General features: G+C 45.4%; 2 protein-coding genes and 1 pseudogene across 2 annotated transcripts; 2 read left to right on the forward strand and 1 right to left on the reverse strand.

Annotated features, from left to right (window-relative positions):
* Positions 1-80,341: 80,341 nt before the first annotated feature.
* On the reverse strand, positions 80,342-81,752 carry LOC137562406 (uncharacterized; annotated as a pseudogene).
* An 18,330-nt stretch (positions 81,753-100,082) lies between these two features.
* Positions 100,083-178,707, forward strand: VDAC1 (voltage dependent anion channel 1). Its single transcript, XM_068277922.1, has 9 exons — positions 100,083-100,190; positions 140,370-140,439; positions 147,579-147,628; positions 153,557-153,709; positions 153,809-153,861; positions 158,489-158,716; positions 166,961-167,111; positions 171,310-171,367; positions 175,782-178,707. The coding sequence occupies exons 2-9, from the start codon at positions 140,373-140,375 to the stop codon at positions 175,871-175,873; spliced, it is 852 nt and encodes a 283-aa protein (XP_068134023.1). The 5' UTR covers positions 100,083-100,190; positions 140,370-140,372; the 3' UTR covers positions 175,874-178,707.
* A 17,801-nt stretch (positions 178,708-196,508) lies between these two features.
* On the forward strand, positions 196,509-234,109 carry C3H5orf15 (chromosome 3 C5orf15 homolog). The gene is made up of 3 exons (XM_068277923.1): positions 196,509-196,711; positions 230,330-231,036; positions 233,351-234,109. The coding sequence occupies exons 1-3, from the start codon at positions 196,603-196,605 to the stop codon at positions 233,477-233,479; spliced, it is 945 nt and encodes a 314-aa protein (XP_068134024.1). The 5' UTR covers positions 196,509-196,602; the 3' UTR covers positions 233,480-234,109.
* The last annotated feature ends 54,249 nt before the right edge of the window (positions 234,110-288,358 follow it).

Genomic DNA, 288,358 nt, shown 5'->3' on the forward strand with positions numbered 1-288,358 from the left:
AAAGCAAAGCCATACTTTTTTCCCCTGGACTGTTGCCATATGATCATGCCTACTGGAAGCTGCATACTCAGATCCATGCTGGAGGAGAAATCCAGTATTAACAGCCAGTAAAGTTTTCTCCCAGCATGCATCTGAGTTGCCATCATCATATAGGCATAATCATGTGACCACAGACCAGGGAAAAGAAAGGCTTTATAAATTTACTGTTACTCTCCTATGAATAAACAAGAACCCACAACTGACTCTGAAAGAACTTAAAAATGGCAAAATTTTGAATTCATCTGAATACCACACTTCAGCAATTAACCTGTGGACAGGGTCAGGGGAATTCACTAATTGCATGCATGGGCTTGAGTGAACTCTCCCTGACCCTATCCACTGGTCTAGTGCTGAATGGTGCGGATGTGTAATGTTCAGGTGAATTCTGAACAACGTTCCAAATTCAAACACCAACACTATCCATGAAAATATGAGTTAAATATTGTTTTAACATTGAAATAAATTATCAGAAATCTTTTCTTAGAACATAAGGAACTTTTCAGGCTAGGTTCACAGTGGTCAGTTTGAGTGTGAACTGCAATGGAGACTGGACACAGACTTGAATACATAGCCTGATTGCAGTGAGTTAGAATAACGCAAGCAGTTACAACACAGTACTGTGAACAGGCCCATAGAATTGTATGGGCAGTGAGCTGACGTGCAGAGTTATTCTGCAATGCAACTGAGCACTGTGAGCTAGCCCATTAGGGTACTATAACGGAAAAGTAGTTTCTGTAACTCGTTAATCATATGTCTGCACTTGTTAAAAGGTAGTTTGGCCCACTGTTCCTGAAGAGGACCTGTCACAAAAATCTTAAATTTTAAAACACACACAAATAAGAAGTAAATTTCTTCCAGAGTAAAATTAAAACATTACTTTTCTCCTATGTTACAGTAGTAAGTAGAAATCTGACATTAATTTACCGACAGATTTTGGGCTAGTCCATCTCTTTGTGGGGGATTCTTAGCATGGCCTTTATTCTTTATAAAGACATTCCTTGAAAATGATTAATACAAAGATGCTGGCCAGCCTCCCTGCTTGCTGCACACTATTTTGGCAGTTGGACATAGCAACTGCCATTCACTAAGTGCTTTTAAAAATAAAGAAAACCCTGAGAACCCCCCATGTGAAGATAAGCTAGTCCAAAATCTGTCAGTAATGTCAGATTTCTACTACTTACTGTAAGTTACAGCAACATAGGTGAAAAGTAATGTATTGCTCATTTTACTCTGGGAGAAATGTACTTCTTATTTGTATGTGTTTTAAATTTTAAGATTTTCGAGACAGTTCCTCTTGAGCAAGCTGTTCCAGCTGAGTCAGGTTTGAAGAGTGCCTTCCCCAAACTGCATGGTTGCACATCTTTTCATAGATGTTCAGTGTCGAGGAATAAAAATGACAAAAATGTATAATACATGTGAGACATACATTTCTCCCAGAGTAGAATACACTACAAATTACTTTTCTTCTATGTCACTTACAGTAGGTGTAACGATTGGTGTCAGCAACACAGATATTCTGATTATTGGTGATCTGCAGTATCACCAATAATACAGATGCTATACCTGATTATGTGGTGATCTGCAGAATCACCAATAATACTAGTATAGCTATACTACAAGACACCCAATATGGTATTGTGTTTGGTGCAACAGTAATCAGAGAAGTTGTCTCCCGAGAAGCGGGAGATACAGACACTACTGTAGCCAAGGATTCTCTGAGGAGCAGAGAATCAGATTGTATTGCAGCCAGTGGACCTCTAAGGGTAGAGACCACTGACTGTGCTGCAGGATGGCCTCCTGAGGAGCAGGTGACCATAGAGCAGTGCTAGCAGCTAGTGAATACCTGAAGAATAAGTGTCACAGATAGTACAGAAAGGCTGATCACCCAAGGGCTGGTGACAGCCAGAAAGGTCAGACAAGCCAGGTCGGCAACACACGGGCAGATAAGGTACAAAGGCGGAAGACTGATTTGGTATCCAGGTACAGGCAATGTTGGCAACAGAAAATCAGATGAGCGGAAGTACTGAATCAGAGAACAGGAGAGTAGTCAAGAAAGCCAAAGGTCATAACAGGTAACAATAATATCTCTCAATCCTAGTCTTAGGTGTGAGGTCCTTGGTCTCAACACCTGGGATCTAGTCTACAGATAAACAGTAGCAATCTCCTAGTCTTAGGTGTGAGGTTCTTGGTCTCAACACCTGGGAACTAGTCTAACACATATACAGTAGCAAGCAATAGTACTTTAAAGCTATCAACAGAATCTGGCTAAGTGTGGATTCCCAGCTCCGGCTGGTTCTAGCACACTTTGGGATCTGACTGGGGTCTGAGCGCTAACACGATATAGCATTCGCAACAGCAGACGTGGAGCTACTGACAGGCCTGCTCTATATATACTCAACATGCTCCACAGCGCCGCCCCAGTCACTCAGGCAATCCGGATGCTAGCTGGAGTCAGCTGACCGCATGATCAGCTGACTCCCCTCTTAGCTGCATAAAGGTCCTGTCGCTCTGCTCGCGCGCGCGTAGCCCTTAGCCTGTGAACAATGGAAGGACCAGACACAACCTGAGCATGTAACCGCGCGGCAGAGGCCGCAGGCTGATACGCGGAGATAGCCGCTATGCCGCTTGTCTCAGCGGCGGCATCTCCGCTATTCCTTACAGTAGGTAGTAAAGATCTGACAGGTTTTGGACTAGTCTCTTCTCATGGGGGATTCTCAGTATTTCCTTTATTCTTTATAAAGTTGAAGAGAAATCGAGAGCCCAATATGGTGTAGTATGTCAAAATTGATTGGATAAATGAAACAGTGAGATGGTAATACTCACAAACACGGGTTACCACCTAGGTAACCACTCATTAGGCAGGTGAGGAGATTAGACCTGTCCTCACTCAGGATTAATACGTCGCTCTCTGTAGATAGGAAGAAAGGAGGTAGATCACCCCTCCACCTGGGGTGGACTCAAATATATTGGTAGGTGAACAGAGGCGCCAGAAGGTTAAAAGTACATACAATTTAAAAAAAAATTGCTGGAGGAAGTGGTGGACTCGCCTCCATTAAAGCAGACACCAAGGACTGTAAATATATATAGCAGGCGATGAACAACAGCAATTCAGCTATAGCAAGCAGAGCGCCTCTGCTTGCTGTAACTGAATTGCTGTTGTTTATCCCCTGCTTATTGCCTGAAGAAGTGGGCTGTGCCTGCGAAACGCGTTGCATCTTTGGGGTATTTTCAATAAATGTGTATATCTATATATTTACAGTCCTTGGTGTCTGCTTTAACGGAGGTGAGTCCACCACTTCCTCCCAGCAATTTTTTAAAAATTTTATGTACTTTTATCCTTCTGGCGCCTTTGTTCACCTACCAATTTATTCTTTATAAAAGCACTGTTTAGACTCTCAATCAAAATTTCTCATCATTTGTTTTGTAAGATTGTATGGTGTGTGGTAGATTGACAATTTTGTAATGTAGAGACGCAAGAAATGTTTTCAGTTTTCAATAATTTTTTTCATAATTGGGGAAAAATTGAACACACATGTGTGGTGTAACAATTGGGGAATTATTTCCGTGGTCAGCGCACAGGACGCGCGCCGACACTGCGGAAATCCTCCATAAGCGTGTAATTAGTCAGAACCCAGCTTGGGTGCGATGCACCTGTAGAGGGCAATTCCCACCGGCAGATGGAGCTGTGGAGTGCAGACGAGCACAGCCTCTGCACGGCCACAGATTCCAGATGGGAATTGTACGAGTAGAAGCAATGCAGGGCAAGATAGCCCTTAAAGAGAGAGAGCACAGAGACAGAATGTATGTGTGTCCACCAATCTAGTCGCCACCCAGCGATGGTGAACACACAACCACAGAACCGAAGTGGGAACGCAATCGCAGGAGTGGCAATTGCCAAAAGTGACACCAGACCGAACTAGACTGAGCACAAGTGTAGAGAAAAAGCACAGAGACAGAATGTATGTGTGTCCACCAATCTAGTCGCCACCCAGCGACGGTGAACACACAACAACGGAAACGAAGTGGGAACGCAATCGCAAGTGTAGCGATTGCCAATAGTGACACAAGATCGAACTAGACTGAGCACAGAGACAGAATGTATGTGTGTCCACCAATCCAGTCGCCACCCAGTGACGGTGAACACACAACAACGGAAACAAAGTGGGAACGCAATCGCAAGACTGGCGATTGCCAACAGTGACACAAGACAAGTGAGCAGGACAGAGCACAAAAGTAGCAAGAAAAGCACAGCAAGCAACAACAATCAGAACATCAAAGAAAATAACAAATGCTAGCTAAACGCGAACACCACACTCATTCGCAACAGCGAACGCGTTAAAGATACGATCACTGCGCGTTAGGCGCCCAGTGATAAGCGTGCCACCCTAACTAACCAATGAAACACAAAGATGAAAATAGAGAACGCGAACGCTTGCTAAACGGTTACCTCAGCGAGCCTACAGCAAGCGTTCGTACCAGACAAGACAGAGAGATGGGGCTACCAGTAGCAACCGCTGCTCTGGCTAGCACCACTAAGGCAGAACACAGAAGGAACCACCGCTTCTACCGCTAGAGCGGATGTGATCCAGACAGATGGAGCAGCCAGTAGCAACTGCAGCTCTGTCCTACACTCCCAGACAGACAGAACGATTTCCTGTCGACCGCCGCTGGCGACAAGACAATCGAGACAGAGAGACAGAACAAGGCAATACAGATAATACAACCTGACTGCACTAGAAGGGATGCCTAGTGCAGTCCCAAGGAATTACTCTAAGATAATCTTAGCAAACAATAGCAAGGCTGACACTCCAGGAGAGTTTAGCAGGAACAAACCATCATGACCAGCAAGGAATTCTGGGAGCACAAGGTATTTATACTGCAAGCCATCAAAGGAGGCAGCTAGGCAATTTGCATGACAAGTGTATGCAAATTCCTGACCAGCAGAGCAACTCTGAAACTTGCAAAGGGAAGACAGGTCTCTTTTCCAGAGACCTGTAGCACTCAGACCTAAAGAATGGTTAAACAGCTGTCTGCCTGTGCAGACAGCTGAGCAGATCATTACATGTGGTACATTGGTCAGATTTTTCAAATGAGATTAGAAAAATTGATTGTAAATCTTAAATTGAAAAGAAATGTAAAAAAATTGTATGGTGTGAGGCCAACTTTATGTATGTGTTTTAAATGTTAACATGTTTTGCAATAGTGGTCATTTACATCAAGTTGCATAGAAACATAAAGACTACTAAAGCATGCGCTTGCACTTATAGCAGAGTGTTGGCTTCCCTTTAGAATGCTGACTGGATGGCTGGCGAGGGATCACAAGAGCCCTGATGAGTCATGTGACATGACAAGACTGGTAGGGCAGAGCCAAGGGAGGCACGCGTTGAGCTTATGAAGGGAAGGAGAAGCGAGACGCTGAAAATCTGACCTGGACAAAGAGATGGTGATATACAATGCTGTTAATGTTTTTTTAAATGTATGGGCAATGCTGATTTCAATCTAAGTATTAAATAAGCGGTTTACAAATATCAATTTCTCTCTGAGTTTGCAGCATTTGCAGAAGTGTCCAAGTGGAAAAGCCCAGGTGGCAGACATTGGCTGTGATTTAAAGCAACTATTTGGTGAGCAGGGGCATATGGGGGTGAACGCCTGAACCCGTAGGTGGTGGACCCCTTTGTGTTTGCACTCCCTGTTCTGTGGAATATTTGCATGCCGGTCACTAAAGGGTGATAGAGTAAGTTTGTTTACAGGCTATACTATGTAGGGGTTTTCTGTCCTTTTTGAAGGTGTTTCTTCATAACACAGTCTTTGGATACAGGATTGAAGGAAAAATTGAGGAGTGATCGCAACTGCTATGCAAACATTTTCAGGGGGATCACAAGAGCCAATCTAGTGTAGTATTCCAGGCAGATGAAGATAAGCAAAAAAAGAATGGGAAGTATTTACAAAGCAGGGCTACCAGATACACAACCAGAGAATGAGCCAGCGAGGGGAATAACTGCTTCCCACTCCTGAACCCACAGACCCACAAGAAGTCTATGAGACTTGTAAATCTGGTGACGTGGACTTTACAGTGCACAAAATACATTGTCTAGTGTGGCCTAACAAAGTAGCTAGCTTCGTCTTTTGGAGGTAAACCAACCCTTCTACTTCAATTGAATTAATTTAACATTTTTATGTGTTTTGGGTGCCTCTGTTTAAACCGGTTTGCCTCTGTTTAAACCTCTGCAAAAAAAGCTGTAGCTAATCTTCCACTTTTATGTTCCTTATGAATTAATGAAGTGATATTTACAGCTTCACCGATCAACGGTGGGAGAGTGACATTGTCAAGTATGCTTGACGCCAATTGGCGTCATCTTGCTCTTCACGAGATTAGCAGGGAACGAGCGCTTGTGTGCATTCCCTACTGTAAACAAAGCGAGGCCGCATCAGCCTGGCAGCCGGAATCGGAGCTGGCAGGCTGAAATATACAATAAAAATGCAAATATTTATGTGTACAGCGCTGCAATCTAGTGCAGCACTATACAGGGGACAGCCTTGTCACTTAACTGTCCCTCCTAATGGCTCACAATCTAATCCAATACATAGGCTGATGCCTATGTATGGGTAGTGTAGTGTATGTATCACAGTCTAGGGCTAATTTGGAGGTGGGGGAGGGGAGAATCAGAGAAATAGTGATTTAAAAAAAAAAAGTTAATCTTTTATTAATAAAAAAAAATTTAAGATTGCAACAGCAATCAGATACCACCAAAAGAAAGCTCTATTAGGGAAGAAAAGGAGGTAAAATAAATTTGGATGGTAAGTTGTATGGTCGAGCACTAAACTGTTAAAGAGACTCTGAAGTGAGAATAAATCTCACTTCAGAGCTCAAAACGCCGCTATCCCGCAGCTAAACGGGGGTCCCTTACCCCCCGAAATCCCCTCCGTGCAGCCGGGGATCTCTTCCGGTTTGAGGCAGGGCTAACCGCCGCAGCCCTGCCCCACGCGCGTCTGTCAGTGCGTATCTCCGCCTCTCCCCCACCCCTCTCAGTCTTCCTTCACTGAGAGGGGCGGGGGAGGGGCGGGGGAGAGGCGGCGATACGCTACTGATAGACGCGACTGGAGGCAGGGCTGCAGCCGTTAGCTCTGCCTCTAGGAGCAGCAAAATCTACGACCAATTTGGTCGTTGATTTTGCGGGGGGGTGGGGGTGAAGGGACCCCCGTTTAGCTGCGGGATAGAGGCGTTTTCGCAGGGGCACAAGTGCCCCTGCTAACTATGAGCTCTGAAGCGAGAATTATTCTCGCTTCAGTGTCTCTTTAAAGAACAAGTGGCATCCATGCTAACCTAAAAATAAAAAAACACATATATAAGTTGATAAATACTAGTTCTACCTATATAACAGGTGTATTACATTTACCACGTTATGATTCCCATGAATTTTATAAAGGAGAAGCAGAGAATCCTATTCTAGGCAGTTCCCATCTTTGTTACCTTTGACCTCCTGACATAATTTCCTCCCTCACTTTTTTCTCCTTTCGCTAATTGTGTATTCGTTACCTGCCCTTGTTCTCACAGTCTTCAGACACTCCCACTGTGGTCTATACTTGGAAGTGCACTGTTTTATGTCATTAGAAGGAGGGGGAACTAAAGGGAAGAGGAGGAATATATTATAGATAAAAAGACCCCCAGCATGCAACTGTTTGGCAATAGCACTTAAAGGGCCAGTGCTCCTTAACGTATGTGATAACTCCAAACCATAACAGCAGAACATTTTTTGAAAGTTTTGAATGCAGGATTTGCATCTTTATCACTTATTACACTCAGACCAGTTGCTGTAGAAATTTGATTTTTATGGTGATAATCCCGCTTTAAAGCTGTGAATTGCTGAATTGTAAAAAATGGCCTGGTCACTAGGGTGGTATAAACCTGTGGTCCTCAAGAGGTTAAAGAGGGATTGTCAGCTACAAAATCAAATTCCATTTACCTACTGCTCTGTGTTTATTATGTAGTCTGCATCCAGTCTGCATTGCAAACATTCCAATATACAATGGGATGAGAAAGTTTGGGCAACCTTGTTAATCGTCATAATTTTCCTGTATAAATCGTTGGTTGTTTTGATAAAAAAATGTCAGTTAAATATATCATATAGGAGATATACAAAGTGATATTTGAGAAGTGAAATTACGTTTATTGGATTTACAGAAAGTGCGCAATAATTGTTTAAATAAAATTAGGCAGGTGCATAAATTTGGGCACCACAAAAAAGAAATGAAATCAATATTTAGTAGATCCTCCTTTTGCAGAAATTACATTAAGAAAACATACATACATACATACATACATACATACAGAAAATACATTACTCTAAACGCTTCCTGTAGGTTCCAATGAAAGTCTGGATTCTGGTTGAAGGTATTTTGGATCATTCCTCTTTACAAAACATCTCTAGTTCATTCAGGTTTGATAGTTTCAGAGCAAGGACAGCTCTCTTTAACTCACACCACAGATTTTCAATTATATTCAGGTCTGGGGATTGAGATAGCCATTCCAGAACGTTGTACTTGTTCCTCTGCATGAATGCAGGAGGTGGGGAGGGGGTGCATCTTTGTCTGCAGAAGGTGGCCCATCTTTGGTTGCAGGAGGCAGGGGGAGGGGGGTGCATTTTTGTCTGCAGAAGGTGGCCCATCTTTGGTTGCAGGAGGTGGGAAGAGGGGGGTGCATCTTTGTCTGCAGAAGGTGGCCCATCTTTGGTTGCAGGAGGCGGGGGGAGGGGGGTGCAGCTTTGTCTGCAGAAGGTGGCCCATCTTTGGTTGCAGGAGGCAGGGGCAGGGGGGTACATTTTTGTCTGCAGAAGGTGGCCCATCTTTGGTTGCAGGAGGCGGGGGGAGGGCGGGTGCATCTTTGTCTGCAGAAGGTGGCCCATCTTTGGTTGCAGGAGGCGGGGGGAGGGGGGTGCAGCTTTGTCTGCAGAAGGTGGCCCATCTTTGGTTGCAGGAGGCGGGGAGAGGGGGGTGCATCTTTGTCTGCAGAATGTGGCCCATCTTTGGTTGCAGGAGGCGGGGAGAGGGTGCATCTCTGTCTGCAGAAGGTGGCCCATCTTTGGTTGCAGATGGCGGGGAGAGGAGTGCATCTTTGTCTGCAGAAGGTGGACAAACTTGGTTGCAAGTGGTGGTGGTGGTGGGGGGGGGGGGCATCTTTAGCTGCAATGGGTGTTCAGTAGGCATTGCCTCCCTTTCCTGTCTTTCTGTCAACAAGTGGCTTTTAACGAGAGCTTGCGGCAAATGGGGCAGCAATGGATGGTGCATTGAAGACCACACACATTGTGCAGCATCAAACACTAAGGGCTCGTTCATACTGGAGGCGTTTTGTGATTTTTTTTTGGGGCGATTTTCAAAATTGCCCTGAAAGCGCTTGTGCAATGATTCTCTAAGAGAGAGTTTACATCTGAGCAGGTCTGGATTTAGGCCAAGGCAACCTAGGCCATGGCCTAGGGCACCACAGGAACAAGGGCACTAAAGCAGCAGGCTAAACTGGTGAAGCATTTGCAAACTTGCAAATGCTGCAATGCAGGGAGATCAGGCGAGTGCTTGACAGCGGTATTCTGCTGCTAGCCGCCTATGCAGCAGCCACCTTGCTCTCTCTGCACATTTGTATTGTGGCCGGCGGCTATAGACTTGGGCAGCATTAAAGACGGAAAGGAAAAGGAAGCTTCTGCACTGGAGATGAGTGGAGGAATGAATGACACTGATGGCTGTTGTGGTGTGAAGGTGAGCTGGCTGCCTATACTGAAAGGGGGAGTGGGAAAAGGAGGGATTAAGGGAGTCGTCTGGCTACCTATACTGGAGGGAAGGGGGGAGGGGTCATCTGACTACCTATACTGAAGGGGGGCGGCTGGTGACAGTGGCCTTGGGCGGTAAAGAGTACAAATCCAGCCCTGCATCTGAGCGGTTCGTTTCCGATCCGCTCAGCAAATCGCTGCCTGTACCATTTTTGAGGCGATTCCGCCTCAATGAAAGGTATAGGAAAAACGCAAAAAAGCTCACAAAATGTCTTTGTGCATCGATTGCGTTCACGTTTTTAAGAATAAATACATTGTATTTATTCTTTTCCGGGTCAAAGAGTTCACTTCCTGACTTCAGGGAGTGAATGATAAAAACGCTCAGGAAAAGCGCATCCCCCACCCAAGCTCCGGAAAAAGAAAAAAAAACGCTTCTAAAAATGCCCAACGCGGACGGACACGCGAGCGGAACACAATGGGAATGAGGCCTAAGAAAGTGCAATTATTTGGCCACCATAGAAACCCTTTTAATATTGCCTTTATTTACAACTTAAGTATAATCTCCTGATGCTATTTATGTTATTATTAATATTTATTATTATTTAGTATTTACATAGCGCCGACATATTACGCAGCGCTGTACAGTGTATATATATATATCTTGTCACTAACTGTCCCTCAAAGGAGCTCACAATCTAATCCCTACCATTGCCATATGTCTATATTATGTAGTGTAAGTACTGTAGTCTAGGGCCAATTTTAGGGGGAGCCAATTAACTTATCCGTATGTTTTTGGAATGTGGGAGGAAACCGGAGTGCCCAGAGGAAACCCACACAGACACGGAGAGAACATACAAACTCTTTGCAGATAGTGCCCTGGCTGGGATTCGAACCAGGGACCCAGTGCTGCAAGGCGAGAGAGCTAACCACTACGCCACCGTGCTGCCCAATGAACAAATAACACCCATTAAAATAACATGAACTTTGTAACATGTTACAAAATGTGTTTCTGTTTTTTAAATAACAACCATTAACTGTTTCTTATATTTTAGATTGCAAAAATGCCAGCATTTCTTCAGGTAGGCGCAGCAATGTATGCAAATAATACTTTTTGAAATTTATAAGTACAGGAACCAATTCTGAGAATAATTTTTCTTTTTTCGTTTTACCAGGAAACCCACTTTGTAACACCCACAACTTCAACGTCAGTGTGGAGCCTACAGATAACATTACTTTGTGAAGTTAATTATGAAGATAGACACAGTATGACAAAGAAATCAATGATATGAAACTGATTTCCATAAGCTGGATAAACATAGATCACCCACATACATTACAGTAACACTTTGAAAGTTAATAAGTGCAAAATATGGACACCTGCACAGGTAAAACTTACATATAAGCACATACACTTTTCCATAATTACATTTTATAGATTTTTTTTATATACTTATTTTTGATGTTTTATATTTTTATATTAAATTTCAAACGTGCACGGCCACCGTGCTACTTCACCCTACCTAATACGCACTTTTGTATCGAGAGAGCTGGCAGGAACTCGGGCTATGCTGTGTTTGATAAATGGATTAATACCAAAAAATAGTGCTTGCCATTGATGTCACCCAGTAAAAACTATGTGCTCAAGACAAGGATAGCAAAATCAATGCAAAAGATCCAAAAGGCAAGAAAAGTCTGGCCCTATAGTTTTAATAGTAGCAAACATTTGTACAAAAATCGGTACAAAAACAACAGGGCAAAGTGTAGACTATGCAAGTGATTTGAATGGTGGCAAATGCAGATGAAGAATAACTTCAATACAAAAGACAGTCCATGCTATACCTGGGTGCTGGGAAGGCAGCTGCGAGCGCCAGAGGGTGCACGGCCTTACAACCGTTTCGCAGGGTGTATGCCAAGCTTCATCTGAGGCCGGCGTGCATCTGCATTTGCCACCATTCAAATCACTTGCATTGTTATTTTTGTACCGACTTTTGTGCCAATTTTTGCTACTATTAAAATTATTGCCAGACTTTTCTTGCCTTTTGGATCTCTAATATGCACTTTACATTGTTTACAATTTTATGTAGAATTAATATATATATATATATATATATATATATATATATATATATTTATATACATATATATATATATATATATATACACACATGTATATATATATATATATATATATATATATATATATATATATATATATATATATATATATATATATATATATATATATATATATGCAGTTATTACGCACAATGCATAATACACCCCCTAACCAGCAACTCCCTTTAATCTAAGTGGACAGCGTCATGATGTACACTCTACATCGAGTCACTAGTAAATATTTCTTGTTTCAGGCACGTATAATTTAATATTATAATACAATAATATTCAACCATATACCGCAAGCCCTACGATAAGTAATATTTGCATATACAAGGTTTTTTTTTTTTTTTTTTTACTCATTACCACTGTACATTATCAAGTCCTTGAGAAATATATAAATGATTTTTGTCTTTTTTTTTGGTCTTTTTCTATATATAAAACTACTATTTACTATTTGAAAACTACTCTTTTTCTATTTGAACTAATCCCGTGTCCAGCGATACTGCACCATTTGGCTCCTGGTCTTATCTTGTCACACAGGCTATCATGGATCCCCCACAGTGACTGCTTCAGAGGACAAACAGAAGAGGGAGAAAATCATTTTCTAACATAACCTAATACTCCTCCCCCTCCCCCCCAACAAGGAATCAGTATACTTTACAACTTTGCTTTAACTATGGACAGCAAATGCTATGTCATGGCTCATTGCACTTTATTGAGCAAAACATTTATTATGACTATTGTTGGAGTGTGGGCCAAGGGATCCATGGACCAAGAAAACACAAGGGAGACACAAACCAGGTGCCAATAGTGCAATAAGTCCAAACACCAAAGTATATAAGAAGTAGTAGAATCAGTCACAGATTTTGGTTGCAAAACATTTGCAAACACCAATAAGGCTTAAAGAGACACTGAAGCGAAAAAAAAAATGATGATATTATGATTTGTATGTGTAGCACAGCTAAGAAATAAAACATTAAGATCAGATACATCAGTGTAATTGTTTCCAGTACAGGAAGAGTTGAGAAACTCCAGTTGTTATCTCTATGCAAACAAGCCATTAAGCTCTCCGACTAAGTTAGTCGTGGAGAGGGCTGTTATCTGACTTTTATTATCTCAACTGTTCCTGGACTATTTACTTTTCCTCTGCTAGAGGAGATTTCATTACTTCACAGACTGCTCTGAAAGAATCATTTTGAATGCTGAGTGTTGTGTAATGTGCACATATTATAGAATGATGCAATGTTAGAAAAAAACACTATATACCTGAAAATAAAAGTATGAGAATATTTTCTTTGCTGCTAATCTTCTAGTAATTATTCATAGTACACAACCAATTCACTATATCATATTTTTTTTTCCGCTTCAGTGTCTCTTTAAGGAGGATTTCCCACCCCTGCATGGGTCTGCGAGGGTCCTCTGACTGTCACAATCACGGTAGTGAGATCCTTACTAAAACATGAACTACTCTAAAAACATGCAACCTCCTAACAGAGGTGTAAACATAGATATCGGTAGAGGCGCCCAAAAACAAAAAATAAATACAAACAGCATAAAATGAGGTATGGTTGGCTTACCTTTCCTGAAGACTTCAAAATAACCAATATGACTCTGTGTTCCTTTTAAAGGTTTATTGCACCATTAAGGGTTAGACAAAGCATTTCATGGTCATTTACCACTTCCTCAGGTCAATAGTGACTACCATAAATGTGCCTATAGCCAGAGAGCAGTGAGACTCAAGCGCCTCAATCAGTGGCGTAGCTAAGAAGCTGTGGGCCCTGGTGCAAGTTTAGCATTGGAGCCCCCCAAGCAGTCTATACATAACAATTGATACGGCGCACCAAAATCAATCAAAGACAACCACAGTGTCTGAGGTGCAAGAACGGGATGGGAAACTATGTGTTAATGATTGATCACTACTATTCAAATCAACTATAGAAGTGAATATTATCAGCAGATAACCAATAAAGAGCTAATACTGTGTTTGAGGGGTGGGCCCCTCAGGGACCCTCTAGCCCAAGGGCCTCGATGCGGTGGCTACCTCTGCACCCCCTATTGCTACGCCACTGGCTTCAATCATTAAAGAGGAACTCCAGTGAAAATAATGTAATAAAAAAGTGCTTCATTTTTTACAATAATTATGTATAAATGATTTAGTTAGTGTTTGCCCATTGTAAAATCTTTCAAATCCCTGATTTACATTCTGACATTTATCACATGGCAACATTTTTACTGCTGGATAGTGATGTCAGTGGAAGGAGATGCTGCTTGCTTTTTTTAGCAGTTGGAAACAGCTGTTATTTCCCACAATGCAACAAGGCTCCCTCAGTGTGATGTCAGAACCATGGTCCTGACATCACACTGTGGGATGGGGGTTCACCACAATATCAGCCATACAGAGCCCCCTGATGATCCGTTTGTGAAAAGGAATAGATTTCTCATGGGAAAGGGGGTATCAGCTACTGATTGGAATGACGTTCAATTCTTGGTTATGGTTTCTCTTTAAGGCACACTGACTGCACTCTGTCTATAGGCACATTTTGGGTCACAGTGCTATTTTGGGGTCTCCACTCTTCAGAAGAGGTAAGCCCCCCATACCTCTCAGTTTTAAACTGTTTTAATTCATGTATTATTTTTGGACACCTCAACCCACCCAATAATTATGACTATTGTACTAAATTGAGTTCTGCAACTATTTATAGAAAAAAGCTTGGATATTGTCACAACTGCACTCTGGTTGTAATATTGCAGCAGAAGACCAGATGAGAAAAGTAATAAACAAAGCTAAGACCCACTTCTAGGGAAGTATTTGTAGACAGAGAACAGTCAGACTCGATCCTATTGTGTTATTTTGTAAACGTTTAAATCTTCCATTGGTGTTTTAGTCTTTCTCAGGTACATTAGGGTAGTGTTTTAATGTTATTCAGCTCTCATACAGGAAATGCAGTTTTCAGACAGGAAGAGGCAGTATTGCAGTGATGTTCCTTCCTATCCCACTCTCTTCTTCCCTGCCCCATTTACTCCCCATATGAGGCAGTGTGATAGAAGGGACCATCGCGGCAAGCCCGCCTCTTCCTATATGAAAATTTAATAAATTATAAAAACATCAATAACATGCGCTAATCGGGAAAAATACCATGTCACAATTTATTCAAAATCTGTTAAAATCACAATGTACCAGGTGCCAATAATTGTGCAAATACGCAAATAGATCACCCTTTCATACGCTCACACATACAATAGAAGGGCCCTTCTATTCAAATTCCCCTATTGAGATCCGATCAGCAAATCTTTGTGAGAAACCACTGCAGATTATCCAGAATACTGGTCACGTGAGTTTATGTGGACACTCTCTAAGATATATCGAACGAGTTGAAATTTATACTTATACTTATACTTGAACTTGGAGGTTTACACCACAGCGCTTTCCCCAAAAAGGAACTTTAAGTAGTTACAACCATATATGCCACAACTGAAGAACTATATAGGAGCATTAATCCTCTGGGAAGGGATTTAATGTCAGAAACTGATCGGATCTCAATAGGGGAATTTGAATAGAAGGGCCCTTCTATTGTATGTGTGAGCGTATGAAAGGGTGATCTATTTGCGTATTTGCACAATTATTGGCACCTGGTACATTGTGATTTTAACAGATTTTGAATAAATTGTGACATGGTATTTTTCCCGATTAGCGCATGTTATTGATGTTTTTATAATTTATTAAATTTTTGTTTGAGGGTGGAGGGATTCCCTCATATAACGTGCAGCTTAGGAGTTGGATTGCCTAGCGCCAATTGTGACAGATATCTAACTATATGAAAATTTGACTTTGCCAGAGTGTCAATTTAAAAAAAAATCATGTTCCTCTAGCTGCTCAAAATCTAACAAGGTATCACCCTTAGAAGCAAGTTGAGTATGGAACAAAGGAGAGCACTGGCACTTGTTTTTCTAATTCAGAAGAAGCTCAAACTGTAATCAGAACATCAAGATGAGGTGTTTCAATTAGCCAATTAGTAATTGTTAATCACTGTGACCACAGGTTTACTTTACATCTAAACAAACTATTTTTTATTTGGTTTTTAAAGGTTTTAAAGCAGGGGAGTTGCTAGCATCCTGGAAAATACAGAACATCCCTGGACCTCAGGAAGGAGATAAGGTGCTGAAAAGTAGTAATGACCATGATGGGTCTTGAGTGAAGCCAGAAGACAGTGGGTCTGTCCAGCACACCTTTGAAGAAAGCCTCCCTCTACTTTAATGAAAGCTAGTGCCGTAGTTACTGTATAAACAGGAGAAAAAACAAAACGGGAGGAGTGCTCCGTAGTGTGATACCTTTTATTCAAAGTTTAAAACAATAAAAGTTGCACTTACTAGAAACTTAAGCTTGTAGTAAGTGCAACTTTTATTACTCATTTTAAACTTTGAATAAAAGGTATCACACTACGGAGCACTCCTCCCGTTTTTTTTTTTCTCCTAGCAGTCCACTTACAGCCTAGTGGTTTGAGGAGACGCTAGAGTGTGATTGCATTCTGTTTGGCATTGATCTTTGACCTCCAGCAGTGCAAGATTTCACATCTGCTTTTTAGAGTACCTGCTTTAATCAACATGATACGGGCCTGGGCACACTATTGCATTGCTCTGCAATGCAGGTGGTTGTGCGTTTTACACAAATGCCTTACATCTGCATTGCTCTCTGTTGGAAACGTGACCCCATTTAAGGGACCACTATCACAAAAAAGTGTAAAATGTAAAATACATGTAAACAAATACAATTAAGAAGCACGTTTCTTCCAGAGAAAAATAAGCTATAAATTACTTTTCTCCTATGATGCTGTCACTTACAGTAGTTAGTAGTAATCTGACAGCACTGAAAGGTTTTTGACTAGTGATCTCTTTATGGGGGATTCTCAGTATTTCATGTATTCCTTACAAAAACACTCCCTGGAAAGGATCTATATAATCATGCAAGGTGCCCCTCCTTCTTACCTGTTTGTACACTTTTTTGGCAGTTGGATTGAGCAACTGTCATTCACTAAGTGCTTTTGAAAATAAAGTAAACCCTGAGAATCCCTCAAGAGGAGATGGGCTAGTCCAAACAAAAATGTTCAGTTCTTTCAGACTTCTAGTACAGAGAAAAGTAATTTTTAGCACACAGAAAAAAGTAATTTAGCAGTACAGAGAAAAGTAATTTTTAGCACGTAAATAAAAATGTACTTTTCATTTATGTGTTTTCATGTATTTTAAAGAGAACCCGAGGTGGGAATTACTTTTACTATTGGGGCACAGAGGCTGGTTGTGCGCACTAAGACCAGCCTCTGTTGCCCCATCGTGTGCCTCCATGTCCCCCCTGCTCGCCGCTATACCCCCCGCATTGCTGGCTGTGTCGCCAGCTCAATGTTTACCTTGCGCTGTCAGTCAGCGCCGCTCCCCCGCCTCCTCCGCATCGGCGCCACCCGCCGCGTCACTTCCCTCCTATCAGCGGGAGGGAAGGGACACGGGCGGGTGCGCCGATGCGGAGGAGGCAGGGGAGCAGCGCTGACTGACAGCGCAAGGTAAACATTGAGCTGGCGACACGCTGCGTGTCGCCAGCAATGCGGGGGGTATAGCGGCGAGCAGGGGGGACATGGAGGCACACGATGGGGCAACAGAGGCTGGTCTTAGTGCGCACAACCAGCCTCTGTGCCCCAATAGTAAAAGTAATTCCCACCTCGGGTTCTCTTTAAGTTTTAAACTTTTTCACAATATCGGTCCTTTAACTACACTGAATAAGACAGCTTTGTGTTGCGCACAAAATACCTTGCCACAATGCACTGCTGTACAGTTACCGTATTATTATTATTTATTGTATTTATAAAGCGCCAACATATTACGCAGTGCTGGACATTAGTTTAGGTTACAGACAATATTTAGGGGTGGCAACAGCAAAAAGACAATACAGGAATACATGCAAACCAGATCATGCAGCACAGTATGAGTACCAGGTAATGCTTAGTCAGTCACTGGATGGAGCATGGAGATTAGGAAAGTTAGGTTCACTCAAGTGCATAGCATGGGTGCACAGTAATGGAGGTGCATGATCAGGTAGGACATAAAAGGAGGAGGACCCTGCCCAAAGGCTTACAATCTAGAAGGATAGGTAGAGACATGAAAGGTGGGGGACCAGAGTTCCGTTGTGGGCTTAGAGCAATTGTGAGGGGTGGTAGGCCAGAGTGAAAAGGTGAGTTTTGAGGGCCTTCTTGAAGATGTTGAAGGAGGGGGCTGCCCTAATGGGTGGAAGTAAAGAGTTCCAAAGTGTTGGAGCATCTCTTGAGAACGGAAGTCCTGGAGGCGTGCATGGGACTGTGTGATGCGGGGCGCAGTCAGGCGAAGTTCATTGGAGGAACTGAGTGAGCGGCTAGGTGTGTACCCGAGTAAGATCAGAAATGTAGGGTGGACAGATTTTGTGGACAGATTTGTAGGTCAGACACAATATCTTGAATCTGATTCTGGACTGGATAGGAAGCCAGTGGAGGGATTCACAGAGGGGAGCCGCCCTGGTGGAGCGATGGGAGGAGTGGATAATTTTGGCTGCCGCATTCATGATGGACTGCAGTGGGGCTATTCGGGTCATAGGGAGACCAGACAGAAAGGCATTACAGTAGTTGAGGCGGGAAAGTATGAGGGCATGGATGAGGAGTTTGGTGGTGGCAGAGGTCAGGAAAGAGGAATCTTACAGATGTTACGAAGGTGGAAGTTGCAGGACTTTGTGAAGTTTTGGATGTGGGGAGCGAAGGAGAGTTCGGAGTCCAGGGTGATACCCAGACAGCGGGCGAATGGTAGTGTGGTTAACAGTGACATGCACATCTGGGAGGTTCAGGGATAGCCGGGGTGGGAAGATCATAAATTCTGTTTTGTCTAAATTTAGTTTCAGGAACCTAGCGGTCATCCAGGAGGAGATGGCTGATAGGCAGGAGGACACCTTGTCCATGGTAGTGGTCGAGATGTTAGGGGTGTGGAGGTAGATTTGGGTGTCATCTGCATACAGATGATAATTAAAACCCATGGAGGAGATAACCTTGCCAATGGAGGATGTGTATAGGGAGAACAGCAGGGGGCCAAGGACCGAGCCTTGGGGGACTCCCACCGAGAGGTGGTTGGGGGTGGATGAGGACTCATTGAAGGAGGTCGTGAAGGAGCGGTTGGAGAGGTAGGATGAAAGCCAGGTCAGGGCGAGATCGTGAATGCCCATGGACTGGAGGGACTGGAGGAGTAGGGGATGATCTACTGGTGAGAGCAGTTCCGGTTGAGTCGGTAGGCCGAAATCCAGATTGCAGTGGGTCTAGAGGTGAGTTGGCATTGAGGTACTGGGTCAGGCGTTTGTGAATCAGACGCTCAAGGAGTTTTGAGGCAAAGGGGAGGAGGGAGATAGGGCGGTAGTTGGAGGGTTGCCCAGCTGACACTGCTGTCTATGCACTATGTGCTGTCTGACATTCCTGTGTAGTGCATACTGATACGCTTTGCTGAAATCTGCTAAGCAATGTGACAGTGTGTCCAGGCAGCATTTCCTGCCCAAACACAATTAGGCCCAAACAAACATTATCAAGCAGAATCCCTCAGAATACACATAATTAAGCAATGTACCCCCCATCCCAAATAATGTAATTAGGTAGAATCCCCCACTAGAGATGGCCCGAACGGTTCCCACGCTAACATATTCGCGCAAACTTCGGTGGTTCGCGTTTGCAGGGAAACCGCAAACTATATGCGAGTTTGACCCGCCCCCTATACTACTTCATTAGGGTCAACTTTGACCCTCTACATCGCAGTCAGCAGACACAGGGTAGCCAATCAGGCTACACTCCATCCTGGAGCCCTCCCCCCCCCCCCCCCACCTTATAAAAGGCAGGCAGCATCAGCTCACTCACTCGTGCGGCTGCAGTAATTAGAGAAGGGAGAGGAACCTGCTGTAGACATAGGGAAAGCTTAGTTAGGCTCTTGTTAGGCTTGTTAGCTTGCTCCTTGCTGATACTTATTGCTAAAAAGCACCCCACAACAGCTCTTTTGAGAGCTAATGTTGTTCTTGTGATAAGATAATAAGGTCATTGCTTCATTGTGGACAGACCAAATTCGATCAGCTGGACAGTCACTGTTGTTCTGTCATTGGGCTACCTCAGCCCGGCGACCATATGGGCTTGAAAACCGCTATTGCCTGCACTCTGACCATGGTGCGCACCAGTCCAGCACGGCCGTCACTACACAAACAGCTGTTTGCGGTGCGTTACACAGTGAGTTTGGTGAGTCAGTGTGAAGCAGTACCCTAATTACACTACCTGATTGATGTATACACATGCAAGATGTTTTAAAGCACTTTATGCCTGCAATTTAGCATTGCAGTGTGATTTGTGCCCTTAAAACGCTGCTGTGCGTCAAATCCAGATTTTTCCCCGGGACTTTTGGCGTGTATCCCACTCCCCCATGCAAAAACTCAGGTGTTAGACCCCTTGAAACATCTTTTCCATCACTTTTGTGGCCAGCATAAATGTTTGTAGTTTTCAAAGTTCGCCTCCCCATTGAAGTCTATTGCGGTTTGCGAAAGTTCGCGCGAACTCGAACTTTTGCAAAAGTTCACGTTCGCGGTTCACGAACCAAAAATCGGAGGTTCGAGCCATCCCTATCCCCCACAGACATAATCAAGCAGTGGGTATTTTATATATGGGGGAGTATGCCTAATTATATACGGTAATTTTGGATGGTGGGCACACGCAATTAGGCAAAATTCCCCCATACATACTTACCATATGTGCTTTAAAATCATTAATTTACAGTGGTCCCCTGTAAGAAAAGCAGAGATATTTACCCTAGAGTTTTAGGTCACACTCTGCGCCTGCATCTAATCCAGCAATCCTCCTGAGCTCCAGGCCAGCTGGACTATATACTACTACTGTATGTATGGTGATGCAGCTCAGGACATATTGTTCCGCATCACTGGACACAGGCAGTATTAGCCTGCTCACATATGCATAGGACAGCCTCTCAATCCTTCGGGGTTCCCTGAACAAAATAACTGCCCATCAAATCTGGGGCACTATGATGGGCATGACAATTGGGGCACAGTGACAATAGATTTGCGGCATAGGTTCCCAATCTATGCCCCTAACAATGTTCCTATTTCAAGGAGAGGGAGGACTAGATCCTCCATCACATTGTTGTTATTATGTTTTCCTAGAACAGAGTATTAGGAAAGTATTCCCTAATAGGGACTTTGGTCATTATAGCTTTAGTTTGGCAGTACAATAAAAGTCAATGGGCACTAGTTTCCATAATCTGAAAATTTTCGCATACGAATTTGTCAGAACAGCATGCTGCATTTTTCCAGACAACACTTCTGTTTGCCATGTAATCATTGTCAATATGCTACATGCATTTGTGTAATAAAAAATGTGCATAAGAAATTGCAAAAACCAGTGTAAAAATTCACCTAAGGAAAAATGCATGCAAAATTAATATCCTGCCAAAACACAGCCTTACGCAACTGCAAAATGTTAAACTTTTATTGCTGTTTGTGCCTTGGTGTTACAGATAACTTTTTTTAATTCTTGTGAGTAAAGGCAGTTTTGTATGCTCTTGTGATATTAGTCTTAAAGGACACCCGAGGTTCAAATACACTCATGAAATAAACAATTGTAACAATCCTCCTTCTCCTAAAAATTGAATTTTTAAGATATTCTACAGTTTTATTTTATATTTAAAGAGACACTGAAGCGAAAAAAAAATGATGATATTATGATTTGTATGTGTAGTACAGCTAAGAAATAAAACATTAAGATCAGATACATCAGTCTAATTGTTTCCAGTACAGGAAGAGTTAAGAAACTCCAGTTGTTATCTCTATGCAAACAAGCCATTAACTCTCCGACTAAGTCTAATAGCCCATACTCACGAGGGACTTTTGTCGCCTCAACACGCGGCGTGCGCGTGTTGCGGCGACAGGTCGCCCGTGAGTATGGGCCGCGCGCACCCCGAACTGTCGCCCGCAACGGGCGCGCACCCCGAACTGTCGCCCGTCGCTGATGTCGCCAGGCGATTGAAAAGTTCAATCGCCTGGCGACAGTCGCCGCCGCAACTCCGCCGCAGCTGTTGCTAGTCCGCGTGAGTACGCGGACTAGCGACAGCAACCTCCATTGAGGTACACAGAGCTTCTGGCGAGCTTCCGGCAGGGGGAGGAGGAACGTCGGCGACAGCTTCCGTCATGCCGCTGGTCCCTCTTCCGCGTGTGTACGCGGAGGGACCTGGCGAGGAGCTGTCGCCGGCCTGTCGCCCACACGCTCACGTGTGCTGGCGACAGGCAACATTTGCTGCCCGTGAGTATGGGCCATTAGTCCTGGAGAGGGATTTATCACCATTATTCTGTACAAGTACATTTTTTTTCTAAAGAAAGACTGATACAAAATAACAACTCTTTAAAATGTAATGATAGTATGGTATAATAATTAGAATTATGGCTGCCACTACTCACTAACATTTATCAAGTACTGCTCTAGTTTATTTTAGATAAAATCTCCTAACAATCACCTCAATGTAACTTCCCGTTTGAATAGCAAATTTTAGCCCTTTTTATGTGACTTTCAAAACAAAAGTATGTCATACTGGTATTATGGCATTCTATATAAACTTTTCACACACTCTAACTGCATTAGAAAACGTATGTCTCTGTAGGATATGAAAGTTTTTTGTTTGACTAATTTATGGATAGGTTTAAACAACTACAAAGTACTACAGTTGTCTGTAGGCTTGTGGCAATGTAAGATTATACAGTCTGAGAAAGATCAGTTAAAAATAAATATATCAATTATACTGGAAATAGTTTTTTCACTATCAGTTATATTTTAATGCTGGCTTTTAAGCAAGGATATTTCCCTGAATTTTAATGTATGCTGTAATTAGGCTTAACTATTTTAATATTAAAATCTATAATTCATTTGAGCCTACTTAATTGCAGAGAAGAGCAATTATCTTAATTTTCCAAATTGTAGCTGATGTGTTAAGCCATTAACTGAAATCAATATGGTATTTATCATGCAGGATTAAATAAAATGTGTACTTGGTTTTAATACATGTTTTGATATGCGAATGCATGGATGAGCATTTATGTGGTTTAAGTAAATATTTCACAGAGATTTCACAGAGTTTATTTAGAAAGGCGGTGTAAATTGCAGTGATGACAAACAACATAGGCTGACCCATAATGTCCAATCAGATACTGCAAGCATAATGTCCAATCAGATACTGAAAACAACATAGGCTGACCCATAATGTCCAATCAGATACTGCAAGCATAATGTCCAATCAGATACTGCAAACAACATAGGCTGGCCCATAATGTCCAATCAGATACTGAAAACAACATAGGCTGGCCCATAATGTCCAATCAGATACTGAAAACAACATAGGCTGGCCCATAATGTCCAATCAGATACTGCAAGTAATATAGGCTGACCCATAATGTCCAATCAGACACTGAAAACAACATAGGCTGATCCATAATGATCCATAATGTCCAATCAGATACTGCACGTAATATAGGCTGACCCATAATGTCCAATCAGATACTGCAAACAACATAGGCTGACCCATAAAGTCCAATTAGTTACTGCAAACAACATAGGCTGACCCATAATGTCCAATCAGATTTTAGCATATTATGATTAGCTCACTAAATACAGTATCTTATGCATATGACTGTTGCTTCCAAACATTAGACATCACCTATTAATTTTCAGCAATCATTTTTTGTTCTCACTGGGACAGTTACTTGTTTTTTAAGCATTTGCCCATCTATAATATAAGTCTTTATACACACACATACAATTTTTGAACAAGCCATCTGCGATTTGGTGATACTCACATACGCATACACACAGACCTACAAAGCTGTTTGCTTACCTACACTTTTCTAGGGTATAATGTTCCAGATGTTTAAGCCAAAAAGCGAGAGTAAGACAGAACAATGTCATATTTTATAAAACACTGTAGGAAATGCAGCTCAGGCATCAAAATCTTACTTTCACTTACTGGTCTACCACAGATGTTACAGGCGAGAGCACATCAAACCCTAATAAATGATTCATGCCTCTTATACTACTTCATACAGTACACATACACACAGGGCAGTTTCTATGCTAAATTGCACCCAGGGTGAGGGTGTAATAATTGTGTCCCCTTCCCCCCACCCTCAGGGACTTGCAAACCCTTACTCTTTAGGGACAGTCACACAGCCACAGGTCACAAGTAGATTTACCTACTTACTAGTGACCAGCCACTCATCCAGGAGAAAGCAGGGACCAGGAAAACACACAGGCGAAGAGAGCGGAAAGCCAACTCCGTCATGGGCACTGACAGCCTGCTGTATCGCTACAGGACATGAAGTTTCATCATCCGTGGGCGACGTGATGATGACGTGACGTTTGACGCAGGCAGCCCAGGAGGAGTCAAGGAAGGTGATCGCGCTTCTTCCATTTGGCTGCATCATGGGTCCCCAGCTTCCTAGCGGTTATGTCCTTCTGCCTGCGCCCCCCTTCTTCAACTTCCCGGTCTGCTCCCAGGGCAGTCGCCCTGCCCGCACTGCCCAAGAAACAGCCCTGCATATAAATACTCAGAACACTATATACATATTTCTTACTGGACTCAGGCCTAATTCACAGTGCGCACTTGCATTGCAGAATAATTTTGCATGTCAACTCACTGCCTATACAGTTCTATCAGCCTGTTCACAGTACAGGTAGTCCCTGGTTAACAAACGAGATAGGGACTGTAGGTTCGTTCTTAACCTGAATCTGTTCTTAAGTTGGAACACTGTGCCATCTCTGTCCCCTGTACTTCCTCTGTGCCCCCCTGTGCCTCCGGTGTCCCCTCTGTGTCACCTCACCTTTGTACCTGTTTATACAAGTTTAAAAGCCATTTTTTCTTAGATTTTTTTAAAGGATTTTCTCAAAAACTACAAGTCCAATTTGAATTTTTTTTTTACTTGTTCCCATGGAAACAGAGCATCCATGCCGTTCGTATCGACGGGTCGTTCATAAGTCGGGCGTTCGTAAGTCAGGGACTACCTGTACTGCGTTGTAACTGATCGCTGTAGGCTTTGTATTAGAGTGTATGTCCAGCCTCCATTGCAGTTCACACACATTATAACACATGCCTTATGCAACTGACCACTGTGATCCTAGCCTAAGGCTACGTTCACAGTGGTCTGCTGCATAACTCATCCGTTATAATGACTGTGAACTGCAATGGAGACTGATCATAGATTTTACTACAAAGCTTGCATGCAGTGAGTTAGAATAATGCGATCTGTTACTGTGAACAGGCCCATAGAACTGTATGGGCAGTGAGATGACATGCAGAATTATTCTGCAATGCAACTGAGCACTGTGAACAGGGCCTTCGTATTTTTTAATTTTTTTTATAAATATGTGTGGCTAGATTCACAGCAGGACATTGCGTTATGATGCGACGTTAAGGTCGCAATGCAAAATTACAATCCAACGCACCAAAAAAGTCGTAATGCAATTTAATGCTGTGTTAACATACAGTAGATACAGTGGAGCATGTAGACAGTGAAAAGTATGCTTCTCTGTAACTGTAAATGTCTGCGGTAAGAGGTAACGCACTGCAGCATTGTGTCACAATAAATGCAACATTTACATTGCGACTGTAACGTCGCACTGTGAACGTCCGATAGGGTTAACATTGCTATGCAGTAAAAAAAGTCCCACTGTGAATAGAGCCTGTATGTGTATATAAATGTATACAATATATATATATATATATATATATATATATATATATATATATATATATATATATATATATATATATATATATATATATATATATATATATATATATATATATATATATATATAGTAACCAGGAGTTGACACGAAAATTGACAGGTTCCACCTGCAACCTGTGAACCAAAATATTGCAAGACATCATACATCTCGGAATGTTGCACATAATCATGCATCTAGATTCACAGTGGGACGTTGCGGTTTGATGAGACGTTAAAGTCGCAACGCAAACTTACAACGCAACGCACCAAAAAAGTAGCAATGCAGCATTACCATCTCATACAGCATATACAACAGAAAATACAGGCAATAAATGAAAAGTATGCTTCCAAGTCATTACTGAGCATGTGCAAACAGTCTAACGCAGCTGATAACTTGTATAACGCACAGCCTGCAGTACTTTGACTTAACGTGCAGCTTTAGACACCAACGTTGTGCACTGTGAACGGGGCATTGATATTTCATTGCAGTGCGTAATTCTGCGTTAAATGTTTTTTAATGTGCAACTTTAACGTCCCACTGTGAACTTGGCCTCACAAAAGCTGCAGGAATTTATACAAATCAGATCTTAACCAACCACTTATCTCTGTAAGAATGTTGCAAAGAAATTAAAAAAAAAATCATAAATCTCAAATATTGTAAATAACTATGTCTCAAAAATGTTTCACAAATTCATACAAATCAGATCTCATTAATCCACTTTATTTGTATGTAGAACAGAGGCGCCAGCAGGATAAAATTCAATAAAACTTTTAAAAAGCTTTGCTTGGAGGAAGTGGTGGGCTTGCCTCCCAAAAGCAGACACGAGATCCTGTCTTCATATGAATAAATACATTTATTATATGGTACCCCAAAAATAACGCAACGCGTTTCGCAGGTCAAGCCCACTCAGTGAGGCGCTAAACCTATTACTGCTGAATTCCTGTTGTCCCCATTTTGTTTGCCTGATGAAGCGGGCTTGACCTGCGAAACACGTTGCACTATTTTTGGGGTACCATATAATAAATGTATTTATTCATATGAAGACAGGATCTCGTGTCTGCTTTTGGGAGGCAAGCCCACCACTTCCTCCAAGCAAAGCTTTTTAAAAGTTTTATTGAATTTTATCCTGCTGGCGCCTCTGTTCTACATACAAATGCACTGTGTCCACTCCTGGTGGAGGGGAGTGTTACCACCTTTCTTGTTTCTTTACTACAGAGAGCGACTTCTTAATCCTGAGTGAGGACAGGCCTAATCTCCTCACCTGCCTATATAGTGGTTGCCTGAATGGGGACCCATGTTTGTGAGTATAATTTTTCTCACTGAATTACTTACCAATTGTTTTCAACATACTACACCATATTGGGCTCTCGGTTTTCCCTATTTCATTCATCCACTTATCTCTGTAAGAATGTTGCAAACAAAACAAAAAATAAACAGATTTCATAAAGTTGCAAATAATCATGCATTTCCAAAATATTGCAAAAGATCATACAAATCAGATCTTCATCTAATACAGCACACTTATCTGTTTAAAGAACAAGCGATACCAAATAAAAAACACATATATAAGTAGATAAATACTACTTCTACTTACATAACAGATGTATTGTGCTAGCCACGTAATGATTCCTGTGAATTTTACGAAGGAAAGCAGAAAATTCTATTCTAGGCAGTGGCCATCTTGACAAGTTAATAAGGACATCATATCCTCCCTGGCTCTTGTTTTCCCCCCTCCTTTCTCTTGCTCATTGTGTATTCATTAGCTGCTCTCCTCCCAGAGTCTTTTTTTTATTTACACATCCAATCACTGGGGTCACCTTAGCCTTGCTTGTAAATACAAGTGATCAGAGGGTGTTTCTGATAAGCAGCTGGCAGAGAAATAAATGGAGGAGGAGGAATATATTATAGATAAAAAGAACTCCCAGCATTCAACTTTTTGACACTGTTTGGCACTATGGCCAGTGCTCCTAAAGTATGTGATAACTCCAAACCATAACAGCAGAAAAAGTTTTGCAAGTTTTGAATGCAGGATTAGCATCTTTATTACTTAACCTCCCTAGCGGTATGGACAGATATATCCATCCATAAAAACATGCTGTGAACAGTATAAACATGCATACACATCAATACTCTCCTGCATTGTATACTAGACCCTTGCTTGACACATTTTGGCAAGTTACAGGAAAAAAAAAGTTTTAAAAATACATTTTATCACTTTTTGCACAGAAATCTTGGGAAAATGGAACGCCAGGGAGGTGTTAATACACTCGGACCAGTTGCTGTTAAAATGTGAATTTTATGGTGACAATACCACTTTAAGACAAATGGGCCCATAAGCAATTAACTTTTTCACCTGAGTTATCTCCTAGGAGATAATTTTCATCTTCTCTTTAAACTAACTTTTCTGCATTTTAAAATTGACAAAGTACCCAAAAGTTGGTGAAAAGGTACTATCAAATTTATTTTGAGTATTTTCTTGCTTGTTGGGGGATTAAAAGGCATGTTATGAGTTGTGAAAATATCAGCTAGGAGAAAACTAAGGAGAAAAAGGCCCATACGCAATTAACTTTTTCTCCTGAGTTTTCTCCTAGGTGATATTTTTAAACTTGTCAGTAAAATGCATGTTAAGCCACCAGAAAGCAAAAAAATACTAAAAATAATTTTGATAGTACTTTTCCTTTTTGGTACTTTTTTAGTTGAAAAGTATTGGAAAGTAATTTGAAATAGCAGATGAAAAATTATCACCTAGGAGAAAACTCAGGTAAAAAAGAGAATTGCATATGGGCCAAAGTGAGTTGCATATAGGCCATGGGCCCTTATTCAATTGTCTTTCACCTAAGTTTTCTCCTAGGTGATATATTCACACCTTATTAATAAAATGCCCTTTAACCCGTCAACAAGCAAGAAAATCATCAAAATAATTTTGACAGTACTTTTAAATTTTCATTTTGGTACTTTTTCAATTGCAGAGTGCTGAAAAGTTATTTTAAGCAGAAGTTGAAAAATTATCCCCTAGGTGAAAAAGTGAATTGAATAGGTGCCATGGTGACCTGTCCTTTCATACACTTTCTTACATCTCTCTGGATTAACCAGTAGAAACCACAGAAACAAATGCAGGTCAAAATCCCTGTTAAAGTGGTAGGAAACTCTCCTCTTTTTCTTAAACTTTCCGCAACTCTTTCTCTTAATTTATCTCTTTGCTCTTAAAGAGGATCTGTAACGTCAAAAGATCCCCTGGGGGGTACTCACCTTGGGTGGGGGAAGCCTCCGGATCCTAATGAGGCTTCCCACGCCGTCCTCCGTCCCTCAGGGTTCTCGCTGCAGCCCTCCGAGAAAGATGACGTCAATATTTACCTTCCTGGCTCCTGTGCAGGCGCTCTGACGGCTGTCGGCTCCGAAGTAGGTGGAAATACCCGATCGCCGTCGGGTCTGCTCTACTGCGCAGGGGCAAGTTTCCGGCACCTGCGCAGTAGAGCGGACCCGACTGAGTTCGGGTATTTCCGTGTAGTTCGGAGCCAAGAGCAGCCACAGCGCCCCCGCTGGAGCCTGCAAAGGTAAATATTGAACTGACAGTCGGGTCTGTCGCCGGCTGTTCGGAGGGCTGCAGCGAGACCCCCGTGGGACAGAGGACGGCGTGGGAAGCCTCATTAGGATCCGGAGGCTTCCCCCACCCGAGGTGAGTACCCCCCAGGGGATCTTTTTGATGTTACAGAGACTCAGGGATACTGTAGGGGGGTCGGGGGAAAATTAGTTGAACTTACCCGGGGCTTCTAATAGTCCCCCACAGACATCCTGTGCCCACGCAGCCACTCACCGAGGACACGACAACGCAGGCGCAGTGGTTTTCAGACTTTAAAGTCTGAAATTCCAGGAGTGAACTGGAGGCGGGGCCGGAACATTGGGAAGTGGCTACGTGGGCACAGGATGTCTGCGGGGGACCATTAGAAGCCCCGGGTAAGTTCAACTCATTTTCCCCCGACCCCCCTACAGTATCCCTTTAACCACTTGCCGACCAGTGGATTTCGGTCTGATCTGTGCTGCATAGGCTCTCCAGCCCGCAGCACAGATCAGGTTTTAGCCAGGGCGATAAGACTTACCCCCTTTTTTCCCCACTAGGAGGATGTCCTGCTGGGGGGGTCTGATCGCCGCTGGCTCTCTGCGCTTTGCGGGGGGGGGGGCTCTTCAAAGCCCCCCTCCGCAGCGTTTTTGGCACTCCGTCCCCCTCCCTCTCCCTCCCTCTCTGAGCTGCGCAGGACGGATATCCGTCCTGCGCATTGTAGGATAGGCTTCAGTCTATCAAATGACGGTGATCTGCCTTACGGCGCTGCTGCGCAACAGCGCCGTATGATGTAAACAGCGGGGATTTCTTCCCTGCGTGTTTACATTTTGCTGGCGAGCCGCGATCGGCGGCTTTCCGGCTGTTCACGGAGACAGCCTCCGTGAACGGACATGGAAAGGCCATGGACACCCGCAGACGACCAGTTTACGCCAATCGGCGTTAGCTGGTCGTCAAGAGGTTAAAGATTATTTACAACATAAAGGGCCATATGCAATTCACCTTTTCACCTGAATTTTCTCCTAGGAGATAATTTTTCATCTTTGATTTATAACAACTTTTTAGGATTTTGCAATGGAAAAAGAACCAAAAAGTAGTTGAAAAAGTACTATAAAAATTAATTTGAGTATTTGTTGTTTGTTGGTGGTTTAAAAGGCATTTTGAAAATTTTACCTGGGAGAAAACTCAGGTGAAAAAGTGAATTGCATATAGGCCAAAATCTACTACAATAAAAAAAATTGGCACAGAACAGCATTCAAACAGTTAAACTCAGCACTTTGTTGTTTCGTGGAAAGCTTCTTGCTTCAGTGGGCCGCTTCTGCCACATCTGAATAGGTGATAATGCTATACTTTTTTTTTTACATTCCATTGTCAGATACATTTGGATACTCACTGGAAAGGATCTATATAAAGATGCATCCCCCCCCCCCCACACACACACACACGTGTTTGCACACAATTCTGGCAGTTGGACTGAGCAACTGCCATTCACCAAGTGCTTTTGAAAATAAAGAAAACCCTGAGAATCCCTGAGATGGGCTAGTCCAAAACCTGTCAGTTCCTTCACATTTCTCCTACCTACAGTAAGTGACAGCAACATAAGAGAAGAATAATTTATAGCACCTTTTACTGTGGGAGAAATGTACTTTTTAATTATGTGTTTTAAAGTATTTAAAATTGTACAATTCTTCACGATAGTGGTCCTTTAAGCTCCATTCACACTATGCAGGTTACTTTGTGATAAGATTGCAACACAACGGAGCCATAAAGTCACAGTAGCTTTGCGGTGTGACCATACAGTGAATTTTAGAAACCTATAACTTCTAAATGAATAATAATACTTATGCACAAATGCAAATATGATAACCGTATGGCATATATAAAGTAGGTAAACATGTTTCTATTGAATATTATGTCAGGGTTTTAAACCGCTTTAAGCCTAACTAGACAAATATATTTGTCTAGTGTATTTGTGGAGACTGCACCACCAGTTTTGTTACTAAATGAGGCATATGTGGTATCATTTTAACTGTGAACAGTTGTAGAATACATGTTTGTGTATCTTAAAGCTTGGGCATACATCACATAAAAATGGGTAGAAACAAACTCAATCCAACATAAAAAAGTACATTTCAAAACTATGATCAAACTTAGGTAAGTCTTAGCAAATCTACAAGAGACATATGTGGTAACATTTTAATCCTGATAAGTTGTAGAATGGAGTTTAGAGAGTTTTATTGTTGAGGCCCATGTCTTGAGTATTCTTTTTAGTCACAAAGTGAAGCAGAAGCAATTACATTTTCACATAATAAAAGACTTGTAAAATGAAAACAAAGTGACAGAATATAAGAGAAAAAACATGTATTGTTACCTTAGGAACTTGGCTTTTTAAATATGTATGCCATGAAGGTATATCACTATTATTTTTGCAAATAAGGTCTCATAATCATTGATAGTGTACAATGAGAAAGCAAAAAAACACAAAACAGAAAAAAGACACCTTTATTTCCAAATACAATATTGCCACCATACATTGTGCTAGGAACATAATCTAAATGTTGTATTAATCAGGATGGATGAGCAAATACAATTTGTGGGTTTAACTTATACTTAGCACTGTTTATTGTAAAGCTATGTTGGATGTACATGGATAAATAGTGTGTTTTTTCTATGTTTTACCTTAATTTCCTTTTAAAATGCATAGAAAATAAGGTAATTACTAAACAATATTTTTACACACTAAAAGCCTAATTTTTCCTGAAAAAAACAATATATAGATAATTTAGGTGTGATTAGTAATAATAAAGTTATTGACGAATGAATGGGAGCAGCGCTGATATGTGAAAATTGCTCTTGTCCTGAAGTGGTTGGGAAAGCCTTTAGGCTGTTTCTATAAACTTTATAATTAAAGGACAACTGAGATGACAGGCAGCATGATGAGATAGACATGTGTATGCACAGTGCTTAGTGTACAAATAACTATGCTGGGTTCCTTTTTTTCTTTCTCTGCCTGAAAGAGTTTAACATCAGGCTTGCAAGTGACAGTTTCTGTCTGGGTTGGGGCTGGGTTGGACTATAGCATAACCCTCACTGATAAGTAATTACAGTCATAAAACACTTTCCTGTCAGTAAATGGCTTCTGGCAGAAAAGAGATAAAAAGGGTTAACAATTCATAGATTTGAGCGCTGGCATACTTCAATGAATGCAGGGGTCTCAAACTCGCGGCCCGCGGGCCATTTGCGGCCCTCGATACAATATTTTGTGGCCCTCGCTGGCAAAAGCTTCCTTATAGTTCGCTTCAGTGCTCCCAAGTAATCCGCCGCATCCCCGCCGTTAAATGAGGGCTGCAGAGCGCCCAAATTGCCTGGGGGGCAATCCGCCGGCATTTCCTGGAAGGGGCAGAGCTTTCAGCTTCAGCTCTGCCCCTCCTGACGTCAATCGCCGCACGGGTCGCTGCCTCTCCCCGCCCCTCTCTGTGACGGAAGAGTGAGAGGGGCGGGCAGAGGCGGCGATGCACCGCGATTGTGAAATTCCTTATGCAGCCCAGCCTCATCCTGACTTTGCCTCCTGCGGCCCCCCAGGTAAATTGAGTTTGAGACCCCTGAATGAATGTGTCATTGAGCAGAGACAATGAAACAGTAAAAACTAGATTTAAATATAAAATAAAACCGTGGGATATGTAAAAAAAAGTCATTTTTAGGAAAAGGGGGATAAATACAATTGTTTATCTTATCAGTTTATTTTCACCTTGGATGTCCTTTAACTGCCTACTGTGGTGTACCTTTATCCCATTTAGTTAGTTTATATGATTTTTACCATTGATGTAGATAAGCTTACATCTAAAGGGGCTACAATGATCTTGGCTATTGAAAAGATGTGTGGGTATTCTGGTTATAAGTGGAGTTTATTACAAACAGGAGACATGATATAAGGAGATAGTATCATATTTTTGTGCAAGATTCATGAAACCACCCATGTTTCAGCAGAAGATATTGCTGAATGTTACTTGATAAAGTGAAGAAATGATAATTATCAGCATCCTCATATCTTTCCCAGATAGACAAACAATTGCATGATGAAACAGATTTACTGTTAACTTTTTCGCCTTAGTTTTCTTGCAGGTGATATGTTCACACTTTGTAAATAAAATTACTTTTGAACAGGCCCGGATTTATCTCACAGGAGCCTACAGGCACAGATTTCCTGGCACCTTAGATTTTGCCCTCCATGAACCTACAAACACCCACTGAACTGCACCACAAGTGTGCTGGCTGTCCCAGCTGTCACTTCTACCTTACTTCCCTAGCCTGTCATAGGTAGCTACAGGTGTCCTTTAGCATTAGGTAACCAGAGGTACCCTCAGTATTAAGTAGCTAACTGACTGAAGGGCAATCTCATGGGTGGAATGCCAAGAGCTGTGTAAGTAACCTAATTTACACTGTAATCAGAACTCTGCATAGGTAAGGAGGGAGGGAGGGGCTGGGGGAGGGCCTACAGTGCATTATGGTAAATCCAGCCCTGCTTTTAAACCATCAAGAAGCAAGAACATACCCAAAATAATCTTGATAGTACATTTTCAACAATTTTTGTTTGTTTTAGTTTTTTTTTTTTTTTTTTTTACACTTTTTCAATTTCAAAGTGTTGAAACATTTAAAGAGGAGCTTTACTGTATGTAACTAAATTATTAAAATTGCTTATACTGTATTTTTACAATATTCATTTAAAAATGATTTAGTCAGTGTTTGCCCATTGCAAAATCTTTCCTCTCTCTGATCTACATGATTAAATTGATCACCATTGGCAACATCTTTAGTGCTAGTAAGGTGCATCACTGCAGAATGTTTGTTTTGTGTCCCAAAGTGAGCAGAAACAACACCCGGGCCCATATGCAATCCACTCTTTCTTCTTAGTTTTTTCCAAGGTGATATTTTAACACCTTGTAATTGCAATTACTGTTAAACCATCAAGAAGCAAGAACATTCCCAAAATAATTTTGTACATTTTTAACTACTTTTTGCACTTTTTCAATTTCAAAGTGCTGAAAAGTTATTTTAATGAAATAATGAAAAATTATCTCCATGGAGAAAAAAGTTAATTGAATTAGGGCTCTGGTCTCCCAGAGGGCACTGCGAGAAGAAGGCTGCATAACTAAATAGCCTAGGCTAAACATCACTGGGAGAGCAGGGTTGCATACTTATATATAGCAATATATAGGTACAGGAAGTGTTTCTGATGCTGAAACCTGGATAATTAACCACTTCAGCCTATCTGGATGAGAATACTAGGCTCCCGCTAAAGTCTAACTGGACGAGTATTCTCGTCCAGTGTTTAAGCGGTGGTACCCACGGGGTCGCAGGGCCGCAGCCCTGCGCACCCCGGCGGTTTTCCGTTTTGTCGATTTGGAAAGGGAGGCTAAGCTTCCTGGAACCAATTGCAGTTCCTGTAATAAGTGGACATGACCCCGATCAGGGGCCATGTCCATTCATAATAAAGTATGTGAATAAACTACAGAAAAAAAGAAAACAGAAACACTTCCTTGTAAACTAGAGAGTGTTTCTGGCTCCATCTAGTGGCAAAAAGTTAAATTACAGTCCAGAGATTTTTTTCATTAAAAGAAATACGATTATCCCCTTACAAAGTCCCCTTTTACCCCCACCTTAGTTACCATGCAAGTAAATGAAGGGGGAAAAAACACAGTAAAAAAAACAACCCATAAATATGTGACTTAGGGAGCCAGCTTTTTTTTTTTTTTTTTTTTTTTTTTTTTTTTAATATGTATGTCATGAGGGTATATTACTGTTATTTTAGGACATGAGGGTTAACAATTGATGGGACACACAAAAATGAAGCAGAAAAAAAAACACCTTTATTTCCACATAATATATTGTTGCCATACATTCTACAAATGTAATAGTGTATTTTTTATTTTGTGTGTGTGTGTGTGTATTTGCCTATAAAATGCATAGAAAATGACTGAAAATAAGTATCAGTTTTGTGAAGGCAGCGCCTCTATGGGAGGCAGATGTGACACTTGGTGACAGTCACTTCCCCTCCTGCTGATCCTTTTGGGAGGTAGTTGTGGCTATGCCACTTCTCTGCACTCCCTATTCAGCGTTACGGGGAAGCTGTGGTCTTAATATAGATAGACGGACGTGCAGTACTGTGTTATGGGAAATGGCATGAAGGATTATGGGAGAGGGCAAAGCCTTCCAGTCAGGACATTGTTATCTAGTAAAAGGTGGCATGACGTGGAGTTTTCTTCCATTTTGCAAGCTTATTCTAGGAAAGTGACTCACTAGATAATAAAGCCAAAAACTGGATGGCAGCCTTGAAATTTGCATGTTTCAGTCAAACTTTGCAGTTTCAATCCCAGTGTAGTGGAAAAAAAAACATAGCTTTTAGGGATTCTGGTTGTGACAGAGGTTGTATCTCCACTGGGGCCCCTGATCCAGAGGGGCCCATTAGGGGCCCTCCTCTATCCATCTTATTAGCATTTAATTGGTGCTATACTGGTAATGAACACCTCTATATGCGCATTGTAAGGAAATAGTAATCCTTAACTGTTTCCTTACTCTGATTATGCTTCTCTGCCACTGAAACTGTACTTGGTAGGTTTTGGTGCTTCATCTCAATAGAGTGCTTGGAGCCCCATGTAAAACACACACAGGGGGCCCCAAGCACCTTAGCAATGCCACTGACCATGTCTAATCATAAGTATGGGGTGGGGAAGATACTCAAGTGTACCTAAGGTTGGTATCCTCATCAAAATGTTGCTCTGGGGCCCAACAACCTCTAGTATGCCACTGACCACTCTCACATTTCTGTACTTACAAGCAAGTCCTTTCGCATCTAATGTCACCAGTGTAGTCAATCACAGTGAAGCAGTCATCAATTATCTTGCACTTTTCCAGTCTGAGATATCACCATATAGCAACCTCGGGCAAACTACGGCCCGCGGGCCAAATCTATGAAGGTGGACAATCGTTAGAAGGCCACATTCTACTCCTCTCCCCTGCAGTGCATGTACAAGTAGGAACTAACCCAATCGCTCATTCCAGCGGTGATCTCCATGGCAATCATGGCATCATATGATCTGCAGTCATTATGTGTCATATGATGCCACCATCACCACGTAGATTGTCACTGGAACAAGTGATTTGGTGAGTTACACCCAATCATTCCTGGCCGCAGAAGTCTGGAGGGAGGGTGGGAGGGAGGAAAAGAGGGAGACATGGACTCATGCAGCAGGTCACATTCAAGAGGAATGCAGCCCAATTGAAAAAAAGTTTGCCCATCCCTGCCGTATACCATATGCATCTACCATGCTCCCCTCACCAAGTTGTTTTACTTCTCTTTAGTATCTTGGAACACCTGTTCTTGGTGTTTGATCTCAACACAGAAAAAAGGTTTATCTTGAAAGAACAACGATATCTCAAAGATCCATCTGATTCTTGTGGTAAGGTGTCACAACACCTGCATTAACCGTCTGTAGTTCTCTCGACATTTTATGTGAATGTGTGTGTGCAGGATACACTGTACAATGTCAGCTCTGGTAACAGATGCACAAACATAAACCCATAAAATGGGTTTATTGGTTGCATCGGTGGCTTTTAACCAACTACATTTTAGGGTTTTCGTATGTCAGATTTAGGCTCCTCCAGAGGTCAGAATATTACAATGTTAACAAAGCATGTAGACAAAGCGTAGTGCACACCAATCATATGCCCAAATAATCCTTCATAAGATCTACGCGCTGTAACATCCAGATCAGAAACAGGTCATATAATGCTTTGCAAAAAGAGAACTTACAGGAGCAACACGCAATGTGATTTTTTCAATAAAACTTCCAAATTTTAATCAAAAATTTTCTTAGGACATTTTAGATGGCAATAAAACCATATACCGTATTTTTCGCCGTATAAGACGCACTTTTTCTTCCCCAAAATGTTGGGGGAAAAGTGGTTGCGTCTTATGCGGCGAAGGTACGGATTTCGGGATGCAGAGGTGCGCAGGGAAGCACTATATACATTACCTGCTCCTGCCGCCGCGCTCCTGGCTCCAATCCTGGCTCCCTGATCCTCTTCTTCCATCTACCGCTGCCCGCTGCTGCCCCCGCCGAACATCGCTGGCCGCTTAATTAGCCGCATGGATACGCTATCAGCACACCACGTGCCGGGGTCATGCATGTCGCCGAACGCTGGCCGGTCCTAATTAGCCGCGCAGGGATACACTATCAGCACACCACGTGCGCCGGGGTCACGCATACGCATGTGTGACCCGGCGCACGCTGATAGCGTATCCCTGCGCAGCTAATTAGGACCGGCCAACGTTGTTCGCGGCATGCGTGACCCCGGCACGTGGTGTGCTGATAGCGTATCCATGCGGCTAAGACCGGCCAGCGATGTTCGGCGGGGGCAGCAGCGGGCAGCGGTAGATGGAAGAAGAGGATCGGGGAGCCAGGAGGGCGGCGGCAGGAGCAGGTAATGTATGTGTACTCACGCTGCCTGCACAGGGGGACACCGGCACTGGAGGACACACGGACAACAGGGGGCCACAGGCACAGGGGACGCTGCCACAGGGGACACTGCCACAACAGGGGGACACTGCCACAGGGGACACTGCCACAACAGGGGGACACTGGCACAACAGGGGGACACTGGCACAACAGGGGGACACGGGCACAATAGGGGACACTGCCACAATAGGGGACACTGCCACAACAGGGGGACACTGCCACAGGGGACACTGGCACAATAGGGGACACTGCCACAACAAGGGACACTGCCACAACAGGGGGACACTGCTACAATAGGGGGACGGGGGACACTGGCACAGGGGGCTGCAGGCATAACAGGGGGACATGGCAGGCAGAACAGGGGGACACGGCAGGCAGAACAGGGGGACACAGCAGGCACATGGGGACACAGCAGGCACAGGGGGACACGGCAGGCACAGGGGGACACGGCAGGCAGAACAGGGGGACACAGCAGGCAGAACAGGGGCACACAGCAGGCAGAACAGGGGGACACAGCAGGCACAGGGGGACACAGCAGGCACAGGGGGACACAGCAGGCACAGGGAGACACAGCACAGGGGGACACAGCAGGCACAGGGGGACACAGCAGGCACAGGGAGACACAGCACAGGGGGACACAGCACAGGACCAGCACAGGGGGACACAGGAACAGCCAATCACTACACTGACCACATAGAGGAACATAGGCAGGCAACATGGGAACAACCAATCATAACACTGTCCCCTTATGTGGTGTAATAGTATGTAATGTAACTGGAAAGGGGGGTAAAAAGTCCTTAAGACACCCCTGCATCATAGACACACCTAGGTTTAGTTTTTTTCTTTTTTTCCTGATTTTTGCCCTCTAAATCTGGGTGCGTCTTATATGCCGGAGCGTCTTATACGGCGAAAAATACGGTAGTTATCAATGCAATGACGTCTGACAGGAGGTGTGGAGGAGGGTCAACGATTGTTTCGCCCTGCGATTTGGGCTTACTCGTTGGTTTGATTAGCAAACTAAATTGATCAAAAGGACAGTTATAATAACAGTATCCACATGAACTAAAATGCATCATCATTATCACATGAAATTCAGTTCCAAGATGGTAAGAGGAATAACATATGCAGTCTGACTCCGAAATACAATTTTCCTGGAACACCCAGTCCTAATTTGTATCTGGAGGTTCGTATACAAACATAATTACTTATGCTTGTGGGGATCGGCACTCAATCCTTTTGAGTAACAGTTTGGAACCAAGTGCTGTACACAGGGCGTAACTAGGAATTGCCAGGCCCCCCTGCAGAAATTCTGAGCGGGCCCCCCTCCCCCTGCAGCCCGCTCAGGGCCGTTTTTGGGGGCTGGAGGTGTCACAGCATGAGGGGAGAGCTTAGTAGCATGTTGGTGGTGAGGGGGGACGGGCCCCCCCTCACATCGGGCTCTCCCCTCTGCGCTCCCCTCCAGCATTGAACAGAGCGTATGCAGGCGGCGGGGCAGCGGCAGATACATCAAGAAAAATAAAAAAGTCTGCGCTTAGGAAACACACAATTAAATTCGTTACGTGGAGCGCACTGATAAATGGCAGTCTGTAAATCACCCAAAAATCAATTATGCATAAAGTTCAGAAGCGCTCACGGCTCAAAAACCTCACAGAGTTCAGTTCATCACAAGGTCACCATCCAGAAATTTGGAACGTCCAATTAGACCTCCCAGGGCTGTTACTGATTCCTTGATAGCTTGGCCAACAGGTCATATAAATATAAAAAGAAAGAGGCACATAGCGTAATCCAACATTTGCAAACTTGCCCGTCACCAAAATGACCTCACAGTCCACCTCGTGCAGGGTCACACTCCCCCCAATGTTCCCGCACTCACCCAGTCAGCCTCCTACTGATCCGGAGGTCTGGATATATAGTATAGACAAGGGGATGTGGCAAAGTTCACTTTGGATCACGTAGTAATCTAAGGCTTAAAAAGCACCATATCGTGTAAAACCTTTTAATAACTTTAAAAGCATAAAGTATTGCACTCACAAGTGTAGAAGGTCAACAAGCGTTTTGTACATATGTAGTTCACGGTCCCGGGTAGCCGCTCACACACACGCTGCCTCAGTCCTTCTCACCAGCTACTTCCTCATAGTGCCGATCACGTGACGTAGCTCCGCCCTATGCATTTCGTCAGGGAACTGACTCATCAGGGGCATACGTCATGAAAGGCACACCGGCTTCTATACCCTACACACCGCCCACTTATCCAAACCCCGCCTCGTATTCAAAATAGGTCCTCCGCATACATGTATATGAGCGCTCACCCATAGACCAACATTACAGAAGCTCTTATCCGTAGATACGGAAACAGATGATAGCCAATACGGTAGACCATATCTAACACATGGCACAGGATGCGGAAAGCAGTATTTAAACAATACGGAAATAAAACAACATGATCCCATAATCATATTAATGATATGTACACCCTATTAACAAAACCTATTAAAATTAAAATTAAAAGAACCCTACAATAAGAGCATATAAACAGATCCCTTCATAGGAGAACACTAAACTAAGTGCCAAATTACAGCACCCACGTAGAGAGCCAGATCGCATCCAATCACCAACTGGCCAAATAGTCACAAAACCAACCTGCCGGTGCGTAATAATGGGGGATATTACCGTACACCAGGCAGTGCCGACGTTCAAACACAAAGGTCAGGGAGGATGGGGAATCTGTTCATATACCGGCTAGCTGTTATTTATAAAACAGTTAATATCCAGATCAACATTTAGTCCCAAAGGACTAGCAGTGTCTAAATTGAAGATCCATTTAGTTTCTTTCTTTGAGAGTTCTCTTACTCTATTACAACCTCTCCAATTTGGTACTAATTTCTCTACTGCGCAAAAATGCATTGCGCTTGGGTCACACTGATGCTTCAATTTAAAATGAGATGAGAGACTGTGCTGCTCAAACCCCCTCCTAATATTATTAATATGTTCACCTATCCTTTCTTTTAGTGGTCTAGTGGTGCGGCCAACATATTGTAGGCCGCAATTACACCAAACCACATAAACCACAAACGCCGTAGCGCAACACATAAACTGTTTAATCTTATATGTGCTACCATTAGATCCTGACACTATTTCACTAGTTCTATGTCCAGTGGCCTCTCGACAGCATTTACATCCCCTACAGGGAAAAAAAACCCGGAGTTTGCCAACCCAGTGTCCGCTGCTGTTCTGGAGGGGCCACACAGCTTGGTGCTATTTGATTTTTTAGATTAGGGGCCCTTCGATAGATAAAATTCGGTTTCGGAGGTAATACATTTTGTAGGACGTGGTCACTCTGCAAGACATTCCAATGTCGATAAAAAATCTTCTCGACCTGTCTATAGTGTGTTGAAAAATCGGTCAAAAATGAGAAAATTTTAGGGTTGCCAACTGGATCATCCTTACTGGCCCTCACTAACATCTCTCTTTCCTTTCTACCTACCTCCTTCTGTACCTCATTCAACCAGCGTTCATCATATCCCTTCTCCACAAATTTAGTTTTCAAAATGTCAGATTGCGCAAAATAATCATGTAAATTAGAACAATTCCTCCGAACTCTAGTAAACTGCCCCTTTGGAATTCCTTTCAGCCACTGTGGGTGATGACAGCTTGTAACGTCAATATAGGCATTCCGATCAGTAGGTTTAAAAAAACACTTGGTTGAAAAACCCTCCCCCTCTCTTGTAATTTCTAAGTCCAAAAAATGAATGGATTCTCCATTACATTCTGCTGTAAGTTGGATATTATCCCTAATGCTGTTAATTTCCTCAATAAATGCTCTAAAACTTACCTCATCACCTCTCCAGAAGATCAGCAGGTCATCAATATACCTTTTCCAAAGGGCTAATCTGGAACCCCCTCTCCTGATGGCCTCTTCCTCCCACAATGCCATATAGATATTTGCTAGACTCGGGGCGAACGAAGCTCCCATGGCGCAGCCGTACACCTGTCTGAAGAACTGATGCTTATGCCAAAAATAATTCCGTTTTAGAGAAAAATCTAACAACGATAAAACGAATTCAATTTGGATTCCCCGCATATCAGTCAACTGATGTAAAGCTGTCCTCGCCGCTTCAATACTCTGATCGTGGGGTAAATTAGTATATAATGAACCCACGTCTGCTGTTGCCAGCAGGATATCTCCCTCAAGCCTCAGTTCCTCCAACAGGCGCACAGTGTCTTTAGTGTCCAATAGTACATTGGGTAATTTAGGAACAATAGGTTGCAGAAAACTATCTATGAATTGACCCACCCTATGTGTGATGGAACCTACTCCACTCAGGATGGGTCTTCCAGGGGGGTTCGTAGTACTCTTATGAATTTTAGGTAACTGGTACATAACCGGCAACCGCGGCGCTGAAGGTACCAGAAAATCACAGGTTCTCTTGTCTATTAAATTCATCATAAGGCCTTCATCCAACAGGAGACTCAGTTCCCGTTTAAATTTTTGGGTAGGGTCTCCTGGTAACCTCTCATAAGTTTTTTCATCAAAAATCAATTTATCCAATTCTTCAAAGTATTGAGCCTTCCTCAGAACCACCACCCCTCCCCCTTATGATGAATTTAATAGACAAGAGAACCTGTGATTTTCTGGTACCTTCAGCGCCGCGGTTGCCGGTTATGTACCAGTTACCTAAAATTCATAAGAGTACTACGAACCCCCCTGGAAGACCCATCCTGAGTGGAGTAGGTTCCATCACACATAGGGTGGGTCAATTCATAGATAGTTTTCTGCAACCTATTGTTCCTAAATTACCCAATGTACTATTGGACACTAAAGACACTGTGCGCCTGTTGGAGGAACTGAGGCTTGAGGGAGATATCCTGCTGGCAACAGCAGACGTGGGTTCATTATATACTAATTTACCCCACGATCAGAGTATTGAAGCGGCGAGGACAGCTTTACATCAGTTGACTGATATGCGGGGAATCCAAATTGAATTCGTTTTATCGTTGTTAGATTTTTCTCTAAAACGGAATTATTTTTGGCATAAGCATCAGTTCTTCAGACAGGTGTACGGCTGCGCCATGGGAGCTTCGTTCGCCCCGAGTCTAGCAAATATCTATATGGCATTGTGGGAGGAAGAGGCCATCAGGAGAGGGGGTTCCAGATTAGCCCTTTGGAAAAGGTATATTGATGACCTGCTGATCTTCTGGAGAGGTGATGAGGTAAGTTTTAGAGCATTTATTGAGGAAATTAACAGCATTAGGGATAATATCCAACTTACAGCAGAATGTAATGGAGAATCCATTCATTTTTTGGACTTAGAAATTACAAGAGAGGGGGAGGGTTTTTCAACCAAGTGTTTTTTTAAACCTACTGATCGGAATGCCTATATTGACGTTACAAGCTGTCATCACCCACAGTGGCTGAAAGGAATTCCAAAGGGGCAGTTTACTAGAGTTCGGAGGAATTGTTCTAATTTACATGATTATTTTGCGCAATCTGACATTTTGAAAACTAAATTTGTGGAGAAGGGATATGATGAACGCTGGTTGAATGAGGTACAGAAGGAGGTAGGTAGAAAGGAAAGAGAGATGTTAGTGAGGGCCAGTAAGGATGATCCAGTTGGCAACCCTAAAATTTTCTCATTTTTGACCGATTTTTCAACACACTATAGACAGGTCGAGAAGATTTTTTATCGACATTGGAATGTCTTGCAGAGTGACCACGTCCTACAAAATGTATTACCTCCGAAACCGAATTTTATCTATCGAAGGGCCCCTAATCTAAAAAATCAAATAGCACCAAGCTGTGTGGCCCCTCCAGAACAGCAGCGGACACTGGGTTGGCAAACTCCGGGTTTTTTTTCCCTGTAGGGGATGTAAATGCTGTCGAGAGGCCACTGGACATAGAACTAGTGAAATAGTGTCAGGATCTAATGGTAGCACATATAAAATTAAACAGTTTATGTGTTGCGCTACGGCGTTTGTGGTTTATGTGGTTTGGTGTAATTGCGGCCTACAATATGTTGGCCGCACCACTAGACCACTAAAAGAAAGGATAGGTGAACATATTAATAATATTAGGAGGGGGTTTGAGCAGCACAGTCTCTCATCTCATTTTAAATTGAAGCATCAGTGTGACCCAAGCGCAATGCATTTTTGCGCAGTAGAGAAATTAGTACCAAATTGGAGAGGTTGTAATAGAGTAAGAGAACTCTCAAAGAAAGAAACTAAATGGATCTTCAATTTAGACACTGCTAGTCCTTTGGGACTAAATGTTGATCTGGATATTAACTGTTTTATAAATAACAGCTAGCCGGTATATGAACAGATTCCCCATCCTCCCTGACCTTTGTGTTTGAACGTCGGCACTGCCTGGTGTACGGTAATATCCCCCATTATTACGCACCGGCAGGTTGGTTTTGTGACTATTTGGCCAGTTGGTGATTGGATGCGATCTGGCTCTCTACGTGGGTGCTGTAATTTGGCACTTAGTTTAGTGTTCTCCTATGAAGGGATCTGTTTATATGCTCTTATTGTAGGGTTCTTTTAATTTTAATAGGTTTTGTTAATAGGGTGTACATATCATTAATATGATTATGGGATCATGTTGTTTTATTTCCGTATTGTTTAAATACTGCTTTCCGCATCCTGTGCCATGTGTTAGATATGGTCTACCGTATTGGCTATCATCTGTTTCCGTATCTACGGATAAGAGCTTCTGTAATGTTGGTCTATGGGTGAGCGCTCATATACATGTATGCGGAGGACCTATTTTGAATACGAGGCGGGGTTTGGATAAGTGGGCGGTGTGTAGGGTATAGAAGCCGGTGTGCCTTTCATGACGTATGCCCCTGATGAGTCAGTTCCCTGACGAAATGCATAGGGCGGAGCTACGTCACGTGATCGGCACTATGAGGAAGTAGCTGGTGAGAAGGACTGAGGCAGCGTGTGTGTGAGCGGCTACCCGGGACCGTGAACTACATATGTACAAAACGCTTGTTGACCTTCTACACTTGTGAGTGCAATACTTTATGCTTTTAAAGTTATTAAAAGGTTTTACACGATATGGTGCTTTTTAAGCCTTAGATTACTACGTGATCCAAAGTGAACTTTGCCACATCCCCTTGTCTATACTATATATCCAGACCTCCGGATCAGTAGGAGGCTGACTGGGTGAGTGCGGGAACATTGGGGGGAGTGTGACCCTGCACGAGGTGGACTGTGAGGTCATTTTGGTGACGGGCAAGTTTGCAAATGTTGGATTACGCTATGTGCCTCTTTCTTTTTATATTTATATGACGTGTTGGCCAAGCTATCAAGGAATCAGTAACAGCCCTGGGAGGTCTAATTGGACGTTCCAAATTTCTGGATGGTGACCTTGTGATGAACTGAACTCTGTGAGGTTTTTGAGCCGTGAGCGCTTCTGAACTTTATGCATAAGCGGCAGATACATACCTTCCGTGCGTTCAACGGATGTTCCTCTCTCTAGCTTCTGACGCGACTTCCTGTATAAACAGGAAGTCACGTCAGACACTAGAGGGAGAAACATCCACGCTGGAATTCAAGGAAGGTATGTATCTGCTGCTGCCCGCCGCCTTTACGCTTTATTCAATGCTGAAGGGGAGCGCAGAGGGGAGAGCCCGAGGTGAGGGAGGGGCCTGTCCCCCCTCCCCACCGACGTGCTACTAAGCTCTCCCCTCATGCTGCGACACCTCCAGCCCCCAAAAACGGCCCTGAGCGGGCCCCAGGCCCCCCCACGAGAGCAGGGGCTGCATCCCCTATTGTTACACCCATGGCTGTACAGATGCATTGCTAGCTTATGGGCTTGTGACATGTTCTGCTGGTGTAGAGGGAGAGGAGGGATTAAGGCACAATTAAAGATGGAGCAGTTTTTTGGTGGGCAGGGGGAGGTGGAGAACAATGTGCTCAGGCATCTTTGTCGGTAAGGATCCGGTGTGCCAGATCTTTATGCAACATGGGGGGCCAGCTGTACATGTGCTCTATTCTTGGCCGAGAGGGTCCTTTGGTCAAGAGTCATTTAGTACCTTAAAGTGAACCTGAGGTGAAAATAAACTGATGAGATAAACAATTGTATTTTAGTGATGGTCAAGTAGATGCAAATAACTTCGTGTTGATGCAAATGTATGCAATTTTTTTACACAAATGTATGCAGCTTGAAAATTAACCAATCAAATTTTAGCAGGATTTGATTGGTTCATTTTCAAGCTGCATACATTTGCATAAAAATGTGCATACATGCATCAACTTGAAGTTATTTGCATCTACTTGACTATCACTGTTGTATTTATCCTTCTACTCCTAAGAACGACTTTTTTAAATAATATCAAATGGTTTTATTTTATATTTAAACATTTACAATGTAGATTAAAGGATATTCAAAGTGACATGTGACATGATGAGATAGACATGTGTATGTACAGTGCCTAGCACACAAATAACTATGCTGTGTTCCTTTTTTTCTTTCTGTGCCTGAAAGTGTTAAATATCAGGTATGTAAGTGGCTGACTCAGTCATGACAGGAAGTGACTACAGTGTGACCTTCACTGATAAGAAATTCCCCTTTTTACCTCTTTCTTGCTCTCAGAAGCCATTTTCTGCTAGGAAAGTGTTTTATAGTTGGAATTTCTTATCAGGGAGAGTCACACTGTAGTCACTTCCTGTCTGAGTCAGGACTGAGTCAGCCACTTACTTACCTAATTTTTAACTCTTTCAGGCAGAGGAATTAAAAAAGGAACATAACATAGTTATTTGTGTGCTAGGCACTGTACATACACATGTCTATCTCATCATGTCACATGTTACTTCGGGTATCCTTTAAATGGTTTATTGCTCAGTAGCAGCATATTAAGTTTCAAGGAGTTAAAATGCATGGGAGTTGATTCATCATTGATAATGCAGCGTAACAGCGCGGGAAAGCTACTGTTACACGTGCTAGTCACGCGTTATGCGTGCTGTTTCCGCTCCCGACGCGATCGTGCGCACCCGAGAGGAGAGATTAAGGTGTCATATAACAGCTGACATCTCCCCTCATTGATCAGGAACCATTGCGCTTTGTTCCTGATCACGTGATCACTATGATCGCTGGCAGATAATAGTGATCACCATTAGAGTTGCTGCAGTAGGGGGGAAAGAAGAGGATTCACTCACCTTCCTGACGTTTCCTCTGCGATTTGCCCTCCCCTCCACTTTGGCTCTCACTTGACGTAAGTCCCGGGTCGTGGCTTCATGTTGGCCAGAGCGGAGGGGTCCACAGCGGCTCATCGCTTGAGCCTGAGAGGTGAGTAAAGGCTGCCTCCAATACGGGGGACACCTGGCCACACTAGGGATACCATGCACAGCTAAGCCCTTGTAGGGATCCAGCTGCCTGACTCCCCCAAACGCCCCCATAATACAAAATCGCCTGGTCCTTAAAGGGAAGGTTCATGCAGTTAAAAAATCCAAATCCACTTACCTGGGGCCTGCTCCAGCCCATGGCAGGTGTTCTTCGGTGGCCCACCTGACCTGGCCAGGCCGGCTGCCAGGTCGGGCTCTTCTGCACTCCAAAATGCGCCTCACGGGGGCACGCTGATGTCATCGGACGTTATCCGGGCTGTACTGCACATGCGCTAACCTAGTGCGTCTGCGCAGTACAGCCCGGAGGATGTCCGATGACGTCAGCGCGCCCTCTTGAGGCGCACATTGGAGCACAGAAGAGCCCGACCTGGCAGCCGGCCTGGCCAGGTCGGGCGCGCCACCGGAGACCACCGGGAGCCTGCGGAGCGGCGCCGAGGGCACATCCTGCCTGCTACGGGCTGGAGGAAGCCCCAGGTAGGTGGATTTGGATTTTTATTTTTTTTATTTTACCGCGGATCTTCCCTTTAAGGGGGGCTTGGGCAGCTGGTCCCGAAAGGGATAAAATAATCTTAATTAATCTCAGTTAATCATGTGGATGGGAGGAAATTCTTTTAACATGACTTTAACCTCCATTTACCCAAAGAGTGGAAGATGTGTTGGCAAGCAACTAGCTGCAGAAAAATGACTTATCAGCAACTGAATCACCACATCTGCCAGCTAGGGGTTTCATTTTCTAGCATGGCTTCCACCTCTTGTTTCAGCGTAGATTTGCTAGTCAGGGGAATTTTTTACTCCTGCCTACTCAACAGACACAGAAGAAGGGGTTTAATAATTAGGAGTTTCCTACCAGCATCTTCTAGATATAGATGGGCATAACACTGGTAAAATAATCCAATGTTAAACATTAAAGAAGAACAACACACTGGCCGTATTCAGTTCACTGTTTCTCCTAGATAATATTTTCACACCTTATCAATAAAATGCCTTTTATGCAACCAGAAAGCAAGAGAATACTCCGAATAAATTTGGCAGTACTTTCTCACATACTTCAAATAGGGCCACTGGCTGTTAACAGCATAGTGTCTAACAGCAAACTGACTGGCCTGGATTCTTGCTTGCTTCATGTCTACTTACAAGGCGCCTGCCCAATGATCTGCATAACTCAAGATCCACAGAAGAATCCCTCCCAAGCCTACGCTATGTTCACTATTCCATTAAAAACACTAGTAGGCTTTGACACTTACCTCCTCTCTGGGAAAACATTCAAGAGTGAGACAAATGATTATAGCTTTAATATTCCAAAACACAACCCTCATAGATTGCAACACATTTCTTGGGACTAGGTTCCAGCTTCATCAGGTAAATATCAAGAGCAAAATCTTGATATGTAAGCAAGTCCAGCACCTTAAAGAGGAACTCCAGTGAAAATAATGTACTAAAAAAGTGCTTCATTTTTACAATAATTATGTATAAATGATTTAGTCAGTGTTTACCCATTGTAAAATCTTTTAACCACTTGAGGACCACAGTCTTTTCGCCCCTTAAGGACCAGAGCCTTTTTTTCCATTCAGACCACTGCAGCTTTCACGGTTTATTGCTCGGTCATACAACCTACCACCTAAATGAATTTTACCTCCTTTTCTTGTCACTAATACAGCTTTCTTTGGTGCTATTTGATTGCTGCTGCGAGTTTTACTTTTTAATATATTCATCAAAAAATTACATGAATTTTGTCAAAAAAATGACTTTTTTTTAACTTTCTGTGCTGACATTTTTCAAATAAAGTTAAATGTCCTATATATTTGAGCACGAAAGTTATTCTGCTACATGTCTTTGATTAAAAAAAAAACATTCAGTGTATGTATATTGGATTGGGTAAAAGTTATAGCGTTTACAAACTATGGTGCCAAAAGTGAATTTTCTCATTTTGAAGCATCTCTGCCTTTTCTAACCACCTGTCATGTTTCATGAGGTGCTAAAATTCCAGGATAGTATAAATACCCCCCAAATGACCCCATTTTGGAAAGAAGACATCCCAAAGTATTCAGTGAGAGGCATGGTGAGTTCATAGAAGATTTTATTTTTTGTCACAAGTTAGCGGAATATGACACTTTGTGACAAAAAAAAAAAGTTTCAATTTCTTCTAACTTGCGACAAAAAAAATGAAATCTGCCACGGACTCACTATGCTCCTCTCTGAATACCTTGAAGTGTCTACTTTCCAAAATGGGGTCATTTGTGGGGTGTGTTCACTGTCCTGGCATTTTGGGGGGTGCCTAATTGTAACCACCCCTTTAAAGCCTAAAGATGCTCATTGGACTTTGGGCCCCTTAGCGCAGTTAGGCTGCAAAAAAGTGCCACACATGTGGTATTGCCATACTCAGGAGAAGTAGTATCATGTGTTTTGTGGTGTATTTTTACACATACCCATGCTGGGTGGAAGAAATATCTCCGTAAATGACAATTTTTTATTTTTTTTACACACAATTGTCTATTTACAGAGATATTTCTCCCACTCAGCATGGGTATGTGTAAAAATACACCCCAAAACACATTATACTACTTCTCCTGAGTTTGGCGATACCACATGTGTGGCACTTTTTTGCACCCTAACTGCGCTAAGGGGCCCAAAGTCCAATGAGTACCTTTAGGATTTCACAGGTTATTTTGCGACATTTGGTTTCAAGACTACTCCTCACGGTTTAGGGCCCCTAAAATGCCAGGACAGTATAGGAACCCCACAAATGACCCCATTTTAGAATGAAGACACCCCAAGGTATTCCGTTAGGAGTATGGTGAGTTCATAGAAGATATTTTTTTTTTTTGTCACAAGTTAGCGGAAATTGATTTTAATTGTGTTTTTTCACAAAGTGTCATTTTCTGCTAACTTGTGACAAAAAATAAAATCTTCTATGAACTCACCATACTCCTAACGGAATATCTTTGAGTGTCTTCTTTCTAAAATGGGGTCATTTGTGGGGTTCCCTGGCATTTTAGGGGCCCTAAACCGTGAGGAGTAGTCTTGAAACCAAATGTCGCAAAATGACCTGTGAAATCGTAAAGGTACTCATTGGACTTTGGGCCCCTTAGCGCACTTAGGGTGCAAAAAAGTGCCACACATGTGGTACTGCCGTACTCAGGAGAAGTAGTATAATGTGTTTTGAGGTGTATTTTTACACATACAGATGCTGGGTGGGAGAAATATCTCTGTAAATGACAATTGTTTGATTTTTTTTACACACAATTGTCCATTTACAGAGAGATTTCTCACACCCAGCATGGGTATGTATAAAAATACACCCCAAAACACATTATACTACTTCTTCTGAGTATGGCGATACCACATGTGTGACACTTTTTTGCAACCTAGGTGCGCTAAGGGGCCTAACGTCCTATTCACAGGTCATTTTGAGGCATTTGGATTCTAGACTACTCCTCATGGTTTAGGGCCCCTTAAATGCCAGGGCAGTATAGGAACCCTACAAGTGACCCCATTTTAGAAAGAAGACATCCCAAGGTATTCTGTTAGGTGTATGATGAGTTCATAGAAGATTTTATTTTTTGTCACAAGTTACCGGAAATTGATTTGTATTGTTTTTTTTCTTCACAAAGTGTCATTTTCTGCTAACTTGTGACAAAAAAAAAATCTTCTATGAACTCACCATACTCCTAACAGAATACCTTGGGGTGTCTTCTTTCTAAAATGGGGTCACTTGTGGGGTTCCTATACTGCCCTGGCATTTTAGGGGCCCTAAACCGCGAGGAGTAGTCTGGAAACCAAATGCCGCAAAATGACCCTTGAAATCGTAAAGGTACTCATTGGACTTTGGGCCCCTTAGCGCAGTTAGGGTGCAAAAAAGTGTCACATGTGGTATCGCCGTACTCAGGAGAAGTAGTATAATGTGTTTTGTGGTGTATTTTTTACATATAACCATGCTGGGTGGGAGAAATATCTCTGTAAATGACACATTTTTTATTTTTTTTAAACACAATTGTCCATTTACAGAGAGATTTCTCCCACTCAGCATGGGTATGTGTAAAAATACATCACAAAACACATTATACTACTTCTCCTGAGTACGGCGATACCACATGTGTGGCACTTTTTTGCAGCCTAGGTGCGCTAAGGGGCCCAACGTCCTATTCACAGGTCATTTTGAGGCATTTGTTTTCTAGACTACTCCTCACGGTTTAGGGCCCCTAAAATGCCAGGGCAGTATAGGAACTCCACAAATGACCCCATTTTAGAAAGAAGACACCCCAAGGTATTCCGTTAGGTGTATGGTGAGTTCATAGAAGATTTTATTTTTTGTCACAAGTTAGTGAAAAATGACACTTTGTGAAAAAAACAATAAAAATCAATTTCCGCTAACTGTTGACAAAAAATAAAATCTTATATGAACTCGTCATACACCTAACAGAATACCTTGGGGTGTCTTTTTTCTAAAATGGGGTCACTTGTGGGGTTCCTATACTGCCCTGGCATTTTACGGGCCCAAAACCGTGATTAGTCTGGAAACCAAATTTCTCAAAATGACTGTTCAGGGGTATAAGCATCTGCAAATTTTGATGACAGGTGGTCTATGAGGGGGCAAATTTTGTGGAACTGGTCATAAACAGGGTGGCCTCTTAGATGACAGGTTGTATTGGGCCTGATCTGATGGATAGGAGTGCTAGGGGGGTGACAGGAGGTGATTGATGGGCGTCTCAGGGGGTGGTTAGAGGGGAAAATAGATGCAATCAATGCACTGGGGAGGTGATCGGAAGGGGGTCCGAGGGGGGTATGAGGGTTTGGCCGAGTGATCAAGAGCCCACACGGGGCAAATCAGGGCCTGATCTGATGGGTAGGTGTGCTAGGGGGTGACAGGTGGTGACAGGAGGTGATTGATGGGTGTCTCAAGGTGTGATTAGAGGGGGGAAATAGATGCAAGCAATGCACTGGCGAGGTGATCAGGGCTGGGGTCTGAGGCCGTTCTGCGGGTGTGGGTGGGTGATTGGGTGCCCTAGGGGCAGATAGGGGTCTAATCTGATGGGTATCAGTGACAGGGGCTGATTGATGGATGATCAGTGGGTGATTAGATGGCAGAACAGATGTAAACAATGCACTTTGGAGGTGATCTGAGGGTAGGTCTGGGGCAATCTGATGGTGTGGGTGGGTGATCAGATTGCCCGCAAGGGGCAGGTTAGGGTCTGATTGATGGGTGGCAGTGACAGGGGGTGATTGATGGGTGGCAGTGACAGGGGGTGATTGATGGGTGATTGATAGGTGATTGACAGGTGATCAGTGGGTTATTACAGGGAAGAACAGATGTGAATAATGCACTGGCGAATTGATAAGGGGGGTTCTGAGGGCAATCTGAGCGTGTGGGCGGGTGATTGGGTGCCCGAAAGGGGCAGATTAGGGTCTAATCTGATGGGTAACAGTGACAGGTGGTGATAGGGGGTGATTGATGGGTGATTAGTGGGTGTTTAGGGTAGAGAACAGATGTAAACACTGCACTTGGGAGGTGATCTGACGTCGGATCTGCGGGAGATCTATTGGTGTGAGTGGGTGATCAGATTGCCCGCAAGGGGCAGGTTAGAGGCTGATTGATGGGTGGCAGTGACAGGGGGTGATTGATGGGTGGCAGTGATAGGGGGTGATTGACAGGTGATCAGTGGGTTATTACAGGGAAGAACAGATGTAAATAATGCACTGGCGAATTGATAAGGGTGGGTCTGAGGGCAATCTGAGCGTGTGGGCAGGGGATTGGGTGCCCGCAAGGGGCAGATTAGGGTCTAATCTGATGGGGAACAGTGATAGGGGGTGATTGATGGGTAATTAGTGGGTGTTTAGAGTCAGTGGCGGACACAGCCAGCAGTGGGCCCCTGTGCAAAATCTCAATTGTGGGCCCCCCTGACCCAAAAATGGGCGTGGCTATAACCGCGGCAAAAAATGGGTGTGGATAGAACCTGCGGCGCGTAGCGGCGCGGCAAAAAAATGGGCGTGGCAATGACCAGATAAGGGCGGAGCTAACTGTAATTTAAAGTGATCCCAGGGTGAGAGTGATATGGAGGCTGCCATATTTATTTCCTTTTAAACAATACTAGTTGCCTGGCGGCCCTGCTGATCTATTTGGCTGCAGTAATAAACTGAATTACACCATCAACAAGCATGCAGCTTAATCTTCTCAGTTCTGACAATATTGTCAGAAACCCCTGACCTGCTGCATGCTTGTTCAGGGTCTATGGTTGAAAGAATAAGAGGCAGAGGACCAGCACGGCAACCAGGCAACTGGTATTGCTTAAAAGGAGAGAAATATAGCAGCCTCAATATTATTCTCACCTCAGGTTCCCTTGAAAAGTGCAACGCAAAGACAGTGGGCCCAAGTTTTGGTGACCCTTTCCCCAGAAAATTCACATAATTGTGCAGGTTTTCTCAAGAAAATACACATAATGTGAGCATATTTGCCCAGAAAATACATTCAATCATGTCGGCAGATTTGCCCAGAAAATACATTCAATCATGTCGGCAGATATGCCCAGAAAATACGTGCAATCATTAAAAACAATGGTGCATGAGCCAGCCTGGGGCCCCGGGAACTCTCACTGCCCGGGGCCCCAGAACCAGCATCTAACACCATATGTGAGCGCAGCCAAGACCTTGGAGCTGCCACCTCCAAGGCCTGTCTCCTACTGCTCTAAAACTTACCAAACACACAATTGGAGAACCTCACTCCCAAACAGTTCTCTGCTGCTTTATAAAGCCTGCAGGCTGCTTATAAGCCAATGAGAAATGCACACATAATACACCTAGCCTGCAGTGATAATCAAGCAAAAGCTGAGCAAGTCAGCCAATTAGTAGGAGGGGGCTTCAGTTGCATATAGACAATGGCTATATGACCAGCAGGGGGCACCAGCGTGCAGGATATTCCCTCTCATCTGCCCCCCTCCTAACTAAACTGCATGGGATACTACAATAATTAAAAAAAATGGTGCATGAGCCAGCCTGGGGCCCCGGGAACTCTCACTGCCCGGGGCCCCAGAACCCGCATCTAACACCATATGTGAGCGCAGCCAAGACCTTGGAGCTGCCACCTCCAAGGCCTGTCTCCTACTGCTCTAAAACTTACCAAACACACAATTGGAGAACCTCACTCCCAAACAGTTCTCTGCTGCTTTATAAAGCCTGCAGGCTGCTTATAAGCCAATGAGAAATGCACACATAATACACCTAGCCTGCAGTGATAATCAAGCAAAAGCTGAGCAAGTCAGCCAATTAGTAGGAGAGGGCTTCAGTTGCATATAGACAATGGCTATATGACCAGCAGGGGGCACCAGCGTGCAGGATATTCCCTCTCATCTGCCCCCCTCCTAACTAAACTGCATGGGATACTACAATAATTAAAAAAAATGGTGCATGAGCCAGCCTGGGGCCCCGGGAACTCTCACTGCCATTGTTTTTAATTATTGTAGTATCCCATGCAGTTTAGTTAGGAGGGGGGCAGATGAGAGGGAATATCCTGCACGCTGGTGCCCCCTGCTGGTCATATAGCCATTGTCTATATGCAACTGAAGCCCTCTCCTACTAATTGGCTGACTTGCTCAGCTTTTGCTTGATTATCACTGCAGGCTAGGTGTATTATGTGTGCATTTCTCATTGGCTTATAAGCAGCCTGCAGGCTTTATAAAGCAGCAGAGAACTATTTGGGAGTGAGGTTCTCCAATTGTGTGTTTGGTAAGTTTTAGAGCAGTAGGAGACAGGCCTTGGAGGTGGCAGCTCCAAGGTCTTGGCTGCGCTCACATATGGTGTTAGATGCTGGTTCTGGGGCCCCGGGCAGTGAGAGTTCCCGGGGCCCCAGGCTGGCTCATGCACCATTGTTTTTAATTATTGTAGTATCCCATGCAGTTTAGTTAGGAGGGGGGCAGATGAGAGGGAATATCCTGCACGCTGGTGCCCCCTGCTGGTCATATAGCCATTGTCTATATGCAACTGAAGCCCTCTCCTACTAATTGGCTGACTTGCTCAGCTTTTCCTTGATTATCACTGCAGGCTAGGTGTATTATGTGTGCATTTCTCATTGGCTTATAAGCAGCCTGCAGGCTTTATAAAGCAGCAGAGAACTGTTTGGGAGTGAGGTTCTCCAATTGTGTGTTTGGTAAAATACGTGCAATCATGTCGGCAGATATGCCCAGAAAATACATTCAATCATGTCGACAGATATGCCCAGAAAATACGTGCAATCATGTCGGCAGATATGCCCAGAAAATACGTGCAATGCTGTCGGCAGATATGCCCAGAAAATACGTGCAATGATGTCGGCAGATATGCCCAGAAAATACGTGCAATGATGTCGGCAGATATGCCCAGAAAATACGTGCAATCATGTTGGCAGATATGCCTAGAAAATACGTGCAATCATGTCGCCAGATATGCCCAGAAAATACATGCAATCATGTCGGCAGATATGCCCAGAAAATACGGGCATTCATGTAGCAAATTTGCCCAGAACATACATGCAATCATGTGGCAGACCTGCCCAGAACATACACCTGCTAATATAAATAATAAAAAAAAACATTTACTCACCTGCAGCAGCAGACCTCCTGTCCCAGCCTCCATCCGGCGCGCAGCTCCCATGGGTGGTTGGGTGGATAGGAAGCCTGGTAGGTGAGTGGGTAGGTAGGTAGCCTGGTGGGTAGGTAGCCTGGTGGGTAGGTAGGTAGGCAGCCTGTTGGGTGGGTAGGTAGGCAGCCTTTAGCCGGGTGGGTAGGTAGCCTGGTGGGTGGCTGGGTAGCCGGGTGGGAAGGTAGCCTGGTGGGTGGCTGGGTAGCCGGGTGGGTAGGTAGCCTGGTGGGTGGGTGGGGTTAGGTAGGTAGCCTGGTGGGTCTTTAGGTAGGTAGCCTGGTGGGTTGGTAGGTAGCCGGGTGGGTAGGTAGCCTGGTGGGTGGGTAGGTAGCCGGGTGGGTGGTTAGGTAGCCGGGTGGGTGGTTAGGTAGCCGGGTGGGTGTGTAGGTAGCCGGGTGGGTGGTTAGGTAGCCGAGTGGGTAGGTAGCTGGCAGGGTGGTTAGGTAGCCAGGTAGGTAGCTGGGTAGGTAGCCGGGTGGGTGGGTAGGTAGGTAGCCTGGTGGGTGGGTAGGTGCCGGGTGGGTGTGTAGGTAGCCGGGTGGGTGTGTAGGTAGCTGGGTAGGTAGCCAGGTGGGTGTGTAGGTAGCCGGGTAGGTAGCCGGGTGGGTGTGTAGGTAGCCGGGTAGGTAGCCGGGTGGGTGTGTAGGTAGCCGGGTGGGTGGTTAGGTAGCCGGGTAGGTAGCCGGGTGGGTAGGTAGCCGGCAGGGTGGTTAGGTAGCTGGGTAGGTAGCCGGGTGGGTAGGTAGCCGGGTGGGTGGTTAGGTAGCTGGGTAGGTAGGTAGCCGGGTGGGTGGTTAGGTAGCCGGGTAGGTAGCTGGGTGGGTGGGTAGCCGGGTGGGTGGTTAGGTAGCCGGGTAGGTAGCCGGGTGGGTAGGTAGCCGGGTGGGTGGTTAGGTAGCCGGGTAGGTAGCCGGGTGGGTGTGTAGGTAGCCGGGTGGGTAGGTAGCCGGGTGGGTGGTTAGGTAGCCGGGTAGGTAGCCGGGTGGGTAGGTAGCCGGCAGGGTGGTTAGGTAGCCGGGTAGGTAGCCGGGTGGGTGTGTAGGTAGCCGGGTGGGTAGGTAGCCGGGTGGGAGGTTAGGTAGCCGGGTAGGTAGCCGGGTGGGTGGGTAGGTAGCCGGGTGGGTAGGTAGCCGGGTGGGTGGTTAGGTAGCCGGGTGGGTAGGTAGCCGGCAGGGTGGTTAGGTAGCCGGGTGGGTAGAAAGCCGGGTGGGTGGTTAGGTAGCCAGGTAGGTAGCCGGGTGGGTAGGTAGGTAGGTAGCCAGACGGGTGGGGGGCCCGACTCCTATCCTCCCTCCCTCCCTCACCTCGGGGGGCCCCCCTCCCGGTATGCGCGGCAGGAGAGCGGAAAATACAGGAAGTCTCCGGGGCTCCAGCAGATGCTAGAGGCCCAGCCGCTTGGTCTCCGATATGTCTCCAAGTTGGAGACATATCGGAGACCAAGCGGCTGAGCCTCTAGCGTCTGCTGGAGCCCCGTAGACTTCCTGTATTTTCCGCTCTCCCCCCGCATGAGGGGGGGCCCCGAGGCATGAGGGGAGGCCCAGAGGCATGAGGGGGGGCCCCGAGGTGAGGGGGGGAGGAGTCGGGGCCTCCCAGGTAAAAAAAAAAAAAGTACTATAAAAAAAACCCAGCAATACTTAATGGGCCCCTGAAGCAACGGAACTTCAGGGGCCCTCGTGCGGCGGCAGAGAACAGAGTAGAGAACAGATGTAAACACTGCACTTGGGAGGTGATCTGATGTCGGATCTGCGGGCGATCTATTGGTGTGGGTGGGTGATCAGATTGCCCGCAAGGGGCAGGTTAGGGGCTGATTGATGGGTGGCATTGACAGGGGGTGATTGATGGGTGATTGACAGGTGATCAGTGGGTTATTACAGGGGGGATAGAGGCATACAGTACGGGGGGGGGGGGGGTCTGGGGAGAATCTGAGTGGTGGGGGGGTTATCAGGAGGGAGCAGGGGGCAGTTTAGGGTTAAAAAAATAGCATTGACAGAAAGTGACAGGGAGTGATTGATGGGTGATTAGAGGGGTGATTGGGTGCTAACAGTGGTCTGGTGGGTGGGCAGGGGGGGGGGGTCTGAGGGGTGCTGTGGGTGATCAGGGGGCAGGGGGGGAAATCAGTGTGCTTGGGTGCAGACTAGGGTGGCTGCAGCCTGCCCTGGTGGTCCCTCGGACACTGGGACCACCAGGGCAGGAGGCAGCATGTATAATAGGCTTTGTATACATTACAAAGCCTATTATACATACATGCAGCGGCGATCCAGGTGCTAGTAACCCGCCGGCGCTTCCGAACGGCCGGCGGGTTACAGCGCGAGGGGGGCGGAGCCAGTCGCCGGCGACTGATCGCGTCACGAATGACGCGGTCGCCGCATAACCACGCCTGCCACCGCCGCCTCCGCCGATGGGCGTATTGCGGTTGTTTAGGCCCAGTCTTTGCCGCCGCCTACGGCTGGGGGTGGTCGGCAAGTGGTTAAATCCCTGATTGACATTCTGACATTTATTACATGGTGACGTTTTTACGGTTGGCAGGTGATGTAGCTGCTGCATGCTTTTTTGGCAGTTGGAAACAGCTGTAAACAGCTATTTCCCACAATGCAACAAGGTTCACAGACAGGAAACTGCCAGGAGTACCACGGTCCTCAGAGTTTCTTGTGGGAGGGGTTTCACCACAATATCAGTCATACCGCGCCCCCTGATGGTCTGTTTGTGAAAAAGAATAGATTTCTCATGTAAAAGGGGGTATCAGCTACTGATTGAGATAAAGTTCAATTCTTGGTCAGAGTTTCTCTTTAAATTGAGGCATTGAGTTTGTATACAGCTCTTTTTGAGATTTTGCTCTCGATATTTGCCTGATGAAGCGGGAACCTAGTCCCGAGAAATGCTTTGCATTCTATGAGAATTGTGTTTTGGAATATTAAAGCTATAACTATATGTCTCACTTTTTTTGTTTTCCCTGAAAGGAGGTAAGTTCATATTTACCTCCTCTTTTTAACCATTTTATTTAATTTTGCCACCTTTGAAATATAAAGGTGGCCACACACCATACCATTAAAAGATCCAATTTTATTCAAATTCGATCATTATGATCGGTTGTCCCAAAAAGTGGAACTCTTTTTTTTAATTCAGTCAAGAAATCAGATCGAATTTCTCATTTTTATTTGATAAAAGAAGATCGGGAGTGTTGGATTTTCTGATAATTTTTTATAAAAATTGTATGGTGTGTGGTAGATTGTCAATTACTTGATGTATGGACCCAAACTACTGTATTTTTTTCTGAGTTTTCAATCATTATTTCATAATTGGGGAAAAAAATGAACATAGGTGTGTGGTACATTGGTCAGATTTTTTGAATGTTACAATCAGTCAGAAAAATTGATTGCAATTCTTGAATTGAAAAGATATTTTAAAAATGTTATGGTGTGTCGCTACCTTAAGGCCTGGTTTCCACTTGTGCGTTTTGTGTCATATTTTTCTCTCAGAAAATTCGCATTGATTTTGCAACTAATGATAGTGAATGGGGCTGTTTGCATGCAATGCGAATTTTCGTTAGCGTTCGTACGTGTGAAAAAAATCTGAGGTCCTGTATTATTTTTTCGGACATCACGTACGAATCGCGTACAATGCTTTGTGTAGGCAATGCGAATTTTCGCGTTACTTTCCGGAAAATTTGCATTAGATCCATGGTTACAGGAAGTTGTCATCAGTCATGACTAAGCTGTTACTAGGCAGATTATGTTATATTTAAATAATGCAAATTTTCCCGTACGAAAATTCACATAAAAACGCGTAAAAATTTACATGCGAATTTTAACCAATCAGAAAAATCTTATACGATTTTTTGCAGGTGAAAATGTCACGCTATAGTGGAAACGTAGCCTGTTAGTTTTTAACCACCCCGAGTAGAGGATATTTTCCCTGGTGGGGTTGGCTATGTTTTCCCCAACTGAAATGGTACACGTTTATGAGTACAATTCTTCTCATCTATCTCCCTCCTGTGGTTAATTAACATACTACACTATATTGGCTCTTGGGCTCTTTCCACATTTTCTCTCTCTTTCTCCTTTTTTTTTAATTTTTTATGAATGCATTAAAAAATAGACATACAGTATCTGTGTGGGTCCTATAGATAACATTGACATGTGCGTTCATCTGTTGATCTATGTTGTGTTGTGTAAAACTACAAATAAAGCAATACATCAGCACTCATACTAGAGTGAATTTCACCATGAGGATTCATGGAAACTCAGATGATCATTTCCTCAATCCAAAAACATTTATAGAAAAATATTCAATATGTACTGAATACTGAATTATAACTGTACAGTATAAATAATGTAAAAACAACTTTCACTATATCTAACAGAGCCCTTGCTATCTGTTGGCTCACCCCAAACCTTTTAATTTTGTGTAGCTTTAACCTCTAAATGAACGCATCATGCCAATTGGCTCCTCCAGGACCACCTAACGCTGAAGTCAAGTCCTGGGGGCGTGTTTTGCAGGAGATCGCACGCGCAGCATCTCCCCTTGAATGACAGAGCTCATCTGTCATCAGTCTCCCAGTTATGTATAATTACCTTTTAGGCTGCTTTCACAGTAAGACGTTACAGGCACACGTTAGTGCAGCCTGTAACGCGGCCCAACGCACAGTAATGAAAAATCAATGGGCTGTTCACAGTGCCCACATTGCGTTACAGTGTAACGCTACACGTTCAAATAAAGTGCAGCATGCTATGCGGTTTTATCCGCGTTAGACTGTGTGCACATGCTCAGTTATGTTTTGTTTTTTTTGTTTTTTTGGGCCGGAGAGGAGGCGGGGAGAGTCCGCAATTGTAGCCAGCCACATGGCTACTTAATATTCACTGCACTGCAGTGTTTACTTCCTGGAGCGGCTGCTGATTGGCTGGCCACCCGGCTACCTACCCAGCTACCTACCTGGCTACCTAACCACCCTGCCGGCTACCTACCCACTCGGCTACCTAACCACCCACCCGGCTACCTACACCATGTGGTCTCCGCAGCGCATAGGACACAAAAGGCGCACCAAGAGCTGCATAACGCAGCTCTAGGTAGCGTCCACCACAAGGCGTATCGTTAGGGGCACGTTATGCGACCTATAACGTCCCCTAAAACGCAACGTCCTGGTGGGAAAGAGGCCTTAAATGAAAACATTTCTTTGTTACAGCTGATGTAAATTCTGCAATAAATATGCAGTGTGTCCAATTCCTGCTTTTATGGAAGCAGACATATTGTTAACATCCTTTGTTTACAAATTAGCTGATCTGCCAAGACAGCCAGCTGGCACAGCTCAGAGATCAAATTACAGTTGTGATTAGTCACAGGTGAGAGGGAATTAGACAGGCTAAAGTCTCTAAATACATACAGGGTGCACCTATCTACAGGATCTTCTCAAAAAATTAGCATATTGTGATAAAGTTCATCATTTTCTGTAATGTACTGATAAACATTAGACTTTCATATATTTTAGATTCAAATACACACAACTGAAGTAGTTCAAGCCTTTTATTGTTTTAATACTGATGATTTTGGCATACAGCTCATGAAAACCCAAATTTCCTATCTCAAAAAATTAGCATATTTAATCCGACCAATAAAAGAAAAGTGTTTTATAAAACAAAAAAAAAGTCAACCTTTAAATAATAATGTTCAGTTATGCACTCAATACTTGGTTGGGAATCCTTTTGCAGAAATGACTGCTTCAATGCGGCGTGGCATGGAGGCAATCAGCCTGTGGCACTGCTCAGGTGTTATGGAGGCCCAGGGTGCTTCGATAGCGGCCTTAAGCTCATCCAGAGTGTTGAGTCTTGCGTCTCTCAACTTTCTCTTCACAATATCCCACACATTCTTTATGGGGTTCAGGTCAGGAGAGTTGGCAGGCCAATTGAGCACAGTAATACCATGGTCAGTAAACCATTTACCAGTGGTTTTGGCACCGTGAGCAAGTGCCAGGTCATGCTAAAAAATGAAATATTCATCTCCATAAAGCTTTTCAGCAGATGGAAGCATGAAGTGCTCCAAAATCTCCTGATAGCTAGCTGCATTGCCCCTGCCCTTGATAAAACACAGTGGACCAACACCAGCAGCTGACATGGCACCCAGGGTCGGACTGGGACACTGGGGGCCCACCAAAGAAATTTCAACCTGGGGCCCACACATCCCATGATTGCGGTGAAAAAAGGGCGTGGCCATGCACCGGAAGGTGGGCGTGGTCATGATGTATTATGGACAGGGCCAAATGTACATGATCTTAGCAGCATTGTAATTCAGAGACACTGCTGCCCAGCAAAACTTTGCATAGAGTCCTCTCCTTCAATATAAAGTAATGTCCTACTTTGCAGAGGTTGCGACCGCATCAGGGCCCTTGGGCCAAAGGGGCCCCGAAGGGTCCTCCCTCAACTACAGTATTACCTCTCTATTGGTCCTGTGCTCATAATAATCACTTCTTGTGAGGAAACGCGGAAAAGCCGCCGCTAGTACTCAAAGTAAGGCGGCTGATTCCGCGTTCAACATGGCAGCTGGCGCGCAGTCGGAGCGCGGAGAAACCGCCGCATGCCCAGACAACAGGGCGGCGGATTCCGCGTCCGACGCGGCAGGTAGCACGCATAGGCCTACTCTTGTCAGTAATGCTGAATGCGGAGAAAACGCCGCACGCACGGAGAGCGGTGCGGCGGATTCCGAATTCAACACAGCAGAAACATTACAACACATGTCTGGTGTAGCTGGGACTGATAGTCCACACTGGTTCAGGAGGACGCGCGCGCGCGCAGAGAGGCAGGGCCTTTATGACAGTCAGAAGAGAGTCAGCTGACCAAGCCGGTCAGCTGACAAATTCAGCAACTTCCATTGGTCCAGCACTTAGGGGAGGCGCTAGAGAGCGCTGGCGTATATATACTGGGTGCTGGTCATTTCTCTGGTGTCTGGCGTTGCGATCACTACGTGGTAGCACTCAGACCTTGTCAGTATCTGTGTTTATTAGACAGTTTCGTAGGTGTTGATGATCACGGAGCTCACACCTTAGCCTAGGAATTCTGTTATTATCTGTGTTATTATCTATGTTATTATCTAGACCAGTTTCCAAGGTGTTGATGGCCAAGGAACTCACACCTTAGTCTAGGAATTCTGTATCATTATTATTATCTAGTCTAGTTCCTGGAGTGTGGAGAATCAAGGAGCTCACACTCAAGCCTAGACATTGTTGATTATCTGTTATGACCTTCTGCTTTCCTGACCATTCTTCTGATCTCTGATTCTGTACCTTTGTCATTCTGATACTCTGTTGCCAAACTCTGCTGGTCTAAGGATTCTGCACCTGTATACTGTCTCTGTACTTTATCTGCCCGTGTGTTAACGACCTGGCCTGTCCGACCTCGAGAACTTTCTCTCCTGTTAAGAGATAGTTCACAGATCTGTCAGTGACATTCCCTCATTGGTGTCACTCACGTTCTGTCCTTCCCACTCTCAGCCTAGCTCCGCCCCTTGGGGAGCTTCAGACCTGTGGAAGGAACCTGATCTCAAGCAGTATCTCCCACTGTTTAGCACCCTTCTCTCGGGTGCTCTCCTCAAAGTATTACTGTTGCACCAAACACTCTTATCACTCAGGTGTCCAGAGGTTAGAGATATATCTGATTATCGGTGATACTGCAGATCATCAATAATCGGGTATATATCTGCATTCTCGGTGATACTGCAGATCACCGGTAATCAGATCCTCTCTGTTACACCGATCGTTACACTTCTATAGATACTTTGAACAGCGGTAATCATTAGCAAGCTATTTCCCATCCCCTTTTTGCACCTCTGACACTATAGTTGCCATTGGCAGGTTTTGGTGCGTCGTATCAATTGTTATGTATAGAGTGCTTGGGGGACCCCATTGTAAAATTTGCATCAAGACCTACAGCTCCTTAACCATGCCATTGCTCTCAGCATGAGTGATTACAGCACTGAGAAGATAATTTTTGTGCTGCAGGCAGCAATTGGAGTTCTGTCAGACAAGAAGGGGGGCCCACCAGAGACCTGGAGGCGGGGCCCACCGAGGGAAAAAATTGTACTACTGTGGCCCAGTCCAACCCTGATGGCACCCCAGACCATCACTGACTGTGGGTACTTGACACTGGACTTCAGGCATTTTGGCATTTCCCTCTCCCCAGTCTTCCTCCAGACTCTGGCACCTTGATTTCCGAATGACATGTAAAAGTTGTTTCATCAGAAAAAGTACTTTGGACCACTGAGCAACAGTCCAGTGCTGCTTCTCTGTAGCTCAGGTCAGGCGCTTCTGCCGCTGTTTCTGGTTCAAAAGCGGGTTCATGCTTCCATCTGCTGAAAAGCTTTATGAAGATGAAGATTTCATTTTTCAGCATGACCTGGCAACTGCTCACAGTGCCAAAACCACTGGTAAATGGTTTACTGATCATGGTATTACTGTGCTCAATTGGCCTGCCAACTCTCCTGACCTGAACCCCATAGAGAATCTGTGGGATATTGTGAAGAGAAAGTTGAGAGACGCAAGACCCAACACTCTGGATGAGCTTAAAGGGATACTGTAGGGGGGTCGGGGGAAAATGAGTTGAACTTACCCGGGGCATCTAATCGTCCCCCGGAGACATCCTGTGCCCATGCAGCCACTCCCCAATGCTCCAGCCCCGCCTCCGGTTCACTTCTAGAATTTCAGACTTAAAGTCTGAAAACCACTGCGCCTGCGATCCCGCTGATGTCACCAGGAGTGTACTGCGCAGACACAGACCATACTGGGCCTGCACAGCACGCTCCTGGTGACATCAGTGGGAGTGAGGTCACGGCAACGCAGGCGCAGTGGTTTTCAGACTTTAAAGTCTGAAATTCTAGAAGTGAACCGGAGGCGGGGCCAGAGCATCGGTGAGTGGCTGCGCGGGCACAGGATGTCTGTGGGAGACCATTAGAAGCCCCGGGTAAGTTCAACTCATTTTCCCCCGACCCCCCTACAGTATCCCTTTAAGGCCGCTATCGAAGCATCCTGGGTCTCCATAACACCTGAGCAGTGCCACAGGCTGATTGCCTCCATGCCACGCCGCATTGAAGCAGTCATTTATGCAAAAGGATTCCCGACCAAGTATTGAGTTCATTACTGAACATAATTATTTGACGGTTAACTTTTTTTGTTTTAAAAACACTTTTCTTTTATTGGTCAGATGAAATATGCTAATTTTTTGAAATAGGAAATTTGGGTTTTCATGAGCTGTATGCCAAAATCATCAATATTAAAACAATAAAAGGCTTGAACTACTTCTGTTGTGTGTATGTGAATCTAAAATATATGAAAGTCTAATGTTTATCAGTACATTACAGAAAATAATGAACTTTATCACAATATGCTAATTTTTTGAGAAGATCCTGTATGTTTTCCTTCTGTCCTGTGCAAGAGTTCAGGTCCACTTTAAAAATTAAGCTACCTATAACATATTTCAGTAATTTCCACCTTCAAAGATTTTAAATCCAGACTGAGGCCTAGTGCACACCAGAGCGGTTCAGCAGCGTTTTCAGATCCGATTGCGGCTGCGGATCCGCTTGGGTAATGTATCTCAATGGGGTGGTTCACACCAGAGCGGGAGGCGTTTTGCAGAAACGCATACTCCCGGGCTGCTGCAGATTTTGGATTGCGGAGGCGTTTCTGCCTCCAAAGTATAGGAAAAACGCGAACCGCTCTGAAAAACGGCACTTCAGAGCGGTTTTGCAGGCGTTTTTGTTACAGAAGCTGTTCAGTAACAGCTTTACTGTAACAATATATGAAATCTACTACACAAAAAACGCTACACAAAACGCTAGCTGAAACGCTACAGAAAAATAAGGAAAAGCGTTTCAAAATCTGCTAGCATTTTGCGGATCTGCTAGCGGATTTTGGTGTGCACCAGGCCTGAGATAACATGGGTGTAAATGCAAATTATGAGACCCTGCCCTCCCCAGCAAAACTGTAATGGGACTATCTGCCACAGGTTATATAACAAGTGTGGCCATCATGACTCCCTCCACCCATGAGAAGAGTGACCTCAACACTTGCTGTGGTGGGTGCAGTACTGGAGGGAGAGAGCTAAGATGTAGTAACAACCCAAGACCCTTGGGCAGCAGCAATGGAGACTATCTCACTACTTCATGTCTTTGCAGCTAATTTTATAATGCAATAAAAAATGCAGGTAAACAATGAAGACTGGTTAAATATTAAAATGTATTAGTCTTCTACTGACATCTGGTGGTTATTTTTGATATTGCAGTTAAAATGGTATTTTTAACCCAAATCCAGGCCATATCATTATCATTTCGCAATTATATAGCACCAACATCTTCCGCAGCGCTTTACAAAGTATATGTAGTTATGTAACAAACTGTCCCTTAGAGAAGCTCACAATCTAATTCTATCATAGTCATATGTCCATTGTAGTATAGGGCCAATTTTAGGAGTAAGGGCCGGTCCAGATTGGATCCGTGTCAAACAGATCCGTTTTTCTGAATAACAGATCTGTTTGACACTGATCTGATCTAGATGCCTACGCACCTTCTGCGTCCGCGCCGATTGCATCGGTATGTACGCGTCGACTGCTCATCTCTCGCCGCCCCAAAATGGGATACTTCAGAGCACGTGGGGGCCAGGAGGGGATGGGGTGGGGCAGGAAAGGACACAAGGGGCCAGGAGAGGACCCAGGGGGGACAAGAAAGGACATAGGAGGCCAGGAGGGGTCACAGGAGGCCAGGGGGGACACGGGGGCCTACAATGACCTTCCCTTCCTCCAGCACCCACATTGACCTCTACCTACCCCAGCACCCACAGTGACCTCTCCTTACCGAGCACTCACAGTAACCTACCCTTCCCCCAGCACCAACACTGACCTCTACCTCCTCCAGAACCTACAGTGAACTCTCCCTTTCCTAGCAGCACTTCTATCATCCACAGCAGCACCCACAGTAACTTCCCACCCCTTCACTCACACATTCACACCCAGGCTCCATATGGCAATCAGTACTCGCATCAAACAGCCACATGAAACCCAGTACCTGCATCCCTTCCCCCTATAGCTGGCACCGAGTACTTCTACCCACATGGCACAATACCTGCACCCAGCCCTGACAGGGAAACCAGTACTCACACCCACACAGCCTCCACAAGGCACTCACTGTCAAGAACCAGCCCCACGGCAAGCCTGCAGAGACGGTTCCCGACTGGGGGTTGACTGTTTCAACCAGATCGAGAGGGGAAGCAGCCTTATTTAAGCTAACACAAGGCTGTCACCCCTCAAGAACACTTCTCGCTGCCACCACTAGCTCCTACTTGACACTTCAACAATTCCAACTCTGCTGTCGAGTGGCCTGCTCTCAGTCCCGCGTTTTCGTATTTGGGTCAGCTGTGCACTTAGGCCAAAATACGGGAACGCCACACACACAATACAATCACATGATAGCAAGGCACAATCCCAGCAGTACAATCAGTGAACTTGTAACACAAATTACACTGCAGTCTCTCCCTAGGCTATGAGCTGTTAGTACATCAGAAGCCAGGCTTATTAAATAAATATTTAATATTCCAAAAAGTGGAACAGTGCAGACAGGAATTTATACAAAAGATTTACAAAAACAAAGTAAAAATTACAAAGACACACAACAAGACAGTTTGCTCATAAACAAAATAAAAACGGGAATAAAACGTTACCAGCATACAGAGCAGAGCGTTGGTTGCGAGGAGCCCGCGGTTCCGACCAGTAGCTGGGGCACTTCTAGCGTGTTGCTAGCTCCTGGGGAAGTACAACTCTAAATCTTCCTAGCTGATTTTTTTTATAGGAAGATGGCTAGCCTGGGGCTACTCAATGTTCACATCCAGAAATCATCTAACTTCCTTAGATGATGACACCATGGTTTTCAAAGACCTCTGTAATCCCCGCTTGCTGTGATATGCACATTCCAGAGGTTTCCTGTTCCCGCCAGACTCAGTCAGTCCTGATTGTTTATTGAGAACAACAGGTAGCTGTAACGATTGGTGTCAGCACGCAGAGAGAATCTGATTATTGGTGATCTGCAGTATCACCAGGAATGCAGATATATAGCTGATTATTGATGATCTGCAGAATCACCGATAATACAGATATATTGCTAACCTCTGGACTCCTATAGGTATGTGAGTGTTTGGTGTAACAGTAGTACTTTGAGTAATGCACCTGCTGAGCAGGTGATCATAGGCAGTAAATGAATACTGCTCTTGAGGGCACAGGAACCTTCCAGCAGCCTGAGACTCTCCACGGGGTGGAGTCAGGTTGGTGATGGGAAGGACCAGAGTGTGAGTGACACCTGAAGGTGGATGTCACTATCTGATCTGGAGACTATCTCTTAAGAGGAGAGATAGCTCTCGAGGTCGGGCACGCCAGGTCGGCAACACACGGACAGACAAAGCACAAAGACAGAAGGCCGATTCGGTATCCAAGGCAAGCTGGGTCTGGCAACAGAAAATCTGATATGCGAGGTACCGAATCAGAGATCAGAGGGATAGTCAGGAAAGCAGTAAGTCATAACAGATATCAACAATGCCTAGTCTGGGTGTGAGGTCCTTGGTCTCTACACCCTGAAACTAGTCTGATGAAACAGATAGATAACACAAGTTCCCTAGTCTGGTGTGAGGTCCGTGGTCTCTACACCCGGAACTAGTCTGAAGTATAACAGATAGATAACACAAGTTCCCTAGTCTGGGTGTGAGGTCCGTGGTCTCTACACCCTGGAACTAGTCTGAAGTATAACAGATAGATTACACACGTTCCCTAGTCTGGGTGTAAGGTCCGTGGTCTCTACACCCTGGAACTAGTCTGAAGTATAACAGATAGATAACACAAGTTCCCTAGTCTGGGTGTGAGGTCCGTGGTCTCTACACCCTGGAACTAGTCTAAGCATAAACAGAATAACAGTACAAGTAATCTGGCTCAGGTCCACCTGGTTCAAACACACTGTTGGATCTGACTAAGGTCTGAGTGCTTCCACGTAGTGATCGCAACGGCAGACAACTTGAGACTGGCCAGCAGTAACTATATATGGAGTAGTGCTCTCCGGCACCACCCCTAATTGATCAACCAATAGTAACCTGCTCTGGAGTCAGCTGATCGGCGTGATCAGCTGATCTCTCCTTGCCCAGTATAAGAGTTCTGCCTCTCAGCGCGTATTCCTAAGCCTGTGTGCACTAACAGACTCAGCCACACCAGACACACGCTGCCGCGTGCAAACCGCCGCGCTGGACGCGGAACCAGCCGCCTTACTGTTGTTACATGCGGCGGCTTTTCCGCGTTCTGCCCTGTTACCAGACGCACACTTCTGCGTGCAAATTGCCGCATTGGACGCGGAATCAGCCGCCTGCTTAGCAGCACACGCGGCGGCTTTTCTGCGTTCTCTCCGAGGAGTGGACTCTGGACATCTCCTGCCCGGCTTTTCAGGATGCAAGTTATGGAACTCCCTTTTCAACTCCTCTGCGTGCATGCAACATTCTGGCACCCAAGTTCTCTCCTCAATGCCATACCCCTTCCAGTGCACTAAATACTGCACGGAGTTCTGCACAAGCCGGGAGTCTAGAATCTTCTCAATTTCATACTCAGGTTGGTCATCAATCAACACAGGGGGGGGGGGAGCGGAATCCACGTGCACTGCCGGCTTGAGCAAGGACACATGGAACGATCTCACACCTCGCATGCTGGTAGGGAGATCAATGGCATAAGTGACATCATTGGTTTTCCTGGTCACTGGAAACGGACCCACAAATCTGGGACCTAACTTGGGGGACAGTTGCTTCAGAGCCAAATGTCGTGTGGACACCCAGACCAAGTCTCCTGGAAGGAATTCCCACTCTATGGAACGTCTCTTATCAGCCTGTTTCTTCTGACTCTGAAAAGCCCTCCTCAAATTTCTTTCTACCATTCCCCAAATCTGTTTTAAGGACTTCTGCCAATCCTCCAGGGCTGGAAACGGAGTGGCAGCCACTGGTAATGGGGTAAACTTAGGTGACCTTCCTGTCACCACCTAGAATGGGGAAAAACCTGAGGAGGAGCTTTTCAAATTGTTGTGTGCAAATTCTGCAAATGGCAGGAATTTGACCCAGTCGGTTTGAACATCTGCCACATAACACCTCAGAAACTGTTCCAGAGACTGATTGGTTCTCTCGGTCTGGCCATTGGTCTGTGGGTGGTAGCCTGATGAAAAAGATAGCTCCATGTCTAACTGATGGCAGAATGCCCTCCAAAACTTAGACATAAATTGGACTCCCCGATCTGACACTATATTTTCCGGAATACCATGCAGCCGGAAAATATGTTGGATGAAGAGATCGGCCAACTCCTGGGCTGAGGGGAGTCCTTTCAGAGGGACAAAATGGGCCATCTTGCTGAATCGATCGACTACCACCCAAATGACCATCATGCCCTCAGACCTGGGGAGTTCGCCCACAAAACCCATGGACAGATGGGTCCATGGCTCACTCGGGACTGGCAATGGTTGCAATGTCCCAACAGGTGCCTGACGGGAGGGTTTGCTCCTAGCACACACTGCACATTCTCTTACATACTCTTTGCAGTCAGTTGCCAATGACGGCCACCAGGCACATCTCGCAACGAGGTCCTGAGTTCTGGTGGCCCTGGGATGCCCAGCATTCTTGTGGGAATGGAATAACTGCAGTATTTGTAGACGAAAAGGCAATGGTACAAACATGACCCCTCTCAGGCTTCCCCTCTGGTACATCCTGTTGGAACGGACCCAACGTTTCTGTCCAGTCCCTCCAGGTCTCAGTGGCGGCCAGAACCACTTTCTGAGGAAGAATGGTTTCTGGGTCTGAGGGCTGTGCTGTCTCGGGCTCAAAACATCTGGACAAGGCATCAGCTTTTATGTTTTTACTACCAGGGGTATCCGTGATTACAAATCTGAATCTTGAGAAAAATAATGACCACCGGGCCTGTCGGGGGCTAAGTCTCTTAGCACCCTCAATGTACCCCAAATTCTTGTGGTCAGTATAGACAGTAATGGTATGTTCTGCACCCTCTAGCCAATGTCGCCATTCCTCAAAGGCCAACTTAATGGCTAGAAGTTCCCTATTGCCTATATCGTAGTTCTTCTCTGCGGGTGAAAACCTACGTGAAAAGTAGGCACAGGGGTGTAATTTTCCCTGCAACCCAGAACGCTGAGACAGCACAGCCCCTACCCCTACCTCTGAGGCATCTACCTCCACGATAAAGGGGAAGGTGGTGTCGACATGTCTCAAAATGGGTGTAGTACAGAACAATTTCTTCAGAGTAGAGAAAGCAGCATGGGCCTCAGGGGACCAGTGATGAGTATCTGCCCCTTTCTTTGTGAGACTGGTGAGAGGTGAGATCGCCATAGAGTACCCCTTTATGAACCTCCTATAGTAGTTGGCGAACCCCAGGAACCTCTGGAGAGCCTTCAGTCCCACAGGTTGGTGCCACTCCAGAACAGCTGAAACCTTTCCAGGGTCCATAGAGAGGCCAGAGGTTGAAATTATGTACCCCAGAAAGGCAACAGAGGTCACTTCGAAAATGCATTTCTCCAGCTTAGCGTACAGCATATTTTGTCTCAACTTCCGTAACACAAACTTAACATGCTTTCTGTGCTCTGAGACTGAGGTTGGACGAGAAGATTAGTATGTCGTCTAAAATTTTCGAGAAAATCTTAGCATTGGTGACTTGAGTAAATAAATCGTCTATTAAAGGCAAAGGATAGCGATTTTTTACTGTAATTTTATTTAAGCCCTGATAATCAATGCATGGGCGGAGGCCTCCATCCTTCTTTTTCACAAAAAAGAACCCTGCCCCTGCCGGGGACCGAGAAGGGCGGATGAAACCTTTAGCTAAGTTCTCTCGGATGTATTCCTGTGTAACACCTCTATAATGCTTGAACTGCAAAGAAATCCTCCAGACACCAATTAAGTTCTTTTTAAGAAATATTTGTATTAAATCATATGGATAAAAAAAGTTTAGTGACAAAACACATTCATAAACTTCTTCTTAGCAGATGAGTATAGGTAGGCCTCTGTATACATCCGCCTGCTAGGATCAGGGCTAGTTCAGGAAACATATATGTGATACAGTTTATTTGCATGAACTTGCCAGCATTTTCCTCACACAGCGCTCCGCTAGCTGACAGTTCTTCACCACTGTCTTTTTAAAGTGGACCTGAATTCTTGCACAGGACAGAAGGAAACTTAGAGAAATGTCTGGCGGTTACCTAGCAACATCCAGGATAGGACAGAATATGTGAAATTGATGATTGTGAATGATCACTTAACATATAAGAAGCACCGCTCTCTCCACTGTATTTTGTCTGACAGCTGTTGTCACACAATCTCTTCAGACACTGCACTGCAGTCTTCACTGCTTTTCACTTGTTTCTCTGTCTCACTCTTGTATGCTTTGCTGTCCTGCTGTCTCTGTGTCACTGTAATGTCTCTGCTGGTTTCTGTTATCTCTCTCTGTTACAGGTACATTTTAATATCCTTGTCTTTCATTCTTATTGCTTACTGTTTCTCTTCTGGCTTATCTCTCCAGTATTGTTGCTCTTTACCTGCCTGTAGTTGTGAATGATCTCTCTCCTCTCATGTAATGTCTCTGCAGCTCTCTCTCTTCCTTATTTTAGTTTTCAGTAGTGCTCACTTGTCTGTGGCTCTGCCTTGCTCAGACTGTCTCACCAATAGCTGGTCTCTTCTTGTCTCTCTCCTATATCTCCTCACAAATCAAGCTTATATCTTGCTGCCTCATCAGCTCAGTCTCCACGGCTACTTGACTCCTCCCCCTCACTAGCCTACAACTGCCAAAAACCTGTTACTTCCACCCTGCACATGCCCAGCTTCTCTCTCCTCTTTCCTGCTCATGGGCTCCCCCTGGCGGAACCTGCAGATTCCCCTTGTAGCAGCCCTCCCCACAAAAAGTTAATGCATATTTAACCCTTGGTGTGTGTGTCCGTTGCAATGACACGCACACAGGGTTACATTCACCCCCTTTTTTTAAATTGTAGTCCCTACAATTTTTCTTTTAACTAAAGCACAATGTCAACATATGTTCCAAACTGTTCAGGAAGCGGTGAAGGTAAATTATTTTTCCATTTTGACTCGTGGTCTAGTTCTGTTTATGTAGAACATCTTTGCTATTCCTTCTCTGAATTCCCAAACTCTTTGTCTTGAGCTTCCTTGATGCTTGTAAGTTGTAGGATTTCTGGTGAATGTAGAGTCCTTTTATAGCGCTTGATCCGTTGAGGTTGGGGCACCAGCTGCCAATATGATTCCAACTCCTTTCTTCGAGAAGGCTCCATTTTCCATTGTATCAATCCATCTTCAGTCTTCTCTGAAAGTTGTTTAGGATCAGCCATCTGAGTAGAGTACTGGTTTACTACAGGCTTGTTTTTTCTGCAGGAGTCCAGATAATTTCCTTCTTGCTCATTATTTCCATCTTTCATTGATCTTTTACTATCAAAGAATGTACTGTACAATTTAGGAGGAAGTGAACCCTGGACATGTTTCAATCTAGAATCCTGTTCCAACGTTGATGATATAGAACATCTTAGCTCTTCTTTCTCTGATATATCAAAACTCCTAGGTTCTTCTCTCAGTGTTGCAACCTTGATAGGTGGATGTCTAATTGTCGAAGCTCTACAATGATATGGTACACTGGGACACCTCCAGGAGGACTGATGTTCTTCTTCTTGTTGGTCATTGGACATTCCACCATGGGAGCAATTACTTCGACTTCCATACGACTGAAACTGTTTGCATACTGTAGCATATCCACTGCATTGAATTTTAGTACCACCAGGTCCAGTCACATTAGCGGCCTGTTTTCCTTTTCTTCCTTCCACAACATCAAACTGGACGATTGCTCCACTCCTCACACTAAACAGAATTTTCCATGGGTTGTTCTTTTTAATAGCAGTCCAGTGTACAAACAAATCTTCCTTAGTGTCCTTCCGGGTTATAAATCCATAACCTCGTTTCATATTAAACCAACTTACAGTACCCAAGACCTTACTGGCCAAGATATTCTTTTCCATTTTCCATAGATTTTTCTTCCATCTTCTTCTGACTTGTTTTAATGGTTTGGCCATCTGACACCCCACAAAAGTTCCTAAATGATTAACATGGGCCTGCTGGATGTCTTCTGCAGTTCGACACTTACGTACAGGATACCTATCTATGGTTATGTCATTTGGAGATATGCTTCGTGACAGACTCAATTGCTGCTTTAACACAGAAACTTCTTCACTCATAGTTTTCACAATTTCTTTAATTTCTTCTCTTTCCTCTGGAGTTTGTCTACATTTTTGTGATGGCCCGAGTCCTAGACAGTTGTTTTTAAGGTGAACCAGTTCCTCCTTTATTTCTTGTATGGACACTCTTAACTCTTTTAGCTCTTTCTCTGTTTGTTCACTCGTATCTTCTTTAGGGAGGTAGGTATTGCTAGATCCAGCCATCTCTCGATGGAGAAAAGACATTTGAAATGGTTCTTCCTCTTGCCCATATTTGATAGCCAAATTCTGCAGCTTAAGGAAATCAAGATCAGGTTTTGTTTCCAATCTTTGCTTCAGGGCTTGACGGACGAAATTGCTTTTGATTCCTAAAACAAATTGATCTCGCAACCAAGTAGTATCATCTGCAGGGTTATTAACTCCATCCACTTCCTCTCTCTTGTGCAGAGCTCCCATCAATTCCTTCAGTGCATTAGCATATTGTGGTAATGTTTCATTTTCTTTTTGATTGCGCTCCAGAAACCTCTTTCTTAATACGTGCGTGTCAGACGGATCACCATACACTTCTTCTAACACCAAAATAATGTCCTCCAGCGGAACAGGAGCTCTCAGATTTGCATTTATCACTGTTCTACGAGCATCTCCTTCTAGGGCAGTTGTCGCTACCTCCATCTGCAGCTCTATGGGCACTTTATAAGCCAGCACAGCACTCTGGATTCTTTCACTCCACTCTCTTAGGATCACATTATAACCATTAAACTTTGGTAAGTACACAGCTAGCATTCCCATGGCAGTCATTGTTAGTGCAGAGGGTACAGCCATGGCCCTTTCTCCAGCTGCTGAAGTGGAAGACTCTGACAGGGGTGAAACCTCCGCTGCATGAGCGTCCATCCTGCCGACTACGCCAAATGTAACACCTCTATAATGCTTGAACTGCAAAGAAATCCTCCAGACACCAATTAAGTTCTTTTTAAGAAATATTTGTATTAAATCATATGGATAAAAAAAGTTTAGTGACAAAACACATTCATAAACTTCTTCTTAGCAGATGAGTATAGGTAGGCCTCTGTATACATCCGCCTGCTAGGATCAGGGCTAGTTCAGGAAACATATATGTGATACAGTTTATTTGCATGAACTTGCCAGCATTTTCCTCACACAGCGCTCCGCTAGCTGACAGTTCTTCACCACTGTCTTTTTAAAGTGGACCTGAATTCTTGCACAGGACAGAAGGAAACTTAGAGAAATGTCTGGCGGTTACCTAGCAACATCCAGGATAGGACAGAATATGTGAAATTGATGATTGTGAATGATCACTTAACATATAAGAAGCACCGCTCTCTCCACTGTATTTTGTCTGACAGCTGTTGTCACACAATCTCTTCAGACACTGCACTGCAGTCTTCACTGCTTTTCACTTGTTTCTCTGTCTCACTCTTGTATGCTTTGCTGTCCTGCTGTCTCTGTGTCACTGTAATGTCTCTGCTGGTTTCTGTTATCTCTCTCTGTTACAGGTACATTTTAATATCCTTGTCTTTCATTCTTATTGCTTACTGTTTCTCTTCTGGCTTATCTCTCCAGTATTGTTGCTCTTTACCTGCCTGTAGTTGTGAATGATCTCTCTCCTCTCATGTAATGTCTCTGCAGCTCTCTCTCTTCCTTATTTTAGTTTTCAGTAGTGCTCACTTGTCTGTGGCTCTGCCTTGCTCAGACTGTCTCACCAATAGCTGGTCTCTTCTTGTCTCTCTCCTATATCTCCTCACAAATCAAGCTTATATCTTGCTGCCTCATCAGCTCAGTCTCCACGGCTACTTGACTCCTCCCCCTCACTAGCCTACAACTGCCAAAAACCTGTTACTTCCACCCTGCACATGCCCAGCTTCTCTCTCCTCTTTCCTGCTCATGGGCTCCCCCTGGCGGAACCTGCAGATTCCCCTTGTAGCAGCCCTCCCCACAAAAAGTTAATGCATATTTAACCCTTGGTGTGTGTGTCCGTTGCAATGACACGCACACAGGGTTACACCTGCATGGCCAATTTCTCTGGCCCAGATAAATTATAGAGATGACCTCTAGGGGGCATACAACCAGACCTGAGATCAATGGGGCAGTCAAAAGGACGGTGTGGAGGAAGTTTATCTGCTGACTTGGGACAAAACACGTCCGCAAATTCTGAATACTGATCTGGCAATCCCTCCATGTGAATCTTGGTCTTACCAAAGGTTACTTTCGCTAGACAATGATGATAGCAATGGGCAGACCAGCTTGTTAGCTGACCCGTAGCCCAATTGATCTGAGGCGAGTGAATTTGTAACCATGGCATGCCAAGAATGATCCTGGAGGTTGCCATTCGTAACACAAAAAATGGTAAACTTTCTTTATGCAACACCCCTATTGTGACCCCCAAGACTAGGGTCTGGGAGAGAGGATGGTTACTCTGCAGGGGGGAATCATCCACTGCAGTGACCCGAATCTGTTATTTTAGTGGGGAGATCGGAATCCCCAATTTCTTAGCAAATTCATAATCCATAAAATTAGCTGCTGAGCCAGAATCTATGAAGGCCTCAGTAGTCTCTGTCTTATCCTGCCAGGATATAGTACAAGGGAGAAGAAAACGTTTATCATCTAGAGGTAATGACTGCGTGCCTAGGGTATTACCTCTGACTACACCTAGGCGGCAGCGTTTCCCGACTTCTTGGGACAATTCTGCACTTTATGACCCCCCTCTGCACAGTATAGACAGAGCTGCTCTGTTTCTCTGCGTCTCCGTTCCACCCGAGACAATCTCGACCGACCAATCTGCATTGGTTCCGGGGGGGGGGGGAGGGGGGTGAAGCAGGTGGAGATGGAAAAGAAGGAGACGCTGCGTAGGACAAGTATCTCACATTGTTCCTACCCTGGGTCTGTCTTTAGTATCGTAAGCGACGATCAATTCTGATGGCCAATGAAATGGCTTCATTGATGGATTTGGGCTCAGGATGACCCAACATTAGCTCTGAGACCGCGTCTGACAGCCTTGACAAAAAACAGTATAATAATGCAAATGAGCCCCATCTGGCTGAAACTGCCCATTTCCTGAATTCGGCTGCGTAATTTTCAACTGGATCTCTGCCCTGCCGCAATGTCTTGAACTTCCGCTCTGCGGTAGAGGCAATGTCCGGGTCATCATAAATTATAGCCATAGCTTCAAAAAATGCCTCAACCAAGGCCAACGCGCTATCACCTGGCTGGAGATTATATGCCCAAGTCTGGGAATCTCCTGACAATAGTGTCTTGATAAATGTAATTGTGCTACAGTTCCTGAAGAACTAGGTCTCAACTCAAAGTATGATAACACTCGGTTTTTAAAGTTCCGAAAGTCAGATCTGTGGCCAGAAAACCTTTCAGGTACAGAAATGCGTATGTCTGTGCTAGGAGGAGATCGCACTGTATCCACAGCCGTCTGTAGGGCTTGCACAGACCCAGACAAGGCATTGATCTGGGTCTGATGACTGTCCAGCACTGAGGTGAAATTTTCCACCGAGGTGGTGAGTGCATCAAGACGGCTGCAGAGTGCGTCCATTTGGTTTTGGTCTGCCGTTCTGTAACGATTGGTGTCAGCATGCAGAGAGAATCTGATTATTGGTGATCTGCAGTATCACCAAGAATGCAGATATATACCTGATTATTGATGATCTGCAGAATCACCGATAATACAGATATATTGCTAACCTCTGGACACCTATAGGTATGTGAGTGTTTGGTGTAACAGTAGTACTTTGAGTAATGCACCTGCTGAGCAGGTGATCATAGGCAGTAAAGGAATACTGCTCTTGAGGGCACAGAAACCTTCCAGCAGCCTGAGACTCTCCAAGGGGTGGAGTCAGGCTGGTGATGTGAAGGACCAGAGTGTGAGTGACACCTGAAGGTGGATGTCATTATCTGATCTAGAGACTATCTCTTAAGAGGAGAGATAGCTCTTGAGGTCGGGCATGCCAGGTCGGCAACACACGGACAGACAAAGCACAAAGACAGAAGGCCGATTCGGTATCCAAAGCAAGCTGGGTCTGGCAACGGAAAATTAGATATGCGAGGTACCGAATCAGAGATCAGAGGGATAGTCAGGAAAGCAGTAAGTCATAACAGATATCAACAATGCCTAGTCTGGGTGTGAGGTCCTTGGTCTCTACACCCTGGAACTAGTCTGATGAAACAGATAGATAACACAAGTTCCCTAGTCTGGTGTGAGGTCCGTGGTCTCTACACCCTGGAACTAGTCTGAAGTATAACAGATAGATAACACAAGTTCCCTAGTCTGGGTGTGAGGTCTGTGGTCTCTACACCCTGGAACTAGTCTAAGCATAAACAGAATAACAGTACAAGTAATCTGGCTCAGTGTGAATTCCCAGGTCCACCTGGTTCAAACACACTGTTGGATCTGACTAAGGTCTGAGTGCTTCCACGTAGTGATTGCAACGGCAGACAACTTGAGACTGGCCAGCAGTAACTATATATGGAGTAGTGCTCTCCGCACCACCCCTAATTGATCAACCAATAGTAACCTGCTCTGGAGTCAGCTGATCAGCGTGATCAGCTGATCTCTCCTTGCCCAGTGTAAGAGTTCTGCCTCTCAGCGCGCGCGCACGTATTCCTAAGCCTGTGTGCACTAACAGACTCAGCCACACCAGACACACGCTGCCGTGTGCAAACCGCCGCGCTGGACGCGGAACCAGCCGCCTTACTGTTGTTACATGCGGCGGCTTTTCCGCGTTCTGCCCTGTTACCAGACGCATGCTTCCGCGTGCAAACCGCCGCATTGGACGCGGAATCAGCCACTTCCTTAGCAGCACACGTGGTGGCTTTTCTGCGTTCTCTCACAGTAGCTGTTTACATGTATACAGAGTTCAAAGTGATGCACACACCTTCAGCCCAACTGGTTGGGTAATTGTTTAATTAAGAGTTTCCTGGTTAGAGGCTAGGTAGAGATTTCCTAATTAAATGTCCAGGTTTCCTTGGGCTATTCAACGTAGCGGGTCTATGAAAATCAGATTTACATTCCTTTTTGAGAGGTGCACACTTCCAATTTCCAGGTTACCATTCTTCGAACCTCAGCAGCCAGGCTGTCTCTAACAGACCTACATATATGACATAGTACACAGCAGACATAAAATGAAAAATATATGACTTCCACAAGATACACATTCAAATGGCTGTTATATTATACACAACATGACACCTCCTCTTTCAAAATGGCGCACCGCAGATGATTCCCACGAATCGTCTTGCCAGCGCCTAAACTGAAGAGGCCTAGCCCGGTGGGGTAACTCCTTAGCATTCTCAGGAGGATTCCCCACCTGGCAGTTAGCTCCAAGCTACCTTGCTGAAAAACTAGGCCTTGGTGCTGCAATGTGTCATTGCCCCCGGCAACCTGACGTAACCAACCAGAGAGATTATTGTCAGTGACGACCATGAATTCGCGACCATAGAGATAGTGCCGCAGCTGGTGAAGGGTATCGACAGTCACTACCCGCACTTTTTCTATAGTGGCAGGCAGGGCGGGGCCGAGGCATAGGCTGGAGAGGCTCCAGCCTCAGGGCGCAGTGTAGGATGGGGCGCACAATTCATTCAGCTGTCATTCCTAATTGTGTATGAAGCAGAAAGAAATAAGAAAATGGGATACATAGCAGTGACTGCAAGCAAGATAACTAGATATTAAGGTGTTGGGGAGGTTGTGGGCCCTGTGGCCCTCTTAGTCTAATAGTAATCAGTGTGTGACAGCTGGGGTGGGAGGGATCGAGGGGCGCACTTTGGTGTCTCAGCCTTGGGTGCTGGAGGATCTTGTCCCTGCTCTGGTGGCAGGCAGGAGTTACCTCTCTGTCCTTTTGGGGTATAATTATCTGACGGTCTGCCTCCTCCACCTCTGACGGCTCAGAGGGAATAACTTCCCAGAACCCTCTCAGCCCGCCCGTCCCAGCTGGTGACCTGCTGGCCAGCCCCCTAAGCTCTTCTGGGCTGCTGTCAAATCGAACAGCCCCAGAGAGCTCAGTGCTGTCCGTCACATGCGCCAGGGAGGCTGCAAACTGAAAGGCCCCTGGGCCTCCAGTGCCTGGTTCCGAAGCTGATGCTGCCAACCCGGCAACATCAGTCCCTTCAGTGGACAGTCCCTCCGCTGCAGACCCACTAGTGCTGCTGGTTACCACTGCAGCTGAGGGAGTGTCTGCATTACACATATCATCGCTCATCACATTACATTTGATCTTAAAATTATCTTCAGGGGAAGGATCTGGCCTGGTGCCATTTGCCCCTTCAGACCAGCGAACACTGCTGGTTACTCCTGCAGCTGATGGAGTGTCCACATGACACATAGCATTATGTAGCACAACACATGACATCAACATTTTCTGCCTTACACATATTGTCATTAAGAACATCACATACAACATCAACATTATCTGCAGCATTACACACATCGCTATTAAGCACTTCACAAGTAGCATCAACAGTTCCTGCATCGATTGCATCGATAGTCCGTGCATCATAAATAACATCATCAGTTTCTGCATTCTCTGTATCAACATGTCCCACTCCAGGTCTAGGCACTGGAGACTTACTAGGGCTTGCTCCTAGTACACAGTCCTTATCCCTTGGAGACTCACCAGCACCCCCCATTTGCAAAGAGTTATCACACAGTACCTTACATGAGTCCGGGACTTCTGATGGGGATGCAGGCTCCACGGGGGTTAGATTAGGCTCATAACAGGCTACTAACCATCCCAGGTCAGTACCCAGCAACACGTTGGTGGGGATTTCATCAGTTACCCCAACTTCTTTCATTCCGCTGCCGGCCCCCCAATCCAGGTGGACCAATGCGGTGGGTATGGCTGCGGTGACACCCCCAACTCCTTTAACACAAATCATCTTACCAGGAATATACTGCTCCGGGTTTACAAGCTGGGGATGTATGAGAGTCACTTCTGCTCCAGTGTCTCTCAGTCCAGAGGCAACTGTACCCCCAACCGTGACAAGCTGCAGATTCTCTGCATAGCTAGTGGCATTCCTGATAGCACAAAAAACAGCTTGGACTTCACTGCGGATTGGGGCCTCACTGGATTTTGGGGCCTCCCTCTTCCTTTCTGGGCAAGTCACACTGATATGACCCACCTTGTCACATACAAAGCATTTCCGGGTATCAGTGTTTGGTGGATTGAATCCAGGGGACGGTGGTGCTTGCCTCCTCTAGGTGATGGGCGAAGCAGGTTTAGTGATCTGTTCTGCCCTCCAGCTGGGTGTAGTAGTCCTCCGGGACTCGGATACTCGATGGGCTGTGTAGGAATCGGCAACCTCAGCAGCCTCATCCACTGTCTTTGGCTCTCGATCCGGCACAAACAGCCGGACCTCAGCAGGACAAGTGTGTAGGAACTGGTCCTTGATCATCAGTTCCTGCAGGGCAAGGTTTCAACAGACAGTCCCTTCACCCACTGCTGGAATGCAGTGCGCAGGCCACAGGCAAGGTCTAAGTAGCTGTCATTAGGACCTCGCTGCACTGTACTAAAACATTTTCGATACACTTCTGGCGTGAGGTGATTTCTTTTAGCAATATCCTTTTTAATGGCCTCATAGTCCTCTTCTTCCTCCTGTGGAAGGCTCACAAACGCCTCCAGGGCCTTGCCTCTCAGCCCTGGGTGAGATACCGTGCCCACTGCTCTCGGGGTATCCCATACTGACGACAAGTCCTTTCAAACCCCTGTAAGAAAGTGTCTATGTCAGAGTCCTTGTCCATAGTGGGGAACTTATCCAGGGGGATTTTGTGGACTCGCTCACCTTTGCGTTCTGCGGGTGCAGCAGACCTATTCTGCTGCTGAAGTTTATCCAGCTCCAGCTTGTGTTGAAGCTCAGTACTTTCCCTCTCGGCTTGGCATCTTTCACTCTCGGCCTGGTGTCGCCGTTTAGATCTTCCCTCCTCTGCCTGTCGATGCAGTAGAATCAGCTTTAGGCGCAGTTCTGGATCAGCCGAGTTCAGTAGTTGTAGATCAGCTTCCAGAGATGCCATCTCCGTGTTCGGTGGATCATCCAGGACATCGTCTCCACTCGCATCCTGTGGCGGGAGCGATTCATCTGCTGTATCTGCTGGCGTTGGAGCGCGGGCTTGCTCTGCCTCATCATACTCCTCGAGGGCACGAACTAACTGCTCCTTAGTCTAGCCTCTCACCGTCTCTATGCCTATGTGCTCACACAGGTTGAGTAAGTCGTTTTGATTCTGTTTCTTATAGCTGGTTACCAAAAAGAAGAAAAAGGGGGGAGGGGAAGCAAAATGCCAAGTGTGTACCTTTGTGAAAAAAAAGTATATAGATTCTGCACTGAGTAGACTTCTGTAGGCTAGTCACTTCTAACAGCTTCCAGCCTTTAGTGCATAGGATAGGGAGCTTAGTACTAATGTACTAAGCGATCCCACCACTGCCACCAATAATGTCAAGAACCCGGCCCCACGGCAAGCCTGCAGAGACGGTTCCCGACTGGGGGTTGACTGTTTCGACCAGATCGAGAGGGGAAGCAGCCTTATTTAACCACTTGCCGACCGCCCACAGCCCATGGGCGGCGGCAAAGTGGATGCCTTAAGGACCGCAATACGCCTTAGGGCGTTGCGTCGTTTTCCTATGCCGGGGGAGCGATCGCGTCATTGATGACGCGCGCTTCCCCCGGCAACTGGCTCCGCCCACCCGCCGTAACATCCCGCCGGCCATACGGAAGCGCCGGTGGGATGTTAACCCCGCGATCGCCGCTACAAAGTGTATAATACACTTTGTAATGTATACAAAGTGTATTATACAGGCTGCCTCCTGCCCTGGTGGTCCCAGTGTCGGAGGGACCACCAGGGCAGGCTGCAGCCACCCTAGTCTGCACCCAAACACACTGATCTGCCCCCCCCCGCCCACTGATCGCCCACAGCACCCCTCAGACCCCCCCCCTGCCCACCCCCCAGACCCCTGTTTGCACCCAATCACTCCCCTAATAACCCATCAATCACTCCCTGTCACTATCTATCAACGCTATTTTTTTTTTATCTCCCCCCTGCCCCCTGCCCCCTCCTGATCACCCCCCCACCCCTCAGATTCTCCCCAGGACCCCCCCCCCAGACCCCCCCCCCCTGTGTACTGTATGCATCTATCCCCCCTGATAACCTGTCAATCACCTGTCAATCACCCATCAATCACCCATCAATCACCCATCAATCACCCCCTGTCACTGCCACCCAACAATCAGCCCCTAACCTGCCCCTTGCGGGCAATCTGATCACCCACCCACACCAATAGATCGCCCGCAGATCCGACATCAGATCCTCCCAAATCCATTGTTTACATCTATTCTCTCCTCTAAACACCCACTAATTACCCATCAATCACCCATCAATCACCCCCTATCACCACCTGTCACTTTTACCTATCAGATCAGACCCTAATCTGCCCCTTGCGGGCACCCAATCACCCGCCAACACGCTCAGATTGCCCTCTGACCCCCCCTTATCAATTCGCCAGTGCATTAATTACATCTGTTCTTCCCTGTAATAACCCACTGATCACCTGTCAATCACCTGCCAATCACTTATCACCCATCAATCACCCCGTCACCCCCTGTCACTGCCACCCATCAATCAGCCCCTAATCTGCCCCTTGCGGGCAATCTGATCACCCACCCACACCAATAGATCGCCCGCAGATCCGACATCAGATCACCTCCCAAATCCATTGTTTACATCTATTCTCTCCTCTAAACACCCACTAATTACCCATCAATCACCCATCAATCACCCCCTATCACCACCTGTCACTTTTACCTATCAGATCAGACCCTAATCTGCCCCTTGCGGGCACCCAATCACCCGCCAACACGCTCAGATTGCCCTCTGACCCCCCCTTATCAATTCGCCAGTGCATTAATTACATCTGTTCTTCCCTGTAATAACCCACTGATCACCTGTCAATCACCTGCCAATCACTTATCACCCATCAATCACCCCGTCACCCCCTGTCACTGCCACCCATCAATCAGCCCCTAACCTGCCCCTTGCGGGCAATCTGATCACCCACCCACACCAATAGATCGCCCGCAGATCCGACATCAGATCACCTCCCAAATCCATTGTTTACATCTATTCTCTCCTCTAAACACCCACTAATTACCCATCAATCACCCCCTATCACCACCTGTCACTGTTACCTATCAGATCAGACCCTAATCTGCCCCTTGCGGGCACCCAATCACCCGCCAACACGCTCAGATTGCCCTCTGACCCCCCCTTATCAATTTGCCAGTGCATTAATTACATCTGTTCTTCCCTGTAATAACCCACTGATCACCTGTCAATCACCTGCCAATCACCTATCACCCATCAATCACCCCCTGTCACTGCCACCCATCAATCAGCCCCTAACCTGCCCCTTGCGGGCAATTTGATCACCCACCCACACCAATAGATCGCCCGCAGATCCGACATCAGATCACCTCCCAAATCCATTGTTTACATCTATTCTCTCCTCTAAACACCCACTAATTACCCATCAATCACCCATCAATCACCCCCTATCACCACCTGTCACTTTTACCTATCAGATCAGACCCTAATCTGCCCCTTGCGGGCACCCAATCACCCGCCAACACGCTCAGATTGCCCTCTGACCCCCCCTTATCAATTCGCCAGTGCATTAATTACATCTGTTCTTCCCTGTAATAACCCACTGATCACCTGTCAATCACCTGCCAATCACCTATCACTCATCAATCACCCCCTGTCACCCCCTGTCATTGCCACCCATCAATCAGCCCCTAACCTGCCCCTTGCGGGCAATCTGATCACCCACCCACACCATCCGATCGCCTGCAGACCCGCAGTCAGATCACCTCCCAAGTGCATTGCATCTGTTCTCTCCTCTAAACACCCACTAATTACCCATCAATCACCCCCTGTCACTGCTACCCATCAGATTAGACCCCCATCTGCCCCTAGGGCACCCAATCACCCGCCCACACCCTCAGACCCCAGCCCTGATCACCTCGCCATTGCATTACTTGCATCTATTCCCCCCACTAATCACACCTTGAGACACCCATCAATCACCTCCTGTCACTACCTGTCACCCCCTAGCACACCTACCCATCAGATCAGGCCCTAATTTTCCCCGTGTGGGCTCCTGATCACTCGGCCAAACCCTCAGATCCCCCTCAGACCCCCTTCTGATCACCTCCCCAGTGCATTGAGTGCATCTATTTTCCCCTCTAATCACCCCCTGAGACACCCATCAATCACCTTCTGTCACCACCCTAGCAATCCTATCCATCAGATCAGGCCCAATACAACCTGTCATCTAAAAGGCCACCCTGCTTATGACCGGTTCCACAAAATTCGGCCCCTCATAGACCACCTGTCATCAAAATTTGCAGATGCTTATACCCCTGAACAGTCATTTTGAGACATTTGGTTTCCAGACTACTCACGGTTTTGGGCCCGTAAAATGCCAGGGCGGTATAGGAACCCCACAAGTGACCCCATTTTAGAAAAAAGACACCCCAAGGTATTCTGTTAGGTGTATGACGAGTTCATAGAAGATTTTATTTTTTGTCAAAAGTTAGCGGAAATTGATTTTTATTGGTTTTTTTTCACAAAGTGTCATTTTTCACTAACTTGTGACTAAAAATAAAATCTTCGATGACCTCGCCATACACCTAATGGAATACCTTGGGGTGTCTTCTTTCTAAAATGGGGTCACTTGTGGGGTTCCTATACTGCCCTGGCATTTTAGGGGCCCTAAACCGTGAGGAGTAGTCTAGAAAACAAATGCCTCAAAATGACCTGTGAATAGGACGTTGGGCCCCTTAGCGCACCTAGGCTGCAAAAAAAGTGTCACACATGTGGTATCGCCGTACTCAGGAGAAGTAGTATAATGTGTTTTAGGGTGCATTTTTACACATACCCATGCTGGGTGGGAGAAATCTCTCTGTAAATGGACAATTGTGTGTAAAAAAAATCAAACAATTGTCATGTACAGAGATATTTCTACCACCCAGCATGGGTATGTGTAAAAATACACCACAAAACACATTATACTACTTCTCCTGAGTACGGCGGTACCACATGTGTGGCACTTTTTTACACCCTAAGTGCGCTAAGGGGCCCAAAGTCCAATGAGTACCTTTAGGATTTCACAGGTCATTTTGCGACATTTAGTTTCAAGACTACTCCTCGCGGTTTAGGGCCCCTAAAATGCCAGGGCAGTATAGGAACCCCACAAATGACCCCATTCTAGAAAGGAGACACCCAAAGGTATTCCGTTAGGAGTATGGTGAGTTCATAGAAGATTTTATTTTTTGTCACAAGTTAGCGGAATATGACACTTTGTGAAGAAAAACAATTCAAATCAATTTCCGCTAACTTGTGGCAAAAAATAAAATCTTCTATGAACTCACCATACTCCTAACGGAATACCTTGGGGTTTCTTCTTTGTAAAATGGGGTCATTAGTGGGGTTCCTATACTGCCCTGGCATTTTAGGGGCCCTAAACCGTGAGGAGTAGTCTTGAAACAAAAATGACCTGTGAAATCCTAAAGGTACTCATTGGACTTTGGGCCCTTTAGCGCAGTTAGGGTGCAAAAAAGTGCCACACATGTGGTATTGCCGTACTCGGGAGAAGTAGTATAATGTGTTTTGGGGTGTATTTTTACACATACCCATGCTGGGTGGGAGAAATACCTCTGTAAATGACAATCTTTTGATTTTTTTACACACAATTGTCCATTTACATAGTTATTTCTCCCAGCGCAGTTAGGGTGCAAAAAAGTGCCACACATATGGTATCGCCGTACTCAGGAGAAGTAGTATAATGTGTTTTGTGGTGTATTTTTACACATACCCATGCTGAGTGGGAGAAAGATCTCTGTAAATGGACAATTGTGTGTAAAAAAAATTAACAAATTGTCATTTACAGAGATATTTCTCCCACCCAGCATGGGTATGTGTAAAAATACACCCCAAAACACATTATACTACTTCTCCTGAGTACGGCAATACCACATGTGTGGCACTTTTTTGCAGCCTAACTGCGCTAAGGGGTCCAAAGTCCAATGAGCACCTTTAGGCTTTACAGGGGTGCTTACAATTTAGCACCCCCCAAAATGTCAGGACAGTAAACACACCCCACAAATGACCCCATTTTGGAAAGTAGACCCTTCAAGGTATTCAGAGAGGGGCATGGTGAGTCCGTGGCAGATTTCATTTTTTTTTGTCGCAAGTTAGAAGAAATGGAAACTTTTTTTTTTTTTTTTTTTCCTCACAAAGTGTCATTTTCCGCTTACTTGTGACAAAAAATAATATCTTCTATGAACTCACTATGCCTCTCAGTGAATACTTTGGGATGTCTTCTTTCCAAAATGGGGTCATTTGGGGGGTATTTATACTATCCTGGAATTCTAGCCCCTCATGAAACATGACAGGGGGTCAGAAAAGTCAGAGATGCTTGAAAATGGGAAAATTCACTTTTTGCACCATAGTTTGTAAACGCTATAACTTTTACCCAAACCAATAAATATAAACTGAATGGGGTTTTTCTTTATCAAAAACATGTTTGTCCACATTTTTCGCGCTGCATGTATACAGAAATTTTACTTTATTTGAAAAATGTCAGCACAGAAAGTTAAAAAAATCATTTTTTTGCCAAAATTCATGTCTTTTTTGATGAATATAATAAAAAGTAAAAATCGCAGGAGCAATCAAATAGCACCAAAAGAAAGCTTTATTAGTGACAAGAAAAGGAGCCAAAATTCATTTAGGTGGTAGGTTGTATGAGCGAGCAATAAACCGTGAAAGCTGCAGTGGTCTGAATGGAAAAAAAGTGGCCGGTCCTTAAAGGGACACTTAAAGAGGAACTGTAAGCAGAAAAAAAAACAAAAAAAAAACGGACTCCTAGAGAGTGATGAGACGAACCATTTTTACTCCTGGCAGAGTAACAGTTTTTTTTTTCTTCCAGCAGTTGTAACTGCTATACTAGGCTGTAACCACTTTTTTTTTTTTAACTGACTGATGTCATCTGTAGGCGCCCAATGCATGTGTGGAGAGAAGTGCAGATAGAGAACCATACAAACAAAATTGAATGGTTGTTGTAAAGCAGTTTTAGTAAGTAATTGCAACAGGGTAAATGTATGGAAAAAGGGTGATTTATTGTAATGGGCTGGGCCCCTTTCCACTGGCTGTGATTTTTACTGATTGCGAGAGCACCACGATTTACATATACATTGTGGTGCTCATTTCCCACTAGTGCTCCCATTTTTTCCCAGAATGCAGCTGTCGACTTGCGCGATTCTCGTTGTAATCGTGCTCCAATCCCAACAGCTATACAGCGTAAATGCGGCAAGTGGATAAAGCAGCATGTGCGATCACAAATGCAGCGTAGTTGCGATCGCGTTTGTAATGGAAAAGGGCCCATAGAGGAGAAAGCAAAATGAAAGCAGATCAGGCTGTTTCTATACAGTTAGTATCAAGTTTCAGCATAGCGTCAAAGTGCTCATACACTTATCGATTTTCTCATTCAATTCCTTGCAGATTCCTACTGGGAATCGATTCCCAAAAATGTCTGATTGATTTTTGATCAATGCCTTGGCACCAATTATCACTACCTTATATTGGTGACTATTAGGCGCTTGCTGGAGCAGTTTCCTGAATTACCTGATCCACTAGTTATCCCCTACCCTCCTGGTAGTATTTTCTGGTGGTCTAGTGGTTCCCCCTCAAAGTCTTCCCTGGCAGTCAAGTGGTCCCCTCTCCTTCTCTAAAGTATTCCCTTAAACCCTGGTTTTCTCACAGTATTCCTCCAGTCATCCTGTGCCCATGCTGTCAGTCCGCGATCCTCTCGTCAGCTGTATCGGCCTCCAATAAGCTGAAAGTGTGGCCCCAGGGCGGGCGCTGCATCGCTTTCCTGTGCACGGCAGCATTCTGCACATGCGCAGTACAGAAAAATCATTACTATCAGGATGCATGCAGCCCAGGGCCAAGCATGCGTAGTACCTCGCGACTGGCCACAACTAACCAACTTTGAGAAGGGTCACTGATGCTGACTGGAGGGTCGTGGAAGGACAGCGCGGGCACAAGATGATTTCAGGGAGCTGCAAGAAGCCACAGAAAAATGAAACTGCATGTCGTTTGACTAAAAGGGAATCTGAAGCGATGTAAAATTATTTGAAATAAACACATGATGTAGCTGCAAATGAATATTACATACTAACCTCACCGTCAGTTCCTCTCAGAAGCTCCACATTTTCTTCCTACAGTGTATTTTGTCAGAACTGAAATATACCAGTTGCTGTCAGTTATATATCAGCAGTTGTCAGTTACAACTGAATGTGCAAGGTAATGTCCATGTTTCCCTATGTTTCCCTATGGCTCAAGTCGGTGATATTACAGTTTAACAGTGTGCTGACCAGGAAGCTGTTAGGGGGTAATGGCCATTTTTAAAATGGAGGACGGAGAATTCTATTGATCCCAGTGGACAAATGGGACGCAGCACAGGAGAACGAGATTGAGCCGTAGACTACACAGGAGGTAAGTATGACCAGTGTATGGTTATTTTTACTTTTTATTTTCAGTCCCGGTTCTCTTTAAAGTGTACTAGAGACGAGTAAGTATAAAAGATTTATACATACCTGGGGCTTCGTCCAGCCCCTCCGCACTGATCGCTCCCACGCCGTCTTCCTCCGCCTTCTTTTTCTCCCATTAACAGTCCTGCTAGCTGAGCGAGTCGCGGCGCACTGCGCATGTGAACAAGAAGGCGGAGGAAGATGGCGTGGGAGCGATCAGTGGTGCAGAGGGGCTGAAGGAAGCCCCAGGTATGTATAAATACTTACTGGCTTTACAGTGTACCTGAGACAATAGTCGTGTCAGGCTTTATACTTACCTGGGGCTTCCTCCAGCCCCCATGAGGTCGCTCGGTCCCTCACCGTCTCCCCGGGGCCTCTCCTGGACAGCCTGATACTCTAGCTGAGTTGAGCTCCCCATGGCAGGTGCAAAATGCTCCCGGATACGGGGTGCGATTAGGGAGCAGATGCTGCCGGTGAAACGGGGGACAGGAGTGGCCCGGGGAGATGGCGAGGGATGAAGTGGCCTCAAGGAGGCCGGAGGAAGCCCCAGGTAAGTATAAAACAGGCTTGCTTAAAATTTCTTGTTAACCCCCGATTAGTATGGTAGCCCCCCATACCTTTTAGCTGTATTCCTGTATTCCTTGGTATTCTAGTGGACCCTCCCCCATACATGTGTGGCAGCAGTTTATGACCCCCCCACACACACACACACATAATACACCCACTACACCTAGGGAGCATTATTTTACTGTACACTAGAGCTCCCCCCTCCCTGAATTACTATCATGTACCTGCAAGCCTCCCTCCCCCCTGCAGGCTGCAGCATCTCTCTCCCTTCTCCTTGCTAAATGCAGGCTATACTCCCTGTATACCTTGTCCAGTGTTGTGTCGCTCCACTCTGCAGCTGTCATCAGAGATTGAACTATTGTGCAGCATGTGACTAAAAACAGTTCAGTACACTGAGCGGCTCTGATGACAGCTGAAGAAGTGAGCAGAGGGAAGCAACGCAGAACACTGGGTAAGGTATACACGGAGGATATATTACACTCTGCAAGCAGGAAGGGCGAGATGATGCAGCCTTCAGGGAGAGGCTGGGAGCGGAGGAGACGGATGGCCCAGAGAAATTCCTGCTGACCCAGGGTCGGACTGGGACACTGAGAATGTTCAACCTGGGGCCCACTCGCCCCATAATTTAGAGCTCACATATGATGCCTATGTACTCTGTAAAGTACTGCTGTGTGGTACCATATTAATAATATGGCAGACAATAGACTATGGTAGGGATTAGATTGTAAACTCCTCTGAATATAGTCAACATGACTATGCCGGGTCGGTTCCAGGAATTTTTTTAAAGAGGGTATTGTGCAGGTCCACTAGTTGGGGTAGATGGTTAGCAAAAAATGGGTCATGGAAATTACTAAATATGCATAAAATAAGTAGCGGTGTTATTTAAAGTTTTCCCAGAAAAACTTTGCATGAAGCTCCCTCTCCTTTAGTAAGAAGTAATGCCTTGGTTAGCATACTGTACATATGGCAGGGATTAGATCAGGCATGCTCAAATCATGAATTCGGATGAAATCTGAATAGGTGTTATTCGGATTTCATCCAGTTAATTGCAGCACCAGTGAGGGTGGGCGAGGGGAGGTTAATCTTACCCATTAACTGTCTTCTTAGCTCCGTCCATCGGTGCCTCCCACGCTGCTTTCCAATCTGGCGTCATGTGATTACAAACACTTCCTCCTTCCAGGTTGAAGGAGGAAATGTATAGTCACATGATGCCAGGTTGGAACGCAGCGTGGGAGGCGCCAATGGGCGGAGCTAAGAAGACAGCTGAAGGGTAAGATTAACCCCCCCCCCTCCCGCACAGGTGCTGCAATTAGTAGGATGAAATCTGAATAACACCTATTCTAGAGTGACCAAATTTTTGTGGGTCCAACCTGGGACGGGTGGGGGAGGCGTGGTGGGCGCAGCGGCAAAAAAATGGGAGGGGGGGTGTGATATGTGGCGCGCGCAGCAACGAAGACTGGGGGTGGGGGTCTGCGCCGCGGCAAAAAATGGGCGTGGCCATGCCATTGTATGGGCGGAGCTAACGTTATGATGTAACAGCGAGGCATAAGAAAGCAGCATTTACGAACATCACGGGGGCTAATGGGAGATGGGAGAAGGTCACTGGGGCTAATGGGAGGGAGGAGGTCACAGGGGCTAGTGAGGAGAGGGAGGAGTTCACTGGGGCTAGTGAGGAGAGAGGGAGGAGATCACTTTGGCTAGTGGAGGGAGGGAGGAGGTCACTGGGGCTAGTGGGGGGTGTGAGAAAGTCACTGGAGCTAGTGGGGGTGGGAGGAGGTCACTGGGGCTAGTGGGGGTCAGGTAGGTCACTGGGCTTGTGAGGGGTGGGAGGAGGTCACTGGGGCTAGTGAGAGGTGGGAGGAGGTCGCTGGGGCTAGTGGGGGGCAGGTAGAAGGTCACTAGGCTAGTGAGGGGTGGGAGGTCACAGGGGCTAGTGGGGGACAGGTAGAAGGTCACTGGGCTAGTGGGGGGTGGGAGGAGGTCACAGGTGCTAGTGGGGGGCAGGTAGAAGGTCACTGGGCTAGTGAGGGGTGTGAGGCGGTCACTGGGGCTAGTGAGGGGTGGGAGGAGGTCACTGGGGCTAGTGAGGGGTGGGAGGAGGTCGCTGGGTCTAGTGGGGGGCGGTAGAAGGTCACTGGGCTAGTGAGGGGTGGGAGGAGGTCACAAAGGCTAGTGGGGGGCAGGTAGAAGGTCACTGGGCTAGTGAGGGGTGGGAGGAGGTCACAGGGGCTAGTGGGGGGCAGGTAGAAGGTCACTGGGCTAGTGAGGGGTGGGAGGAGGTCACTGGGGCTAGTGAGGGGTGGGAGGAGGTCGCTGGGGCTAGTGAGGGGAGGGAGCAGTTTGCTGGAGCTAGTGGGGGGAGGGAGGTGGTCAGTGGGGCTAGTGAGTAGAGTGAGGAGGTCACTGTGGCTAGTGGGGGGGAGGGAGGTCACTGAGGCTAGTGGGGGTGGGAGGAGGTCGCTGGGGGCTAGTGGGGGCTGGCGAGGTAGATGCATACTTACTGCCTCCTGGCTACAGCTGCCCAGTTCTCCAATGTTGCAGGGGGCGGGGCTTCCTCCAGGCAGGGCTTCCACCTGCCAGACACATGCTCCACCTGGCTGGAGGGACTCTACATAATACTTTACAGTCCATTGCGGGGGCGGGGCTTCGGCCATCGTGGGCGGAGTTTTGGTCGTCCGTGGGCGGGGCTTCAGCCGTCATGGGTGGAGTTTTGACCGTCCGTGTGTGTTCTACAGCAGCAGGGATACTTGGTGAACTCTGAGCAGACAGCGCACACACACGCTGCTCACAGTCACTCCTTCTCCTGCCCCAGTCTCCACCGGCATGTGGAAACAAATCAGCCTGTGGGCGGGGCATCAGCTGCAAAAGGCCCACTGGGAAATCTCCCGTGACATTCTCTAGTGACCCTGTGCTGACCACCCGAGCAGGAAGAGCGCTCTAAGAAGTGAGAGACACACACACGGGCTGGTGCTATCTCTGTACACTTTCCCCTCTGCGCGAGGTGTCCTGCAGAGATGACGTCAGCTTTTTTTTCTTCCTTTTACAACTGCTACTTCCCAGATGGCAGTTCGTCCTAGGCTCAATTAATATTCAGCCGCGGGCTTACATCATTAGGTGGGCGGGGCTTATGCCTTAAAACTGTATTAAATGTGGATTTTGCTTCTTCTTTCTGGAAAAAAACTTGTTTTCACCGATAAAGTGTACATCAGCTTCATGCTGGTGATGAGATGATGATGTGCTTACAGTACCTCTTTAAGTCAAACAAAAAAAATGAGTTTTACTCACCTAGGGCTTCCAATAGCCCCCTGCAGCTGTCCAGTACCCTCGCTGTCTCCCTCCGATCCTCCTGGCCCCGCCGGCAACCACTTCCTGTTTCGGTGACAGGAGCTGACAGGCTGGGGACGCGAGTTATTCTTCGCGTTCCCAGACACATTAGCACCCTCTATGCTGCTATATGGTATATGATATATGCTATAGCAGCATAGATGGCGCTTTTGTGGCCAGGAACGCGAAGAACCACTTGCGTCCCCAGCCTGTCAGCTCCTGTCACCGAAACAGGAAGTGGCTGCCGGCGGGGCCAGGAGGATCGGAGGGAGACGGCAAGGGCACCGGACAGCTGCAGGGGGCTATTGAAAGCCCCAGGTGAGTAAAACTCATTTTTTTTGTTTGACTTAAGTGTCCCTTTAAGGGGTAGAAAGACTGTGGTCCTCAAGTGGTTAAGCTAACACAAGGCTGTCACCCCTCAAGAACACTTCTCACTGTCACCACTAGCTCCTGCTAGACACTTCAACAATTCCCACTCTGCTGTCGAGTGGCCTGCTCTCAGTCCCGCGTTTTCGTATTTGGGTCAGCTGCGCTCTTAGGCCAAAATACGGGAATGCCGCTCACACAATACAATCACACGGTAGCAAGGCACAATCCCAGCAGTACAATCAGGCACTGAACTTGTAACACAAATTACACTGCAGTCTCTCCCAAGGCTATGAGCTGTTAGTACATCAGAAGCCAGGCTTATTAAATAAATATTTAATATTCCAAAAAGTGGAACAGTGCAGACAGAAATATATACAAAAGATTTACAAAAACAAAGTAAAAATTACAAAGACGCACAACAAGACAGTTTGCTCATAAACAAAATAAAAACGGGAATAAAACGTTACCTGCATACAGATCAGAACGTTGGTTTGCGAGGAGCCCACGGTTCCGACCAGTAGCCGGGGCACTTCTAGCGCGTTGTTAGTTCCTGGGGAAGTACAACTCTAAATCTTCCTAGCTGATTTTTTATAGGAAGATGGCTAGCCTGGGGCTACTCAATGTTCACATCCAGAAATCATGTAATTTCCTTAGATGATGACACCATGGTTTTCAAAGACCTCTGTAATCCCCGCTTGCTGCGATATGCACATTCCGGAGGTTTCCTGTTCCGCCAGACTCAGTCAGTCCTGATTGTCTATTGAGAACAACAGGTAGCTGTTTACATGTATACAGAGTTCAAAGTGATGCAAACACCTTCAGCCCAATTGGTTGGGTAATTGTCTAATTAAGAGTTTCCTGGTTAGAGGCTAGGTAGATATTTCCTAATTAAATGTCCGGGTTTCCTTGGGCTATTCAACGTAGCTGGTCTATGCAAATCAGATTTACATTCCTTTTTGAGAGGTGCACACTTCCAATTTCCAGGTTACCATTCTTCCAACCTCAGCAGCCAGGCTGTCTCTAACAGACCTACACATATGACATACGGTAGTACACAGCAGACATAAATTGAAAAATATATGACTTCCACGAGATACACATTCAAATGGCTGTTATATTATACACAACATGACACCCACTACCTGCACTCACATAACCAGTACCCACACCTGAAGTACCTGCACTCAGAACCCACATGACACATAATGCCCACTTAGGTATTTGCACCCATGTGACATTCGGTACCTGTACCCACATGTTTTATCTGCAGTAGTTTCAGCTGCACCAAGCCTCCACTTGGTGCCTAGTACCAACACCAACCCCCATAATCAACACCCACACCCACATGGCACAGTACTCACACGGCACCAAACCCCAAGCCATTACAGTATATGCACCTAGTACCCTTCCAAGGCCAGCACCCAAATAGCACCAAGTACCCACCCATGTTCTGAACTTATATGAGACCCAATACTCTCCCATGGCACATAACCAGACCACACGACACTTCCTACTCACTCATATCCTGCTCACTGCACCTACATGCACCCAGTAGCCACTCTTGGCCTGTACCCGGCTCTCACATGGCTCTCTGTACCAATTACTACTTACATGGCACTGACTACTGTTTATCTCCATCTGCTATGCATTCAGCACCCAATACTGCTTAGCACCCACTGCAAATCAACACCCAATACAAGCTGGACGTTGGTACCCACTGCAGCTTGACACAGCCTGTACTTTGGTACCTCAGCATCCACTGCAAGTTAACACAAACTGGACCTTTGCATCTTACCACCCACTGCATCTGGGCACCCACTGCACCTTGGCAGGCACTTACTGCAATTGTGCACCTACTAATGCTTAGCAACCACTTCTTCATTTGCCTAAAAGGAGTTTGGGTGTCGATCAAGAGGGACAGAGGTCCCAGTAATGATAGGTGAGCCTTGCCTTTATCAGGCTCCATTGTGCCCAATTAAAGAGTGGGCGCCAATCAATGCTGATTTAAGCATGGTGGAACCAAAATACTTGGTTGGAAAGAGATACAAAGTCTGCCTGATACAGTTATAAAGGAAAAGGAGGGGCGGGGGGGGGCTAAGACTGCTTCCTGGAGAGGGGGTGTTACATACACAATTTAGCACGGTTGATTGATTAGGGCCCGTTTTTGAAATTTGAGCACCACCCCCTTGAGGATCCTCTGCACGGTCCTTATTTTAACTAGGGGCCTTATCTATTGCTTCTGGTCAGGGTCTTCTCCACATGCGCAGAAGACCCAGACTGGATGTAACGGAGCAGTTACTGGGGCTGATCGGGGCTGAACGGCAGACAGCGGGAGGACGACGTGGGACTCAGACAGCTTATGGGGTGGGAGGAAGCCCTGGGGAAGTATCAAATCTTTACTTATTTTCATCTCTGGGTTACTTTAAGCCTCATACACATGTCAGACGGTTCTCGGAAAATGGAAGGCTGGGGGGGTATGTTTTTGAGTCTTTCAAAAAATAAAGCTGGGCACGTAAATGAAAAGCAGTTCAGTGTAGTTCTGTGACAGTAAAGCCTTATACACATGACAGAAGAGGCTGTTTAGGGTCACCTTGGCCAAGAATCTAGTGTGTATACAGCTGCCTGCCATTTAAAGATCCAATATGCTAGATCCTTAACCACTTGTCTGCACTACAGCATATTTACATCCTCTCTGTCACCAGTTTTGGCAGAAAGACTTGAATGTTAGTCTGTAGTGCCTGATGAGCACAGCGTGCATACTAGCACAAGCCTCTGTTTATCGCCACAGGCAACTTTTTGGGGACTAACCAGGGTATCCCACTCAGGCAGGAACGGATCTAGACCAAATTGCGCCTGGGGCAAGGTCAGGTTTTGGCACCTAAACTGCCATTCCCCATCCAAATTTTGCCGCCTTTTTAAGAATTCAACAAACTGCACCTGGGGCAAGATACCCGCTTGCCCCCCCCCCCCCCCCCCCTAGATCGGTCCCTGCACTCAGGTGTCCGATCCCCCTTCCCCTTTGGCAGAGGTTGGAGGCAGGATGTGGTGCTAGGTAAGTGTTTCTCACCTCTCTTTGTTCATACAGCAGCTGGCCTCCTGTACTCGCATGTCCTGGGTCCAGCCCCGGTATATAGAATTGTATGAGCAGTGAGTTTACATGCAGAAGTGTTCTGTAACGCCACTGATGCACTGTGAACTAGCCCTGTGAGGCAGGGGTCACACTTGGGAGAATCGTATGTATTTTATGGTAAAATTGCTAAATCGCATGTCATGTACAGTGGGTTGCAAAAGTATTCGGCCCCCTTAAAGTTTTCCACATTTTGTCACATTACTGCCACAAACATGCATCAATTTTATTGGAATTCCACGTGACAGACCAATACAAAGTGGTGTACATGTGAGAAGTGGATCGAAAATCATACATCATTCCAAACATTTTTTTACAAATAAATAACTGCAAAGTGGGGTGTGCGTAATTATTCGGCCCCCTGAGTCAATACTTTGTAGAACCACCTTTTGCTGCAATTGCAGCTGCCAGTCTTTTAGGGTATGTCTCTACCAGCTTTGCACATCTAGAGACTGAAATCCTTGCCCATTCTTCTTTGCAAAACAGCTCCAGCTCAGTCAGATTAGATGGACAGCGTTTGTGAACAGCAATTTTCAGAACTTGCCACAGATTCTCAAATGGATTTAGATCTGGACTTTGACTGGGCCATTCTAACACATGGATATGTTTTGTTTTAAACCATTCCATTGTTGCCCTGGCTTTATGTTTAGGGTCATTGTCCTGCTGGAAGGTGAACCTCTGCCCCAGTCTCAAGTCTTTTGCAGTCTCCAAGAGGTTTTCTTCCAAGTTTGCCCTGTATTTGGCTCCATCCATCTTCCAATCAACTCTGACCAGATTCCCTGTCCCTGCTGAAGAGATGCACCCCCCGAGCATCATTCTGCCACCACCATATTTGACAGTGGGGATGGTGTGTTCAGAGTGATGTGCAGTGTTTTCTGCCACACATAGCGTTTTGCATTTTGGCCAAAAAGTTCCATTTTGGTCTCATCTGACCAGAGCACCTTCTTCCACATGGTTGCTGTGTCCCCCACATGGCTTGTGGCAAACTGCAAATGGGACTTCTTATGCTTTCTGTTAACAATGCCTTTCTTCTTGCCACTCTTCCATAAAGGCCAACTTTGTACAGTGCATGACTAATAGTTGTCCTATGGACAGAGTCTCCCACCTGAGCTGTAGATCTCTGCAGCTCGTCCAGAGTCACCATGGGCCTCTTGACTGCATTTCTGATCAGCGCTCTCCTTGTTCGGCCTGTGAGTGTAGGTGGATGGCCTTGTCTTGGTAGGTGTACAGTTGTGCCATACTCCTTCCATTTCTGAATGATCGCTTGAACAGTCCTCCGTGGGATGTTCAAGGCTTTGGAAATCTTTTTGTAGCCTAAGCCTGCTTTAAATGTCTCAATAACTTGATCCCTGACCAGTCTTGTGTGTTCTTTGGACTTCACGGTGTTGTTGTTCCCAATATTCTCTTAGACAACCTCTGAGGCCCTCACAGAGCAGCTGTATTTGTACTGACATTAGATTACACACAGGTGCACTCCATTTAGTCATTAGCACTCATCAGGCAATGTCTATAGGCAACTGACTGCACTCAGATCAAAGGGGGCCGAATAATTATGCACACACCACTTTGCAGTTATTTATTTGTAAAAAATGTTTGGAATCATGTATGATTTTCGTTCCACTTCTCACGTGTACACCACTTTGTATTTGTCTTTCATGTGAAATTCCAATAAAATTGATTCATGTTTGTGGCAGTAATATGACAAAATCTGGAAAACTTCAAGGGGGCCGAATACTTTTGCAAACCACTGTATCTCTATGGGCTAATCACATTTTCCAGAAGCATCAACGGTTTTAAAAAAGGAGTACATGCATTACATTATCGCATGCTGCATGCGATTTCCATTGCCAATCATTACCCAAATCTTGGCAGGCCCGTTAAGGCCTTGTTCACACTATGCACATTGCCATGCCCATTTTGGCACCATGTATGGAGTGTGATCAGCAATAAGCACTGTAGTGAACGGGATCAGCAACACCACGAACATGGAATGCGATTACGAGTCTTGAGATCAAATCGCACGGCCATCTGCATTTCCTAGTGTGAATGAGGCCCAATGCCCCTTTTACACTAAGGCTGAATCTGGTCCGAATCTGCTGCGTTTCCCCGCAGGCAACTTGGGCAGGGTAAACACTGCCTATCCCTCGTATGCTTTGCCACCCGAATCACACTTCGGTGCCTTTCTGGATAGCATGCTGCAGTTTTATGCAGCACACGCCCGAATCCCCAATAACCATGTATGGCACGGCTAAGCAAATCAGCTGCGTGCTCGTATTACTACAAGGTGCATGCCGGCTAAGGGAAACCCAGTCCTAAGGGCCCGTTTTGCCGATCGTAAGGGCATTGCGATTTTCATGTGGGTGTTGTTTTCCCCCCAAACGCAATCATGATCTGGTTCTGTTCCCAATGGCTACAGCACAAATTAAAGCGGAAATTGCTGCTTGCACCGTCGCAAGCAGCAGTGGGAAAGGAGCCATAAGAACACATCATCTGCATTTTGCAGTTTGAGGCCTCGTTCACATCATACGCGCTGTGGTGCTCATTTCAGCAGCGCGTATGGTGTGCGACACTCAAGAAAGGCAGAAGTGCATAGACAGCACTACTGCCGTTCAGATCACACGTGCCCATATGCGCTGCGCAGCAGTGCAATGCGCTTTCGTACTAGTGCATACATTTTTTAGCCAAGCGCAGCGGCGGCGCTGACCCATTTACTGTAGTGAATTGGATCAGCAGCGCAGCACATAGTGGTGCAGGTGGATCGCAGGGCCATTCTGCTCTATATGATGTGAAGGAGCCCTAAATAACATAGTGTGAAATTGCCTGCGAGTCCCCGAAGTGTGACCCCTGCCTCAATAGGAACATCATTATTAGGTGCCAACACTACATCCAACAGGCAATCCTAGCATGAACTTCAGTGAAGGGGGACCAGTCCTTCATGCCATGAAGGACTGGTCCCCCTTCACTGTCACCTTCCTGTAATCTGCTGTCCTCCACTGAGAGGCAGTAGCAGCAGCAGTAGCAGCATCTCTGATTCAGCAGCACTAGCAACAGCAGCCAGGATCACGTTCCAGAGGGAGTGCTGGTGACGTCACACAGTCGCTTTCCTTCGGCTTTCCCCTGGCCGGGCCGCTCCTCCTTCCCCTTCTCCGCCTCCTGCTGCACTGACAGACAGTCGCTGAAGCACTGTGGCAGCCGCAAGCCGAGGACAGGAAGGTAAGAGAGCCGTGCACGGGGAAGGCCGTTCTTATATAACGCTCTTATGTGCGGCACTGTGCTGGCTGGAGGAGGCCGGATCCGCCCGCTGACCTCTGCATGTCGGGTGTGGGATGGTATATGGGATGGTAGCGAGGCGAATGGATACAGGATTGCAGCCCAGTGTGTGCATTGCATCATGAGAAGGGCTGCAGATGGTCGACCTGATTTCACTGATTATAATCTGCTGCATGGGGACTTGGATTAATCTATAGTTTGCCCGGGTCACCTATTGACTTTCTGCTGTAGTGATATATCATCTATATAGCATCTATATAATCTATAGGCGTGTGCAATGTATGGATCTCCATCTTTGACCTACACCTGGAATATCTTTATAGCTGCCTATTAACAAGTACCTTTTTTTCATCAGATGCCATCTCTTGATGCTATTTTTAAAATCGAAAGTGATGGGAAGGGAATTACTGATTCTTCCCATAAATGGGTCAGTTGGGGCATTTCTAGCTCTTCCGATTCAGTCGTAAAATCCAACATTTGGATCAATGTAATTTTCTTATCAAATCGACCATAGAATCATTTTATATTTTTGCCACACACTGTGCAGTTTTCTGCACAATTTGTAAAAATTGTGTTGATAGATTGCATCTGATGGTAAAATTGTACTGTTAATGGGCACCTTATGTATCTATCTCCCAAAGAGGACGTGACCTTCCATGTGTTTTATGTGTCCCCATGCTTGATTGCACAGCTCTGGTTGGGAATAGTGATCTCTGCACAGCAGCAATACACCATTCACCTTGCTTGTCTTTCATCGGATAATACTGTGTTGCCTATGGCACACTGTGCCCATCAGATTATTTTGTGCCTACCACATCATGCTTTATTACTCAAGGTCATCATGGGCCACTAAAGCAGCATTTCTTGGGTACCCTTTCATATAGTGCTATGTGAGTCTGATGCTGGTGGCAGCTCTAAATCTGATCTGCAGGAGGAATAGGCCGGGCCTGTAGAGATCAGACTATGTGCCGGGTGGTAGATATCCTTTCATTCATACTGTTCCTGGGCTGAGAATACTAGAGCACATATGGCACGTGCCTTCTGTGAAGCAAGGACGGGAGGTGTTGCTATGGCCCTGCAATAAGCTGCCATTTGACCCTGAGTATGAAGGACACTCCTCATTTGGCTCCAGTCCCACAAGGCATAGGAATGACCTACAGCTTTTACGCACATGTAGATCCTTACGGTTCTGATTTTACGTCAGGTTATAGAGAGATCAAGCTATTGTCTGCTGGCATCGCTGCTTTTCCTAGAGTAATATATATGGAGGCCTACTGCATTTAAAAGGACATGCTTAGGCCTGAATGATTTACTGGAAGACGTGATGTGACATTTTGACTTGGCAGTTTCCTCTGCACGGAACATTTACCGGAATTATCAAGGGCCGAATCCGAAGTTTGCACAGGCCCAATCAGATTTTGAAAGCTAATACTTAACCCAGAGTTCATCCAATGAACGCATGCCCACACACTGTCTTGTCGAATGTCTGTTCACCTTTATGAGTTGATTCACAAAACGTAACCCTGTGAATTATCTTTCCTTATCTATTTATCTTTCCTTATCTGTTATTTATCTCTCCTTATCCGTTTATCTCATGAATTATCTCTTCATATCTGTTTATCTCTCCCTATATTTGTGGTGATAAAGCCTAGCTACATGCTACAAGTGCTAGATGGAATTCTACTTGGGGGAGGGGCAGATAATCTAGCGTGTGTACAGGTGTCCTACAAGGTCGCTTAAAGGGTTACTTCAACTTACCTGGGGCTTTTTGCAGTCCCCTGGAGTCATCCTGTGCCTGCGCCTTACTTCCGAGTCCCTCCATCGATCAGCGGCGACCCCTGCAAAGCTGGCTGGTCACCTCCGGTCGACTGTGATTTTTGCAGACTGCGCAACGGGATTTGTGGCAGGCCAGCATTGTGGGGTCGCCGCTGCTGGCTGGAGGGACTTGAAAGGATGACGCGGGCACAGGATGACTCCAGGGGGCTGCAAGAAGCCCCAGGAGGTAAGTTTGTTTTTTATTTTTTTTTACGCCTTAGATTTCCTTTAAAGATTTAGCACACATCAATGACAGCTGCTCCATGGTGAGCCTTGCTGGCGTCCCTTCTCCCACCCCCATAGAAACAGTACACGTTGCTCAGGTGTACTTGAGCGGCATGTTCGTACTGTGATGGTTCTCATGCAGTGTTACCTGCGATTGAGCTCGATGCTGACAAGCTACGCTAATAGTGCATGTGTATGGATTTTAAAGGGTACCTGAGATGGCGTTGAAGGAAGAAATTATACATACCTGGGGCTTCCTCCAGGTCCCTCGCCGTCCATCTACACCGCATGGATCCTCTGCAGGTGCAGTCTGGCTACACACGCTCTCCCGTTGCTCTCCTGTAGACGCCTGCGCAGAACGCTCCTCGCCACAGGAGCACAATGGGTGCACTAGCGCAGTGGGCCATGCCTCCGCAATACGCCCCAGACCAGAGGACTTTCTGGGTCGAATTACGGAGGATCCAGGCAGTGCAGAAGGACAGCGAGGGACCGATCAGCCTAGAGGAAGCCCCAGGTATGTATAGTTACTTATTTTTACACCATCTCCGGTTCTCTTTAAAGTGAACCAGAGATGAAAATAAACTAATGAGATAAACAATTGGATCTACCCTTCTATTCCTAAAAATGACTATTTTTAGATATCTCAAGGTTTTATTTTATGTATAAACATTTACAAAGCAGATTTCATGTTTCATAGTCTCTGCTTAATTGCAGTGTCTCAAGAGTCCCAGAGTGAAAATACATGAACTATTAAACTTTTATCTTTTCCTCTCACAGTAAAAAGCCCAGGAATCTGCTTAGAGAAAGTTGTTTTATAGCTGTCATTTTTCAGTGAACCGACTGAGTCCTGACTGGAGAAAAACTGTCAGTTCCATAGCTAATTATAAACTCTTTCAGGCAGAGAAAAAAGAAAAGGAGCACAGCATAAGTTTCTGTATGCTCGCCACTGTATATGCACATGTCTATCTCATCATGTCACATGTCATCTCTGGTATACTTTAAGGCGTATCTTCCATGAATGGCTGAAGGGCATGCTCGTCGGTAGCTCAGCCTCCAGGCTGCTGGCTCTGGGCGCCTTTTGGCTGCAGTTTTATGGAGCTGAAGCAGCATGTGCTTGTTACCTGTCAGCAAAAAATGCGTTCAGATGGGATACAGTATGGTGACCGCCTCTCCACTGTCTGTGCTGAGTGTTAGCATGTGCCCGGCTGGTGCATGGGAGCAGCCAACAGGCGGTCAATTCGCTGCCATCAGCCCCTGGTGAGAAAGAGTAAAGTATTGCTTAATTCTGAGGCCTGGGGCCAACCAGAGCACTTTCAGCGCTGGCGATCCCAAAAAGCATCAATGGCAGTAAGGCCACGATTGTGATCCTCCTGCACCATTTTTGGAGAAATGGTGCTCCAATACAAGAGAGAGCTTTTCAAGAGTTTTTGCAGTGACTTTGTGGGTAAACTACTTGCTAGGTCTCCCTAGGTCAGGTTTCCGGCACATAGCCCCACCCCCAGCACAAAAGGTCATTGGTGCTTCCCTAATTGGAGATGGAGAAACGCCTATGACTACTTCTGCTAGGGGCAGGGCTATGCAATGGAAGGCGGAAATTAACCTCGAGAGACCTGGTATGTATTTTAAAGGATACCAGACCCGAAAAGGATTGGATAAGCAGGCATGCAGGGGAGCTGTCCTGATGGCCACCGCTCCCCCCTGTTCTCCTCTGTCACCCTCCTTACATCCCTAAAACTCCTCCGGCAGCTTCTTCCAGTTCGGTGGAGTCAGGCATCAGTACGTAGGCGCCAGGGCTGTGGAATCGAGGAGTCAGTCAGAGCAATTTTTGGGTACCTGGAGTTGGAGTCAGTGGTTTCAGAAACTGAGGCGTTGCAGTCAGAAGATTTTTGTACTGACTCCATAGCCCTGGCAGGCGCTAGCCCGGCTGCGTGCTTCCCTCAGTGTGTGAGGACTCTGTGCATGTGGTAATCGTGACGTCATACGCATGCGCAGATCGCTCCCGGCTGCATGCTGAGGGGCACGTGCAGTCGTCCTAGCGCCTGCATACTGGTGCCAAACTCTGCCCCCCCCCCCCCCCGGAAGACTGCTGGAGGGGTTTTAGGTACATAAGGAGGGGGGCAGAGGAGAACTGGGGGAGCGGTGGCCATCACGACAGCTCCCCCTCCAAACCTTCGCTCTGATATCGTTTAAACTTCACACAAGATATAGGTGGAAAAAAACAAATCTGCAAATCGGAAGTGCTATACCATCAGCGGCATTAGATTGTATAGCGCTTCCAATCGCTGTCGGGATCGCTGCACAAAGGGCTTTTGCGATTGTAAGCGCAGGATTGATCCCCAGTAGACTCCAGGCCTGCTGCACGTATATTTGTGCACACTGCATGTCTTATGATAGTAGCTGTAGAAACATTTACGCACTGTAAAGCCTTCACTTTGTAATGAATAGAGTGTGAATTAGATTTTAAAGTTGAATTGTAAGGTCACCTTTGTCTGTCATGTGTGATGTCACTGTGTTGAAGCTGCGTTTGTAAATTTACAGTGCTGGCAGATGTCAGCAACATTATGAGAAACACGTGATTCTTAATGCTCGGCTTAATAAAATAAAATGTAAATTCCACTTTGCTTAGTAATGCACTTTCACCCTCATTTGTCTAAGTACTATCACTCTGGCATGTTTATGTAGGTTATTGTTTGGGAACATTATTTTGGTATGTACCCCAGCTACCCCCTGGTATAGTTCAGAATAAATGATGTACGTCTTTATACACTGATAAGTAGTACAGTTAGATTGTGTGCAAATTATTTCTAAGCTTTTCCTTTAATTGTAGGGTGATTGATTTCCCCGTCTGTCAGCTGCTCCCGTGCACCAGCTGGGGGCTTTCTAGCACTTGGCACGGGTGTTGGACAGACAGCCCCTTATGGACTCAACTTTCTTTTTTTTGCCCTCGGGTAACACCACCATATATCAAACAATGACACGTGTTACAAATGTTGCCATTTGGCAGTTCAGCTGTCTGTGGAGAAAGGGGCCTAAAGCAGTTTTGCCAACTTATCCCTTTAATTATTGATGCATATGAATTATACAGGTCTTGTTGGTAGTTTGATGTAGTTGAGGCACTGATTATACGTAGGCAGCCACAGAACATGCATTACTTCTTCTTCTCAGTCATTAAAGGGAGGATTAGGCAATCTTGACCTTGAAGTAAACATGAGATGAAGGAAAAAGTCGTCTTTTACTTACCCGGGGCTTCTTCCAGCCCCACATAGTCTGATAAATCCATCAGTGTTTTCCTGGCCCCCTCTTTTGTTCCACTGTCAGCCCTGTTACTACTGTGCATGTGTAGTCCCTTCGTCCTTAATTGCGCTTTTGTGGATGGTAACCAGTCTTACCAGTCGAAGGGCTGGTCCACACAGACGTCCGCCTGGCTACTGGCAGCATGACGTTTGGGCTTTCAGTGGCTTCCCATCGCAGTCTGCGTTTTTCTGCCACTTATGGGGACACTAGGTGCAGCAGTTAATTGACCCTGGATGCCACATGTAGCATCCAGGGTTGCCTCAAACGATGGGGAAAATCGGGATTGGAACGCTGCGCCAACGCCGGTAAAAGCCCGGTACAAATGGTTCCTTTTCTCCTTGATTGCACTTTTGTGGATGCTACATGTAGCATCCAGGGTCGCCTCATACGATGGGGAAAATAGGGATCCGAATGCTGCGTTCGAGCCAATGCTGGTAAAAGCCCGGTGCAAATGCTCCCATGCACTTGAATGGGAGAGTTTAACGATGAGTCCCGGATGCTGGTGGTAAACGCCCGCCAAGCATCCGTGTGTACCAGCCCTTAAAGGGAACCTAAGGTGAGAGGGATATGGATGCTTTCTTTTAAACAATATCCGTTGCCGGGCAGCCCTGCTGATCTCTTTGGCTGCAGTAGTGGTTGAATCACACACCTGAATCAAGCATGCAGCTAATCCAGTCTGACTTCAGTCAGAGCTCCTGATCTGCATGCTTGTTCAGGGGCTGTGGCTAAAAGCATTAGAGACACAGGATCAACAGGGGAATCAGGCAACTGGTATTTTAAAAGGAAAAATCCATTTCGCTCTCAGTTTAGGTTCCCTTTAAAGTGTACCTGAGATGGAGTAGGAGCAAAAAATTATACCATACCTGGGGCTTCCTCCAAGCAGAATGCTTCCTTGCCGTCCTCTGCCACCTCCTGAACCTTCAGTCGGCCCTGGTAAGTCGTCCGGTCAGCACAGGCACAGTCTGGCCACACGTGCTCCGCTGTTGCTTCCCATGGCCAGAACGCTCTGCACCTGCGCAGTACACCCCCGGCATTGGAGGCGCGCACGGCCAGGCCACGCATGTGCAGTATGCCCCAGACTGGAGGACTTACCAGGGACAATTGTGGAAGATCCAGGAGGGAGTGATCTGCTGGGAGGGACCATAGGAAGCCCCAGATAAGTATAATTTTTATCTCCTTACCTACCTCAGGTTCATCTAACTGTGCATGTGCAGAATGCTAATGGAGGGAACCAGGAAGATGCAGTAGATATTATGTAGCATGTCAATATTGGGCCATGTATTAAAACCACATATATAAACACACCATATCCATATTGGACATATAGTGCAACCGCATTCCCTCCTAAGAGGGTTAGGGATTGCAGTGATGAGGGTTGGTGGTTGCAGTGATGTGCAGCACCCACAATGAGACTTTGTTCACATCTAAAATCAAAATCGCTGACGGCAGCGATTTTCGATTTTTTTTTTGCGCTCTTCCCCCCCCCCCCCCCTCTCCTCCTGGCTCTCTACTGCGCTCTACAATTTTGTACAAAGCGCTTTTGCAGAGCTATTTTGCTTTTCCACTTCCTGAGGTCAGTCAGAAAGTGAACTCTTTCACCCAGAAATGAATAAATACAATGTATTTATTCATAAAAGCGTGAACGCAATCGACGGATAAAGCGATTTGTGAGTGTAGCAAAATCGCCCTGAAAATGGTACATGCAGCGCTTAGCTGAGCGGAAAGTACACGAAACGAGCTGTTATGAACTGTCCCATAAGGAATCATTGCACAAGCGCTTTTAAGGCGATTTTCAAAATTGCTGATGCTCAAAAAAACACGCAAAACGCCCTGGGTGTGAGCAAGCTTGAGAGATTTGTTTTTCAGAATGAATATATATAAAATAATCATTTGCTGTGAGTACAAACACTGATTCACTGACCTTCCATAAACCTTCAGTTTTCCAATATAACCCAGAGGAGTTCGCAGATTCTTCCCACTAGTGCCATCATTAATATCATTTTTATGCAATCCAGGCTTGCTGGATCAGTTCTTCCTCCAGTGTTCTTTAGCTTGGAGACCCTTAGTTACCCTTCTTCTTCTTCTACCTTCTTGCATGTTCTGTTAAACATTAACTTGAAATTGCTCATTGTTATAAACTGTTCTTATCACCTTGCTTCGACACGATCGTCTCACAGACTGTGAGATCACTTGACTCTCCACACAGCAAACAGGAGATAGACTTTCTCAGGCTTCTTCAATGTTTACGTTATTTATTCCAGTAACAGAAATACAGATAGATACAGTTTATCATCTCCTAGCAAAGCAGACTTCCATGTTGCGTTACAGCGGCGTGAGTACCTTCCTTCTGAAAGTACCCAGGTCTTCTTGTATCTACTCTATGTTGCATCTAGACTACCTATGTACAGCATACATTATATCAGATTACAGAAAGATAGAACATGCTTAGAGAAATAATTGGGTTCCAGTCAGTATTGCGAGCTAGTGCGGAAGGAAGAAGCAGAAGTGAGTTCTCCATCGCTCGCTCCAGATTTAATACCGACTAGGAAAGAGTTAAATATGACATCATCTTCGCCACCCCCTATATCAGTCTATTGGTGGACCCACTCGTGGTGTCATCATACCCGCCTACTCGATTAATAATCAATGAGGCACTTGACCCAGATGCAGGCATGTGGATGTTTAGTAAATATGGCCAATGTTTACTGTTCCTGTCCTGTAAGTGGAGGTCAGAGTAAACCGATGGCCTTCTTTTAGGAACATGTTCTCAGTATCTGCGTGTATCTTCTGCTACACGCAGACCCTGAGATGCCTCTGCCTGCATCACCAAACCTCTATCTATTTTAAAGGCATACACTGCGGACAAGCCTTTTACATAAAACTCAGGCCAAGTAACTGAGGCCTACTTAAATTATAACAATCCCCCCTAAAACGGCTTGACCCGCAGATCCCAGCGTCTGAACCTCCCAGTACCTGGTTTCTTTCTTGTATGTTTCACTTTTCGATGTTCGTGCTCACACAACTTCTCTGCTCTAGGCGGTTACCCCTGGAAGAGAGAGAGCAAGACCTCTTGGTCTTCCTGTAACCAGGCTCTCTGGGGAGGCCCTACTTCTAAGTCCCTCAATACCACATGCTCAGCATTTGCGTCACTTGCGTATCACTCACAAACTTGCATGACCACAGAAAAGTGAAACTCGTTTGTTTGTTACTCGATGGAGCAGTGCCAGGTGCCTTCTAAAAGAGCGCCTTTATACAATCAGCTCCATCACAGGTACTACTAAACCTATACCCGTAACCCTGTAGATCCCTTAATTTAAACTATTGGTTCAGTAGATTGTTTATGAGGCACCAATCTCTGGACCAGGTTAATTTATTTTACGTAATTTCAACACGCAACCTCACCTGGATAATGATGCCTAACGTTGTCATCCCCATCCAGACGACCAGTGGGTGTAGAAAGAACTTTGGAACTGCAGAGGCCCAGTCCGAGTGTCCCTGGAACATCACCGGAACCTTTGACCACCAGGGCAGACGGGAACTCACCTGCTCATTTTTGTGTTCTACCTCGTGAAGATCACCTGTATCATGGTGAAATCTTACCTCTAACTTAGTGTACTGTTTGTTTAACCTTTGTAACAAAATGTGGTCGTCTTGGATCAAAACCTGTTCCCCTTTGTCCCATGTCATGTTCTCTTTCAGGACGGGAACTACCCGTGAAACTTTGCACTTTAGAGTTCTCTTAACAATTTGAGAAACAACGTCATCCAACCTGGATGACTGGATCCATATGGGATCTCCGCTCCCACAATATGTTCCCCTTGGAAACTCCCCCTTATCGGAACAATTATGAGAATATACCTTGAATGTATCATTAGAACTTATGTTAAAAAACCAAACCTTTCCTTCCGCCACCGGAACTATCAGTTGGGCTTCAGGGTGGATCTTTGAATGGTAGTCTCGCATTTTGCGTTATTGAGCCTGCAGGCTTCTTCACTAAATTTGACTTGCCCCGGCCAACGCAGGTACTTCTGCAAGAATTGCCCGCATGAGGACAACTCTACTTGCTTCACCTCCCCGTCTAGCACCAAAAAAGGTTGACCTCTCAGGTCCTGGTGTAAGACACGGGTTAAGGTGGGAACTAAGGAAGTGGCGGTGCCTAAAGGAATGTTGCACCGTTTCCATTTGTTCACCCAAACATCTCGAAGCTGCCATGCAAAAGATCCTTCTCCAGAAAAATTAATATACCTCCCCTTGTCCAATCTCTCGCTGACAAAATATGTCCCCAGCTGTCCTGATTGGACCTCTTCCCCCCCTTATGTCCTGAGGCACAATATGTACCTGAGGTCGGGAAGACTGTACTCTCTGCAATTTTTCAATTAAGAGTATCTCTTCACTTATCCAACTATCATGAGGATAAGCTGCTGCATATGGACTGTGTAATATCGTCCCCTGTTGTGACCCGTGTGGGGTGAATGGGGTTCCCTGTGTTGGCGTTCCCTCCCCCGGGACCGCTCTCCCCACCCTCTTTGTCACCTGGAAATGTGGCTTGATCTCGATTTTTACTTCTTGTTTCGAGAACCACCAACCCTCGGCTTTCCAGCCTTTACGTGTGTATAGTTGTTTCAGAGGCACTCTCTGTTGGTAGCTCCAGAGTGTGATGTTGTCCCCTGCGTCTCTCTGGTAAGAGAATTGACGCCTCCTGCTCGTTCCTCTCCAATCTGGAACCATCTCACTCTGCATAACCAAGACAAGGTACCCCCGAATCACACACTCCACCTTTTGCATGTACCCATTGTACTGCAATGTACCTTTTAACAAACCTTTGGATCGGTGCATCGATTCTGGGAGTGTGGCATTCAATAGCAGATTTACACTGCCATCAAATTCCCACTGCCCGCACACTTGACCCTTCAGACCTTTCACCCATCTTGTGCCATGAAATTTGCTTTCTCCTGGCACAAGTGCTCTTTTCCTCCGTCCCTGCATGGTCCATCTGTGCCAAGCGGAGGGAGGTGTGAAAGGATTAGTACCTTTGTCACCAAACATTAACATGCTTGGGCCTTGCATTCTCATTAACCCCTTATTATACATGAGAATGTCCTCTCTTCGTTCTCCTAGGACGAAATGGCAACCTAGGATCACCATCAGCACGGTACTCTTCATTATAAAAGCACCACCTTGGGAAAGAAAAACATTAGCAATTTGCACTATGCTTTGCTCAGACAGTTTTTTTTAGACGTTTTCCAATCTCAGGAACCTCGGTTTTTAGTCTCTTTCCAATTTCAGGAATCTCGTGTTTTAGTCTCTTTCCAATCTCAGGAATCTCGTGTTTCTCCCAGCTTAGATTGGCATCTGGAACCTTTTGCTTATCCGACTGACATCTCCATCTTTGCTGCCAGCACTGCAGCTGTCTCAATTCCATATTGCCAAACACCTGAAATCGAAATACAAACAAATCAATTCTTATTAATGATTTGGGATTCGCCCTGCGGCTTGTACTCTTTACACTTTAGATTGATCAATATATATCGTAATTGATCTCGTTGCTTTATGGTTCTCATGAACTCTGTTTACTCTTATTGGTAGCTTGGAGCTAAACTTCACCCCCCTACCTCAGTACTATCCTCAGTACTTACCTGTTTAAAATATGCTCCCGCGGACTTCACCCTTGGAAGCTCTCACCTCATTGCAGCTCACTCCACATCCCCCCTTATCTGTCCATGCGCGGCCGTCGCATGCACAGATTACGGATGCCACACCTGTTGCTGCTTTGCAGGTGAGCCTGCAATGCTCTTACTCATTATCGCATTTACTTATCTAGAACTTCATTGCGATACCAGCTCTGCTAGAAGTTCTGTGTGTTGTACCCTCTGATCAATGTTTGCCGTGCCACCACCTAAACTACCAAAAAAAATTGCTGCCTCCCCGTAGGAAGGAGCACTTTGCACTTAAACTACACAGGGTGCAGGGCTAAGCATACCCGCGTCACATGCCTGTATGCAGATCCCTGAATGCCCACTTGGTAGGTAGTCACATGGCAAACACCGTACTGATACACTGTCACTCTGTAAACGGCAATTCTATCATCTGTATAATTGCTCCATGAACTGCTGTCAGTTCCTGTTCATTGTGCTACAATTGATAGGAGCTGGAAAAAACATATTTGACCAATCAGTGGACGAAAAAAAAACGCACAAAAAAACAGCTCCAGCCCAGCATAGACCTCTCAGTCCAGCTCTGGCCCTGTCCACGACAAAACCGGAAAAAACGTTACCGCTCTGCAGCAGCGGCGACAGAAACCCGTATTGGTCAACTCCCTTTTTTTCCACCTCCGGCACCCCCTTGCTGCACTGTTGGGAACTCATGCAACACCCATCAAGGTGCCTCACTTACAGGAATAATCCCATAAGCAACCCAGTACAGACCCTTTCCTGATCTGCACTGCTACGTGTGTCCCTGCACCTAGCTGGGAAACACTTCCTATTCTGGCATTCCTTTCCATGGACCCAGGGAAAAGCTCTGGGGAAATACTTTGAGAACCGAGACACACAGGAGAATGTCTCTGTATTTCTACCCCCCTTCCTTTCAGCTGCTCTGCCCGGAGCCGCGAGCACAGCCTGACGTGACGTGGATCCCCCAGCCCCTCCTCCCCCCCTGCCATGACGTGTGGGGGCCATGACTCTCTGGGGCAGGCTCTCTCCACTGCCGCCATTTTGAGTCCTGGACTGCCAGCTAAGATGGCTGCTCCCATAGCAGCCTCTGGTTCCTATATCTTAGGAGAGAAAACAAAACTCACACATACCAAACATTTTATGCATAGTTATACACAGTGCAGAGAGAAGAGAAAAAAAAAATATCAGCATTCCGCCACACACACTGTCTACGACCGGAGACTTCGTCCCAGCTGCGATTATTCACCCAGGGACTTGGGAAACTCCCTCTCTACACAAATCATCTGCAGTTTATCTCCGCCATAACTCAGATCAGAACTACTCAAGCGCGCAGCGTAACTAAAAACCATATTAACAGCTAGTACTGCTGAGACGAACAACAGACGAGCTGGCTGAACAACCTAACAGATGCAGATATTTACAAGCATGTTAGCAACTCTGACTGGAAACGCACGGAGGAAAGATAAACAAAAACCTCACCCATTATCTCAGCTGTCACTATGCGAACTTACACAGCTACCCAGAGACAAGGGCTGTCCACCCAGCTCCCCGAAAAAAAAGAGAAAAGAAAAAAAACAGCTCACCGAGAAAAAACTTACTTCTAAGTTCTACAACTGTTCTCTCCTATCTACTCTGCTACCTCTCTCCCCTGTCCACCACTAACACTGATGGTTTCCCTCTGCCGTGGGGGACCCCCCCCTTTATCTATCATCCTGCCCAGTCTCTGGACAGGGCGAGAAAAACAAAACAAAACCCAGAGAGAGAGAAAACAAAACATCTGCCACACAGGAACATCGAATCCTAAGAAACAATCAAAGCGCATAAACTCTGAAAACCCATTCTGTATTTACAAGATGCGAAACCCGCAGCCTCCACGCTGCAATTAACACAAAACACAGAACACATTATCCTCCTCTCATACAATAAAGATAATGCAACAAAACAACGTAAAACATACTTGCCTGAGCAGAGGACTTCGTAAGCCTGCGAATTCGACCAGCTTATGGCAACTTTTTCACGACACTGAGTGGATCTCTGGAACTCCTGAGCGTCATCTCTGTGTACCCACACTGGCTCAGCGGATCGATATCCAGCGGCAGCTGCCAGCCGGCCTCGGAGCGTTCCAGTCACCTGCGATCCGGTTTAGGCTATGACTGATGTGCACTCACAGTCAAAGTTTAACATCCACGAGTGTCGCCGCTGGTTCCCTCGAATTGCAGCCCCCCGTGTGTGCTCGGCTCCCACACACTCACCCCAGCTTATCAGTATCAGCTTGATAAGCTTTACAGTCCGTGTCCGTCTATTCCGCTTGTTTTGCTGTGGAATATCTTGAAACCATTTTCGGCCCCTGGCCTCGACTGCCTGTTTTGCTAGGCAGGGAAGGATTTCAGCACCACTGTTATAAACTGTTCTTATCACCTTGCTTCGACACGATCGTCTCACAGACTGTGAGATCACTTGACTCTCCACACAGCAAACAGGAGATAGACTTTCTCAGGCTTCTTCAATGTTTACGTTATTTATTCCAGTAACAGAAATACAGATAGATACAGTTTATCATCTCCTAGCAAAGCAGACTTCCATGTTGCGTTACAGCGGCGTGAGTACCTTCCTTCTGAAAGTACCCAGGTCTTCTTGTATCTACTCTATGTTGCATCTAGACTACCTATGTACAGCATACATTATATCAGATTACAGAAAGATAGAACATGTTTAGAGAAATAATTGGGTTCCAGTCAGTATTGCGAGCTAGTGCGGAAGGAAGAAGCAGAAGTGAGTTCTCCGTCGCTCGCTCCAGATTTAATACCGACTAGGAAAGAGTTAAATATGACATCATCTTCGCCACCCCCTATATCAGTCTATTGGTGGACCCACTCGTGGTGTCATCATACCCGCCTACTCGATTAATAATCAATGAGGCACTTGACCCAGATGCAGGCATGTGGATGTTTAGTAAATATGGCCAATGTTTACTGTTCCTGTCCTGTAAGTGGAGGTCAGAGTAAACCGATGGCCTTCTTTTAGGAACATGTTCTCAGTATCTGCGTGTATCTTCTGCTACACGCAGACCCTGAGATGCCTCTGCCTGCATCACCAAACCTCTATCTATTTTAAAGGCATACACTGCGGACAAGCCTTTTACATAAAACTCAGGCCAAGTAACTGAGGCCTACTTAAATTATAACACTCAAACCGACACGTAAAAATAGCTAGAATTTTCTTTCTAGTGTAAAAGTATCAGCCTATAACAAAAACCAGATTATACTACAAATCATTTGCTGGAAGGAAAATTTTAAAGGACACCTGACGTAAGAGGGAAATGGAGGCTGCCATATTCATTTCCATTTAACCTCCCTGGCGGTAAGCCCGAACTGAGTTCGGGCTATGCCGCCGCAGAGAATTTCTCAGGCCCTGGTGGGCCGATTTGCATAATTGTTTTTTTTTTTTTTTTGGTACACGCAGCTAGCACTTTGCTAGCTGCGTGTACAAACCGATTCTCCGCTACCCGCCGCGCCCCCCCCCCCCCCTCCCCCAGTCCCAGTGTTCTCCCCAGGCTCTTGTAGCTGGGTGCTCCACCTGGCTAGTTTTGGTGAGCACACGGCTGTCATCGGCTCACCTCCTCCTCTGCTGTAAGCAGAGTTTCCCACAGAAGCACCGGACCTGTATTCTCTCATATCGCCCCACCCGGCTACCTTTTCATGCCACCCGGCTACTTTTTCATGCCACCCGGCTATCAGCGGCAGGCAGCGCTAAGGGGTGGATCGCGACTCCCCCGTGCACCATGACGTCATCCCGATCGTCACCATGACGACGGGGGAAGCCAAACAGGAAATCCCGTTCTGAACGGGATTTCCTGTCTGCTCTGATAGCCGGAGGCGATTGGAAGGGGAGGGGGGATGCAGCTGCACAGCGGCTATCGGCTATCATGTAGCTAGCGCTAGGCTAGCTACATGATTAAAAAAAAAAAAAGTGCTGTGCTGCCCCCTGGAGGTTTTAATAGACCGCCAGGGAGGTTAAACAATGCAAAGTGCCTGGCTGTCCTGCTGATCCTCTGCCTCTAATACTTTCAGCCATAGACCCTGAGCAAGCATGCAGATCAGATGTTTCTAACTAAAATCTGACAATATTACCTGCATGCTTGTTTCAGGTGTGTGATTCAGACAATACTGACCTGAAATATCAGCAGGACAGCCAGGCAACTGGTATTGTTTAAAAGGAAATATGTCCCCCCATATGTCTCGGACAGCAGACAGCTACACTGATTGTAGGCAGAAGAGTGTTTAGTTTCCTCACGTTTTAATAAACTGGCTATAACATACCTATCCAGTGGCAGCTACCTTCACTGCAATCTGAGGTAAACTTGTGGTTTTTACATAGGTGACATTACTATATCACCTAATCCCGGGCCACAGCTTGCTGCCAGACAAGCATCCCCTGCTCGCCTGCTTTACACACCTTCACACACTTCACAGCCCTCTGTCCACAAATAACCTAAACATCCATCCTCGCCCCAACCTTATTTCCATCCATCCCACCCACAAAAACAAGTTTCCCCTACCCTGCGGTCTCTGGAATGCCAGACCTGTCCGCAATAATATGTTGGTGCTTTATAAATACAATAAATAATGATATAATAATTATTAGGCACATAGGATATAGGCAATAAATCTGACTGCTCTCTCGGGGCAAAAGAGAAGTGGCGGGACCTGCTTTAACACCAGCTCCTCGTGGTGCCTTAACACATCAGTACTAGTCAAGAAGTGATCCTCGGAACTTGAACTCCTACTTGTTAACTGCAGACGACCTACTTCGTCGCGCGTGCTCCTCTGTCATGCTTCAATAGGCGGGAGTATTCTGCGCAAGTGTAGAATACTCCCAGCAACGGAAGCGGGGGAGCACGTGGGATAGAAGTATGTCAAAGTGCGAATGGGGAGGGTACCGGGCCCTCTAAAGGGTGACAGGAGCAGCCCAGGAAGACAGTGAGGAATCAAGGGGTCTGGAGGAAGCCCCAGGTAAGTACAAAACGAGGTTTTGTTCATCTCAGGTACACTTTAACAACTATAGGCCTATGAACCTTAAAGGGATCCAAGCAGCTCTTGGCTTCAAATAGCTGCAAGGGCTGCCATTGTTAAGAAGCTCAACCCCTGCTGTTTTACAACTGCTGTTATCCAGGCTAGGTGTGACATTCTTCAACTGTAACTGATGTTTTCTGTTTGAAGTACAATGGGGGTTTGTTTGTGGTCAATTAAGTCTAAAGAGGTGATTTCTTATCTGTTTTCACCATCTGCTGCTCAGGGACCGCAGGTCCTTTGCAGACTAAGTGGCTAATTTAACTCTTAGATGTAAAAAAATGAGGTAAAATTAAAGTTTTTTTTTTTTTTTAATAATAAACCACATTTTTAGAATGCATTTTTAATTTGCTAAAGAGCTGCCCTGGGTGTTAAAAATGATGCTCGGTTCACTTTAAATTCAGATAATCCTGCATTAACTCAGAATTATTTGCATCCCATTCACTAGGCTTGAACGATTTTTTTTATTTTAAACTGAAATTGCTATCACCGTGATCACGATTTTGGAATTATCCGGTGGTTTCTGTGATGACTTTTTTCCATGTGGGAGGGGGAGTTTGAAGAAGGGACTCCCTCCAAGGCCCGCAGGTGTTGCAGCATAAGGGGAAAGCATTGCACATCAGCGGGGAGGGGGGGCAGTCACCCCCCCCCCACCTCGGGCTCTCCCCTCAGCGCTCCCCTCCTCCATCCATCACTGGCAGCGGCGGTTTTCCCTCTGTCTCTCTCTGTGGAGAGATTTATCTTACAGGAAATTAAAACGGTGCTTCCTAACGGACATAAACAGCAATAACTGCACCAAAAGCATTCTAGCCCCTTTTTATGTACGATCTATCTTTGAATAAATCCATAACTAACCTAAAGGCTTGTGTATTTTTATTCACTTGCATGTTTGCTGTAAAGTTGGACCTTTGTATAGTGTATGCAGCTGATAAAATGAGGGCTTTGGGAGGCGAGTGCCTCTGTGGAGGAATATTAACACTGTCACGCTGTCAGTTCTAAAGTGAATCGCTGGCATGGGTATTGAATGACAAAAATCAATGTTATTCATTTTGCATGAGGGAGATGGCGTAAAATTCTCAAGACACGAGTATTGAGATGCGCCATCTGCACTGCAGAATGCCAGTCATGAAGTTTGAAAAATGCTTAATATAAATTTGCTGTCATTAAACAGATGGTTTACGATTTTACCATAGTAAAATCGAAATGCGCACTTGTGAACAAGGTCATAGGGAATCATTGCACAAGAGCTTTTGGGGCAATTTCTAAAATCGACCAGCGCTTAAAAAACCCTCGCAAATCCTCATAGTGTGAATAAGCCCTTATGGGGATGTTCATTTAAAAAAAAAAAAAATTTGTTCCTGGTCCTCCGTTGCCTTTAGCCCATAAAAGAAATCCAAAACGGGGAGCGGGCATGTGTGGTGGGCTCTCCTCATGCCCACCGCTCCTCCTGTTCTCCTTCTTCGCCCTCCATTTTCATGCGGTCTATTTTAAGTAGTCCATGCTTTGCACTGTTGTTTTTATTTTGTATCCTGAAGGTGAAATTGTGTAGCTTGTTATCCAGTTATCACAACAGTTTAGATGTCAACTCAAAGTGGCATTTTATTTGTATTTTGGAAGATAAGGGAACAGCACAGGGAATGCCAAGAGAGTAGGTGCCAAGCTACTCTGACAAGCTGTACGTGTCTTTTGTGTGGATTATGTACTTGCTAACTTCACCCACGTTTCCTACAAGAATGTAGACGATCTGCAACTCTTTGCTTTTCGTTCTTAGTAGGCCAAGCTTTGTACTCACTTTCTTTTCCTAAATTGTGTGTAAGTATAGCTTTCTATACTTTATCTGTTTAAGGGCCCGTTCACACTTGTGCGTTTTCAGAGCGATTTCAAAAACTCGTGTACAATGAAAGTATATGGAAGTGTTCTCATCTAAGCAATTTGCTTAAACGCAAATGCGTTGCCTGCAGCGTTTTCTGAGCGATTCTGGAGCGATTCTGCAGGCTTATATGAACTAGAAATCGCAAGACGCTAATTGCTGAAAAGACACCGGAAAAACGCTTTCTGTACAGGGAAATCGCTAGGAAAAAACGCCAGAAAATCACTCAGAGTTTGCGTTTAGCGATTTGTAGGGTGAATGGGCCCTTACAAGCGATTTCAGCATCGCTGAAAATCGGTAGCGTTTTCAAAAACTCTTGTACAATGAAAAGCGTATGGAAGTGTTCTCATCTAAGCGATTTGCTGAAACGCAAATCTGAGCGATTAGTGTTTCAATGTTAAGTATAGGAGCGCTGGTAAATCACTCTGGAAGCGCTGGCCTGTTAACAATCAACAAAGATTTTCCAGCGATTTTTACCCATCAAACCTTGCAATTTACCCACAAAACCTCTTTCTCCTGTGCAGATGTCATTTCCTGTTTCTGGAAGACACAGCTTATTGAACTAGAAATCACAAAACGCTAATCGCTGAAAAAAATGTTTTCTGTACAGTGAAAAATTGCTGAAAAAACACTGGACTCCAGAAAATCGCTCAGCGTTTGCGATTGCGTTTAGCGATTTCTAGTGTGAATGGGCCCTTAGCATCCAGTGCACAACACTGCAACCTGTCCTTATGTAAATTGTAAATAAAAACAGTGTGTGATGATTTGCAAATAAAATAATCCCTGTGTATAAATCAGAATTTTCTCAGATACTGGAGCTGAAAATTTTATTTTATTACAGATCCATGTCCAGATCCATGCTGGTTTTCAATTTGATGTCAGCACCAAGTTTAAAAAGTACAGCAATTGCAACATAAGACCGTATACGTTGTGTAATGCTGTAACAATACAGTCGAGTCTCTGTTATCCCGGACAGGCAGGGATCGCCTGATGCCAGATAGGTGTAATTCCGGTTGCTTAAAGGGAACCCGAGGCAGGCAAAGTGAAAGATTTTATACTTGCTCGAGGCTTCCTCTAGCCTCATAAGCGCTGATGCGTGTCCCTCGCCGTCCTGCCGAGTGCCTCCGTTTGCGTAGTATCGGTCCTGGTAACTGGCTCAGCCGTCTGGCGCTTCTGCGCGTGTGTGGAGGTGCCGCGCATGCACAGTAAAGCTGACTGACACGACTGAGCCAGGTTACCGTGTCCATTACCACACGAACTGAGGCTTCCAGGAGGATGGCAAGGGCCGCATCGGTGCTAATTGGGCTGGAGGAAGCCCTGGGTAAGTATGACATCTTTTAGTGTGCCCATCTCAGGTTCATTTTAAAGGACAACTGTAGTGAAAAGAATAAGGAGGCTGCCATATTTCTTTCCTTTTAAAAAAATACCAGTTGCCTGGCAGAGCTGCTGGTCTATTTTGCTGCAGTAGTGTCTGAATCACACTCCAGGAACAAGCAGGCAGCTAATCTTGTCAGATCTGACAATGTCAGAAACACCTGATCTGCTGCAAACTTGTTCAGGGTCTAAGGCTAAAAGTATTAGAGGCAGAGGATCAGCAGGGCTGCCAGGTAACTGGTATTGCTTAACCTCCCTGGCGTTCAATTTCCCCAGGATTTCTGTGCAAAAAGTGATCCAATTAATTTTCATAACCTTTTTTTCCCTGTAACTTGCCTAAATGTCAAGCAAGGGTCTAGTATACAGTGCAGGAGAGTATTAACATGTATGCACATTCGTACTGTTCACAGCATGTTTTGTATTGACGTGTATAACCATCAATACCGCTAGGGAGGTTAAAAGGTAGTAAATATGGCAACCTTCATATCCCTCTCACTTCAGTTGTCCTTTAAAGGACATCCAAGTTAAAACAATGTGCCCAAAAAAGTTTATACATTTAGTATGGTATCTACACCAGCATCCAGGGCTGTGGAGTCGGAGTAATATCGGGTACCTGGAGTTGGAGTCAGTCGGTGGTTTCAGAAACTCCGGAGTCTGAGTTGGAGTCAGATGATTTCTGTACCGACTCCACAGCCCTGCCAACATCGCTACCTCCTCTTCCCCCTGCCAGACTCTGTTTCTCCGCAATAGTCCCGGACTAGGCCCCGACCACTAGTAGTCGTGACCTCTGAACTGCATATGCTTAACCAGCACATTTGCAGTTTGCTCTTGGACACCGCGTGTCGGTACGGAGCACTAACAAGCGCCTGCTGGTGCAAGAAAGCAGCTGACAGGTGCTGAATTCACCACCTGTCAGATGCCCGTGTGAAAGGGCTATTACCAAAATTTGCAGTGAATGGAGATCTATTAATGCCAGAAATATTCTGTGTGCAAATGTTTACAAAAGTACTTATGAGTAGGGACGGTCAGTAAGATGCAAATCATTTTTAGTTGATGCAGGGTTATGCAAATGTATGCAGCTTGAAAAAGGACCAATCAAATTTAACCTCAGCAGGATTTGATTGGTTCATTTTCAAGTGGCATACATTTGCATAATGCTGCATCAATTCAAAATGATTTCCCTCTCATTGACTACCCCTACTTATGTGGGTTCTTGCATGGGAGGGTCTGTTTCCACTTGTGCGGTGTGAATCGCGCGGTAAAAATTTGCATGCGGATGCAAATTTCGCGTGCGGTGGTATGGATGACGCTGTATGCGAATTTAACCATGGCAGTGCCGGTGTGCTTTTCCATTGATTTCCATGCGAATTCGCATGAAAATTCGCATACCAAAGCTGCAGGCGATTTCCCTATTAAATACATTAGCGGCGATTCGCATGCATTCCACACGCAGGCGAATTCTGAGGGCTCTGCCGTGCAGAAAAATCCTGCACAGAAAAACGCTCAGGAAAACTGACAAGTGGAAACAGGCCCATTCACTTGTATTGGCTGTGCGAATCTGCATGCAGGAAATGCAGATTCGCGATAGTGGAAATGGGCCCGGAATCGTGAGACCTTAGCTTGAGCTTTGAGCCATTGCTATTCCCTCAGATGATCCTGATGTCTGATTGCCAGCAAATTGCAATCAGTGCTCGATTATAACGCTGTATTTTATATGGAAGATAATTATATACACTCAGCTGCAGGCCGTATAATTTTTAATCATTAAATGTGAAGATAAGATTAAGTAAAAGTTATGCTGCTGTAAATTATTTTATTTGCTCATGTACCGGTAATTGTTTTGCAAAGATATTTTTTTGACAGCCGTGCTTAAGGTGGCCATACATTAGGCGACTTGGCCGATCGACCATCCAATTCGATTATTCTAATCGCATTGGATGAAAATCGTTGCTGCCACGTTAATGCCCGACGGAACAGAAATTGGTCGCTTTGTCTATTGCGCATGCTGCAAGATGTTGGGCCGAAGTTGCTTGGTTGGGTGCGCGGCGATACGGCGGCGATTTCCGATACGATCGAGCGACGATATGACGAAACCCCCACCGCAATGTATAAATGTGCCCGGTGTGTGCATTTATACGTTACCTGTCCTGTTGCAGCCTCCGCGCAGTGTCCGTAACCTCCGCGCGGCTATCCGTACACACTACTGGCACCTAGTGTCAGACTTTATGCGCAGGCGTCAGACGTTATGCACATACAGAAAACCGCCCGGACGTTACGGGACATCGCGCGCAGGCTGCAACAGAACAGGTAACGTATAAATATACACGGGGGGCACATTTATACATTGCGGCGGGGGTTTCGTCATATCGTCGCTCGTTCGTACCGCCGCGCACCCAACCAAGCAACTTTGGCCCAACATCTTGCAGCATGCGCGATAGACAAAGCAAACAGTTTCTGTCCCAAAATTGGTCGCTTTGTCAGTCGGGCATGCACTTGGCGGCAACGATTTTCATCCAGTTTGAGTATAATAATCGAATTGGATGGTTGATCGGCCGCCAAGTCGCCTGATGTATGGCCAACTTAAACTGAGAGGAAACCTAAACTGAGGGGGTTAAGGGTGTTTCCTTTTAAACCATACCAGTTGCCTGACAGTCCTGCTGAACTCTTTGGCTGCAGTGGGGGCTGAATCACACCCTGAAACAAGCATGCAGCTAATCCAGTCTGACTTCAGTCAGAGCACCTGCTCTGCATGCTTGTTCAAGGACTGTGGCTAAACGTATTAGAGACACAGGATCAGCAGGAGAGTCAGGCTACTGGTAATATTTTAAAAGGAAAAATCCATATCCGTCTCAGTTTAGGTTCCCTTTTAAGCGCTGCTGTCAAAAAATCTTAGCATTTATACATTCGGGGGGAATGGTGGTGGTGCGGACGTGGCAGGCTCAGCCAATTCCCTGAAGATTTAATGCTGAAATCTGATGGGAATCGGCCTGTAGTATATGGGCAGAATCGACGAGACAAATTTATCTCTAATCAGATTTGAGTAGAGATAAATGTCTCTTTGTCGATTCTGCCCATAATCGTCAGGTGTGTGGCCACCTTTAGTCATAATTTTTTCTGGAATGAGATTATTTTTATTGCCTGTTATAATAATCCTTCTGGAGTAGCAATAGCTCCACCATTACTGTAGCAAGTGTTCAATTTCCTCCTTGTAGCTCTTTTAATTTCCTCTTTTTGGTCATTCTGCTTTTTCAGTCAACTGAACTACTGGACTACTATATTCCCTTTGACCCCGGGCTGAGGAGTCGGTACAAAAATCATCTGACTCCAACTCCTCAGTTTATAAAACCTCCGACTCCAGATACCCAAAATTTCTCTGACTCCTTGACTCTGACTCCTTAGGGCCTGTTCAGACTGTGCGTTCCTAGCCGTTTTTCCAGAACGTGTACAGACAGACTTTCCGCATAGAAACGGCTACTAATGTTTTCTAATGGCCTCGTTCACATGTATGCATGTGAGACGCATACGTTTCTCATTCGCATTGCTGCATGCAGTTCTGTGCGTCACGCATAGAAACGGACGCAATGAAAGTCTATGGACGCGTATCAAAACCGTGTACTATTGCGTTTTTAGCGTACGTTTCCCTCTGCGGTTTCCATAATTCTTTTTTCCCCGGGTCACGTGTGTGCAAAGCGCAATAGAAAACTCATTCGAACGCATGAAAAACGCATGCGTTTTTAACTTGCGTTTCTTTTAATTTATACGCGTTCTACAAACGCTGACAGTCTGAACAGGCCCTTAGTCTAATTTTTACAAAGGCTATGGATTTGGTTCAAAAATCATCCGACTCCTCAGTTTATTGAAATTACCGACTCCAGGTACCTAAAATTGCTCTGACTCCTCGACTTGGACTCCAACTCCACAGCCCTGCTTTGACCATAAAGCCTTGAATGGTCAGTGATACTCCCACTGCCTTGTTTGGGTGGACATGTGCAAAGTGTGACCACTGTCTGCTACCTTCAAGTGGGTGGGGTTTGCAGGTCAGGCAAAGTGCTCTATTTAAAAAGCAGCTTTATACATAGCCTTGAGACGAGGAGGCTGACAGATCTAGCTAGCAGCTAAAAGAGGCAACAACAGATCTCTTAAGCTAAATACTCATCTAGCGATAGATCGGGGAACCACACAGCAACGCCTCCCCACCAATGAGGTTCCCCGATCCATCTTCATGCCCACGGGAATGAGAGCGCCAAGGGGTGCAAACGAGAGTTCAGACGATTGTAACACTTTGTACGGGAGTCATCAGTGATCTTAAAGATCCGATCTGCTGTGACGGTTGTTATCGCCGTGTGATATCGAAAGTATTGTTCGCCTAATCGCACACCTGTACCCACATCCGAAGGTTTCAAAATGATCACTCATTATTTAAAAAAATCGATGGTCGTCGTAAGAATTTTGGGCAAAATTGTGAGGTGGGTATGGGCCTTTAGAACACAGAACTTCCATATTATTTTATTATGTCATAGTTTTATTAATTTGCTGTTAAAATGGATCCGAGATAAACCTTTACTCATTTCATAATTGTGCCCCTTACATATACACATATACAGGAGTTTATAGAGCATTCCTCAAGCCAAATACTTTTTTTTGTTTTAATACCCTAATTTCCTATAAACGAAACAACCCTCGACCACAGCTCCTCCAGTGGCTAGGCACTCTGAGTCTCGGGTAGCAAGTGCTCAGGGGAGCGTTAAGTCTGGGGAGGAGGAGGTTTTTCCGAAGGAGGAGGAGGCGTTACCAGCCAGAGATTTCAGAGGCAAGGGGAGGAGGGGGGAGTGGAGTTATCACAGGCTGAGGGGAGGAGATGCAGAGCAGTTTGCCTGTGTAATGATGACAAGCAGAATATATGGCTGCTCTCATTGTATCACAGGAAGAAATAATCATAGCTGTTTGCTCTAAACTTTAGATAATATATACTGTATATAGACAAGTTACTTGTTATAGTTAGTTTTTCATCTCTGTTCCAATTTGACAGCAAATAAGAAAGTGCAACCTTAAAGAGAAACTCAGACCAAGAATTGAACTTTATACCAATCAGTAGCTGATACCCCCTTTTACATGAGAAATCTATTACCTTTCACAAACAGACCATCAGGGGGCGCTGTATGACTGATTTTGTGGTGAAACCCCTCCCACAAGAAACTCTGAGGACCGTGGTACTCCTGGCAGTTTCCGGTCTGTGAACCTTGTTGCATTGTGGGAAATGGCTGTTTACAGCTGTTACCAACTGCCAAAAAAGCATGCAGCAGCTACATCACCTGCCAACAGTAAAAATGTCCCCCATGTAATAAGTGACAGAATGTAAATCAGGGATTTAAAAGATTTTACAATGGGCAAACACTGACTAAATCATTTATACGTAATTGTAAAAATGAAGCACTTTTTTATTACATTATTTTCACTGGAGTTCCTCTTTAATGATCTCTTTACACATCACTGTGACAAGTTTCAGCACAAATGATCACTCTCTTATTCAAATCCAGATTATGGGATGTGGCCAGGTTACCAGTGGGATGCTGCGTTATGCTCGCTGTCGTAACAATAGGGCCTGCAGCCCCTGCGGGGGCGCCCTCCCCCCGGGGCCTGCTTGGGGCCGTTTTGGAGGGCTGGAGGGGTTGCAGCATGAGGGGTAAGCCATGCTGCACTTCGGAGGGGAGGGGGGACGGCGGCAGATACATACCTTCCGTGCGCTCCAGCGTGGTCGTTCCTCTCTCTAGCCTCTGACACGACTTCCTGTTTATACAGGAAGTTGCGTCAGACACTAGAGGGAGAAACATCCGCGCTGGAGTGCACGGAAGGTATGTACCTTCCGCTGCCCGCCGCCTGCATACACAATCGATTCAACGCTAGAGGGGAGAGCCCGAGGTGAGGGAGCCCTCCCCGCCGAAGTGCAGCATGGCTTTCCCCTCATGCTGCGACCCCCTCCAGCCCCCAAAAACGTCCCCAAGCGGGCCCCAGGGGGGAGGGGCCCGCTCAGTATTTCTGCAGGGGGGCCCGGTGGGACCTTGTTACGCCCCTGGTTATGCTCCTTGTATAACAGGAATGCAATGGAACGGAACTTAAAAGTCCTATTGCACATTGCATTTACAGCATTTCCTGAACAGCAGTTGCAAAGTCTAACTGACAAAATAGTGTGCAAGTGAGTTGGTAGGCAGGCTGGTATTTTACTATTTTAGCAGTTAAACTGCCATTCAGGAAATGCTGTTAAAAAAAACAAAACCCTGAGAATCCTCCTTGAGGAGATGGACTGGCCCAAAACCTGTCGGTTCTGTCAGATTTTAACTGCCTACTTTTTTCGCGATAGTGGTCCTTTAACTTGAGGGTGCTGTTCCTGTGGTCCGTCCTCCATTTTGGACTTGCAACAACAGTGACAACTGTTTGTATGTACCCGGCAGCGTTGTGCATGCTGGGAGATGTAGTTCTTTCCTGTGAGCACCTCTTTTATGTACAAAGAAGTGATAAGATTCTCTATGATGGGCTCAGCAGATGAGCTGAGCTGACACAGAGCAGAGCAGTTTAAAAATACTGAATGCTCCTCGTTTTATGCATAGTGCTGATAGTACTAGAAAGATGGGCAGTATCCAAGCAAAGAAAAAGTCATTTATGGAGAATAAGAAACAATATACGGCACTGTGATACGTATATTACAGTACATGCAGGTGTTAAGTAATAGGCTCAGGATCTGTGTGCAGACTGCAGTGTTTCTCCACAGCACACAGTCAGATAGGAGTCTGTAAAGCTGGATATAGACATTCTGAACTGCTGAATATACAGGCAGCACCATCTGACCTCCCTGAGGGCTTCATTCCTTCTGACTGACATACACTTGGCTGACTGTTTAAGTCTGTAGAGAGAAGTCTGGGAATGAACAGGAAATAACAGCAGATGCTGCTGGCACTGCTTATCTCTGGGGAGTATTCACACAAAGCTTTCTAAGTTGCCTGATAAGGTTTTTTCCTAAGCTAAGCATTGACTTGTAAGGTTCATACACATACTTGTAAAGGTCAATACACCTGCTAGACAGGACTGTTCACGGCTGTCTCTGCAGAGAGTCCAGCATGCGGACAAGTTGTTTCAGGACATGGCACGACCGATCTTTATACAATGACGCTTTGGCAGCGATGGCCAGAAGAAGCTGCAACATTATGCGCTATGTCGCCGCCCCACCCCCCTACAGGTACATATAGCGCTGCCCTGTATGAGTTGGGCACACAGGAATCGCCGTAAGCAAAAATATTGGTCATGTAAATACCCGACAAACCCGGTGCGCCTTCTCACTCCCCCTAGTACCTAAAACAACCCCCCTCACCCAATGCCCAGACCTAACCCCTCCTTAAGCCTAGAATGACTCCCTACCTAATGCATGAACCTGCTCCTTACCCACTTCCCCGTGGCTAAAGCGAAACGCCCCACCTAATGCCTAAACCTAAAGGTGGCCATACATTTAGCTATTTTGGTGGCCGATCAAACAAGAGACAGATCTTTCTCTCTCTGACCACATAGTGATCACCTCCTCTCGATCACATAACATACCTCAAGAGCCAGAGTGTGTTGCTGTCAGGAAGATTAGAGACCAGAAGCGGCACTGGAGCAGGTAAGTATTAAACCTGAAGGGAGAGGAGCAGCCCCTCACAGTCGCTATCATTATGCCACTTCAATAAATGTTATATCTTAATGAACAATTTGGCCCACGACTTAGAATATGTTTTAGATTTTGTCCCCTAACGTGATTTTGACACCCCTGGTCTATATACAATATTGAATGGGCCCAAAAAAATCATATATTATCTTCCAGACCATGCATTTGTCTTTGTTCTCCAATATAAATATTTTCTAACATCACTTTTCTGTACCGTCCTCTGAAAGTCGCAGTTGACCGCTTGTCTCAGCGTCTGCTCATCTTAGTCCTGTGCCCATCTTCCCTGCGCAGGCTGATTGACAGCAGCAGCAATGAGGTTATAAATAACCCTCTGGGATCAGCTGCTGTGGTGCTTTTGAAGGTTAGCGGCCAATCTGAGCTTCCTGTGAGTATGAATGATGAGAGGATGTTTATGATCAGTGTGGCTGTAGACCCGGGCCTTGTACAATATACAAAGCATCCATCAGCAATGAAAGTCTTAGCAGACCAGGTTATTTTACACTGTTTAACAGGTGGGCAGACCCAAAAGCTGGCCATACCATAAACTATTCAAAGATTTTAAAAGATTTGATGTTTGATTGGATTAAACCATTCGATCAAACATTTGGTATTTCTTCTGGGAGGGAGGCTGAGGCTCGGTTACCACTTGCATCAGATCACGCGCTGCCAACCGCAACACTTAAAGAGGAACTCTAGTGAAAATAATGTAATAAAAAAATGCTTCATTTTTACAATAATTATGTATAAATGATTGTCAGTGTTTGCCCATTGTAAAATCTTTCTCTCCCTGATTTACATTCTGACATCACATAGTGACATTTTTAGTGCTGGCAGGTGATGTAGCTGGAAGTAGCTGCTGCTTGTTTTTTTGTCAGTTGGAAACAGCTGTAAACAGCTATTTCCCACAATGCAACAAGATTCACAGAGAGGAAACTGCCAAGACCATGGTCCTCAGTTTCCTGTGGGAGGGGTTTCACCACAATATCAGTCATACAGCGCCCCCTGATGGCCTGTTTGTGAAAAGGAATAGATTTCTCATGTAAAAGGGGGTATCAGCTACTGATTGGGATAAAGTTAAATTCTTGGTCGGAGTTTCTCTGACATGAGAGGGACATAGAGACTGCCATATTTATTTTCTTTTAAACCATGCAGATTGCCTGGCTGGCCTGCTGATCAACTGCCTCCAATGCTTTCAGCCATAGACCCTGAACAAGCATGCAGATCAAGTGTTTCTGACTGAAGTCTGACTGGATAAGCCTCATGCTTGTATTAGACATGTGATTCAGATGCTACTACAGTCAGAGACTGGCAATACTGCAGGAAACTGGTATTGTTTAAAAGGAAATAAACGTCAGCCTCCTTCTTTAACGTGGACTTGAGCTCAGATCTTCCTCTCTGCTCTAAGAAGATAAGCAACAGCATAATAACCTTTAAGAAAAACATTTATTTGGTACAGCTGATACAAATCCTGCGATAAATCTGCAGTGTGTTTACTTCCTGCTTTCATGTAGCAGAGACATAGGGTTAATATCCTGTGTTTACAAATTAGCTGCGCTGCTGAGGCAGCCAGCTGACACAGCTGAGAGATAAAATTACAGTTGTGATTAGTCATAGATCAGAGGAATTAGAAAGGAATCACTAAATACATATAGGTGCGTTTCTTTCTGTTTTCCTTCTGTCCTGTGCAAGAGTTCAGGTCCAGTTTAAAGGGAATCTGAAGTGAAAATAAACGTATGAGATTTGTATGTGTAGTACAATTAAGAAATAGAGCATTAGTAACACAGATATGAGTCTAATATTGTTTCCAGCACAGGAAGAGTTAAGAAACTTCAGTTATCTATGCAAAAGAGCTTCTCTGAGTTCTCCAACTAATTTAGTCAGAGAGCAATGCTGTTTTCTGAAGCACTTATCTCAACCTGTCTCTCACTATTTCTTGTTTATTTAAAGGAAACCAGAGACAAGTTTAACTAAAAGTTTTATACATACCTGGGGCTTCCTCCAGCCCCATCCGCACGGATCACTCCCACGCCGCTGTCCTCAGTCTTCAGTACCAGTTCCCGTAACTTGAGCTAGTCACGGCCAGTCTGCACAAGAGAAGTGCAATGTCTACGTATCTCTCCCACGGCTGCTAAAGAGATACGTAGAGCGTGCACTTCTCTTGGTCAGACTGGTCGCAACTAGCTGAAGTTACGGGAACTGGTACTGAAGACGGTGGTGTGTGAGCGATCCGTGCACATGGGGCTGGAGGAAGCCCCAGGTATGTATAAAACTTTTAGCTAAAATAGTCTCTGGTATACTTTTTAAAGAGGAACTCCAGTGAACATTTTACTGTTGGCAGGTGATGTAGCTGCTGCATGGTTTTAGGCAGTTGGAAACAGCTGTAAACAGCTATTTCCCACAATGCAGCAAGGTTCCCAGACAGGAAACTGCCAAAAGTTTGAACTTTTCTTGTGGGAGGGGTTTCACCACAATATTAGTCATACAGCGCCCCCTGATGGTCTGTTTGTGAAAAGGAATAGATTTCTCATGTAAAAGAGGGTATCAGCTACTGATTAAAGAGACTCTGAAGCGAGAATAAATCTCGCTTCAGAGCTCATAGTTAGCAGGGGCACGTGTGCCCCTGCTAAACCGCCGCATACACGCCGCTTAACGGGGGTCCCTTCACCCCCAAACCCCCCACTGCGACACTTGGTCGCAGGCTTGGCCGCTCCTGGAGGCAGGGCTAACGGCTGCAGCCCTACCTCCATTCGCGTCTATCAGCCGCGCATCGCCGCCTCTCCCCCGCCCCTCTCAGTGAAGGAAGACTGAGAGGGGCGGGGGAGAGGCGGAGATACGCGCTGACAGACGCGCGTGGGGCAGGGCTGCGGCGGTTAGCCCTGCCCCAACCAGGAAGCGCTCCCCCGCTGCACGGAGGGGGATTTGGGGGTCAAGGGACCCCCGTTAAGCCGCGGGATAGCGGCGGTTTAGCAGGGGCACACGTGCCCCTGCTATATATGAGGTCTGAAGCGAGATTTATTCTCGCTTCAGACTCTCTTTAAGATAGTTACATTTTTGGTCGGAGTTTCACTTTAAGGTTTTTCTGACAGGAAGTTCGAAGGGCCATTAGCTCTGCTCTGCTTCATAGTTTAAAATACAAAGTGTGCTTTGTAATTGGAAATATGACAGAATGATAGAACAATGCTATGTTCTAAAAAAAAAAAAAAAAAAACCTATAGAACTGAAAATAAAAATGACTATTTTCTTTCCTACTATTCTATTTATTATCCATACTACACATAGTATGACACATAGTAAATTACAGTTCCTGTCACCAGTATCCTTTCTTTCATTCATGAAATAAGTCATTAGTTTTGCTTAACCCATAGTAACAAAGTAGCCATCTGTAAAGTTTTCACTGCTGGTGTATAAAATGGCAGATTACCCAGAAGGCTTTGGGAGTGGCAAGCCATGCTTGCTTGATGAATCACTGCTGACATGCTGCTTGGATAGAGTAGCCCTGACAGTGATTCATCTTCATTTCCTTTATATCTTTAGCCTTTGGGGTTCATTGCAGCAGCCGTATACGTGACTACTTAGATGTGTGCTGTGCATGAAGATATACACGCTGTATACTTTGTACCGCATACCACAGCAAGCGCAGCAGCTCGGAATGACTGCCAGTAATCTCTGAATGAGGAGGAGTCATGAGGACGCTGCTGTAATGTGGGAACTGTGGTTTACCATGCAATCCTGTGTGTGTGTGTGTATTACACGATTCTACAAGGAGATATTGATTAAAATTCTAAAATTATTTATAGAAAAAAAAAATACCACCAAAAGTGGACTAGTTAGAAAACACTGATCCCATTTTTGTTTTTCGGGTGCCAGCATTGGCAGCATACATATGCCTTCTACACATCAGGAATGGAGATGACCAGTGCAATGCTTGCAAATTCCGGCAGATTCAAAAGAGAACTGTAACAAGTATTCAGCCTCCATATCCCTCTTGTTACAGAGGGATATAATTTTGTTTTAAACAATACCAGTTACCGGGCTATCCTGCTGATCCTCTGATACTTTTAGCCATAGATGCTGAACAGGCATAAAAGCCAAGACAGATCTGGTACAATTAGCCACTTGTTCTGGTGTTATTCAGACACTTCTACAGCCAAATAGACCAGCAGGGCTGCCAGGCAAATCAATATGGTAGCCTCCATATCCCTCTCACTTCAGTTATCCTTTAAAGGGGTTCTCTTGGGGGGGGGGGGGGGGTGTTGAAATAAAAATGTACACTTACCTGGGGCATCTACCAGCCCCCAGAAGCTGTAATTTCCCACGCCGTCCTCCTACGATCCTTGGTTCCCCGCCGCCGGTCCCGGTAATATATTTACAAATAATGCTTGCACCCGCGACATCGGGAGCTTACTGCACAGGCGCAGTACAAAGCTTTCTTGTACTGCACAGGCGCAGTACAAAGCTTTCTTGTACTGCGCCTGTGCAGTAAGCGCCCAATGATGCGCGCTGGAGCGAGTCAGTCAGAGGCAGTCTACGCAGGAGAAGTGCGCCCTCTACGTATCTCTCCAGCAGCTGCTGGAGAGATACGCAAGCAGCGCATTTCACTTACGTCAGACTGGCGGAAGTGACTGGAACCGGTTCCTGAAGCTGCGGGCAGAGGAGGACGGCAGTGTGGGAGCGATCAGAGCGGATGGGGCTGGAGGAAGCCTCAGGTATGTATAAAATGTTTTTTTGTCAGCTCTGAGTCCCTTTAAAATGACTAATAATTATTTATTGTATACATAATTATTTCAAATGAATTACGTTTTCCTACTGTTTAGCATTCATATTCCTTTTCTGAAGTGTTAAGTTTGATTTTGGGTGTGGTAAATTGGTGGAGGTATAAACTGACACACCCAGATTAACCTAGCCAGTTTTATCGTGACTCGGTTGAAGACACAGTACAAAGGAGAGAAGTTTCCACCGTAAAATCAACCTGATTACATTTCTTAAGGTGGCCACACACGATACAATAAAATGATCCGATTTTACAGTAATTCGATAAAAACGATCGGATCTCCTGAAAAAAACGAAACTTTTTTTTTCATTCGACTGAAAAATCCGATCGGATTTTCCGTTTTCTTCGATTTTAATCGATCCGAACTGCCAGATATTTTTCTTCAATCTTTCTAAAGATTGTATGGTGTGTGTTGGATTGTCAATTTATTAATATACACACCCTAGCAATTTTTTCAGATTTTCCAATCATTTTTATGATAATTTGGGGAAAAATTGAGCATAGGTGTGTGGTACATTGGTCATATTTTTGAAATGTTGCAATCAGTCAGAAAAATTGATTGCAATTCTTAAATTGAACAGATATTTAAAAAATTGTATGGTGTGTGGCCACCTTTACAGTTTTAAAGAACTCCATGAAGGACACAACTGACATTCTGCTACCACTGTTATTCTTGTGATGCACCACTTGCGACTATCTAAATGATCTCTTTATGCCCTTTGAAGCAAGGCTGCACATTGAAAAACCGTTGGTGTTAAGTGAGCCTGTAGCTTAAAAATGTTACATAGCCATATCAATCCAACACATGCAGACAGCCTGTCTCAGACTTACTGGTCCTCATCAGTGCATGGCAGGGATTGATATGGCTCTATGGTATAGGGCTTACTTTGTGTCCGCTCAGATGTGTCACTTTACCATATCTGACTGCTCCTTGTCTGCCAGCAAGGCTGCTAATGAGGACAGAGATCCCCCTCTTCACTTCATCTCATCCATCTAAAAAGATTTGTATCAGCTATTACTTCTGTGTGAACAGCTGCTGACCTGTCAGTAGAGATGGCTGACTATATGGTAGTATTTCCATCTTGCATGCAAATATACCGTATATTCCGGCGTATAAGACGACCTCTAACGTTTCCAGTTCAAATACAGAGTTTGGGATATACTCCCCGTATAAGACGACCCCTCTTTTAAAGCACACCAAGTAAAATTGTTAAAAAAATCATACTGGGTGCTGTGTATGAACAGATACTGGTGCTGTACTGTATGTGGTACCCAGTATATAACACTATACAAGGGATTGACTGGTTGGATTGGTCAACTCTCCCTCTCCCTGAGCAGATTGGTCAGCTCTCCTTGTCTCCCTGTTTATCAGAGCGGTATGGAAGAATAGATCGCACTGTGCCCATACAACATTCCTCTTTCACCCTTCTGGCCCATCCTTGTATCCTATTTACCTCCTCCGCTGCCTCTCAGATCTCGCACATGTGTGCCTGCACTGCTTCACTACAGTCCTCAGCAGCGAGATCTGAGAGGCGGTAACCTGATAGGGCGTATCACTGACACCCGGCGTATAAGACGATCCCTGACTTTTCAGAAGATTTTCAAGGGTTAAAAAGCAGTCTTATACACCAGAATATACAGTAATGTAAACCGTTCCACTGCGCTCTCCTAGAAGACCTAAAACAGAAAAAACATACTGCACATACATAGATGTGCTGTACAGACACTAGTGCATCCTCCACCAACATAAAAGGGGCTCGCCAGATTCCAGCCACCTCTTTTTTTCAGGTGGGGCTCAAGCTCAAATCTGTGTATTCACCAGGGACTTTCAGTGAATCACACCATCCAGCACGGTAGAAATATATTTATTCTTCATAAAACTTTAAAACAAACAGAACAAGCTCCTCATGGCGTAGTATGTCATAAACACCTTAATCCACATTTGCGCCTCTCGCGCCAATGGCCTACTTACAAGCTAGAAGAAGATAAAAAAAGCACATCTAAGCGGTGAAGCTGAAGATCATCTGGGTTTGCCTGCGTCTCCCCAGCGGCGTCCCGCACTACAGAAAGTTCCTGTGATGCTCCAGCTCCCCGTCACGGATTTCCGTACGGAATGACGTCACACGCACTGGCTCCGCCCTACGCGTTTCATCCTCCAATCAGACTCATCATGGGCTAACGTTGCCAGTGCGCAGCCCGACTTTAACCACCCGCTAAGTCCTCCCCCACCCTACGTCACCTCTCTATCGCTTCTTTTAAAGGGAAGGTTCAAGCAAAATAAAAAAATGTGTTTCACTTACCTGGGGCTTCTACCAGCCCCATGCAGCCATCCTGTGCCCTCGTAGTCTCTCACTGCTGCTCCAGTCCCCCGCTGGCAGCTTTCTGACCTCGGAGGTCGGCGGGACGCATTGCGTACATTTTTACGCATTCCCGCTAATGCAGGAACATTAACACATACATTTTTACGCATTACTGGTTTAATGCGTAAATTTTTACGCATTAAACCAGTAATGCGTAAAAATGTATGTGTTAATGTTCCTGCATTAGCGGGAATGCGTAAAAATGTACGCAATGCGTCCCGCCGACCTCCGAGGTCAGAAAGCTGCCAGCGGGGGACTGGAGCAGCAGTGAGAGACTACGAGGGCACAGGATGGCTGCATGGGGCTGGTAGAAGCCCCAGGTAAGTGAAACACATTTTTTTATTTTGCTTGAACCTTCCCTTTAAGCAGTGCACCGCTGAGTTGGCTTGCACACATCGCAAATAAAAACATAAACATTAAAAGGGAAATGTCACTATTTACCCCATTGATATTTATATACATAGGATACAATATAACCCAATTAAAATTAAAAATAAAAATCCATTAATCCTTATAACTTCTAGCTGTTGTGGCTATAAGGATTTTCAATGCTGCCATCATGTGGTTGATAACTGAATGATCCTGACATTACAGATTCCAATTATTCTATCCCATACAGGTGGCTGATGCACCTAAACAATTAATTCACCCCCATACCCCAGTGGCACCAATTAATAACGGCCAACATACAGATCCTCCCTTACATAGTATGATTAAATGGTTCCAGTACAAATTGATGATCCCTATCCATACCTCTCCTGTTTCTTTTTTATCTTAATCGCTACCTATACTCCCTAGTCATTCGCTATAAAGCACTTTAGGTCAAATTCAGTATTCATACCTTTAGGGGCAAAGCAACCCTAATTGTAAATCCACTTTCCCTCCACCTGTGATATATCCCTCTGCCTACTGGATCCCCTCCACTTTGGGATCCACTTCTCGATCCCCATGAATTTTAACTTGGTGTAATCACACCCATGTTTCAATTTAAAGTGTTTAGATACACTATGGGAGTCAAAAAAGTGGATCCCAAAGTGGAGGGGATCCAGTAGGCAGAGGGATATATCACAGGTGGAGGGAAAGTGGATTTACAATTTGGGTTGCTTTGCCCCTAAAGGTATGAATATTGAATTTGACCTAAAGTGCTTTATAGCGAATGACTAGGGAGTATAGGTAGCGATTAGATGTGCTTTTTATCTTCTTCTAGCTTGTAAGTAGGCCATTGGCGAGAGAGGCGCAAATGTGGATTAAGGTGTTTATGACATACTACGCCATGAGGAGCTTGCTCTGTTTGTTTTAAAGTTTTATGAAGAATAAATATATTTCTACCGTGCTGGATGGTGTGATTCACTGAAAGTCCCTGGTGAATACACAGATTTGAGCTTGAGCCCCACCTGAAAAAAGAGGTGGCTAGAATCTGGTGAGCCCCTTTTATGTTGGTGGAGGATGCACTAGTGTCTGTACAGCACATCTATGAAGTGGTGTTGAAACTATATAAGCAGGATCACGCTATGTGCAGTATGTTTTTTTCTGTTTTAGGTCTTCTAGGAGAGCGCAGTGGAACGGTTTACTCTATTGCTTTACATTAACCACCCTGGCGTTCAGTTTCCCCAGGATTTCCGTGCAAAAAGTGTTTCAATTAATTTTCAATAATTTGCAACCATTTTTTTTTTGCAACCAATTTTTTTTTAATATTAAATTTAATACAGATTATTGTATTGAATTCAATTTAAAAAAAAAAGTGTTTTCTGCAAGATGTTGATGACGCTGTGTGACCCTGGGGTCATCAACGCCGATCAACGGGGGACATGTGATCGCTGAGGAAGAAGCAAAATCCGCCAAGGGACATGGAAGAAGACACTGGGGAAGCGATCAGAGGTACGCGACGAGGGATCAGCATGCCAATGGTGAGTATAAGACCCAGATGTATAGGTAGAAGATGTGCAGCCAGGTATAGTTAGCCAGATGTGCAGCCAGGTATAGTTAGCCAAGTATATTTAGCCAGGTATATAGTGAGCCAGGTGTTTAGCCAGGTATATAGCGAGCCAGATGTTTAGCCAGGTATATAGTGAGCCAGATGTTTAGCCAGGTATATAGTGAGCCAGGTGTTTAGCCAGATTTATAGGTAGCCAGATGTCCCCTTCCCGATTTCCCCCCCCCCCCCAGCACGCTGTGGGTAGCGATCTGTGCTACCCACAGCCTGCAGAACAAGCATCCAGCCACCCTAGGGAATCCCTGGGCAGCCAGCGGGGCAGAGAATGTGCGGGGGATCCCCCTTGTATGTGGAGGCTGTGCTGGCGGGGGATCCCCCTCTGTGCGGGCGGGGGAACCCCTTTATATGGTGGCTGTTGCGGGCAGGGGATCCCCCTCTGTGCGGGCGGGGGGATCCCCCTTCTATTGTGGCTGTTGCGGGCGGGGGGATCACCCTCTATGCGGCTGGGGGGATCCCCCTTCTATTGTGGCTGTTGCGGGCGGGGGGATCCCCCTCTGTGCGGGTGGGGGGATCCCCCTTCTATTGTGGCTGTTGCGGGCGGGTATATCCCCCTCTGTGCGGGTTGGGGGATCCCCCTTCTATTGTGGCTGTTGCGGGCGGCCTATCCCCCTCCTCCCCCTCCCTCCCGATGTCCCCCCTCCCGATCTCCCCCACCCCCCTCTCTAAGCCCATTGAGTAAATAGATTTACTCACCGAGGGCTTTCTCCAGTGACGGCAGCAGCACTTCCTCCTCCATCTCCGAAGTCTCGTTCTCTGTACAGTTACATTACGAGACTTGGTGACGTCACCAAGCCTCGTAATGTAACTGTACAGAGACCGGGACTTTGGAGATGGAGGAGGAAGTGCTGCTGCCATCACTGGAGAAAGCCCTCGGTGAGTAAATCTATTTACTCAATGGGCTTAGAGAGGGGGGGGGGGAGATCGGGAGGGAGGACATCGGGAGGGAGGGGGAGGAGGGGGATAGGCCGCCCGCAACAGCCACAATAGAAGGCGGACATACCTGCACAGAGGGGGATCCCCCCGCCCGCAACAGCCACAATAGAAGGGGGATCCCCCCACCCGCACAGAGGGGGATCCCCTGCCCGCAACAGCCACCATATAAAGACGTTCCCCCCGCCCGCACAGAGGGGGATCCCCCGCCAGCACAGCCTCCACATACAAGGGGGATCTCCCGCACATTCTCTGCCCCGCTGGCTGCCCAGGGATTCCCTAGGGTGGCTGGATGCTTGTTCTGCACGCTGTGGGTAGCACAGATCGCTACCCACAGCGTGCAGTCAGGCATCCAGCCATCCTGGGGAATCCCTCTGATAAGAAAAAAATGCAGCCGGCGGGGCAGAGAAACAGGAAATCTCCCTGTCGGCATGGACGAGCTCAGCTCGTCATTAAAGTTTTTGCAAGTTTTTGCTGGACGAACTCAGCTCGTCCATACCGCCAGGGAGGCTACGGACATTCCCACAGCGAACTCACAGTATCTATAGGCAAAACCACAAGGACTTTTGGTATCTATAAACTTTTGCATACACTTACTGAGTGGCGCAGCCAGTTATATTGAATGTAAAATGTATGCATCTTAGAATTGGGACAGTCAGTTTATCTCCCTTTTGGACCAGTTCTTGCCTGCATGCGATGTGCATTAAACTTGCCAGAATGATTCACATCTGATTGACCTTCCCTATCAGTCATTGCAAAGGAACAGCTGTTGGAAGTGTTGTTAGCTGGCAGAGTCCAAGTGAAGAGGAGGGTCATTGCCTCTGTCAGCAGACCTGAACAAGAGCTGATAAAAGGTTGAAAAATGACATTTCTGAGCATTTATTAAAAAGAGAGCATGCCTGTAAGGGTAACGGAATTTCAAAACTTTTGCAGTTGTTCTTCAAACAAAAAGTTCTTATTTATTATAGTTACTGTCTATCTCAGCGGATAAGTTGAATTATTGACACCCACGTTTTCAAGAGACATTTAAAGAGTAACTGTTGGGCATAAAATCAAAAATCAATCCTTTATTTTTATCTGGTAAACAAGTAATAAGGATGCTAATCGGGCAATCGAAAAGTTAAAATCACTTTTCTTGTTGATAAATTATCATTCCCCAGTTTACCTGACTCTTATTTGGTACACAGAAAATTTGGTACACAAAAGAGAAGTTGCAGGGCATGCTGGGTAGTGTTTTTTTTGCTTCTCTACTTCCCCTTAGACTTAATTAATGCAGCCTGATTGGCTGAAACCTCTTTCACTCCTGCTTTCCCCTCCCACATCTCTGTTCCTCCCTGGTTGGTCAATATTTCTCAGGCTGAAACAATGCACTTTCTATAGTAAAGGGCGGGCAAATCAGGCAGAGGAGAGTAAGGGTGGATATTACATCACGACTGGCTTCAAAAATAGCCGCAGTAAATATGGAAACTGTCTAGAATAGGATTCTCTACTTTTCCTTTATAAAATTCACATGAATCATAACGTGGACATATGTTATGTAAATAGAGCAAGTATTTATCTAATTTATTTATTTTTTTCCTGAGATAGTATGGCTGACAGCTCCTCTTTAAGCCTGAAATTAAAAATCATTTTCACTCACCTGGGGCCTCTTCCAGCCCCCCTGCAGCTGCCCTGTGCTCTCGCAGTCACAATTGGCTCCTCCTGTCCCCCGCCACCAGCTACTTTCACTTTGCCAACAGGCCTGACAGGCCTTGCCACGCGTATCCTGTGCAGGGTGCTATTGCGGACGGGAACGTGTAGGAGGAGACGTGTGGTCGGGCAGGCGCAGTAAGCCTGTTGGCAAAGTGAAACTAGCTGGCGGCAGGGCCAGGAGGATCTGATCGTGACTGCAAGGGCACGGGACAGCTGCAGGGGGCTGGTAGAAGCCCCAGGTGAGTAAAACTGATTTTTGTTTTCCTTCTATGCTTAAAGGGGCACTATGGCGAAAAATTGTAAAATTTGAAATATTTGCAAACCTAAACAAATAAGTGTTTTTTTCCAGAGTAAAATGAGCAATAAATTACTTTTCTCCCATGTTGCTGTCACTTACAGTAAGTAGTAGAAATTTGACAGAAGCGACAGGTTTTGGACTAGTCCATCTCTTCATGGGGATTCTCAGGGATTTCGTTATTTTCAAAAGCACTTAGTGAATGGCAGTTGCTCTTTCCAACTGCCAAAAAACTGTAGCGAGCAGGAAAGCTGGCCAGCATCATTGTTTAAATCCTTTTTAGGGAATATCTTTAGAAAGAATAAAAGCCTTGCTGAGAGTCCCCTATGAAGAGATGGACTAGTCCAAAACCTGTAACTTCGGTCACATTTCCACTACCTACTGTGACAGCAACATAGGAGAAAAGTAATTTATGGCTCATTTTACTCTGGAAAAAAATGTACTTCTTATTTGTCTATGTTTGCACATATTTTAAATTTTACAATTTTTCACCATAGTACCCTTTTAAGGATCCCTTTAAGTATGAAGTGGGGTGGGTTGGTTTGCGCAAAAATCGCAATTCTGCATAAGATAAGTGTGAACGGCCCCAAGAAGGGGAAAAGTTATATCCTTACCTCAGTAGTGGGGGGGCACCTGGATAGTCCAAGATCCTCCTCAAGCCCACAGCGGATACCTTCTTCTTTTGGGGGCACTCCTGTCCGCGTACGAGCATATCTGCACTGGGCATGTGCGATCACACTTTGTGCATGCCCAGTAGAATGAAGCCGGTCATACACGGAGGAGAAAGCCATGCATAAGTGGCTTTGTTCTACTGGGCAATGGGCATATGCGGTCCGTACGGTGTTGTTTTATCTTATATGCTATTTGTACTCTTAAACAGTCCTATGTCTTTAGGATGTAAGACTTTCCTCTGTTTTTCTCATGTTCTTTGGAAAAAATTCACATTTTCATGTGCTGAAACACGTACAAAAAGGTGTTACAACTAACGTGTGTAGTGCGCACAAAGCAACTGTCACTATAGAAACCGAGCTCGAGTTTCTTTATTAAGAAATCTATTTTCTTTCTGTAGAACATGGCCATACCTCCGTGTTATGCTGATCTAGGAAAATCTGCTCGGGACGTATTCGCCAAAGGATATGGTAAGTGTCATGGCACAAGGAGTACGAGGTGAAAGCCCTGGTATAGGTTTATTTTTTGTTTGTACTTAATGCACGTTGGGGACAATTCATAAAAGGCTGTATGGTAAAAAAAAATCTGGTCGGGAAAATACAGCATTCGGTATTTTAGACTTTTGTGTGCTAATTTTCACAGCCACGATAGAAATGCAGTGTTTTACCGAACTAAACTGTTGGTAACATGAGAATAGTAGCTGGCCGAGTTGTTACATTGCTGTTCTCTATGCAGAGACAGCATTACTATAAGAGGCATCCCACCTTCAATTTAGATGTGCACGTTTTTGTTATACTGCCTCTCCTTGCCCTGAATCTGCTCTAAATCTGTCTATTAGTCTTTCTAAACGATCAATTTAATTGCCACAGCGTAGAAGAACTTCAATAAAAACTTTACACATACCACGCTTTGTGATGTTCACCTCCAGCAAATACACATCTGAAAAACAGGTACCCAAGAGGTTAAAAACACAGCCTAGGGTATTCAGGGAAGCCTTGTTTGTTCCGATTGCACTGGTGCTGGCTTGGGGGAGATCTCACATCTTTTGCTGAGTCTCCATTAACATCACACAGTCCCTCTCTCTTATCACCTCTTCAAAGCAGGCGGTATGTTCCGTGCCATTACCGCCTGCTCTAATCTTTATGAATTGACATTTATTGACATGTGTTGAGGTAATTACCGCACAAGTCGGTAATTTACCTCATTGCTCTGGAATTTCAGCTTTTCCTGCGGTAACCGCTTTTATGAATTGACATTTTCTTAAGTGCTCGGTAAAGTCAGCTGTTTTCAGCATTACCGCATGCGGTAATGCATTATGAATCGAGGCCATTGTGTGGAATATATCATAATGTGCGAGGCACATCTTGTGCATTGCTTATACCGTATATACTCACATATAAGCCAACCCGTGTATAAGCCAAGGTACCCACTTTTCCTTTAGAAACCAGGAAAAAGTGATTGACTTGTGTATAGGCCATTTCCCCAGTAGCCAGATGTGCCCCCAGTACAAGTCAGACCCCCTCCCCATAGCCAGATGTGCCCCAAGGATGTCACTAGTTGACATCACTGATAGGAGGCACAGCAATTGTCACAATATTGAAGAGGAGAAAACACAGTACCTGGCACCAAAATGCAGCAGGGCAGACACACCGGACCCAGGACCAAGGAGCGTGCACATCCACAAGTGAGTTATATCCAGCAGAGTTGAAGACAAAAAGAAGGGGCACCGCTTCTTAAAATTCCTTTATTCCGGTGGGGAAAATAGCAGGTACACAGCAGTGGGGGTGGAAAGAGCCTAGGCTCTTTCCACCCCCACTGCTGTGTACCTGCTATTTTCCCCACCGGAATAAAGGAATTTTAAGAAGCGGTGCCCCTTCTTTTTGTCTTCAACTCTACAGCAATTGTCACACAGGAAGAATCCCTAATCATGGCACCGCTGACATGTTGCTTGCACGCTCCGCTCCACAAGCCAGGGGACACAGGTAGTCTTGAACAGTGCACTCTGCACACTATGTTACAGGGGATGGGGGAATGGACATAGCAGGAAGCCAGATCACTAGAGCAAGATCCTTACGCTCCTCTGCCAGTAACAAAACCTTCACCACCATCTGTTCTGCTCCACTGACTCGCATATAAGCCGAGGGGGTAACTTTTCAGCACATTTTTTGTGTTGAAAAATTAGGCTTATACGCAAGTATATAAGGAAAGCCATTTTTGCATTATTACAGTATATAAAATGTGAAGTGAGAGACATGGAAGCTGCCATATTTATTTCCTTTTTAAAGTGAGTTTGAAGCGAATACAAAAGAAACCAAAACAGATACTCACCTAAGTAGAGGGAATGCTCTGGGTCCTATAGAGCCTACCCGTTCCCCTTATGGTCCCCGCGTTACACCGCTGGCTCCCCCATTAGCAGTCTCTGACCGATGGGTTGGAGATTGCTCTCTGGTCCACTGTGGGAGGCTGAGTGCTCCAGAAGACTGCCTGCTCCATACTGCACTTCCAGGGTGCATGGGTGCGCATCAGACTCCCTTTAGGGCTCGTTCCCACTATCGCGAATCTGCATGCGTCCAACGCATGCAGATCCGCACATGTAATGCAAGTGGATGGGCCTGTTTCCACTGTAGCGTTGTTGAGGTGCGTTTTTTTCAGCGGTAAAAAAACGCACAAAAGAGCCAACGATTTCGCCTGCGTCGGGAATCCGTGCGAATCGCCGCTAATGTATTTAATAGTAAAAACGCATGCGTTTTTTACATGCGTTTTTACCCGCGATTCGCGTGCGATTTCGCACCTTTTCCAATGTTACTTTGCCCTGGCAGTGTCATGGTTAATTTCGCATGGCACCCTGCCATGCGAAATCGCACGCGAAATCGCGGTAAAAACGCATGCAGAAACGCATCCGCATGCGTTTTTACAAGCGTCGGAATGCCGGCGAATCGCGTCGCAACAGTGGAAACAAGCCCTATAGCAATACTAGTTGCCTGGCAGTCCTGCTAATCTTTCTGGTGACTAATGTCTGAATCACACACCTGGATCAAGCATGCAGCTAATCCAATCAGAATTCAATCAGAAACATCTGATCTGCACGCTTTTCCAGGGTCTATGGCTAAAAGCATCATGTCTGACTGGTACACACCATGCAATTTCCTGTCAGATAGACGGGTCGAATAGATAATTTCCGACAGGTCAGATCGGATTTCTGATTGTTTGTTTTTTTGATAGATTTTGTATAGAAGTGATTAGAAAAGGATCAGAAAGACGATTGGAAATCAGATCAGCCCTGTCAAAAATGATCTATTCGACCCGTCTGTCTGACAGAAAAATGCATGGTATGCACTAGGTTTTATGCTAGGTTTTATGCTAGGTACACATGATGCAATTTTCTGACAGATGGACTGTCAGATCGATTTCCAACATATGCGATCTGATTTCTGTTAGATTTTCCATAGAAGTGAACAGAAAATCGATTGATTGGAAATCAGATTGGACGTGTTGGAAATAATTGATCTGACAGTGAATCTGTCAGAAAATTGCATCGTGTGTACCTAGCATTAGAGTCATTGGATCAACAGGACAGCCAGGCATTGTGCATTGTTTAAAGCAGTAGGATCAGCCATACTATGCCAGGGGAAAAAAAAACACATAAGTAGATAAATACTTGATCTACTTAACACATGTATTATACTGTCCACGGTTTGATTTCAGTGAATGTTCTATAGTAAATGATGAGAATTCTGTTCCTGGAGGGGGCCATGTATTTAGCCCACAGTTAAGGCTAATGATGTCGTGATGTCATTTCTGCCCTTTACTTTTTTTTCTTGTCTCCTCCAATCGCTGAGTCGCCTCAGCCTTGCTTGTAAACACAAGTGAGTAGGGGATTAGGTTTCAGATAAGAAGCTGGCAGGGAAATAAAGGGAAGAGAAGGAATAGATTATAGATAAAAAGAACCCCCTGCATGAAATTCTTTGGCACCGTCTACTAAAGGGCCAGTGCTCCTTAAGTACGTGATAACTCCAAATCATAACAGCAGAAAAAGTTTTGAATGCAGGATTAGCATCTTTATCACGTAATACACTCAGACCAGTTGCTGTTGAAATTTGATTTTTATGGTGACGATACCGCTTTAAAGAGACACTGAAGTCTTTTTACCTTCTCTTATTCAGCCTTCCTCAGCATTAAATTCTAAGCCGAATTGCTGCATCCCCATGGCAAAACGAGTTATTTATAGCCCTGAAAAATTCATCGACTTTGCAGGTTGTAGATTTTGCTGCCTGGTAGAGGCAGAGCTTTGCGCAGTAGCTCTGCCTTTTATACAGTCAATCTCCGCCTCTTCCCGCCCCTCTCCGTCTTCTTTCACTGAGAGGAATGGGGAGAGGCAGAATTTGACTGGATAAGAGGCAGAGCTACTGCGCAAAGCTTTGCTTCTACCAGGAAGCAGAATGATACGACCTGTGGAACTTTGCTGGGCATTTTCAGGGCTATAAATGACTCGCGGGGATGCGCGGGGAAGGCTGAATAAGAAAATAAGGTATAAAAACGAGACTTCAGTGTCTCTTTAAAAGAAAACAAATATGTCAGCCTCCATATGTCGCTCACCTTGGGTTCCCTTTAAAGTGAACCAGAGACGAAGCACCCTCATGTATTTTACCATATATATCAGTAGGAACATTAGAGAAAACACCTACATTGCTCTGTTTCATTCTTCACTGTTCAGCTTGCTTCTTATCAGCCCTTATGAAATCCCCGACTGAGCATTCAGTCTGGCTTTGCTATAATGACTCAGCTATAATGATTCCTGAGCAAAGCCAGACTGAATGCTCAGTCGGGGATTTTATCCGGGCTGATAACAAGCAGGCTGAACAGTGAAGAATGAAACAGAGAGCAGGGTAGGTGTTTTCACTAATGTTCCCACTGATATATATGATAAAATACACGAGGGTGCTTTGTCTCTGGTTCACTTTTAGTGGATTTTCTGTTCATGTCTGGATATTTGATCATAGAACCTCATTAGAACTTCAGTAATAACTGCGAAAGCGATAAAACTTTCCTAGAACACAAAAAGGTGTCCAGTTGAAGTCAGCCTGTGTTGTGCAGTTTTCAGCGGCGGTAGGTAATGTTATGTACGGTACAATCACAGGGAGGTTACGCTGTGTAAACTTTCCCGTATAGACGTGTCGTAGCCTGTTCTGTGCCGCCATAAACCTGTTCTTAGTAATTGTGCCAGAAAGCACACGGCAAATGAATGTGCATCTGTACTAATTGCTCATAAAGTTTTACATTTTCGAGCATGAACCAAAAGATGATGCAAATGGCCGTAATAGGTAAAGCAACGTACATACATTGCTACCACTCAAAGGGAATCTGAAGTGAAAATACACTTATGATCTAATGATTTGTATGTGTATTACAGCTAAAAAATAAAACATTAGCAGCAGAGATATGAGTCTCATATTGCTTCCAGTACAGAAAGAGTTAAAGTGTACCAGAGCTAAGAGAAATTTTAAAAGTTTTCTACATACCTGGGGCTTCCTCCAGCCCCATGTGCACGGATTGTTCCCACGCCACCATCCTCAGTCTTCTCCCTCTTTGATACCGGGTCCCGTAACTTTAGCCAGTCGCGGCCAGTCTGCGCAAAAGAAGTGCGCCCTCTATGTACAGTATCTCTCCACTGACTGCTGACCCAGTACCGAAGGGCGATCCGTGCCTATGGGGCTGGAGGAAGCTCCAGGTATGTGTAAAACTTTTTAATTTCTCTCAGCTTTGGTACACTTTAAGAAACTTGGTATCTATGTGAAAGAGTTTCACTGATCTCTCTGACTTTCAAAGTCGCAGAGAGCTCTGTCTTCTGAAGCTTATTATCTCAAATGTCTGTTACTGTATCTTGCTGTTTCAGCAGAGGAAAGTTCAAAAGGTCATTAGCTTGCTCTGTGAAATGATTTAGAATGCTGAGTGTATTGTTTTAACTGCAAATATTAGAGCATGATGCAATGTTATTAAAAAAAAAAAAAAAAACTACTATATAACTGAAAATAAAAATGAGACTATTTTCTTTTTATACTAATGCTCTATTAGTCGTATTACACAACCAAGTCATTATAGTATAATTTTTTTTTCCCGCTTCAGTGTCACTATAAAGTAAACCTGAGATGAGCCTCAAAAAAAAGTTTACACATACAGTACCTGGGGCTTCCTCCAGCCCCCTTCAGGCTGATCGCTTCTTCGTTGTCCTCCTTCAACACCTGGATCCTCCGCTATGGTTCCCGGTAATTTCTCAAGTTGGGGATTACTGCGCTTGCGCCCTATCGTGCTCCCGTCGCTGGGAGAGTTCTGAGTCTGTGCATTGCTACTGCAAAGGCACTGAACGCTCACGGCCAGGGGGCCGGACTGCTCCTACGCCGACTTGGGAAACTACCGGGACCATTAGCAGAGGATCCAGGTGGTGGAGAAGGACAGCAAAGGGGGCTAGAGGAAGCCACAGGTATTTTTTCTCATCTTGGGCACCCTTTAAGGTGGCCATACATTAATAGATAGCCACCAGATGTGCCCAAAAGATAGATCCCTTTTTGAAATCTGATCGGAGATGGATCTATACCTGCCACACACTGCAAGTAGATGTTTAATAGATTTCAGCTTGAAGTCTATTGAGCCGCAGCTAGAGACTAAAGGGGCCCATACACTCATCCGATTTTCTGGCCGACCGATCGATCCCGATCGATCGATTGATCGTTTGCCAATCGACCGATCGATGACCGATTTCGATGGATTTCCATCGAACTGGCAGGGTGGAAAATTTAGGTCGATCTGATGAGATTGGTTATCAGTTTACATTGGCCTTAATGGAAATCTGATGGCAAAAAAATGCCATCAGATCGAATTTCAATATTTCAAACTGAAATCTATTGGAATTCTATCCTGGTAAAAAATGTTCTAAAAACGCATCAGATAGATCATCAGATGCATTTCTTATCTATCTGCTGCCAATCTGACGAGTGTATGGGCACCTTAAGGGGCGTCTAGCTTTTCCCCTGTACCTCGCTTTTTGTGAGTGAGATCTTCCATTAAGGCGATCAATAATTGCAATAGACTTCAAATGGAAATTGATTGAAATTACGATTGACACCACGTGGTACAGGCGCTCGTGGTGACCATTTAAAAGGACATCGGCCCCTGCACGAGGCCTTCACGGTGAAATCTATTGGAAACCTGTCTGCAGGGTGTTGTCAGGCAAGAGACCACTTTCTGATCAGATTTGGTCAGAGAGGGATATCATGGTCGATCTGGTGGCCGATCAATAGGTATATGGGTACCTTTAGAGTTTCTACGCTGGATCTGTTCTTTTCCTGATGCCACTGTTTAGACTTTATTCTCTTTTATGGCTGTTCAATGAGATGCAAATAATTTATGCAGGATTATGTACATTTTTGTATGCACATTTATACAACTTGAAAATGGATGAATGAAATTCCACCTTGGCGGGATTCAGTTTGCATACAAAAGTTACATAATCCTGCATCAGCTTGGAATTCTTTCCATCTCATTGACCATCCCTGTTCTTTGATTTAGGACGAGTGTCCCTGCCATCACTGAATTCTGTTTGTTCCATTTGTAGGTTTCGGCTTCATTAAACTTGATTTAAAGACAAAGTCTGAAAATGGCCTGGTAAGTGGAGAGGGATGTTGTCACATACTTGCATTGTGTCCTCACTACAGCGTGCGATTAGAAAGGAGGTTGAGGTTTGGTTGGACGAGGTTGTGCCACTTCCTTCTCAGTGTTTGGTACTATTTTGCAATATTTCACATACAGCTGGGTGATTTCTAGCACAGTTTAAAACTGCCTACAGGTGTTGAAGATAAAATTCACTTTTCATTAGAAATCTGCTATAAACGTGGTTGATGGAGTTTTCAGAGACACTTCATGTAGCATCGGCTAGCTAGGGGCTAGAAGCACAATGGCGAATCAATGGGAACCGATGTCGAGCGCTTTTCTGCTAATGCTTACTCGAAAGAGCGACAGGGGGGTCGGCACTAGATGCGACAGGCAGAACAGATGAGGGAAACCGGTTCATGGCTGTGTCTCCAGATAAGTAGATAAGTAGATTCAAGGTGCGATTAGGTAGATGCAAAGGTCCAGGAACCAGACCAATAAATTTCCATAAATACCTTTGTGTAACAAAGGTATTTATGGAAATTTATTGGTCTGGTCCTCCTCGGACACTGCAATGTATGGACAGCCTGATAGCCGCTTCACGGGCAAAGGCGGCTTTTTCAGAGGCAGAAAAACACACAGCTGATCTGATCTGAGGTCTTCATCATGGTGAGTGGGGTGGGGGTCCCTGTAACTACCTAAAACTGTCACTTGTCACTAAAACTGTCACTAAACTGTTACAAAAAACTGGTACTAAACCAGTCACTAAAACTGGCACCTTCCACTAAACATGGGGGGTTCCTGTCACTACCTAAAACTGGGGGGCACCTGTCACTAAACATGGTGGGACCTTGTCACTACATAACACTGGGGGGCACCTGTCACCACCTAAACTAGGGGGGTCTCTGTCACTAAACATGGGGGGACCTTGTCACTACATAACACTGGGTGGCACCTGTCACCACCTAAACTAGGGGGGGTCCCTGTCACTAAACATGGGCGGCACCTGTCATCACCTAAATTGGAGGGGCCCCTGTCACTACCTAAACTGAGGGAGGCACTCACAATCTAATCCCTACCATAGTCCAAGTCTAATGTCCCACCATTGCTAAGTAAATGAAAATTTGGCTACACCCGTGCCCCACACCCACATCTGGGTCCATGGTCACTCCCCCTAAAATAAATAAATAAATAAAAAATAATAATTTCTGCGGACACCCCTGCCTATTGTATGGGACAGTATTATACTTTTGAACAAGACAAGTAAAAGTTGTTTTATATTGTCAGTTTACTACTTTATTCACTATTGTGTCCCAAAAATTATGGCATTTTGTAATTGATGCAACTGTCGTATCAGTCATGAAGCTTTTTCTACGGTTTACCCATATTGAACATATTGTAGAACTCAGCTGTAACACGTTTGGCCTGCATGCCTGGTGTGCCTGTAGGAAAGTGAGAGCACAGAATGCCAGAGAAAGGGTTGGGTGTCAGATACAGATCACAACGCAGAATCCGGAATCACGCAGATGGGTTGAGCTGCCAGGATTAGCATGGATGCCGTTTTCACGCAGGCACTAATCCCAGCAGTGATCATGCAGATTTTAGTTCGAATCACTTTGCTCAAGAAACACATTAGTGCTTGCTGCAGGTTCCAGTGATTAATTCTCAGTTCACGCACTATTAGTTTTTAGATTACAGACTCAGGGATGACTCATTCTTTGCAGAGAACTTTATGTAGGTTACAAGGTGCCCTACAAGGAAAATTTCCACTCAGGGCTTTACCAAGAATCTGCAGCAAGCAGTTGGTGATGTTAGGCATTCTGTGCCTCCATTGTCTCTCACTTCCTCCTCTAGAATACTGGCAGTCCCCAGAAATAGACAGCGAAGTCAAGGCAGCTGGCCAGGAGGTGACTATACCTGATCCATAGACCCTCCCTGCTCGGGTGCACTGATGCAGAGCTTTTGTCCTCCTTTCGCACTGCCTGTACTAGAGGTTTGGCTGGACTTGGTGATGCAACTGCGTATGGATGTTCTGAGTCGTGGCCGAATCAGATCTGGACAAACCTCTAGTACGGACAGTGTGCACCATGTGAGGAAAGAAAAAGACTGAAGTTCTCCACTAGGGCAGCCAAGTGGCGCTGGACTGTGGATCAGGGATGTCCACCTCCCAACCTGCTGAGTTGTCACTCACTGTCTGTCTCTGGGGTCTGCTTGTCTTTTGGAAGGGGTGGTAAATTGTTATTTTAGATGATACTGATATATTTTATGTGGTGGAGAAGAGGGGGTTGTCAGTGCCTCAGATCAGTTTAGATCCTAGCAACGCCCCTGGCTGCAAGCAATACATCTGTTTTGTGCACCAGACTAAAAGTAAATTTTCTGATTAAAGTAAACCTGATATGAAAGAAATAACGATATATTCCTGGGGCTTCCTCCAGCCCCCTTCAGGCTGCCCAGTCCCTCGCCCTACTCATACGCCGCCTGGATCATCCATAATTCGGCCAGGCAATTCCGCTAGTCGGCAGTAACTGCGCATGCCCCGTCGTGCTGCCATCATCGGGAGAGTTCTGTGCCTGCACAGTACTACTGCTCAGGTGCAGAATGCTGCTAGCAATGGGGGCACGTGTGGATGGACTATTTCTTTCATCTTAGGTACCCTTCACGTTTGAGCTGGGCAAGGTGTTACATCAATCACTGCTACCTGATCGATTCCCAATTGGGGAGTGATTGACTGCTTGCTAAATTGGGCTCTCATTGGTTTGTATAATTAAAGCACACCTAAAGTTAACAGCGTTCATGTTGGATCCACATATCTCTGTGTGTTGTCATTTTCCTTTCCTTTCCTCATCGCCTTCCCAGCAATCATTCATTGAAAAACTTAACTTTTGGCTAAATTTACTGACCGGAAGAGGCAGGCTTGCTGCGAGGTCCCTCCCATCACCCTCCCATTCCCTTCTCTTCTCTGCCCCATTCACAACCCTTAAGGGCAGGAAGTGGGAGGATGATAGGTGGGAACATTGCCATAAGCCTGACTCTTCCTGTCTATTCTGGGAACCTGGAGGAACAAGGAGAGGGACAGACAATACACAGAAGTATGTGGATCCAGCATGAAGATAGCCCTGTGGTTATCTTAGGTAGCCTTGCATTGGTTCAGGTTTCCTTTAAAGGTATATATGGGGGAGGGGGGGGGGGGGAGGGGGGGATTGCTAGAATCCATACCACCTCCAGATACCATTGTAAAACCCCTGGTTATATTGTTTTTTTATAGTACCTCAGATATAGTGCCCCCCCCCCCCCCCCCCTTACAATGCACCCAGCTGGACTGCCTGCCTTTTTAAGCACAAGGTTATAAGGTTTCCTTATAGTGCCACCTGCTGCAGCTACAGTAACCAAACCCCCTGCCCTTTCAGTGCCCTCTATTATAGTGCTGACCTTAGGAGAATGCACTGAAGCATGCTGGATGTATAGCTTCCTCTCATCATTCCCGCCTTCCTCCCCAGTTCTGAGTGTGCTGATTTATTTCCCTTGTCTGGAGTTGCATGAGTGTAATGCTGAAGGTCGGAGAATGGATGGGATACAGCTACAGGACTTGAAGCTTGGTGGCCGGCTTCGGCAAGCAGGGTCATAGCAGGAGTAGTTATCTACTTACACTTGTGCTCCAGTGTTGGGAGGGAAGGAGAACTAGGTTGCCATGGTAACAAAATTCCCAGACCAAATAACCTGTTATTGCCAGTGATAGTCATACTGGGCTTTGGAGAGAAAAATAAATACGGTACACAGGGACTTCAGGAGCCCAGTTTGGTGTAGTATGGCCAGTGGAAGTTAATGAGAGAATAGTAATTCAATACAGTGCTGATTCAGTAGAGGGGTGGAGCTCAGAGCACTGGCACTATATTAACCTGAGGAATCGGCCTAGAGTCATGAAACACATTGTGCTTGAATAAATACGTTTAAAATATTTGATGAGTTTCCTTCATTTATGAACGGATTTTTAATTTTTTCTATACATTTTGGGTGCCACCAGCTACTGTTTTCACATAGTTAAAGTTGTACTAGTTGTACTGTAACTTAACTTAAAATGTCAGTCTCTTATGAAAACAATTTATAAGCGTATTCTTCTGAATTTATTTCTGGCTACAATGAAAACAGTGCGGTCCCATTTATGTGATTGGAGATAAGGTGGCCACACAACCCTAACCCTACAATAAAATGATCACATTTTACAGTAATTCGATAAAAACAGTTGTCCTGAAAAATCAAGGTTTTTTTTTATCAGATTTCCTGTTTTTTCCAATATAAGTTGATCGGGAGTAGTGGATTTTTTCTGATAAATTTTTAGGAAAATGTAATGGTTTAGGGAAGATTGTCAATTTTATTCCTCTATAGCCCCAAGCAATTTTTTTTCAGTTTTCAATTTTTATTTTACAGGTAGTCCCCGGTTAACGAACGAGAGTTCGTTCTTAACCTGAATACTATCGATACCCAAGCGTTCTAAAATTACAGTGTGCAAATAATGTCTAAGTAGCTGTGTAAACATTTTCCTACTTTTCATGTTAAATATCAGGGGCAAAAGCTGTAATTTATTGCGGGTAGGATTTAGCTATATTGGGACAAATCAATTGCAGAAGGGGTGTCTGCTTCAATGCACAGCCAGAGTTGCATATCAGACTACAGAAAGCAAATATCAAACATATCAAACTCTGAAAGCAAAAACAGTATGATTAAGCTGTGACAATTAGATACATTTCCTCTGCTCTCTTCAGACACTTCAGTCAGAAACACAAGACACAGGAGCTGCAGCTGTTGGGAGATCTATCTGTCACACACAGAGCTACACATAGAGTTAACTGATCAAGTGTGAGGGGAATTTCCCCTCTCCTCATGGCTCAGTCAGCTCAGTTTTGGTGTCAGTAAAGATCGAAAGTATTTTGCTAACAGTAAACAAAGAAGTTGCTACTAAAATGTATACACCAGTACTTAGCAGCACTTCCCAAACAATTCCTGTGTCAATTGAATAAAATATGTGAATCGATAGTATTCCTTTAAGTCGGAACATTGTGCCATCTCAGTGCCCTGTACCGCCTTTGTGCCCCCCTGTGCCTCCGGTGTCCCCTCTGTGTCACCTCTGCCCTCTGTGCCTGCTTATACAAGTTTAAAGAGGAACTCCAGTGAAAATAATGTAGTAAAAAAAGTGCTTCATTTTTTTTTACCATAATTATGTATACATGATTTAGTCAGTGTTTTCCCATTGTAAAATCTTTCCTCTCCCCGGTTTACATTCTGACATTTATTACATGGTGACATTTTTACTGTGGGCAGGTTATGTAGCTGCTCCTAGCTGTTTTGGCTGCTAGAGACAGCTGTAAACAGCTAATTCCTGTCTGTGAACCTTGTTACATTGTAACAAACTGCCAAAAGTACCGCGGTACTCAGAGCTTCTTGTGGGAGGGGTTTCAGCACAAAATCAGTCATACAGCGCCCCCTGATGGTCTGTTTGTGAAAAGCATTATATTTCTCTTGTAAAAGGGGGTATCAGCTACTGATTGGGATAAAGTTCAATTCTAGGTTGGAGTTTCTCTTTAAAAGCCATTTTTTCTTTGAATTTTTTAAAATTGATTTTCTGAAAAACTACAAGTCCAATTTGAAAAAAAATGTTTTGACTTGTTCCCATGGAAACACAGAATCTATTCCGTTCGTATCGGCGGGTCGTTCGTAAGTCGGGGACTACCTCTATTTTCTTATAATTGGGGAAAAATTAAACTTGTTTTTGTGTGTGTTTATGTGATACATTGGTAAGATTTTCTAAATCAGGAAATTTGATAGCAGTTCTTGAATTGAAAAGATATAAAAAAAAAATGTATGGTGTGCGGCCACATAACACTTTAACATACTCTTTATCTATAAACTGATTATAATATCAGTTGTTTCTTTTTTACTGTTTTGTAGGAATTCACGAGCTCAGGATCAGCGAATGCGGAGACAAGTAAGGTCTCTGGTAGCCTGGAAACAAAGTACAAATGGTCAGAGTATGGCCTGACGTTCACAGAGAAGTGGAACACCGATAACACGCTAGGCACAGAGATCACTATAGAAGATCAGGTAAGAACTAGCAGAGCAATGTTTTCCAATGTCAGAAATACATTGACAATCGCTATGGGACTCATGTAATTGCAACTGGGCAATCTCTTTTCTATTCAGCTGACGAAAGGACTGAAGTTGACCTTTGACTCCTCGTTCTCTCCTAACACTGGGTAAGAAGTGGTTATATATGTTTTTCTTTTCCAGTATCTGTTTGATAAGGCCATGGTGTGTGCTATCTCAAATGACTTTTTCTTATGGCAGTCAGTCAGTTATATACTGTTCTGTGAGAGATGTAATCTGACTTCATACTATAAAGTGAATTCCAAGCTAAAGCTCGGGTCAAAAAGGAAATACTCACTTAATGGCCTATACCCACCTTGCGGTTTTTTTCCAATGATTTTCCAGACTGGTGATTTTTTTTTTTTTTTGAGTGACGAGCGGTCGTTTCCACGATCTTGTGAGGTGTGTACAGGTGCACGATCACGAGAACGTCGTTTAGCATTGCACAGCGATAACAACCGGTTTAGAGGGATTAGATCTTTAAAGAGAGCCCGAGGTGGGCTCAAAAAATTGAAAAAAAAAGGTAGGCTACCTGATCCGCGGGGCTGATACTAGATACTTAGCTCAGTAGTGGAAAGCCGACCCTCCTAGACCCCTGCTGCTGCCGGCGGAGTTCCTCTTCAGCTTCATGGCCATGCTTTTCTTGTACAAGCGTGGTGACTCTGTGGGTTTGCATCTGAGGAGTAGCAGAGTGCCACTAGTGCACAGAGGAAAAAGCCAGACATGATCGACTCTGTGCTATTGCCATGGCTGTAATTTGTGCCTGTGCAGTGCAACCGTGCTTGTTTACAGAGGGGTAGTGTGACCTTGAGCAATATTCAACATTAATGTCGAATATTGTTTAGAGGGTCACAGCGATGGAAAGTAGAGTGAAGGAAGACTGATCCCCCCCTACTGAGATTAGTAGCTAAGTTTTTATGGTTTAAGACTTTTTAAATACCCTTTAAAGTAGAAGAGCCGATGAAAACAATGAAAGCTTGTTTTCCTAACCTGTAGCTCATGGCATTATCCTCTTTCCATTTGTCCCATGGTATTGTCATCTGTGTAAGAACCACAAGTTCCCCCAGCTCAGAGTTCAGCATTGCTAGTAGTTTCTATTGTGTTGATAGGGCATACCATTCTATTTGTTCCAGTCATTTTGGCTTAGTTACTGAATTCTGCAGGAAAACAACTTTCCCCATTCGATTCTTTGCAGATTAGATTCATCTGCTGCAAATCGATTCCCCAAAATGTCACATTGATCACAGCTATCGATCAGACAGAATAAGATCTGGGTCAATTGGGGGTGGGGCAGTCACAGCGATAGAGCAACATCCCATTGATTAGTACATCACTGTGATTCGATCGATTTTCAATATTTTACAGCAGGGAATTTCGTCCCAACATCGGGCAGACTTGTTGCTTTGCCAATTTTCTTTCAATCCGATAAAATTATTGAACAGCTGATTGATTGGCCTGAAAAAACACCTTTTCACACTTACAAATTGCCAAACACTAGCAATTAACGCTAGCGTTTTGCGTAGGTGATTTTTAAGTGATTTAACCACTTAAGGACCACGTGGATTTTTAATGATCGGTGCTGCGCGGGCTCTCCAGCTCACAGCACAGATCAGGAATCAGCCAGGGCGATCAGACTCACCCCCCCCCCCCCCTTTTTTTCCCCACTAGGGGGATGTCCTGCAGGGGGGGTCTGATCGCTGCCTGTGATTTGCGGGGGGGGGCTCCTCAAAGCCCCCCTCCGCAGCGATATTGTGCGCTCCCTCCCCTTACCTCCCTCTCTCTTCCCCTGTGTGAGGCGCAGGACGGATATCCGTCCTGCGCCGGATAGGATAGGCTTCAGCCTATCAAATGACGGCGATCCCTGGCCAATCAGAGGCCGGGGATCGCCGATCTCCGTCACGGCGCTGCTGCGTAGCAGCGCCGTATTGATGTAAACAGCGGGGATTTCTTCCCCGCGTGTTTACATTACGTGTGCGAGCCGCGATCGGCGGCTCGCACGCTGTTCACGGAGACAGCCTCCGTGAACTAGCATGGAAAGGCCGCTCGATCGCGGCCATTTCCATGGGAAACCACTAACGACCCGCCGACGCCTATCGGCGTTAGGCGGTCGTTAAGTGGTTAACATGGAAAAATCACTGGATGCTGCTGCGATTTCAGAGCAATCGCAAAATGAGCGTGATCAGCGCCAATCGCGGCAGTGAGAACACTGCCATAGGGTATAATAGCATTAGGAATGGCCCACTATTCGCCCTAGTGTGAATAAGCCCTTAACCTTGGCTGCATTACAAAATAAGTATTACAGAACTGGCCACACACTTTATGAGAAAAGCACTGTCTACTGCTGGGGCGTCGCCACAGGAGTCTCTCATTACTAGGCTCATGCTTGATGACATCAGCAGACATGCTAGTTTATGCTGCCACCCGGGTCCAACTCAAAAAACTGAGGAGCCATTAGGGACATAGCGGTCAAGTGTTAGAAAACAGTGCAAAAGCAAGAGAGGCAAAGTGAATGGCAAACACCAGACAGATTCTTCACATGACAAAGTGATAAATAAATAAATGATTTACGAGATCAAAATAAGTGATTGGGCTGAAATCAACCAATACTATGACAATGTAAAAAAGTGCCCATTTATCCATACACGTGTTCCCATCTGTCACTCATTTATAAGGACAGAAATGAGTGCACGCTTGCACCCCCTGGTGGAGAAAAGATCAATGACATCAAAGATAGAAAAAAGAGAAAATATTCATGAATTGTCATCATTGTACAAAGGGGTCAACTGATATGACATCTGTTCCAGACATATTGCGATCAGAGATGAAATGATCAAAATCACTTCTGCACTTCTTGATGGCGCTAAGAAAAATTCCAACTGAGAAACACAATTTTAAATGAGCAATGAGTTGAAAACAAATGTTGATTTGGTTGCTTGAGAGTCAAAGTAAAAAAATAGGGCTAACTTAAAAAAAACCCAGTACTATACTTCACACTGTATACTTACAATAAACTCCGTATTAATGTTGAAATACAGTAATTAAAAACAAATTAGGAAAAAAGACTTAACTTAATGTAACAGGTTTATTACTGAATAAAGAAGTGTAAAAGTAGATTTATGCATCCTGCAAGGCCAGGATATTTTTTCTGGTTACTTGTGACTTCTGGATAAAGCGGAATTGAATACTAAATAAAAACTAGGGGCTTGATTCAGAAAGCGGTGCTAACCTAGTTAGCACGCCTTAAGACTTTGGGCGTGTTAAGTAGGGTGCTAACTAGGTTAGCACCGTTTTGAAAATCAACTCGCGCGCAAAGTCCCACGCGCGAAACGGCGCAACGCGATGCTTCGGGCCATTTCTTTGCGTTCCCGCCCACAATAGTGTCCTGCGCTTTTGCAGACAGGAACACGAAGAAAGATACGTGTGGCTCGGGGGCAGGCGCAGTTGTTGACGACTTACACGTCGACGTTAACGAAACTAGCCGGCGGTGGGAGAACGGAGGATCGTGGAGGACCGGCGGGGTACAGGACAGTTGCTGGGGGCTTGTAGAAGCCCCAGGTTAGTGAAACACTTTCTTTTTATTTACTATTCAGTTCCGCTTTAACTGAGTTCTGGATAACGGGGGTTTTACTGTATAGGAACGTGTCCCCCTGAGGAGAAATAAGGGCACACAGACAGCCCCTACTGGAGAGAAATATCAAAAGGGTTAAATTAGACAAAGTGTTAAATCAAACTATGAGGGCCCATTCACACTTGTGCGTTTTCAGAGCGAATTCAGCTTTGCTGAAAATCGCTAGCGATTTGAAAAACGTGTGCACAATTAAAGTGTATGGAAGTGTTCTCATCTAAGCATTTAGCGATTTGCTGAAACGCAAACACGTTGCATGCAGCGTTTTCTGAGCGATTCTGGAGCGATTAGCGTTTCAATAAAAGTATTTGAATTGAACTAGAAATCGCAAAACGCTAATCGCTGGAAAAACACTCTCTATACAGTGAAAAATCGCTAGGAAAAACCGCCAGAAAAACGCTCAGCATTTTGCGTTAGCGTTTAGCGATTTCTAGTGTGAATGGGCCCTGAAAGTTGTTTTTTTAATGCTGTATAGATTAATATTAACATCCATTATGGGAAATCACATCATAGCCTGTGGCATGTGTCTTAACCTCCTCGGCGTTCTATTGAGATCGCCAGGGAGGCTGCGGGAGGGTTTTTTTTTAATTAAAAAAAAACTATTTCATGCAGCCAACTGAAAGTTGGCTGCATGAAAGCCCACTAGAGGGCGCTCCGGAGGCGTTCTTCCGATCGCCTCCGGCGCCCATAATAAACAAGGAAGGCCGCAATGAGCGGCCTTCCTTGTTTTGCTTAGATCGTCGCCATGGCGACGAGCGGAGTGACGTCATGGACGTCAGCCGACGTCCTGACGTCAGCCGCCTCCGATCCAGCCCTTAGCGCTGGCCGGAACTTTTTGTTCCGGCTGCGCAGGGCTCAGGCGGCTAGGGGGGCCCTCTTTCGCCGCTGCTCGCGGCGAATCGCCGCAGAGCGGCGGCGATCAGGCAGCACACGCGGCTGGCAAAGTGCCGGCTGCGTGTGCTGCACTTTATTTGATAAAAATCGGCCCAGCAGGGCCTGAGCGGCAGCCTCCGGCGGTGATGGACGAGCTGAGCTCGTCCATACCGCTCAGGAGGTTAATATTCAGCAAAAGAAAGTTACATTAACTGCTGTGTTTTGTTTGGATCTTTTAGAAAGAAAAATGCAAAGATCAAGACTGCCTACAAAAGGGAACACTTAAATGCAGGCTGTGATATGGACTTTGATATCGCCGGTCCATCGGTACGGGGAGCCGTGGTGTTTGGCTATGAAGGTTGGTTAGCAGGCTACCAGATGACATTCGAATCCACCAAGTCCAGAGTCTCCCAGAGCAACTTTGCTGTTGGATACAAGACTGACGAATTCCAGTTGCACACTAACGTGTAAGTAAGGAAGATGCGGTCTTAGGACTTGTTTACACTATGAGCGTTTGCATATTTTTTTTTTAAATGCTGGAGATTTTAGAAATCGCCCTAAAAGCGCTTGTGCAAAGATTCCCTATGAGAGTGTTCACATGTGAGCGGTTGATTACGCTCCACTCACCACAGCACTGCCTGTACCATTTTCTGAGCACTTTAGCTCAATGGAAGGTATAGGAAAATCTCTAAGGGCTTGAAAAAGCGCTTTGTATAGTGATTTCCTGAGCGATTTTAAGAATAAATACATTGTAGTTATTCTTTTCCGGGTCAAAGAGTTCACTTCCCGACTGACGTCAGGAAGTGAAAAATGAATCGCTCATCAAAAGCGCTTACACAAAATCGCCCAACGCTCAGGAAATGCTGGGAATCGCTAGAAAAGAAATTGCACACAAAAACGCTCAGCGCTTGCGATTTATAATGTGAACAATAGCTTAAAGGAGTTCTGTTACGGGGTTTCTAAGGAGGAAAACAGACACTTACCTTGGGCGTCTATCAGCCCCCTGCAGCGGTAATGTCCCACGGCGGCGTCCTCCCATCTGCCGTTCTCCGCCGCCGGCCCCGGTCTAGCGCGGCATGGGATCCAACTGCGGCTGCGCTGCAGTGGCCGCGCACCCGCTCGCTTCCGCCTGCGTCATCGGAAGCTTACTGCGCAAGCGCAGTACAAGGCTCCGTTGTACTGCGCCTGCGCAGTAAGCCTCAGATGACGCGAGCGGAGGCGCGGCAACGCGCATTATTCGTCTGTGTGACAGACGAATAATAGCCCGGTGCCGGCTGCGGGGAACGGCGGATGGGAGTGTGTGTGTGTGTGTGTGTGTGTGTGTGTGTGTGTGTGTGTGTGTGTGTGTGTGTGTGTGTGTGTGTGTGTGTGTGTGTGTGTGTGTGTGTGTGTGTGTGTGTGTGTGTGTGTGTGTGTGTGTGTGTGTGTGTGTGTGTGTGTGTGTGTGTGTGTGTGTTACCACAAGCAGAATCTCTGATGGTCTCTGGTACCCACACTTAAAATCGAATTGGTTGCTATGGGGCGGTATGGATGGTGTGGTGCAGCAATGCTTCTCTCAGATCATTTGTTTTTAGTAAATTAGTTTTCTGTTGGTTGGAGATCCCTTTTGGAACCACAGCAGTTCTGCTGCTAATTGCCTGGCCTGCTGCTCATGGATATCAACCATTTCATTTGACTTCTCAGGAAGTTCTTACTGTGCAGGAAATTTGTCAGAGCTCACACATTACTTGGGTCTCTGTTTAAGTGCAGGAGAAAGGATGTGTATTATTTACATGATAGATTTGAAACTTTAATAATTGATTAGCTGCTCTTTGACTCAGGCATAATTAAGTCTTTTCCCTCTGCCACCATTGTTTTCAAGTGCTGTCTTTTATAAATGTGATGTAAAGGTCTCCTTAACCTCCTTAGAGGTAACCCTGAGTCAGGCTCAGGATTGAAATCTGCAGCTCAGAGCAGCAACCCGAGCCTGACTCTGGGTAGCCGCCGGGAGGTATATAAAGAGTCTGTGCGCAGCAGACATTTGGGATCTAGACTCTGGCAGCCATTCTTCTTATGGTCCTTGGAAGCCCTGGATCCCTCTGGTGAGATCGCTGTCTATCCTCATGACGATGGCGATCTCACTATAGGGGTAGAGCACCGCATAGTGGATGGACGGATAATTGCAGTGCTGGATCCAGGGGAGGTGAGTTATTTGCAGGGCTGCCACAGATCTATCTAGCGTTATGATTTTTTTCCTGCTTTTAGGGTCTAAAAACTTGAAAAATTGCACTGCTTTTAGACCCTAAAACCTGGAAGTAATTATACCGCTATTGAGGTTAAAGAGAAACTGTAACCAAAAATTGAACTTTATCCCAAGCAGTAGCTGATACCCCCTTTCTCATGAGAGGTATTTTCCTTTTTACAAACAGATAATCAAGGTGCTCTGTATGGCTGATATTGGGGTGAAACCCCTCCCACAATGTTTTGTCAGGACCATGGTTCTGACATCACACTGTAGGAGCCTTGTTGCATTGTGGGAAATAACAGTTGTTTACAACTGCCAGAAAAGCAACAGCATCTCTTTCCACTGACATCACCTGCCAGCAGTAAAAATGTCACCATGTGATAAATGTCAGAATGTAAATCAGGAAGGGGAAAGATTTTACAGTGGGCAAACACTGACTAAAGGTGCCCATACACTTACTCGATTTTCCACTGATACACAGCAGATTCGATCACTGTGATCGAATCTGCTGTGAAATCGATGCGCACACGCTGACTGATCGACCGATTTCCATCCGAATTCGAAGGATCCCGTCGATCTGTCTACGCGGAAAATTTTGCTCAATCGCCCGTGGGTTGGGAGTGCGTCGATAGCGACGTTCGAATGTCCGACGACTGACGCTAGCGGCAATACATTACCTGTTCCGCCGGCGCGTGTCCCCGCTGTCCCTTATCCGCGCTGGGCTCCAGCTGGCTTCACTTCCGGGTGGGGGAAGTTTAAACAGTAAAGCGCCATCTACTGTTTATACTTCGCCCGATGGGAAGTAAAGTGAAGCTGAAGCCCAGAGCGGAGAAGAGACAGCGGAGACCGGGGGACTCGCGCCAGCCGGATCAGGTAATGTATGCAGGGGAGGGGGGGGGGGGCTGCGGCAGCTCCACAGATTGCGAATGGATTTCATAGTGAAATCGAATCAAAATCTGTTTGCAGTGTAGGCAGCCAATAGATCCCTCTTTGATCATATTTGATCACAGAGGGATCTATCTGCTGGTCGATCTGGTGGCAGTCGACCAGTGTATGGCTGCCTTAAATCATTTATACATAATTATTGTAAAAACAAAGCACTTTTTTTATTACATTACTTTCACTGGAGTTCCTCTTTAAAGAACATCTGAGCTAAATATTAGATCTACTTACCTGGGGCTTCCTCCAGCACATAGTCTTTGTAGTCCCTCTGTGTAGTTCCGCTGCTCTCCAGTGCACTGCTTGCCCCTCTGAAAGATTTGTGATCGTGAACTTTTGCACATGCACGAGCACATCTGCGCGCCTCTCTCGATTGTGCTCCCATGGTTGGAAGTGTTCTGCGCTTGCGCAGTTTGTGTTTGTAAACTGCACAAGCGCAGATTGCTCCCGGCCACGGGCGCCCCAAAGAGGGGTGATCGGACGCACATGTGAAATAACCGGCGCCCATAGCTGTGGTGGCAAATCTTATAGAGGGGCTAGCGGCACACAGGAGGGTAGCAGAACTACAACGAGCGACCAGATAGACTGCTAGAGGCTGGAAGTAGATCCAGGTAAGTAGATCTAATCTTTATCATTTTAGCTCACATGTCCTTATTAAGCTAGCCATACATGTGTCCCTAATCTAGACTAGCGCCATTGTGTTTGTACTCACAAAATGCCCCGTATGTTCCTGTATGCTCTTTAGAATGATGAGGTAATCCCCGCCGTTAGGCTTTGGGCCTCTCAGACCATCAAAGCAGCATAACTTTGATTTAGATCCAGCTTCCGCCCCACTCCTACCCTAGTTATATCATTGCCCGCCCATCCTCCCCTTGACATGACTTGTAGGAGGTAAGCGGAGTTCGGAATTGCCTGGAGGTTACTGGCGAGGATTACATTACCATACAGATGAAGATAACAGAATGGATACTGTACAGTGTAATGCTGGGTACGCACGATGCCACTTCCTGTCAACTGGTAATCTAACAGGAAGTAGCATCGTGTGTACATGTCCAAACTGCTCCCAATCGATAACTGGATGCTTTTCCCATGATAACATGACAGGTGTGTGTACAAACACAAATCTCTTTGATTGCTGAAATTATCTTTTGCTGTGACTTTTTGTGAGTCGGTGACCAGTGCCTGCACTGTGCTTTGGAGAGGGGAAGAGCAGGAGGTGTCCTGCTGTGGGGAGTGCAGTAGCAATTGGACCAATGAATCCAACATAGCAGATTGCTAAGGAGGCAGTGACACAGGTAGGAGAGATGCTTTTACGGACAGAAGACTATTTCCAATACACACCATGCAATTTCCTGTCAGATGGGTCAAATCAATTATTTCCGATCAATTTTTCTGATTAATTTTCCATTCACTGTACAAAAACGATCAGAGAAGTGATCGGGAATCGGATTGGACCTGCCAAAAATAATCGATTTCACCTATCTGTCAAAAGAGAAATTGTATAGCTTGTTCTAGGCATAACAAATGACTCAGCAACACAAGTGTAAAATCTGGACGTAGCTTTAGGTTTAAACACTATTAATAGTGGTACAGTACCTATCCTGACCACCAGAGGGAGGATTCCAGAACAGAGTTTGATTGCTCTTTCACTTACATCTTATTTCTCCATATATAGACTATAGTTGTAACACACCCCTCTCCTCTCTCCAACGGACGATCAGAGTGGACATTACCCGGTCTGCTCACCCTGGCCGTTTGTAGTCCAGTTGCTTTACATCCAATGCTTGCTTTTATCTATTACCACACTGTCATTATTGTGCCCCTTATATAATGATTATTGCCACTGTTACCACCTAGTATTGATAAACTCCTGGCTCCACCACTCTGTTTAAGCTACTTTCTACCTCACAATCGAGGGAACGACATCATAGGGAATGAAATACAGAATTCAAATCTAGGAATAAGTGTCATCACTCAGGGTATATGCCAAATCAGAAACAGTATTATTGGATAGCAAATAATAACCAACAGACTAACCAATTAAAATAATCTAAAATCGGCCAAACCGGAGCGCTCCCACATTGCATATCATCACCGCATTCACGCTCCTTCATCCGCTCTGGTACTAGCACCAATTTGCCAGCATCTTCAAAGAGGGGGGAGAGACATGCATTCAAGTGCCGATGCGGTTATGTTGTAATCTTCGGCTAGTGGAGTAAGTCAATGGGTGTATCTCACCAACAGCATGTGCAGTCAGTACCTCCCTTCGGAATTCCACCACCGCAGCTTCCACCTTCCCTCCTTCCGGGATACTAGCATACCAGTAGTTGCCGCTGATGCAAATTGCTTGACTGTGCTGCGAACAGTCGCTCTACCCTGTCGTTTGCACTGTGAGCTCCAGGCCTCTGCTGCAGCAGTCAATCGAAGTGCTCGTAGGCCTACTGGACTTGACCCCGCCCATCTACACGTTACGCCCACTACCTTGCGAGCTTCGTCAGGGTGTGCGTCTGTTTCGAATTTGGCATATACCCTGAGTGACGACAGTAATTCCTAGATTTGATTGCCACTATTACCACCACCAGATAGCTGCTGGAAAAGATTGAATAATTAAATAATGCTAATTCTTCTTTCCAGACTGCCTCTACTTAGAGCTAGTTCACATTAGCCAGTATTTTAGATCCAAGGAACTTGATCCAAGCTGGGGTACATAATCACATACTAACCTGAGAAGTGGGAAGCTTCTGGATTCTATAGGGGCTTCCCACTGCCTTCCCATTACTGAGCAAAGACCCACCAAACATTACCAACAAGGGCTTGTTGGTAATCTAATTGGGGCTGCACTTTGCGGCTCTTTAAACCGCCGTATGATCTTGGCCACCGTGCTGCAGCTCAGTTTCAGGATATTTGCTAAATACTTATAGCCTAGGCCAACTTTACGTAGACCAATTCTATTTTTAAAGATCCTCAGAGAGTTCTCGGCCATGAGGTGCCATGTTGAACTTCCTGTGACCAATATGAGAGAGTGTGTGTGAGAGGGATAATACCAAATTGAGCACACCTGCTCCTCATTCACACTTGAGAACTTGTAACTCTAACATATAACATGACGCCAGGGAGGGAAAATGTCTAATTATGCGTAATGTTGGCATTCTTCAATTAGGGGTGTACTCACTTCTGTTGCTAGCAGTTTAGATATCAATGGCTGTGTGTTGAGTTATTTTGATGGGACAGCAAATTTATACTTTTATACAAGCTGTACACGGACTACCTCACATTGGCCTCAATTCACTAAGCAGTTTAGACTAGTCTACTGATTTTTTAGTGTACAGATGGTTTGGTCAGTTGCATCAAAGGGGAATTCACTATTACCAAATGTTTTAGACCCGTTTTTAGACCTGGTCTAAAACGTTTGGTAATTGGTGTCGGTAAAGCAGGGGAAATGATCAAAAGATGCAATTCACAAACAAGTAGCTATGACTGACATCCTTCTCCTTTGATGAGCTCTCCTTTGCATACAATTAAACTCCTGCATAATTAATTCATACGGTTCCATCCTCACATCTAATATACCTCACAGAATTACTTTGCCTAAAGAAATCAGCTGGTCTAATTTCTGTCAGAAAAAGTGGGCGTGGTTACTCCTTGTTTGCCTTTGTGAATTGTGTAATTACTGAATGTTAGACCAGGTCTAAAGACAGGTCCAAAACATTACACCACACCATCAGTAGTCTAAAAACCATCTGTAGCCTAGTCTAAACTGCTTAGTGAATTGAGGCTATAGTATCAGTCATACCTTAAAGGGAACCTTAAGTCAACTTTATTTTCAAATATAAAGATATTACCTGAAAGCTATCTATCAGCCCCGCAATTCCACCTATGAAGCGCCGCTGTGGAGTGTTTATTTTCTGTGTTACCGGCAGGTTGAATTTTTATCATTTATTCAAAATGGAACTATTTCCGGGTCAGCCAGCGCTTGTTGCTGTCATGTCTCCTCCTGCCTCGTTGCTACACTCGCTCGTGCACTGCCTTATCTGTTTCAGTGCACAAGCATAGTGTCCACAAAGCGCTGTTCCCGAGGCATATACTGGAGCATGCGCAGACACTTCATTTAGTGGCCGGCTGAGTTTCGCAATCCAAATAAACCCAAATTTATTTATAGTATATTCGGCGGCAGTAGGACCCAGCGAGGGAAGGAAGATTTATGTGATTACAATCCTAGGTCATTCACTGTCAGGCGCCGACAGGGCCAGCTGTCGAGGAGGATTTATGGAAAACGGAGGACTTGATAAGAGAACAGACACAGCAGTAAGTCTCTTATCAGCCTCCTCTATTATGCACACTATTTGTTATTTAAAAAAAAAAAAAAATGGCTTAAGTGCCTCTTTAACCTCCTTGGCGGTAATCCCGAGCCGATTGCTCTGGTCCTGCTGGGCCGATTTGCATAATTTTTTTTCCCAAACACGCAGCTAGCACTTTGCTAGCTGCATGTTTGTTCCGATCGCCGCCACTCGCCGCCGATCCGCCGCTACCCGAGGGCCTCCCCCCACAGACCCCTTGCACAGCCTGGTCAATCACTGCCAGGCTGCACTATGGGGTGGATCGGGACTCCCTCTGACGTCATGACATCAATGATGTCGATGACATCAGTCCGATCATCGCCATGGCGACGGGGAAGCCCATACAAAAAAATCCCGTTCAGAACAGGATTTCCTGTTGGGATTATGAGCTGGCGGTGATCGGAGGGGCTGGGCGGATGCTGCAGGGAGGGGGGAAGCATGTAGCTAGTGCTAGGCTAGCTACATGCTAAAAAAAAAAAAACCTCCCGCGGCCGTGCACCGCAAATAATTAGAACGGCAGGGAGGTTAAAGGAGTGATCCAAGCACCTGAAAAAAAAAATCCACTTACCTGGGGCTTCCTCCAGCCCGTGGCAGCCGTCCTGTGCCCTTGCCGCAGCTCCGGTGGCCCCCGGTCTTCCGGGTCGGCTTCTTCTGCACTTCACCGCGCGGGTCACGTGGTCTCTCCGACATCATCAGGACGGTACTGCGTCTTAAGTGTTGTCCCATGAAAAGATGTTCTTACTGTTTAATAGATTAATTGATAAAAAAACCTGCATATTTCAATATTTAGTGTTATTTATAAATTAATATTTTTTCCTGCTGAAAATGCACCTTGCACTTGAAGAACAAAGTATCAGCAGTTAAACTGTCTGCAGCAGATTGTCAAGAGCTTCCTCTTTTAACTCCCCCACAACATACATATGCTGTAATAGGAGTGATGCTTGTGTTTATATCATTTATGATGTAATTCCTGAAGAAGCATGTGATCAGTTTGATTTCTGACAGAGGTGCCAGGCTCCTGATTTCCTGTGGTATTTCCTGGTTCTGTCCTTTCATGCCATTTATAGGTGCACCTGTTTATGCAGCTTCAGTTGCTGCATAGAACTGTTTAACCTTTGAATTGATGTAGCGTATTAATGATTTACTTTTATTGCTTACATGCTATCCAGCTTTATTGGTTCTTGCTTTGACATTTGGTGTACTGCCCACAGGAATGATGGGACAGAATTCGGTGGCTCGGTGTACCAGAAAGTGAACGATAAATTGGAGACAGCCATAAACCTGGCCTGGACTGCGGGAAACAGCAACACCCGCTTTGGAATTGCAGCCAAATACCAGCTTGACTCAGATGCTTCTTTTTCGGTAAGTATGCAAAGTGACAGCATCACAACAATGTCAGCAGGGGGCGATGTGTGTGCATCGACCAGACTTTCAGCACCATTCATTACAAAAATGACACACAACTGCTCTAAGATGGCAGAGAAGCGTACATGGATTCCACAAGTTGCACCTCGGAGGGAGATTTAATTCGGGGTCCGGAGATCACCAGCACCCAAATGACACTGCTGCATGGCCATAGACATTAATAACATTATGTCTATGGTGGGAAAAAAATGACCACCGAAGTGACCTGATTCGGGCAAAAAAGCCTTCATTGCAGTCCTGAAGTGCTCCAGCATATCTATCCATACAATACAGACAGGATCTTTTGCAGTGTGAACCAAGCATAAGAACAGGTTTTTAATTGAAGTGGTAAAGATGATTACCTGCAGGCTTACTGTGGAACAAACCTAAATTAAATGCATGGGGAGTATCATTCTTTTCTTGATCTAACTTCTATTTCTTAATGTCGCACGTTGCAATGTATTGATTAAAGGAATTGTCAGGCAAAAAAAAAAAAAAAAAAAAGTTTCACTTACCTGGGGCTTCTACCAGTCCCATGCAGCCATCCTGTGCTGTCGCAGTCACTCGATGCTGCTCTGGTCCCCCTCCGTCAGCTAGTTTCGTTTTTGATGAGATAAGTGCATTGTTTTGACCTCAGTCGCAGAACTCTGTGCTGTAAATTCTTTGAATGCTTTGATCTTTCTCTACTAGCAGAAAATATAGGAATTTAAAGCAGAAGTGCTCTGTTATTGTGTCACTCTGACACACACACACGCATGCACGTGTACACACACACACACGCATGTGTACACACACACACACGCATGTGTACACACACACACACACGCATGTACACACACACACACGCATGCACACACACACACACACGCATGTACACACACGCATGTACACACACACGCATGTACACACACACACACACGCATGTACACACACACACACACGCATGTACACACACACACACACACGCATGTACACACACACACACACGCGCATGTACACACACACACACGCGCATGTACACACACACACACACGCGCATGTACACACACACACGCGCATGTACACACACACACGCGCATGTACACACACACACGCGCATGTACACACACACACGCGCATGTACACACACACACACACGCGCATGTACACACACACACACACACGCGCATGTACACACACACGCGCATGTACACACACGCGCATGTACACACACGCGCATGTACACACACACACACGCGCATGTACACACACACACACACGCGCATGTACACACACACACGCGCATGTACACACACACACGCGCATGTACACACACACACGCGCATGTACACACACACACGCGCATGTACACACACACACGCGCATGTACACACACACACGCGCATGTACACACACACACACACGCGCATGTACACACACACACACGCGCATGTACACACACGCGCATGTACACACACGCGCATGTACACACACGCGCATGTACACACACGCGCATGTACACACACGCGCATGTACACACACGCGCATGTACACGCGCGCATGTACACACACACGCGCGCGCATGTACACACACATGCGCGCGCATGTACACACACATGCGCGCGCATGTACACACGCGCGCGCATGTACACACGCGCGCGCATGTACACACGCGCGCGCATGTACACACGCGCGCGCATGTACACACGCGCGCGCATGTACACGCGCGCGCGCATGTACACGCGCGCGCGCATGTACACGCGCGCGCGCATGTACACGCGCGCGCGCATGTACACGCGCGCGCGCATGTACACGCGCGCGCGCATGTACACGCGCGCGCGCATGTACACGCGCGCGCGCATGTACACGCGCGCGCGCATGTACACGCGCGCGCGCATGTACACGCGCGCGCGCGCATGTACACGCGCGCGCGCGCATGTACACGCGCGCGCGCGCATGTACACACGCGCGCGCGCATGTACACACGCGCGCGCGCATGTACACACGCGCGCGCGCATGTACACACGCGCGCGCGCATGTACACACGCGCGCGCGCATGTACACACGCGCGCGCATGTACACACACGCGCGCGCGCATGTACACACGCGCGCGCGCGTACACACACGCGCGCGCGCGCGCACACACACACACGTACACACACACACGCGCGCGCGTACACACACACACGTACACACACACACGCGCATGTACACACACACACGTACACACACACACGCGCATGTACACACACACACGTACACACACACACGCGCATGTACACACACACACGTACACACACACACGCGCATGTACACACACACGTACACACACACACGCGCATGTACACACACACGTACACACACACGCGCATGTACACACACGCACGTACACACACACGCGCATGTACACACACGCACGTACACACACACACGCGCGTACACACACACACACGTACACACACACACGCACGTACACACACACACGTACACACACACACGCACGTACACACACACACGTACACACACACACGCACGTACACACACACACGTACACACACACACGCACGTACACACACACACACGCATGTACACACACACACGTACACACACACACACGTACACACACACGCGCATGTACACACACACACACGTACACACACACGCGCATGTACACACACACACGTACACACACACGCGCATGTACACACACACACGTACACACACACGCGCATGTACACACACACACGTACACACACACGCGCATGTACACACACACACGTACACACACACACACGCATGTACACACACACACGTACACACACACACACGCATGTACACACACACACACGCATGTACACACACACACGTACACACACACACGCATGTACACACACACGCGTACACACACACACGCATGTACACACACACGCGTACACACACACACGCATGTACACACACACACGTACACACACACACGCATGTACACACACACACGTACACACACACACGCATGTACACACACACACGTACACACACACACGCATGTACACACACACACGTACACACACACACACGCATGTACACACACACACGTACACACACACACACGCATGTACACACACACACGTACACACACACACACGCATGTACACACACACACGTACACACACACACGCATGTACACACACACACGTACACACACACACGCATGTACACACACACACACACACACACGCATGTACACACACACACACACACACACGCATGTACACACACACACACACACACACGCATGTACACACACACACACACACACACGCATGTACACACACACACACACACACGCATGTACACACACACACACACGCATGTACACACACACACACACACACGCATGTACACACACACACACACACACGCATGTACACACACACACACACACACGCATGTACACACACACACACACACACGCATGTACACACACCTACCTAAAGCCACGATATTCTGTCAATGAGGGGGGCTTGGCTTCAGCTGATATTAAATATCCATGACCATTTCGGGTGACTGCTTCCTGTGTGTACAGGGGTCTCCCAGTACTGCCCCCCTTCTCTTTAGCAGCCAGTCGAGGTGGACAATCCTTGGCTCAGTGTTCTCCCCAGAAATTTTTTCCAGCCAGGTGGCATAAAGAAGTAGCCGGGTGGGGCAAGATGACAGAATGCAGGACTGGCTCTCCTCTGCTTACAGCATAGGAGGAGAGCCGATGACACGCGGGTGCTCACCAAAACTAGCCGGGTGGAGCACCCGGCTAAAAGAGCCTGGGGAGAACACTGCTGATTACTATATTCCCTCTGCATTTGCTGCTAGATGCCTCCCACTCTCCCCTGCCCCTCATCTCCTCTCTAAAAGGTGTCATTTTACAGTTGCCCTAGCTGCCTGTCTGTACAATGATCATGGGTAAAACTATCAACCAAAGCAATCACAAAATATGTTTTCAAGTGACATTTATTCACTATCTGTATGTAACACAGTTCTTCTGCCACTGTAGGTACTGGACAACATCCGCCTACTATATTGGCATTTTTTGGTATCCGTTCTCTACAGTGTTATTTATAGTCTTATAGTCTTACTTATCTATTGTACTCTGTACTTAAATATTTTTCATCTTTTTTTCTTGTAGGCGAAAGTGAATAACTCAAGTCTGATTGGATTAGGATATACCCAAACTCTGAAGCCAGGTAATACGTTTCAAACTGCTAAACATGTGTTTGAAAAGCTTACTGTGTAAAACTAGCCATACACAGGTCAATAACGGCCTAATCCAGCAAGCAGTCCATCACTCCTCAGGTAGTAGTGTCCATGTGTTCCTCATTAGAGAACTCTGATCAGGAATCAGTGGAACATTAAAGGTACCCATAGACCTGACTATTATGGGCAGATTCGACTTTAGAGACAAATTTCTCTCTAATCTAATCTGATTAGAGATACATTTGTTTTTTGTTGATTCTGCCCATACGGGAGGGAAAACACGCATTAGGAGAATGCCACAGCACTTAAATAAACTGTGTAACTAAAAAAAAAGTTCCCTTGTGGGGTACTCACCTTGGGTGGGGGAAGCCTCTGGATCCGATTTGAGGGCCTGTTTCCACTACACGCAGATTGGATGCAGAAAAACTGACTCCTATGAATGCCTATGGGCCTGTTTCCATGAAACGCGATTTTTCTGATGCAGATTTTCCCATAGGCATTTATTGGTCCGCTTTTCTGCATTCAATCTGCGTGTAGTGGAAACAGGCCCTTAGGCCTCCCCTGTCCTCCTGTGTCCCACGGTGGTCTCGCTGTGCCCCTCTGAACAGCGGAGAGGTAAATATTTACCTTCCCGGCTTCAGCGGAGGGGCAGTATCGGCTCTCCGCTCGGAGATAGTCGGAAATAGCCGATCGCTGTCGGCCCGCTCTACTGCGCAGGCGCACGTCTCCGGCACTTGCGTCGTAGAGCGAACCCGACAGAGATCGGCTATTTCTGAGCGGAGAGCCGCAACAGCACCCCCGCTGGAGCCAGAAAAGGTGAATATTGCACAGGCCGACAAATTGTTGGCTGTGCGTTCCGGGGGCTGCAGCGAAACCGCCGTGGGACACAGGAGGACGGGGGAAGCCTCATTAGGATCCAGAGGCTTCCCCCTACCAAGGTGAGTACCCCCCAGGAGAACTTTTTTTTGTTTTGTTACAGAGTCTCTTTAAGAATCCAAACTATTCTCATTATCAATACCAATTGCGTTCATATCTACAGAAAAATGCACTACCCCGAGTGACCAGGTTTTTTTAAGGAAACTATCGACTATGTGATTGTTCAGGTTCAATTGGGCCCACCAGCTTCTCTTTTCTACAACACACTTGTACAATACGATTGGAATGATCCAATCGAAAATACAATCGATCACTAAAAATTGTACTGTTAATAGGCACCTTTTATAGTGTGATGGTGGTTGGCCACCACAAAGTTGTGTATAATACCTTAAGGTGGCCATACATCTCTCGACATGGTGGCCGATCGACCATCCAATTTGATAATTTTTATCGAATTGAATGAAAATCAATGCCGCCAAGAGCATTCCCGATTGACAATTGCGATTGAACATGCTGCAAGATGTCAGGCCATCGTGGTCGATCGGGTGTGCCGTGGTACTGGGGAGCAATATCTGGCTAAAGCAACTAAACCTCAGCGCAGTTTTCCCTAGTGTATAAATGTGCCCCCCGTGTGTGCATTTATAAATTACCTGTCCTTTGTCGCCCAACGCATGGTGCCCATCCGTCTTCAGTGACACGCACCACATGCTATACGCCAGCGGTGTGTATAGCGCTAATGGAAGAGCAGGGGATTCTGAAGATGTATGAGCACCGCGTGGTGGGCGACACAGGACAAGTAATGTATAAATGCACACACGAGGGGCACATGTATACACTAGGGGGGCAGCTGAGGACTTGGCAATTCCTGAGAGATTTCATGCTGAAATTCAGTGGCCTGTGGTGTATGGACAGCCAACAGATCTCTTCCTAACCGATTCCTTTAGAGAGAGATTTTGTCTCTTGGTCAAATATGCCCATCATCGCTTGATTTATGGGCACCTTTTAAAGAGACTCGGTAACAAAATGTTAATATATTTTTTCTATCCTATAAGTTCCTATACCTGTTCTAATGTGGTCTAGATTACTGCAGCCTTTTCTAGTTGCACTGTCTCTGTAATATATCTAATCTTCTTTTCTTTGTCAAGCTTTGTCGACCCAGGGAGGAATGGGCTGCCTCTGTTGTAATAGGGAGAAGTTATACATGCCCCCTCCAGGCTCCCTGTGCTTTGTTTATTCCTCACAGACAGCGTCCCTGCCCTCAGTTTCAGCTTGTCTGTGATGCAGTTTGTGAGGCTGATGGGGGGAGGGAGCTGCATGTCACATGCTGAGAAGCTGAGAATCCCAGACTGGAGTGCAGATAATTCAATATGTAATAAAAACTTATAGGATACTGTAACATCGCGCGCGCGCGCGCACACACACACACACACACACACACACACACACACACACACACACACACACACACACACACACACACACACACACACACACACACACACACACACACACACACACACACACACACACACACACACACACACACACACACACACACACACTTCCTGGTTAGCGGATATGTTTTTTGTTAGTAACCACTGTCTAAAACTGGTGTTTAACCTTCCTGGCGGTAAGCCCGAGCTCATGCAGCGCAGGAGGATTTCTCAGGCCCTGCTGGGCCGATTTGCATATTTTTTTTTATTTGCAACACGCAGCTAGCACTTTGCTAGCTGCGTGTGCATTCCGATCGCCGCCGCTACCTGCCGATCGCCGCGCCGCCCCCCCCCCCCCCCCCCCCCCCCAGACCCCGTGCGTTGCCTGGCCCAACAGTGCCAGGCAGCGATGAGGGGTGGATCAGGACTCCCTGTGACGTCACGACGTCGATGACGGGGGAAGCCCTCCAGGAAATCCCGTTCTTAGAACGGGATTTCCTGATCAAAGATCGCTGGAGGCGATGGAAGGGGGGGGGGGGGGGGAGGTGCCGCTGCACATGATTTAACAAAAACAAATGTTAGAAAACACTGCTGCGCTGCCCCCCGGCAGTTTCTAATAGACCGCCAGGAGGGTTAAAAGCCAGGATGGTGGCGGAAACGCCAAAGAGGGATCCAGGAGATCAGTATGTTTTTTATTGTACAAGTCGGACAGTACAGATCCTCTTTAAAAATTTGAACTACTTTATACAACGTGTGATTTCTGTGATGCTTCTTATAATTAGCAGCTATCTATAGGCATAATCATAGGACTTTTGGGGAGGGGAAATGAAAGACAGGCTTTTTAGCTTCAAGGCAAAAATTGCTTTTGGAATGCTATAAATGTTTTATGGGACGGTTGCAGGGCATCAGTATATGTGGTGGTCGTAGTTCTGCTTTAGTATTTCTAGTGATGGAGACAAAAACAACGTGTCTTAGCTCTGAATTCTTTGTCCTACTGGAACCCACAAGTCACCATCTGCAAGAGGACTCTTGTTATGAACGGTTTATTAATATCATGTGAGTCTCAGACTGGAACACATGACGGCCAATAAGGATGTTTGCTGAGGAGTCATTATGCCTCTTGCAATACTTACAAGATGTAGCCCTGTTTACTCTTGCGTTTGGCTAACTTGGACATCAAGCTTGCAGGAACAACAGATTTAAACACCTTTATTCTATTCATAGCATGACCAGCTACACAAACTGATGTAGGCAGGACGTCTTCTCTAATTGGACATGGGAAGGGGAGGGGGAATTGGGTTAGTTCCAGCCAAAACTGCTAACCAACTTTTATAAGGAAAAAGAAAAATCTTTATAATGTTTCTTCTTTGATCTAGGACTAGGTGTATAATAATTCACCATTCTTAAACTTCTAAAAGTGGACCTGTAGGGGAAAAAAGCATTCCGAAGGCGTACTCGCCTCAATAAAGGGAAACCTCTGGATTATCCAAATATTTCCCACATCCTCCTCCACTGGGCTGTGTTGAAAAACCGTCAACAAACCCTTGTTGACAACTCCTGCGTGCGCAGTAGCATGGACCAATGGGGCTCGGCCTTTTCCACCGATGCCCAAGCTGGTCCGTGCTACTACATATGCCATCTGCGCAGCAACATGGACCCATTCGGGCTCTGCTGTTTCTGCCAAAGCCCAAGCGAGTCCATGCTACCGTGAAGGCGCAGTGCGGCCGTGCACCTGCGAGATTCAGGAGGTCTCAGCGCTGGATTGGCCTGGTGGAAGAAGAAAGGGGAAGTCTCTGGAGGCTCCAGATGCTTCCCTCTTCTAAAATAAGTATCCTACTTTGACGTGAGCAAACCTCACAAGTTTGCTTTAACTAGCTTTTGCTTTTAAAATAATCTGATGGTGTGGATTTTGAACATTCAAATGAAATGAAATGTTCACACTTGTAGTGCCTTTTTTTTCTCCTTTTAGATTTTGAGCGCTTGAGAGCTGCAGCCACTAAGGCTCAGTAGGCCACACTATAGCCGTTAGCGCGTCTTGCTAAAAATGCTAAAGCATAAGTGATTCTTATTGACATAAAGCTTGTTTGTATTGCAGGTATCAAATTAACATTGTCTACCCTGTTGGACGGCAAGAACATCAATGTTGGAGGCCACAAACTGGGCCTGGGACTGGAATTTGAAGCCTAACTCATCTCACGTCACACGAGCCCACTGTCCAGATGTTCTACAGCATAGATTTCCTAAGATTCTAGTATCCCTTTGTCATGTTCTGTGTCTTGGATGCAAACTACGTTCCGTGTCAGCGATGAAGTGATTCTATAGGGACAAAAAAAAAGCACTAAACTTTTAAAGTGTTGTTGGAACGGCAGAGCAAGAGTCTTAAGGTAACAGGGATTTAGCTGTTCCAAGATACATCTGGAATATTTCAAAGCTGCTCATTTATACCATGCTTACTAGACACAAAGATACCAACCATCTTTTTTTTTTTTTTTTTTAAACCAGTGTAGTTCTAATATTATATTGAAAAACACAGATATATAAATATTTTTAGACTAATAAATTCTTTCCGGATGTGAGCGTTATGGCTCACCTTCGCGTTGTTGAGGATTCTAAATCTAGAAAAAGGATTTCATGGTTTTGTAGTCCTCACCATTTATGTGCATAGCTGACGACCGCACACCAAACTTCAAAATCTAGTATTTTGTGAATTGTTCTAGTCTTATATAAATGCTGTCTTGACATCACAAATGTTGTCCATGGATCCACCATCTTGAGGTATTTTGGGCTTCGGGATCTAGTGTCTGAAAGTGGAGCTGTTTAGTTACCCATAGCAACCAACCAATTCTCTCTTCCTGCGCACAATGAGTTGATTCACAAAGCTTTTCTCTTGAATTATCTCATGTTACGGTACTTCTTTTTTCACCTCAATTGCAAAATAAGCTACCGTCTTTCCCCGAAAATAAGAATGTCTTATATTAATTTTTGCTCTAAAAGATGTGCTAGAGCTTATTTTCAGGGGATGTCTTCTATTTCTATTAGGAAGTTTCTCTCAGCAGAACATTTCCTGTTCCTTTGTACTATGATGTTCATGGATTTGAAAGTATGCTACTGTACTGATCAGGCACCTGCCCTGTCTTCCCTGCACAGCTGAGAACCTTGCTGTGTGCTGGGATGACAGGATCAATGCTTCTATTGGCACTGCATTGCTGTGTCCCCACTTACTGGTTGCCTCTTCTTCCTCTTTAACTTCTGCTAGGGCTCATTTTCGGGGTAGGGCTTATATTTCAAGCATGCTCAAAATTCCAGCAAGGGCTTATTTTCAGGGTAGGTCTTATTTTCAGGGAAAGAGGGTAATTCATGAGATAAACAGATAATGGCCCTCACTCAATTCATTCTCCCCCTCAGTTTTCTTCCTGTTATTTTCACACCTTCTCAATAAAATAACTTATAAGCGACCAGAAACCAAGAAAATACTCAGAATAATGTTGACAGTAGTTTTTCACCAACTGTTTGGTACTTTTTCAATTGCAGAGCTAAAAAAATTTTTAAACAGAAGATGAAAAATGATCTTCTAGCATAAAACTTAAGAAAAGGTGAATTAAATAAAGGCCAAGGGCCCATAGGCAATTAACGTTTTCTTCCGAGTTTTCTTCCTAGATAATATTTTCACACCTTATTACTAATAACATGCCTTTAAAAGCGCCTACAAGCAAGAATATTTTCAAAATAATTTTGATAGTACTTTTTCACCTACTTTTTGGTACTCTTGAAGATGACAGATTATCTTCTAAAAGATAAATTGAATTGAATAAGGGCCCCAAGGAGAGAACAATCATGAGTTATGACTGATAAGTAGAGAGAAATTGAATTAAAGAGGAACTGAAGTGAAAATAACATAATACTGTATATACTCGTATATAAGCCGACCCGCGTATAAGCCAAGGTGCCCACTTTTCCCTAAAAAAAAACAGGAAAAAAGTGATTGACGCACGTATAAGCCCCCTCCCCATAGCCAGATGTGTCCCAAGGATTAAACAGCTGTGTCTCAAAACGCCACTAGATGGCATCATAGATATGAGACACATCGATTGCCACACATGAAGAATCCCTGATCAAAACACCGCTGGGTCACAGGTAATTTGAACAGCACACTCTGCACACCATGTTGCAGGGGATCGGGGCACAGACAGCAGGGAGCAAGCTGACGTGAGCAGGATCACTAATGCACGATACTTGCGCTCCTCTGCAAGTAACAAAACCTAACAAAAATGTATCTCTGGTAGTGACCTCTTTGGTTGTGCCAGTGATCTGTTTGTAATGTTCGTTTACTAAGAGTCCTATGCACAGTGGGACATACCGCTTGCTTGGCTGCTAAAAGCTGTTTTTTCAGGCAATGCAACGAGGTTCACAGTAAAAATAAACTCAGGACCATGGTCATGACATCACACTATGGGAGGGGTTTCACCACAACATCAGCCATACAGACCCCCTGATGATCTATTTGTGAAAGGGTAAAGATTTCTCGTGTGAAAGTGGACATCAGCTACTGATTGGGATGAAGTTCAATCCTTGGTTAAAGTTCCTAAGTCCTATAAGGAGAGAACAATTGTGTTACTAAGTAAGGTGAGATAATTCAACTTTTGTGAATTAACACAAGTACTGTACAAGAAAGATAATTTGGTTGTTGTGGGCAACAAGAATTATTTGCTCTTGAGGCCTTTTGTACCTTTTGGTTTTGCACATTGTATTTTCCTTCCCTGACACTACAGGAAAGCTCAGCAGAGCCTTATCTAAGGGAAGAACTGTTTCTCAGATCCTCACAGTGATGTCTCAAACCCCCCCTCCCCCTCCCGTAAGCATTTTCACTAAAACCGGTTTTATTTCCTGCACAATTTTTACATGTTTCTTTTTTTTTTCTTTAGCATTGTGATCCACGTAGTGTCTTCCATTTTGTGAAACTAGACTCCCCCCGTTATGCTGTACGTAACATCAACCAAAATAAAACTAAAAATAAACACTGAGTACCGTTGTGTAATGCTTCTTTTTTCTTAGGATTCTCTATTTGGTATTAACAAAAGAATACAATATATGCATTGGAGGGGAGTAAGTTGCCCAGAGGAGTTCAAAGACTTCCTAGGAAACAAGAAAAAAGCACAGAGACACCAGGAGCTCCTTATGGTGTAGTACAGTGGTTCCCAACCTTTTTGAAGTCGTGACGCATCATGCCAAACGCTCAGATCTCCATGACACATCACATATGTACAATAAAAAATACTAGTAACCACAAAATGGATGAAAAAGTGCATTATTCTGAATACACTTAAAAATGAAGGCTAGAACATTTCAGAAATATTAATAAAAACAATCAATCAGTGGGACAGTTAGGGCCATGGTGTGCCCCCCCCCCCCCCCCCCAAAAAAAATGCCCTCAGACTCAGGGTAGGTAGCCAGGTATAAGGTGCCCCCAGTATAGGAAGTCAAGTGTAGTAGGTGCATCAGTATAGGTAGTCAAGCATAGGTGCTCCCAGTATAGGTAGTAAGGTGTAGGAGAACTCTGTCTAGGTAGCGAGGCATAGGTGCCTCCAGTATAGGTAGTAAGCTATAGGTGCAATCAGTGGCATGTGTGGGTGGCGGAGACAGACTCACCAGCTCCATGCGTTCCAGCGCTGACGTCTCTCTCTGCCTCCACTGTCTGTAGGCAGAGCAGGGCTACAAGAAAATGGCTGCCGATGTCTGCATTTGTGGACACTGGCAGCCATTTTCTTGTAGCCCTGCTCTAACTACAGCCAGAGTGGTGGTGGGAGAGTAAGCGGGGTGGCGAAATGGCGACACATACCTGATAGTGCCACAACACATGAATGTGTCGCAGCACACAGGTTGGGAATGTGTGGTGTATTGTGTCAGGTATTGGTCTTGCAGTATAGTAGAACAATTGGATACTCACAAATGTGGGCTACAACATTAGCAACCACAGTATGAAAGCAGGTGAGGAGATCCCATCCTTATTTTGTTTGTCAGGTGTGTGGGCACACTCCAAGAAAAAACAATTGTTCAAAAATATTGAACAAAGGACTAACCCCCAAGAGGCCTGGGGAGCTGTGGACATAGCAACTGGTAGGGGGCAGGGCTGTGGAGTCGACGATGCCGCATTACGAATGCATAGATATGCGTCAACGCGTATTTTTGTACGCGTTTCGGCCCGCAATAGCGCTAATTACAGTCGGGAATGCGGAAGAAGCTACGCGTGGCCAGTCCTGACGGGCCTGTCGGCAAAAACGAAACTAGCTGGCAGCGGGGGACCAGAGGATTAGTAAGTGGCTGCGAGGGCACAGGACTGCTGCAGGGGGCTGGTAGAAGCACCAGGTGAGTAAAAATCATTTTTTTTCCTGACTTGAGGTGCACTTTAACCAGTTCACCCCCAAGGGTTTTTACCCTAACGGACCAGAGCAATTTTCACCTGTCAGTGCTCCTCCCTTTTATTCCCTAATAACTTTATTACTACTTATCACAAGAAAATGATCTATACCTCGTTTTTTTCGCCACCAATTAGGCTTTCTGTGGATAGTACATTTTGCTAAGAATTTTTTTATTCTAAATGCATTTTAATGAGAAAAACAGAAAAAAAAAGAAAAAAAATCATCATTTCTCAGTGTTCAGCCATTATAGTTTTAAAATTAAACATTCTCCTGTGGATAAAACAAACACGTTTTATTTGCCCAGTGGTCCCGATAATTAAACCGTTTAAATTATGTCCCTATCACAATGTATGGCGACAGTATATTATTTTGAAATATAAGTGGTTATTTTTCTGTTTGTTCTGGCCATAATTACAAGCCCCTATGTAATAAATTAAAATTAATTTTCCCCCATAAAATATAGAATAAAAAAAGCTGAGTCCCTAAGGCAACTATTTATTTATTTTTTTTAAGCTGATTTTTTTTTGGGGGGGGTTGGAAGTGCAATTTTATTGATGTGTATATACTTGAAAATGTATGTATTTTGTAGGTGTAATATACTTTTTGGCCACAAGATGGCGCTAGTGAACACTCATAGGACGTGTTAACTTTTTTTTTTTTTTTAACTACACTTTATTAAACTGTTACATTTCCTGTTTATGTGAATGGACGTAGCCGCTGTTCGCGGTCACGTCCATTCACTCCAGGCACTGCGATTGGGTAGAGGACCGTTCGGTCTTCTTCCCCAATCACCCAGCACGGGATCCCGACGGTAATGGCGGCGGTAGCGGCGCACACACGGTGGTAGCAGCGGCGGGAATGCGCGACGTATTAAAACGTCATGTTGCCGTTAATAGCGGTAAGCATGACGTTTTAATACGATAGGATGTCGGTAAATGGTTAAGGGCCTGTTTCCACTACACATGGATTCTGGATGCCGAAAAACGGACTCCAAGGAATGTCTATGGGCCTGTTTCCACTAAACGTGATTTTTCTGATGCAGATTTCCCATAGGCGTTCATTGGAGTCGGTTTTCTGCATCCAAAATCCGTGTGTATTGGAAATAGGCCCTAAGGTAATAAATCCTCATATACTAGCGTTAAGAAAGGCTCAGTGGGAGCAAGACTGACATGGAGACCTGATCTCAGAACTTCCTTCCTGCTCTAAAAGATAAGCAACAGCATAACAACCTTTAAAAACATTTCCTTGTTACAGCTGATACAAATCCTGCAATAAATCTGCGGTGTGTCTACTTCTTGCTTTCGTGGAATCAGACATATTTTTAACATCCTGTGTTTGCAAAGTAGCTGCTTTGCCGTGGCAGAGGAGATTCCTGAGATGAATGACACAGTTGAGATCACATTACAGTGGTGATTAGTCACAGATGAGGGAATTAGGCTAAACTCCCTAAATACATACAGGGTGCATTTCTCTGTGTTTTCCTTTGGCCTGTGCAAGAGTTCAGGTCCACTTTAAGTATACCGGTAGGACAAAGAGCTAACCACAACACATCCTAGTAACTTTGCAAGTGTAGTAGGTGGATTCTTTGTTCAGTAGAAGCAATAATGTTGGGTGCTAAAGGAGAGGGATACAGAGAGAAGAAAAAGAGGAAAAGAAAATAATGGAGAGAAAAATGGGCATGTCATAGGGCCTGCATGATTACCAGACCACCAGCTGCCTACAACAAAGGATTGGGGAGTACACTCATCCCATATACCAATTAAGGGCCTGGATAAGTTGCTTTATACTAGTCAGACTCAAAGAAAACAGTCAAAAGAGGGATCCGCACAGTCTTCAAGGAACAATGTGCTTTTATTGTTCCAATGCACACATATAATACACACCAAATCGTCTCAGCAGACGATCGTTTCGGGACCAATCGGGTCCCCTTCATCAGGGCATAAACAGACAACATATATGTTTTCTGCTTATTCCTTGATAAAGGGGTCTTGATTGGCCCCGAAACGATTGTCGGGTGAGACGATTTGGTGTGAATTATGTGTGCATTGCAACAATAAAAGCACATTGTTCCTTGAAGACTGGAACCCGTAGCAGCGATAATCCAACAGTCAAAAGAAGCGGATCCTTCTTTTGACTGTTGGATTATCGCTGCTACGGGTTCCAGCACTGCTCTACCATAGGTGTGAGATTCTAACGATTGAATAGACTCCAAGAAAAGATGCCATGATGGGTCCAAGTCTGTGTTCATTGCTCCTCCTTAGCATATTATAAGTATATGTAATAAACAAGGGAAATGGACTGTAACAAGACAAAGGACTTTCTTGAACCCAGCTTAGGTAACTTTGGAAAATGAAATTGTTAGCCTTTCTCTGTGCATTGAGCATTAGGCGTGACACACACACATGCAGAAAGGACAGGCATTCATGCTGTACTGAGAGGAAAGTATATGCAATATTTTTATCAGTTTGACCAGTGATTAACCTGCCTGGCGTTCTATTAAGATCGCCAGGCAGGCTGCGGGAGGGTTTTTTTTTAATAAAAAAAAAACTATTTCATGCAGCCAACTGAAAGTTGGCTGCATGAAAGCCCACTAGAGGGCGCTCCGGAGGCGATCTTCCGATCGCCTCCGGCGCCCAGAATAAACAAGGAAGGCCGCAATGAGCGGCCTTCCTTGTTTTGCTTACATCGTCGCCATAGCGACGAGCGGAGTGACGTCATCGACGTCCTGACGTCAGCCGCCTCCGATCCAGCCCTTAGCGCTGGCCGGAACTTTTTGTTCCGGCTACGCTGGGCTCAGGCGGCTAGGGGGGCCCTCTTTCGCCGCTGCTCGCGGCGGATCGCCGCAGAGCGGCGGCGATCAGGCAGCACACGCGGCTGGCAAAGTGCCGGCTGCGTGTGCTGCTTTTTATTTGAGCCAAATCGGCCCAGCAGGGCCTGAGCGGCAGGCTCCGGCGGTACTGGACGAGCTGAGCTCGTCCAGACCGCCCAGCAGGTTAAAGTGAGCCTAAACCAAGTAACATTATTTAAAATAAACACATGATGTACCTGCAAATGAATATTACATATTTACCTCACCTTCTGTTCCTCTCAGAAGCTCATCGTTTTCTTCTTATGATTCCTTCCATTTCTGACAAGCTGCAACACACACAATTGCTCACTTGAGGCATTTTCCTACCTCTATCTGGCCAGCAGGCTCCAGTCAGCCAATCGGGTACACGGTCATACACCCTTTGCCTGCCATACCGATCTAGCAGGATCTGCATAAATTAGCATTCAGGTGGGAGGCTTGGTTGGACGTACTGTAATAGATGATTACATCTTTTACAGGGACCGCCGCGTGTAGACATCTCCCACACAGTCCCCTCCCTAACCACTCACCCGTCCTGGAAGCTGCAAAAACAGAAATTTAAAATCACAAACACTGATTCGCACGACAGCCGGGGGCCCCAGTCTCTCTCACTTGCTGGGGCCCCCAAACCACCATGCGATACCCAGAGGCGGTCCCTGTAAAAAATTAATCATCGATTAAGTCCTACCAAGCCTCCCACCTGAATGCTAATTTATGCAGATCCTGCTAGATCGGTATGGCAGGCAAAGGGTGTATGACCGTGCACCTGATTGGCTGACTGGCGCCTGCTGGCCAGATAGAGGTAGGAAATTGCCTAAACTGGTAGTGAGCAATTGTGTGTGTTACAGTTTTCATTCAGTTTGGAGGTGATGAGGGGGAAGTCCCTGGAGGTGAGAGAGCCAGGGCTCGCCCACATTTCCCTCTGTATATCGCATGGTGGTTTGGGGGCCCCAGCAAGTGAGAGAGGCTGTCGTGCGAACCAGTGTTTGTGATTTCCATTTCTGACAAGGTCTTGTCAGAACTGAAATATAGCAGTTGCTGTCAGTTATATATCAGTTTCTGTCAGTTATAACTGAAAGGAAAACTGATGTGCAAGGTAATATCCATATTTCCCTATGGCTCAAATGTGCAATATTACAGTTTTAACTGTGTGCTGTGGAGTAGGTCTCAGCAACAAGCTGTGTTCTGTTGCGGTGATTTCTCCTACTTTTGTGCTGTGACAGCATTACAATAGTAAGGGCTTGTTCACACCTAGGGCACTGTTTTCTTTTAAGCGCCGGCGATTTTCAAAATCGCCCTAAAAGCGCTTGTGCAATGATTCCCTATGTTCAAATATGAGCAGTTTGATTCTGATCTGCTCACCAAAGCGCTGCCTGTACCATTTTTGGGGCGATTTGCCTACAATGGAAGGTATAGGGAAATTGCAAAGCGCTTGAAAAAGTGCTTTGCATAGCAATTTCCCAAGCGCTTTTTAGAATTTATACATTGTATTTATTATTTTCCGGGTCAAAGAGTTCACTTCCTGACTGATGTCAGGAAGTGAAAAAACGAATCACTCTGGAGGCGCTAACAAAAAAAAAAGTTTTCTCCTAGGTGATATTTTCACAACTTGTCATAAAATGCCTTTTAAGCCACTGGCAACAAAAAATTCTCCAAATAAATTTAATAGTACTTTTTCTTAACTGTTGGGTACTTTTTCAATTGCAAAATGCCCAAAATACAGTTTAAAGAAAATCTTAACGAAAAAACGTCCAATGGGGGTACTCACCCTGGGTGGGGGATGCCTCCGGATCCGAAAAGCGTCCCGGAGCGGTGGCGATGTAAATATTTACCGCCGTGACTCCAGCGCAGGCGCTGTATCCGGTCTTCCCACGGAGATAGGCAGAAATAGCCTGCGCAGTAGAGTGGACCCAACGTACATCGACTATTTCCGCCTATCTCCGTCAGAAGAGCCGAAACAGCGCCCCCGCTGGAGTCTGGAAAGGTAAATATTGAACAGGCTGTCGGATTTGTTGGGCCGGCTTGGAAGGGCTGCAGCGAGACCCCCGCAGGACAGAGGAGGACGGAAGAAGCCTCATTAGGATCCTGAGGCTTCCCCTTCCCGAGGTGAGTACCCCCCAGGGGACGTTTTTCTCGTTACAGTGTCTCTTTAAAGAGAAAATCTAAATGATCTCCTTGGAGATAACGCAGGTGAAAAAGTTATTTGCATATGGGCCCTGCTCTCCTTTCACACCTAAGATCTTGTAACACTAATAAGTAACATGAATCCATGGTAAGTGTCTAATTGGGCAGAATTTGTCATTTTTCACTTAGGGGTGTACTCATTTTTGTTGCCAGCAGTTTAGACATTAGTGGCTGTGTTGAGTTATTTTGATGGGACAGCACAATTACACTTATACAAGCTGTACACCAACTACCTTACATTGTAATAATCGGTCATATCTTTAGTGTTGGCCTACAAAAAGATATAAAATATTTACAAAAGTGTAAGGGATGTACTCACTTTGTGAGATACTTTATAATATAATATTAAAATTACGTATAATGCTGTTTAAATGATAATTAGGTATGTATTCCAGGAACCGGCTTGGCAGCACTGATAAAATCAACAGCACATATTAAAGTGTAAATTATTGCATTAATAACTTACGAAGACACCATGTTCCAAAGCACATAATAACCAGCAGACCTAGTGGCCTGATCTAATTGCCCCAATACCTTTGCACTTAGTGTTGCTGTTATGGAAGAGACAGAGGGAATCCCATTAGAATCTGATCACCTACTTTAAAGAGAACCCGAGGTGTGTTTGAAGAATGTTATCTACATACAGAGGCTGGATCTGCCTATACAGTCCAGCCTCTGTTGCTATTCCAAACCCCCCTAATGTCCTCCTGCACTCTGCAATCAGACATAGATCACAGCCGCGCTGTGCCTGCTGTGTTGACATCTGTAGTGTCAGTCTCAGCTGCTCCTGCACCTCCTGCAGAGCTCCGGTCCCTGCCCCCATCCCTTCCCTCTAATCAGCGGGGAGGGAAGGGAGGCAGGCGGGGATCGGAGTTCTGCAGGAGGCGGGGAGAGCAGCAGACTGACACTATAGAGATAAACAAAGCCCCAGGCGGGGATCGGAGTTCTGCAGGAGGCGGGGAGAGCAGCAGACTGACACTATAGAGATAAACAAAGCCCGCTGACAGCGAGGCTGTGATTTATGAGGGATTGCAGAGTGCAGGGGGACCTTAGGGGGGTTTGGGATAGCGACAGAGGCTTGGCTGTATAGGCAGATGACATTCTTCAAACCCACCTCGGGTTCTCTTTAAACCCAGATATGTAATCTTTAGGTTATGGGTTCCTGTAAGGTAGCCACACATGATACAATAAAATGATACGATTTTATGGCAATTTGATAATCCTGAAAAATCGAAAGTTTTTTTATTCAAATCGGATTTCCTGTGTTTATTCAATAAAAGTCGATCAGAAATGGTGGATTTTTCTGATCCATTTTTATGAAAATTGAATGGTGTGTGGTAGACTGTCAATTCAGTCCAGCCTCTGTTGCTATTCCAAACCCCCCTAATGTCCCCCTGCACTCTGCAATCAGACATAGATTTATTTATTCAATAAAAGTCGATCAGAAATGGTGAATTTTTCTGATCAATTTTTATGAAAATTGAATGGTGTATGGTAGACTGTCAATTTATTAATATGTACACCCAAGCAATTTTCTCCAATAATTTATCATAACTGAGGAAAAACTGAACATATCTGTGTCGTACATTGGTCAGATTTTTGAAATGTTACGACCAGTCAGAAAATTTGATTGCTATTCTTGAATTGAACAGATACAGTGGCTTGCAAAAGTATTCAGCCCCCTTGAAGTTTTCCACATTTTGTCATATTACTGCCACAAACCTGAATCAATTTTATTGTAATTCCACATCTTCAAGTATAGTTATGCACCCCGACAGGTACAAGTGACGTGCCAGACTGTAAGGATAACCAATCCTGTCAGTAGTGAAGAAAAGCAGTCAGCACCGTCTTCATATGCTCTTTAGGGTTTATTCAGCTTCAGTCATATATACACAACGTTTCGGAGCGCAGCTCCTTTATCAAATGATGACTGTCTGACAACAATATCAACACGAAGTGTTTCTTATATACCCACCCCTGTAGGCATGGTCCAATCCCACCCCTGGACTAAAAAAAGACCAATCGCTGCTCTTGTCATAGAGCGGACCTGATGGGGAACACATGCATCCTACAGTGGACCAATGAGAGGACGCCAAACCTACCATGTGATGCGGGCAGCGGAATGCGGAAAAAGAGACGCATCACTTGGACGCGTCCCTTCTCCGCCCGTCCGCGTCACATGCTCCACCCCCAGGTACACGGACCTGATGGGGAACAGGACTCCTCAACGTCACTGCCGATGTAAGTCAGCAGGACGCTGCCCACCAGCCACCCCCGCCCGCCGGACAGCCACTCGCCGAGCCCGCCCGCCCCCCCATGCATCATCCCATCACCATGGAGACATGTCAACATATACAGTGTAAACACCGCGCTGTCGGCAATGTCACCAGGTAGACGGGCGGCGAGGGGCGGCAGCGGGTCAGCACAGCTAATCAGAGTAAGGGCACCTGGCGGCAAAAACTTCACCACCGCCCCACAACCGATCCGCCATCGTGGCCGCCAGACGGGGGGAAACCAAATGGGCGATGTGGAAACCACATAGAGGGGACAAGCGGAGAATATCCCCGCATCCCCCAAACCACATACATGGATACAGGAATAAACAACAAAAGTATTGCTACATTAAATAAATGGTATTGTTACATTAAATAAATGGTCTAAGGTCAAGTTCTCTGTTCATACCCCGTGGTTCCATACAGTCTAAATATTTGATCCAGTGTGCTTCTCTCAGTAATAATTGTCTATCTCTGTCACCTCCTCTTCTAAGCGGGGGTACTCTTTCTATAATCTGACACCTAAGTTGACTCACATTATGATTGAACGTGGTGAAATGGTAGGAAACGGCTTGATCTAATAATTTTTTACGGATTGCATGCTTGTGTGAAGATAAGCGCACCTTGAATTTTTTTGTGGTCTGGCCTACATAGGCCAATCCACATGGACATTTCAATAAATAAACTATATAATTAGTATCGCATGTATGGTAACCTTTAATATCAATGCGTTTCCCTGAATGGGGGTGTGTAAATTGATTACCCTTCACTATAGAGTTACAGTGTACACAGTTTAGGCACCGCTTGTCCCCTCTATGTGGTTTCCACATCGCCCATTTGGTTTCCCCCCGTCTGGCGGCCACGATGGCAGATCGGTTGTGGGGCGGTGGTGGTGAAGTTTTTGCCGCCAGGTGCCCTTACTCTGATTAGCTGTGCTGACCACCCGCTGCTGCCCCTCGCCGCCTGTCTACCTGGTGACATTGCTGACAGCGCGGTGTTTACACTGTATATGTTGACATGTCTCCATGGTGATGGGATGATGCGTGGGAGGCGGGAGGGCTCGGCGAGTGGCTGTCCGGCGGGCGGGGGTGGCTGGTGGGCGGCGTCCTGCTGTCTTACGTCGTCAGTGACGTTGAGGAGTCATGTTCCCCATCAGGTCCGTGTACCTGGGGGTGGAGCATGTGACGTGGACGGGCGGAGAAGGGACGCGTCCAAGTGATGCGTCTCTTTTTCCGCATTCCGCTGCCCGCATCACATGGTAGGTTTGGCGTCCTGTCATTGGTCCACTGTAGGATGCATGTGTTCCCCATCAGGTCCGCTCTATGACAAGAGCAGCGATTGGTCTTTTTTTAGTCCAGGGGTGGGATTGGACCATGCCTACAGGGGTGGGTATATAAGAAACACTTCATGTTGATATTGTTGTCAGACAGTCATCATTTGATAAAGGAGCTGCGCTCCGAAACGTTGTGTATATATGACTGAAGCTGAATAAACCCTAAAGAGCATATGAAGACGGTGCCGACTGCTTTTCTTCACTATTGTAATTCCACATGAAAGACCAATACAAAGCGGTGTACACATGAGAAGTGGAATGAAAAGCATACATGATTCCAAACATTTTTTACAAATCAATAACTGCAAAGTGGGGTGTGCGTATTTATTCAGCCCCCTTTGGTCTGAGTGCAGTCAGTTGCCCATAGACATTGCCTGATGATTGCTAATGGCTAAATAAAGTGCTCCTGTGTGTAATCTAATGTCAGTACAAATACAGCTGCTCTGTGACGACCTCAGAGGTTGTCTAAGATAATATTGGGAGCAAAAACACCATGAAGTCCAAAGAACACACCAGACAGGTCAGGGATAAATTTATTGAGAAATTTAAAGCAGGCTTAGGCTACAAAAAGATTTCCAAAGCCTTAAACATCTCACGGAGCACTGTTCAAGTGATCATTCAGAAATGGAAGGAGTATGGCACAACTGTAAACCTACCAAGACAAGGCCGTCCACCTAAACTCACAGGCCGAATAAGGGAGAGCACTGATCAGAAATGCAGTCAAGAGGCCCATGGTGACTGGACGAACTGCAGAGATCTACAGCTCAGGTGGGGGAATCTGTCTATAGGCCAACTATTAATCATGCACTGCACAAAATTGGCCTTTATGGAAGAGTGGCAAGAAGAAAGCCATTGTTAACAGAAAAGCATAAGAAGTCCTGTTTGCAGTTTGCCACAGCAAACATGTGGAAGAAGGTGCTCTGGTCAGATGAGACCAAAACTTAACTTTTTGGCCAAAATGCAAAACGCTATGTGTGGCGGAAAACTAACACTGCACATCACTCTGAACACACCGTCCCCACTGTCAAATATGGTGGTGGCAGCATCATGCTCGGGGGCGCATCTCTTCAGCAGGGACAGGGAAGCTGGTCAGAATTGATGGGAAGATGGATGGAGCCAAATACAGGGCAATCTTGGAAGAAAGCCTCTTGGAGTCTGCAAAAGACTTGAGACTGGGGCGGAGGTTCAACTTCCAGCAGGACAACGACCCTAAACATAAAGCCAGGGCAGCAATGGAATAGTTTAAAACAAAACAAAACATATCCATGTATTAGAATGGCCCAGTCAAAGTCCAGATCTAAATCCAATTGAAAATATGTGGCAAGATTTGAAAACTGCTGTTCACAAACGCTGTCCATCTAATCTGACTGAGCTGGAGCTGTTTTGCAAAGAAGAATGGGCAAGGATTTCAGTCTGTAGATGTACAAAGCTGGTAGAGACATACCCTAAAAGACTGGCAGCTGTAATTGCAGCAAAAGGTGGTTCTACAAAGTACTGACTCAGGGGGGCTGAATAATTCCGCACACCCCACTTTGCAGTTATTGATTTGTAAAAAATATTTGGAATCGTGTATGATTTTTCGTTCCACTTCTCACGTGTACACCACTTTGTATTGGTCTTTCACGTGAAATTCCAATAAAATTGATTCATGTTTGTGGCAGTAATGTGACAAAATGTGGAAAACTTCAAGGGGGCCGAATACTTTTGCAAGCCACTGTATTTAAAAAATTGTACGGATTTGTTTGATTATTCTGTTAGATCAAATATTCCAATTTTTCCAACATGTCCGATCGGATTTTTATAGAAAAAAACAACAAAGAAACGGGATAATCGTTCGTTTTTCTTGATCGAAAAAAAAATTCTTTTTTTTACTTTTTTGATCGTTTGGGTAGAATAAACTGACAAATCAAACGGTTTTATTGTACCATGTATTAGCACCAGGAAGGTCTTAATTCGACAGATCTTTAACAAATGTAAGCAGTAACGTCACTTTTTAATTCATCCCTTTCTACTGGCATATGCCATCCTCCCTCAAAAAATGCTGTCATAAAATCAGATCTCACAGCCCTCTCTAGCTACTGCCCTGTTTCACTTCTCCCCTTCACATCCAAACAACTGAAATGGTATGGATGGCGTGGATTTAGCTGATTCTTTCTCTCAAAAATCTGTTTGAAGAACTCCATCCTGGCTTGCACTTCACAATAAAGTGTACCTGAGGCAACGTGACATGAGATAAACCTATGTGTGTACAGTGCAAAACATTAATAACCAGGCTGTTTTACTTGTTTTATTCTGCTGCCTGAAAGAGTTAATTTCTAAGCATGGAAGTGACAGCTTCTGTCTTGTCGGAATATAGTAAACATCACTAATAAGCAATTTACACCAATAAAAGTTTTCCTGGCAGAATACAACTTTTGAGAGCAGAGAAGGTGAAAAAAGTTAACAGTTTATGTATTTTCACCCAGGGACATTTATTAGGGTCCTTTTACACTTAATCAGTTGGTACGTGTTAGTACGCGTTGATATGCGTTTTTTCCATAGCAGTGCATTGTGAAAAAGATTTCAGTTAAAATGCATATAGTGTGAACTGTGCCATTGGACAACATGAACATTACTTTGAAAATCAGTTTTCTTTCAGTTATAACTGAAAGCAACTGATTAAGTGTAAAAGGTGTAAATTCTCAGGGCCTGTTACCACTACACACGGATTGGATGCAGAATTGATGCAGAAAAACTGACTCCAATGAAAGCCTATGGGCTTGTTTCCACTAAACGCAATTTTTCTAATGCAGATTTTCGCATAGGCATTCATTAGAGTCAGTTTTTCTGCATCCATTCTGCATCCAATCTGCGTGTAGTGGAAACAGGCCCTGAGGGCCCTTTTCCACCTGCAGTCGCTAGCGTTCACGCTGAACGCTAGCGATTGCTGAATCGCAAAACCGGCGATTCCCTGACGTTTTGCGGCCGCGATTTTGCTATGCTATGCACTGCATAGCAAAATCGCGGCAAATATCGATCCGCCGCGCGTTCGCATAAAAAACGAATCGCGGTAGTGGAAATGACCTACCGCGATTCCTATGTTAAAAAGCAAACCGTAGCGATTGTAAAATCGCTAGCGGTTTGCGACTTTGCGATTCAGCCAGAGGGTTTTCTTTGATTTCAGAAGCATTTCCTGAACAGCAGTTGTAAAGTCTAACTAACAATAGTGTGTGCAAGTGAGTAGGGAGGCTGGCTGGTATCTTACTATTTTGACAGTTAAATTGCTGTTCAGGAAATTCTGTTGAAAAAGAAAACCCCGAGAATCCCCTATGAGGAGATGGACTGGCCCAAAACCTGTCGGTTCTGTCAGATTTTAACTGCCTACTTTTTTCGCAATAGTGGTCCTTTAATAGGCTACTGAGCATTACAACATTCAATCTACTTTGTAAATGTTTTAGTACAAAAATAAAACCATGGGATTTTTAGGAGTAGGAGGATAAATACAATAGTTCCTCTCATCAGTTTATTTTCACCTCGTTTTCACTTTGAAACTAGCCAATGATCTAATAGCCAAATTCATGGGTGATTACACCACACCTTTCCTTCCTGATCTGTACATTTCACACTGTTGACCACACTCTGCTCCTCCAAACTCTCCACTTTAGATTTAAAGGTGGCCATACACTGGTCGATTTGCCATCAGATTCGACCAACAGACAGATCCCTATCTGATCGAATCTGATCAGAGAGGGATCGTATGGCTACCTTTACTGCAAACAGATTGTGAACCGATTTCAGCCTGAAACCGATCACAATCTGTTGTGGTGGTGGTGCTGCTGCCGCCGCCGCCCCGCCGCATACATTACCTGCTCCGCTGGCGCGACTTCCGGGTCTCTCTCCGCTCTTCTTCTCCGCTCTGGTCTCCGGCTCCAGCATGCTTCACTTCTTCCTGCCCGGCAGGAAGTTTAAACAGTAGAGCGCCCTCTACTGTTTAAACTTCCTGCCAGGCAGGAATAAGTGAAGGCATGCCGGAGACCAGAGCGGAGACGAGTGGGGGCAGTCGCGCCGGCGGAGCAGGTAATGTATGCGGCTCTATTGCGTCGGTCGTCGGGCACTCGAACGCCGCTAGCGATGCGCTCTTTACCCGCGGGCGATCGACGGTTATTTTCCGCACGGCGCGATCGGACAAAATGGATCGAAATTCGGCGTGTAGCGCGAACGATTGGCAGCAGATTCGATCCCAGTGATCGAATCTGCTGTCGAAACGGCTGTAAATCGGGCCAGTGTATGGCCAGCTTTAGGGTCTCGCCCTTTCACAGATATCTTCTTCTTTTCAGAAGGTCTTTTGCCCCTAGGGGATATGGAATCACGAACGCAGACGAGACTAAAAGCTACATACAACGCCTCTGAAAATTTGATTGACTGCAGTGCTTGCACGATCGCCAGCAAAAGCATTGAGATGATCGCTTCCATTCATCCCAATGACATAAGCGGTAGATCCTAGTGGTAATCAACAGGGGAAAATTGCTGGCTGCTGACCTTTATGGCATTTACGTGAGACTCATGCCCTCTTTCCCACACAAAGACTTGAGCCTCACATCCTTGTAGTTTTGCACGATCGCACGCGTGTGCACGTGACCCTATGCATACACACGCTCCCGTAGGTCCTCGTGCTCACTCATGCACTCTTGTGTGTCTCTTTCCCCCCCCCCCATGTTTAATGAGCAGTGTTGGGAGCGTGCCTCACCTAATCCATAGCTCCCCCAGTGATTGCAGACCTCTCATCTCTGGCGCTGCTCTAGCCGAGGAGGCCATGGATTAGGTGAGACAAGCTCCCGGCACTGCTAATTATACACAGGGGAGCAGGACACATGGGGGGGGGGGGGGGTAGAGCATAGACACAGGGGGTAAGTGGGAGACACAGGTGGAGACACTGAGGACAGAAGGGTACACACGGGAGACAGCAGGGGACACAATAATTGGGAGAGATCTACAAGATGCTCCTGGAACATGGACGTGTCCGGTTTAGTATTTTTTTTTCCCTGGTCTTTGCCCACTAAACCTAGGTGTGTCTTAAATTCTGGAACGTCTTATATGGCAAAAAATACAGTAGATCTTCTCTAAAGGGGCCCATACACTGGTCGATTTCGCCATCGATCGATCAGAATCAATCTATCAAATTCCTCATTTGATTGATTTGCTTCCGATTTCGATCGATTTGATCTATCTGACAGGATAAAAATTGTATATCGATCTCCTACTGGCAACAGATCAATGGCCCATACAGTTGCTTTGGATCTAATGGTCCAATAATGCATTTAGATCGATTTCCAATAGATTTCATTCTGAAATCTATTGGAAATCTGTTCCTAGTGTGTGGCACACGTCAGATAGATTCCTATCACATTTGACTTGACAGGGACAGGCATCTGACAGAAATCTATCTGATGGCCAAATCTGCTGTAAATCTATAAATGCATGGCCACCTTTAAGGGGCCCATAAACTAGTCTATTTCAGCCAGCGATCAATCGATTCTATACAATTGATCGGTCAGAAATCGATTCTATCAAATTCCCCATTCGATTGATTTGCGGCAGATTTCGACCGATTTGATCTATCTAACAGGATGGAAAATCTAGGTCGATCTGTTGCTGCCAGCAGATCGATGGCTCATAGAGTTGCATTGGATCTAATGGTCCAATAATGCATTTAGATCGATCTGTTGGAAACGGGTCGAGTCAGGAATGAACGCTTTTTTCAGATGGTGGACGTCGTCCACCCTAGCATGTAGAGTGGAGGGAGAGAACGCAGTGAAGAGGGAGTGTTAGGCACAGCGGCGGAGAAAGGGGGATGTCTCCCCCCCCTTCCCTCACCTTGGGTCCCCCCTTCCTCACTCTCCCCTCCAGAACTAAAATTTGCGACGGCTGGCAGCGGGCGGGACTTACCTCCTCCTCGTTCCAAGCACTGGGGAAGTTCTATGTGCCGCTGCTCTGGTCTAGACCAGACCAGACTAGCGGCAGTGGAGTGCTCCCTCTCGCGCCGGAACGAGGAAGAGGTAAGTCCCGCCCGCCGCAAATTTTAGTTCTGGAGGGGAGAGTGAGGAAGGGGAAGCCCCAAGGTGAGGGAAGGGGGGGGGGAGAGACATCCCCCTTTCTCCGCCGCTGTGCCCAACGCTCCTAACCCCCTGCACTGCCTCCCCTCCTGCTGGGGGACACATAAACTCCTGGCTACCTATTCTGGAGACATCTATAGACCTGGCTACCTATGGGACAAATATACACCTGGTCACCTTTTCTGGGGACATCTATACACCTGGCTACGTATTCTGGGGGCATTATACACCTGGCTACCTATTCTGGGGAAAACTATACTCATGGCTACTTATACTGGGGACACCTATCGACCTGGCTACCTATGTTGGGGGTACCTATTTTGGGGAACTGCTGTCAGATTATCTGCATTTTTGGGGTACTGCTGTTAACAGACTAAGTGTATTTTGGAGAACAGCTGCCAGATTATGTGTATGTTAGGGGAACGGCTGCTGCCAGATTACGTGTATTTTGGGGAACTGCTGCCAGATTACATGTATTTTGGGGAACTGTTGCCAGATTGTGTATGTTTAGGGGACCACTGCTGCCAGATTACATGTATTTTGGGTGATCCGCTGCCAGGTTTAGTGTATTTTGGGGAACTGCTTCCAGATTATGTGTATGTTGGGGGAACTGCTGCTGCCACATTGTCTATTTTGGGGGAACCACTGCCATATTATCTGTATTTTGGAGGAACTTGTGCCAGATTACGTGTCTTTTTGGTGAAATGCTGTCAGATTACATCTATTTTTGGGGGATACACTACGGTAAAGCTCAAACTTCCCTGGCAGACCTTTTACGTCACTGCTAAGGTCATGTATATTTGGCCCCACCCATGACCATACCCACTGTATGCATGACCACGCCCATTTTTTGGCACGGCACAGGGGTTTTTATGGTGAGTCCACACACCTCTTTTCCCAGGAGTAGACCCCTGATTGGAAATCTGTTCCTAGTGTGTGGCACACATCAGATAGATTCCTGTCACATTGTCATCTGCCAGAAATCTATCTGATGGTCGAATCTGCTGCAAATCTGTAATGCTGGGCATAGACGAGTCAACACCTCCTTATCAATCTAGCCGCTGATGGCTCGATTGATAATATCCGACAGGTCCGATGATCCGCCGGATAGATTCCCCGTTCGATCCCCGCGGGCGGACAATAGCGGGGATCGAGTGGAAGTCGATCCGGCGGCTAATCGAGCCACGCGGGTCGACTTGTGTATGGCCAGCAAGCATAAGTGTATGGCAGGCCAGCCACCTTATGGCATCATCTGTGGTCCTCGATCTTTTTTGTGTTCATCCAAATAAGGCTTCGTTCACACTCCTAACCGCAAACACCAAGCAATTGCGATTTTGCATTTCTAGTTTCTGAGATTTTTATGTGATTGCACTTTGCGATTCTCATTCCATTTCCAGCAAATAAATAATGCTGAATGCATAAGAATGCAGTATTGGAATAATGTGGATGGATACAGGCGTGAATAGTCCGCTTTCCTAGTGCAGCATCCCTTCCAGCAGCATTGCGTGTCAGAGCTGCTCCCGCTGCGCGCTGACCCATAGACACCCAGCAGCGCAAATAGAGCTACTGTACCGCAGCTTCCACGGGGCAGGGCAGTGGCCCTCACCGCGCTCTCCCATTGGTTACAGCAGCCGGGGGCGGCGCCTACGTTATATAAATACAATCAGAAACATAAATTCTCATTCAATTGACATACACTCCGGGCAGCCTGTCTGCGAGCGTGACGTCACACATCCTGGTGTCTGCCAGCACGTCTCTTCCTTGCTTGGAATGGCCGCCTGCGAGACGACGCGGAGATCCGGGAGAGCCTGGCTGCTGCTTGTAACACTGCTGCTGCCCCTGGCCGCGGTACAGACGGAGGCCGAGAAGGGGGACCGGGGTAAGGGCATGTGGGGGTATTCTGGTGTTAGTTATTGAAGGTCCTGCTGTGATTGTCCTATAACTGTTGGATAGGAAGGGCAGCATTGGGACTACATTTCCCACAATGCACCGCGCAGACAGGAGCTCAGAGTTGTCTGGAGTTATTTTGCTAGTTCGGAAAAGTTTAGTCATTGATTATTGAACGTCAGGAGGCGATTTGTTTTGTGGGGTATCTACACTGTTCTTCTGAATGGTGACACTAGAAGTTTAAATTGGCGTGCCGAGTGTATTAATGTTTAGTAATGATCCTAAACCATAGTCTAATAGTGAAAGTGAATATACAAAAGAAAATTAATGCAAAATATATATATACCCCCCCTTTTTTTTTTTTTTTTTTTTTTTTTTTTTTTTTTTTTTTTTTAGTACTTATGTAGTGCCTACATTTACTGCAGCGCTGTAGAGGGGTGACTTGTCATGCAAAGAGAACCTGAGACGAAGGTTGCAAAAGTATTGATACTCACCTGGGGCTTCCTCCAGCCCCGTGACCACTGTTGCCTCCCTCACTGTCCACTTGGGTAGCTTTGTTAGCCTGCTATTGGTTCGGTAATCTTCTTTCAGTCGGGTTCTTCTGAGCATGAGCAGCCGGCGGTATGTACATGACAGGTGAACTGCATGCGCAGAGGAGCCTGACTGACTTAGCTGAAAGATTACTGAGAATGGAGAGAGAGGCAACAGTACTAATGGGGCTGGAGGCAGCCCAAGGTAAGTATCAATTCTTTTACATCCTTTGTCTCCGGTTACCTTTAACTGTCCCTCAGAGGGGCTCACAATTTTAACAGGCCCATACACTAGTCGATTTCAGCCATCGATCAATCGATTCTATGGTATCGATTGTAAATCACCAATTTTAATCTATCTGACAGGATGGAAAATCTAGGTCGATCTGCTGCTGGCTGCAGATCGATGGCCCATAGAGTTTCATTGGCTCTAATGGTCCAATAATGCATTTAGATCAATTTCCAATAGATTTCATTCTGTAATCTGTTCCCAGAGTGTGGCACACTTCAGATTCCTGTCAGGTATAACTTGACAGGCATCTGACTGATGGTCGAATCTGCTGCAAATCTATAAGTGTATGGCCACCTCAGTATATGTATCATATTCTAGGGCCAATTTAGGGGGAATCCAAATAACCTTATCTATATGTTTTTGGGATGTGGGAGGAAATCTGAGTTCCTGGAGGAAACCCATGCAGGCACTGAGCGAACATACAAAGTCTTTGCATATAGTGCCCTGGCTCGGATTTGAACTGGGGACCCAGCACATTAGATACTGATAGATCTATATCAGTTATTTATTCTTTCATTAATTTATTATTTCCCCCCCTCCCCAGTTAGTGGGGCAACCATGATGGGGAGGAATTACCATTGGGTAGATAATTGCCAATTGCCTCTTTCCAGTCCGTTCCAGTTCAATGTAAGTGAATACCGGTATTCCAACCAACTAGCATGTGTTGACAAAATGGCATACGTGTATGAAATATTGTGAAAGTTTGACTATAAATAAGGTTATGCATGGAACATGTGTGCTTTTGAACTGTGAATGTGGAGAAAGCTACTAAGAGTTCTCTGGACTGCTAGAAGATCTAACCAGTCAAACCTGTAGGGGAAAAAGTGCCCCTAGGGGGTACTTCGGGAGGGGAAAGCCTCTGGATCCTAATGAAGCTTCCCCTGTGGTCCTCAGGAGGCATGTTCCAGCTTGCAGGCGCATTGGTGACTCTCTGCATGGGCTCTGGAGGAAATTGCAGAGTCAAAATCCGGTCCGCTCTACTGCACAGACGGCTCGTGCCTGCACAGTACGGCGGACCCAATCAGGCTTTGCTATTTTTGCCTGAGTGGAGAGGTGCTGATGAAATTTTCAGGGGGGCAGAGCTGGATCTTTGGCAGTGTTCTCCCCAGAATTTTTTTCCCAGCCGGTTGGCATGAAAAAGTACCTGGGTGGGGCACAACTGAGGGAATGCAAGGTCGGTGCAACTCTGCTTACAGCATAGGAGGTGGATGATGATCAGGTGAGCCGTTGACAGCCGGGTGCTCACCAGAATTAGCTGGGTCGAAGCACCCGGCTAGAAGAGCCTGGGGAGAACACTGCTTTAGGGTCCAGAGGCTTCTAACTCCCAAGTCTACACTACAGGTACACTTTAAAGAAATAAAGCCGAGAACACATGGTGTTATTTCCCATCCGGTCGATGGGATTTGGCTTATTTCCGATTGGGAGAGTAATCAATTATGCTAAGTTATCTTCAGCTAAATCGATACCTTTTTCAATCGGGAGCAGTTTGGACATGTGCACATGGTACAACTTCTTGTCTGATTGACGGGTGATCGGGTGAAATTGCACTGTGTGGCTCGAGTGTTCATTGGAAGGGCTGATACTACTATTAAAGCTCAAATATTTGGTCACATATTGAGAAGACCAGATGAAAAATTGAGTAAAACAAGATGACAGACTAAAGGTGCCATACATCAGGTGACTTGGCGGCTGATCGACCAGCGTACGTTAAAAAGGGGCGCTGGGAAAAAAGGGCGCCGGGTTTTTAACGATAAGCATGGATAACGTTTAAAAATGTATTGTACTGTATTTCGTTTAAAATTAATGTTTTATAAAGTTATAAATCATTAAATAAGGTGCATTAAATCGGCAATTGTAAAAACGTTAATCTTTCGTTTAAATAGTGAAACGTATAATAACATTTAAAAAAAAAAAAATTACTAAGTAACCCTCCCTGTACCTACCCCTAACCCCTAGACCCCCCTGTTGATGCCTAAACCTAAGACCCCCCCTGTTGGTGCCTAAGTAACCCTCCCTGTACCTACCCCTAACCCCTAGACCCCCCTGTTAGTGCCTAAACCTAAGACCCCCCCTGTTAGTGCCTAAACCTAAGACCCCCCTGTTGGTGCCTAAACCTAAGACCCCCCTTTTGGTGCCTAAACCTAAGACCCCCCTTTTGGTGCCTAAACCTAAGACCCCCCTGTTGGTGCCTAAACCTAAGACCCCCCTGTTGGTGCCTAAACCTAAGACCCCCCTGTTGGTGCCTAAACCTAAGACCCCCCTGTTGGTTTTTTCGTTTAAAAATAATGTAAAATAATGTATAAATCATTAAATAATGTGTAATCATGAGAAGCAGTAATAAAACATTAAGTCTCCGGGCGCCGCTTTTAAAACGTTATTTTTCTCCGGCGCCCTTTTTTCCTATCGGGCGCCCATTAAACGATATTTATTATAGGAGTGAATGGCGGCGCCCGATTTGTCCACTAGCCTCAGGCGCCCGAATTTACTGTTACCGATCGACCATCCCATTTGATTATTCTAATCGAATCTGATGAAAATCTGTGCCACCAAGTGCATGCCCGATTGGCGTTGCGACAAATTTCGGGCCAAAACTGGTTGCATGATAAATTCTTAAGTAGAGGCGCCTCAATATGGTAGCCCTTGCTCTTTCAAAATGCAACCACCGCAGCCGTGCCTGGGGTATATCCTCTTTCATCCACAGAAGCAATATGTAATAGAAAGCTAAAGCGCTAGGTGTTTACAGTCTTAGGCATACAGTAGATCATTCCACCTCCAGAGATCCCTTCTGAATGATTTGTGCACCCAAAGAAACAAAGAGGGGTTCTCTCAGTGGATTAATGTCAAAGGCAACTTTAGGTGGCCATACACTGGTCGATTTGCCATCAGATCGATCAACAGATAGATCCCTCTCTGATCGAATCTGATCAGAGAGGGATCGTATGGCTGCCTTTACTGCAAACAGATTGTGAATCGATTTCATCATGAAACCGATTCACCATCTGTGAAACCGCTGCCCAAGCCATACCTCATCCGGCCAGCGCGAGTCGCCCGGTCTCCGCTTTCTTCTCCGCGCTCGGCTCCAGCTCAACTTCCTGTCTGGGGAACGTTAAACAGCAGAGGGCGCTCTACTGTTTAAACTTCCTGCCAGGACAGGAAGAAGTGAAGCCTGCCGGACTCTGAGCCCAGCGGAGAAGGAGCAGCAGGGAAACGAGCCGGCGGACCAGGTAATGTATTGCCGCTAGTGATCGAATCTGCTGTATATCGGCGGGAAAATTGTTAGGTGTATAGGCCCCTTTTATTTGTATAAAAGAATCCGCCAAGAATCTGCAAGTGTCACTCGCATTCAGAGGGTCCTATGCCACTTAGGACCCTCTCCGGATAAATCACTTCCCACCCTTGTGGTACTAGAAGAAATAGTTGCGATCACTGGTACATTATAGCCCGCTCTTGTCCCGACTAGATTCCCTGATGACGACGAAGTGCTGAAATTAGTCGGGAAGAACCCCCCCCCCCCCCCCCCCCGGGCTCCCGTTCTCCCTAAAAATGCCTTTTTGTAGCATACATTTCAGTCCATTGAAACGTATGCCCAGCTGTGGGGGGGGGGGGGGGTGGGGAGAGGGGGCCCGCCATGCTGGAGGGGTCACCCCCACCTGGGTCCCCTGTCCCTGCTACCCCCTCGCAAAAGTAATTGACATTTTTGTATGCGGCGAGCGAGGAGCTTGCCTTCTCTCTACTTCTGCATGCTGCGTCACTGCCTGCAATGCTGCTCTCTATACTTCGGAGGGCGGCATTGCAGATAGTGATGCGGCGAGCGGAAGTAGAGAGAAGGTAAGCTCCCCGCTCGCCGCACACAAACATTTTAATTACTTTTGCGCAAACTAGCTGGAGGGATAGCGGGGACAGGGGACCCAGGTAAGGGATGGGGGGGGGGAGGGCGTCCCCCCGCTGACCGCTGCCACCCCGTCCTGCTTGCTATACCCCTCCAGCATGGCAGCCCCCTCTACCCCCACAGGCTGTGACACAAACTGATCCGTTTCTGTGTCCACAGCTGCCTGTGTAGAGGGGGATCCGTTTTCCCATTGCCTGCCACTACCTCTGCGTGTATCAGGATCCAGATCCGTTGCGTGAAAATGCAGCAGATCCGGTCCTTCCGTTCAGGTTTTAAAAATTGGTTTCCGAACACACAGACTGATCTGTTTTTTGTTTGGGTGAAGACGGCTGCTATTTAACATTGCTATCCGTGGCTCCGGTTTTGATCAGGTTTTAAAAACTGAGCCACGGATACGTTTCCGGACCTAGTGTGGACCAGGCCATATGTTTTAATGGACTGGAAATGTATGCTGCAAAAGAACATTTTGAAAAACTGATCAGTTTTGCATTTGTTTTTAGAAAACCAGATCCGTTTTGAAACTGATCCGATTTGCAACTGGACAAGTGTGGATCAAGCCTAATACCTCCTGACTCTGTAGACCTGGATCAGACACAAGTGGTCCTAGTCATCAGCCAGTCTCTGTTATGCATAGTGTCCCACGTGCTTCTGTCTGCAGTAGGTTGCACGTGCCTCCCCCTGTACTTCACCACTCTGCATTATTTAGGGCATGCAAAAGCTCATACACCGCAGTGGCGATTCTACACCAACACCCAATCTCCTGCCTCCTCTGGAAGCAACCATGGCTGATTGTCCTGTCAGTTTGGTGATTTGTAGCCTAGTCCTAATCTGACTTTATTTCTGATTCTTGTTGCTTAACCTGTCTGACTACTGTTTCTCCTCTGCTGTTAATTGCCCAGCTTGCTTGTTTGCTTACTCCTTTGATCCATAATACCTGATCTCGACTTGTGACCTCCTACATAACCTGATATCCATGGCATGTACCACTAACAAGTCATCTGCAGATCTGAAGATCCATCCTGGTGGATCTGATCTGCAGATGAATGTCTGTTAACCACCCTGGCGTTCTGATTATATCGCCAGGGTGGCTGCGGGAGGGTTTTTTTTGAATAAAAAAAAAACTATTTCATGCAGCCAACTGAAAGTTGGCTGCATGAAAGCCCACTAGAGGGCGCTCCGGAGGCGATCTTCCGATCGCCTCCGGCGCCCAGAATAAACAAGGAAGGCCGCAATAAGCGGCCTTCCTTGTTTTGCTTATATCGTCGCCATAGCGACGAGCGGAGTGACGTCATCGACGTCAGCCGACGTCCTGACGTCAGCCGCCTCCGATCCAGCCCTTAGCGCTGGCCGGAACTTTTTGTTCCGGCTACGCTGGGCTCAGGCGGCTGGGGGGACCCTCTTTCGCCGCTGCTCGCGGCGAATCGCCGCAGAGCGGCGGCGATCAGGCAGCACACGCGGCTGGCAAAGTGCCGGCTGCGTGTGCTGCTTTTTATTTGATTAAAATCGGCCCAGCAGGGCCTGAGCGGCGACCTCCGGCGGTGTTGGACGAGCTCAGCTCGTCCAGACCGCTCAGGTGGTTAAACAAGGTGTGTATGATGATCTGCAGATATCAGACTATGAATGCATTTTTCAGGAACGGATCTTTTGCAGGAACAGATCTTTTGCAGATCCTGATCTTTTGAATGTCTACAGCATCTGTGTGTTCAGCATCTTGCAAAGATTTCTATCTGATGGGGAGTTCAGCTCCATAGAAAATACTGTGTAGAGTATAGCTCTCATACTACATGAAAGTGGTTAAAATTGGTCTAAGATCTTTCATTAATCTTTCAAGTGTGTACACACTAGTATACTGGAGATACCAGTCTGTCATGCAGAGTTTAAAGTGTACCTGAGAGGAAATAAGCGGCTGCATTTATACCTTACCTGGGGCTTCCTCCAGCCCATTGTAGGTCATGGGCTCCCTTGCCATCCTCCTGTGCAGCTCTTCTCCTACAGTCTACTCCGATAAATTCCCCATTCGAGCTCAGTCGCACTCCACTGCGCATGCGTGGTCCTGGCCGTGCGTGCCCCTGATCGCGCTTCCATGGCCAGAAGTGCTCTACGCATGTGCACTATCCCTGTGAATGGCCCTTCTGGACTTGAACTCAGAACTTCCTATCTACTCTAAAAGATACGCAACAGCATATAAACCTTTAAAGTAAACCAGAGATGTCGGAAAAAAAATTGCTACTCACTCGCAGCTTCCTCCAGCAGTATAAACTCGTTCCTCGCTATCCTCCCGTCAGGATCCACTGGCAAAGCATGCTGTTCGTAAATTGTGAAGGATGTATAAAGTTAATAAAAAGTTCACATTTACCACCAAGTACTCACCCGCCTCTTCCTGCAGCAGCATAAACACTTGTGAGTCCCTCGCCATTCTCTCGAGGTCTGCCGTTCAGCCACGATAATGGGCTCCGTTGCATCAGTCCGGGTCTACTGCGCATGCAGGGTAGGTCCATGCATGCGCAGCAGACCCAGACAGGACCTAACTGAGCCCATTATTGGGGCTGAACGGCAGGCCACGGGTGGTTGGCGAGGGACTCGCAAGTGTTTATGCTGCTGGAGGAAGCCGCGAGTGAGTCATCTTTTTATGACAGCTCTGGTACAGCTGATACACACTGCAGATTTTTTTGCAGGATGTATACTTCCTGTTTCATGGAAGCAGACATATTTTTAACAGCCTGTGTTTTCAAATGAGCTTATCTGCCTTGGCAGTCACATGACACAGGGCGGAGATCAAATTACAATTTGTGATTAGACACAAAGAAGGGGGGATTAAACACTTCCCAACTGAGGGGTTTTACCCCCTGACCACCAGAGCAATTTTCACCTTTCAGCGCTCCTTCCATTCATTCGTCTATAATTTTATCATTACTTATCGCAATGAAATGAACTATATCTTGTTTTTTTCGCCACCAATTAGGCTTTCTTTAGGTGGGACATTATGCCAAGAATTATTTTATTCTAAATGTGTTTTAATGGGAAATGAGGAAAAAATGTGGGAAAAAATGTATTATTTTTCAGTTTTCGGCCTTTATAGTTTTTAAATAATGCATGCTACTGTAATTAAAACCCATTAAATGTATATGCCTATTTATCCCGGTTATAAAACCGTTTAAATTATGTCCCTATCACAATGTTTGCCGCCAATATTTTAGTTGGAAATAAAGGTGCATTTTTTTCAGTTTTGCGTCCATCCCTAATTACAAGCCCATAGTTTATAAAGTAACAGTGTTATACCCTCTTGACATAAATATTTAAAAAGTTCAGTCCCTAAGGTAACTATTTATGTTGTTTTTTTTAATTGTAAATTTTTTTTAATTTTTTTTTTAATTACAAAAAAAAAAAATTGGAGTGTGGGAGGTAAGGAGTTAATTTTTTGTGTAAAACAAGTTTATTTGTGTGTAAAAAATGGTTAGGGTGTAGTTTTACTATTTGGCCACAAGATGGCAACAGTACACATTTGTTTCAGGCGACCTGCAAGCGTCCTTCCGGACGCTTGCAGGAAGTAGAAAGAGGCTGGGACTTTGTTGTTTTTCACAATGATCGCGCTGCTCAGCCGAGCGGCAGCAGATCATTGCGGGGCTGAGATCAACGAACGGGAATGGATTTTCCCGTTCGTTGATCTCTGGGCGGGCGGCGGCGTGTTTACTAGCGGCGGGCGGCGTGTTTACAAGTGGGAGCGCGGACAGCGGCGGGAGTGCGCAGAGTACGGATTCCTCCGTCCCTGGGGGTGAAAGGATGGAAAAAGGGGCGGAGAAATCCGTACGCGCGGGGGTAAAGTGGTTAAACAGGCTAAACTCTCTAAATGCACACTGTGCCTTTCTCTGTTTTCCTTCTGTCCTGTGCAAGAGTTCATGTCCACTTTAAGGCCCCATCCACAGTGGAGACTTGATGTGCGTCTAAACGGCCACATTGCCACACCATGAAACGCAATTGCAATAGTAGAAATTAGGGAAAAATGCGAACGAGCTTCGATACAAAGTATAAAGTGTAATTGCAGCCAAAATGCTGCAGGACGATGATTACGTTCGGGAGAAAATCGCGCTGCAGTCAGATTACACTAATGGAAATGGTCACGGTTTCCCCTAGTTCAGTGATCTGCAAACTTGGCTCTCCAGCTGTTAAGGAACTAAAAGTCCCACAATGCATTTGCCTTTATGAATCATGACTGGTTGTCAGACTCCCGCAATGCATTGTGGGACTTGTAGTTCCTTAACAGCTGGAGAGCCAAGTTTGTAGATCACTGCCCTAGTTTCACTGTACCTTGCATTTTGTGACCTGTAAGCGATCAGTCAGATCCCTAATGCTATTTCCAGTCAGACTGGTTGAATCAATTATTTCTGACAGGTCCAATCTGATTTTGTATAGAAGTGATTGGAAATCAGATCAGACCTGTCAGAAATGATCGATTTGACCCATCTGACAGGAAATTGCATGGTGTGTACCAGGCATTGGGCAATGTAGAATTGGTGGAAGCCATCAAGTCATTAACCACCTTAGCGGTATGGACGAGCTCAGCTCGTCCATTACCGCCAGAGGGTGCCGCTCAGGCCCTGCTGGGCCGATTTTGATGAAATAAAGAGCAGCACACGCAGCCGGCACTTTGCCAGCCGTGTGTGCTGCCTGATCGCCGCCGCGAGCAGCGGCGAAAGAGGGTCCCCCCCAGCCGCCTGAGCCTTGCGCAGCCGGAACAAATAGTTCCGGCCAGCGCTAAGGGCTGGATCGGAGGCGGCTGACGTCAGGACGTCGGCTGACGTCCATGACGTCACTCCGCTCGTCGCCATGGCGACGAAGTAAGCAAAACACGGAAGGCCGCTCATTGCGGCCTTCCGTGTTACTTTTGGCCGCCGGAGGCGATCAGAAGAACGCCTCCGGAGCGCCCTCTAGTGGGCTTTCATGCAGCCAACTTTCAGTTGGCTGCATGAAATAGTTTTTTTTTTTTTTATTAAAAAAAACCCTCCTGCAGCCGCCCTGGCGATCTTAATAGAACGCCAGGGTGGTTTTTAAGGTGTGTTCATGAATCAGTGATGTGGATCTTTATTGTGTAAACAGTTGATAGTGTTGTGCAGAAAACAGACACGCCTTTTATGTTACATTCTTCTGTGCTTCTTCAGCTGCTACAAGCCTATTTATAATATTAGCAGTGTTTATGTCAGCATTTGTTAAATTTACAATGCAATTTCTAGTTCAAGTTCAACTTTGCAGAAACAGAAATGGAGTCTTTATCAGGCGCTGAAAAGATTTGGGGCGGCTTACTGAACAATGCCACAGACTGTAGTTGAACTTGGTGGTAAATCTGAACTTTTTTTTTTTTTTTTTTTTTTTGCAATTTACTTTGTACATCCTTCACAGTTTATGAACTACTATGGCTGATGCCCACTAGACATGCTTTACCAGTGGATCCTGAAAGGTTTGGTGCCACTAGCAGCATTGCGATCGCACATTGCTGCTTGCAGCAGTGTGGTAGTGATCCAACAGTGATTGCATCAGTGGTTACTGTAGCCACATCACGGCACTTCCACGATTATGCAGAATCATGGGGGATTTTGCACTTCTGTAGAGGGTTTTGGCCCTGACGCGGAGTACACACTAGATAAAAATCTCTTGAAGCCAATTCTAAACAGCCAAATGATAAGCCGTTAATTATTGGGAAGTTTGCAATGAACGCCCACAAAAGATTCAGTGACAGGAGTTAGATGGGGAACGCGCCTGCGCCGACTGGCGAATTTTCCGGGGCCAGTTGCGGCCAAACAGGGAGCCAGAAGAGGACAGTGTGGGAATGATCAGGCTGGGGGGAGGGGGGGTTGGGCTGGAGGGAGCCCCAGGTATGTATGTTTATACGCTGTTGCTCCATCTAAGGTACACTTTAAGATCCTTGACAACTCCTACCCAAATTACCGCGATCGCTTGAAGTCTCGTTCGTGCTTGGTGTATAACGTTGCGTGATGTCATGCATACACGCTGGCAAGAAGAGACGTCGCTGAACGACTGTCATAAAGGGGCTATCAGCCAATGGGCTGTACTGATAAAAGTAAAAATTGTGGGATGAGATGCCCTGGGTATCCATGAGGGGGAAATTAAAATTAGAGCCAAGTTTTTGGAGATGGTGAAAGCAACAGGGAGAACTGAGTCAACCTCAGCGGTAATCCTGAGTGAGGCTTGGGACAGAAATTCGCAGCTCAGAGTGAGGTGTGTGGGTGTGTGTATTCTCTATGATATAGTTCATATCTAAGTGGTTAGTTTCCGATCCATTTAGATAAGCGGTGCCTGAGCCATTTTTGAGGTGATTCCGCCTCAATAGAAGGTATAAAAAAAACCACAAAAGGCTCACAAAACCGCTTTTGTGGAGCGATTGCCTTTGCGTTTTTAAGAAGAAATACATTGTATTCTTTTCCGGATCAAATAGTTCACTTCCTGACTTGCGTCAGGGAGTGAATTACCAAAACGCTCGGTAAAAACGCGTCAAATTGCTAACCCGAAAAATTCGCCCACCCAAGTGCCAGAAATTGGAAAGAAAAAAAGCCTCAAAATAAGCCCACCGCGGACAGACACGTGAGCTGAATGCATTGTAAACAAGGTCTTAGTCTCTTTAAGGGCTCTGCCTCTGACACAGGAGACCTGGGCTCTTCCTGTTCAGTAAGCTGTACCTATTCAGTGATGAGACCTTGGGCAAGTCTCTCTGGGCTTTTGAGTCTGCCATGGGAAAAAAAAAGCGTGATATAAATGTTGTGTCCTGTCTTCATTCAACCTTCCTGGCGGTAAGCCCGAGCTGAGCACGGGCTATGCCGCGCAGGAGGATTTCTCAGGCCCTGCTGGGCCGATTTGCGCCGATTCGCCGCTACCCGCCGTGCCGCCCGAAATCCCCCCCAGACCCCATGCGCTGCCTGGCCAGTCAGTGCCAGGCAGCACACTGAGGGGTGGATCGGGACTCCCTTCGACAGGGGGAAGCCCTAATGGAAATCCTGTTCAGAACGGGATTTCCGGCCGGGCTTGATCGCCGGAGTTGATCGAAGTGGGGGGGGGGGGGGGGGGATGCCGCTGCACAGCTGTCATGTAGCTAGCACTAGGCTAGCTACATGATTTAAAAAAAAAATTAAATTAAATAGTGCTGCGCTGCCCCTGGTGGTTTTAATTGACCGCCGGGAGGGTTAAAGGACCACTCTCGACATTTCTAAAAAAATAAAACAAAAATTTACACTGGAAAGTATGCTAGTAGGAGGGATAGTTAAGGGTTAAGAATTAGTTAAAAAATTAAATCACACTGGTGTGTACACAATCACGACAGCGTGAATGTGAGAGCCCTTTACCGAGGGACAGCCAGCCTGTATCTGCCTGGCTAAGATTAGGGCCTGAGGCCACTGCTGCAGTTGTGTCCGCTTTTCAGTTACTAATCAATGTTACAGATGCTGAAAAGCGGACAGAAGCGGATACAACTGCATTAGTGGGCTCAGGCCCTGACTGTACTGTGGGCTGCTAACGACGTTTCAGCTAGCCGTAAAACGGTCTCCTCCTCCTGTCATCTTAGCCAGGCAGATACGAGCTGTCTGTTGGCAAAGAGCTGTCACATTCACACTGTCATGAATGTGTAAACAGCAGTGTGATTTATTTTTTAACTAATTCTTAACCCTTCACTATCCCTCCTACTAGCATTCTTTCCAGTGTAAATGTATTTTTTTTTTCTCTATAGAAATTGTGCTGGTGGGCCTTTAAATGGAGGCAGACCTGGTTTGAAATGCAGGAGATGACACGTCATTTGAACCAGGCTAGCTGGAAACTGAGAGCAAAGGGGAGTTTTCCTCAAAGCACTGATGACGGAGTTGGCTGATTTACTGACACTCCTTTCAATGACGGGCTACTTGCTAATTAGACTACAGATGTCACTGTCACTGAGCCAAGCAAGCAGATAATTAATAGAGATGGCTCGAACCTCCAATTTTCTGTTCACGAACTTCTGCAAAAGTTTGGTTTGCGCGAACTTTCGCGAACCACAGTAGACTTCAATGGTTAGGCAAACTTTGAAAACTAGAAACCTTTATGCTGGCCACAAGTAGTGGAAAAGATGTTTCAAGGGGTCTAACATCTGGAGGGGGCATGGCGGAGTGAGATACAGGCCAAAACTCCCTGGGAAAAATCAGGATTTGACACAAAGCAGCGTTTTTAAGGGTAGAAATCAAATTTTATTGCTAAATTGGAGGCCTAAAGTGCTTTAAAACATCTTGCATGTGTATACATCAATCAGGGAGTGTAGTTAGAGTACTGCTTCACACTGACACACCAAACAGTTGTTTGTGTTGTGACGGCCGTGCAGGACTGGTGCGCACCATGGCCAGAGTGCAGGCCGATGCGGTTTTCAAGCCCATATGGTCGGGCTGAGGTAGCTGAATTACAGAACAGTGACTGAGTGTCCAGCTGATCGACTTTGATCTGTCCACAATGAAGCAATGCCTTATCTTGGGTGTGCCCCCCCCCCCCCCCCCCACCCGAGACACTCATATAGCTGGTGGTCATTGCTTCATTGTGATACACAAGCCCCCTCACCGCGGCAAGGTAACGATCACGAAGGGGAATTGACACATGTACATGCCTCTTGTGGTGTTGCAGCTGCAGTGCAGCCAGAAAAATTAGGCAGGCATGTACACGCACCAGAACAATTATTATAGCGGCCGCTGCTAGCAGCGGCCTTAAACATTCAGGAATCCGCCTGGAGTCCTGGACCCTGTTGGTGGTGGCGGAGAAGGCAGTCACACGGCGTGCAGGCAGAGATGCTGTGTGGGGACTGACTTAGTCTTCGGGCGGGCAGTAGCCCTCTGGGATCCATGCCTTATTCATTTTGATAAAGGTGAGGTACTGAACACTTTTGTGACTTAGGCGACTTCTCTTCTCAGTGACCATGCCTCCAGCTGCGCTGAAGGTCCTTTCTGACAGGATGCTTGAGGCAGGGCAAGACAGAAGTTGGATGGCAAATTGTGACAGCTCTGGCCACAGGTCCAGCCTGCGCACCCAGTAGTCCAAGGGTTCATCGCTGCTCAGTGTCTACATCCACACTTGAGGCCAGGAAGTCGGCTACCTGCCGCTCCAGACGTGGGTGGAGGGTGGATCCGGAAGGGCTAAGGCGAGGCTTTGGACTAAAGAATGTCCGACATTACCATGAGATCGCTGGAGCGTCCTTGCCTGTGTGGACATGGGAGGAGGATTACTGGCAGTGGTACCTTTATTCCGTTGTGCTGTGACATCACCCTTAAATGCACTGTAAAGCATAGTTGCCAGCTTGTTCTGCATGTGCTGCATCCTTTCTGCCTTCAGGTGAGTTGGTAACATCTCTGCTACTTTGTGCCTATACCGAGGGTCTAGTAGTGTGACCACCCAGTACAGCTCATTCCCCTTAGCTTAACTGTCAGGCTGCAAAAGCTAATTTAAACCTCTATTCTCCTGTGTTAAACAGTTTAGAAGGAAGCCAAAAAGGCAATACTGAAGTAAAAAATATCTTACTTTGTTTCCTGAATAGCAAGCCTCTTTATTCCCAAGCTCCTAAGGAGGCTGGCAGGCCGCATAACAGATACTGCAGAGCATACTGGGGCTGCTTCTTCTCCCCACTGCACTCCCTTGGTCCTCCCGTTCATTTCCCTATCCTGCCCTAAGGCTGCTTTCACAGTGGGAAGTTACAGGCTCATGTTACAGCAGCTTGTAACACAGCTTAACTCATAGCACTGAAAAATCAATGTGCTGTTCACAGTGCACATGTTCCGTTAGAGTATACTGAGCGAGTCTGCTATTGTTCCTAGCCACATGGCTAATTAATATTCACTGCACAGTAGTGTTGTCCGGATCATGAACCATTAGGATCTTTGATCCTGATCTTTTTTGTGAGTCGAATCATTAGTAAGCAGGGTAAGGGAGGATATTGCATCACAATTGGCTTCATACAAGACAGTCAAACATGGAACCTGCCATGAGCTGTCAGGAGCATCAATCTCTGCAAATACTATATAAAAATGTGAACTCCAAACATGGACAGTGAAATGCATATGTAATGTAAGTACAGCTAATATTTAGCTACTGATATATGTTTTTTTTTTCTCTTAGACCCTATACCTAACAGCTCCTCCTAAGGTGTGTTTTTTTTTTTTTTTTTTTTTTTTTTTTTATACTGGGGTCCCTCAGCCTGCGCAGCATGAAAGTTAAAGTTGACCCTCATGATGCACTATGGGGGCGATTTGAATGTCCGGTAAAGTGTGCGGTTTTCCGCAATTGCGAACCCCGGAAGTTCGCCGGTGAACCGTTCGGGCCATCTCTAATAATTAACACTAGGTGTCCTCACTTGGATCCTGAAGTGTCGTAAAGCGGCATTTCTTTCAGTAGACATTGATATAATATTTTATTGTATTTTTAAAGTGCCAACATATTACGCATCGCTGCACAATAGCTATAAATGGGTTGACCTACACGGTACCATATACAGTGCATCCAGAAAGCATTCACAATGACTAGAGTTTAGCAGAATACAGACCCAGAACTGACTTATTGTATCAGCCACAAAAGAGGAACTCTAGTGAAACTAATGTAGTAATAAAGTAAATCATTTATACATAATTGTAAAAATGACGCAGTCAGTGTTTACCCATTGTACAATCTTCAATCCCTGATTTACATTCTGACATTTATCACATGTTGCCATTTTTACTGCTGGCAGGTGATGTAGCTGCTGCTTACTTTTTTGCAGTTGGAAACAGCTGTAAACCGCTATTTCCCACAATGCAACAAGGTTCATAGACTGGAAACTGCCAGGAGTTCCACGGTCCTCAGAGTTTATTGTGGGAGGTGTTTCACCACAATATCAGCCATACAGCGCCCCCTTATGGTCTGTTTGTGAAAAGGAATAGATTTCTCATGCAAAAGGGGTATCCGCTACTGATTGGGATGAAGTTCAATTCTTGGTCACGGTTTCTCTTTAAAGTGTACCAGAGCTTAGAGAATATAATTTTTTTTTTTTTTTTTATAACTACCTGGGGCTTCCTCCAGCCCCATGCTCATGGATTGCTCTCACGCCGCCATCCTCAGTCTTCTCCCTCTTCACTACCAGGTCCCGTAACTTCAGCTAGACTGCGCGAAAAAAGTCTGGCTGCCAGAGACATACGTAGAAGCCGCACTACGTATGAGTGATATGGAGGCTGCCATATTTATTTTTAAAACCATGCAAATTGCCTGGCTGCTGATCTTTCATGCATCAATTGTCTGTCTGTAACAAGCATGCAGCAAGTGCAGTCAAACATCTGATCTATATGCTTGTTTAGGGTTTATTGCTCACTACAACCTCCTTTCAGCTGGGTGGGTCGTCCCTACTATTTATTACTTGCTCGATCTGCTCATGATCTATAACTGGATTGATTTTGTGAAGCAATGAACTGAAATCAATCTTGTTGTTGTTCAGGAGCACTTTAAACATGTACACAGGATGCAACTTCCCATCAGATCCCTCTTTCGCATTAGGGCGTGGAAACCTATGGCAACATTCACACTGGAAACATTTAACAAATTGCCACATAGTATAAGTTATGTCTGGTCAAAGTACAGCTCCATGCTGACAGCGATTAGCTAACTGGATAGAAACAGAATGGCAGAACTGTAATTGTAATCTCCTCTCCTCCCATGTCATGTTTGGGGTTGTTTATCGGATAGTATAACTGGTAAATGGCTAAGGACTTTGTCCATGACTGAACAGTGACTGTCATCATACACAGGAGATGCAGTATATGATGGTTGGCGTGGGTGTTCATCTCATGTCCATATCAGATCAGTGGTCAGGAACCTTTTTGGCTGAGAGCCATAAACGCCACATTTTAACCACTTGCTGACCGCCCACTACCAATTGGCGGCGGCAAAGTGGCACCCCCAAGACCGATCGGCGGTACCTGGTGGACTGCTTAGCCTGGGATCGTGCGCATCCGCTGGCATTAGGCTCCGCCCACCCGTGACGTCAACCCGCCAGCCAATTGGCAGCGCTGGCGGGTTGTTAACCCCCGATCTGCCGCGTACAAAGTGCATGATACTTTGTTATTATACAAAGAGTATTATACAGGCTGCCTCCTCCCCTGGTGGTCCCAGTTATCTATTCCCCGCCCCCTCCCTTTCCTGTGTAGTCTCAGAGGAATACCCCCTAAATTTAGCAGTCCACCATGGCAAAAAAGGGGCATTCGGCTGAAGAGGCCGCCTAGATTCTGGCCCAGTGGGGTGAGTGCGATTGGGAAGCCTCATCCGAGTCAGGATACGAACCAGTGAACCGCAGTGGCTCTCTGACCGATGGCAATGACGAGGTTGAGGTCCCGGCTAGAGCCAGGTGTACCACACCCCATGTCAATGGACCGCAGGATCAGACTCAAGGGCAGCAGAGTGGTGCTAGCGCTGATCCAAGTTTTCTTGGTGAGGCATGCACCAGCAGCGTAGCATCTCCTGGACCTAGCACCAGTACTACCGTAGACCCTGGTGAAGTGGTGAGCACCAGCATGGTAGTAGAAACTGGTTCGGTGGCACGTACATTAAGACCCGAGTCGCAGCCACCAGCAAAACGGACCTGTACTACCCATAGTCTCCCAGAGGTGCTGGCAAATCCCAATTGGCAATCCCCTAGTTCCACCACACCCGTCCTGCCCCCTTTCACCGCCCAGTCTGAAGTCCAGGTGGAGACAGATAATCTAGGATCGGCCCTAGACTTTTTTTCATCTGTTCTGCACCGTGGATCTCTACGACTTAATTGTGGCTGAGACCAACTATTATGCCACACAATACGCAACCGCCAATCCGAGAAGTCTTTTCGGTGAAAACCACCCCAAGTTTCCAAATGTAACATTTTTTTTTGGGGGGGGGCCTTCTCCTTAACATGGGTCTAGTCAAAAAGAATGTATTGCGGTCTTATTGGTCTACGCACCCAATACATCACATGCCCATGTTCTCTGCTGCCATGTCCAGTTCACGATTTGAGAACTTCCTGCACTTCAGTACCAATACAACCTGTCATCTAAGAGGCCACCCTGCTTATGACCGGTTCCACAAAATTCGGCCCCTAATAGACCACCTGTGATCAAAATTTGCAAATGCCCCTGAACAGGCATTTTGAGGCATTTGGTTTCCAGACTACTCCTCATGGTTTAGGGCCCCTAAAATGCCAGGGCAGTATAGGAACCCCACAAGTGACCCCATTTTAGAAAGAAGACACCCCAAGGTTTTCCGTTAGGTGTATGATGAGTTCATAGAAGATTTTATTTTTGTCACAAGTTAGTGGAAAATGACACTTAGTGACAAAAAAAAGATTCCATTTTTGCTAACTTGTGCCAAAAATAAAATCTGAACTCACCATGCCTCTTAGTAAATACTTTGGGATGTCTTCTTTCCAAAATGGGGTCATTTGGGGGGTATTTATACTATCCTGGAATTCTAGCACCTCATGAAACATGACAGGTGCTCAGAAAAGTTAGAGATGCTTCAAACTGGGGAAATTCACCTTTTGCTTCATAGTTTGTAAACGCTATAACTTTCACCCAAACAAAAAGTGTCTTTTTATTGATCAGACATGTAGCACAATAAATTTAGACAAATGTATATAGACATTTTACTTTGAAAAATGTCAGCACAGAAAGCTAAAAAAAAAAAATTATATATATTTTTTTTTTTTTTGACATTCATTTTTTTTTTTTTTTTTTTTTTTTTTTTATAATGAAAACTAAAAATACACAGCAGCAATCAAATAGCACCAAAAGAAAGCTGTATTAGTGACCAGAAAAGGAGGTAAAAATTAATTTAGATAGGAGGTTGTATGACCGAGCAATAAACCGTTAAAGCTGCAGTGGTGTGACGGGAAAAAAGGGTCTGGTCCTTAAAGAGACTCTGAAGCTAGAATAAAACTCGCTTTATCCCTTTATATTCTGGTGGTAGTGCAGAGAGTAGAGATGGACACTCTAGCGCCTGGAACCATAAGGAGGCTAGTCTGTGTGTGCTGCCTTTATTTGTCCCTGCTGTGCTCTGTAATGCTGCTGGGAGAGGGGATGCAGGGGTTAGGGGGGGGAGGTAATGGGACTGGGTGGACGGTGGCACAATACAGAAGGGGGCCATGGACAGTGACAAAGGACAGGTTATGGTCTCCCTACCTGCTACCTAGCTACCACCAGCATAGTAGAGAACAGCATCTCCAGGGCGGCCAATCAGAGCTGAACAGAGGTGTTGGAGGGATAGAGGCTTCAGCCAATCGGGCTGAACTAGCTGTGTCTGAGGAGAATGACTAGTGGGAGAAGGAAATAGAAGAAAAAAATGCAACTTCCTTTGTGCAGCAGATGTACAAATTAAGAGCCATGGGACATGGGGAGTGATATTCTACTGTAAAATAAAAGGAAGAGTGATTTTGACTTTTTGAATTGACTGTTTAGCATAATTTTTACTTAACAGCTTCAAATAGAGAAATGATTTGGGATTTTATGCCTGACCGTTACTCTTTAAGCAATATTAATTGCCTGGTGATCCTGCTGATCCTCTGCTGCTAATGCTTTTCGCTAAAGACCCTGAACAAGCATATCGGGTGTTTCTGACATTGTCATATCTGACAAGATTAGCTGCATACTTGTTTCTAGTGTTATGCAGACACTACTACAGCCCAAAAAAATAAATAGGGCTTCCAGGCAACTGGTATGGTTTAAAAGGAAATAAATATGGCAACCTCCATATCACTCTCACTTCAGTTGTCCTTTGAAGAAGGGAACCTAAATGTTCCTAAAAGCTTGCATCTGTAGATAAATTTAGTCAGCTGAAATAAAGGAGTGTTCCTAACTTTCCAGTGTTTATGACTAACCTGATACTCCTTATTACTATTCACTCCTCTGAAACAGTATTGCAGTATATCTGGACTCTGCGTCAGAAAGCTAGATCTATGCCCATATGTTGTTGTTGAAGATGGGCCAAATACTACTGCCCAGTGCTGGCGTAATGTTTACTTGTTCTAGTGTCGTGGCTTTGTAGGCGAGGTGGTTTCTTGTGCCAAGCTAAAGAGGAGGGAGTGGGGTCTGTAGCAGATGCCATTATTCTTTGTTGAAGAGCCCACCATCGGCCTAGCCTCTATCTTTGCTTCCTGTTGGCAACCGTCTCTAGCAAGATTAATTCACTGTAGCGCTGTAACAAATAACTACTGTAAGCGACTAGACATGTCAGAGCTAGCTGGCCTTACTGCCACTACAAGGTATGGATTTGTATTTGGTCTGTTTACTACACAGCATAGAACATTTTTGATGAAGACTATCGGGAAGTGCCGACCTTTGAGGACTACCACAGAATTGGATCAGCAGTAAATCAACACAAGATCACTAACATTATCCGTGGCATTGGGCGATGCCTGCACGCTGGATTTCTGAAACCTGAATTTTTCCATGGATTATTATTCTAGTCGATTTGTCAACTAATGAAAGTCTTGTGTGCATAGTTTGAGTAAGCTGAATTATCCCCATCTCAGCTCTCATTGGGCCTTCTTTCTGTCAGCTGCTTCTTATAGAAAAGAGGTTGTTGTAAAGAAGTTGTGCCTCAAATCATGTAGGATTGTGCAGCCTGGTGCTGGAGTAAAGCTCAGTCCTGATGGGTCAAAAGGTTGGGAAACATTGAAGGACTTGAGACCTGGCCCTGCTTCCTCCGTATTTAAAAGACCACTGTCACAAAAAAAATTAAGATGTACATTTGCCCCAGAGTAAAATGAACTTTAAATTACTTATCTCCTGTGTTGCTGTCGCTTACAGTAGGCAGTGGAAATCTGACAGGTTTTGGATAAAGTCCATCTCCTCATGGTGGATTCTCAGTATTTATTTTATTGTATTTATAAAGCGCCAACATATTACGCAGCGCTGATAAAGCTTTAAAGAAAATACTCCCTGGAAAGGATCAACTATCATTCAATAAGCATGAGGACAAGACACAGAACATTTACTGTATATTCCGGCATATAAGATGACTCCCAACTTTTCCAGTTCAAATAGAGAGTTTGGGATATACTCGCCGTATAAGACTACACCTCTTCCAAGATCCTATACTGGTGCTATGTATGAACAGATACTGGTGCTGTACTGTATGTGGTACATAGTATATAACAGTATACAGGCGATTGACTGGTTAGATTGGTCAGCTCTCCTTGTCTACCTGTTTATCAGAGCGGTATGGAAGAATAGATCGTGCTGTGCCCATAAAACACGCCTCTTTCACCCGTCTGCCCCGCCCTTTTATTCTATTTACCACCTCTTCTGCCTCTCAGATCTGGCACATGTGCCCCTGCGCCGCTTCACTACAGTCCTCAGCAGCGAGTTCTGAGAGGCGGTATCGGGATAGGGCCTATCACCCGGCATTAATGACACCCGGCTTATAAGACGACCACTGAGTTTTCAGAATATTTTCCAGGGCTAAAAAGTAGTCATATATGCCAGAATATACAGTATATCACGCTTTTCTCCTGGCGGACTCAAAGCACCAGGGAGGAGATGGACTAGTCCAAAACCTTTTGGATCTGTCAGTGCTTTACTAGCTAATGTAAGTGTCCGCAACATAGGAAAACAGTAATTTATAATGCATTTTACTCTGGGATAAGTGTACATTTTTATACATGTATAGTACAATTTTCGCAAATTGTTGTTAAATACGATCTATTGTATATAAATTTTGAAAATGGCAAAACAACCTGAAACTTTGAACTAGTGCACACATTTTTCCCAGTTTTACCAGACTGTCTTTGCCAAAAACAGGCACACCCTTTTGTCCTGTTCACAATAAAACAATCAAGAAGGCTCAAGAATTGGGTGCGAGCTATTTGTAGGTGCTTTTGACCTCTTTGGATTTGCTCAGGCTTGAATATACTACATGCTCCTTGATTTTAATCAACTTATTACATTTTATTTTTGTGCTTATGTTTTACTTTCACATGCCAAAAGTGAATGAAAAAAAAAGTGTGTGTGTGTGTGTGTGTGTGTGTGTGTGTGTGTGTGTGTATACACACGTATACATTCGTGTTATGTATTCTGTGAGCTGTTGTGATGTAGTGATAGTCTGTGCAGTATGCTGCTTTTTATTTGATCAATGGAATATTCATTAGTCATGGGTCACGTGTGTTGCTAACCTGGTATCGGCAGGAAGTTCTGTTTCAGAAACAAAGGAGGTGTTGGAATGCGACCAATCAAGTTTGACGTTGAAAGGTTCAGCTGGCAACACATTTATTCGTTTCTGCTGTCATAAGTCCTTTGTTGGCAGCAAAGGGTTGTACTCATGACCTCTTAAGGGCTAACAATGAGTGGAGTTGTCAGTTCTTGTGGCATGACTGTAGGAGTTTCATGAGGGGGCGACCAGTCACCTGAGTGCTCAGTTCCTCCCCACCCCCCACCCTCCTTACCCCTGGAGCATCTGCCTTGATCAGGATGTTCTTTGCACCCTTGTTGTGATGGCTTTGCCCACTTCTGGCGTGATACCAACGAGTAAAATGTGCTGTCTTCTTGACCCTGCTGAAACACATGGAGTCATTGGTGTTTTTAAATATAACCTCTTTGGAAAGAGAACCTGTCATGGTATATTGATACATGAAGTCCTGTTTGTCCAATATTATCTCTAGATGGCGGACTTTGAACGTGAGTTATTGGAGTGGTCTGACGACCAATACTGACGACTAGTAGGAGGAAATGGATGTTTAAGGAAACCGTTGACATTAAATTAAGCTGACAGATTGTGGTGTCATTCAGCATAGATGTGGTACTGAAAGCCAAATGAGCATATTAATAATTGTGTGTGTGTGTGTGTGTGTGTGTGTGTGTGTGTGTATAGAGAGAAGAAAATGGGTCCAAGGAGGTACACCACCAAACGTGTGGTAGGGTTATGGCAGTAGACCGGAAAAGCACACCCTACCAAGGATTTAGTATATTCTTAGATGCCTCTTACGTGTCTTGACATGTAAGAGGCATCTTAAAGAGAACCAGAAGTGAGTAAAAATTATTTCAAAATAAACACATGACGTAGCTGCAAATGAATATTACATTCTAGCCTCACCGTCAGTTCCTCTCAGAAAACTCTCCATTTTCTTCTTCCAGAAATCCCTTCCAGTTCTGACAACCTTTTGTCAGAACTGAAATATACTGGTTGCTATTGTAGATAGAAAGGACCATAAATAGTCTTTGGTACAAAAATGATCAAAAATGCTTTGACACAAATACATAAACGTTCCATGAAGAGGAGCTCCTTCTGGATATACAATATCTTCCAAAGCAGTAATATAACAACTTAGTGCAATACGAGAGAGGCAACGACACGCTCGTTTCGGGCACAAAGCCCTTAATCAGGCCCAATGCACAAAGCACTATCTATATAAAAAAGCACATAAATAAATGTACATTAGCAACATTAATATAATGTAGAGAACAAATCCCGGCACCTCACAGAGGGATACTCCAGAAAAAGGTGTGTAAACACCAAGACTCATACAATGAGTCTTAACACCTGTCTAGGCAGCAGAAAGTGTCAAAATGAACAAGTAGAAGACGCACCCTGTGTGAACCTGCAGATTAGTAAATATCCATCTGCCTGTCACACCTATGGTTATAGAGAACAAGGCATCAAAGCTACCATCCCATAGTAGTGACTAACACAAAAGACCTGTAAATATTGGTCTTAATGTCACTGTAAGAAAAACAAGTAACAAGGCAAGTAAGACACAGCAGAAATACAGTGGTCTTATCCCTATATATTTAAAAGGAACGACTCCCAATTATAATTTTGTTGAATATACCGGTTGCTGTCTGATAAATATCAGCAGCTGTGGTAATGTCCATGTTTCCCTATGGCTCATGTTGGTGCTATTATAGTTTGACAGTGTGCTGACCAGGAAGCTGTTATGGGGTAATGCTATTTTAAAATGGAGGACGGAGAATTCCATTGATCACAGTGGTCAAATGGGACACAGAAGAGGAGAAAGAGATTGAGTAGTAGACTACCCAGAAGGTAGTAGAATACACAGGAGGGAAGTATGACCTGTGTATGGTTATGTTGACTTTTTTTTTTTTGTTTGTTCAGGTTCCCTTTAAGAATATACTAAATCCTTGATGGGCGGACTTGTTGATGAAAACATTGCTTCGTATCTACAGGATACAAAGCACCTTTCATGGTCTGAGAGGTTTCAATGGATTTGACCTTTTTTATTCATGTATGCCACATAATTTGGCCTTAAAAGCCTTTTAGTTTCATTTAGAACATTATTCAGACTATTTACTTTCCGCAGGCAGTTCCTTACCATGGCAAGAAATGTTTTGTCTTATTTTTTTTCCTCTCTTGCTCCATAATTATTTTTGTGTTCGGGGTTTCTTACTCCAGAAATGTGGAGCATCTATGGGTGTAAAGTTGTGTTTTTTTTTGTTCTTGGTTTTTTTTTTTTAACCCTCCCTGGGCAATCTGTATATTGGTTGGTGGGAAGTGCTCCACGTTGCCTCCCATAACTGTGGTAAAGTCATTCACATGGACTTCAAAAGCTGCAACACCCCCCCCCCCCCCCCCCCCCCCCCACACTCAAATTTTGTCTTTTTTTTTTTTTTTTTTTTTTTCACCAGCTTTGGGTACTTTTTCTATTGTAAATTGCTAGAAAGTTGTTTTTAAAGAAAATATGAATAGTATCTCAGAGGACTCAGGAGAAAAACATAATTGCATATGGGCCTGGTTGAGAAAGTCTTGGATGATGAAGGAATCCTCCAAAGGCCAAAGAGAAGGGACACCAGGAGCCAAATATAATGTAGTAAATCATGTGATACAAAGCAGGGCTGAGTCTGTACAAAAATCATCCAACTCCGGCCCGACTCTTCAGTTTATGAAACCTCCTACTCCAGGTACCCAAAATGACTCAGACTCCACAGCCCTGATGCAAAGTAATTGTCAGAAAGGAAGATGCTAGCAAACCAAGCTTTCTGTACCAGGCAGCACTGTATGAGTATTTGGGGCATTCAGGTCATGAACTTAAATCTTGCATCGGTCGCATACCAAACCAGGGCTGTGAAATCAGTACAAAAATCCTCCGACTCTGTTTACAAAACCTCCAGCTCTGACTCCAGGTACCTAAAATGACTAGACTCCTTGACTCCGACTCCTTAGTCTAATACTTATCAGGGCTGTGGATTTGGTACAAAAATACTCCGACTCCTCAGTTTATGAAATCACTAGGTACCCAAAATTACTTTTTATGAAACTAGAAGACTTCCCAACAGAGGCAAGCTAGTGCAGAAAAGCAGTTTTAATAAACACCATAAAAAGACAAGCCGTTTCAGGGGATCACAGCTGCTTCTTCAGGTGAGTAGAAACACACTCCTACCTGAATGTCTTAACCTTTTTGGCAATGTTTCTATTGACCTGAAGAAGCGGGTGTGCACTTTACATTTCTCTGAAGTGCTGCTTGTACCTAGAAAAGAGGACAGGTATTGGCAGTCTGATATGCAATTAACGTTTTTCTCCTAGGAGCTCATTTTTCATTTTCCATTTAAGATAACTTTCCAGCACTCTACAATTGAAAAGATACCAAGAAGTAGGTGAAAAGTACTGTCAACATTATCATTTGACTCTGACTACTCAGTTTATGAAACCACTGACTCTGACTCCAGGTACCCAAAATTACTCCAACTCCACAGCCTTGGAGAAAACTCAGGAGAAAAAGGGAATTGCATATGGGCCCTTTCCTCTTATCTTCTATAAAAACCATCTTCTTCATCTTGGGCTTCTTCCATCTCCTGCACCTCTCTACAACACTTTTGAATTCTATCTATCTATCTATCTATCTCTCTTGCAAAAGTATTCAGCCCCCTTGAAGTTTTCCACATTTTATCATATTACTGCCATAAACCTGAATCAATTTTATTGGAATTCCATGTGAAAGACCAACACAATGTGGTGTACATGTGAGAAGTGGAACAAAAAGCATACATCATTCCAAACATTTTTTTACAAATCAATAACTGCAAAGTGGGGTGTGCGTAATTATTCAGCCCCCTGAGTCAATACTTTGTTGGACCACCTTTTGCTGCAATTACAGCTGCCAGTCTTTTAGGGTATGTCTTTACCAGCTTTGCACATCTAGAGACTGAAATCCTTGCTCATTCTTTGCAAAACAGCTCCAGCTCAGTCAGATTAGATGGACAGTGTTTGTGAACAGCAGTTTTCAGATCTTGCCACAGATTCTCGATTGGATTTAGATCTGGACTTTGACGGGACCATTCTAACACATGGATATGTTTTGTTTTAAACCATTCCATTGTTGCCCTGGCTTTATGTTAAGGGTCGTTTTCCTGCTGAAATGTGAACCTCCGCCCCAGTCTCAAGTCTATTGCAGACTCCAAGAGGTTTTCTTCCAAGATTGCCATATATTTGGCTCCTTCCATCTTCCCATCAACTCTGACCAGCTTCCCTGTCCCTGCTTAAGAGAAGCACCCCCAGAGCATGATGCTGCCACCACCATATTTGACAGTGGGGATAGTGTGTTCAGAGTAATGGCAGTGTTTTCTGCCACACATAGCGTTTTTGCATTTTGGCCAAAATTCCATTTTGGTGTCATCTGACCAGAGCACCTTCTTCCACATGTTTGCTGTGTGCCCCACATGGCTTGTGGCAAACTGCAAACGGGACTGCGTATGCTTTTCTGTTAACAATGGCCTTTATGGAAGAGTGGCAAGAAGAAAGTAAACTTTGTGCAGTGCACGACTAATAGTTGTCTTATGGACAGATTCCCCCACATGAGCTGTAGATCTCTGCAGCTCGTCCAGAGCCACCATGGGCCTCTTGACTGCATTTCTGATCAGCGCTCTCCTTGTTCGGCCTGTGAGTTTAGGTGGATGGCCTTGTCTTGGTAGGTTTACAGTTGTGCCATACTCCATTTCTGAATGATCGCTTGAACAGTGCTCCGTGGGATGTGCAAGGCTTTTTGTAGCCTAAGTCTGCTTTAAATTTCTCAATAACTTTATCCCTGACCTGTCTGTGTTCTTTGGACTTCATGGTGGTGTTGCTCCCAATATTCTCTAAGGCCCAGTGCACACCAAAACTGCTAGCAGATCCGCAATACGCTAGCGGTTTTGGGAGCTGATTTCAGAGCGATTCTAGGTATGTTTAGAGAGGTTTTCTAAACATACCTAGCGGTTTTGGGTGCGTTTTTGTGTAGCAGATTACACATATTTTTACAGTAAAAGCTGTTACTGAACAGCTTCTGTAACAAAAATGCCTGGCAAACCGCTCTGAAGTAGCGTTTTTCAGAGCGGTTTGCGTTTTTCCTATACTTTGCGGATTTCGGAAGAGTTTCGTCCTCAATGTAAACGCGCAGCAGGAGGCACGTTTGCGGCTTGTCAAAAACCTCAAACCGCCGGTGTGCACCATCCCATTGCAATACATTAGCCAAGCGTTTTTCCAGGCGGATGCGGCCAGCGGATCGCTCCAAAAACCGCTCGGTGTGCACTAGGCCTTAGACAACCTCTGAAGCCGTCACAGAGCAGCTGTATTTGTACTGACAGTAGATTACACACAGGTGCACTCTATTTAGTCATTAGCACTCATCAAGCAATGTCTATGGGCAACTGACTGCACTAAGACCAAAGGGGCTGAATAATTACGCACACCCCACTTTGCAGTTATTTATTTGTAAAAAATGTTTGGAATCATGTATGATTTTCGTTCCACTTCTCATGTGTACACCACTTTGTATTGGTCTTTCACGTGGAATTCCAATAAAATTGATTCATGTTTGTGGCAGTAATGCGGTAAAATGTGGAAAACTTCAAGGGGGCCGAATACTTTTGCAAGCCACACTAAATATGTATATATGTTATAATTTTTTTTATTTTTTTTTTTTATCTGGATATAATAAACAATTGTAGCTGTATGCTATTGGATTTTCACAGAATAATACAGACCTTACAGTTTTTGGTATGATCTAAACTTTGACAGTTGTGCAAAAAACATAAAATGCTTATACAGTTAGACGTACGTTCTTTTGCTTACTCTGGGCTGAACTGCTGCATTTGTATAAGTAAAGCTCTTGTTGATTTCTGGGGAAAACACTGCTTTTACTATGAAGCGTTTTCCCCAGAGTGCCTTTATATGCCTTCGCCTCTCTGTTTTTGGTTTTGTGGTATCGCTGCCTGTTAGAGGGATAGGTCTTCCTAGCAGCTGAATGTTTGCTTAGGAATATGATCGCATGGAGTTGCACAATGCTTGCCTCTTTGGATTTGCACGGTGTGAAACAGTATGTCTTTGGTGTGAGTTTTGGATATACCGGCCTCATTGAACAATATCCTAGTACATATTATAGGCAGGATATGGAAGGACTGGGCTTGCAGATTTCTAGGTTGATGGTTTAATATTGTACATGGTGGGTGTTTGGCTTGAGAAAAGCTAATTGTTAATACTGCAGTGTGGACTCCTCCTTTCTCTAAACCACGTTTTTTTTATTGAAACCATGTGGATATATTTAAACATTATTATACATCCTGAAACTGTGCTAACGTCCTTAAAGGAGTTCTTTCGCGAAAAAAGTAGGCAGTTAAAAAATGTGACAGATGACAGATTTTGGGCCAGTCCATCTTTTTAAGGGGGATTCTCAGGGCTTGCTTTGTTTTCAACAGCATTTCCTGAACAACCGTTGCAAAATCTAACTGACATAATAGTGTGCAAGTGATTAGGGAGGTCGGCTGGTATCTTGCTATTTTGGCAGTTAAACTGCTGTTCAGGAAATGCTGAAAACAAAGAAAGCCCTGAGAATTCCCCTTAAAAAGATGGACTGGCCCAAAACCTGTCATCTTTCACATTTTTTAACTGCCTACTTTTTTCGTGAAAGAACCCCTTTAAGTACTTAAGTTAATCCTTATGTGCTTTGACCTGCAGAGACAGATGATGGCTAATTATGTTCATGGAGAGTTGGGATTTGTTTCAGTTTTGTGCGCATGCAAATAATTCATGTGTAGCACAACAAATTCTCTAATATAATCACAATTTGGGTAAAATTGTGAATAAAACATTGCTGCGCAGGTGTAGTACGCTCCCGGCGGCGGAGTGTGTGCATGCGCACTACTCCAGACTGGCTCAAGTACCTGGACTCCTAGCAGAAGATCCAGGTGGCGGAGGAGGACAGCGAGGGACTGATTAGCCAGAAAGGGGATGGAGGAAGCCCCAGGTACCGTATATACTCGCAAGCAAGCCGACCCGCATGTAAGCCGACAACCCACCCCCAACTGTTACCCGAAAAAACAGGAAAAAATGATTGACCCTCATATACCCCCCCCCCCAGTGTGTCCCGGTATAGCTAGCATAGTGCCCAGTATGGGTAGGTAGTGCCTCATTAGAGCTAGTATAGTGCCCCATTAGAGCTAGTATAGTGCCCCATTAGAGCTAGTATAGTGCCCCATTATAGCCATTAGAGCTAGTATAGTGCCCCAGTATAGCTAGTATAGTGCCCCAGTAGTAGTGGCCAGTATGTGTAGGTGGACCCCCCCGCCGCGGCAATTAGCTTACCCGGCGGCTTCCTCTATTCCCCTCTCAGTCTCCGTGCAGGCATGTAAATAATTCACAGCAGCTCGCCCCACGGCGGCTGCTGTGTGATGAGGGAGGAAGCAGGAGAGCGGCTTCCTGTAGCGGCGATGTGTATCACCGTTACTATGGGAACCGCTCTCCCTACAGCTTCCTCCCTTATCACACAGCAGCCGCCGTGGGGCGAGCTGCTGTGAATTATTTACATGCCTGCACGGAGACTGAGAGGGGAATAGAGGAAGCCGCCGGGTAAGCTAATTGTGGCGGGGGAGGGGGGGGCGGACGGGGGGGGGGGGGGGAACCACGAACCACAGCACTCGCAAGCAAGCCGACCCCCCCCCCCCCCCAACTTTTGGCTAACTTTTGGGGGGTCAAAAATTCGGCTTGCTTGCGAGTATATACGGTATGTATAAAACTTTAATTTCATCTGTCTCAGGTTTACTTGTCACACAGTAGTACTATACTCTACATATGCTCTCCCCACAGAGCTGCAGGGAATCCACTGAGCATGTTGTGCACATTGAACACAGAGGTGTTGTCTATCGCCCATAAACCTGGTTCAGATTGTGCATGAAGAATGTGTAATAGAGGAAGAATCTCCTCATTCCCCTGCAGAGTATCTGCACATAACTCTTACATGTACCCACAGTCACATTACCTAGGGCCTGATCCATGTTCAGATGTGTAATAGAGGAAGAATCCCCTCATTCCCCTGCAGAGTACCTGCACATCACTCTTACATGTACCCACAGTCAGGGCCGAGGCATAGGCTGGAGAGGCTCCAGCCTCAGGGTGCAGTGTAGGAGGGGGCGCAGAATTCATTTAGCTATCATTCCTAATTGTGTTTGAAGCAGAAAGAAATAAGAAAAGGGGATACATGACAGTGACTGCAAGCCATATAACTAGATATTAACCTCCTTGGCGGTTAATTTTTTTTGCCTAATTGGCAAAAATCCTTTTTTTTTTTTAATTTTTTTGTTTCATGTAAAGCTACCAGAGTGGTAGCTACATGAAACACCACTAGAGGGCGCATGTGTCCCTCTAGTGCGATCGTCGCCGGCATCTATAGCAAACAGGGGAACGCGTATATAACGCGTTCCCCTGTTTGGCTTCTCCTGTCGCCATGGCGACGATCGGGATGACGTCATGGACGTCAGCCGACGTCCTGACGTCAGGCACACCCGATCCAGCCCATAGCGCTGCCCGGAACTCATTGGTCCGGGCAGCGCAGGGCTCTGGCGGGGGGGGCCCTCTTTCGCCGCTGCGTGCGGCCGATCGCCGCAGAGCGGCGGCGATCAAGCTGTGCGCGCGGCTAGCAAAGTGCTGGCTGCGCGCACAGCAATTTACAGATTAAAAATCGCCCCACCAGGGGCTGAGATCTCCCCCTGCGCGGCATAGCCCGAGCTCAGCTCGGGCTTACCGCCAGGGAGGTTAAGGTGTTGGGGAGGTTGTGGGCCCTGTGGCGCCTCTTAGTCTAATAGCAATCAGTGTGTGATGGCTGGGGTGGGAGGGATGGAGGGGCGCACTTTGGTGTCTCAGCCTTGGGTGCTGGAGGACCTTGTACCGGCTCTGCCCACAGTCACATTGCTTAGGGCCTGATCCATGTTCAGATGTGTAATAGAGGAAGGATCCCCAACATTCTCCTGCAGAGTAACTGCACATCATTCTTACATGTACTCACAGTTACATTGCCTAGGGCCTGATAGATGTTCTTTGTTCCAGTCTGTACCTTTTTTACAAGTACTCTTACCAAGGACTAGTTTTAGTCTGAAGGGAATAAATATGGCAGTCTACATATCCTTCTCACTTCAGTTGTCTTTTAAAATTCCTAAGCGTTGGCAGTTAGAGACGAATTTCATATTACATACTTTCAAACAAGATTGTAGGAAAATTAGAGGAGTCTGAGTCGGGAACCGACTCTACAGCCCTGCGTATGTTCATGCTGGATCCACACACCTCTGGGCATTGTTTGTTCCTCTCCATGTTTTTCCCTCTGGTCTTCCTTAAGCATTCCTTAAAAAAATTGGCTTTTGGCTAAAGTTGCATTATCAGAGGGGAAGAGGCAGGCTTGAGGTGATGTTCCCCTACAATCACGCTCCCATTCCCTCCTCAGAGTAACTCAGAGGTGTTTGGATTCTGCATGAACATACCTCTAATCTTACCTTGGATAGCTTTGCCTCGGGGCAGGTATACTGTAAGTGAAAACTGTGCATTTAATACCCTTGGTATTTTGATAGAAAATGTTGGAATCAGATTTTTGTGAAAAAGCAAAGCATAATCCATGGACAGAAAACCTACTATTTCCCTTCCCAGTAGTGGTATTAATAGTCCCCAGTTCTCCTTTTTTTCTTTAACGCCTATGTCCAGGACTTCCTTCTCCCATAACTAACCTGGCTGCATACACCTCACCTCAACTTTCCCCACCCTTATCTCAGAGACAGTGACTTCAGCTTTAGGGTTCCATGGTCCCACCACTTGGCCAGATCTATAGAAGACCTGGTAGCCCTGGATTGAAGTTTCAGCACAATGTTATCATTCAGACTTTCTTTGGGGTGTCTACAATAGTAGTAGGAAGGAAAGCGGAAAGAGTAGATGGTCTTCAATTCACAGATTTACTTTTCTTTAGCACTTGTGATAGTGCAGGAAGTTACTGCTTACTGAACTGCATGGACTTTTTTGAGAGGTAGCAGTTTTCAGCAGAAATCTAGCCTATCATGAAAATGTCGGCTGTTGTAGGGACTAGCAGTTATCATCATATCCAGACTGTCCAGCCACTTAGCTTTAGTTCATTAAAGCCAGGTCCACATGGATGCTGGCGGATTGCAGCATGCATGGGAGCCGGTCTGATGTATGATCCAGTTTGCCCATTTATGTGCCCCCCCCCCCCCCCCCACCCCTCCATTAGTGTCTGTATCATGCATTTTGACATCGAACAGCAAGGGAGACCTGTTTTTTATGAGAGGTCTGGGGTGTTTTTTTTTTTTTTTTTAATAATTCTGTAATGTCCATTTTCATTTGAAAAGCACTAGTGAGAATGGATGAAGTCTAAAGACATAACAAAAGTTGTTTAGGTGATACCTTTAATGACCTGTTGCGTGTGGTCCGGTATTAGTCATGGAGAGAATCTGAAGACATAACAATAAGAGTTGTTTAAGCGATACCTTTAATGACTAACTGTACAAGATTTCTTTGCAAGCTTTCGAAACTTTAAGTTTCTTCTTTAGGCATGTTTCAGAGATGGATTAGAACCATACAACCATACAACCATACAGTTCTGAAACATGCCTGAAGAAGAAACTTAAAGTTTCCAAAGCTTGCAAAGGAATCTTGTACAGTTAGTCATTAAAGGTATCGCTTAAACAACTCTTATTGTTATGTCTTCGGATTCTCTCCATGACTAATACCGGACCACACGCAACTGGATGAAGTCTGCCTCCCCCAGCCAGCCTCCCTCCCTCCCTCAGCCTATCACAGCCCTCAGCCTATCACTGCCGATCGCTCTCTTGTCCCCCAGGGGGACAGCTGTGTCACACTGCTGTCCCCAGTGCAGCGCTGCTGCTGATCGCAGCGCTGTGTAAATAGACGGATAGCCGTCTAACAGTCTCCCGAGCGGCAATGGCCGCTTGGAGACTGAAGAGGGGGAGGAGCTCCGCCCCGAGCATGAGATGTGCAGGCAGCGTGCGCATGATCGCATGCAAATTAGAGCCCCAGGACTTGATGCCAATTGGCGTTAGGCGGTCCTGGGGCTGCTGCCGCGTTCACGCCTATTGGTAGTTAACTATGCCCTTCAGGATACATGGTGTATACGATTTTCTAGCAAAGTTGGTCAAATTGGATTTTGTTTAATTTTTGCTGCTACTGCAACAGACATAGGTTACTTGAAAACAGACAGAGCTGTGGAATCTGAGCAGTTTTGGGTACCTGTACGATGGTTTCATAAACTGAGGCATTGGAGTCTGCTGATTTTTGTACCGACTCCACAGCCCTAAGATAAAATATATAAACCGTCAACATATGTTTATCCGCATGTGTTGATTCTGGAAAATGGTCAGTTTTTAACTCTAGTGTGAACCAAACACCTAACTGTGGAGACTGTCCAAACATAAAAGTTCAGCACCAAAAGGCATAGAGTATTAGCAGAGGTGTATATATATATATATATGTATGTATGTATGTATGTATGTATGTATGTATGTATGTATGTATGTATGTATGTATGTATGTATGTATGTATGTATGTATGTATGTATGTATATATATATATACGGTATATATTTAACTGACTTTTTTTTTTATTTTTTATTTTTTTTCCCCTTATAGGCACCACAGTAACCATAACCCCTATTGATACTGTCAAGAGCATTAGTAATACTGTCACGCATATTGGTAGTACAGTGAAAGACACGGTAGCTACAAAACAACTCATTAGTTACAACACCAGTATGACAACTGTTAAAAAAACTGTGCGTGAAAGTCAACAGAATTCAAGTCAACAGAATTCAAGTCAACCAACAATCCCACATATGCTTAAAAATGCTACCTTGGCACCAATCCAACAGAACAAAACAAATGAAACCACAAAGAAGGCTATAGTCTATAGTACAACAAGTTCTCTTCTCACCAAGTTGGTGAAACTGAAAACCCAGACTGGTGCTAAGCCATCTGACGAGCCAACTGTGGAGGACAACTTGCTGTTAGACACAGAAGAGACCATTATTACTAACTCGCCAACCACCAAACAAGATGAAGATGAAGAGGATGGTGTTGAGGAGGAGGATGAGGATTCAGAATATCAGTTTGACCGTAATTATGAAGAGACCTCTAAGAAGGATACCTTCCTACGAGAGGACAGCCTTCCGGAAATAAAAGAGGCTACTGGCACAGATTATGATGCAGACTCCGATGACTTTGACCCTAATACGGGTATCGATTCTGACGCAAGTGAAGACAGTCACTTCTTTTTACACTTGGTTGTAATAGGATTTTTAATTGCAGTGGTATATATTGCTTACCACAACAAACGAAAGGTGGGTGTAATATCTTATTTCTCCTCCCCCCCCCCCCCCCCCCTCCAAAAAACGTGAACGTGCCTTCTTATGTTAAAGTGATTATGAACAGTTCTTTTTAAACCCCTTAAAGTGAATCTGAAGCAAAAATTGAACAAAAAAAGATACTTCTGCTCGCACATGTGCAGTATGTAGCGGCCTAACTTCGGGACTTCTGAAGCCCACCCAGAGTGGAAGAGAGCAGTCTTCGACTGACTGGACAGACTGCTAACTGGGGGTGGGGTGGGGGGTCCAGTGCAGGGAGGGATGAGGAGAGGAACAGGAAGGCTCTATAGGAAAATATAAGACCCCAAAAAACTTTTTGGGGTCTTTATTAACAAATTGGTTTTTTAATTTCGGAAGTTTATACCACTTCGTATGTACCTATAGGGCTTGTCTTTTTAGACTGCAGTGTATGCTATTAAACACTTTCCTGTCAGATAGGCCCAGTGCACACTGAGCAGTTTTAGGTGCGATCCGCCGGCCGCATCCGCCTGTATAAACGATTGGCTAATGTATTTCAATGGGATGGTGCACACCAGGGGTTTGAGGTTTTTTCCAAACTGCAAATGTGCCTCCTGCTGCACGTTTGCGGTTTTCTGAAGCGTTTCGTACGCAAACCACTATGAAAAACACTAGATCAGAGCGGTTTGCCAGGCGTTTTTGTTACACAAGCTGATCAGTAGTAGCTTTTACTGTAACAATATGTGTAATCTGCTACCCAAAAACGCACCCAAAGCCGCTAGGTATGTTTTAGAAAACGTCTCTAAACATGCCTAGAATCGCTCTGAAAATCCGCTCCAAAAACCGCTAGCGTTTTGTGGATCTGCTAGCGGTTTTGGTGTGCACTGGGCCTAAATGGCTTCTGAGAGCAGAAAAGAGATAAAAAGGGTCATTCATAGATTTGAACTCTGGCATACTTTGATGAAGGTGTCATTGAGCAGATACAATGAAACAGTAAATTCTTAAACATTTTTAGGAATTTTCATATAGATACAACTTGTTTTTCTTGTCAGTTTATTTTCACTTCGGCTGTCCTTTAAAGCAGACAAGGGATCACATGATTGCTGCTCTTTCCTGCTGCCAGCCGACACCATTATTCCCCCCCCCCCCCCCCATTCAGTTAACTGCCAAATGCGATTTGTGGTCCAATGTTCTGGATATGTTCGCCCCATGACTGTTCAAACATAGACCCTGTATGTAACCCAATTTTGCCCCGGGGTTTTGGAAGGGAATAAAACTTGTTCTTCTGCGCTGTTGCGGCGAATCAGCTATGGTGTTAATTTCCTTTTTTTTTTTTTATTGTCCACATAGGTTAACACCATAGCTAATTTGCCGCAACAGCGCAGAACAAAACCCCGGGGCAAAATTCCATTACTTTCCAGGTCGTGGACTTTGCTGCCCGGGGAGGCAGAGCTCTGCCTCCAGTACAGTCAATCTCTGCATCTCCCAGTCTTTTTGCGTTGAGAGGGGCGGGGAGAGGCGGAGATAAGCAGAGATTGACTTGACTGGAGGCAGAGCTACAGCGCAAAGCTCTGCCTCCTCCAGGAAATGTGAGGAGAATTTTTGCCCCGGTGATTTCAGGGCAATTTACCCTCATTCAGCCGCGCTGAATCATGTATGGTGTTAATGCTTAACATATGTGGACAATAATAAAAAAGGAAATTAATTTGGCTTCAGACTCTCTTTTAATATCCAATTTAAAATCAGAGATGCACGCCTCCTTTAGCATCCAGAGTTTGACAGAATGTAAAAATGTGTGGTCATCAGGCCTGGTCTCCTGTAGTGTCCCACATTAACCTGCCTTCTGCTCCACACTGCTGTTTTCTGTTTGGGTGTTCTCCGCTCCCCCCCCCCCCCCCCCAACCATGTAAAACCAAGCCCTAGTAGCTCCACCCAACGTACATTTCATCATCCGTAAAGATGAGCTTGCATGGTGAACCTATTTATACCCACCCCCAATATGGTTACATCCCAATTTGACTAAATACAAACAAGGACGGGAGTCTGGGCTAAAATAACCCACATTCACATAATCTTCATATTAAAACCCTAAAACATCTTAAAACTACAAATCTCTGTCAGGTTATCAGCCATATTTAATTACAGTATTCATATTGCATTGTATTCCGTACATGCAATTTTAAATGGACTAATTACATTAACATCTATCACCCTAAAATATTGTCAGTTCCCCTACATATATATATACAGTATATTAGCTGTTCCTTATACTTTGAGTTGAGCAATTTTTTTTTTTCTTAATTATTTGTATTTTTTTTTTTTTTTTTTTCAGATCTTCCTGTTCATGCAGAAAAGAAGATGGCGGGATGGTCTTTGCTCGAAGAATGCAGGATACCGCCGCCTGGATCAGAATGTGCATGAAGCCATGCCCACCTTTAAGGCCAATAATTACGTATTTTGAAGGACTTTTTTTCTCTTTTTGGGCCTCTTTGCTTGAACTCTTAGACTTGTTAATTAGATAAGATAGTTTTGTTTGTTTTTTTTGTAAATGAATCATTTTTAAATTAATCAATGGGATATTTTTTTTTTAAGTATAATTTTTTTTTAATTGTGAAGAAAGTTCTGTAACGATCAATTTTTTTTTTTCCCTTCCACAATCTTTCATCTGAATCATATAAAAAGAGACTTTTCGTTTATAATACAATCCATAATCGTCAGATGTGCCAATTATGATAAGACAATCACAGATCTAATGAATGATGTACCTCTTCTTGGGGAAGGTGTGTGTGTGTGTGTGTGTGTGTGTGTGTGTGTGTGTGTGTGTGTGTGTGTCTGTGTGTTTCTTGTACTCCCTACAGTAGCTGCATAAAACAGAGCTAAGGAAGCCAACCTGTCTGGACTCTCTCTCTGTCCCAGGCATCATTACATCGGGAAGCAGAATGTTGGATGGATCCTGTGAACATGGGATTGTCTTCCAGTTGTTATGTTTAAACACAGACATTTGTGTCAGCTGATACAACTTAAGTATGTGAATGTATTGGTACTTTTTTTTTGTTCTACAGGGATATAATAATAATAAAGGTTAACTACATCTTTTTACAGTATTTTTGAGGAATGGTTTAGAAGTGTTTTGATTAGTTCATTTGGGTGGGTTTTTTTTACTTCTTGTGTATACTAGCTAGATGTTCCTGCAGTCATCTGCGTGTGATCTGCAGCCATGGCTTGCCATTTCAGTTCTAGTTAGTTGAAGGTTCTTCATAGGACCCTGCTGCTCACATGCTGAGTTGGCGCTGCAGGATCTGTTCTCTATTTTTCACACCTCCATCTTTGCAGGATTATTACATCCATGGGTTTTGCAGGGTGGCGGCTAGTACAGCCTGAAATGGATCCCTGCCTCAAGTATCTGCATGTGACTGCAGTTCCTAGCACTATGGATGGATGTGCGCAGTAAATATTAAATCTGTAGCTCTAGATCTTGGTTATTATGCATGTTAAGTTTTATGTAGGGATTTCCCCCCCCCCCCCCTCCCCATCATAACCAAATGCTGGAATTGGGGAACTGCCAAAATACCCCAAGCTATTGTGCAGGAGCAAACGCTGTCTGGCCTACTTCATGGAAGCTGCTATGCTGTGAAATCATTATGGTTCACACTTCAGCACTTCACATGCATTTTTCCCTGCATGTCAATTCTTACGAAATCTGACAACCCATGTAAGTCTTGTTCACATTCCATGCTATTTGTGCATGTGAAAAAAAAACTTGTATCATTTTTCTGCATACCATACCTATGCAGTCTCGTCCCATCACCAGCAGTTGACTCGGCTGGAACCCACTAGAGCGATTTTCTGAGCATTTAGGGAGCGATTCAAACCGCTAGCGATTTCCCTAAACGCTCAGCTAATGTTGTTGGATGGGCCAAATTCCACTGGCGCGATTACGATTACCAAATCGCAAAACTCAGGACATGCAGCATTTTTGAGCGTTAGCGGTTAGCTTTTTTTGCAATGTAATCGCTTGTCAAAACCTATACAGAGCGATTTTGCATGCGTTTTTACATTACTGCACTGTAACAAAATGAAAATTGAAAGGACCAACCAGAATTAAAAAAAGCGAATCGCTACACAACCGCTGGCAAATTACACTTTTTAAAATCGCTCCTGAAAATGTTAATAAAATTGTTTACAAACCGCTGATACAAAACGCTAGCGATTGCGATTAGTGATAGCGTTTTGTAGTAGGTTCCAGGACTCTGGATCGGGGGTGGGGGGGGGGGGGGGCCTGGCAGTAGAACAGGGAGGACTGGGAAGCCTCTGTCTATGGGATACAGAGCCTTCCCTCTTCAATGAGTAATGAATTAATTTTTTTCTTGGTTCCTTTTAAGTAAATTTTAGGTTTCCTTTAGGTTCCCTTTAACCCTCTGGGCAATATAACTACATCGCCCAGGAGGGGGCGCAGCACTTTTTTTTTTTTAAATTTCTTTTTTATATCATGTAGCGAGCCCTGGGCTCGCTACATGATAGCCGCTGCGCAGCGGCATCCACCCACCCACTCCGATCGCCTTTGGCGATCAGAGTAAGCAGGAAATCCCGTTCAGAACGGGATTTCCTGCTGGGCTTTCCCGGTCGCCATGGCTACGGGGCGGCATGACGTCATGGATGTCGTGACGTCAGAGGGAGTCCCGATCCACCCCTCAGCGCTGCCTGGCACTGATTGGCCAGGCTGCGCAAGGGGTCGGGGAGGGGGGGGGCTGCGCGGCACGGCGGCGAGCGGAAGTTACACGCAGCTAGCAAAGTGCTAGCTGCGTGTAACAAAAAAAAAAATTACGCAAATCTGCCCACCGGGGCCTGAGAACTCCTCCTGCGCGACATACCCCGAGCTCAGCTCAGGATTATCGCCCAGGAGGTTAAGTAAATTCTGATGAATGAATAGTCATAGACTTCAGTATTGTGTATTCCCTGCACCTCCAGTTACAGAAATAGGATCTGACTACTTTCCATGTGGCCTGCCTGAAATCGCACCACATGAGTTAAGTGTCTTGTCACTGTTATCCTCATTGCAGAGATTTTGCCTTCTTCCCAGCTCTTGGTGATCCTTCCATTGACTTGATGAACCAAAAAAGTTTGTCAGTGTTGTACTTTACTTTTCTGAATTTCTAAGGACATATCTTGACTTTTTGTAAAGCTCCTCAGCTCCTTATGCTAGAGTTTGTATACAGGAAGATGTGTGCCAGACACACTGGAAGTTACTTTTGGCAGTGACTTTGTTTGTACTCTGCTGCCATCTTGTGGATAATGAGAATATTGCAGTAGGTCCTGCTTTACTGCTGAAAAATGCTGTTTGAATATAAATAGTATCTTGATAACCAGCTCAAAAGTAAGAACAGAATAATATCCATTTTTTTTTTAATCCTTCTTCCCTTGAGTAGTTAATCACTTGCTCCATACTTTTCAGGTAAATGGCAGAGCTAAAGTTCCATAAGCAACTCATTTGACCATGTATCTTTTGACAGATTCTATATAAACTATATAGACTTTTTCTAGCTTGAGGCACCTAATTTGAAGGGTATGAAATGGCAGCTCTGGCCCATGTGCCACATAAAGATGTGAAGGGAAATTCAACGAGGTATTTTTAGTTTTACTCTACACACACACACACACACACACACACACACACACACACACACACACACACACACACACACACACACACACACACACACACACACACACACACACACACACACACACACACACACACACATATATATATATATACACACACACACACACACACACACACACACACACACACACACACACACACACACACACACACACACACACACACACACACACACACACACACACACACACACACACACACACATATATATATACACACACACACATATATACACACACACACACACACACATATATACACACACACACACACACACATATATACACACACAGTTATTACCTGATTGGGTAACTGTGTATATTAATGCAAACTTGTAGAGAAAGTTGTGTAGAGCCTCTAAATAATCCAGTGGCTTCCTAGATTGTCCTCAAGCCCACCACTGCTGCCTGGGAGACTCTTCTTCCTTGTGGCTCTGCTACTGTTCTAGTGCAAGCTTTTTGTGTGCTTGGCATGTGTAAGTACAGTCTGGACATGCCTAGTAGAAAGAAGGCAGCTCAAGTACGGAGTAAAAACCATGCACAAGCCATTTCTACTGGGCATGTGCTAACATTATTTGTGCATGCTCAGTACAAAAAAGGATAAGCTCTCGTTTGAGCTACTTAGAAGTACTTGGTGCTGGAACAGTGGGCACCAGGAGGATCCAATAATTACTTTGATTATCCAAAGGCTTCTGTCTACTAAGTATCATTTTTTTTTTTCTCTTTAGGTTCACTTTCAATAAATGTCTTTTAAATAAATGCTCACTCTAATTTTTTTTCTTATAGAGCTCCTACAGAGAGCGTTGCAGTGTAGTTACATCCTGGTTTGCTGGCATAACAGAGTTAACATCCTGTGTTTACAGATTAGTCGGACAGTTGATGGTTTAAATTACACTGGCTCATTACTTGCCAAGGAAGGAGAATTAGACAGGCTGTGCTCCATATAAACGCACAGTATATTTCTCTTTTTCCCATCTGTCCTGTGCAAGAGTTCAGGTCCGCTTTAATGTACATCTCCCGGTCAAAGCCGCAGGCAGGAAATTGCTCTGACTTCACTTAGAAATAAACTCGACTTACAATCTTGCAGAAATGGAACCAGTTAGTAAGTAGGGGACTGCCTGGAAAATTAGATAATTTCCCCCCAATAAAGGTAAGTTACTAGTTCAGTAAGAAGTTTAGAGCTACAGAATTAATACCTACTGTAATTGACAGCAACATAGATCCACCCAGAAAAGTTTTCTTGTTCCCGACTGGTGCCTATATTGAGCTTAAAAAAATTCAGAAACTGTATGCATTTTGAATGTAATTTTTTTGCAATAGTAGTCCTTGTGGTACTCCCAAAGAAATGTATTTACCTAGGTAGAGAGAAGCCTCTGGGTAGTCCATAGGCTTCCTGTTTTCTCCTCATCACCACTGCTGCTGGTCAAGACTCTCAGAAAGCCGAGCTCACATTTGTGAACGAGTAAGTATGTCTGTTCGCTTCTGGTCAGTGTTTTTACTTTGAAGGCTAAGGCTTATTTGCAAAGTACCGTATTCTTGGCTGTATAAGACGCCCCAGAATATGACACACCTAGGTTTGGAGGGCAACAGCCAAGGGAAAAAATAAATACTAAACCTGGTGTGTCTATATTTTGGGAGCATCTTGCACATGTTGACCTCCTGTGTCCCCTTCTGTCCAGTGTCCCCTGCTCCCTCGGTGTGGTCTGCTTAACCCCCCCCCCCCCCCCACCTTGAGTCTCTGCTAATTACACCGGGGGAAGGGGAAGCAGTGTATTGGCAGGTCTTCCCTAATCCAGCAGATCCCACAGGAATCCCAGAATTCTCTTCTGCGTGGCTCCCTTAGTAACGGGTTCAGCTGATTGCATCATCACTAGAGGGAGTCGCGAGAGAGGAGGGAGTTCTGTGATCCCCATGGGAACTACTGGATTAGTAAGACGTGCCGCTACACTGCTAATTACAACAGGGGCAATGGTGACACAAAGGGGGGGAGCTAATACTGGGAATCCCCGGCGGGTCGGCGGTATGTATCGGACGTTCGTTAGTTGGGAACTCACTCTATTCGCTGTATAAGACGCAGGGACTCTTTCTCCCTATTCCTTGGGGATGAAAAGTGCATCTTATATGGTGGGAAATAGATTTTGCTCTGACCAACTAATCCCACAGCATTTTTTTAAACTCTTCCAACCATAAAGTTTTTTATAGATACTTTTTGTATGACAGATGAAGGTTATAATTAATGCAGTGGCAACATTTTATTCTAATTAAAAACTATTGAGGTATTTAAATGTCATTCAGTGCACTTTTAGTTTTTTTTCTAACTAGAATTTATAAAGATTGTATTTTATGATTCTCATTTTTATTACATTCAGTGTATTTTATGTTCTGTTCAGTAATTCTTGTGTGAAAATCTGTTGCAATAACTTTTTTTTGTTTTTGTTTTTTTTGTTTTTTTTTGTTTTAAGATCAGCTATGACCCTTTTTTTTAACTTAAATGTATTGAAACTTAATGTAGATTACACTTTTAGATGACATTGTTATATATTATTATATTTGAGTTTTTGTAAATCTATGCTATTGTAGAGGATGCATTTAGAATTGTAGAGGATGCATGTACAAACCTTTTAAACACTAATGCAGATTATCCTCTGAATCAGACTTTCCACAAAATTACTGCAACTTCAGAGGTGAATATTCATTAAAACCTTTATTTTAAGTTAAAGAAATAAGAAATAATGGCTTTATTTTGTCTTTGGTTTCCATGCTGAATATACAAAACAGACTTAAAATGATATGAAACTCAGTATTTCCTCTTTGCTCTAAAAGATTATTTACAGCATAAAATCTCCTTGCTTCAGCGGGCAGCTTTTGGCCGCATCCAAAGAGGTGGTGATCTTTTGTTTACATTCCTTTGTCAGATACATTTAGTAAACATTAGCGAACTGCTGCAACTGAGCTGAGAAGTGATCAATAGATAGATTTGAATACATAGAGCAGCAGTGCAATAACATGCAATGGCAGCTTTCAGAGCAGATAAACCATACTTTGGGAATTTGTAGACCGACAATATTACTTATCAATTTTTGCTTTTGTGCACAACTGTAAGGATAATAAAAAGTAGCGGAACACTTTTTTTTTATTTTATTGAATGTTATGTAAGTGTAGTGAGTTTTTATCTTACTTTAACCTCCAGAGCGGTATGCCTAACACTGTGTCTGGCATGCCACTCGAGAGATTTTGTTAGCCTCAGGAGTCCCCCAGTACAAGTCTAATAGCTTTAGTATCTTCACTACATGTTGGCTAGCACTAGGCTAGCTAGTATAGGTGTCCACAACTCTTCCCCCCCCCCCTCCCCCGAACAAATACAGGCATGTCTGCGCAGTAAATCTGAGACTTCACAGATGCGGCTATGTTCACGCAGGTGCATCATGGCCACACTACTGCCAGAGGAGGAATGTGGCCCGATGTTGACTACTGAACGCGGCGGCTCCCCCAATTGGCGTCAAGTCCTGGGGGCGTGTTTTGGAGGAGATTGGTCGCGCATCTCCACTTGAATAGCGGAGCTCCATCTACCAACGGCGATTGCTGCTAGGAGATGCCGTCTATTTACATGGTACAGCGCTGCGATCTAAGGCAGCGCTGTACTGGGGACAGACGTGACACTCTGCTGTCCCCCTGGGAGGTTTAGAGAGTGATTGGCTCTCATAGGCTGATGTCTATGAGAGCCGATTGCTGGGATTGCCTGCCAGGGGGGAGGGTGGGAAATAAAAAAAAAAAAAAACATGTGAATTGATTACAAAAAACAAACACAAAAAAAATAAACACAGGAGCAGTAATCAGAGCCCACTAACAGAAAGTGCTGTTGGTGGTCAGAAAAGGGGGGGATCACTTTTGTGCAAGGTTGTACGGCCCTGCAGCAAGCCCTTAAAGCTGGAGTGGCCTGAATTGTAAAAAATGGGGGGGGGGGGGGGTGTAAGCCTCTCTGGCCCTTAAGTGGTTAAGGAGGGTCCCCAGCCAGTGGTGAAGGGCAGCGTGGGAAGTCTCTCCTTCAAAGGCTTCCCTTTCCTTAGGTAAGTACAGTAATTTTTGACAATGTAGATGCCACGGGTTCTCTAAATAAGATAGATGGTGTCTGGTCTGAATTTTCAGAGGGCTTCTGGAAGTAAGGAAGAGGCTTTAGGACTAGAGATGGCCTGTCCGGTTCGCCGGCAAACTTCCGGGGGTTGTGATTGTAGAGAACCGCAAACTTTTCCAGAAGTTTGATTTGCACCCATAGTGCATCCTGAGGATTAACTTTGACTCCACATCAGTCAGCAGGCACATTGTAGCCAATCAGGCTACACTCCCTCCTGGAGCCACTCCCCCCTTATAAAAGGCAGGCAGCGTCAGGCTTTTCACTCATTTGTGTGCCTGCAATAATTAGAGAAGGGAGAGCTGCTGTGCAGAGACCTGTAGGGAAAGCTTAGTTAGGCTCTTGTAGGCTTCTTAGCTTGCGCCTTGTCGATTCTTATTGCTAAAAAAAAGCCCCCCTCAACAGCTCTTTTGAGAGCTAATTGTGTGTGTGTGTGTGTGTGTGGCCCACTTGCATTATATACAGCCCTGTTAGTCAGTCGCAGCTGGCCTTTGGCCCCTTGGTGATATAATTACTGATGTGCCAGGTGCACATTATAATACCCATTACTGCATATACCTACTACCTGTTGTTCACTTCAGTGCACCCACCTACCTACGTGAGCGCACACAGTGTCACTGTGCCTGTTGGTACCTGTCTGTGTGTGTGTGTGTGTGAGATAGGTGCATATTTTGTAATACCAGTCATTGCATAATTGTTCACACTACCTGTGTGACTGCACGCTGTGTAATATACCACTCCGAGCATACCTGTTAATTGCACCTGTGTGACAGCTGCACATTGTATAGTAATACCAGTCATTGCATACCTTTCACTGCATCTGTGACTGCACATTGTATTATACCTGGCAGTCAGTGCATACCTTTCGCTTGAATGGATGGCGGACTTGCCCTCCATAACAGACGCTCGTTAAAGGTAGTAAATTCAATCAGTGTCATAAACAGCAGGGCAAGGAGAGCAGTGGAGGGCCTGGATGGAGGGGACAAGATGATGGTCTGGCACCCTTAGGTAATTTTAGGCTCACCTGGGCAGCAGCAATGACACTGGCAGCAGGGGGGGGCCGGAGGCCTGGAAGCCCAGATGTTGCATCTGATCCACTGTCGGATTCCCCCAAAACAGAAGGGAACTGGCAATGGCTGTGAATAGCGGGTGTAGTCCATCTCGCCTTAGCTCCAGCCTGCACGGAGGGGGTCCTGCAGCTTGCATGTGCGAGGTTGGTCCCTGCACTCCCCGGCAGAGGTGGCGGTGGGGGCCGATGCAGCAGTTCGCCTCCCCCATTGAAGTCTATTGCGGTTCGCGAAAGTTTGCAAACCTAAAATCAGAGATTTGGGCCATCTCTATTTAGGACAAGCAAATCTTTCACCAGAAAGCAAGTCTATACTCAAAGCATATTTTTTCCAACTCTCTTATAGCTATGTGTTAATTGACTTCACCTTGTGAAAGCACAAGATTACAAAGGGGTTTAAAATCCCACTCCATCCGCTTTATACTTCTTGCCAGGGCCCCCCATTGGTAAACTAAACTGGCCAATGGGAATTCTCCTCTGGACCACTACACTCATCCATTAGAAACTAAGGGCTCGTTTCCACTATCGCGAATCTGCATGCGTCCAACGCATGCAGATCCGCACATGTAATACAAGTGGATGGGCCTGTTTCCACTGTAGCGTTGTTGAGGTGCGTTTTTTTCAGCGTGAAAAAAACGCACAAAAGAGCCAACGATTTCGCCTGCGTCGGGAATCCGTGCGAATCGCCGCTAATGTATTTAATAGTAAAAACGCATGCGTTTGTTACATGCGTTTTTACCCGCGATTTCGCACCTTTTTCAATTTTATTTAGCCCTGGCAGTGTCATGGTTAATTTCGCATGGCACCCTGCCATGCGAAATCGCAGGCGAAATCGCGGGTAAAAACGCATGTGGAAACGCATCCGCATGCGTTTTTACAAGCGTCGGAATGCGGCCGAAATCGCGTCGCAACAGTGGGAACGAGCCCTCAACTGGTATACTATCTGGCAGGAACCACACAAGATGGATTCCATTTTCTATAAGCCGTACATATCCTCATTGCCTCACATATCCTTACACTATCCAATTGAGTTGGGTTAGTCCCTGTGTTCCACAATTACCAAACTACTTAAATTGGGACAGTCTCATTGTTTTGTAGCGAGCACTGAAAGGGTATCCTCTCTGGTAAAAAAAATAGACTCTTAAAGCAGACCTCTAGCACGTAAGTTAAAATCCAGCATTCTTCTGATAAAATATAGTTTTATAGTTATCTGCGCTGCCTGGTCCCTCCGAGCTGACCCGAATACCCCCCAAATAACCTCTTGGTGGTTTTCTCTGGGTGGGGAGGCGGGACTTTGCACCAGAAGTCAGGTGATTTGGGGGGCCTTTGGGACAGCTTTGAAGGACAAGGACGCGCAGGTGACTATAACTTTCTTTTACAGGATGGCTGCCGGATTTGAACTTGTGGTTTGGAGTTATGCTTTAAACATCCCACCAAGTGTGCTTGATATTGTGTTGTGATGTTAATTAGAGATGTCGCGAACGGTTCGCCTGCGAACGGTTCCAGGTGAACTTTGGGGGTTCGCGTTCGCCTGCATCAGGCGAACTTTTGCGGAAGTTTGATTCGCCCCATAATGCTCTATTGAGCAAAACTTTGACCCTCCATATCACTGTCAGCAGACATATTATTGCCAAACACACTTCTCTCACTGCTGGAGGCCCGCCCACCCTCCCTCCTCCAAGCAAGGTCCTTATACCATTTGACTCAGTTGTCTGCCTACACAAATTAGTTAAGGGACAGCTGCTATACACTCTGCTAGGGAGATTTTAATTAGCCTCTTGTGGGTCCCCTCCTACCGGAGGGAGGAGGGTCTCTTCTGCCAGGGAATTATACGATTTTAAAAACCAGTATACATCATACCATGGCTGGGAATCGAACCCAGCTCTCACTGTGTGGTGGGCAAGTCACCCTAACCACTGTACCACTACAGTAGTAAGTGAAGCTGGCCTAAAATTTACCATTTATGCTCAATGCAATAGAAACAGGTTGCTTACAGGGAACCTTAACTGAGAATGATATGGATGTTTCCTGTAAACAATACCAGTTGCCTGGCAGTCCAGCTGATCTTTGTGACTGCAATAGTGGCTGAATCACACCCTGAAACAAGAATGCAGCTAATCCAGTCTGACTTCAGTCAGAGCACCTGATCTGCATGCTTGTTCAGGGGCTGTGGCTAAAAGTATTAGAGACACAGGATTAGCAGGCGATTCAGGCAACTGGTATTATTTTAAAAAGAAAAATCCATATCCTTCTCCGTTTAGGTTCCCTTTAAGGATTTGTAGCATAAAAGCCAACTCACATTGGCTGGGATTTGAACCTGGGTCTCACTGTGTGGTGGGCATGCACCCTAACCACTGTACCAACTGAAGCTGGCCTAAAAATTACCATTTATGCTCAATACAAGAGAAAAAGTAGACAAGACAAATAATATTTATATCACACTTTTCTCCTGGCGGACTCAAAGCACCAGAGCTGCAGCCACTAGGGCTTGCTTGGAGGAGGGAGGGAGGGTTCTCCAGCAGTGATGTGTATTTCACTCAATCAGGTGTGCCTCCAGGTATTAGAGCTCTTGAAACATGTTTTCTATCATTTTTCTACCCAGTAGAATTTTTTTTTTAAATTTTCAAAGTTCGCCTCCCCATTGAAGTCTATTGCGGTTCGCAAACTTTTTCGCGAACCGAACCTTTCGCGGAGGTTCGCGAACAGGGTTCACGAACTGAAAATCGGAGGTTCGCGACATCTCTAATGTTAATGAACCTCTGTATGCCTATTACTATAGGTGTACTTTAATAATTTTTCATACTTGCCTCTTGGATCAGTAATGGGCTTGTATCACAAACACATTTTGTTAAAAGTAAGGAACTACCATTACGGGTTTTTTATGTTCAGGAAAATTTTGCTTTTGTCTTAGCCAGTTAATGAAAAACAAATCAAGGTTTCTTTCAGTATGTCCAAGTGGATAGGTTCACCTTATGGAGTGTCCACACAGCCTTCTTTAGACATCTCTTAATCAAAATAAGTTCCTTATCAAACAGACAGGTCTGCATTTATTTTCTTTTACAAATTAATTGGAACTTGTCACCTTGGAAACCGAGACACAAAGCAATCATCAGATACAAATAAAGCTATTGAACAGTAGGCGAGATCTGAGAATTCTCTCGCTCTTTAAATATGGACCTTACCTTAAACGATCAAATCTAGAACATATCAAATCTACTGAGGAAAGTAGCATCTCTGCAAATTGTTAAATAAATCCAACAATACACAAAAACACTAACTTGACCACCATTAAAAAGTCAGCGAAGTCATTAAAAGTCAGCGAATACGTTTTAGTTTTATACTGCAGGTAAGGCATGTTCAACGTGTAGCCTGGGGGCCAAATACAGCCCACCGAGCCTTTTCTGGTGGCCCCCAAAGCTCTCTACAGTTGTTAATTCCATGCAGCCCGCAAGCTGTAGCTGCAGTGCCGCAAGCAGGGCCCACCTTGTGTCTCTGCTCCGCCTCCCCCTTTGTTTACCTGTAGTAGGTTATCAGCCACCACTGTAGCATTAGTAGCCACTGATTAGCAGAGCAGCTGCCACTATGCCAGCAGCCGTAACAGCCACCGATTAGCAGCTACCACTGTGCCAGCAGCAGTAACAGCCACTGATTAGCAGCTGCCATTACACCAGCAGCAGTAACAGCCACTGATTGGCAGCTACTACTGTGCCAGCAGCAGTAACAGCCACTGATTAGCAGCTGCCACTGTGCCAGCAGCAGTAACAGCCACTGATTAGCAGCAGTAACAGCCACTGATTAGCATCCGCCACTGTGCCAGCAGCAGTACCAGCCACTGATTAGCAGCTGCCACTGATTAGCAGCAGTAACAGCCACTGATTAGCATCCGCCACTTTGCCAGCAGCAGTAACAGCCACTGATTAGCAGCTGCCACTACACCAGCAGCAGTAACAGCCACTGATTGGCAGCTACCACTGTGCCAGCAGCAGTAACAGCCACTGATTAGCAGCTGCCACTGTGCCAGCAGCAGTAACAGCCACTGATTAGCAGCTGCCACTGTGCCAGCAGCAGTAACAGCCACTGATTAGCAGCTGCCACTATGCCTGCAGCATAAACAGCCACTGATTAGCAGCCGCCACTGTGCCAGCAGCAGTACCAGCCACTGATTAGCAGCTGCCACTGATTAGCAGCAGTAACAGCCACTGATTAGCAGCCGCCACTGTGCCAGCAGCAGTAACAGCCACTGATTAGCAGCTGCCACTGTGCCAGCAGCAGTAACAGCCACTGATTAGCAGCTGCCACTATGCCTGCAGCATTAACAGCCACTGATTAGCAGCCGCCACTGTGCCAGCAGCAGTACCAGCCACTGATTAGCAGCTGCCACTGATTAGCAGCAGTAACAGCCACTGATTAGCATCCGCCACTTTGCCAGCAGCAGTAACAGCCACTGATTAGCAGCTACCACTGTGCTAGCAGCAGTAACAACCACTAATTAGCAGATGCCACTGTGCCAGCAGCAGTAGCAGCCACTGATTAGCAGCTGCCACTATGCCAGCAGCAGTAGCAGCCACTGATTAGCAGCTGCCACTGTGCTAACTGCACACGGTATAACAGTTATTTACCGTGGAAATGTTTTATTTGACAAAATGTCACGGGCATAGTGCACCTAACAGCAATCAGAAAAAATGTGTTTAACTTTGCTAGTTCAGCCCTCTAGCAATATCTAGAAAGGTGATATGGCTTTTTGCCTATAAAGTGTCGGTCACCCTGTTAAAGTTCATCATATCATCTGTTAATGGGAGGAAGAAAGTGCCCCAGAAGATAAATCTAAAAACAGTTTTAAAATGGTAAGGGTAGTTTACCTCAATGACATACAACTGCACATTTAGAAAAAAAATGGTTCATTTTTAAAAAACAACTTAGAGTACCCGAACCGAAGCTAAGGTACACAGAATTAGATATTTACCTAAAGAGAGGAAGGCCTCAGGATCCTATTGAGGCTGGGAGGCCCACCAGAAGATTAGTGGCAATGCATTGTCGCTAATCCTAATGGGACTCTGCAGCTCTTCTGCTTCAGTGTAGCGTGGCCATGCAATAGCTGAACCCGCATGAGCAGTAGGCTATACTGTGCATGTGCGGGCGGACTCGCGTGGCTACTGTGTGGCCACGTTGGAGCAGGAAGAGCTGATTAAACTATTTTTTTTACTCTTTTGGAGCTCCTCCCTCTTTCTTTTTGGGGTCAGTTATGATAATTACTTGGTTACCTGCGATCGTTTACGGAGCGACCGCAAATACCCACAGAGATCACCATACACCGAATAGAAGATGAGCTTTCTTCACAAGTGGCTAGGGATGCTCACCGCATTCCGTGGAATTCCGTGGGACCACTGCCAGGTCTCATAGCTTACGCGACACCTCCTGCGGCGCCAAAACCACCGCCATGGGCCCACCGCCAGTTCCCAAAGCTTACATGACACCTCCTGCGGTGCCAAAACAACCACCATGGGACCACCGCCAGGTCCCATAGCTTACGCGACACCTCCTGCGGTGCCAGAACAACCGCCATGGGACCACCGCCAGGTCCTATAGCTTACGCGACACCTGCGGCGCCAAAATGACCACCATGGGACCACCGTCTGGTCCCATAGCTTACGCGACACCTACTGCGGTGCCAAAACGACCGCCATGGGACCACCGCTAGGTCCCATGACGTAAGCGACACCTCCTGCAGCGCTAAAACGACCGCCATGGGACCACCGCTAGGTCACATGACGTAAGCAACACCTCCTGCGACGCCAAAATGACCGCCATGGGACCACCGCTAGGCCCCATGGCTTAAGCGACACCTCCTGCTGCAAAAAAAAAAAAGACCGGGGGAATAGCCACTAGGTCCCATGGGCTACCATTTAGCATAAACAAGGTTTCATTTGCGATTACTTTAATTTTTCCGCCGGAATGCAAAATTCAGCGGAAATGTAATGGTGACGGAATTTAGCACTGGCGGAATTCCGCAATTCCGGCGGAACGGAATTTGCTCATTCCGATCATCCCTACAAGTGACTTACCATGATTGCCAAACTTGCAACCTGGGTTTGGGAGAACCTTTCATTCAACCTTGGGATCAAGGAAGTAAAGCTGCAAGCACAAATTTCATCCACAAATATATCTCTGTATAGCTGATATCCGTAACAACATACATCCCTTCTTATCCAAGCATCTTCGAGGTTCTGTGGCAATGAGGGCTTCCTGATCTAATATTAAGATATCAGGGGAAACTCCCCTTCTTTTTGTCCTGTCCGCCTATCGGCTACTGCTGAGTCTGACATGGTACCAACCGGATGTGTGCATCACAACTGTCACAGATTTCTGCCCATAACAGTAAGTCCTCATTGCCACATAGCCTCTGAAGAAGCTTGGATAAGTGAAACAGTCGGCAGGCATGCCAAAAGTAGCACGATGAATACAATGTATAAGAAATTCCAAGATACAAAAGCGTGAGAGCCCTGCACTTGCGAGCTTACAATCTAAAGGAATGGGGGGGGGGACAAGAGGTAGGGTAGTATTCAATAATCATGCCTATCTAGTAGGAGTGTAACTTGGACTTAGGTCAAAGGGGAATAGCCTAAGTTAGAGCGTATGCTTGTCGGAAAAACGGAAAAAATGAGTTCTGAGAAGATCAGCACTGCAAGTGCATAGATAAAGGTGTGTGTGTGTGTGTAAGTGGGGGGCAGGGGGGGGGACGTATCCCCCTTGTCAAGCTGCTGGAAGTGAAAATCACAATGTCTGTGGGTCGAAGGAGGACTATGACCCCGGGAAACTCGCACAATGTATCGCCCGCCATCTCTACAGCAAGGAGTAAAATCATCCAATTACTAAGTGCTGGCTACATCACAGGGTAAAAACACATGACAGCAGATGGCCAGTCATAGGGCAGTCCATGGAGGACCACTCCATATGGAAGTGGGGCCGTCACGTTATAACACCTCCCACCAAAATAGCGCCATGGTGATGAATGCAACTTTATACTTATAGGAAAACACAGACAGTGGTTCACATCAGAGATTTCAATTGTCTTCTCTTCAAGCGGCACTCCAAAGAGCAAAAGTGGAGACATGTGTCACCCAAATGCACAGAACAAAATAGTAACAGGTTGCTATAAACCAGAAAACACCCACATGCCCATATGCAATTTACTTTTTCTTCTAGCAGATAATTTTTAATCTTTAACCACTTCCTGAAAAACGGACATTTTAAAACATCTGTTTTTAGCACTTTCCAGTGCAAAACAGATGTTTTAAAATGATCTATTTTGCAGGGCAGAGGATCCGGTGCCGGGTTCAGGTGCAGGGTGCTGAAAAGTGAACAGAAGAAGAAAAATTATCTACTAGGAGAAAACTCAGGAGAAAAAAGGAATTGATTCAGTCCCTAGGTATTAGTATAACTGATTTAAATGCATAAACCAGGATTAATTACAAAAACTGAGATCGTATTTCTTATCTAACCCACCTCCCTGCAGTTGACCTTCAAATGTTAAAGATATAAATCTGTCCCTGCAAAGGCGCATAAGATGGAGAGTGAAGCCTGGAACCAACCAATGTCTAGACAACAATAAAAACCTGGTAGTTTAAACCCTTAACCCCCTCTGTACAAAAGCTGCAATAAAAGTTTTAAAAAGGCAACATGTGACATGATGAGATAAACATGTATGTACAGCGCGAAACATTAATAACCAGGCAGTTTTTCTATTTATTTTTCTTTCTGAAAGAGTTAATTTTTTATGCATGCAAGTGTCTTGTCGATACCTTGTTGGGAACACCGTAAACCTCACTGATGAGCAAATTACACCCATAAAAGTTTTTCTGGCAGAATACAACTTCTGAGGGCAGGAGAAAGATAGAAAAAGGTCAATAGTTCATATGTAAAAGCTTTCCAGAGGCGCCAATAGAATAAAAGTCACTTAAACGAGCTTAAAACCGATGGGGCAGTGGTGGGCCTATCCCATCCATGCAGACAAAGCAAACAAAGGAAGGACAGTGGCATCAACAGTCAAACAACAATTTATTTATACTCCACAGTAAAAATAGGCAACGCGTTTCACGGGCTCAATCCCGCTTCATCAGGCCAATCAAAAAGGAGCATACAGCTTAACAGCATCAAAACCACACTGAGCGCCTCTGAGTTCATGTATTTTAACTCTGGGACACTTAACAGATTGCCATTGAGAAGAGACAATAAAATATTCAATCTATTTTGTAAATGTTTAATTACAATATAAAACCATAGTATATCTTAAAAATATTTTTAGCAGTAGGAATACAGATCCAATTGTTTACTGAAAGTGAATTTGAGGTGAAAATAAACTGATGAGATAAAGTTCAATTTTAACTCTGGTACTTGCCAAACATGTACTATAATTAATTTCAAAACTTGGTTTTAATATTTGGAATCGTGAGCAACAAGCCATTAAAAACCTATATTTTTAGTATTGAAAGCTTTATTGCTTTTTTGGGGAGAGTCTTGGAGATATTCATAATGAAATGGTTGCGTGATTATTGTTGTCACCAGATGAAATGTAATTGGGGAGGGAAAGTTTAACGCAGGAGACTGATAAATGGCCGCGTGTTATGACCACTGCCTAGCTAAGCACTCCTTGGCTTATCGTTTTTAAAGAACCAGCATAAATGAAGATTTATTGATGGGTTTTAGTTCTGCTAGGGAAGCTTATTTTAGAAAGCATTTGTCAAGCCTTCACAACTTATAAACAAGAGGTGATGGCGGAGGCTTTACAACAATGATTTAGGCTGAAGTCGTTTTATTTTTTCATGGCTCTTACGGCACATTAGGGAGGCGATCATGAGAACAGTAAATTTAACTTTTCAATACTGTTCAATTAAAGTTTTTAGAGCCTTTCTTAGGGCTTGATCTAAGGGTACAAAATGCCAACATCTTGCCCTTAAGAAAGAAATGTTTATGAATCCGCACATTTTATGAGGCTCTGAAAAGTGCTATAGCCACCAGCAACCAATCAGGCTTCACATATAAGGGATCAAGGTGATGGAAAGTAATTGTTGGTAGGGTGCGAAAGGTTTATTGATTGCACTTTACATTTTGCCTTATTTAAAGAGAATCTGTACTCTAAAATTCTTACATTAAAAAGCATACCATTCTATTCATTATGTTCTCCTGGGCCCCTCTTTGCTGTTTCTGCTACTCCCTGCTGCAATCCTGGCTTATAATTGCCAGTTTTAGGCAGTGTTTACAAACAAAAGACATGGCATGTGATAGGCTCTGAGAAGCTCTGTCTGTGACTCACACAGAGCCTGCGGGGTCATGGAGAGGGTGTGTATAGCTTATACCCTATTACAAAAACAGCAGCACATTCTTGCCTGAGTGCCTGAGCCAGACAAAGCCGTCAGAGGAAGAAGATTAGATTATAGAACAGAGATAATACAGCTACTGTGCAACTAGGAAAGGCTGCAGTAACACAAACCACATTAGAACAGGTATAGGATCTTCTAGGATAGAAGAAATAAGGCTGAAATTTTTGTTACAGAGTCTCTTTAAAACAAAGTTGAAATGCCAAACTAATGGGATAAAAAATAATGTATGTAAAGTTTTACTGCTAAAAAGGACTATCCTACTGTCTTATTTAGAATTTAAAGCAAACCTGAACTTAAAGGGAACCTGAGACCGGGGATATAAAAAAAATTATACATACTTGGGACTTGCTCATGCTTCTTTCAAGCTGATTGCTCCTTTGCCGTCCTCCTGCACCACATGGATGCTCCGCTAATTGCCCTGTAAACTCCTTCAGTCTGGGGTGTGCTTCATCCAGCCACACACGTGCTCCCATCGTGCTCTCATGTCGCTGGAAGTATTTTGCACCTGTGCAATACTACTGTGCAGGAGCACTACCGGTGACAGGAGCACGATGAGGGGGAGCGCGCAGTTTGGCTGTGCATGCTCTGACTAGCACCAACTTAAAGGAGTTATCAGGCAATAAAAGGTAAAATAAGGGCTACTGATCACTCCCTTGCCGTCCTCCTTTGCTATCCAGTACATAAAGTCCTTAAAGGAGTTATCGGGGAATAAAGGGTAAAATAAGGGCTGCTATCCAGGGCTTCGTCCAGCCCCAAGCTCCCAGCATGTCCCTCGCCGCAGCTCTGCCCACAGCCGTTCGCCGTCTCTGATTCCCGGTCCGCGGTGATGACGTCAGACCGACCTCCTGGAGGTCAGCTTGTATTGCGCCTGCGCGAGCGGCGCTGTCAATCACTGCCACGTGGACTGGAGCGTACTGCGCAGGCGCTCCGGTCCACGTGGCGGTTATTTAAAACAGTAGAGGCCGACCTCCAGGTCGCCCTGACATCACCGCGGTCCGGGAAGCAGAGACAGTGAGCGGCTGCGGGCAGAGCTGCTGCAAGGGACATGCTTTGAGCTTGGGGCTGGACGAAGCCCTGGGTAAGTAGCCCTTATTTTACCTTTTATTGCCTGATAACTCCTTTAAGGACTTTATGTACTGGATAGCAAAGGATCCGGGCAACAAAGGAGGACCGCAAGGGAGTGATCAGCCTGAAGTGGGCAGGAGGAAGCCCTAGGTATGTATAACTTTTTTATATCTCTGCGTCTCATGTACACTTTAAAGGGACTCCGAGCTCTGATTAAAAATAAAATTTGAACTTACCCGGGGCTTTCTCCATCCCAGCCCTGGTCGGGACGTCCCACGCCGGCCTCCTGGCTCTTCTCCCGGCGGCTGTCCGCATAGCGCGGACAGGCCGGTCCCCCGGGCGACACTGGCGAGTGTCGGGGCTTCTCCTTCCCTATACGTCACGAATGACGTCACACGCCGGCCGCCGCGCGTCATGACGGCGGCCGGCGTCACAGCACGGCGCATGCGCGGTTTAATCGTGCATGCGCCGTGCTGTCACGCCGGCCGCCGTCATGACGCGCGGCGGCCGGCGTGTGACGTCATTCGTGACGTATAGGGAAGGAGAAGCCCCGACACTCGCCAGTGTCGCCCGGGGGCCCGGCCTGTCCGCGCTATGCGGACAGCCGCCAGGAGAAGAGCCAGGAGGCCGGCGTGGGACGTCCCGACCAGGGCTGGGATGGAGAAAGCCCCGGGTAAGTTCAAATTTTATTTTTAATCAGAGCTCGGAGTCCCTTTAAATGACACCTAAAGGATGCTGCCTTTGGTATAGGATTCGAGCCTCTGACCAAGGTTCAAATCCTGGCTCAAGTCAGTAAGTAAAACAGTAATGAGTCTTTCTAAAGCAGAAGGGAATGGCAGCGCTTTCAAACAGACGCTGCACCTGAATTGACTACCTGCACAAGTATGCAGAGCTCGAATACCGGGCAGATTACACACCTTGCATTAAAAACAGGTACAGTAAAAGGAGGGCGTTAGCTTCATCATAAGTTGTGCATAAATTATCCCTAGTAGACTCTCATACGACAATGACAGGCCCCCACGGGAGAGACCTAACCAATAGTCTAACAACAGTGAAGCATATCAAATAGTGAAGCATGTTCAAACAGTGAAAAATATTTAATCAAAGGCTAAAAACTAGTCTAACAGTGAAGCTAAACGCCCCCTTTTTGTTGTAAATGTTTTGAATGCAAGGTGTGTAATCTGCCCATTATTCGAGCTCTGCATACTTGTGCAGGTAGTCAATTCAGGTGAAGCATCTGTTTGGAAAAGCTGCCATTTTCTTCTGCTGTACAAAAACGTAAGTATACTTCAGAGTATACTTCACAGGGGTGTCTGGCTCTAGTGACCACATATGCTATTGCTCCGTTGTTATTGCCTGATGAAGCGGGATCAAACCTGCGAAACGCATTACATATTTGGAGTTCATAAATAAAATATATTGACTGTCTTTACTACAGTCGTTGTGTGTCTACTTGAAAGAGGTAAGTCCACCACTACCTCCTCTATTTACCAGAATTTGGTTTTTAAGCTCATTTACCTTCCTTTTATCCTTTTGGCGCCTCTGTTCTCCTGCGTAAGTATACTTCAGGCTAGCTGCCTCCATGGGCGTCAGCTTGCATTCACATTTTAGAATTTAGATTAGTGTTCAGCACATAATTTGCATTTGATTTGTATTTAAGGTGTGTAATTGGCCTCAGGGGGGGGGGCTGTGCACATCTGTGGAGCCTTTACTTCACTTGCAGCCTGTGAGTGCTGCCCATGGCTTGCTGTCTTTTGAAGTAAGGAGTCTTTGGGAAAGGCTCCCTAATGCTCCTGGTTGCGCATGGAGCGCACCCAAGTGACTGAAGTACTTTGAGTCTGCCAGGAGAAAAGCATAATATAAATGTTCTATGTCATGCAGGATATGGTGGCTGCTATATTTTATTTTTATTTTTTTACTTTGAAACAATACCAGTTGCCTGGTGTCCTGTTGATCCTTCATGGATCAGTAGTGTCTGAATCACACACATGAAAACAACCATGTGGCAAGTGCAGTCAAACTTTTGACCTCCATGCTTGTTCAGAGTCTATGGCTAGTGTTGGTGTTTGAATCTGGGTTTCTTTATTCAAAAACCCAGATTATGCCGTACACCCCAGTTCAGCACCAAAGCTAGTGGAGATGGCCACAGGGTTGAGGTCCATGTCGAGATTCACCTTCCTCCTTCCAAGCCTATGAGGCTCTCAGAGCTCCGTTAGCTTTGGTGCTGACCTGCAGTGTACGGCAGAATTCATAAAACATGGATTATACTAACACTACCTATGGCTACAGATTGCCCAGCAAGCAGGGGCGTAGCAATAGGGGTTGCAGAGGTAGCGACCGCATCGGGGCCCTTGGGCCAGAGGGGCCCCGAAGGGCCCTCCGTCAACTACAGTATTAGCTCTCTATTGGTCCTGTGCTCATAATAATCACTTCTATAGATACTTTGAATAGTGGTAATCCTTAACAAACTGTTCCCCATCCCCTTCTTGCACCTCTGACACTGTAGTTGCCCTTGGCAGGTTTTGGTGCGCCGTATCAATTGTTATGTATAGAGTGCTTGGGGGGCCCCATGTAAAACTTGCATCGGGGCCCACTGCTCCTTAGCTACGCCACTGCGCAAGCTCATGGTGAACCAGAACATCTGGTTCTATGGCTTAAGGTTTTGTGCCTGGTACACACCATGCAGATTCTCATCATATAGATGTGTCCCGAATTGATTATTTCTGACAGGTCTGATCTGATTTCCGATCATTATCGTTTTTCTGACCGATTTTCAAATCACTTCTCCGCAAAACCGATAAAAAACGATCAGGAATCAGATTGGACCTGTGGGAAATAATTGATAAAACCCAGGTATGCCAAACCGGTCCTACGAGGGCCGAGATCCTCACACATTTTTGATACAGCTCAAATGAATTGATGAGTCTGAATCAGGATAGGTGTGGTCCATGAGGTAGAACACATTCCTCTCTTTCTCAGTCCATCCTAAACACTGGCATGGATCTGGCCCTCCAGGACTGATTTAACCCTTCTATCTGACAGGAAATTGTATGGTGTGTACCAGGCATTAGAGGCAGAGGATTAGCAGGACAGCCAAGTAAATTGCATTGTTTAAAGAGACTCTGCAGTCTCCAAAAAATGAGGTTTTTACGTTAAAAACCTCTTTAACATAATTGCCCCTTCTAAAACGCTGCATCCCCGCAGCTGAAAACTCCATAAATCACCCCAAACTCCCTGGGGAACCTTGCGGGGCTCCTTCCGCATAGTGGCAGAGCTTTTGGCTGCAGCTCTGCCTCTCCACGCGTCCAACAGCGCGTAACGCTGCCTCTCTCAGTTTTCTTTAACTGAGTGGGGCGGGGGAGAGGCGGCGATCAGTGCTGATTGACGCACATGGAGGCAGAGCTACAGCCCAAAGCTCTGCCTCCTTAGGGCAGCAAAATCCACGGCCAAGAAAGTCGTGCATGTTGCCAGGGGAGTTAGGGGTGATTTATGGAGTTTTCAGGGGATGTGGCTGAAAAAAACGCAAAGCGCTTGCATTTGCGTATTTAATTTTGCATTAGCAAGTGCTTTTAAAATCTCTAGCATTTAAAAAGCTCTCATAGTGTGAATCAGCCCTGAGGAATGAGCATCAGTTGCTATAGAGAGTGAAGAAGCAAAACTAGAAGAGGCAAGAAAATCAATGAAGGACAGGGGAGCAAATGAAGAGAATTGTACTGCAGCCAGACTCGTGCACTAAGGGCCACAAACATTGGCGTAACTACAGAGGAGCAGCCCCTGTGACCACAGGGGGCCCAAACTACTACTTCACTCCCTCTGATAAAGAGGTCCATCCTATGGATCAGGTGTTTTTGTGGCTCCATTTGTTAAAGAGACTCTGTAACAAAATTTTCAGACTTATTTCTTCTATCCTATAAGTTCCTTTACCTGTTCTAATGTGGTCTGGCTTACTGCAGCCTTTTCTAGTTGTACTGTCTCTGTAATATATCTAATCTTCTTTTCTTTGTCAAGCTTTGTTGACCCAGGGAGGAATGGGCTGCCTCTGTTGTAATGGGGACAAGTTATGCACGCCCCCTGCAGGCTCTGTGTGCTGATGCAGTTTGTGAGGCTGAGGGGAGAGGGAGCTGCCTCCCTGTCATATGAGAAAATGTGAGAAACCCAGACTGGAGTGCAGATAATTCACTATGCAATAAAAACTTGTAGTATACATGTAACACATGTAACATGATATATATATATATATATATATATATATATATATATATACACAAACATCACTTCCTGGTTAGCGGCCGTGTTTTTTTGTTTGTAAACACTGCCTTAAACTGGCGATTAAAAGCCAGGATCACGGCGGGGAACGGTGGAAACGGCAAAGAGGGATCGATTGGTATGTTTTTTTGTTTTTTTTTACAAATCGGACAGTACAGACTCTCTTTAAGGGTGTGAAGATTATGATGTCCACACTTGTTTTATGACCCTTGTGAAATGGCTCCCCAGGCTGTGAGGGTCACCAGGGTTGGCAAGGAAAAGGATGTGAACAGTGTGGGGCCCCATCAAAGTTTTTCAGATTGCCGCTAGAAGAATATCGCTAAAATTAACCATATTCTACTGCTAATTCCATAGTAAAATATCTGTAATGTTTACCAATATTTTACTATAGCTAAATCTAACCCTCCCCTGGTGGTGGCCAAGCCTAAGACGCCCCGTGGTGGTTCCTAACCCTAAGCTCTCCCCCGGTGGTGCCTAACCCTAAAGCCCACCCTGGTGGTGCCTAAACAAACCTAAGGACCCCCCCAATGTGCCTAAGCCTACGCCCCCTGTGGTACCTAACCCCCCTTCCTAAACCTTAAAGAGAATCTGTACTCTAAAATTCTTACAATAAAAAGCATACCATTCTATTCATTATGTTCTCCTGAGCTACTCTGTGCTGTTTTTTCTGCCACTCCCTGCTGCAATCCTGGCTTGTAATTGCCAGTTTTAGGCAGTGTTTACTAACAAAAGACATGGCATGTGATAGGCTTAGATGAGCTCAGTCTGTGACTCATACAGAGCATGCAGGGGGCCTGGAGAGGGTGTGTATAGCTTCTATCCTATAACAAGCAGAACAGCACATTCCAGCCTGAGTGCCTCAGCCCGACAGAGGAGAGAAGATTAGATCATATAACAGAGATAATACAGCCACTGTGCAAATAGGAAAGGCTACAGTAAGACAGAGCACATTAGAACAGGCATAGGAACTTATAGAATAGAAGAACTAAGGCTGAAAATTTTGTTACAGAGTCTCTTTAATCCCCGCTTCTAACGCAAAGCCCAATATGCGGCTAACATGTTAATTTTGGGTGCCTGCTTGCTGATAGTTGGGTGCCTCCTGGCATCCAAATTTAACATGTTAGCCACAGTGTAAAAGCCACCATTTGCAGCATTTGCAACGGTTAATTTTGCTGATAGTGGGCGCTGCCATGCGCCCAAATTTACGTACCCTGATGTTAATTGCTGCTTTTATCATAGGTGCCTACGGCGACGCCTTTTCCCATAAGGGCTCTTGCGCCCTCTTTACCTGATTCGCTCCCTCTAACCTCCCCTTCCCCCATGCAGTAAAGTGTAGTCCTGAGTAAGAGAAAATTATCTGTTCTGAAATTTGTATTTCCATTTTGTGCACATTTTTATAGCTTAGATTAAAGGTGATCATGAAATATATTTCCCAGATATTCCTTCTAATAAACTCTTCTTACTTTTTCTCCTAATGAGCCCTGCTTTGTTCCAAATTAGCAGATACAACAGAACATCATTTTTAGCTGCGGCTTCGATAAACTGTTCCATAAAGTTGATTTGTAGTAAGCTTATAAATTTCTGGTTTTGCGGTACCTGCAATGACATTACCCCAGTCAATTGCAAGGTAGTTAAAATGTCCCATTATTACAGCTGTGCCAGACTGCACAGAACGTTCCAGTTGTGTCTAGGGCTGAATCTTAACTTCCTCCGGAATGGTGCAGCAAACAACGTAATGAATTTATCAGCTTAGTGCTTGTAGGGCTCGGACACATCATCCACAAGGTCATCTTGAAGGAGCACTCCAGCGAAAAATGTAGGCAGTTAAAATCTGACAGAACTGACATGTTTTCTTCTAGTCCATCTCCTCATGAGGTATTCTCAGGGATTTCCTGAATGGCAGTTGCTAAGTCTAACTGCCAAAATAGTGTGCAAGTGAGTAGGGAGGCTAGCTGGTATCTTACTATTTTGGCAGTTAAACTGCTGTTCATGAAATGCTTTTGAAAACAAAGAAAACCCTGAGAATCCACCATGGGACGATGGACTAGTCCAAAACCTGTCCGATTTTAAAGAGAATCTGTAACGTCAAAACGTCCCCTGGGGGGTACTCACCTCGGGTGGGGGAAGCCTCAGGATCCTAATGAGGCTTCCCATGCCGTCCTCCGTCCCTCAGGGGTCTTGCTGCAGCCCTCCGTACAAGATGACGTCATTATTTACCTTCCAGGCTCCTGCGCAGGCGCTCTGACGGCTGTCGGCTCCGAACTACACGGAAATACCCGATCGCCGTTGGGTCTGCTCTACTGCGCAGGCACAAGTTTCCGGCGCCTGAGATCGGGTATATAGAACGGACCCGACTGAGATCGGGTGTTTCTGTCTACTTCGGAGCCGAAAGCAGCCACAGCGCCCCCGCTGGAGCCAGCAAAGGTAAATATTGAATTGACAGTCGGGTCTGTCTCCGGCTGTCAGAAGGCTGCAGCGAGACCCCCGTGGGACAGAGGATGGCGTGGGAAGCCTCATTAGGATCCCGAGGCTTCCCCCACCCGAGATGAGTACCCCCCAGGGGATGTTTTTGATGTTACAGAGTCTCTTTAACGGCTTCTTGTTTTTGCTGGAGTGGTCCTTTAAACATGTATTTTACACTTAATTTGAGACTTTATTTTAAAAGCTCATAGTAATATTAAAGTGGAACTTAACTCAGTACTTCCTCTCTGCTCTAAAATATTAGCCACAGCATAATAACCTTTATGGAAAAAAGTGTCTTTGCTTCAATTTATGGAAATACTACAAAAATCTGATGTTTAAAGGGACTATAAACCCCAAAATATACATGGCATGTACAATGTTCTCTTTAAAAGTTTGATTTAATGGGCGCGCAGGTACTTTACCATATATAGAAAATGAATAAAATCTTCATTTTATTTTATTTCATATGGTGGACCGGGGGAATATAGGTGTCCCGTGACCTTAAAAGAGTGACCATTTATATGGGCATGTATGTTTTTATATATATATAATTTTTCCTGTATACTTTATTCTGATATACATGTGTGTATGTGGTTATTCATGTATTTTTATGGAATTTTATATCCAGGATTGAATTATTTATACTGATTTAGGGACTAAGAAGTTTTTACAAGGACGTATGAAATAAGTAAGAGTGATTCGAAACGAGGAAGAGGTGGAGCCCAGAGGATATATAAAGATGGAGACCACTGAGAAAGACTAGGTACTGATTCTGAGGAAGACAAGTTATTGTCGAAACATGTCAATCATGGTTAGTCTGGAGGGGCGCCCCAAGGACTACTGAGTACCTAACCAGGAGGTTATAATATCTGAACCATTCATTGATTGTCCTTTTTTGAGATCCATTAATTCAGGAAGCGCTGCGGAACGCAAGATATCTGGATCTGGGCTCTAGGTGGAACGCAGAACAGAGTCGGCCAATAAACAACTACTCGGAGACACGTGACGTCACCACGGAGGGACGCTCTGAGTTGTGCGACTGGAGAGTCCAACGTAGTTCCCGCGAGAGCTCAGGGGAGCTAGAGTGGTGACGCGGCTGGAGTTCCGAGTGGAGTTGCGGAAGAGCCGGTATGTGATTCTGCTCGGTGGAACTTGCATACGAACGGTCACATCCAATGGTGACTTAAGGTGATATTAACTTATCCTTGGTGCATTGGCACCTATTATGCTGAGCGCATATTGATTATAATCCGTTTGGACACACTATCATAGTCATTTTCGGCATTTTTTTCAATCTTAATAGTGGATCTATCAATTGTTCGGACAGTTAACTCCATTTTTATTTATAATTTTTAAGGATCTGTGGTCCATGAATTAGCCATGTTTAGTGTTGGGCGAACAGTGTTCGCCACTGTTCGGGTTCTGCAGAACATCACCCTGTTCGGGTGATGTTCGAGTTCGGCCGAACATCTGATGGTGTTCGGCCAAACTGTTCGGCCATATGGCCGAACTAAGAGCGCATGGCCGAACGTTCCCCGAACGTTCGGCTAGCGCTGTGATTGGCCGAACGGGTCACGTGTAGTGTTGGGCGAACATCTAGATGTTCGGGTTCGGGCCAAACATGGTCGCGATGTTCGGGTGTTCGAGCCGAACTCCGAACATAATGGAAGTCAATGGGGACCTGAACTTTCGTGCTTTGTAAAGCCTCCTTACATGCTACATACCCCAAATTTACAGGGTATGTGCACCTTGGGAGTGGGTACAAGAGGAAAAAAAAATTAGCAAAAAGAGCTTATAGTTTTTGAGAAAATCGATTTTAAAGTTTCAAAGGGAAAACCGTCTTTTAAATGCGGGAAATGTCTGTTTTCTTTGCACAGGTAACATGCTTTTTGTCGGCATGCAGTCATAAATGTAATACAGATAAGAGGTTCCAGGAAAAGGGACCGGTAACGCTAACCCAGCAGCAGCACACGTGATGGAACAGGAGGAGGGCGGCGCAGGAGGAGAAGGCCACGCTTTGAGACACAACAACCCAGGCCTTGCATGAGGACAAGAAGCGTGCGGATAGCAATTTGCATTTTGTCGCCATGCAGTCATAAATGTAATACAGATGAGAGGTTCAATAAACAATAAACAGTAATTGGTGTTGTCCAGAATTCGCACAATGCGTGGGTCGCGTTCAATGCAGTCCTAGGCCGAAGAGGTCATAGCCTAGGGTCACAAAAACCTGTTTATTTGGGCAACTTCAATGGTGGTGAGTCTGACGTACATAAATCGCAGCAATGGCCGTTAGCAACGTCTGAATCTCACGAAATGTCTCATGCAGGTAGAAGACATATTGTTAGACTTGGGCTCCAAAGATGGGTTCCCTACATCTCTGCAAACCAGAGTTACAGGGCTCCAAATTTGGTAAAATCCCCCATAGGCTTTCATTGGGCCTCCTATTTACAGTTCCAAAATCTCACATCTTTTCAAAGGGCAATTGCTCAGCAGTGGCAAATTTTCTAGCATTGTAGGGACCCTTAGGGGGAACATGACTGGTGAGTTTCGGGCCCCTAGGCCAAATAGGTCATAGCCTAGGGTCACAAAAACCTGTTTATTTGGGCAATTTCAATGGTAGTTATGCTGACGTACATAAATCTCAGCCATGGCCGTTAGCAACGTCTGAATTTCACGAAATGTCTCATGCAGGTAGAAGACTTATTGTTAGACTTGGATTCCAAAGATGGGGTCCCTACATCTCTGCAAACCAGAGTTACAGGGGTCCAAAATTGGTAAAATCCCCCATAGGCTTTCATTGCCTCCCTATTTCACTTTCCAAAATCTCACATCTTTTCAAAGGGCAATTGCTCAGCAGTGGCAAATTTTCTAGCATTGTAGGGACCCTTAGGGGGAACATGACTGGTGAGTTTCGGGCCCCTAGGCCAAAGAGGTCATAGCCTAGGGTCACAAAAACCTATTTATTTGGGCTATTTCAATGGTGGCGAGTCTGACGTACATAAATCGCAGCAATGGCCGTTAGCAACGTCTGAATCTCACGAAATGTCTCATGCAGGTAGAAGACATATTGTTAGACTTGGATTCCAAAGATGGGGTCTCTACATCTCTGCAAACCAGAGTTACAGGGGTCCAAAATTGGTAAAATCCCCCATAGGCTTTCATTGGGCCTACTATTTACCGTTCCAAAATCTCACACCATTTCAAAGGGCAATGGCTCAGCAGTGGCAAAACTCACCAGTCATGATCCCCCTAAGAGTCCCTACAATGCTAGAAAATTTGGTACTGCTGAGCCATTGCCCTTTGAAAAGATGTGAGATTTTGGAAAGTGAAATAGGGAGGCAATGAAAGCCTATGGGGGATTTTACCAATTTTGGACCCCTGTAACTCTGGTTTGCAGAGATGTAGGGACCCCATCTTTGGAATCCAAGTCTAACAATATGTCTTCTACCTGCATGAGACATTTCGTGAAATTCAGACGTTGCTAACGGCCATGGCTGAGATTTATGTACGTCAGCATAACTACCATTGAAATTGCCCAAATAAACAGGTTTTTGTGACCCTAGGCTATGACCTCTTTGGCCTAGGGGCCCGAAACTCACCAGTCATGTTCCCCCTAAGGGTCCATACAATGCTAGAAAATTTGCCACTGCTGAGCAATTGCCCTTTGAAAAGATGTGAGATTTTGGAAAGTGAAATAGGGAGGCAATGAAAGCCTATGTGGGATTTTACCAATTTTGGACCCCTGTAACTCTGGTTTGCAGAGATGTAGGGACCCCATCTTTGGAATCCAAGTCTAACAATATGTCTTCTACCTGCATGAGACATTTCGTGAAATTCAGACGTTGCTAACGGCCATGGCTGAGATTTATGTACGTCAGAATAACTACCATTGAAATTGCCCAAATAAACAGCTTTTTGTGACCCTAGGCTATGACCTCTTTGGCCTAGGGGCCCGAAACTCACCAGTCATGTTCCCCCTAAGGGTCCCTACAATGCTAGAAAATTTGCCACTGCTGAGCAATTGCCCTTTGAAAAGATGTGAGATTTTGGAAAGTGAAATAGGGAGGCAATGAAAGCCTATGTGGGATTTTACCAATTTTGGACCCCTGTAACTCTGGTTTGCAGAGATGTAGGGACCCCATCTTTGGAATCCAAGTCTAACAATATGTCTTCTACCTGCATGAGACATTTCATGAAATTCAGACGTTGCTAACGGCCATGGCTGAGATTTATGTACGTCAGCATAACTACCATTGAAATTGCCCAAATAAACAGGTTTTTGTGACCCTAGGCTATGACCTCTTTGGCCTAGGGGCCCGAAACTCACCAGTCATGTTCCCCCTAAGGGTCCCTACAATGCTAGAAAATTTGCCACTGCTGAGCAATTGCCCTTTGAAAAGATGTGAGATTTTGGAACTGTAAATAGGAGGCCCAATGAAAGCCTATGGGGGATTTTACCAAATTTGGAGCCCTGTAACTCTGGTTTGCAGAGATGTAGGGAACCCATCTTTGGAGCCCAAGTCTAACAATATGTCTTCTACCTGCATGAGACATTTCGTGAGATTCAGAGGGTGCTAACTGCCATTGCTGCGATTTATGTACGTCAGACTCGCCACCATTGCAATTGCCCAAATAAACAGGTTTTGTGACCCTAGGCTATGACCTCTTCGGCCTAGGACTGCATTGAACGCGACCCACGCATTGTGCGCATTCTGGACAACACCAATTACTGTTTATTGTTTATTGAACCTCTCATCTGTATTACATTTATGACTGCATGGCGACAAAATGCAAATTGCTATCCGCATGCTTCTTGTCCTCATGCAAGGCCTGGGTTGTTGTGTCTCAAAGCGTGGCCTTCTCCTCCTGCGCCGCCCTCCTCCTGTTCCATCACGTGTGCTGCTGCTGGGTTAGCGTTACCGGTCCCTTTTCCTGGAACCTCTTATCTGTATTACATTTATGACTGCATGTCGACAAAAAGCATGTTACCTGTGCAAAGAAAACAGACATTTCCCGCATTTAAAAGACAGTTTTCCCTTTGAAACTTTAAAATCGATTTTCTCAAAAACTATAAGCTCTTTTTGCTAAAAAATTTTTCCTCTTGTACCCACTCCCAAGGTGCACATACCCTGTAAATTTGGGGTATGTAGCATGTAAGGAGGCTTTACAAAGCACGAAAGTTCGGGTCCCCATTGACTTCCATTATGTTCGGAGTTCGGCTCGAACACCCGAACATCGCGGCCATGTTCGGCCTGTTCGGCCCGAACCCGAACATCTAGATGTTCGCCCAACACTAGCCATGTTATCCGATTTTTTACAGGACACCATAATACCCCCATGTATGTATGACTTGAGTGTATGTGAGAACAGAGGATGTGAGGATTATTTGTAGATTCCTGATTGAGACTGAAATAAAATAAAGTAAATATTTTATTCACAATTTATTCATTTTATATATATGGTAAAGTACCTGCGCGCCCATTAAATCAAGGTTTTGTGTACAGTGAGTTATCGGTGGGAGTAGGGGTTAACCCACCGTGTTTTGGGAAGGAGCAGGTGGGAAGTATAAAGTATAAATTTTGGAAAGTCCAATTATTATCAAGCAGCGCCTTCTATACTTTATTTGTAAACTCTTTAAAAGTTATTATGACTTGCCAAGGTTTTTTTTCGTAACACAGCCTGTGAGACCTTCCATACGCCACTTCTGGCGCTTGGACCCACACCCTTCTGGAAGGTTGCTTTGGAGCTTCTTTGGCACGCTCTATCTCCGATAATAAAGGAGCTGCAGGGGCAAACCCAGGATTTTCAAGGGGGATTCCATAAAAGTATACAATACAGTGCAATAATATGGTAGGACATCATGCTAGGTACACATAATGCAATTTCCCGTCTGACCGACCGACAACGGGATCGATCAGGAGCAGTTTGGATACAAATAATAATGAGGACAGCCGACATTGGTAATGAAGAGGAAAGTGAAGCATTCACACAGCAGGGCACAGGGCTGTGCTCATACCTGACTCTGTTAAGTTCCCCAGAGCTGCTCCATGCTCTGTACACACGCAGCTGCTACATCAGCTGTAGCAGAGAGAGAAAGGGGGCGGTGCTGTGAGATGCAGGATGCCTGCAGATATTATGGTGTCTCCACATGTGCCTGTCCCCAGACACTGCACAGGCCCTGGTCTGAGGAGGGATTCTGGGCAGCTGTAATCCCCCCTACATTTGCATATGGGCTGGGCTAAGCACCAGAAGTGGTGGCCATGGAGGGTCTCAGAAGCTGTGTTACACGAAAATAAACCCTGGCAAATCATTATAACTTTTGAAGTGAACATGGTAAATGCTATGAATATATATTTGGCTTTATAGTATCTTTAATTTTCACTTTTGCAAGGAGCACTTTAGCTCAGTGTGTACTGTATGGGGAGAGCTGCCTTGGTAGAGCTTTTGCAATCTACCCACAGCTGCTGATAAGAGCCAATTAGACACCTTGATCTGGCTAAACAAACATAGAACAAAGATAAGTGAATTTCTTCAGCAACTATGTGTGGAGTAAAAACTTTTCATTGTGTGTGGTGCAGGAGTTCAGGTCCACTTGCTTTTTTTTACTCCAAAGTAAATATGAGAATATGCAGAGCAACACAGACAGCAATAAAAAAATAATTTTGCAAGAATTGAGAATATCATTTTACATAAAAAGTCACTTGTATCAAGCCCGTTCACTATGATATGGTTTCCCTTCACCAAACTGGTTTCTACACTGCCCTATCCGTAGACAGCACAGTATTAATCTGCTTTAAGCACTCTTTTGCAAAATCCCACCCAATGCTGAAAGGAACAGCAACATGCTCACCACATCTCTCCCTGCTTTTTCTCAAGTAATTTTACAAACTCTTCTTTGTAGGTTTCACAGCACTACTTGTGTCCTGATCAACTCCTGTTTTTATTATATGTGAGATTGTTATTACCTTTAATTAACTGCATTGGATCTGCTTGATCACCAGGGGCGGATTTGTACTTTTCTCCACCCAAGGCCCACTGTCACCAGCCGCCTCCCTAACCCCCCCCTCTGAATCACAGGACTGTATTTTCTCCAACGCTGCCAACCAACACTTAACTTTAAGATAAACATCACAAAGTACTGACTACTAAGTTCACTAATGCTAGGTACACAATACAATTTTCTGACTGATTTGCTGTCAGATTGATGATTTCCAAAATGTCCAATCTGATAGCCAATTGATTTTCCATTCACTTCTATGGAAAATCGATCGGAAATCAGATCGGACATGTTGGAAATAATTGATCTGACGGTAAATGTGTCAGAAAATTGCATTGTGCGTACCTAGCAGTACAGCCTCTTTCTCCTGTCAAAGTGTCAGTGAAACAAATTCATCCGGGCATTCACCACACACACACCAGGTCTGGAGGCCGTGTGCAGCAGATACGTTTTTTCAGGGGGCTGTGCTGTACCTGCACCCCGAGGTTCTGGTCTAGTTGCTCAGCCCCAAAGGCACCATGAGACCTGCCCATCCCCTCCACACTTTTGGAGGCTTAGCTATGGTTTTCAGAGCCCGGGGACAAAGACAGTTTTTGCGCTCCCCTCCGATTAGTCCTGTGCTGTGGTCATGGGTGGAGCTATGGCTATGGTAGGATTAGACTGTGAGCTTCTCTGAGGACAGACACTGACATGACTCTGTACTCTGTAAAGCGATGCAGAAGTAGTCAGTGCTATATAATACATAATAATAATATGGTAGGACATTAGACTATGACTATTGTAGGATTAGATTGGGAGCTCCTCTGAGGACAGTCAGTGACATGACTATGTACTCTGTAAAGTGCTGCAGAAGATGTCAGTGCTATATAAATACATAATAATAATATGGTAGAATATGTCAGTGCGGCACGCAAATAGCAACAACTGTTGCCTCCATCACATGAAATGCAACAACCGTTGCCTCCGACATATCAAATGCAACAACCATTACCTCCAACACATGAAATGCAACAATCGTTGCCTCCGACACATCAAATCACTACATAAAAACTTTCATTTTTAGATGCAAAGAATTCTTGAAATGTTTTGTTTTTGTATAAATAACATTTTAAAGAATACCAGGGGGTGGAGATGTAGAATGGAATTCCCCTGCACTTATTGACATTAACTACCCTGATCACAAGTAATATAATCTTTATTAACCCCCTTGCCGTTCCAATTCTGGCGGCAAGGGGCCAGCGCAGCACTTTTAAATTTTTTTTTTTTTTAAATCATGTCTCGCTACATGATAGCCGCTGACAAGCGGCATCCCCCTATCCACCCTGATCGCCTTCGGCGATCAGAGTAAGCATGAAATCCCGTTCAGAATGGGATTTCCTGCTGGGCTTCCCCGGTCGCCATGGCCGGGCGGGATGATGTCACCGACGTCATGGACGTCGGGACGTCAGAGGGAATCCCGATCCACCCCTCAGCGCTGCCTGGCACTGATTGGCCAGGCTGCTCAAGGGGTCTGGAGGGGGGGGGGGGGCGGCGCGGCGGGTAGCGGTGAATCGGCGGCGAGCGGCGGCGATCAGAAACTGCACGCAGATAGCAAATATTGGGCATCACCATACAAAATGTTGGCTTTAGAGGCCCCTGATAAAATAGTGGGCGACGGGGCCACCTGCTGTGCACACTAGGGATGGTCATTCGGATTTCGGGGAAAGGCTACATTACCGATTGGAAATTGCATTTACGCATCGGAATTCAGAAATAAAAGTGCGGTAGGCGGATTTTCGCTGAAATTTTCACGGAAATTTCGGCCGAATTTAACATTGATTTTCTCAAAAAGTACAAGGTCTTTTTGAAAGATTTTTTTTTCTTGTTCCCACTCTTCTACTTACCAAACCCTGAACATTTGGTGTTTCTAGCACCTATGGGGTCCTTGCTACTAACGGCTAAAGTCGCGGCCATTAACTGTAATGTAAAATGCAGAAAATCCGTGTTACCGATATGTGGTATGCCGCTGATTTTAGAGATTAATAGCAAAGCCCTTTAGGTGCTAGACCCAATTTTTCAGGGTAGGTTAAGCAGAAAAGTGTGAACAAGAGGGAAAAAGAATCTTTCAAAAAAACCTTGTACTTTTTGAGAAAATCAATGTTAAAATCAGCGGAAATTTCCGCAAAAATCCGCATCGGAATGCGAAAAGCAGTAGCAGTAATCGGCAATGGCGGAAAGCGGATTTTCCAGCAGAAATGCGCAATTCCGACCATCCCTAATGCACACTGTGGCTACAAACAGCGGTTGCTACTATGGCTGGGATTTGCATGGGGGCCCAAAGTTCATAGCTCACAGGGATGGTCGTAGGCAGCCAACTTCACTACGCTGGAACTACGCGTATTTTTACGCAAATACGCTTTGCAATCTACGGCTCCGAAATCAGCCACTTCGCTACGTTAGCATACCGTAGACTACGCATTCAAATACGCAAGCTTCACGTATTGCGTAGCGTAGTTGATGCGACCGCTTATGCCCTTATGCGGAAAAATTTCCGCAATAATCTGCTAACTATGCGCATACACAAACTAATTTAAGCATACATTCCAACATCCAATGCGAAATTGAATGCGTAAAAGGGCAATAAAATTTCTGCGCATGCGCAATGACCCATATCAATGCAGTTACCGCACGCGTAGTTGACTTCGCAATACATACGTCAACTACGCGTAGCGGGCGAACCTACGCATAGCGGGACTACGACTACGCGGAAATGAGTAAGTGTAGTTCTTAAACTTCGCCTACGAACTACGATGCGTAGTTGCGTACTACGATGCGTAGATTCGCGCTGGCGTAGTTTACGAGCAACCCTGATAGCTCATAGTTTGATGCCTTTCTGGACAACACCGGCTTATAATCCATTTGCTGTTAGTGACAATGCACTGTCCCTTTTAATTAGTTTGAATTTATTGCAAACCAGTTGTAATGCTGCAAAGCTGGCACTAATCACTACAGCTGGGAATATGTCCAGTAAGTAAAGGTATGGTTGTTTCAAAATCCTCATCAATGCATTAACAAGGTGATTACCTTTTTAGGGCTTTATACAAGAGGGTAATACATTCCATTTATTGCATGTTTATTCATGAAGAACCACCAGCAAGATCAAATGAATCCTTCTGAGACATCAAACGTCAATCCATACAGTTAAATAGCAATGTAAAGGACATAAAATCCTGGGATTACATGCAAATGATAGCAATCATTTAGACATAAAATGTCATAAATGCAGCAAAAATCCATTTGACTAGAATAAATTTATTACGAACAAAGCATCTTAATAGAGAAACATTCTATATTTAAAGCATACCTTAAGTGAAAAAAAAACTTGATATAATGAATTGTGTGTGTAGGACAGATAATGAATAGAACATTAGTAGCTTTTTTTTGTATAACATTGCGTCAGTCTGTCACATTTGCAGTTTTAAATCTCCACTCTGTATTTTAAGCTATAAAACCAAGCAGGAATAATGACCCTTTGAACTTTCCTGCAGTAAAACCTTATCTCAAGCTTTCTCTCACTGCTTTTTACCTGTTTAAGTGCTTCAGAAAACAAGACTGTTTAAGTGCTTCAGAAAACAGGACTGTATTCGACCAAGTTGGGTGGAATAGCTCAGAGAAGCACTTTTGCATGTATAACAACTGAAGGTTTTTTTTTAACTCTTCCTGTACTGGAAAACAATATGAGCAAGGGCGTAACAATAGGCCCAGCAAGGGATGCAGCTGCAGGGGGGCCCTTAGGGGCAGATGCCCTTCAGGTCCATTTTAAGGGCAGGAGAGGGCACAATGCAGGAAGGGAGAGAAGCAGGCACAAATAGCAACAGGGAGGGGGGGCTGAATTCCCCCCTCCGGCTACCATCAGCGCTCCCCCTCCAGCAACATCATTTTGTGGAACCATCATTCTCTGAACCTCTCTCTCTCTCTACTGTATGTGTGTATGTATGTATATATATATATATATATATATATATATATATATATATATATATATATATATATATATATATATTTCATGTCACTTAGAGGAGCTACAAGTCTACTGACCAGTATAATACTCAAATAGCCTTTGCATTGTCAGAGCAGATTCATCCACAAGGCAAACCTAGACAGTTGACTAGGGCTTGGAGAAAGTCTCGGAGCCTAGTGGATGCTACCCTCTACCAAAACTTACCAAAAAAGTGAGGTGACCATCAGCAGTGGGAAAAAACTGTTATCTTGACTAGGGCCCTGTGTCATCTTAAGCCTTTTCTGACCATTGTCTAAGGACAGTTTAGAGGGAGACTACTAACTTTCCAATTTGTTTTTGGGATGTGGCAGGTAACCAGTATACCTGGAGGCAGGGCCGAGGCAGAGGCGAGAGAGGCTCCAGCCTCAGGGCGCAGTGTAAGAGGGGGCGCACAACTCACCCAGCTATCATTTTCCTATTGTGTTTGAAGCAGTGAGAAATAAGAAAAGGGGATACATGGCAGTGACTGTAAGTCAGATAACTAGAGATTAAGGTGTTGGAGGGTTGGGGGCCCTGGGACGCCTCTTAGTCTAATAGCAATCAGTGTGTGATGGCTGGGGTGGGAGGGATGTAGGGGCACACTTTGGTGCCTCAGCTTTGGGTGCTGGAGGACCTTGTCCAGCTTTACCTGGAGGTTATTTAAAGAGTAACTGTCAGGCTGCAAAAGCTAATTTAAACCTCTATTCTTCGGTGTTAAACAGTTTAGAAGGAAGCCAAAAAGGCAATACTGAAGTTAAAAATCTCTCTTACTTTTGATGTGTGCTGAACAGCAAGGCTGTTATTCCCAAGCTCTGTAAGTAGGACGAGAGGCCGCATAACATACTGCAAAGCATTCTGGGGCTTCTTCTCTGCACCTTGGGTCCTCCCCTCGGCTGCTAGTGAGAAGTTACAGGCTCAAGTTACAGCAGCTTGTAACGCAGCCCAGCTCACAGCACTGAAAAAAATCACAGGGCAGAGTATACTGCATGAGTCCGCTATTGTTCCTAGCCACATGGCTAATTAATATTCACTGCACAGTAGGATCTTTTTTGTGAGTGGAATCATCAGGAAGCAGGGAGGACATGACGACACAATTGGCTTCATAGAAGACAGACAATTGCATCATTCTCTGCAAATACTATATAAAAATTCTGTGAAATCCAAATGTGGACAGTGAAATGCATATGTAATGTAAGTACAGCCAATCTTTAGCTACTGATATATGTGTTTTTTTCTTTGAGACCTTATACCTAACAGCTCCTCTTTAATGAAACTTGGGGAGAACATACAAACTCTCCGAAGACAGTGTCCTGGCTGAGATTGAAACCTGGAACTGTTAAGTCCTGTACACTTGCATGAAGAATGTGGCTTACTAGAGTAGCATGTCATAGAAAACAAGATCATAAGAAAGAATGAAAGAGAGTCACCAGTCAAGATCCCTTTACCAGCTGACCTTTGGATCTGTTGGCAAGGATTTTGACCCCATCCTCACTGGGGTGCAGTATGGAGTTCCAGGGATGAACTCAGTTGATCTCCAATAAAAATGTTTTTTTGTTGTTGTTGTTGTTTTTTGTTTTTTGCATAAAACATACCGTACATTTCTAACCTCTCAACACAACTAGAAAGAAATAATACAACAACATGGAATACCGATAACCCCCCAAAAATAAAAAGTGTAAAAACTCATTGACACAGAACGATAAGTGTTGGCCTACTCCCAGCAAAGTATCTTAGGCACTATAATGTCCTTAGCATGTGGAATTTAAAAGCCCATGTATTGTGACGGTACTGTAATAAAGTATTTAGCCATATTCCTGGGTTGACTGTGAGTTAGCCCAGCAGCACTTACTTACTGATGATTCATTTTTTGCTGCCTACAACTTGTGGTATCGGCCTGCATTCTGCTCTCTTACAATCTGCACAACATGGTCATACTGAGTAAAGCTCTGTACCCACTTAAGCAGAGGATGGACATTTTTTTGTCTGTTTTCCGCTCATTACTAAACAGACAGTGAACAGCTCCTATTTTTTTAAATAGGAGCCATTCACATTTGTTATGCTGCAACAGATCTGTGGGATCTATTGCAGTAAGCAGACCACACTTCTGTGCAGTCAGCGAAAATCTCGGGCAGGTGGATGTGTTCCCCCAATATAGCCTATGGGGGTAATACATCTGCCCCAGGCTACAGCCGGACCATCGGAGTGGACATTACTCTGTCTGCTTCTGCTGGTCCGGCACAAGTGGGAACAGAGCTGAAATCCAAGCAGCAGTAGGCCAACCACAAACCTTGCTGTTTGCACTTTTAGCTGGGTTGCTGCCAGGGGCGTCACAATAGACCCTGCAAGGGATGCCTCCGCAGGGGGGCCCAGAAGCCACAGGGGGCGCCGTGGGGGAAAAAGTTTGAGAGACTGACAACTAAGGGCATGGAGAGAAAATGTAATCTGCTCTTGTACCATTGTTTTATTGACTGCATGTGTCCATCACACAGATAAGGAATCATACACACTTTGGAGTTTGTACACTGTCCCTGCTCCCTAGGGTTCGTAAAAAACATCTGTCTCACACTGCAGCAAAGTTCTGATGACTTCATGTACAACGTTACAAACAAAGGAGTCACAGGTTGAAAAGAAGTTGTAGACTGGCCCTTATTCAGCAATCCCTCAGAAGAGATTCCTAGATTCTTATCACACAAAGGCTACTGACCTTATGGTTTCTGATTACTGACACAGCGGAGTGGGTAAGATTTATGTCTGACTGTCGCTGCCTCATTGAGAGCTTGTTGTCTCATACTGAGTCCAAGATCCTGTAATAACAGTATCAACCAGTGACATTCTGAATGTTTTGCCAAAGTTACAGTGGATACTATATCTTATGCTCAGCATGTCATTGTTGTTCCTCCATCTAGCATGTGCTCTCATGTAGTAAAATAATACGGCTGTGTGTGTGTGTATGTACTGGGAGCAGAGCTGCGACGAGGGACTTGTCGGCTGCAAGGGGCTGGAGGAAGCCCCGGGTAAGTAGATCTGGGAGTAGCATAGATTGCCTGGCATTTCCTTTAAGTCTACATGTTTTTATCTGCATGGGGAAACCACATTGGTCCTCTGTTTTCCTGTGCAGAAAGCGAGGAAGGTGGGGGTGGTGGGCTCCATCCAAAGTATCACAGGGGGGCCCAGTGATGTCTAGTTACGCCCCTGGTTGCTGCCTTTAGCTTCTCTGCTTACAAAGATGTCAATTGGAATATTTACATCAGTGTCTGGGGTTAGCCTTTAATAATAAATGACAAATCCTACAATTGTCCACATCACCAGCAATGATTGAAATAAGATTCTTGGGACAGTCACAGTAATGGGGCTGGATGGATTCTTGAAAGGGATCTTGATAATCTGCTCTGTTCAAGCGCACTGATTCACTCAGCTCTGCTGAAAATCGCAAAGAACGAACCAAAGGGTGTTTGGAGTAACTGGATAGTCTTAAGCTCATAAACAGCTTCCGGCCCCTTGGCATAAATTATTGATCAAGCTGAGCTCCCAACTAGAAGGAGTGCTATTGATCCTTTCTTATTATAAACAGTGGCATTTTGTTTACTTACTTTAAATTCCTTGATGCCTTTTGGCATGATCGATTCAGTCTGATGTGCCATATTGATGGAGGTGAGTATCATTTGCATCTATTGCTATTTTACTACTTCAAGTGAGTTCAAGATCTCCCTTTGGGCAGTAAAGAGTTGTAACGCGCTCTGTTTCACGCTGAGCTTAAGTATGTAAAGCTACAAGTTCTCATCACTTCATTTATACAAAATGCAGAATCTATGTTTTCTCAGTAATAAATCTCTATATACGCAGCAACCGAAGCAGATAAAAATGGCGCAGTAGGACTGGGGATAAAAATAGGGCCGCCATAGGAGGCAATAGTAAAAGCCCGATTAGGGGTATTTATCGGACATCATAATTTAACTTAATTGCCACTAAAGATGTCTTTTACTAGTACCTCCTATGGCAGCAGGGGGTAGTTAGAGAGCTAAGGTTAGGAGTTAGGTAGGGTGGGGCGTTAAGGTTAGGCAGGTGGATGGAGTGGTTAGGGTAAGGCAGCCAGGGTGGAGTGGTTAGGGTTAGGCACCTAGGGAGGTCTTAGGTTTAGGCAGCAGGGGTGGAGTAGTTAGGGTTAGGCACCTGGGGAGTTTTTGGAGTTAGGCAACTGAGGTGGAGTAGTCAGGGTTAGGCACCTGGGGGGGATCTTATGGTTAGTCCGCAAGGGTGAAGTGGTTAGGGTTCGGCACCTGGGGGGGTTCTTAGGGTTAGGCCGAAGGGGTGGAGTGGTTAGGGTTAGGCACCTAGGGAGGGGGGGGGGTTAGGGTTAGGCAGCAGGGGCGGAGTGGTTAGGGTTAGGCACCTGGGGGGGGGGGTTTAGGGTTATGCAGCAGGGGCGGAGTGGTTAGGGTAAAGCACCAGGGGGGTTGTGGTATTTTACCGACCAAAATGATTTTACCGCACTGCCGTTAGTAAATAGAGCCTCTAGATTCCACACTACAGCAAATCCACACATCTTGCTGTGAATAAGGGTTTGCGCATTGAGCCACTACACAAGTGTGCGGGCTGCCTCTGTTCCTTGCACTGCCCAGCTGTGACCTTTCCCCACTTTCCCTGCCCAGCATGTCCATGCTCACCTTCCTGGAGATGTGCTAATGCCACTGCTCCTGGAGCATAGAGAGGAGAATAGGTGGGCTTGATGGGACTGCCCATTCAGCTTGTCCATCCAGCTCTCTATGATACATGCTGGGAGCATCCAGCTCTCTATGCTCCAAAAGTAGCGATATCAGTGTGGCTCCAGGCTGGCGACAGAGGGTTCACAAACTCATGACTATGATGGACTTCCTGAAATGGTGGATGTGGAGAAACTGCCCATGTAGGCAATATCAGGAGCGTATCAGGACGGCGAGGGACGCATCCATGCTTTCATCTCTGGGCCTGTTTAAGTTACGCCCCTGGGCAATATATTTGTAACTTTTTAAAAACTTTCCAGCACTTACGAGCTTCTGTACGGTCTTGCACAGCCACATGACCTGTTGAAATGATAAAACAACGGGAGGCAACAAAGTATCTAATGTTTAAAGAATTAGTAGAGGCATCATTTTTCATTCTCTTTAATTTTAAATTCAGATTGTGTCAGAGATCCGTATTTAGCATTATTTTTTAAATTGTCCATCTGAAGTTCCTCCATTACCGCTCATCTTATCAGCTAAACTGCTGGTTGATGATTACTACAAATCACCTGTATGAAAATAAGGCATAGTACAATTAACAGCAATCAGTGCTATGATAATAACAGCTTTCCAAAGTGTGAGATGCGTCTGTATTTTGTTCTGTTTTATGAGGATATTGCGTGCTAATGAGAGGCCAGTTTCCTAAATAAGTGCTTCCGACAAAAATAATATAATTACGTTGGTCATATGCGCTGAATTTGACTATTTATAAGACTGCGCTGAGAGAAGGAGACAATCTTTTAAATATAATTAGTGTTTGAATAATCAGGTTGAACCTTCGGTGTCTTCTTTTTTAAGTTGTTTTCAATTACATTCTGCTATCTATTGCCTTTTTAAATTATTAAAAAGGATAATTACTTGCTTTTGTTGTGGCTGCTGAAAACAGCAAGGTCGTGTCTGTGCGTTTTTGAATAGCCTTCAGCTTTTTGAAAGAATAGAGCCTATTCTCATCGCTGCACCTAACCTGGAACTTCAGCTGGGGAATATAAACCTATTCACTGAACTGTAGTTGGATTTCTACAGATACTTGTCTGAAAGCAAACCAGTCGGTCACGAGTACATTTAAAAAGGGGGTTTTGTCATTTGGGGGGCAGGTAAAGTCACTAGCAGAATATCGGCAATACTGACAATATTCCCTACACCTAACACTAACCCTCCCTATGCCCTACATCTTACATTAACCCTCCCCCTATCCCACACCTAACAATAACCCTTCCCCTACCCTACACCTAACACTAACCCTCCCCCACATCTAACAGTAACCCTCTCTTTATCCTATGCCTAACATTAACCCTCCCTCTACTCTACGTCTAACATTAACCCTCCTGCTATCCAAGCCTGACACTAACCCTCTCCCTACCCTATGTCTAAAAACTAACCCTCCTCCTACCCTACACCTAATACTTACCCTCCTGCTACCCCAACAGTTAGCATTCCGCCTACAGTACACCTCACACTAACCCTCCCCATACCCTACACCTAACACTAACCCTCCCTCTACCCTACACCTATCCTACACCTCTCATTAACCCACCTGTTGCCTACTCCTAATACCAACCCTCTCTCTACCCTACGCCTAATACTAGTCCTCCCTGTCCTATGCCTAACCCTAACCCTTCTGCTATCATATGCCTAACACTAACCCTCTCCACCTGTGCATTACCTTCGGCTATGTCCAGCATCCAAACTATACACTGAGTGCCGCTATAGCCACAATTAACATTGCGGCCTATGGTCTTGCCAAAATTACCAGGCAGCTGTGGGAGCCCAAATTACTAATTAATTCAAACAATGCCAGGACGGAATTAAGAAGTATGCATACCAATGTCACGTTCAATCAAACAAATAAATGGAATTGTTAGAATTAACCCATCACACATCTATTAGTGTTGATCAGATACCTCATTATCCTATTCGAGTTTGGTCGAATTCGGATAGTAAACTATCCGAATTCACTCGAAGTTTAATATCCGATGTAATCGAATATCCGATTCGACCTCGGATATCCGACGTCACTATCCGAGTCTGTATTCGAGTAAAATATTCGAGCTGGCCTTAAATAGCTTGTAAAACTTGTATTGGAGGTCAATGATGCATGAAACCACCTTTTTTATGAAGAAAAACATCAAGTGATTATGTGGTGATGTAGTAGTTATAAAAAAGGTCTCAAAAATAGTAAATTAACTTCATAAAAATTGTTTGCATGAGAAGGTGTGTCCAAAATGGTTGTTGTAACAGTCTTCATTTACGTCGTCTTCATCTTCTTCTTCTATATCTTCTTCTTCTTCTTCTTCTATATCTTCTTCTTCTTCTTCTTCTATATCTTCTTCTATATCTTCTTCCTCTTCTTCTTCTATATCTTCTTCTTCTTCTTCTATATCTTCTTCTTCTTCTTCATCTTCGTCTATATCTTCTTCTTCTATATCTTCTTCATCTTCTTCTATATCTTCTTCTTCTATATCTTATTCTTCTTCATCATCTTCTTCTTCTTCTTCTTCATCTTCTTCCCCCACCTCTTGTTTCCACCCCATTCCTTTAGATTGTAAGCTCGCAAGGGCAGGGCTCTCACCCTTTTGTGTCATGGAATGTTATTAATTCAATTGCTTGCACACTGTTAGAAATTTATACATTTTAGTCATCATGTTAAATCAAGTTGTAATCAGCAGTGCTGTATCTTGTATCAGTGTTCATATTTCATGTATATCATTGTCTGTATCATTATGTATCCCTTGTTTGTTTTCTTACATTGTACAGCGCCACGGAATATGTTGGCGCTTTATAAATAAATAAATAATAATAATAATATATCTTCTTCTTCTATATCTTCTTCATCTTCTATATCTTCTTCTTCTATATCTTCTTCTTCTTCTTCATCTTCTTCTATATTTTCTGCTTCTATATCTTCTTCATCTTCTATATCTTCTTCTTCTATATCTTCTTCTTCTATATCTTCTTCTTCTTCTTCTATATCTTCTTCTTCTTCTTCTATATCTTCTTCTTCTATATCTTCTTCTTCTATATCTTCTTTATCTTCTTCTATATCTTCTTCTTCTATATCTTCTTCTTCTTCATCATCTTCTTCTTCTTCTTCCTCTTCTTCTCTATCATTATATTATGTGTCTTGGTTTTCCTTTCTTTTGTAATATTTTTTTTTACTTCATTTGTGGAAATATTTTATTTTAATAACACCATAGTTATATTTGTGTTGATGGCATAATAGGTAGGTAGTGGCACATTGCAAGCCACAGCTCCTTTTTCTGTGTACCCTGGCGGTGGTAAAACACAGACATCAGCAGGAGGAGGAAGTAGTTGCAGGCTTGCAGCTATTTGTAGTGTGTGGTAATAGTCGGTCGGTACTCGGTAGGAGAGTGGGTGGGCAGGTGGCAGCAGAAAATAGTTCTTCTTCTGTTCTCCCTGGCAGTGGTAGCAGCACACAGACAGCAGAAGCTCAATGCAGCTACAGTAGGAGGAGTAATGTGTGTCAGGCAGTGTGATGTGACTGACATAATAGGCCCTGGTTCCTAGCGGTGGTACCGGGGCCGTAAATGAACATCATGAGGTTCCAGACAGCGGTCGTGAAGCCCACATTGTGTTCAATACACAATTGGGACAGCACAGTTTTTAGTGCAGCTATTGTTGAGCGTAATAGCTGGTGGCGCATGGGCAGCAGCACCTTGTGATGTGTTCCCTGGCAGTGGAGAGGAGACACAGACAGCAGGAGGAAATATAACAGCAGGCAGCGTGAGGAGGATAAGTGTGTGGCAGACTGGCATTTGGCAGCAGGCAGGAGGGCAGGCAGCGAGACATAGTAGGCCGTGGTTCCTAGCGGTGGTTCCAGGGCCGTAAATACACAGCATGAGGTTCCAGACAGCGGTCGTGAAGCCCACATTGTGTCCAATACACAATTGGGACAGCACAGTTTTCAACCCGGACACCTCTAAAATAATTACAATTTTTTTTTTAAATTAGTGCAGCTATTGTTGAGCGTAATAGCTGGTGGCGCATGGGCAGCAGCACCTTGTGATGTGTTCCCTGGCAGTGGAGAGGAGACACAGAGAGCAGGAGGAAATATACCAGCAGGCAGCGTGAGGAGGATAAGTGTGTGGCAGACTGGCATTTGGCAGCAGGCAGGAGGGCAGGCAGCGAGACATAGTAGGCCCTGGTTCCTAGCGGTGGTTCCAGGGCCATAAATACACAGCATGAGGTTCCAGACAGCGGTCGTGAAGCCCACATTGTGTCCAATACACAATTGGGACAGCACAGTTTTCAACCCGGACACCTCTAAAATAATTACATTTTTTTTTAAATTAGTGCAGCTATTGTTGAGCGTAATAGCTGGTGGCGCATGGGCAGCAGCACCTTGTGATGTGTTCCCTGGCAGTGGAGAGGAGACACAGACAGCAGGAGGAAATATAACAGCAGGCAGCGTGAGGAGGATAAGTGTGTGGCAGACTGGCATTTGGCAGCAGGCAGGAGGGCAGGCAGCGAGACATAGTAGGCCCTGGTTCCTAGCGGTGGTTCCAGGGCCGTAAATACACAGCATGAGGTTCCAGACAGCGGTCATGAAGCCCACATTGTGTCCAATACACAATTGGGACAGCACAGTTTTCAACCCGGACACCTCTAAAATAATTACAATTTTTTTTTTAAATTAGTGCAGCTATTGTTGAGCGTAATAGCTGGTGGCGCATGGGCAGCAGCACCTTGTGATGTGTTCCCTGGCAGTGGAGAGGAGACACAGACAGCAGGAGGAAATATAACAGCAGGCAGCGTGAGGAGGATAAGTGTGTGGCAGACTGGCATTTGGCAGCAGGCAGGAGGGCAGGCAGCGAGACATAGTAGGCCCTGGTTCCTAGCGGTGGTTCCAGGGACGTAAATACACAGCATGAGGTTCCAGACAGCGGTCGTGAAGCCCACATTGGCTTCAATTCATCAAGCATTACCGCATTCGGTAATGCTGAAAACAGCTGAGTTAACGGAGCACTTAAGAAAATGTTAATTCATCAAAGCTGTTACCGAATGAGAAGCTGAAATCACAGAGCAATGAGATAAATTACCGACTTGTGCTCAACACATGTCAGCAAATGTCAGTAAATGTTAATTCATCAAGGTTACCACATTCGCTAGCACATTCGGTGTTTATCTCCAGCTCTCCCCTGTCGTTACAGGCTTCGAAAGCCTTCTGTGTGAATGTTTTCATGATTAACAGGAGCAGGCAGCCAATAGAAACAGCCCCTGTTCTCCTGCAAGTGCCGCTGATAGGTGCTGATAGGTCACAGGCTTCTCCACACAAGCTTCCAGACCTCCCAGGCAGTGAGCAGAGATAACGGGACAAAAGATATCCCCAGATGTCCTTCGGTGGTTTAACCCTTTGAGTCCCTGTTTGAATATACAAAGATGCATGTGGTGAAATCACCAAGCATGGCATTTGTAAAGTCTCCAGGAAGTTCATCTACGTTGTGGCAAATAAGTAGAGTGTTAAGAAACACTGATGGACAGATTCAAAGCAGCAGAGGCAGTATAAGTAACAGTAAATATAACACACGTTTACATGTAAAGGGATGTCTGGATGCCTTCTATTGTTATCAGCTTGTAACAACACAGAGACATTCCAAGCTGCTCTGCACCACTCTGCCGTTATCTAACAGCCTTTGATGAACTGAAGCCGTAGTACTTCGGTAACTTAACGAACCTCTACCACACATGGGAAAATATTGATGAATTAGCACAGTGAAGTGTAAAATACCGAATGCGGTATTTTAAGGACTGGGATTTTGTTATCGAACACCCTTTGATGAATTGAAGCCATAGTGTCCAATACACAATTGGGACCGCACAGTTTTCAACCCGGACACCTCTAAAATAATTACATTTTTTTTTAAATTAGTGCAGCTATTGTTGAGCGTAATAGCTGGTGGCGCATGGGCAGCAGCACCTTGTGATGTGTTCCCTGGCAGTGGAGAGGAGACACAGACAGCAGGAGGAAATATAACAGCAGGCAGCGTGAGGAGGATAAGTGTGTGGCAGACTGGCATTTGGCAGCAGGCAGGAGGGCAGGCAGCGAGACTTAGTAGGCCCTGGTTCCTAGCGGTGGTTCCAGGGCCATAAATACACAGCATGAGGTTCCAGACAGCGGTCGTGAAGCCCACATTGTGTCCAATACACAATTGGGACCACACAGTTTTCAACCCGGACACCTCTAAAATAATTACAATTTTTTTTTAAAATTAGTGCAGCTATTGTTGAGTGTAATAGCTGGTGGCGCATGGGCATCAGCACCTTGTGATGTGTTCCCTGGCAGTGGAGAGGAGACACAGACAGCAGGAGGAAATATACCAGCAGGCAGCGTGAGGAGGATAAGTGTGTGGCAGACTGGCATTTGGCAGCAGGCAGGAGGGCAGGCAGCGAGACGTAGTAGGCCCTGGTTCCTAGCGGTGGTTCCAGGGCCGTAAATACACAGCATGAGGTTCCAGACAGCGGTCGTGAAGCCAACATTGTGTCCAATACACAATTGGGACAGCACAGTTTTTAACCCGGACACCTCTAAAATAATTACAATTTTTTTTTAAATTAGTGCAGCTATTGTTGAGCGTAATAGCTGGTGGCGCATGGGCAGCAGCACCTTGTGATGTGTTCCCTGGCAGTGGAGAGGAGACACAGACAGCAGGAGGAAATATAACAGCAGGCAGCGTGAGGAGGATAAGTGTGTGGCAGACTGGCATTTGGCAGCAGGCGGGAGGGCAGGCAGCGAGACATAGTAGGCCGTGGTTCCTAGCGGTGGTTCCAGGGCCGTAAATACACAGCATGAGGTTCCAGACAGCGGTCATGAAGCCCACATTGTGTCCAATACACAATTGGGACAGCACAGTTTTCAACCCGGACACCTCTAAAATAATTGCAATTTTTTTTTAAATTAGTGCAGCTATTGTTGAGCGTAATAGCTGGTGGCGCATGGGCAGCAGCACCTTGTGATGTGTTCCCTGGCAGTGGAGAGGAGACACAGACAGCAGGAGGAAATATAACAGCAGGCAGCGTGAGGAGGATAAGTGTGTGGCAGACTGGCATTTGGCAGCAGGCAGGAGGGCAGGCAGCGAGACATAGTAGGCCCTGGTTCCTAGCGGTGGTTCCAGGGCCGTAAATACACAGCATGAGGTTCCAGACAGCGGTCGTGAAGCCCACATTGTGTCCAATACACAATTGGGACAGCACAGTTTTCAACCCGGACACCTCTAAAATAATTACAATTTTTTTTTTAAATTAGTTCAGCTATTGTTGAGCGTAATAGCTGGTGGCGCATGGGCAGCAGCACCTTGTGATGTGTTCCCTGGCAGTGGAGAGGAGACACAGACAGCAGGAGGAAATATACCAGCAGGCAGCGTGAGAAGGATAAGTGTGTGGCAGACTGGCATTTGGCAGCAGGCAGGAGGGCAGGCAGCGAGACATAGTAGGCCCTGGTTCCTAGCGGTGGTTCCAGGGACGTAAATACACAGCATGAGGTTCCAGACAGCGGTCGTGAAGCCCACATTGTGTCCAATACACAATTGGGACAGCACAGTTTTCAACCCGGACACCTCTAAAATAATTGCAATTTTTTTTTAAATTAGTGCAGCTATTGTTGAGCGTAATAGCTGGTGGCGCATGGGCAGCAGCACCTTGTGATGTGTTCCCTGGCAGTGGAGAGGAGACACAGACAGCAGGAGGAAATATAACAGCAGGCAGCGTGAGGAGGATAAGTGTGTGGCAGACTGGCATTTGGCAGCAGGCAGGAGGGCAGGCAGCGAGACATAGTAGGCCCTGGTTCCTAGCGGTGGTTCCAGGGCTGTAAATATACAGCATGAGGTTCCAGACAGCGGTCGTGAAGCCCACATTGTGTCCAATACACAATTGGGACCGCACAGTTTTCAACCCGGACACCTCTAAAATAATTACAATTTTTTTTTTAAATTAGTTCAGCTATTGTTGAGCGTAATAGCTGGTGGCGCATGGGCAGCAGCACCTTGTGATGTGTTCCCTGGCAGTGGAGAGGAGACACAGACAGCAGGAGGAAATATACCAGCAGGCAGCGTGAGAAGGATAAGTGTGTGGCAGACTGGCATTTGGCAGCAGGCAGGAGGGCAGGCAGCGAGACATAGTAGGCCCTGGTTCCTAGTGGTGGTTCCAGGGACGTAAATACACAGCATGAGGTTCCAGACAGCGGTCGTGAAGCCCACATTGTGTCCAATACACAATTGGGACAGCACAGTTTTCAACCCGGACACCTCTAAAATAATTACAATTTTTTTTTTAAATTAGTGCAGCTATTGTTGAGCGTAATAGCTGGTGGCGCATGGGCAGCAGCACCTTGTGATGTGTTCCCTGGCAGTGGAGAGGAGACACAGACAGCAGGAGGAAATATAACAGCAGGCAGCGTGAGGAGGATAAGTTTGTGGCAGACTGGCATTTGGCAGCAGGCAGGAGGACAGGCAGCGAGACATAGTAGGCCCTGGTTCCTAGCGGTGGTTCCAGGGCCGCAAATACACAGCATGAGGTTCCAGACAGCGGTCGTGAAGCCCACATTGTGTCCAATACACAATTGGGACCGCACAGTTTTCAACCCGGACACCTCTAAAATAATTACAATTTTTTTTTTAAATTAGTGCAGCTATTGTTGAGCGTAATAGCTGGTGGCACATGGGCAGCAGCACCTTGTGATGTGTTCCCTGGCAGTGGAGAGGAGACACAGACAGCAGGAGGAAATATACCAGCAGGCAGCGTGAGGAGGATAAGTGTGTGGCAGACTGGCATTTGGCAGCAGGCAGGAGGGCAGGCAGCGAGACATAGTAGGCCCTGGTTCCTAGTGGTGGTTCCAGGGCCGTAAATACACAGCATGAGGTTCCAGACAGCGGTCGTGAAGCCCACATTGTGTCCAATACACAATTGGGACAGCACAGTTTTCAACCCGGACACCTCTAAAATAATTACAATTTTTTTTTAAATTAGTGCAGCTATTGTTGAGCGTAATAGCTGGTGGCGCATGGGCAGCAGCACCTTGTGATGTGTTCCCTGGCAGTGGAGAGGAGACACAGACAGCAGGAGGAAATATAACAGCAGGCAGCGTGAGGAGGATAAGTGTGTGGCAGACTGGCATTTGGCAGCAGGCAGGAGGGCAGGCAGCGAGACATAGTAGGCCCTGGTTCCTAGTGGTGGTTCCAGGGCCGCAAATACACAGCATGAGGTTCCAGACAGCGGTCGTGAAGCCCACATTGTGTCCAATACACAATGGGACCACACAGTTTTCAACCCGGACACCTCTAAAATAATTACAATTTTTTTTTTAAATTAGTGCAGCTATTGTTGAGCGTAATAGCTGGTGGCGCATGGGCAGCAGCACCTTGTGATGTGTTCCCTGGCAGTGGAGAGGAGACACAGACAGCAGGAGGAAATATAACAGCAGGCAGCGTGAGGAGGATAAGTGTGTGGCAGACTGGCATTTGGCAGCAGGCAGGAGGGCAGGCAGCGAGACAAAGTAGGCCCTGGTTCCTAGCGGTGGTTCCAGGGACGTAAATACACAGCATGAGGTTCCAGACAGCGGTCGTGAAGCCCACATTGTGTCCAATACACAATTGGGACCGCACAGTTTTCAACCCGGACACCTCTAAAATAATTACAATTTTTTTTTTAAATTAGTGCAGCTATTGTTGAGCGTAATAGCTGGTGGCGCATGGGCAGCAGCACCTTGTGATGTGTTCCCTGGCAGTGGAGAGGAGACACAGACAGCAGGAGGAAATATAACAGCAGGCAGCGTGAGGAGGATAAGTGTGTGGCAGACTGGCATTTGGCAGCAGGCAGGAGGGCAGGCAGCGAGACATAGTAGGCCCTGGTTCCTAGCGGTGGTTCCAGGGCCATAAATACACAGCATGAGGTTCCAGACAGCGGTCATGAAGCCCACATTGTGTCCAATACACAATTGGGACAGCACAGTTTTCAACCCGGACACCTCTAAAATAATTACAATTTTTAAAAAAAAAATTAGTGCAGCTATTGTTGAGCGTAATAGCTGGTGGCGCATGGGCAGCAGCACCTTGTGATGTGTTCCCTGGCAGTGGAGAGGAGACACAGACAGCAGGAGGAAATATACCAGCAGGCAGCGTGAGAAGGATAAGTGTGTGGCAGACTGGCATTTGGCAGCAGGCAGGAGGGCAGGCAGCGAGACATAGTAGGCCCTGGTTCCTAGCGGTGGTTCCAGGGACGTAAATACACAGCATGAGGTTCCAGACAGCGGTCGTGAAGCCCACATTGTGTCCAATACACAATTGGGACAGCACAGTTTTCAACCCGGACACCTCTAAAATAATTGCAATTTTTTTTTAAATTAGTGCAGCTATTGTTGAGCGTAATAGCTGGTGGCGCATGGGCAGCAGCACCTTGTGATGTGTTCCCTGGCAGTGGAGAGGAGACACAGACAGCAGGAGGAAATATAACAGCAGGCAGCGTGAGGAGGATAAGTGTGTGGCAGACTGGCATTTGGCAGCAGGCAGGAGGGCAGGCAGCGAGACATAGTAGGCCCTGGTTCCTAGCGGTGGTTCCAGGGCCGTAAATATACAGCATGAGGTTCCAGACAGCGGTCGTGAAGCCCACATTGTGTCCAATACACAATTGGGACCGCACAGTTTTCAACCCGGACACCTCTAAAATAATTACAATTTTTTTTTTAAATTAGTTCAGCTATTGTTGAGCGTAATAGCTGGTGGCGCATGGGCAGCAGCACCTTGTGATGTGTTCCCTGGCAGTGGAGAGGAGACACAGACAGCAGGAGGAAATATACCAGCAGGCAGCGTGAGAAGGATAAGTGTGTGGCAGACTGGCATTTGGCAGCAGGCAGGAGGGCAGGCAGCGAGACATAGTAGGCCCTGGTTCCTAGTGGTGGTTCCAGGGACGTAAATACACAGCATGAGGTTCCAGACAGCGGTCGTGAAGCCCACATTGTGTCCAATACACAATTGGGACAGCACAGTTTTCAACCCGGACACCTCTAAAATAATTACAATTTTTTTTTTAAATTAGTGCAGCTATTGTTGAGCGTAATAGCTGGTGGCGCATGGGCAGCAGCACCTTGTGATGTGTTCCCTGGCAGTGGAGAGGAGACACAGACAGCAGGAGGAAATATAACAGCAGGCAGCGTGAGGAGGATAAGTTTGTGGCAGACTGGCATTTGGCAGCAGGCAGGAGGACAGGCAGCGAGACATAGTAGGCCCTGGTTCCTAGCGGTGGTTCCAGGGCCGCAAATACACAGCATGAGGTTCCAGACAGCGGTCGTGAAGCCCACATTGTGTCCAATACACAATTGGGACCGCACAGTTTTCAACCCGGACACCTCTAAAATAATTACAATTTTTTTTTTAAATTAGTGCAGCTATTGTTGAGCGTAATAGCTGGTGGCACATGGGCAGCAGCACCTTGTGATGTGTTCCCTGGCAGTGGAGAGGAGACACAGACAGCAGGAGGAAATATACCAGCAGGCAGCGTGAGGAGGATAAGTGTGTGGCAGACTGGCATTTGGCAGCAGGCAGGAGGGCAGGCAGCGAGACAAAGTAGGCCCTGGTTCCTAGCGGTGGTTCCAGGGACGTAAATACACAGCATGAGGTTCCAGACAGCGGTCGTGAAGCCCACATTGTGTCCAATACACAATTGGGACCGCACAGTTTTCAACCCGGACACCTCTAAAATAATTACAATTTTTTTTTTAAATTAGTGCAGCTATTGTTGAGCGTAATAGCTGGTGGCGCATGGGCAGCAGCACCTTGTGATGTGTTCCCTGGCAGTGGAGAGGAGACACAGACAGCAGGAGGAAATATAACAGCAGGCAGCGTGAGGAGGATAAGTGTGTGGCAGACTGGCATTTGGCAGCAGGCAGGAGGGCAGGCAGCGAGACATAGTAGGCCCTGGTTCCTAGCGGTGGTTCCAGGGCCATAAATACACAGCATGAGGTTCCAGACAGCGGTCATGAAGCCCACATTGTGTCCAATACACAATTGGGACAGCACAGTTTTCAACCCGGACACCTCTAAAATAATTACAATTTTTAAAAAAAAAATTAGTGCAGCTATTGTTGAGCGTAATAGCTGGTGGCGCATGGGCAGCAGCACCTTGTGATGTGTTCCCTGGCAGTGGAGACACAGACAGCAGGATGAACTACAACAGCAGCAGCAGCAGGTGTATGTGTATGTGCCAGTCGTCACTTCATGTCCCCCTCTCGCCGACAACAGGGGCCATGAATTCGCCTTCCACCCAAGCCTGGTTCATTTTGAGAAACGTCAGTCTGTCCACAGACTTGTGAGACAGACGAGATCGCTTCTCAGTGATGACTCCACCGGCTGCACTGAAGCAACGCTCTGACAGTACGCTGGAAGGGGGGCAGGAGAGCATTTCCAGGGCGTACTGCGCAAGCTCGCTCCAGATCGGCAGGTGCTTGACCCAATACTCCATGGGATCAACAGGGGCCACGCTGTCAAGCCCGCTGAAGGACCCCATGTAGTCAGCAACCATGCGAGTCAAGCGCTGCCTGTGACTGGAGAAGGATGCTGCTGCAGGCACCTCCTCTCTAGTCCTTGGCTGCTCTACACTCATGTAGAGCTCTTGGGTCAGAGACAGCAGGTCTGTGGTGCATGTGTGCTTGCTGCTGGTGGATGCAGGCACCTGCTGCTGCCTCTGTGCTGGCTGGACAGTGGGGGTGGATGTCTGAGGGAAGGCTTCCTCCAAGCGCTCAACAAGGGACAGCTGGAAATCCCTCATTTATTGCGCACGGTCTCCTCCTGCAGGCAGGAACTGGCTGAGCTTCCCCTTCAGACGTGGGTCCAGCATCATGCAGATCCAGATGTCCTCCCTCTGCTTCATCTGGATCACCCTTGGGTCCTTGCGCAGGCACCTCAGCATGTGCGCTGCCATTGGGAAGAGTCTGGCCACGTCTGTTGGCACATCATCGGCAGCCCCAGAGCCGACATTGCTGTCCTCCTCTGCCTCCTCCACCTCATCCTCTCTCCATCCCGCACCAGTCCAGCTACGCTCTGCTGCTCCCCCTCATCAGCAGCAAGGTCAGGGTCCTCGACCAACTCCAAGCCCTCCTCCTCCTCAGAGGTGGCCTGTGAAGCTGCCTGCAGCTTATGCTGGTCCAAGGCTGCCGCTCCCTCTTCCACCAGTGCATACAGGGCCCTGTCCAGCACACACACCAAGGGGACCCACTCGCACACCATTACATGGTCCCTGCTCACCATTTTGGTGGCCTGCAGGAAGGGTGCCAGGACTGAGCACACCTGCTGCATGTGCCCCCAGTCCTCCGTGGAGATGATGGACGGGAGGTTGGTGGCGGCACGCCCAGTTGCAGTGAGTACGCTCGGATAGCACAGCCCGGATAGCTAATACTATTCGAGCACGGTATAGTGAAAAAAGAGCTAGGATATCCGAGTAACTCGGATATCCTAGCTCAGATGAGCATCACTGACATCTATGTCCATCTATTATTAATGAAATTTAGTGTATGT

The sequence above is a fragment of the Hyperolius riggenbachi genome, chromosome 3, assembly GCF_040937935.1.
Source record: "Hyperolius riggenbachi isolate aHypRig1 chromosome 3, aHypRig1.pri, whole genome shotgun sequence".
NCBI classification, from domain to species: Eukaryota; Metazoa; Chordata; class Amphibia; order Anura; family Hyperoliidae; genus Hyperolius; species Hyperolius riggenbachi.

What these genes read in the sequence shown, in the direction of transcription:
- VDAC1 (XM_068277922.1), top strand. Translation starts at nt 140,373, where the DNA reads ATGGCCATACCTCCGTGTTATGCTGATCTAGGAAAATCTGCTCGGGAC. An exon ending in CAAAGTCTGAAAATGGCCTG is followed by an intron (nt 147,629 to 153,556) that starts GTAAGTGGAGAG and finishes ACTGTTTTGTAG; the next exon opens with GAATTCACGAGCTCAGGATC. An exon ending in AGATCACTATAGAAGATCAG is followed by an intron (nt 153,710 to 153,808) that starts GTAAGAACTAGC and finishes TTTTCTATTCAG; the next exon opens with CTGACGAAAGGACTGAAGTT.
- C3H5orf15 (XM_068277923.1), top strand. Translation starts at nt 196,603, where the DNA reads ATGGCCGCCTGCGAGACGACGCGGAGATCCGGGAGAGCCTGGCTGCTG. An exon ending in GGCCGAGAAGGGGGACCGGG is followed by an intron (nt 196,712 to 230,329) that starts GTAAGGGCATGT and finishes TTCCCCTTATAG; the next exon opens with GCACCACAGTAACCATAACC. An exon ending in CTTACCACAACAAACGAAAG is followed by an intron (nt 231,037 to 233,350) that starts GTGGGTGTAATA and finishes TTTTTTTTTCAG; the next exon opens with ATCTTCCTGTTCATGCAGAA.